The sequence below is a fragment of the Oncorhynchus keta genome, chromosome 28 (genome assembly GCF_023373465.1).
Source record: "Oncorhynchus keta strain PuntledgeMale-10-30-2019 chromosome 28, Oket_V2, whole genome shotgun sequence".
NCBI lineage: Eukaryota > Metazoa > Chordata > Actinopteri > Salmoniformes > Salmonidae > Oncorhynchus > Oncorhynchus keta.
In genome coordinates this window covers 31,824,515-32,039,700 of record NC_068448.1, presented here as the reverse complement: position 1 = coordinate 32,039,700, position 215,186 = coordinate 31,824,515, and the positions used below count along the sequence as shown (strand labels likewise).

The window sequence follows — 215,186 nt, the reverse complement described above, 5'->3', positions numbered from 1 at the left end:
GTCTCCACCTCATGGTTTTAACTTCCTCAAGAGGGCAGTGGAGATTATGGATATTTTGCTATATATCTTTTCATCAATCTCATGTGAATGTATACTTTAAATGAGATGTGCCAAACGGATTTCAAACTAGTAAAATTTATGATTGAAGTAGAAGTTATTGAGCATCAGAGAATCACCACAGGGAATACATTTGTTGTAGCTTATTATTATTCTAAGAATGGAAATTGCTCACTGTTGCTCTCCAAGGTTGTGTAGACATTCCAAAATGCACCCCAGGCTAAAGGAAATGACAATATGGATTGTGTTTGTGCATGTTCATGGCGACTCAATAACCTACAACGTTGGCTGACCCACGCTATAGCTCAGGTTATATACTCACAGATTCAATCATTGATTGAAAGAACAATGCACGATGGTATTTGTTATTGATTGGCTATTTCAAATAAATTACAAGGTAACACCAATAACTATGAGGAAACCACGAACTTTTGCGCATTGATGTGGAATTCCCAACCAACGAAAACGTTTAGGTGAGAGTAGCCTATAAATTGCACCTGAAGTATCAGACTGATCAAATCCAATTTTATTTGTCACGTGCTTCATAAACAACAGGTGTAGTGAGTGAAATGCTTACTTAGGGGCTCTTCCCAACAATGCAGAGCGAACAATAATATAAAGAAAAGTACATGTTGAAGAGGGCCAACAAATGTGTTATATATTAATTAACTCGAGAGCGCCTTTCAGATACTGTTGCGCACGAAGTTGGGAGGAGGGCAGAGCGAGCGATAGTGAGCCAATGGAAAGGCGCCCAAGACTTGCTCACTGTCGGCTTTGCTGAAGACTAAAACGGGAACAATATTTCTGTCAGGCGCATACTGTCTTCTTCCAGTGTGGAGTCCAGAGGACTCACCATCTCAGTGACTGGGTTTATATCCTTGCAGTCGAACACGGTATTGTGCGTTTTGTTAACTTTTGTATTTTTGTTTCCTGTCTACTTTTCTTATAGTTCGTGTTTTATTAGGTTACTTTAGTAATGGAACATATGTTTCAGGTGACACTCAGCTGCTATAGCCCACAGTGTAATGCATGTTTTAAATGGCTAATATATCTCTGCATTTTATGTGTGCCGCAAATAGGCTATGCTTGACTTCTGATACGAGGGTAGGCTATAACTGCAACGTGAATGCATTATACATTTGGTGATGAGCATTGTCCACATTTCACGCGCAGACGCATTCGATGTGTGCGTTTTCTGGCAACCGCGCGACTCTTAGGGCACTTTGACCATACAAAACTTGGGCGTGTGGTTTTCATCCCTTGTGAAAAATGATCGTGGTGTGAAATACACACGTCGTTGTCTGCTTTATAGAGATTTGATGGATCGTGGCCCACTGGGCACACCACGTCATTTCAACTCTGATAATTGGGTAATATTTGGTTGAGACGTTGATCAATGAGACATCTATTCACCCACTCAAAAAGACAGACAAAAGTTAGTTGAATTTACATCGTGTTATCGCTGTCTTTTCAACCACCATCTAAAAGCACATCCACATTACAATTGAAAAACAATGTCGTATTTCTGGTTAAATTGTCACATGTCTATCAATGCGTTTTAAACCATTTAAAAGCAGAGCAAAGTTCAAATAAGAATACAATGTCAGATATTTGGTATATTTATACAAAACATGAATATATTGTCACTGTTCTTGATCAAATAGCAGAACCAAATGACCTGGTTTGCAGTGGAGGTTACATTAAATGTACATGGTGAAAGGGATCAATGCTATTTGAGATTCTGCACTGATTAGGGACAGATCGAAATTTACTGTGGGGGAAGGCTGGTACAACTCAAGGTGTCATAATAAAATGCACCCCCTCCCCAACATTCCAAATATTTTCACATGACCCTCCCCATATACTTCTAAATAAATTGCACACCCTCCCCCTCATAGAATCAACAACCACAATAACTCTAACTCTAGTAACTCTTGTGTTTATAAATGTGGATATCGACATTGCCACTTCAGCATGCTTTTGTGGCACAGTCGATGCCAGGCAGGGCTCCAGGCCAGAAGGTTGAGGGTTCGCCGACCAGCACAGACGAGCTCATTCTCCCTGCCTGTTTCATTACACTACGATCAGCGCCGGCTGCACACAATGATCAGCTAGAAGGAGGTCAGCTGTTCTACATGTTGATGCCATATTTAGAATTCTATAAAATATATGCAACAAGTTTTCCACCAACAGGTTTCAATGCACCACACAACCAATAAACAAAGTATACTGACTAAGGGCAGTATATCATAGTTTGCGTTTTCAACACCACAATAAATAGACTATGACAATCTCTACAAACAGAAAATACATTCCTCCCTACCTTGTAGGCTTACCCAGTATCGAAGGCTTGACAATCTCTACAAACAGAAAATACATCCCTCCCTACCTTGTAGTCTTACCCAGTATCGAAGGCTTGGATTGACAATCTCTACAAACAGAACATACATCCCTCCCTACCTTGTAGTCTTACCCAGTATCGAAGGCTTGGATTGACAATCTCTACAAACAGAAAATACATCCCTCCCTACCTTGTAGTCTTACCCAGTATCGAAGGCTTGGATTGACAATCTCTACAAACAGAACATACATCCCTCCCTACCTTGTAGGCTTACCCAGTATCGAAGGCTTGGATTGACAATCTCTACAAACAGAACATACATCCCTCCCTACCTTGTAGTCTTACCCAGTATCGAAGGCTTGGATTGACAATCTCTACAAACAGAACATACATCCCTCCCTACCTTGTAGGCCTACCCAGTATCGAAGGCTTGACAATCTCTACAAACAGAACATACATCCCTCCCTACCTTGTAGGCCTACCCAGTATCGAAGGCTTGGCTTGACAATCTCTACAAACAGAACATACATCCCTCCCTACCTTGTAGGCTTACCCAGTATCGAAGGCTTGGATTGACCATCTCTACAAACAGAATATACATCCCTCCCTACCTTGTAGGCCTACCCAGTATCGAAGGCTTGGCTTGACAATCTCTACAAACAGAACATACATCCCTCCCTACCTTGTAGTCTTAGTGGGTTCGATTCCCGGGACCACCCATACGTAGAATGTATGCACACATGACTGTAAGTCGCTTTGGATAAAAGCGTCTGCTAAATGGCATATATTATTATATTATTATTATATTAGTCTTACCCAGTATCGAAGGCTTGGCTTGATAAACAGAACATACATTCCTCTCTACCTTGTAGGCTTACCCAGTATCGAAGGCTTGGCTTGACAATCTCTACAAACAGAACATACATCCCTCCCTACCTTGTAGTCTTACCCAGTATCGAAGGCTTGGCTTGACAATCTCTACAAACAGAAAATACATTCCTCCCTACCTTGTAGGCCTACCCAGTATCGAAGGCTTGGCTTGACAATCTCTACAAACAGAACATACATCCCTCCCTACCTTGTAGTCTTACCCAGTATCGAAGGCTTGGCTTGACAATCTCTACAAACAGAAAATACATTCCTCCCTACCTTGTAGGCCTACCCAGTATCGAAGGCTTGGCTTGACAATCTCAGAATGTAATTCAACTTTTGGGTGTTTTGTAACATTTGTCTCTTTCCATTCCAGTAGCTGTGAGTCGGTAAAATCAATGGGGAAGCCAAGCAGAATATAGATTTTTTTACAACCTATGTTGTGATATTGCGTTGTTTGCTCTATAACCCATTAGAAATGCATGTATTGGGCACCGTGATAGCCAATACAAGGCTGATAAGCCACAACCTACCTCATTTAAAAACAGTTCCAAAAGACAACCGTCACACCGTGGAGGAATAAATCAACCTCATACCTTTTGTGTATCATCACAGTTAAGACCGGAGAGTAACATATATCTCCTATTTAAGTCCACAAAGATAATATTGTATGTAACAAACAGTTACATGACCTACACAGCACGGTCAAATGCAAGTTAGTTATTTGGGAAAGTTAATTTCCCCACCTGTTTGCTCAAGTTGTAATAATGTCAGTACTAAAATGTTTCTGAAGCAGCAAGATTAAAATAGCCTATGGGAAATGTAACCGCAATGCCCTTCTACTTTGAGATGTTGTAGGCTAACTATAGAGAAGCCACCAGAATACTCATGTTAACCTGTGGTATCCCCAAGATGTGCATAAAAACAGTGCACTGTAAATATATATTCAGAACCATGGAGAGTTACTGGAGAGCGTGGCCTACCGCTATCAGCACCAGCAGTTGGACAGCACTTCTCTGGCAGAGGCAGCATCTCAACGAGCACATTCACACTGACTCATAAAAATAATATGTGCAATTTAGAAGAAATGTGGAGAATATATGCCAACAGTTCAGGCTAGATAAATAGTTAAGTATTACCATCTTGTGGCGAAGATGGAAGCAAACATGAAACAAACCGAGCTAAAACAATGAATATCATGGTACGCAGACAGAAATGGATCATCTTACAGTGAAGATGACAACACAAACATTAACTACATGCCCAGCCTAATACAATAGAAATGTTAAAACACCAAAAACAATTCAGTCCAATCAATCAGTGTGTGTGTGCGTGCAAAGAGAAAATCATGTTTACTCACCCTACTTGGAGAGGAATGCCACCATCCTCTCTTTCATGCTGACAAATTGGTAAATGACTCTGCCATACAGTAGTCTACTCCACTGGACTTACGTCTATGCAGCACACACCTTTCCATTTACAGTTTCGAGTCTCTCTCGTCTACGACTATTGCATAGGTAGGTTTTTACAGGAAAATGACCTTTCAGCTGATGTACTTGTAACATGAAATCCTTAATTTTCTGTTTCAGAGCACTGCTGTGGGTGATTTAATCTTTATCCCAGCCAGGCTCAGTAATGATCCGATCAAAAACAATGTCCAATGATCTCTGACCTTCATGCACAGCCTGCACTGCTCTACTTTTGAAGTTCCTATGAGTGGCACAAACCAAAGTAGGCTTGTGTTTTCTCATCTTAGCCTTCGTCAGAGATTTTTAACTAAATACTAAACCATCTTTTTTATTTGTGAATGTGTCTGGTCCGGGGACTCTGGCTGTCTTACTGAAGTCATGTTAATCAGGCGTTTTGATTTGAATACATAGATTGTTTTAGTTTAGTAAGGCTACGCGACCTATTTAACCATCTAAATTATGGATCAAGCCTTATTATATGATCTCGTTCCCAATGATGAGTGCTTTAGTTTATTATAAACCCAAAAACTTTTTAAGTGAGAATAGGTATTGGTCTGAAGCCGGGGAAAAAAAGCAAATTCACATGAGCACAACAATGCCTATTTCTCCATGTCTACCAAGGTTTTCCAGCACACAGCTTTGACCTACAGTCGCTATGTTGGTGTTTACTTCAGATTCAAATCTTCTCAAACAGCCAGTCCAGCAGTTCTGAATGTGCGATGCACCGAACTGTCCACTTTTTTTCTGTGCAGTAGCCTTTTGATTTGAACATTTGAAAAGTTTTGGTGTGTGTACTAGGCTATTTGATTGCATTTATATATGTTACAGCACTTTGGTTTCACTAATAATTGTGTTGAAATGGAACCAAATGATCGGTTTCTATCTTCAGCCCTTTTTAAATAGGATAGATGGGCCCTATGGGCTAAGGTTTAGGTCCAATGTGATAGTCTGCCTATAACCAGGATGAGTAGGCCTATAAATCCATTCCTATTCTATTCAGAGTAAAACATAATAATCCAATTGAAAATGAGCCATTATCAGGCTGGTTAATGTGACGCATGTCTGTTGAATTTGATCAAATCCACCCGCACTGAGCCCCGCCCCACCTACTCGGCCAGCTGCATTGCGGCTGTAGCATACTGCATACGTTTTACTAAACGGTTCGTGCTAAATAGTATGCAATGATGAGTACATAGCATGCAGTTTAAGTATGTAGTACGCTAGTATGGGTATTCGGATGCGGCCATTGTTTTCTATTGACAATGTTCCTACTACATTATGTAAGCACAATCAATGCCACTCGCTGCTATTTTTACTCAGTCAATTGCAATATTTGTCAACAACAGTTACAGATTGCACCTTTTACTGTAACACTGTCAGCGCATTGTGATAATTGCCATATGTTCTGTTCTGTAATGATAACCTGCTCAGACTGTCCTTATTTGCATAATTATTTTTACAGTTTGACACACAGCTTTCCTGCCCGTCTTACATAGTAGGAGAGAAGCATTGTTGTGTCTGAGTCCCCATTGTGCTTTTAAATACCACCCTCAATCAGTCTAGAACTGGATGGCACAATGCCTGAGTGTGCCACAGAATAGGACCTGTTCCTGCTGTTCTGTCCCAAACTGCTTCTGTGGTAGAAAAGGAGAATCATTGTTGTGTACTTATAATCAGTGCAATCATGACGCTTTCTAAGAAAAGTTCATAGTTCCTACACTATATACATGTTATTCAGTGAATGCAAATGGTGAAATTGTCCAAATCAAGGAACCTTTTGCTGTATAATTTGTATTTGGAAAGCCTGTATATACAGTACCAGTCAAAAGTTTGGACTGACCTACTCATTCAAGGGGTTTTCTTTATTTGTACTGTGTCTACATTGTAGAATAATAGTGAAGACATCAAAACTATGAAATAACACATATGGAATCATGTAGTCACCAAAAAAGTGCTAAACAAATCTAAATAGATTTTATATTTTATCGTCTTCAAAGTAGTCACCCTTTTCCTTGATGACAGCTTTGCACACTTTTGGCATTCTCTCAACCATCTTGAAGGAGTTTCCACATATGCTGAGCTGCTTTTCCTTGACTCTGCGGTCCAACATCCCAAACCATCTCAACTGGGTTGATGTCGGGTGATTGTGGAGGCCAGGTCATCTGATGCAGCACTCCATCATTCTCCTTCTTGGTCAAATAGCCCTTACACAGCCTGGAGGTGTGTTGGGTCATTGTCCTGTTGAAAAACAAATTATAGTCCCACTAAGCGCTAACCAGATGTGATGGGTTATCACTGCAGAATGCTGTGATAATCATGCTGGTTAAGTGTGCTTTGAATTCTAAATAAATCACGGCAATGTCACCAGCAAAGCACCACCACACCACCTCCTCCATGCTTCACGGTGGTTACGATACATGCAGAGATAATCCTTTCACATACTCTGCGTCTGACAAAGACGCAGACCAAAGGTCAGATTTCCACCGGTCTAATGTCCATTGCTCATGTTTCTTGGCCCAAGCAAGTCTCTTCTTATTGGTGTCCTTTAGTAGTGGTTCCTTTGCAGCAATTTGACCATGAAGGCCTGATTCATGAGGTCTCTTCTGAACAGTTGATGTTGAGGTGTGTCCGTTACTTGAACTCTGAAGCATTTATTTGGGCTGCAATCGGAGATGCAGTTAACTCTAATAAACCTATCCTCAGCAGCAGAGGTAACTCTGGGTCTTCCTTTCCTGTGGCGGTCCTCATGAGAGCCAGTTTCATCATAGCGCTTGATGGTTTTTGCGACTGCACTTGAAGAAACTTCAAAGTTCTTGAAATGCTCCATATTGACTGGCCTTCATATCTTAAAGTAATAATGGATTATCATTTCTCTTTGCTTATTTTTTAAAGTTTATTTAACCTTTATTTAACCAAGTAGGCTAGTTGAGAACAAGTTATCATTTGCAACTGCGACCTGGCCAAGATAAAGCAAAGCAGTTTGACACATACAACAACACAGAGTTACACATGGAATAAACAAACATACAGTAGAAAAAGTCTATATACAGCATGTGTAAATGAGGTAAGATAAGGGAGGTAAGTCAATAAATAGGCCGTGGTGGCAAAGTAATTACAATATAGCAATTAAACACTGGAATGGTAGAATTGTGTGCAGAAGATTAGTGTGCAACTAGAGATACTGGGGTGCAAAAGAGCAAGGTAAATACAGTATGGGGATGGAGTATTTGGATGGGCTATTTACAGATGGGCTATGAACAGGTGCAGTGATCTGTGAGCTGCTCTGACAGCTGGTGCTTAAAGCTAGTGAGGGAGATAAGTCTCCATCTCAGTAATTTTTGCAGTTCGTTTCAGTCATTGGCAGCAGAGAACTGGAAGGAAAGGCGGCTAAAGGAAGAATTGGCTTTGGGGGTGACCAGTGGGATATTCCTGCTGGAGTGCATGCTATGGGTGGGTGACAAAACGGATGGCACTGTGATAGACTGCATCCAATTTGTTGAGTAGAGTATTGGAGGCTATATTGTAAATGACATTGCCAAAGTCAAGGATCGGTAGGATGGTCAGTTTTACAAGGGTATGTTTGGCAGCATGAGTGAAGGATGCTTTGTTGTGAAATAGGAAGCTGATTCTAGATTTAATTTTGGATTGGAGATTCTTAATGTGAGTCTGGAAGGAGAGTTTATAATCTAACCAGACACATAGGTATTTGTAGTTGTCCACATATTCTAAGTCGGAACCGTCCAGAGTAGTGATGCTGGATGGGCAGGAAAGTGTGGGCAGCAATCAGTTGAAGAGCATGCATTTAGTTTTACTTGCATTTAAGAGCAGTTGGAGGCCATGGAAGGAGCGTTGTATGGCATTGAAGCTCGCCTGGAGGGTTGTAACACAGTGTCCAAATAAGGGCCAGAAATATACAGAATGGTGTTGTCTGCGTAGAGGTGGATCAGAGAATCACCAGCAGCAAGAGCAACATCATTGATGTATACAGAGAAGAGAGTCGGCCCGAGAATTGAACCCAGTGGCACCCGCATAGAGACTGCCAGAGGTCTGGGCAACAGGTCCTCTGATTTGACACAGTGAACTCTATCAGAGAAGTAGTTGGTAACCAGGCGAGGCAATCATTTGAGAAACCAAGGCTGTTGAGTCTGTCGATAAGAATGTGGTGATTGACAGAGTCGACAGCCTTGGCCAGGTCGATGAATACGGCTGCACAGTAATGTCTCTTATTGATGGCGGTTATGATATTGTTTAGGACCTTGAGCGTGGCTGAGGTGCACCCATGATCAACTCTGCGGAGAAGGTACGGTGGGATTCGAAATGGTTGGTAATCTGTTTGTTAACTTGGCTTTTTGAAGACTTTAGAAAGGCAGGGCAGGAAGGATATAGGTCTGTAGCAGTTTGGGTCTAGAGTGTCTCCCCTTTGAAGAAGGGGATGACTACGGCAGCTTTCCAATCTATGGGAATCTCAGACGATACGAAAAAGAGGTTGAACAGGCTAGTAATAGGGGTTGCAACAATTTCGGCAGATAATTTCAGAAAGAGAACATCCAGATTGTCTAGCCCGGCTGATTTGTAGGGGTCCAGATTTTGCAGCTCTTTCAGAACATTCGCTATCTGGATTTGGGTGAAGGGGAAATGGGGAGGCTTGGGCGAGTTGCTGTGGGAGGTGGAGGGCTGTTGATCGGGGTAGGGGTAGCCAGGTGGAGAGCATGACCAGCCATAGAAAAATTGACATTCTCAATTATAGTGGATTTATTGGTGGTGACAGTGTTTCCTAGCCTCAGTGCAGTGGGCAGCTGGGAGGAGGTGCTCTTATTCTCCATTAACTTTACAGTGTCCCAGAACTTTTGAGTTTGTGTTACAGGGTGCACATTTCTGATTTAAAAAACTAGCCTTAGCTTTCCTAACTGCCTGTGTAATATTTGTTCTTAACTTCCCTGAAAAGTTGCATATCACGGAGGCTATTCGATGCTAATGCAGAACGCCACAGGAAGTTTTTTAGGGAGCGTTTGACAGTGATTAGGGGTGGTCATTTGACCGCAGACCCACGATGGATGTTGGCAATGAGGCAGGGATCGCTGAGATCTTGGTTGAAAACAACAGTGGTGTATTTGTAGTGCAAGTTGGTTAGGATGTTATATCTATGAGGGTGCCCGTGTTTACGGATTTGGGGTTGTACCTGGTGGGTTCATTGATAATTTGTGTGAGATTGAGGGCATCAAGCTTAGATTGCAGGATGGCTAGGGTGTTAACCATGTCCCAGTTTAGGTCACCTAGCAGCTTGAGCTCTGAAGATAGATGGGGTCAATCAATTCACATATGGTGTCCAGGGCACAGCTGGGGGCAGAGGGTGGTCTATAGCAAGCGGCAACGTTGAGAGACTTGTTTCTGGAAAGGTGGATTTTTAAAAGTAGAAGCTTGAATTGTTTGGGTACAGACCTGGATAGCAACACACAACTCTACAGGCTATCTCTGCAGTAGATTGCAACACTGCCCCCATTGGCAGTTCTATCTTGGCTATAAATGTTTTAGTTGGGATGGAAATTTTAGGGGTTTTGGTGGTCTTCCTAAGCCAGGATTCAGACACAGCTAGGACATCCGGGTTGGCAGAGTGTGCTAAAGCAGTGAAATAAACAAACTTAGAAAGGAGGCTTCTAATGTTAACATGCATGAAACCAATGCTTTTACGGTTACAGAAGTCAACAAATGAGAGCACCTGGGGAGTAGGAGTGGAGCTAGGCACTGCAGAGCCTGGATTAACCTCTACATCACCAGAGGAACAGAGGAGGAGTAGGATAAGGGTACGGCTAAAGTCTACCGGAACTATTCGCCTAGTGTGTTCGGAACCGAGAGTAAAAGGAGCAGGTTTCTGGGCGCGATAGAATAGATTCAAGGCATGATGTACAGACAAAGGTAAGGTAGGATGTGAGTACATTGGAAGTAAACCTAGGCATTGAGTAATGATGAGAGAGATATTGTCTCTAGAGAAGTTTAAACCAGGCGATGTCCCGCATGTGTGGGAGGTGGAACTAAATAGTTGGTTAAGGCATATTGAGCAGGGCTAGAGGCTCTACAGTGAAATAAGACAATAATCACTAACCAGGACACGACAAGACGAAGGACAAATACGTCTGACTGCTACGCCATCTTGGTTTAGCGGTTCTTGCCATAATATGGACTTAGCCTTTTACCAAATATGTTCTGTATACCTCCCCTACCTTACCACAACACAACTGATTGGCTCAAACACATTAGGAAGGAAAGAAATTCCACAAATTAACTTTTAACAAGACACACCTGTTAATTGAAATGCATTCCAGGTGACTGCCTCATGAAGCTGGTTGAGAGAATGCCAAAAGTGTGCAAAGCTGTCATCAAGGCAAAGGGTGGCTACTTTTAAGAATCTCAAATATGAAATATATGTTGATTAGTTTAACATTAATTTGGTTACTACATGATTCCATATGTGTTATTTCATAGTTTTGAGGTCTTCAATTTTATTCTACAATGTAGAAATAGTCATTTTAAAATACTTAAGTGAGTTTGTATGTCTGAACTTTTCACTGGTACTGTATATGTATGTATATATATATATATCTCCGAAATGTTGACGATAAACTTCATAATTAGGGCATGTTGATTATCTAAATGCTACAGCTGCCTTAATGTCTAGATTTTAGTCTTGTTTTTATAACTACCCATGTCAGATAAACGACAGAAACCGATGTGTCCTCAAATATGACATTTTAGTCTTATTCCACTGGTGTAGAAAGATTCAGTCCCTCTGGTGTTTTAGATGTTCTAAATGTTGTCTTCAGACTGTTCAAACCTATTTCATATGGACATTAGATGTAAGACTCCAGTGGAAGTCTCCATGCAGGGGAGATTGCCAGTAGTAAATGCTGTTTTTATCAAGAGTGACGGTAGTCCCTTGTATGTAGCTGGGCCTATATATCCATCATTGGATTCACTAGGATGGAGTCTGGGACACTAAAAATCGTCTGTCACACATGTCCATGGAATGGTCTAATGCTGAGAGAGAGAGACTTTTTGTCTTTCTTTAATGATACTTCCTCAACAACACCACCACACATTACAATAACCAAAACCTCACCACTTCTACAACCGTATATCCAACCATCTTCCCCAGCTATACAGACCCCCCCCGACACACCATATCTCCTGCAACATCTCCACACTTTTTAGCATTTTGTCGAACACCATCTATAGCATGACTAGACCCAGACTCAGCTACACCACCATCTGTCCATGAGTTTTCCATGTCCCATGATCCCTTGCGTGAATTATAGGTGTTATTTCCGGTCAGAAGTAAACGGTTTCTTCACTCATTCATGAGGAGCTTGCCAAACTAATAATGATGTGGGAACACAACCTGACAGAGATCAAGAAGGGTAATATTAGCCAACGTTTACCCTCTATAATTGATGGTTGGGAAGAGGACGTGCAGAAGTGTCCTCGTGTCACGTACGGTAGCATATTTACTTACGTTGTTGAATCCGTAGCTTCGTGAACCAGGCGAGGCAATCATTTGAGAAACCAAGGCTGTTGAATCTGCCGATAAGAATGTGGTGATTGACAGAGTCGACAGCCTTGGCCAGGTCGACGAATACGGCTGCACAGTAATGCATCTTATCAATGGCGGTTATGATATCTTTTAGTACCTTGATTGTAGTCACATTCTAGTAACAAACACTGAAGATAAACACGATCAAAACTAGTCGACCTACCTATTCTTGTGACATGTTTGTCAGCTCTCCTGCTAAGGGGGCGTCTCTTCTCTGGTGGCCTCTAATAACCCAGAAAGAGCGTCGGGTATGTGTTATCCTGTGTTGGCGTCATATCAACAAAGTGAAACGAGCAAACATACACATTTTTCAGGAGCTTTTTTAAGTTAAAATTTTTGAGGCAATTTCTTTTCGCTTCATCGTCTTTTGGGAGGTGATGGAAACAGTACCATCTGACGGGAACATTGTGATTTAGTTTTAAGTTTATGGTCGAAACACTCCAATTTATGCCAATCATGAAGTTTTGTCTGGTTGTATGTACAACCACATTGTCCCCGAGCTCTGTAACATTTCATCATCCAGCGAGTGAATATCTTATTATTGCTTATCCCAGTTAGCTTGCTTCTAAAACCAAAAATACCACAGCTACTTCTGCCGGAAGTGCCACCCATAATTGATTCCCCAGTAACCTCCCCAGGAAACTTGTGGATAGCATGACCTGACCCAGCCTCATCTACACCAACATCTATAGCATGACTAGGCCCAACCTCTGCTGCCTGCGTCTCATGGCCCCCTGCCCTGCATGTTGACCTCAATATTGCCCAATATTGCCCATTGTACCCTCAACCTTGTCTACGGCCTTTATGTGGGCACACAAACCTCTTATGCTCCAAATCCCCACACTCAATCCACTGCAGACTATCTGTGCTAGCAAACCTTGCGTAGAGCCCCTCCCCATGTCTCACTTTAAAATGCACGTTTAACTGTTGCTCAATGTTATTCAGGTACATGAATATTTGCCTCTGGAACTGAACCACTGATAGAGGAAATTATAGTTGAAATGATTAATTATATATACATTTCTGATTAAAACCATTTATTCTGATACTATTATGTTATGATATGAAATGCATGGGTTCTTGGTTCTTGGCTGTTACTGAAAATGTAAGCAGAACGAATTAATTGTCTGTGCCTCTCGGGCAGTTTAAGGGGGAGAGATGCTATAGCTTTTCAGACAGATAAGAAATGTTTGGGTGGTGTTCCATTAGTGGAGAAAAGTATATCTTTTAGACAGTTTGGAATGTAGTTTTATGGGGGGAGTAGAAGGACAGTCCAGACCTAAAAACAATGGGCTCTTGTGAGAATCGGAGAGAGGGTGGGGAACTGATGATGTCATTTTCAGTTTATAACCTGTGGAAATATGTGTATGTGTTTAGTACTCTCTTGTAATAAACGCTGTTACCTTTGGCTTTTAAGACTGGTCTCAATCTACTTCATGCATAATTAATGAATTTACAACTCATTAATGAATTAGAAATGAGTGCGAATTGGTTTTGGCAATAAAACATACAGGAATTTAGAATTACTCTATCAACAACATGCTTAACGGCATCTGCTCCTGAAAACCTGCCGACAGTACACGAAAACTACTTTCAAACTTACCAAAACGACGCAACTCTTTCCAGATCTGAACATCCATAATAAATGGAGGCAAATTGGCAACTACCGCTCTTGTTGAAGGAGTTGAAAGAGGGGAAATTGGCACCAACATGTCCCTTACAAATATTCCACTAGTAATTAGCCTAACCACTAAATTGACTCTTTTCTTGAACACAACCACAGCTTTGTTCATTCTGGATGCAGAATGTATAAATTCAGCTCCTACCTGTTCACCAACCACAAGCAGAACCTCCTCCACCTTAACTCCATTCTCAGGAACACACCTGAATCCATGCTGTAATGACGGCATTGTCTCCGCGCTAGGCTGCAAAGCCATCGCACACACCACACCATTCGGTCCCAGCATCAAAGCTGGGACCGAGAGACTGCAAAAAAGCTTCTATCTCAAAGCCATCAGACTGTTAAATAGCCATCACTAGCACATTAGAGGCTGCTGCCTATATACATAGACTTGAAATCACTGGGCACTTTAATAAATGGAACACTAGTCAACACTCGTCATTTTATAATGTTTACATATTTTGCATTACTCATCTCATATGTATGTATTCTACTGTATCTTAGTCTATACAGCTCTGACATTGCTCTTCCGTATATTTATATACTCGATTCCTTTACTTATATTTGTGTGTATTGGGTATATGTTCTGACATTGTTAGATATTACTGCACTGTCGGAGCTAGAAACACAAGCATTTATGTGACCAAAAAAATATCATTTGATTTGATTTTTAGGAAACTAAATCTCCGTCCCCTTCCTCCCTAACTTTGAACAAAAATAGTGGGTACCGCTGAGAGAGAGCGAGAGAGATGTAAGTTTTCGTACACCACATCCTTGCTAAATGGAGATGCTTTAACATGTATCACAATCACTTTAAAACCTGTTCGTTGAAAAATGTGGTTTCTGATTAAGTAAAAACATTTTTTCCCTAAATAGTTTTTCAGTAGAGACGTTCTGCTTACTCTTAATGTAGTGATTAAATCTGCTAACAACAGATAGAGATGTAATATAATATATGCCATTTAGTAAATGCTTTTTTCTTTGTTAGGATAAATACATGAGTAACAGGTTTGATTATCGAGAGGAGCCCAAACCCAGGAACCATAATTAGTGATTCCTAGAGGTGTGTGAGAGAGGAACAGCAGTCTCTCTCCTCTAGTGAAGCTTCTTCCTGACTGTATGAGAGGTCTGGTGGATGGCTGTACACATCCCTCACTTAACCCTGCCACCCTGCCCTCCATGGGTCTCTGCCGGCCCTCGGTGACCCACCGGAACCCCAAACCCATCACGTTAATAACAGTGCTGTTTGAAGCCATGCTCTGATGCTTTGATGCCAATTTCAAGGATGTCAGGGGCAGATAAAGTGTTCAGGCTCAGTCATGGGATGGGAAACGGGTATAGTAGCTGAGATTGTGGCGTTAAACTGTGACGTATCGGTTGTAAATGCAGCCATAATTTATTGCTTAACCAATTAAAAGGGATATCTGTGGCCAACCATATCCTTTTTAGCCGCTGGAGGGTTTGCAACAGGAATGGTTAGATGTCCCTCCATTGTGGATACATTCCAGGCTTTCCCTGTAGGTATTTCCTGATGATCTTGTAATTTCCTGATTGAAATCCCCAAGGAATGGGTTAGTACTGCCTGTACACCCATGACTGCGTGGCCAAACATGACTCCAACACCGTCATTACGTTTGCAGATGAGACGATGGTGGGCCTGATCATTGAATGCAAAACGAGACAGCCTACAGGGAGGTCAGATCCCTGGCACCAGGGAAACAGCCTCTCCTTTAACATCAGCAAAACCAAGGAGCTGATCATGGTCTACAAGAAACAGGAGAGCACGCCCCTACTGTCATCGACAAGGCTGCATTGGAGAAACAGAAATACCTTATTTACATAAGTATTCAGACTCTTTGCTATGAGACTCAAAATTGAGCTCAGGTGCATCCTGTTTCTATTGATCTTCCGTGAGCTGTTTCTACAACTTGATTGGAGTCCACATTTGGTCAATTCAATTGATTGGACATGATTTGGAAAGGCACACACCAATTCAACAGTTGACAGTGCATGTCAGAGCAAAAACCAAGCCATGAGGTCGAAGGAATTGTCCGTAGAGCTCCGAGACAGGACTGTGTCGAGGCACAGATCTGGGGAAGGGTACCAAAAAATGTCTGCAGCATTGAAGGTCCCAAGAACAAAGTGTCATCCATCATTCTTAAGTGGAAGATGTTTCGAACCACCAAGTCTCTTCCTAGACTGGCATTCCGGCCAAACTGAGCATTCGGGGGAGAAAGGTCTTGGTCAGGGAGGAATTGGTATTTGGTATTTTATTAGGATCCTCATTGGCTGTTGTAAAAGCAGCAGCTATTCTTCCTGGGGTCCACACAAAACATGAAACATAATACAGAACATCAATAGACAATTAGTCATTTTTATTAGAATCACCATTAGCTAACATCACCATTAGCTAACGCCGTAACGGTAGCTGATCTTCCTGGGGTCCAACACCAATTAACAAGACATTACAACCAACCACAATCAAGACTTCAAACATTCAACAAGTAGACAGTACAGATAATTAAAATACCTGACAGAAAACACATTTAACATTCAGTTGATGCTTTCTATTTGCTGTCCAGTCATATGATATATCACATTAGATGTTTTTCTTGAAGGTGGATTTAATTTTTGCATGAGAAATATGGATTGGTAAAGAGTTCCATTTAGCTATAGCTCTATATAAAACTGTAGATTTAAGGCGATTTGGCCTTGACTTGGGTTGTCTTAGCTGCCCTGAATGTGCCTGTATGGGGTGGTGGTTATTATGCATGTTGCTAGTATGTACTAACTGCACTGAAAGAAAAAAAAAAAAATATATATATATATATATATATATATATATATATTTTTAAATATAACATTCCGAAAGAAAATCAGAAGACTGGATAATAATTTGTTTTTAACGTGATGCCATGAGAGATTCTGATGCATTTAGGTAATATTCATACAGATAGAGCAATGAAGGGCTAATCTGGAAGCCCTGTTCTGAGCCATTTGGAGATGTTTTATATATTTCTTTGCTGCAGATGACCATATAACCAGACAGTACTCTAATTGTGATAGGACCAGGGATTGACCATATAACCAGACAGTACTCTAAGTGTTATAGGACCAGGGATTGACCATATAACCAGACAGTACTCTAAGTGTGATAGGACCAGGACAGTACTCTAAGTTGACCATATAACCAGACAGTACCATATAACCAGACAGTACTAAGTGTGATAGGACCAGGGATTGGCCATATAACCAGACAGTACTCTAAGTGTGATTGGACCAGGGATTGACCATATAACTGGGCATTACTCTAAGTGTTATAGGACCAGGGATTGACCATATAACCAGACAGTACTCTAAGTGTGATAGGACCAGGGATTGACCATATAACCAGACAGTACTCTAAGTGTGATTGGACCAGGGATTGACCATATAACTGGGCATTACTCTAAGTGTTATAGGACCAGGGATTGACCATATAACCAGACAGTACTCTAAGTGTGATAGGACCAGGGATTGACCATATAACCAGACAGTACTCTAAGTGTGATAGGACCAGGGATTGACCATATAACCAGACAGTACTCTAAGTGTGATAGGACCAGGGATTGACCATATAACCAGACAGTACTCTAAGTGTTATAGGACCAGGGATTGACCATATAACCAGACAGTACTCTAAGTGTGATAGGACCAGGGATTGACCATATAACCAGACAGTACTCTAAGTGTGATAGGACCAGGGATTGACCATATAACCAGACAGTACTCTTAAGTGTGATAGGACCAGGGATTGACCATATAACCAGACAGTACTCTAAGTGTGATAGGACCAGGGATTGACCATATAACCAGACAGTACTCTTAAGTGTGATAGGACCAGGGATTGAATCACCTGATTCAGTGTACTGAATGTTACATTCTCTGAACATTTTCTTGTAACAGCAATTCCCTTAACCATCTTAATAACTATATTATGTATGTGTTCGGACCATGATAAAGCTGTGTCCAATGCCAGGTAAGTTAATTTTTTTCACTTGCTCTATATGCGTGGGGCGGCAGGTAGCCTAGTGGTTAGAGCATTGGGCCAGTAACCGAAAGGTTGCTAGATCAAATCCCTGAGCTGACATGGTAAAAATCTGTCGTTCTGCTCCTGAACAAGGCAGTTAACCCACTGTTCCTAGGACATAATTGTAAATAAGAATTTGTTCTTAACTGACTTGCCTAAAGGTTAAAAAAAAGTGTTCTATTCATCTACAAATTCAATTGGGGATCAACAGCAAGCTTGAACCAAATACATTTAGTTTTAGAAATGTGTTCAAATCAACCCACTCAGACACCATTGTTAGTTCACTGCTACATCTGTTACCTCATTATATTCTCATGCTGCGCTATACATTGTGGAGCGATCTTTGTTTATTACTGAAGGTAAATCATTAGTGAAGGTAGTGTAGAGAAGTGGGCCTAGGCAACTTCCACAGTGTATATCTTCACTTTTTTTAAAGCTACCATTAAAGAACACTTTTTGCCCGTTGTCAGACCATTACATAAGAAATAATCCTTAATTTGTACAGATACATTTCTTTCCAATAATTTACTTAACACAGGCAGCAAGCTTAAAGGACGACTATTAGGACCAGTGAATGCAGATTGTTTTTTATCCTTAGGTAGTCGAATAACCTTTGACTCTTTCCAGACTTCTGGGCACACCCCATACATCAAGCACTTATTAAAAATACGAGAGATTGGGGTAGATATTTGATAGGCTGTAACTCTAAGCAATTTGGCGTCAAGATTATCTGGACCAGGTGACTTGCCATCCGAAAGAGACAACAGCATCCTTTCTAACTCTTCCCTTTCTACTTGATTAAATTCAAAGATGCATTGCCTCTCCTTCATGATACATTATTTTATAAGGGTATATAACACGGAGCCATCAGTTGGAATCAAAGCATTCCTCAACTTGTCCACTTTGCCTGTAAAATATTCATTAAAGCAGTTCTCAAGGACAGGCACACACAGCCAACATATCAATGCATACACACAAACTATCTAGGTCAAAAAGTGGAGAGGCTTTGTGCCACGAGGTGTTGCTTTATCTGTTTTTTGAAACCAGGTTTGCTGTTTATTTGAGCAATATGCGATAGAAGGAAGTTCCATGCAATAAGTGCTTTATATAATGCTGTACGCTTTCTTGAAATTGTTCTGGATTTGGGGACTGTGAAAAGACCCCTGGTGGCATGTCTGGTGGGATAAGTGTGTGTCAAAGCTGTGTGTAAGTTGGGATTTTCAACACATGGTTTCTCCTCAACTCTTAGCCAAGAGAGACATTCATGCATAGTATTTATATCAGCCCTCTGATTACAATTAAGAGCAAAACATGCCGCTGTGTTCTGGGCCAGCTGCACCTTAACTGGGTCTTACCTTGCAGCACTGGACCACATGACTGGACAATAATCAAGATTCGACTAAACTAAAGCCTACAGAACTTGTTTTTTGGAGTGTGGTGTCAAAAAACCAGAGCATCTCTTTGTTACGTCTAGACCTCTCCCCATCTTTACAACCATTGAATCTATATGTTTTGACCATGACAGTTTTCAATCTAAGGTAACGCAAAGTAATTTAGCCTCAATTTGTTCAACAGCCACACCTTTCATTTGCAGATTCAGCTGAGGTCCAGCACTTAAGGAATGATTGGTACCAAATACAATGCTTTTTTTAGAGATGTTCACGACCAGTTTATTACTGGCCACCCATTCCAAAACAGACAGCAACTCTTGAAGGGTTTCAGTGACTTCATTAGCTGTAGTTGCTGATGTGTGTATGTTTGAATCATCAGCATACATGGACAAATGTTTAATGCCAGTGGCAGGTCATTGGTAAAAAAAAGGAAATAGCCCTAGAGAGCTGCCCTGCGGTACACCACACTTTGCACGTTTGACATTATAGAAGCTTCCATTAAAGGAAACTCTTTCAGTTCTATTAGATAGCTCTAAATCCACAATATATGAATCCACGTTTTTTCAACAACAGGTTATGGTCAATAATATCACTGACATCTAACAGTACAGCTCCTACAATCTTCTTATTATCAATTTCTTGCAACCAATCATTAGTCAATTTTTCCAGTGCAGTACATGTTAAGTGCCCTTCTCTATAAGCATGCTGAAAGTCTTTTGTTAATTTCTTTACAGAGAAATAGCATTGTATTTGGTCAAACACAATTTTTCTCACAGTTTGCTAAGAGCTGGCAGCAAGGTTATAGGTTTGCTGTTAGAACCAGTAAAGGCCACTTTATCACTTTTGGGTAGCAGAAATCCTTTGGCTTCTCTCCAGGCCTGAGGACAAAGAAAATCCTTCTTGGCTCAGATTAAAAATATGACAGATAGGAATGGCTATAGAGTCAGCTCCCATCCTCAGCAGCTTTCAATCGAAGTTGTCAATGCCAGGAGGTTTGTCATTATTGATTAATAACAATAATTTTCCCACCTCTCCCACACTACCTTTACATAATTCAAACTTGCAATGCTTTTCTTTGATTATTTGTTTTTCTTATGCATAAATACAATTGCTCACTGTTCATTGTTGGCATTTCCTGCCTAGGTTTGCCCACTTTGCCAATGAAATAATCATTTAAATAATTGGCAACATCAAATGGTTTTGTGACGAATAAGCTATCTGATTCGATGAAAGATGGAGTAGAATTTTTCTTTATGCCCATCATTTAATTTAAAGTGTTACAAAGGAGGTTATTTTTCCACCATTCTTTAAATCATTGATCATGGCTTCATAATACATTTTATTCACAAAATTTCTCAATTTGCTGTAAATCAGCCAGTCAGATGTGAAGCAGACTTATTAGCCACTCCTTTTGCCCCTTCTCCTTCAACCATGCAGTTTTTAAATTCCTCGTCAATCCACGGAGCCTTAACAGTTCTAACAGTCAGTTTCTTAACAGGTGCATGTTTATAAATATTTGGAAGAAGCCATTTCATAAATTCATCAAGTGCAGCATCTGGATGCTCCTTTTAAATCACATCAGACCAGCAAATATTTTTAACATCCACATAAGAGTCACAGCAAAATATTTTGTTTTATCTCTTATATACTATTTTAGGCCCAGCTGTTGGAATTGTAGCTTTCCTGGATATACCCACAATGTTGTGATCACTGCATCCAATGGGTACGGATACAGCTTGAGAACAAAGTTCTACAGCATTAGTAAAAATGTGATCAATACATGTGGATGATCTTGTTCCTGTAGTGTTTGTAAACACCCTGGTAGGTTGATTAATAGCCTGAACCAGATTACAGGCACTGCTTCCTCTCAGATTATTGGTGCAGATTACAGGCAAGGTTCCTCTTGAGCGGACAGCTTGATGAAAACCATGCAATGGTTTTGGTCCCCAAGTAAGTCAACCTCACTGTTTACATCACATACACTATCAAGCATTTCACACACATTATTTAGATACTGACTGTTAGCACTTGGTGGCCAATAGCAACACCCCAAAAGAAAATGCTTTAGATGTGCCAAGTGAACCTGCAACCACAACACCTCAGTAACACTTGACATAAGATCTTCTCTAAGCATTACAGGGATGTTGCTCTGAATATATACAGCAACACCTCCCCCATAAGCGTTTCTGTCTCTTCTTTAGGTGTTATATCCTTGTATTGCTACTGATGTACAGTTGAAGTCGGAAGTTTACAGGTTGGAGATATTAACTTGTTTTTCAACCACTCCACAAATGTCTTGTTAACAAACTATAGTTTTGGCAAGTCAGTTAGGGCCCAGACTTTGTGCATGACACAAGTCATTTTTACAACAATTGTTTACAGACAGATTATTTCACTTATAAATCACTTGTATCACAATTCCAGAGGGTCACATGTTTACATAAACTAAATAGACTGTGCCTTAAAACAGCTTGGAAAATTCCAGAAAATAATGTCATGGCTTTAGAAGCTTCTGATGCGGCTAATTGACATAATTTGAGTCAATTGGAGGTGTACCTGTGGATGTATTTCAAGGCCTACCTTCAAACTCAGTGCCTCTTGGGAAAGAAATCAGCCAAGACTTCAGGAAAAACATTGTGGACCTCCACAAGTCTGGTTGATCCTTGGGAGCAATTTCCAAACGCCTGAAGGTACCACGTTTGTCTGTACAAACAATAGTGTGCAAGTATAAACACCATGGGACCACGCAGCTGTCATACTGCTCAGGAAGGAGACTTGTTCTGTCTCCTAGAGATGAACGTACTTTGGTGCGAAAAGTGCAAATCAATCCCAGAACAACAGAAAAGGACCTTGTGAAGATGCTGGAGGAAACGGGTACAAAATTTTCGGACCTTCCCTTGGTCGTATTCTCACGGGGCAGAAATCTCAGAGACCAATTGGTAAACTCTTGGATGTGGTAGCCGTTTCTCAGTCTCCCTCTCCGGAATCGAACCCTGATTCCCCGTTATCCGTGGTCACCATGGTAGGCACAGAAAGTACCATCGAAAGTTGATAGGGCAGACATTCGAATGAGACGTCACCGCCACAAAGGGCGTGCGATCGGCTCGAAGTTATCTAGAGTCACCAAAGCGGCCGGGGCAACCAAGATTGACCCGCATGGGTTTTGGGTCTGATAAATGCACGCATCCCCGGAGGTCAGCGCTCATTGACATATATTAGCTGATTTACCACCTCAAGATATTCCTGAACAACGTCTATTTGCGCCCCGAATTACAAATGTAATGGCTGTGCTCAATGCAATGGCACTTATAAATGTAGATCCTTCAAACACCCACAAACAGGGAAATCGATCCCAATAAAAGGTGTTATTACGTGCTCCACTAAGGCAGTTATTTATCTTATAACTTGTCCTTGTGGTAAAAATTATGTAGGTAAAACAAAGCGCGAATTAAAAGTATGTATCTCAGAGCATCGTAGCACCATTAGGTGTAAAAACTTTACTTATCCAGTTGCGGCCCACTTCTTGGAGGCAGGCCACTCGATTTCGTCTCTTCGTTACATTGGCATCAAACATGTCACCCTCCCTAGGAGAGGGGGTGACCTTGATAATTTATTGTTAAAACGAGAGGCTGCCTGGATCTTTAATTTAAAGACCCTTGCGCCCTTCGGTCTCAACGTAGACTTTGATCTGAAGCCATTCTTGTGATTATTGTGACCCTGCCATTGTAATTGTTTTGTAAACTTGTGTAGTTAAATTAATCTATGATTGTATGCTATCCATTTGTTGTTTGTATGCTGTTCTTTGTATGACATTTTAATATTTCATTATTAACCAATGATATTAGGCCACTCTTAGCCATGATTACAGACACCTGTGTCTTTTGACACTATATAAACGAGTCATCCAGCAGTGTTTGTGATTATACCCTGATGAAGACAGCTTGGCTGTCGAAACGTTGGTATTACATTTTTGCATCTGAGCTCTTAGAGTGTGCGGCTCTCTTTCATTTTCAAGTTTCTACTCCGCTGGCCAGCACCTCGTCTTAATAGGTGTGCGTTTCTTTTTCTTCTAAAACAAAATCATCTATATCCACAGTAAAATGAGTCCTATATCGACATCACCTGAAAGGCCGCTCAGCAAAACCGCCATAATAAAGCCAGACTACGGTTTGCAACTGCACATGGGGACAAAGATTGTACTTTTTGGAGAAATGTCCTCTGGTCTGATGAAACAAAAAAACAACTGTTTGGCCAAAATGACCCTCGTTATGTTTGGAGGAAAAAGGGGGAGGCTTGTAAGCCGAAGAACACCATCCCAACCGTGAAGCACGGGGGTGGCAGCATCATGTTGTGGGGGTGCTTTGCTGCAGGAGGGACTGGTGCACTTCACAAAATAGATGGCTTCATGAGGAAGGACAATTATGTGGATATTGTGAAGCAACATCTCAAGACATCAGTCAGGAAATTAAAGCTTGGTCGCAAATGGGTCTTCCAAATGGACAATGACCCCAAGCATACTTTCAAAGTTGTGGCAAAATGGCTTAAGGACAACGATGTCAAGGTATTGGAGTGGCCATCACACAGCCCTGACCTCAATCCTATATAAAATGTGTGGGCAGAACTGAAAAAGCGTGTGCGAGCAAGGAGACCTACAAACCTGACTCAGTTACACCAGCTGTCAGGAGGAATGGGCCAAAATGCACCCAACTTATTGTGGGAAGCTTGTGGAAGGCTACCCAAAATGTTTGACCCAAGTTAAACAATTTAAAGGCAATACTACCAAATACCAATTGAGTGTATGTACATTTCTGACCCACTAGGAATTTGTTGAAATAAATAAAAGCTGAAATCATTCTCTCTACTCTTATTCTGACATTTCACATTCTTAAAATAAAGTGGTGATCCTAACTGACTTAAGACAGGGAATTTTTACTAGAATTTAATGTCAGGAATTTTGAAAAACAGAGTTTAAATGTATTTGGCTAAGGTGTATGTAAACTTCCGAGTTCAACTGTATCATCACATGAATTATCTAAGTGAGTCTCGGAAATGTCTAATATACGAATGTTTCTTGATGTTAGCAAGTTATTGATTTCATGAATCTTATTTCTCAGGCTGCATATTTTATTATGGGCTATTTTCAACCATTTCCTGGGTAGCTTATCAGAGATAGACATAATACTGAAAAGAGCAAACAAAGCAATATAAAAAAATATACATTCAGTAGTTTATTAATCCATTTGTGTGTGTGTGTTTGCTGCAGGGTTGAAGCTACGAACCCATAGGCTTGGGCCTGTCATTGCGGATGTAAGCAATGTTTCCACGCACTCTGGCAGCTTTCATGGCTGGGATCAGTTCTTTCCTCTTCTGGCGCACAGCTTCAGGATAGTCCTCATTGAGGTAGATATACGTTCCTCTAAAGTTCTTGGCTCTTTCCAGAACATCTACCTTGTCCTTGAACCTCAGGAACTTGACCACTATCGGCCTGGGCCGGTGGTGGGTTTTCCAGTCCTTTAGGCACGCTCCACCTCAATCTTCCTGTGCTCCATCTTCAATTTCTCAGAGATAATTTCTCTCACCTTGTCCTCAGACTCACTTTGTCCTCAGACACTTTGTCCTGCAGGTCTCATGTGGAGATTCTGCAATTTCGTCCAAAACCATGTTGTTCTGCCTTGATTGTCCCTTTAGTCTGATTTATATTCTCAATGACTTACAGAACTGCAAACTGTTCTTCAGGTCCTGGACCTCTGGTCAGGTCGTCCATGCTTTTATTAGTAGAATCCACTAATAAATAAAAATCCACTGGACAAAACACTTGAAGCTATTTTCTTGTTGTTGAAACAACTGCTTGTAGGTCTCTTTTTGTTAATTTAATAAAAGATCCTTCACGTGTGATAGACACCACTGTACTCAATGTAACTCCCGTCGGCTTTGGTCTTTGTCATGATAGCTAGCAAAGTAGGTTTACGCTGTTACTCCTTGCAGTTCCAGACAGGGCAGGTCACGAGGAAAATTGGAAACCACAAACAGCACGGATCTAGACAGCCACATACCCGGAACAATCCGCTGTCCCAGCCACAATGGCCAACCACGTCGCGGGCTGCGTTCAAGAAAACCACGCTAGCTTGATATGCAGCTAGCCAGCAGCTAGGCTAGCTGCGACGCCAAATAGCTCCTCAGACCGGTCCTTGGTTGGCAGGATCACTGGAAAGAGACCAGCAGTCCCAGCAACTGATGCCAACTGCTTTGTGTGATCCAAACTAAGAAGCTAGCTAGCTTTCTAATAAACTTTAAAACAACAAACCTTTCAAACAAAAGGTGACCAAGAACCTGATGGTCACTCTGACAGAGCTCCAGAGTTCTTCTATGGAGATGGGAGAACCTTCCAGAAGGACAACCATCTCTTCAGCACTCTACCAATCAGACCTTTATGGTAGAGTGGCCAGATGGAAGCCACTCCTCAGTAAAAGGCACGACAACCCGCTTGGAGTTTGTCAAAAGGCACCTAAAGACTCTCAGACCATGAGAAACAAGATTCTCTGGTCTGATGAAACCCAGATTGAATTCTTTGGCCTGAATGCCAAGTGTCACGTCTGAAGGAACGCTGGCACCATCCCTATGGTGAAGCATGGTGCATCATGCTTACTAGTCAGAGGCAAAGATAAATGGAGCGAAGTACAGAAATATCCTTTATGAAAACGTGCTCCAGAGTGCTAAGGACCTCAGACTGTGGCGAAGGTTCACCTTCCAACCCTAAGCACACAGCCAAGCACACAGCCAAGACAAAGCAGGAGTTGCTTTGGGTGTGATGGAATGATGTATTCACTTTTATTTCTTGGCTGTTTAACAATTATTTACTTAATTCTTGATGCACCCTTTAGCGGGATCATTTTCATCAACACCCGCTGAATTGCAGCGTGCCAAATTAAATTACAAAAAATATTAAATTTTCATGAAATCACAAGTGCAAAATAACAAAACACAGCTTAGCTTGTTGTTAATCCACCTAGCGTGTCAGATTTCACTACAGCTTTTCGGCGAAAGCATAACATGCGTTTATGTAAGAACATCTCTCTCAGTAGACAAAATATTACAAACACTAGCAGCCAAGTAGATTGGTCACAAAAGTCAGAAAAGCAATAGATTTAATCGCTTACCTTTGATCTTCGGATGTTTGCACTCACGAGACTCCCAGTTACACAATAAATGTTCCTTTTGTTCCATAAAGATTATTTTTATATCCAAAATACCTCCATTTGTTTGGCGCATTTATGTTCAGAAATCCACAGGCTCGAGCGGTCACGACATCGCAAACGAAAATTCCAAATAGTATCCGTAATGTCCACAGAAACATGTCAAACGTTTTTTTACTCTCAATCCTCAGGTTGTTTTAAAAATATATAATCGATAATATATCAACCGGGACTGTCACTTTTTCAATAGGAGAGGGAGAGACAATGGCTGCCCCACTCTGTTGCGCAAGTAAAACTCTGTGAACACTGAGTCATTTTTCAAAATAAAAGCCTGAAACTATGTCTAAAGACTGTTGACACCTTGCGGAAGCCATAGGAAAATGAATCTGGTTGATATCCCTTTAAATGGAGGCAAGGCATCCAATGGAACAGAGAGCTTTCAGGAAAAACTGCACTTCCTGGTTTGATTTTCCTCAGGTTTTCGCCTGCAATATCAGTTCTGTTATACTCACAGACAATATTTTGACAGTTTTGGAAACTTTAGAGTGTTTTCTATCCCATTATAGTATATGCATATTCTAGTTTCTAGGCCTGAGAAATAGGCAGTTTCAAATGGGTATGTTTGTTTGTTGTTGCCAAAAATGAAAATCCTCCCCCCTACACTCAAGAAGTTTGAACAGTAAGACATTTCTGTCCTGCTAATGCTGTGTTTTATGGTCTCCACTCTAGCACCCTGCAGCTTGTCTGGGTGTTGAGGACATGGGTTCCACTAGAGATAGCTTGAAGCTGACAATTGACTTGTGTTGGTGATAAAAACCTGAAAGCTAGCATTCTATTGAGAAGATGTGGTATGTGACTCGAGATAGAGAGAGCCTGGAAGAGTTCAGAACAATGCCTCATTGTCTCATCTTCCTGGCATCTGGGAAACTAAAATACCATCCTGTGTAGATAACAGAGGTGGCTTATGGGAAGGTTAGAAGTGACTGACTTAGCAATCTTGGTATATAAAAACAGTGCATCGTCTGTAAAGGTTAGACTCTCAGTCTAACAGTCAGTCAAGACTGGTGGGCTGACGGTCTCGTTATTGCAATAATTAATCGATATTAAATAAAGATGGTTGTTTGAAGAAATGACCAAGAACAAGTCTCTCTCAGTACTGATTTTCCACGACACAGCACAAGTCTCTGAACGTCCTTGAGTGGCCCAACCAGAGCCTGGACTTGGACTCGATCAAACATCTCTGGGGAGACTTGAAAATAGCTGTGCAGCGACGCTCCCCATCCAACCTGACAGCGCTTGAGAGGATCTGCGGAGAAGAATGGGAGAAACTCCTCAAATACAGGTGTGCCAAGCTTGTAGCATCATAACCAAGAAGACTCGAGGCTGTTATTGCTACCGAAGGTGCTTTAATAAAGTACTGAGTAAAGCAGGGGTGTCAAGTCAAATGGACGGAGGGCCAAATAAAAAATTTAGCTACAAGCCGAGGGCCGGACTGTTCGAATGTTCATTGAAAAATTTTTAAATGACGCATATAGTCTAGTGAACCTAATTGAACCTACTGAAAACCTAACAAATATATTCCAATATGATCAGATAAATAAAGCAATATTTTCTTATGGCTCTGTCAGTAATCTTTAATTTTCAACAGACACAAAAGACAAATTTCCTTTATATAAAAATCCCCATAACATGAACATTAAATGAAAGAAACCGGTATTCAAGGCACCATCAGTAGCCTATATTTTCTATTTTAGCAAAAGTGGGCTAAATTTACTTCAAAGAAAAAAACAATAATAGCAATTTTCTATCATCCACTCAACTGAAATATTTTTAAAATATAATTGGATTGAAATACAATAAAATAAAGTGCAAAAATCTATTAATCAAAAACAACACTTTGTTTAAGGAGAAGTAACATGCAGTGAAAACAAATATTAAACTTTAACTTTTAAACTTGAACTGAGTAAAAACTCTAAATATGTGATTGCACAGTAATGTTCACTTGTTTGAGGTTGAGGGTGATACTTGGTGGTGTCCCATCTTTTCCACAAGTTCATCAATGTTCGGGGTAAGGCTCTGAGCTGAGGAAATCCTCAGAATTGAGTGGAGGTGTTCAGCAGTAAGTCGACTTCTGTGTGATGTTTTGTTCAAGTTCATCAAAGAAAACAGTTGTTCACACAGGTATGTGCTGCCAAACATAGACAACGTTTGAGCAGCCTGGATGCGCAGCTGGGGCATTGTGTCGGGAGGAAACGGGCGAACTCCGCAGCACCCACTGCCGCATATTTTGCCCTCAGTGCATCATTGCATTGGAGGTCAATCAACTCCATTTGGAGGTTTGGTGGTGAGCTTTCCACGTCAACAGCAAATGGGTTAAGCAGTTCCAACCTGCTTTTTTGTGCTTCAAAGTCAGCAAATCGGCGTCGAAAGTCAGCGGCAAGCATACCTATTTTATCAGCCAACTGTGCGCTGCACTGGTAGAGAGCTTCTCTTTCATGGTCTGGCAGCTGGGAAAGTGGCTCAATTTTCTTTCCGCATCTGCGTCTCCCACAGAGTCAGTTTGGTTTTAAATGCCTTCACTGTACTGTACATATCAGAGATGACACGATCCCGACCCTGCAGCTGCAAGTTCATTGCATTCAGATGACTCGTAATGTCACACAGAAAAGCCATTTCACACAGAAACATTTCGTCTCGGAGTTGTGTTGTGTCTTTCCCTTTGCTGTCCAAGAACAGACAAATCTCCTCACGAAGCTCGAAACATCTTTGAAGCACCTTTCCTGGCTTAGCCATCGCACCTCTGTGTGATAAGGCAAATCACCATGCTCCGTTTCTAACTCCGTCAGAAATGCCTTGAACTGGCGGTGATTCAAACCTTTGGCTCTGATAAAGTTAACTGTGCGCGTGATGATGCTCATTACATGCTCCATTTTCAAGGCTTTACCGCACAACGCTTCCTGGTGTATGATACAATGATAAGCTGTCAGCTCACCTGTCGCGTTTTCCTCTTGCATCTTTTCCCGTATCTTCGCCACCAGTCCGCTCCTGTGTCCACACATCGCAGGTGCTCCGTCGGTTGTCAAACCCACGAGTTTTTCCCAAGGCAGCTCCATCTCATTTACACATCTTGACACCTCTTCATACAAATCATGCCCCGTAGTTGTGCCATGCATAGGACGTAAAGCCAAAAACTCCTCTGTCACGCTTAGGCTGGAGTCCACTCCGCGGATGAAAATTGACAACTGGGCAATGTCAGAAATGTCGGTGCTCTCATCCACAGCCAAGGAATATGCAATGAAATCTTTTCCCTTTTTCACAAGCTGCTCTTTTAGATTGATGGACAACTGGTCTACTCTCTCGGCAATGGTGTTTCTGCTCAGACTCACATTTAAAAAGAGTTGCCTTTTTTCTGGGCAAACTTCGTCACAAACTTTAATCATGCAGTTTTTGATGAAATCCCCTCCGTAAATGGCCGGGCTGATTTAGCGATCTCTTCTGCCAAAATAAAACTGGCCTTGACAGCAGCCTGGCCTTGTGATTTGGCTTTTTTGAACAGAGCCTGTCGAGATTTGAGGCCTCGTTTTAATTCCTCTGCCTTTTGTAGCCTTTGTTCCATGTCCATATTCTTGTTTTTGTCCGCGTGTTTCGTTTCATAATGTCGTCTCAGATTATACTCTTTCAGTACCGCCACACTTTCTCCACACAGAAGACACACAGGTTTTCCAGCTACCTCCGTGAACAAATACTCCGACTCCCACCTTGTTTGAAACCCCGGTTCTCAGTGTCCACCTTCCGTTTTGCCATTTTTGATGGGTATCTGAAAGTTAATTTTACTGTGATGCTGACAACTGCTGTGCCAATAAATATTGAAATGAAGCAGCCTACTGCTCGGTGCGTCACCGTTGCATTGTGGGAAATGTAGTATTGGTGCGTGTAAAAGATCTGCGGGCTGCCGGCTTGCTGCGGTCTGCGGGCCGGTTCTAATAATAAATCAAGATCATCCCAGGGGCCGTAAAAACCTTCTCGCGGGCCGGATGTGGCCCGCGGGCCTTGACTCTGACATATGTGGAGTAAAGGGTCGGAATACTTATGTAAATGTTATGTTTCAATTTTTATTATACATTTGCTAACATTTCTAAAAAACCTGTTTTTTGTATATGAACACAGCTGTAACGTAACAAATTGTGAAAAAAGTCAAGGGGTCTGAATAGTTTCTGAATGCACTGTACATAGAGTAATTGAACACTGGTCACTTGGATAATGTTTACATACTGTTTTTCCCGCTATGTACAGCCGTGGCCAAAAGTTTTGAGAATGACTTGTGAATTTCCACAAAGTTTGCTGCTGCTGCTTCAGTGTCTTTAGATATTTTTGTCAGATGTTACTATGGAATACTGAAGTATAATTACAAGCATTTCATAAGTGTCAAAGGCTTTTATTGACATTTATTACATGAAGTTGATAAAAATAGTCAATATTTGCAATGTTGACCCTTCTTTTTCAAGACCTCTGCAATCCGCCCTGGCATGCTGTCAATTAACTTCTGGGCCACATCCTGACTACTGGCAGCTCATTCTTGCATAATCAATGCTTGGAGTTTGTCAGAAATTGTGGGTTTTTGTTTGTCCACCTGCCTCTTTAGGATTGACCAAAAGTTCTCAATGGGATTAAGGTCTGGGGAGTTTCCTGGCCGTGGACCCAAAATATCGATGTTTGTTCCTTGAGTCACATAGTTATCACTTTTGCCTTATGGCAAGGTGCTCCCTCATGCTGGAAAAGGCATTGTTCATCACCAAACTGTTCCTGGATGGTTGGGAGACGTTGCTCTCGGAGGATGTGTTGATACCATTCTTTATTCAAGGCTGTGTTCTTTGGCAAAATTGTGAGTGAGCCCACTCCCTTGGCTGAAAAGCAACCCCACACATGAATGGTCTCGGTATGATTTACTGTTGGCATGACACAGGACTGATGGTAGCACTCACCTTGTCTTCTCCAGACAAGCTTTTTTCCGGATGCCCCAAACAATCGGAAAGGGAATTCATCAGAGAAAATGACTTTACCCCAGTCCACAGCAGTCCAATCCCTGTACCTTTTGCAGAATATCAGTCTGTCCCTGATGTTTTCTTGGAGAGTCGTGGCTTCTTTGCTGCCCTTCTTGACATCAGGCCATCCTCCAAAAGTCTTCGCCTCACTGTGCATGCAGATGCACTCACTCCTGCCATTCCTGAGCAAGCTCTGTACTGGTGGTGCCCTGATCCCGTAGCTGAATCAACTTTAGGAGACGGTCCTGGCGCTTGCTGGACTTTCTTAGACGCCCTGAAGCCTTCTTCACAACAATTGAACCGCTCTCCTAGAATTTCTTGATGATCCGCTAAATAGTTGATTTAGGTGCAATCTTACTGGCAGCAATATCCTTGCCTGTGAAGACCTTTTTGTGCAGGTAACCATGATTGACAGAGGAAGAACAATGATTCCACACCACCCTCCTTTTGAAGCTTCCAGTCTGTTATTCGAACTCAATCAGCATGACAGAGTGATCTCCAGCCGTGTCCTCGTCAACACTCACACCTGTGTTAACTAGAGAATCACTGACATGATGTCAACTGGTCATTTTGTGGCTGAAATGCAGTGGAAATGTTTTTTGGGGGGATTCCGTTCATTTGCATGGCAAAGAGGGACTTTGCAATTCATCTGAGCACTCTTCATAACATTCTGGAGTATATGCAAATTGCCATCATACAATCTGAGGCAGCAGGCTTTGTGAAAATTAATATTTGTGTCATTCTCAAAACTTTTGGCCACGACTGTATATACTGTATTCTAGTCATGGCTCATCCTAAATAACTACTGCTTTGCACACCTTTTCTATTCATATATTGTCCATACTATTCCAGACTATGACATGGCTCATTCTGATATTTCTTAATTTCCACGTTCTCTCACTTTGTATTTAGCTCTCACAAATTTCCATGTTTCTTATTTTTTTTGGATTATGTTTGTATTGCTAGGTATTACTGCACTGTTGGCTAGAAACATAAGCATTTAGCTGTACCTACAATAACATCTGCAAATCTGTGTACAGGACCAATAAACTTTGATTTTAAACTGTGTATTTTACAAATAAATGTTATTTTATTTGAAGCCGCTAAAAGAAGGTTTAAAGGGGCCTGTTGCAGATGCTAATTTCTGCCTTCCCGTTCAGGAATGACACCTGTTTCTAAAAAGATAATCCTATAACATTACTTCTTAATTACTACACACTGCTCGGGTTTAGATGAACGTTCACACACACACACACACACACACACACACACACACACACACACACACACACACACACACACACACACACACACACACACACACACACACACACACACACACACACACACACACACACACACACACATCTCAGTTGGTTTATCAGTACAATCTGTTGGGGAAATGTGTAATTGCCCTGCTGCATATGGTGTGAGGTGTATTGTTATGCAGTATCCAATGAATTGATACCCTGTAAAAGTAAAGAGGAGGGGACTGAATTCTCCCATAGGATATTTTACCTCTCAAATGAGGTTTGTCAGGGCATATGCTCAACCCAGCATGATTATTAATGTTGTTAGAAAACTGCTTGCTTCATCACTTTATTTTGCTCTTTATCCCCCCTCCCCTCAGGAACTCCGGGAACTTCATTAATCAAGAGGCATACAGTGTTTCTGTGCTGCTCTTAGACAGCTTGTTGGTAGTCCCATTGGGAGCCTAGGGTTCCATTAGAAAGTGCCCCGAGAGTGAGTGAGCGAGAGGGTACGTTCTCGCCTGGGTAGTAAAAGTAGGACGTTAGTGGTGTTTGGTTAACAGCCCCAGCCCACTACACTATGGAGACAGAAGATGATTGATGCATCTATTTGGTTGACTCCCATTGCTTTTCCTATTCCATCCTTACTGTGTCTCTCTGTTGGTTTCAGCTGTTTCTAAATCATTCCTCCCTCTCTCTCCTTTTATTTGTCCACCTCTCTCCTCTCTCTCTCTCCCTTCCTTTCTCACTCCCCTTCCTCCCTGTATCTATTTAAAGAGGACATGAGATCTAGGATATCAAGGTTCAGAAGTAGATGATCTGAATGGAAGACATCTGAGGTCCCTAGACACCCAGTCATGTCCAAAAGCTGCAGCCGAGAGAGAAAGTGCCAGTGCTGTTCTGCTTGCTCTCTGTGGAGAGATTTTGATCAGTGGAAGGGAATGTGTTTTGTCTCCTGTTGGCCACATATTTAGCTGTGGTGGTATCATAGACATGACAGCTCCTATTTCCTCTCTCTCTCCCTGTCTCTCTGTCTGATACGTATGCAGTATGCAGCAGTGAAGTCTCAGTCTTGCACTCTATGCCATGACAACAAATATGACAAAGACAGCACAATGCAAGTGATAGGGGATCGATGAGACTTGATATAAAGTCAGTAGGTAAATCTACATCTGATTAGGTGGATGAAGGAGAGGGGTTAACGTTACAGCTTGTGGTCTATATCATGTTTGTATTAATGGATCGTTCTCTGAAAATGGCCAAACCTGCTGATGTATCTATCACAGTTACTGGGGCATATGTTACATGTTCTCTGTTAGCCTCTTTTAGTGAGATTAATCTTGTGGCTGTCTCAGTGGCTCAGTAGGAAATACCTCTTGTTATCATCGGTTGGATCAGGACCCCTGCAGCTGTACATACAGGACTGAGAGGAGGGCACTTTTAGAATGACCATCTCTCTCTCAGCTAAGTTTGGTTCCTAACACCTAACAGCATTGCTTGCTGTTTAGGATTTTAGGCTAGGTTTCTGTATAGCACTTTGTGACATCTGCTGGTGTAAAAATAGATGAATATATTTGATTGATTGACTGTTACGTTCTGGGATATACTGTAGATTGCTGTACAGAGTTCAAACTTTACTTTACTTCTGATGAGATTAGGATCATGTTATTCTGGCTCATGGGTATTTGTCAGCCGGTATGTGAGCCTATAGAGGGGGTCATGAGTCTGTTGTGTGGCTGCTGTGGTGTGAGTTATACCAGGGCCTTCAGTTCTGATTATCCAAGGCTGGATTGGGCTGTCTTCACGGTGTTGGTCAGTGGAGCGTCTGATTGGACAGTTGACCTAAGGGGTACCAGTGGCCATTTTTTCCTGCTGTTTCATCAGAGTGGCAGCTGAGTCCAGTGATCAGAAATATTTTGCTTTCTTTCTTCCCACCTCTTCCTCGGTTCTGATTAGGTGGAATACAACAACGACTAGAAGTTACTCTTTCGTAGCAGGTTAGGATAATTCTTGTGGCAGTTTAGGAGAATTAGGTTCAGGTTAGGAAAAAGGTTAGGGGCAGCTAAAATGCTCTCCTAACTTTCTACGAAGAGTCACTTCCGGCCCTAGCTGTAATTCCTATAGTCACAACCCTGTCCCTCTCTCTATCTCAAATGCAAATGCAAATTCACCATTCATCATATCACTCTCTTTTCCTCTTTCTTTCTCTCTCTCTCTCACTATCTTTTTCTCTCACGTTCTCTCACTTTGTATTTAGCTCTCACATTCTTCCTCCCCGTGTACCAATTCCCTCTGTCTCTCTCCATATATCCCTCCTCCATTCCCCTCTCTCTCTCTCTTTCTCTTGTTCACAATATAAATTAGTGTGTGTATGCATGTGTGTGTGTGTACTGTCAGACTGTAAATTATTTTTCACACGCTACTTTAATCTCAATTGAAATTCTCCATCCTCTTTGTGTGTGTCTGCTGGTTCCATCCATTTGTTAATCACTCTTTTCTTTGGGGAAGGGGCAGCCTGATCGTTGTGAAGACGCTTTGATTAGTTCTGCGATGTGCTGGATCTGCCCAGACAGTTGACAGACATTAGCCCTCCATGGGCATCTCCATTTAGCCAAATCGACCAGAGTGGTTGTGATTGTCTCATCAACATGTTAGTTGCCAAGCCCAGAGAACCAGGCTCTTGGACATGCTGTAATACCAACTGTTAAAGGGTTTCTGACAATGTAGATAGACATTTTGTTATTTATAGAGATACCATCACATTTTTTTTGTAATTTCAGTGTTGATATAAAGTGTTTTTTTGCTGGCAACATTAACATTTCCTTTGATTGCAATATTTGGACCTCCTGTGAAACTGAAGAGCTACCAAGCTTGTAGGCATGCATACTCAAAGAGGAAGCTATTTACCATCTCTCCGCATTCATTTGCACTGATCAGTGGAAAATAATTTACCCCCAAATGATTTAAATATGCAACACATTTCAGTGTTCTACTACCATTCCATAATGAACTTAACCCCCATGTCCATGCATATATTCATGCATATCTCTGTCAATGTGTGTGTAATTTTCAAGTTACTGCATGTAGGTTATCATTACTATTGAGGTTTTATCTGTATATGATATATTCTGAGCTTAGTATTGCCTGTGGCTTGTTCTCTTGATACTGTTTTTTTAAGCTCTGCCTCTCAGATCCTCGCTGTGCTCAGTCCCTCTGGGACACGGGGGCTTGTGTAAGACGACTGTCAGCCGGGACGGGAGAGGGGTGTTTGTTGCAGAGGGACAGAGGAGAACCATGATGAGGTGGTTGTAAAAATGTTGAACCGTTTTGAGTTTTAGTCTTGAAAGGTGCCAGCTGTAGTAATTATGCAATTGTCTCTGGGTGCATTTTCTGAAGAGAAGACAGAAAAGCCCTCACAAAACCTACCCAGGAACCATAGCCGGGGGAAGTAGTTTTCCCAAGCTGCAGATGGCTATATCAGTCCACAAATACAGGACGATTACAGGCCCAGTGCACAACTTTTTAGTTGTAAAAACTGAATGCCTTCAACTGAAATGTGTCTTCCGCATTTAACCCAACCCCTCTCAATCAGAGAGGTCGGGGGGATGCCTTAATCGACATACAAATCTTCGGTGCCTGGGGAACAGTAGGTTAAGGGGGCACACCTCAGGGGCAGAATGACAGATTTTTTTCCTTGTCAGCTCGGGGATTCGATCCAGCAACCTTTCGGTTACTGGCCCAATGCTCGAACCACTAGGCTACCTGCCGTCCCTTTTGACTGGTACTGTATTTACAAAAGTTTGGACATACCTACTCATTCAAGTTTTTATTTTTTTTGTACTATTTTCTAAAATTGTAGAATAATAATGAAGACATCAAAACTATGAAATAACACAAATGGAATCATGTAGTAACCAAAAAGTGTTAAACAAATCAAAATATATTTGAGATACAGTGGGGGAAAAGGTATTTAGTCAGCCACCAATTGTGCAAGTTCTCCCACTTAAAAAGATGAGGGAGGCCTGTAATTTTCATCATAGGTAGACTTCAACTATGACAGACAAAATGAGAAAAAAATCCCAAAAATCACATTGTAGGATTTTTAATGAATTTATTTGCAAATTATGGTGGAAAATAAGTATTTGGTCACCTACAAACAAGCAAGATTTCTGGATCTCACAGACCTGTAACTTCTTCTTTAAGAGGCTCCTCTGTCCTCCACTCGTTACCTGTATTACCTGTTTGCATTTGTTATCAGTATAAAATACACCTGTCCACAACCTCAAACAGCCACACTCCAAACTCCACTATGGCCAATACCAAAGAGCTGTCAAAGGACACCAGAAACAAAAGTGTAGACCTGCACCAGGCTGGGAAGACTGAATCTGCAATAGGTAAGCAGCTTGGTTTGAAGAAATCAACTGTGGGAGCAATTATTAGGAAATGGAAGACATACAAGACCACTGATAATCTCCCTCGATCTGGGGCTCCACGCAAGATCTCACCCCGTGGGGTCAAAATTATCACAAGAACGGTGAGCAAAAATCCCAGAACCATACGGGGGGACCTAGTGAATGACCTGCAGAGAGCTGGGTCCAAAGTAACAAAGCCTACCATCAGTAACACACTACGCCGTCAAGGACTCAAATCCTGCAGTGCCAGACGTGTCCCCCTGCTTAAGCCAGTACATGTCCAGGCCCGTCTGAAGTTTGCTAGAGAGCATTTGGATGATCCAGAAGAAGATGGGGAGAATGTCATATGGTCAGATGAAACCAAAATAGAGCTTTTTGGTAAAAACTCAACTCGTCGTGTTTGGAGGACAAAGAATGCTGAGTTGCACCCAAAGAACACCATACCTACAGTGAAGCATGGGGGTGGAAACATCATGCTTTGGGGCTGTTTTTCTGCAAAGGGACCAGGACGACTGATCCGTGTAAAGGAAAGAATGAATGGGGCCATGTATCGTGAGATTTCGAGTGAAAACCTCCTTCCATCAGCAAGGGCATTGAAGATGAAACGTCGCTGGGTCTTTCAGCATGACAATCATCCCAAACACACCGCCCGGGCAACGAAGGAGTGGCTTCGTAAGAAGCATTTTCAAGGTCCTGGAGTGGCCTAGCCAGTCTCCAGATCTCAACTCCATAGAAAATCTTTGGAGGGAGTTGAAAGTCTTTGTTGCCCAGCAACAGCCCCCAAACATCACTGCTCTAGAGGAGATCTGCATGGAGGAATGGGCCAAAATACCAGCATCAGTGTGTGAAAACCTTGTGAAGACTTACAGAAAACGTTTGACCTCTGTCATTGCCAACAAAGGGTCTATAACAAAGTATTGAGAAACTTTTGTTATTGACCAAATACTTATTTTCCATCATAATTTGCAAATAAATTCATTAAAAATCCTACAATGTGATTTTCTGGATTTTATTTTCTCATTTTTGTCTGTCATAGTTTAAGTGTACCTATGATGAAAATGACAGGCCTCCCTCATCTTTTTAAGTGGGAGAACTTGCACAATTGGTGGCTGACTAAATACTTTTTTGCCCCACTGTAAGTAGCCACCCCTTTCCTTGATGACAGCTTTACACACTCTTGGTAGTCTCTCAACCAGATTCACCTGGAATGCTTTTCCAACAGTCTTGAAGGAGTTCCCACATATGCTGAGCACTTGTTGGCTGCTTTTCCTTCACTTTGCGGTCCAACTCATCCCAAACCATCTCAATTGGGTTGAGGTCGGGTGATCGTGGAGGCCAGATAATCTGATGCCGCACTCCATCACCCTCCTTCTTGGTCAAATAGGCCTTACACAGCCTGGAGGTGAGTTGGGTCATTATCCTATTGAAAAACAGACGATAGTCCCACTAAATCCAAACCAGATGGGATGCCGTATCGCGCCAGTATGCTGTGGTAGAATGCTGGTTAAGTGTGCCTTAAATTCTAAATAAATCACAGACTGGGTCACCAGCAAAGCACCATCACACCACCTACTCCATGCTTTACGGTGGGAACTACACATGAGGAGATCATCCATTCACCCACAGTGCGTCTGACCAAGACACAGCAGCTGGATCCCAAAATTTCACATTTGGACTCCAGACCAAAGGACAGCTTTCCACCAGTCTAATGTCCATTGCTCATACACACAGTCTCCTCTGAACAGTTGATGTAGAGGTGTGTTTGTCTTTATTTGTACTATTTTCTACATTGTGAAGCTGATTGAGAGAATGCCAAGAGTGTGCAAAGCTGTCATCAAGGAAAAAGGTGGCTACTTTGAAGTATCTCAAATATAAAATATATTTTGATTTGTTTAACACTTTTTTGCTTAGTACATGACTCCATATGTGTTATGTCATATGTTTGATGTCTTCACTTTTATTCTACAATGTAGAAAATAATCCAGATAAAGAAAGACCCTTGAATGAGTAGGTGTCTCCAAACCTTTTGACTGGTACTGTATATTTGTTTGATTTTTCAGGGGGTGCTGCAGCTGCCTCAGCACCCCTACTTTCTGTGGCTATGGCAGGAAGTGGAACACATCCTCCTCCTGAGGCTGCTTAGTAACCCCTGTACTCCTGCTGTAGCCTACAAGAGGTTTCAAGGGCTGAGGCAACATGAACAATAGCACATTATTCTGGCTTATACTGTTGACCAGATTCTGACTCATAATAGTAATAATAAGAGATTCATAATACTGCTTCACTTAGTGATCCCCTGATTAACAAGTCACTCTGCAATTCAGATACACATCAATTAGTTAATCATTAGTTCAACATTTAACTCAATTCAAATGTACATATTGATAATATTAATCAGAACCAAGAATAATATGCATATTTGTTTCACAATCCTGGCTATTGACTATTGTCTTTTGTGTGAATACCAAAGCTCCCCTCTAAATATGAGTCGAGTACTCCTGACAAAACCGTACTAGTGGTAAAATATCAACTGCATGCGTGACTGAATGAGTTTGATGTGATGCTCAGGAGGGGCCCAGGGGTATGCTGGGCCTGTCGTATGGGCCCGCCGTATGGGTCGCCTCACAGCTTATTACTGTGGCATTGACATCATATGCAGCTGAGCAGCCCTTCTGGGGTCTGATGGGGTTTCAGCAGTTGGAAGTGTGACTTCTATGGGTCTGAAGCCTGCCTCTGTCTCTAGCTATCTCTCTCCCTGTCTCTTTCTCTGTCTCTCTTTCACTCTCTCCCCGTTTCAGAGGGTCTCTCTCTGCTGTCTGTCTGCTCAAAGAGAGAGGGGGAGTTCACAGCCGGCGCAAGGAGGAAGGGAAAGAAAGGGATGAAAAGAGAGAGGGAAAGGGCGTCCGAAGATAACAAAAGGAGTATAGTCCTGAAAGGGTGAATTTACACATTAAAGACCCTCGAAAAGTTTGGCATTTGCACATCCAAGCCAATGTACCATACATACTCCACACGGCACAGTCTCTGGGATTCTTAATGCAATAGTTGCCATTTTAAAGATACTGTTTACATTACATTTCTTCGGTAATAATATACAGTACATATTCTTTTTGAAGAGTAAAATGAACTGACATATAAATAGATGTTAAGTGAGCCAGGCAGATATAAAAGGCATAATGGTAGTGTTGTTGTCATGGCACTGATCTCCGTATCAGTGGCCTTGACTGAGCCTGCAGAGTCAAGTGCTTTTGAATTCACCTATTGAGACACATCAAAGACAATCTATCTAGTAGGTCACACACAGCAGCTCAAAAGGTTTGTGAAAAAACCAACAGTGATATCCAGGACCCACTCCACCGGGAAATATAGTGGCACCTGAACATTGTTGCAATAAATATGTACCAACGAACGAAATCAAGACTATTTCCCGTTACTATTGTGTTTTTGATGTCTTTTTCAATCTGTGTGGGGAAATCATAAAAGTGCATCTGACTGTTGTCGTCAAGGGAGTTTATTCCACTGTGGTTCATTCTGTTGGGATTTGTTTAGCTTGATTTAATTACATGACAGGTAGTCCCACCTGAGGAGGCACTCAATTACTGGTGCTCTCTTTCTCTCTCATTCTATCTCTCTCCCTCTTTTTTTATCTCTCCACAGTTTACCTGCAAGTTAATTGATTGTTTTTCTCTTGTTCTGTCTTGTTTGATTTACCCTCCTACAGGAGTAAGAGCTTAGGTAAGCTCCTCCAGGACCTTTTCTGCCACAACACAACTCCCCGCTTCTCCTCCAATCACCCCTGGACACCTACCACTGAGGAAGAGCTTCGGGAGACTACCGGGAGAGTCAGATTCCTGCCCCTGGAATACCAACGAGTGTGCATCCTTTTACACTTTTCATCCTTCATTTCAAATCCACCTACTCTGATAACGAGGGGGGGCGTTTGCTAGCATCTCTGGCCTCTTGGAATCGATCCTGTGGGAACTGTTCTAGTTTTGAGCCTGCATTCCTTCAGCTGACTCGGCCCATCTGGTGTGTTTCTATTGAACACTTTCAGGCTTAACACATACATCTAGTACTCTGCTGCAGGGATACATTGGTACATTGTAACCTAACAACAAGCCCAATCAGAAGAGGTAAAGAGGAGCGGCCCATCTTGGAGTGTGCCCACTGGGCACAGATGTCAATTCAATGTCTTTTCCACGTTGGTTCAACCTAATTTCATTGGAATGATGTGGAAGCAACATTAATTCAACCAGTGTGTGCCCAGTGGGTGGTGTGTTAGAGCTAGTGGAAGATACACCTGTGGACTTATAAGAGGCTCTGCAGAAGAAGACCTGATCCTTCCTGAACTATAAAAACACAGGGTCTCTCTGAAGAGATATCTGTCCATCTTTTCTCTCTGGGTGGAGAAACCCCTTCCTGCACTCAGCCAGCGTCACACCTCCGGGCCTCTAACGATTGCTCTACATCTCCCCATATCTGTCTGTTTTCTCTCAATCTTTCTTTTTCACCTGTCTACTTCACTTTGCCCTCTCTCAATTTCTCTCCTCCTCCCCATTCATTCTCTTTTTTCTCCTTTTCCACAACACCCATTTCTGTCACATGCTCTCTCTGTTTTCATAATTAACGATGCTTCTGTACCAATTAGACATTCAGTCGGTGCGACCCGAACCCTGAGAGCCCCAGTGGAAGCAGGGACCTTTGGTGTACTGCTGGTGTGTGGATCGTGCTGTCCTAGACCTCCACCCCCCAGTACCCCCTGTCATTGGCCTTGGCTGTGAATGTCACGGCGCCGGCTGCCCACGGCTGAATCGTCCACAGGGTCACAGGGCTGGCTCTTTTATTTTCCACAGGCCAGGAATCTCTGTGGGAGCCTCACTGTGTCTCAGGGGAACAAAAGTTACTCCTCAGCCCCAGTTGGGCCCTGACAGCTGCCTTCTGGAATTTAGTGTTTTGGTCTAATTAGAAACGTTCTGTCTAACCTCAAGAGCTTATTCCTATTATATTTGGAGTGAGTTTTCATTTGAAGCCTTTGTTCGGTTTTGGTTTTTACCCTCTTCACCAGATTCAAATAACAGCTGAAGCTCAGGATAATTGCCTCTGGCTGAGAATGTGAATGCAGGTTCCTTCCAAGTCATTGCAGTGGATTATCATGAATTGTCATTACCGTGAAGGTCACACCCTGTAGGTTTTTCTCCTTCGTTTTTTGATCCAGCTCCATCTTCCACTTGACGCTAACACTTCACAGGGATTGTGCATAAAGCCGGGCACACCTTTTGCGTGTGTTCGCTATAGGAAGCCTTCAAAAAACCTTGTTTTAGTGTATTCCTCTCTAGAGAGCAGCGCACAGTTGCACAACAATCAGCTGCGGTGATTTTTTAACCAAAATAAAGGCCCTTGAATGGAGTAAAATGAGAAATAATGGGCAGATGGCAACCTTGCTTTAAAACATCAACAAATTCATTAATACAACATTGGGTGGTAGAGGCATTTGGCAAAGTGCTGAAGTAGCCTCTCCCCCCCTCTCTCTTTCTCTGTCACGTTCCCTCTCTCACTAGAGACAGGGGATCAGGTAGCAGAGCAGAAAGACCGGAGGTTGATCCGCAGTGCCCCTGCTTCTCTGTTTGTTGTGTTTTTGTTTGTCCCCCCACCCGTCCGTGCATGTAATGACCCATCACCTTCGTCAGCCTCAGGAGAGATGCCTGTACTTGAGATGGCAGTGAGCCTAGTCAAGTCCCTGTACTGGGAGGTGTTCCCCCCCATGTCCACGTGCAGGGTCTACTGCACCCCTGTGTTCCATGACGGCCTGCTCTATGTGCTCGGGGGCTGCAGTGAGACAGGCCTGCCTCTAGACACTGCCGAGGTGCTGGACATAGAGAGCCAGACATGGACCCAGTTACCTCCACTTCCTACAGCCCGTGCGGGGGCATCAGCGGTGGCCCTGGGGGGTCAGGTGATGGTAATGGGGGGCATGGATGGCCAGCAGAGCCCCCTGTCCTCCGTGGAGGTCTACAACCCTGACGAGGGCAAGTGGGAGAGGAAGGCCAGCCTAGGACAACCCTCCATGGGCATCACCTCATTAGAGAAAGGTAAGAGTCCACCTCATACTGTACTACTGCTGCAACAGGATAGTATAATGTTGAGCTCCAACCCTCTCACTCTGCAGTTTAATAATTGAACTGTGAATTGTACTGGAAAAGGCTTTCCACCGCCCTGACAAGTTCTCTCATGAGCAGGTTCTCTTTAGTTCTAATTAACTAGTGTCACTAAGACTTTTAAGACTGTTATGCATATTGAGGAGCTTTAGTTGTTGTCTCGAGCTGTGCTTTAGAAGAATACCTCATCATGATTAAGTAAACATATTGGATAGGAAACCATTTCCCCTTTCCCTGTCATCTGAGAGTTGTCTCAAGTTTTGTACAGCACCAGTCAAAAGTTTGGACACACCTAATCATTGCAGGGTTTTTCTTTATTTTTGACTATTTTCTACATTGTAGAATACTAGTGAAGACATCAACACTATGAAATAACACATATGGAATCATGTAGTAACCAAAAAAGTGTTAAACGAATCAAAATAGCCACCCTTTGCCTTGATGACAGCTTTGCACACTCTTGGCATTCTCTCAACCAGCTGCACCTGGAATGCTTGAAGTTCTTGAAGGAGTTCCCACATATGCTGAGCACTTGTAGGCTGCTTTTCCTTCACTCTGTGGTCCAACTCATACCAAACCATCTCAATTGGGTTGAGGTCGGGTGATTGTGGAGGCCAGGTCATCTGATACAGCACTCCATCACTCTCCTTCTTGGTCAAATAGCCCTTACACAGCCTGGAGGTGTGTTAGGTCATTGGCCTGTTGAAAAACAAATTATAGTTCCACTATGATCAAACCAGATGGGATGGCATATCGCTGCAGAATGCTGTGGTAGCCATGCTGGTTAAGTGTGCCTTAAATTCTAATTAAATCACAGACAGTGTCACCAGCAAAGCACCCCCACACCACCTCCTCTATACTTCAAGGTGGGAACCACACACGCGGAGATCAGCCGTTCAACTATTCGGTGGTTGGAACCAAAAATCTCTTCTTCTTATTAGTGTCCTTAAGTAGTGGTTTCTTTGCAGCAATTCAACCATGAAGGACTGATTTGCACAGTCTCCTCTGAATAGTTGATGTTGAGATGTGTCTGTTACTTGAACTCTGTGAAGCATTTATTTGGGCGGCAATTTCTGAGCTTGGTAACTCTTATGAACTTATCCTCTTTAGCAGAGTTAACTCTGGGTCTTCCGTTCCTGTGGCAGTCATCATGAGAGTCAGTTTCATCATAGGGCTTGATGGTTTTTGTGACTGCACCTGAAGAAACTTCAACGTTTTTGAAATGTTCCGCATTGACTGACCTTCATGTCTTAAAGTAATGATGGACTGTCATTTCTCTTCGTTTATTTGATCTGTTCTTGTCATAATATGGACCTGGTCTTTTACCAAATAGGGCTATCTTCTGTAAACCACCCCTACCTTGTCACAACACAGCTGATTGGCTCAAACGCATTAAGAAGGAAAGAAATTCCACAAATTTAAGGCACACCTGTTAATTGAAATGCATTCCAGGTGACTACCTCATGAAGCTGGTTGAGAGAATGCCAAGAGTGTGCAATGCTGTCATCAAGGAAAGGGTGGCTACTTTGAAGAATCTCAATTACAAAATATATTTTGATTTGATTAACACTTTTTTGGTTACGACATGATTCCATATGTGTTATTTCATAGTTTTGATGACTTCACTATTATTGTACAATGTAGAAAATAGTAAAAATAAAGAAAAACCCTGCAATGAGTAGCTGTGTCCAAAATGTTGACTGTTACTGTAAATACACTATATAGATCTTTAAAAAGGAAAGGTAGACAGCAGACACATACGCATACTGTCATTTTAACTTGTACATTTGATAAGAAGGTATCATTAATAACGACACATGATTTCTTATGTTTTTACTTTCTTCGAAAAGGTCAGAACAGATATGAGGCATAAACATTCTTTATACCACGGCGTTGTTGAATACTTGTTTCTGATTGGCTTGAAGGGCATTCTAAGGGATAATCAATGAGGGGCTCTGCGTTCTATGGAAAATAATGAAGGACCCGGAAGGTGTGTTCCACGACATGCAGAGTGGAACTGACCTTCCACTGAGTTGCATTATTTTCCAGAAAACGCATAGAGCCCTGAGTTGATCATCCCTTTCATACCAGGGTTATAATTTAGCACATTTGCCACTAGAAATGTGTTAATTTGCTGGTAGGAATGTTTTCAATTCAACTTTTGCTTTCAAAAGCAGCTCAAACAGAATATTTAAGGATGAACTATAGCCAATTAATTCTACCGAGCTGATATATTGTGGTCTATAGGGTCTAATCGTGAATGCTGATTGGTTAAAACTGTAAATGGTGTCTATATTCCACCATTTACCACCGGCTAAATCTAAAATGCCTATATACTCTGTTCCATCTGACTGCTCAATCCACTGTCTCGTCAGCCCTGCCAAGCAATTTATAAACTTGATCTCCACTACATTCTCACATTTCTTTTCGACTAGCATTTCATCTTCAACAGCGGAGATTTGTATATACCTTGCTTTCTGTTTCCGACATTTGCAACATTGTTTCAATATTCAAATTCAATCTCCAGCTGTATCGTAGTAATGAACATGTCGGAACGAGTCAAAGGCAGCGAAATCATGAATCAGCTGGCATCATTTGTATGGATATATACAAAGAAATGTCAATTGAAAAAAAGGTCAATGGAAACCAAGTGCAGCTAGTTAGCGGCCTTTCCAGCTTCAGTTTGAAGTGATTGTGTTAGCTGTGTTGTTGGCTAGATCCTCTGAACAACAGTGTCCCGATGAGTGAGCACATTTATCACAGGCGAAATCATGCCTCATTAGCTCATTGTGATGGATGTATACAAATAAATGTCTCTAGAAAACAGCTTAAACAAATGCAAGTGCAGCTACTTTGCTGTTATTCTGGCTGCACTTTTTGACATGACTGTACGTTTGCTGTAGTTGTCTAGCTTGCAAGCAAGGGACAAGAACATTGCCAGCCAGTATGGCAATGGAACATTTAGAATGCATGACTGGGTCGCGTCTATAGATACAGAACAAAAAGACTGAATGACTGGGTCTTGTCTCTGGCAACGGAGCCGATAGAACGACCAGCCGGCTTGGTCAGCAGCCCTAGATTGAAAGGGTCTATTTCTATGTGAATTAATGAGGAGGCAGAACACACCTAAATTCAAACTGTTGTTAGAAAATACAAATTCTTAGAAAATAATTTGAAATTGAAACATAGCCTATAGATAAGTAGCAGGCAGCGCGTGTTAACTGTCCTGTTGCGTAACGATTACATTTTGGAACAGCGAGTGCATTCTGACTTCACCTGCATAAAACGACTCACGCCATTAGAGCTCACGGGTGAAAAGGTTAAAACATTATTGCCATTGTTGAAATCGATTTTCATAAATAGTTAGCAAGCTAATATTTAGGAGGACTGATGGTTTGACTAGCTAGCAAGCTTGTTTGTTAGGTGACCATGGCAACTAGTACAGCCATCTACTAAACTTGCAAGCAACTTCATGACTACCTCATGAAACTGGTTGAGAGAATGCCAAGAGTGTGCAAAGCTGTCATCAAGGCAAAGGGTAGCTACTTTGAAGAATCTCAAATGCAAAATATATTTTGATTTGTTTAACACTTTTTTTTGGTTACTACATGATCCCAAATGTGTTATTTCATACTTTTGATGTCTTCACTAATATTCTACAATGTAGAAAATAGTACAAATAAAGAAAAACCCTGTAATGACTAGGTGTGTCCAAACGTTTGACTGGTACTGTATGCTTATGCAGTTTGAAGAGCTGCTGGAGAGAGAATATATATGGATGTTTAGCTTTAAGTGCTCCTCTGCAGTTTCCTGTTGCTCTCTGTTTACATTACTACTTACCAGAGGGCTGCATCACCATGACCTTTCAAGGTCATAATAATATAGTCATACTGAAGATAGGAAACAGCACAGGCAGACAAGTGACTTTGTTCAGCATAGGTGAAGTGTTGTTTCCATTGTGTTTTCTGTCGGCGGTTTCAGTTTGTTTACGCACATGAATGTGAACATGCTTCTACTTTAGGCCTCTGGGTTTCACAAGTATCCCTGGGTACAAGAGAGAGTGGAACTTTGTTAAAACACTCTCAGTGTACTATGAGTGGGAGCGATTATGGTTTTAAACTCTGTGAATAATCACTGGTAAAGCTTCTGGAAATATACTTATGTTACCTTTTCAGGCCTTTGTGACTGACTTCCCCCTCTTGTTTGTTTTGTTTTTAATGATTCATCACAAGTGTTTGATAGGGGTGTCACACAGCTGGCTGAGAGATGGCCTCATTCTGGAATATGTCAATTAGTCTCTGTGTGTTAGAGTGTGATGTTGACATCGGGTGTGATGTGAGAGGACGCCAATGAGTTATCAGTTGAGACAGTAGACAGAGAGCATACCTGACTCCTGCTCTGTCCCAAAGCATGTCCAATATCAGCCTTGACCTACATCTACCTTATCTTCATCCACAGACATTACATGTCATGTTTAATTGACTGTCTGGCATGACATAACATCTTGGTTACAGGTGCAAGATAAAACATCCCAGATGCCTGCTAGCATCTAATGCTGTTTTCACAAATCAGGCAACAAGTACCTTTGAGACAGGATATGGCTAAATGGATTATCATTGTATTCTGTAAAGTATTGAGTGTAAAGGTGAACTATGCGGAGCAGTAGCTCTGTTTCAACAGTACTCTATTTAATTTGCTGTCTCAGTAGTGCTCCTACTGTGCCAGTGAGGCTTGTCAGTGAGGTAGTCATGGCTTCCTGTGCTGTGTGGACTGGCAGCTGTAAGCTGTGTGTGGTAAGATAAACCAGAGGGGTATACTACAAAGCAGGCTTAGCGAGCTAACTCGTCAGAATATTTATGATATTATTTTTGTAGAAAGATAAACTTGAAATGGGCAGGTCTAATTAATTTAACAAACGAATTACATATTTAAGTTGAGCTATGATTTTAACCATAAAATCAATAGTTATTTCTGGTTGCTTATCAAAATTAGCTGGCTAACTCATTGATTTTGCTTTGTAGTGTACCCCTCTGGTCTCTGACTTGTGCTCTAAACTTCCCAACCTATCAGCTTCTCCACTGATACTTCCTGATGTCTCTGACAGCTGAGTGACAGTTGGCTCTGAGGCTAGCCCCTCAGCCACTCAGCGCATCACATCATGCAGAATAGACAGTTGGATTCTTACCCACCTCCCCATCTCTCACTCCTCTTATCAATCTCTGTTTTCCTCTCTTTAACCATTTTCCTTCTCACTCCTTCACTCACACTCTTGGTCGTGCAGTCAACTGATCAAGCGAGCATTGCTGTTGCTTAGCAACAAGTGTGTGTGTGTGTGTGTGTGTATGTTTGTATTTAGACAGCGAGAGTGTGTGTGTGTTGGGGCGAAGAGCAACCCAGAGAGCACAACAGCATCGTTTTTAACTGTGGTGACACAACCCAGAGAGCACAACAGCATCGTTTTTAACTGTGGTGACACAACCCAGAGAGCACAACAGCATCGTTTTTAACCGTGGTGACACAACCCAGAGAGCACAACAGCATCAACTGTGGTGACACAACCCAGAGAGCACAACAGCACTGTTTTTAACTGTGGTGACACAACCCAGAGAGCACAACAGCATTGTTTTTAACCGTGGTGAAACAACCCAGAGAGCACAACAGCATAATTTTAACTGTGGTGACACAACCCAGAGAGCACAACAGCACTGTTTTTAACTGTGGTGACACAACCCAGAGAGCACAACAGCATCGTTTTTAACTGTGGTGCCACAACCCAGAGAGCACAACAGCATCGTTTTTAACCATGGTGACACAACCCAGAGAGCACAACAGCATCATTTTTAACTGTAGTGACACAAATCAGAGAGCACAACATCATCGTTTTTAACCATGTTTGCGTCACCGTGCCAACCTTTGATTCCCTCTTCTCTTCTGTTGCTGTTTCTGTCGGTTTTGTGAATGGCATGCATGGCTGGGGTTAGGCCCTGCCTTCTTCTCCTCTCCACCTCTGAACTGAATCGTTCTTCTCCTGTTCTTCCCTCCTGTTCAACCAGCTCCGTTACCATAGCCACCTATGTCTTGCCAATGGAGGTTTAAGCTTTTCATTTCACATTTAGCAGGAACAAGCCTGGTAAATTTCCCTTTCTACTTAATATGTGCTTCATATCTAAGATTATTCAAAATAGTGGCTGTAGTCTTTTGATGGGCTGTCAAGCCTTCCCTGTTGGCTGACCTGCTACTTGCCTGATTAAAAAGCAGTTCCACTGTGTTGTCATCTCCTTAGGTTTTATTACAACCATGTCTCAGAACTTCCTCTGCCAATTACTTCCAAGAGCTTGGCTCACTTAAATAGTATTTTATGTCCTCGTTTGGTCGCATCAAGCTTCAGGTCTTGCTAGAGAATAATGTATTATGCAAAATAGTTCCAGAGCAAGCAGGGTCTCTGAAACACTTTGTATGATATGCTAATAGCCTGTTTTTTGGGTTGATCTGAACACATCGGACGTTTTCATGACTTGTTTGTTCTGCAGCTGCAGTGTCACTATTATGTGAACAACAACAACAACAACAACAACATCCAAACACAAAGACGTGAGACAGGAAATTGTAGAATTTCTCTTGTAATTTGTAATTTTTTATTTTTTATTTCACCTTTATTTAACCAGGTAGGCTAGTTGAGAACACGTTCTCATTTGCAACTGCGACCTGGCCAAGATAAAGCATAGCAGTGTGAACAGATAACAGAGTTACACATGGAGTAAACAATTAACAAGTCAATAACACAGTAGAAAAAAAAGGGGAGTCTATATACATTGTGTGCAAAAGGCATGAGGAGGTAGGCGAATAATTACAATTTTGCAGATTAACACTGGAGTGATAAATGATCAGATGGTCATGTACAGGTAGAGATATTGTTGTGCAAAAGAGCAGAAAAGTAAATAAATAAAAACAGTATGGGGATGAGGTAGGTGAAAATGGATGGACTATTTACCAATAGACTATGTACAGCTGCAGCGATCGGTTAGCTGCTCAGATAGCAGATGTTTGAAGTTGGTGAGGGAGATAAAAGTCTCCAACTTCAGCGATTTTTGCAATTCGTTCCAGTCACAGGCAGCAGAGAACTGGAACGAAAGGCGGCCAAATGAGGTGTTGGCTTTAGGGATGATCAGTGAGATACACCTGCTGGAGCGCGTGCTACGGATGGGTGTTGCCATCGTGACCAGTGAACTGAGATAAGGCGGAGCTTTACCTAGCATGGACTTGTAGATGACCTGGAGCCAGTGGGTCTGGCAACGAATATGTAGCGAGGGCCAGCCGACTAGAGCATACAGGTCGCAGTGGTGGGTGGTATTAGGTGCTTTAGTGACAAAACGGATGGCACTGTGATAAACTGCATCCAGTTTGCTGAGTAGAGTGTTGGAAGCAATTTTGTAGATGACATCGCCGAAGTCGAGGATCGGTAGGATAGTCAGTTTTACTACGGTAAGTTTGGCGGCGTGAGTGAAGGAGGCTTTGTTGCGGAATAGAAAGCCGACTCTTGATTTGATTTTCGATTGGAGACGTTTGATATGAGTCTGGAAGGAGAGTTTACAGTCTAGCCAGACACCTAGGTACTTATAGATGTCCACATATTCAAGGTCGGAACCATCCAGGGTGGTGATGCTGGTCAGGTGTGCGGGTGCAGGCAGTGAACGGTTGAAAAGCATGCATTTGGTTTTACTAGCGTTTAAGAGCAGTTGGAGGCCACGGAAGGAGTGTTGTATGGCATTGGAGCTCGTTTGGAGGTTAGATGGCACAGTGTACAAGGACGGGCCGGAAGTATATAGAATGGTGTCGTCTGCATAGAGGTGGATCAGGGAATCGCCCGCAGCAAGAGCAACATCATTGATATATATATAGTGAAAAGAGTCGGCCCGAGAATTGAACCCTGTGGCACCCCCATAGAGACTGCCAGAGGACCGGACAGCATGCCCTCCGATTTGACACACTGAACTCTGTCTGCAAAGTAATTGGTGAACCAGGCAAGGCAGTCATCCGAAAAACCGAGGCTACTGAGTCTGCCGATAAGAATATGGTGATTGACAGAGTCGAAAGCCTTGGCAAGGTCGATGAAGACGGCTGAAGAAGAAATATACAGAGATTACAGCGCTATTAGCTACCCTCCTGTCTCAATCAAATAGCAAACCCAACAGGACATGAACCCACTATGGCACTGTCCCCTGGGACACTCAACAATACAAAAGAGATTGTAATGAATTAACATTTTGATGGTCTTTATATCTTTCAGCCTGAAAACACTGTTTCATACTTACGTTTTTAAGGCATGCTTAATATGCATGCACATAGTCATATATACACACACATAAACACATACTTTGTTTGACCATTAAAGATCCTATTTTCCTGAACCCTTACCCCAACCTTAACCTAAACTTAACCCCCAAAACCCTAAACCTAACTTTAAACGTAACCCTAAACCGAACATTAACTCTACGCCTTAAACATTTGAACAAATTCAGGACCTGATAAAGGTCCAGTCTACCCTTTTCATGATATTCAGGTGAAATGTTAGTACTTTGGGGTCCAGATAATGTAGGCACACACACACACACACGAACACACACACACACACACACACACACACACACACACACACACACACACACACACACACACACACACACACACACACACACACACACACACACACACACACACACACACACACACACACACACACACACACACAGTTGAATGAAACCCGTTGAGGCCTCCAAGCCATTAGTCTCCTTCTCTCAGTGTTATTGTGTAATGGCCGTTTGATTTTATTTTGCGAGTGTGACCCCAGTGTGCGTCAGTGTTTTGTTTGACCATGGGGAACAGATGAACCTGCGCTGAATAGGAGAGCAACACACAGACACACACACTCACTAACGTGGTGTACAAACGGGGGTGTTTTTCGGGGTTTCAGAAATGCGTATCTGCCTGCAGCAGTAATGGAGTCGGTTTAGGTTCTTTCACGAGTCACACCGGAGCTCATTATCCCTGTGCCCAGTAGTGTGTGTTGTGTGTGAAGCCCTCCTGCCTGTACTCTGTCCCACCGCCCACCCGCCTCCCATGTCTGATAGTCTGTCTGTACACTGTACCTTCACAGGAAAACATTCAATTTATGCTGCTGAAGCTATTTGTACTGCTATTCTGGGAAAAAACAAAGTACACCATTCCCATGAGATGTAATTGTTTGTTGCACAGATTCTGAATGCCACTGCACTGCGTTTGAAAGCTGATCCACTGTGACTAAAAACTTGTAGAATTTCATTACTTTGGCAAATAGATAGTGCTGTATATAGATTAGGTAAAAGTGAATGAAACATGGAGTCTCTCCCTTCCTCTTTTCTTTAGGGGCTGGCTGCCCCATCCTGACAAACTCTCACACACAGTAAAGCCACTCATAGTATATTAGAAAACCCAGGGCTTTGCTGTGGCTGATGTGATGTCAGGGAGGGAGACAATTAAATAAACCCACCACAAAGAGAAAGTTTGCTAGCTTAGTGTCTTAAGCCTGGCAGCAGACAGCAGGCTGTGTAGAGCAGTTTCTCAGGCTCACTTCACTTTCCGGACAAGGAAGTTTCCTTCACCCAGGGGAGAGGGGAGGGTTTTGGGATGACTATGCTGTGTTTCTGTACTGTAGAGTAGACAGCAAGAGTCCGACAGGTTGCCTTTGCCGGAGACAGAGAGACCCTATTGTCCAGGGTGGGAAGGAGTGTCAAGCTGACAGATCCAGAACACACTGTATAATTACCTCCCTATTCGTCATTTTGTTGAACCTCTCAGCACACCTTCATATTCACAGTGACTTAAACAACCCACTATTCCTTTCTCTAGGAATATATATTACCATTAACTGAAATCATAGCCTAATAGGATAATGCTGACTTGCTAATAGAACATTACATTCTCATAGGCAGTTTCATCTTTAGGATTGTAGCTTCATCCTGCACGACCTATTCCCTCCAGTCACACTTCAATCGAGTACAGGCTTAACTGAACGAACAGAGGCAGAATGCAATATGGAATTTTATGAAATAGTTTGGGGTATGGCCTCGTCTCCGTGGAATGCTCCTCGGAACCAAGTGCTGATGACACATAGCCCTTTGCTGGACAGCTGGCATCGAAGCAGAAATCTTGCTTGTTTGTAGGTGACCAAATACTTATTTTCCACCATAATTTGCGAATAAATTCATAAACAATCCTCCAATGTTTTTCTAATTTTGTCTGTCATAGTTGAAGTGTACCTATTATGATAATTACAGGCCTCTTATCTTTTTAAGTGGGAGAACTTGCACAATTGGTGGCTGACTGAATACTTTTTTGCCCCACTGTACATCTACCCAACCACGCATGCCATAATGCAAAATACAGTACCAGTCAGAAGTTTGAACACACTTACTCATTGCAGAATTTTTCTTTATTTTTACTATTTTCTATATTGGGAAGAAAGCTAAAATTATTTTTAATCTAACTGCACTGTCCAATTTACAGTAGCTATTACAGTGAAATAATACCATGCTATTGTTTGAGGGGAGTGCACAATTATGAACTTGAAAATGTATTAATAAACCAATTAGGCACATTTGGGCAGTCTTGATACAACATTTTGAACAGATATGCAATGGTTCATTGGATCATTCTAAAACTTTGCACATACTCTGCTGCCATGTAGTGGCCAAATCTAAATTGCACCTGGGCTGGAATAATACATTATGGTCTTTCTCTTGCATTTCGAAGATGATGGTACAAAAAATAAAAACACATGTTTTTTCTTTGTATTTTCTTTTACCAGATCTAATGTGTTATATTCTCCTACATTAATTTAACATTTCCACAAACTTCAAAGTGTTTTCTTTCAAATGGTATCAAGAATATGCATATCTTTGCTTCAGGTCATGAGCTACAGGCAGTTAGATTTGGGTATGTCATTTTAGGTGAAAATTGAAACAAAGGGTTTGACATGAATGTTAGTCAATCCGGGAAAATTTCAAGAACTTTGAAATGTTCTTCAAGTGCAGTCGTTAAAACCGTCACGTGCTATGATGAAACTGGCTCTCACGATGACCGCCACAGGAATGGAAGACCCAGAGTTACCTAAATTCATTAGAGTTAACTGCACCTCAGATTGCAGACCAAATAAATGCTTCACAGAGTTTAAGTAACAAACACATCTCAACATCAATCAACTGTCTTCATGGTCAAATTTCTGCAAAGAAACCACTGCTAAAGGACACCAATAAGAAGAAGAGACTTGCTTGGGACAAGAAACACGAGCAATGGACGTTAGACTGGTGGAAATCTGTCCTTTGGTCTGATGAGTCCAAATTTGATATTTTTGGTTCCAACCACCGTGTCTTTGTGACAAGCAGAGTAGGTGAATGGATGATCTCTGCATGTGTGGTTCCCACCGTGAACCATGGAGGTGTGATGGTGTGGGGGTGCTTTGCTGGTGTCTGTGATTTATTTAACATTCAAGGCTCACTAAACCAGCATGGGGACCACAGTACTCTGCAGCGATATGCCATCCCATCTGGTTGCACTTAGCGGGACTATAATTTGTTTTTCAACAGAACATTGACCCAAAACACAGGCTGTGTAAGGGCTATTTTAGCAAGATGGAGAGTGATGGAATGCTGAATCAGATGACCTGGCCTCCACAATCACCCGACATCAACCCAGTTGAGATGGTTTGGGATGAGTTGGACCACAGAGTGAAAGAAAAGCAGCCAACAAGTGCTCAGCATATGTGGGAACTCCTTCAAGACTGTTGGAAAATCATTCCTCATGAAGCTGGTTGAGAGAATTCCAAGAGTGTGCAAAGCTGTCATCAAGGCAAAGGGTGGCTATTTTGATTTGTTAAACACTTTTTTTGGTTACTATATGATTCCGCATGTGTTATTTCATAGTTTTGATGTCGTTACTATTATTCTACAATGTTGAAAATAGTCAAAATAAAGAAAAACCCCTGAATGAGTAGGTGTGTCCAAACTTTTGACTGGTACTGTACCTATATAATTAACATCAAATGCTAGCTTAGTGTTGACCCCAATAGTGTATAGCAAATTGCGGGAAGATATGGGCACCTGCCAAGAGTCCCGGCCCAATGTTGATCTGCTGAGTCCCTTGCGTTGTTACAATTTGAGAAGGTGTAATGATGAGTGATTGCCACCACTATATGCATGAGTGTAATTGGATAAGTATTATGTGAACTTTGTAAATAAAGCATGGCACGCTGGCACCAGAATGAAACATTTGCTGATGTGTTTAGACAAAATGCTATGTATGCTTATACGTAGAACCCAACCATGTATACTGTAATGCGATTTGTATGATATAATGGGACGTTTGCTTTGCTTCAAACCAAGTCATGCATGCAGTAATACAAAGCAATAGGGACATATTACAGAAGGCATTGAGGTGAAAGAAAACACCTTTGTGTTACTTGAGAAGTGAAACCGATGAGGGTTGAAGATGAGATGAGGGTTGAAGAATGATGAGCAGAACAGGGTCGAGCGTGAAGCTATATTAGCCTAAAGCATGAGAAAGGATTGAGTGGTAGTTCGAGCTGTTATGATAGTACACCAGGAACCCGATTTAGAATGCTTAAGAGTGAAGCTGTTGTGATTGATTGGGGTGAAAAGACCAGATCAGAAAAAACCTAGATCACGTGAAGGAATAGAAGTGATAGGAGTTGTGAATGCGCCATGTGAAGGAAACCATAAGACAAGAAGAAGAAGATAGCCTAACCAAAACGTCAATGCAGAGAGAAACCGCCTTGTCTGGGGGCCGGGAGCATATGCTGTAGAATAGGAAGTAGCAGGTATCTTAGTATTGAGAATACAACTGTTGTGTTGGGATGAAGAGTTGTGCTGATTTTAATATGAGTTGCCTGAAATGTGATTTGCCTAGTGTGCAACATGCAGTCTCTAGGCCTATGAGTTGAGGCCCGCTATAGAATTACCAATTATCCGTAATGTAAACCAATCAACTGCAGACTACTGAGCCTGAAAATCCCCTTAAGTAAATGGGATGGGAAGCATCTGTAGTAAATCCTGTCCTCGAGGGTTAACTGTTTAACATATTATGAGATCTTGAGATCAGACACTTTTGCAACAACCATAGTAAAACTATTATGAAAACTGGGTGCTTACCAAAAAATGCCAGTTTTAGCATCCATAGAAGTCATGAAAGATTCTATAGATTTGCATAGAGATTTAGTTCTCTGTGAACCTACTTCTATATACTGTATCTGCATACTGTAGTTGTGTTATTGATACAAAAAGGGTCTGTCTGGTGATTTATCTGACAGGACATATAGTAACAGTAATAATCATAAAGCTAAATGCATTTTGCAAGGCAGACGACTTTCAGAACACTCAAGGACACCTTACATTAAAAGTAGGCCTACATACAGTAAACTCAAGTGTATCAATCAGTAGTGCAGAAGATGAACCTATTGTTCGATAATGTAGTCAAAACTTGACCTTGGTGCTTTGGAATAGGAGATAGAGATGGATCTGTCTCTTGTTTTCATGCCACTAGATATTCTGGTTACAGAACAAGGTCACCTCTGGCAGGTTGGTCCTCATCTGCCACTGCCTAATGTCTAGTTCAGGCATGGGAAACATTGATGGGGGTGGGAGCCACAAATACATCTGAGGGGCCGACTTCTCTCACAGAGGCTGATTCTCCTGTCTATTAGTGTATTCTGTATGCAATGATTACTAATAGGCTGATATTAGCAGGTAAGACTTGAATCAGGTGTTTCACTGCTGAGCTGGGACAAAACATGCAGTATTAAAGCTTTCCAGGAGTAGGAATGAGGATCACTGCTTTCAAGTAGAATCCATGCCTGCTTTATAAGCTACATAATAGATTGATGGCCAGCTACAGGAGCTCTGTCCCCCGTGAGGTATTCCTTTCACACGTGCATGTTCTCGCACTCTCTCTCCTCTTTGCTTGAATAGATAAAGCTACAGGGCTTTATGATGTGGATGCACAGAGCATAGCCAATATCACCATCCAGTATTCCTTTCAACCAACATAGCTGCTCACAGTCTCTCACACACACACACACACACACACACACACACACACACACACACACACACACACACACACACACACACACACACACACACACACACACACACACACACACACACACACACACACACACGCAAAATGTTATGAAGCAAATACCCCCTGGAGTTGAGAATTAACAACTAGGATATGAATATGGATGAATGTCTCGTTAAGACAGCTTATTGAGATCATCTGCTGATTTAATCTGTCTCACTGACCAGCACCCTGCCACTGTCACAAACCCTCCTGCCCCACTCCTCAATCCCTTTCTCTAAGCAGCAAGTCCCCCCAAAACACACAAATGTTCATAGTGCTTGTAATTTCAACAGAATTACACTGAAAGGAAGTTCAATCCAGCATGCAGTCCAGTGTCCTGTTGGTGTCTGTTTCCTGAGCACATGAAGATTGCAGAACACATTTCAAATGTTATTTCAAAGCTACAGTAGTTTCTCATTAGTTATGTCTGCCTCATGCTTCTGCAGAAAATAACTTTCCAAAATCTATTTTCACCCACCCATTTCAACCCCCTCTCATGTTCTCCCTCTGTGTCTCTCTCCCTCTACCCTCTACTCCTCCGAGCTGTGTTTCTCTCATTTATTTCACTTGGCTGAAGGGTGTTCGGAAGCAGAGGGAGGGTTGCGGTGGGCCCTACATGGGGAAGTTTCATTAGCAATTCAGCTAATGCCTTCACTGGCAAACCACTCGATCTGAAATCCACCATTAAGTGATGAGAGGCTGAAGGAGAAACGAAGATGAATCCATCCCTCTGTCACCTCTGTCCTTCCATCTGTCCTTCACCTTCTCCAACTAATGTCCTCCCTGATGTCACAGACTGTATACAGATCCTCCAAGGACTTTGTCACAAAGTAATGTAGAACGATACGATACCATAGAGCAAAACTTTGTTTCTGTTTTTTAACTTTGTAATCACATAGTGACTAGGGCTTGGAATTGCCAGTGACCTCACGATACGATATTATTACAATACTTAGGTGTCGATACGATATGTATTGTGATTCTCACTATTCTATATCTATTGCGATTTGATAGCGATTTAATGTCCCAAACATATTGCTCACTGTATGTCTGCTGCAGAGAGACGAGAAACCGAGTTTTGATCAGTCAGGGACATAAAGGTTCTGAAAACATGTTGACTCACTATAATTTGCTACCATCACTGATAGTTACCCACTTATCAAAACACAGGCAGCTTTTCCTTTTACTTTAGTTACTATGGCGATGTCTGTTTCTATGCAAAGCGGTTGCTAATGGAAGGTTAGTGGGGTGGGGGGGGCATATGAGTAAGGCATAGAAGACATCTCAGAAGTATCACGAAGTGTATACATTTACTGGCAGTGCCAGTTATATTCAGCCTGTATGTCAGAATGTATATGTTGGAACTGACAAGAGGGAGTGCCGAGCTGGCTATTACTCTTGGGTCGGCAGGTAGCATCGTGGTTAGAGCGTTGGGCCTGTAACTGAAAGGTCGCTGGATCGAATCCCGGAGCTGACAAGGTAAAAATCTGTTGTTCTGCCCCCACTCCCCAGTAGGCCGTCATTGTAAATAAGAATTTGTTCTTAACGGACTTGCCTAGTTAAATAAAGGTTAAAAACATTGAATATATATTTTTTTATTAAACCACATAAAGTTACTTGCAGCCAGATTGCCTCAAGTCGGCCACTGAGAAGACAAGGTTTTGTAAATGGAATAAATACAAGACTATGTGAAATCTACAGAGAGTGGTTTTGCCCAAGAGAAGCTCATCAAATGAATAATGTAATAGTGGTGAAAGATGAAAGAAAGAAAGTGTCGTCCCTCATGGATATATATATGTTGAACCATCTTCCTGGCTTTGTGAAGTAATTCTGAGCAGCATGTTCTCTCCACAGTAAAAGTCTTCATTTGTTGTGAAGACAGACTTGATTTGTTCCCTTTATTTTGTTTAGACCACCGCTGAAATGGAGTAGTTAGTGTGTAATGGCATGGCCAAAGTTCTTTGTGTTGCTGCCAATTCATTGAGCTAGGGCACTTTATTGTCCCAGAGGGGACATTTTATTTGGACAATTAAAGAGTGATGCTGCTTCCACACAAATAACTTTTTTTTTTCTACCCCTTAGACCAGGCCTGGTCAAAGGCCAGCCCGGGGTCGTATGAGACCCGCGACCTGATTCAATACGGCCCGCGGCATCATGCTCAGATCACATAAAGAATTTGCAATAGTAAAGTTTACTAAAATGTATTTGTTATTCAAATTAAAAGCCCAAAGAATACTCACCTTTGTGTAATGATTTACAGTTGAAGTCGGAAGTTTACATACACCTTAGCCAAATACATTTAAACTCAGTTTTTCACAAATCCTGACATTTAATCCTAGTAAAAATTCCCTGTCTTAGGTCAGTTAGGATCACTACTTTATTTTAAGAATGTGAAATGTCAGAATAAGAGTAGAGAGAATGATTTATTTATTTCATCACATCCCCAGTGGATCAGAAGTTTACATACACTCAATTGGTATTTGATAGTATTGCCTTTCAATTGTTTAACTTGGGTAAAACATTTCAGGTAGCCTTCCACAAGCTTCCCACAATAAGTTGGGTAAATTTTGTCCGATTCCTCCTGGCAGAACTGGTGTAACTAAGTCAGGTTTGTAGGCCTCCTTGCTCGCACACACTTTTTCAGTTCTGCCCACAAATTTTCTATAGGATTGAGGTCAGGGCTTTGTGATGGCCACTCCAATACCTTGACATTGTTGTCCTTAAGCCATTTTGCCACAACTTTGGAAGTATGCTTGAGGTCATTGTCCATTTGGAAGATCCATTTGTGACCAAGCTTTAACTTCTTGATGTCTTGAGATGTTGCTTCAATATATCCACATCATTTTCCATCCTCATGATGCCATCTATTTTGTGAAGTGTGCCAGTCCCTCCTGCAGCATAGCACCCCCATAACATGATGCTGCCACTCCCGTGCTTCACGGTTGGGATGGTGTTCTTCGGTTTGCAAGCCTCCCCCTTTTTGCGCAAAAAATTGTTTTTCAAAGGTAAGGAAAGTAGACAATGAATTTTGGATGTTCCAGCAAGAGTGGACATCGACATTTTCTTTCTTGAGGTATCAGGGAAAGCTCTGTGCTTAGTGTGCAAAGAGAGCATCGCTGTCTTGAAAGACTACAACTTGTCCCAACACTTCCAGATGAAGGATTCAGAGAAATATAGGAATATGTCTTCTGGGCAGAGGTTAAGAGCATCGAAAGAGTTTCTCAGTTTCTCAGTTGCAAAAGCAGCAAGGACTTTTCACAAAACTGCATTCAGCAAACAACGGAATTGCGAGAGCTAGCTATGTGCTGTCCCACAAAATTGCTTAGCAAAAAAAAAAGCAAGTAATTTGCTGAGGGCGAATTCATTAAAGAATGTTTAATTGACTCTGCAGCAACACTTTTCCCCGAAAAGAAAGAGCTGTTTGAAATTGTTTCCTTGTCAAGAGAAACAGATGTTGAGAACATTGCAGAGAATACGGTTGAAAGACAATTAAAGGACTTCACCTATTTCTCCTTGTCCCTGGATGAGAGCAGAGATGCACGTGACATGGCGCAGTTGTTGATATTCTTACGAGGCATAACCCCAGGCGTTGAAATTACAGAGGAGCTTGCTTCAGTGCAGTCAATGAAGAGCACAACCACAGGGAAATATTTATTGGAGGAGGTTAATAAGTGTGTGGCAAAGCTGGGACTGAGTTTTGAAAAGTTATCCAGCGTGACCACTTGATGGGTGCCCAAACTTGACAGGAAAAAACGTTTGCCTTTAGAAAAGGATAAAAGATCAAGTAGCTGAGCTGAACCCAGATCAGAAAATTATTTTCCTTCATTGCTTATTCACCAGGAGGTGCTCTGTAAATGTTTTCTGAAAATGAGCCATGTTGTGGATTCAGTCACTAAAGTGGTAAACCTCATAAGAGCAAAATCTTTAAACCACAGGTAGTTTATCTCACTGTTGGAAGAGACAGAGTCAGGTCGTGCAGATCTCCCCTACCACACAAACGTGAGATGGCTAACTTTGGGGAAGGTGCTTAAAAAGGTGTGGGACCTTATGTCGAAGATTGCTGAGTTTTTGCAAATGAAAGGAAAATATGTGGATTTCCCTCAACTGCAAGATAAAGGATGGTTGGCTGATTTTGCCTTCACCGTGGACATCGTGGCCCTCATGAATGAACTGAATTCCAAAGTACAAGGGAAGGACCTTTTTTTGCACATGAGATGTTCAGCCTTGTCAAAGCCTTCAAGGGAAAATTACTCCTCTTGGCCCTCCAAGTAAAAGGCAACAATCTCACCCACCTTCCGACACTACTAGTCTGTTCCTTATCAGATGATGCTGCTGCGTGCTTTGAACGGTGAGTTTTCTCGTCGTTTTGAGGATTTCAAAGTGTTGGAAAATGACATGCTGTTGGTTTCCTCTCCTGTCACCTTCAATGTGGATAACGCTCCCACTGACCTGCAACTTGAGCTTATCGACCTTCAGTCTGATGCAGTGATTGGAGAACTATTCAAAACAATGTCACTGATGAGGTTCCATGCATCTCTCGATGAACAAAACTTTCCAAAGATTAGGAGTCATGCTCAGAAGATGTTTGTACTGTTTGGGTCAACCTATGTACAGTTGAAGTCGGAAGTTTACATACACATAGGTTGGAGTCATTAAAACTCGTTTTTCAACCACTCCACACATTTCTTGTTAGATGAGCAAAAGAACACAGACACAGGACAGAGGAACTCTGCCTAGAAGGCCAGCATCCCGGAGTCACCTCTTCACTGTTGACGTTGAGACAATAGCTGGTACTATTTAATGAAGCTGCCAGTTGAGGACTTGTGAGGCGTCTCTTCGCTTGTAGAAAGAGAGTCGGACCGAAATGCAGCGTGGTGGTTACTCATGACTTTAATAGAAAAAGTGACACATGAAATAACTATACAAAATACAAAACAACAAACGGAACGTGAAACCTAATTACAGCCTATCTGGTGAAACTACACAGAGACAGGAACAATCACCCACGAAATACAAAGCGAAACTCAGGCTACCTAAATACGGTTCCCAATCAGAGACAACGAGAATCACCTGACTCTGATTGAGAACTGCCTCAGGCAGCCAAGCCTATACAACACCCCTAATCAGCCACGATCCCAAATACTACAAACCCCAATACGAAAATACAATAACATAAACCCATGTCACACCCTGGCCTGACCAAATATATAACGAAAACACAAAATACAATGACCAAGGCGTGACAGATATTCCATTAACAATCAGCCGTTTCCAGTTACAATAGTAGTTTACAACTTTAACAATGTCTACACTGTATTTCTGATCAATTTGATGTTATTTTAAAGGACAAAAAATGTCATTTTATTAAAAAAGGACATTCCTAAGTGACCCCAAACTTCTGAACGGTAGTGTATGTCTGTCAACACAGTCATACATTATGTGTAATCCTGCAATATGATCATGGCCCACGGTGGCAAAAATATATTCAAATGTGGTCCTCCATGGAATAAAATTGCCCAGGCCTGCCTTAGACCAATAATCTAATCTAGCACCTCCTAGTGCTGTAGAGATTATTAGTGCTCCAGTGACTAGTCAGTATTGACCAACTACTCCAGTCTAGACTCTAGTCGTTACTGACCAGTACTTCAGAGACCTTGTCCTTGGTGGACATGAGCAAGTTGATGGCAGTCAGCCAGAAAGAGCCCGGCCCTTCAACTCCCTGCTCTCTTTTGATCCTGACTCTGAGTAGCTGCGGTAGACATCCTCTGCTCTGATCCAAACTGTTTGATAAACTGCACACATGCTTTAATCAGGGACAGAGTCTCAGAGGCAGCAGGAGACTGGTCTGTTAACTTTATCATCCTGAGTCTCAGAGGTAGCAGGAGACTGGTCTGTTAACTTTATCATCCTGAGTCTCAGAGGTAGCAGGAGACTGGTCTGTTAACTTTATCATTCTGAGTCTCAGAGGTAGCAGGAGACTGGTCTGTTAACTTTATCATCCTGAGTCTCAGAGGTAGCAGGAGACTGTTAACTTTATCATCCTGAGTCTAGAGGTAGCAGGAGACTGGTCTATCATCATCTGAGTCTCAGAGGTAGCAGGAGACTGGTCTGTTAACTTTATCATCCTGAGTCTCAGAGGTAGCAGGAGACTGGTCTGTTAACTTTATCATTCTGAGTCTCAGAGGTAGCAGGAGACTGGTCTGTTAACTTTATCATCCTGAGTCTCAGAGGTAGCAGGAGACTGGTCTGTTAACTTTATCATCCTGAGTCTCAGAGGTAGCAGGAGACTGGTCTGTTAACTTTATCATCCTGAGTCTCAGAGGTAGCAGGAGACTGGTCTGTTAACTTTATCATTCTGAGTCTCAGAGGTAGCAGGAGACTGGTCTGTTAACTTTATCATCCTGAGTCTCAGAGGTAGCAGGAGACTGGTCTGTTAACTTTATCATCCTGAGTCTCAGAGGTAGCAGGAGACTGGTCTGTTAACTTTATCATCCTGAGTCTCAGAGGTAGCAGGAGACTGGTCTGTTAACTTTATCATCCTGAGTCTCAGAGGTAGCAGGAGACTGGTCTGTTAACTTTATCATTCTGAGTCTGGGTTACCTACTCTTATCTCAAGTATGAAGTTTAATCTCTTGCTGAACATCTCTTGGCTTTAGTGTTAAAAAGCAGTGGAAATCACATTAAATCACTCCCACACCCTTCACCTGTAGATGTTGATGGGCTAATCTTTCAGTGTTCACATTTAGATCAGAGCTTTTTAGCTTCATAGCTGTTCTCCACCCATTCAAACTCCACACAGAGCACACATTGAGTGGTGCATCACAGGAGACTTTAGTGTTAGCCTCAGATCTAGCTATATAGGTGTCAGATGTGCTCATCTCCTCCTCAGACTCATCTGCATTGCAAATGAAGGAAACCAACCCCGGAAACCTCAGGAGCAGAAGGTGCCTCGGTGGCAATCTCCATGTCAGGAGAGGGACTGAGAAAAGTAAACAACTGGAGTGGCAGGGAAAGCTGCTTTCTGTAATTCAGCAGAGAGAGGCAGGGGGATGGCAGTGACGGGAGCCACCCACAAGCTGTCAACACCCCTTGCTTTTCTCCTCCTGAAGTCAAGGATGACACCCAGACACCCCAAACTATAAGCTGATTAATTTCAGAGAGAGGAGAGAATGTTTCACTCACTTGTTGGGATAGTCGGGATGATCTTTCTTTCTCTCTCTCTCACACAGCCCTCTCAGCTTATCTAGGAGAATTGGAGAATTGTTGCTCTCTTATGAAATCTGCTCTATTGGGTTTGGTGTGTATTGTAGTTTTTATTCTGTGTGTGTCTCAGGAAATTGCCTGTGGCTGCTCTTTCTCTGTCTGCCTCGTTTCTCTGAGGTGAGAGGATGCTCTGTTAGACTGGGAGAAAGGAGATGAGAGCAGTGAAGGCATCCATGGCCGTTAGAGTCTGGAGTGGTGCTGTGAGCAGGAAGAGGAAATGTGAGACGGCTGTCGTTATGCTGTTGAAGCTGTTGAAGCAGGGGCAGACAAATTGGCAGAATGACGGGAACATTCTCATTAATGAGGTGAATTAGACAGCACTCCTGAGTCATCCGGCCCATCTCTCTCTTGTTCTGTCATTCTATCTGTTGCTCTCTTTCTCAATGTTCTCTCAATTATCTCTCTCTCTCTCTTTGTTGTCCTCGTTTCTCTCTGTCCTCTCCCTGCCTCCTTATTTCTATCTTTCTCCCTTCTCCTCGTCCCCTCCTTCTCCCTCCATAGATCCTCACAGTGACATGTCATTAGTGAGCAGACAGCCCAGTGCTTTCACGCCAGCGCCCACCAAACAATTTTACACCGAGGGCCCTGCCCACAGAACCCTTTGTGTCCTGTCGCCATCGATCCCCCACCGCCTTTGGCTCAGCCCTGTCTCTTCTCTGAAAATATTCTCTTTCATTTCTGTTTCTGAAGCACTGTGACAGAATTACTCTACATGACCAATAGTATGTGGACACCTGCTTGTCGAACATCTCATTCCAAAATCGTTGGCATTAATATGGAGTTGGTCCCCCATTTGCTGTTGTAACAGCCTCCACTCTCTGGGAAGGCTTTTCACTAGATGTTGTATCATTGCTGCGGGGACCTGCTTCCATTCAGCCACAACAGCATTAGTAAGGTCGGGTACTGATGTTGGGCGATTAGGCCTGGCTCGCAGTCTGCGTTCCGATTCATCCCAAAGGTTTTCGATGGGGTTGAGGTCAGGGCTCTGTGCAAGCCAGTCAAGTTCTTCCACACTGGGGTGCAAAAGAGCAAGAGGGTAAGTAATAATATGGGGTAGTTGGGTGGGCTATTTACAGATAGGCTGTGTACAGGTGCAGTAATCGGTAAGCTGCTCTGACAGCTGATGCTTAAAGTTAGAGAGGGAGATATGAGACTCCAGCTTCAGAGATTTTTGCAATTCGTTCCAGTCATTGACAGCCGAGAACTGGAAGGAAAGGCGGCCAAAGGAAATGTTGGCTTTGGGGATGACCAGTGCAATATACCTGCTGGGGTGCATGCTACGGGTGGTAGGTGTTGCTTTGGTGACCAGTGAGCTGAGATAAGGCGGGGCTTTTGCACAGCCCATGACGCAAGGACCTGTACACAATTTCTGGAAGCTGAAAATGTCCCAGTTCTTCCATGGCCTGCATACTCACCAGACATTGAGCATGGTTGGGATGCTCTGGATTGATGTGTACAACAGCATGTTCCAGTTCCCGCCAATATAAAGCAACTTCTCACAGCCGTTGAAGAGGAGTGGGACAACATTCCACAGGCCACAATCAAAAGACTGATCAACTCTATGCGGAGGTGATGTGTCACGCTGCATGAAGCAAACGGTGGTCAGACCAGATACTGACTGGTTTTCAGATTAACTTTTTTTAAAAGTTATCTGTGCCCAGCAGATGCATATATTTTTTTCCAGTCATGTGAAATCCATTGATTAGGAATGAATTAATTTATTTAAATTGACTGAAATTGTTGTATGTTGCGTTTATATTTTTATTCAGTATAGTTTACGAATGATTCATTTAGCAACTCAATTTAGCAGCATGTCCCAAATGTGCCTTAAATGGTTTGTGTGGTTTGTATTTTACTGTTGGGAAAGCATCGCTTTCTCCAGACAAAATGTAACATGCTTGAAGTCAATGACAGGGTCCGCTGAATATCTCTACTCCATGTTAAATCATGTCACAAAATAATCATGGCAAATATGAAAAGTTAACAAGGTAACACTCATAACAATAGCAATTATGCAACACCTTATTCTTCACTTTGCTCATTTGATTGCTGATACTGGATGAAAACGCTCTGCTGTGAAGACAGATTTTAGAAGTCCAGTGGCCTAATGACAAGAGCCTAGTGCTTAGATTCCTAGCCTCAATTGATTACGAAACCATCACTGCCGTGTATTTCATAATCAAGACATACACTATATTTTAGAGCACACTATAAGGAGTATAATGGCACCAAGATGTATCAAGTACTGTTCACAGATCATAGGGTCTTACAGGAGGCATATACACTGAGTATACCAAATATTAGGAACACCCTCCTACTATTGAGTTGCACACAACCTTTTGCCTTCAGAACAGCCTTAATTCGTCGGGGAATGGTCTCTACAAAGTATTCCACAGGGATGCTGGCCCATATTGACTCCGATGCTTCCAACAGTTGTGTCAGGTTGGCTGAATGTCCTTTGGGTGGTGGGCCATTCTTGATACACACGGGGAAAATGTTGAGAGTGGGAAAACCCAGAAGCGTTTGAGTTCCTGACACAAACCAGTGCGCCTGGCACCTACTACCATACCCCATTCAAAGGTACTGAAATCTTTTGTCTTGCCCATTCACATTCTCAATGGCACACATAAACAATCCATGTCTCAATTGTCTTAAGGCTTAAAAATCTGATTTTCAACCTGTCTCCTCCCCTTCATCAACACTGACAGAAGTGGCCACTTTAAAATGGCCACTTTCATCATGATTTAAAAAAAAAAATGTTTGTGATATAAATGTAAAAATCATGTAAAGCATACTTCCTCCCAATAAAGTTTATATGTGACAATTGCCAGAACAATCTGGGATACAAAGAATATGTCCACAGGGACCATAGACAGACAGGGAGGGTGGCAGGGTCACAACTTCATCAATAACTGCCTTCCATGGGCTTTCTGACACTACTACTGTTCAGGCCAGGGACCTATTAACCCCTGTCTGGATCGATAGAAGAGATCCACACTCATCCACAGTCACTGAGATGGATTCACATTAGAGGTCTTCACGGATCCACCTGTACCTGAATACCCGAGACCCGATCTGGACCCCAATTGTTTTGTGCCCCACTTGTTTAGCTAAACAAAAAGCATATATATATATTATTATTTTTTGCCTGTTTTCCATGTCCGATACCAGTTTGCAAACAATCCCCCCAAAAATATTAATTGAGTTAATAAAGCCGCATACAAACATGGCCTCTTTTTTGCTTTATTGAGTAACGCAGCTCTAAAATGTAGGAGCTTCAGCCAAGGACAGTGCTTTCTGTGGTGGTGGGGCTGCCAGCGGAAAATACTGATCATAGTGGTTGGTTCTCTAGTTGAGCCGTGATTGGCTCAAAGTTCTGTCACTCATGGGGACACTACGTCACCGCAAAATCTACTGGGGGAGCCCAAAAAGTCAAGCCCCTTGGGGGGGCTGCCATAGAGTTACATTAGAAGTGCCCATCCAAATAGGCTCAAGGACATTGGCCACAGATAAAATTACATCAAATCACTAATATCTACCGTAGCTTTAATTGGGCTGCATCATCGTCCTTGGACTGTCAACATCATACTTTCAAAATCTTAGCTAGCAAGCTTGCAGTCATCATCATGAATCAAGTCGACAATCTACTGGCAAATCCTTTTCAATCCTTTTCATATGAAGAGAAATTATAGATAAAACGTATCGGCGCTCATCGGCTATTGGTCATAAGCAACTTTGTGGACCAGTGAAGATCTCTAATTCACATACATGACAGCAGCAATACAGCCGTTCTCAGCTTTCTGAAAATGTGATGCTTGCAGTGTATCATCTATGAAGAGAATCTGCAAGACATCTTCAAAAAAATCAGGCTAATATTTTGTGATTATTTGATCTCAGATTGGATTCTGAAGTATAAAGACGACACACAGAATTACAGGCATATAAATACACATGTGCATCACGTACAATAGCCTTAGTTAGCTGGCAGTACATAGCGTTACGCACTGGGGATCATTTGGAACCACACACCCAGGAACGTTCTGCGAGTTCAAAGACATTAATATGGTGTTTGTGTGTGCCTGCATGCGCGTGTGTGAGTATATGAGACAGAATCTAACCAAACATCCTCTAGCCAAACAAGCCATAATATTTACCTTCAACTTCTAAGCTCTCATCATAAACAAACACAACACACTAATGATCCTAAACACACTAAGGATGTGCTTAATTTAAAATAGGATATCATTATTACCAAACAGTCCCTTTTAATGTGCCTCCAAACTTCCTTTAATGTTCTCTGAAGCTAAGCCAGTACAGTACTCAGCCTCCTGCTGTACTGCTGTTCTGGGTGGGAGAAACAGGTAGACTTGCTCTTCATTGGGGAACAGGTTTAAGTTTTACCCTCCATCCTGAGCACCTGCAGAAGCAATCTGAACAGAGCCTATGTTATAGCGGAAGCAGTCTAACCATAAACCGAAGGCATGGAAGAAGGAGGGAATGAGTGGGGGCTGTTTTTCATGGTTCGGGCTAGGCCCCTTAGTTCCAGTGAAGAGCAATCTTAAAGCTACAGCATACAGCATACAAAATATAGTGTATGTCTTGATTATGAAATACACGGCAGTGATGGTTTAGTAATCAATTGAGGCGTGTGTGTGTGTGTGTGTGTGTGCGCATCTATCAGTTACACATACATGTCAGTACATACACACAACAAGTAGGTCACATGGGGGAAAGGCGTTGTGTCGTGAGGTGTTGCTTTATTGTTTTTTGAAACCAGGTTTGCTGTTCACTTGCACTATATAAGATGGAAGGGAGTCCCATGCACTCATGGCTCTTTATGATACTGTATGTTTCCTTGAATTTGTTCTGGACCTGGGGACTGTGAAAAGACTCATGTTTGCATGTCTGGTGGGGTAAGTGTGTGTGTCAGTGCTGTGTATAAGTTGAATATGCAAACAATTTGGAAATTCCAACACATTGACTGTGTCACTTGTTGTTTTTATAAGAAACAGTCTTCCCTCAACTCTTAGCCAAGAGAGACTGGCATTCATAGTATTAATATTAGCCCTCTGATTACAATGAAGAGCAAGATGTGCCACTCTGTTCTGGACCAGCTGCAGCACTTGACCATATGACTGGACAATTATCAAGATACGATCAAACTAGAGTCTGCAGGACTTGCTTCGTGGACTGTGGCGTCAAAAAAGCAGAGCATCACTTTATTATGGACAGAACTCTCCCCATCTTGGGGTGGCAGGGTAGCCTAGTGGTTAGAGCGTTGGACAAGTAACCGACTAGAGCGTTGGACTAGTAACCGAGAGTTCGAATCCCCGAGCTGACAATGTACAAATCTGTCGTTCTGCCCCTGAACAGGCAGTTAACCCACTGTTCCTAGGCCGTCATTGAAAATAAGAATTTGTTCTTAACTGACTTGCCTAGTAAAATAAAGGTAAAATAAAAAAAATAAAAAAAATCTTTATAACCATTGAATATGGTTGTATATGTTTTGACCATGACAGTTTATAATCTAAGGTAACACCAAGTCACTTAATCTCCACAACTTGTTCAACAGGCACACCATTCATTACCATATTCAGGTCTAGAACTTAGGAATGATTTGTACCAAATACAATTCTCTTAGGGGATGTTCAGGACCAGTTTATTACTGGCCACCCATTTCATAACAGACTGCAACTCTTTGTTACGGGTTTCAGTGACTTCATTAGCTGTGGTTGATGATGTATGTATGGTTGAATCATCAGCATACATGGACACACATGCTTTGTTTAATGCCAGTGGCAGGTCATTGGTAAAAAATAGGCCTAGAGAGCTGCCCTGCAGTACACCACACTTTGCATGTTTGACATTAGAGAAGCTTCCATTAAAGAAAACCCTCTGAGTTCTGTTAGATAGAGAGCTCTGAATCCATGATATGGCTGAGGTTGAAAAGTCATAACGCATAAGTGTGCTCAACAACAGGTTATTATCAATAATATCAAAGGCTGCACTGAAATCTAACAGTACAGCTCCCACAATCTTCTTATTATCAATTTCTTTCAACCAATCATTAGTAATTTGTGTAAGTGCAGTACATGTGGAGCACCCTTCTCTAAAAGCAAGCTGAAAATTTGTTGTTATTTTGTTTTTACTGAGATATAGTATTTGGTCATACACATTTTTTTCCAAACAGTTTGCTAAGAGCTGGCAGCAAGCTGATAGGTTCGCTTTACCACTCTTGTGTAACAGAATGACAAAGACTTTCCTCTCGGCTCAGATTAAAGATATGACAGATAGGAGTGGCTATAGAGTCAGCTACCATCATCAGTAGCTCTCCATCTAAGTTGTCAATGCCAGGAGGTTTGTCATTATTGATCGATAACAATACATTTTCCACCTCTCCCACATTAACTTTACAAAATTCTGACTTGCAATGCTTTTTGTATTTTATTATTTTTTGCATGAGTATAATTGCTCACCATACGTTGTTGGCATTTCCTGTTTGCCCACTTTGCCAATAAAGTAATCATTGAAATAATTGCCATCATCCAATGGTTTTGTGACGAAAAAGCCATCTGATTCGATGAAAAATGGGAGTTTTTGTCTTTCTGCCCCATTCATATCATTGATCTTGGCTTCATAATACATTTCTTCTTCTTTTTATTGAGTTTAGTCACATCATTTCTCAATTTGCAGTAAGTCAGCAAGTCAGATGTGCAGCCAGACTTATTAGCCACCCCGTTTGCCCCTTGTCCTTCAACCATACAGTTTTTCAATTCCTCATCAATCCATGGAGCCTTAACAGATCTCACAGTCAGTCTCTTAACATATGTATTTTTATCAATAATTGGAAGAAGCAATTTCAGAAATTCATCAAGTGCAGCGTCTGGATGCTCCTTTTAAATCACAACAAATGTTTTTAACATCAACCACATAAGAGCCACAGCAAGGTCTTTTGCATGATCTCTTACACACTTTTGGGCCCATCTTCTGGAACATTGGTTTCCCTGGATATGGCCACTATGTTCTGATCACTGCATCCAATGGGTACGGATACAGCTTTAGAGAGTTCTACAGTTTTAGTAAAAATGTGATCAATACATCTGGATGATCTTGTTCTGTTGTGTTTGTAAATACTCTGGTAGGTTGATTAATAACCTGAACCAGATTACATACACTGGTTACAGTGAGAAGCTTCCTCTCGAGTGGACAGCTGGATGAAAACCAGTCAATATTCAGGTCCCCAAGAAAGTAGACCTCTCTGTTTATACCACATACACTATCAAGCATTTCACACACATGATTTAGATTCAGAATTTTAGCACTTGGTGGCCTATAGCAACCCCCCCCCCCAAAAAGGCTTTAGATGTGCAATGGTATACCTGCAAACACACCACTTCAATTACACTTCACATAAAATCTTCTCTAAGCATTACAGGGAGATGGCTCTGAATATATACTGCAACACCTCCCCCATAATCATTCCTGTCTCTTCTATATATGTTATATCCTTGTATTGATATTGCTGTATCATCAAATTAATTATTTAAGTGAGTCTCAGAAATGGCTAATGAATGAATGTTGAATGTTATGAATGAATGTTACCTGATGTTAGCAAATTATTGATTTCATTAACCTTATTTCTAAGGCTACATATATTAATATGGGCTATTTTCAACCCTTTCCTGGGTAGCTTATCAGAGATAGACATAATATGGAAAAGAGCAAACAAAGCAAGATAAAAAAATATAGATTCAGCAGTCCATCAATCAGTTGGTGTATGTAAGTGTGTATGTGTGCTGCGGGGTTGAAGCTACAAACCCATAGGCGTGGCCCTCTCTTCACTTCCAGGCTTCTGGGAGGGAGGGTGGACAATGAGCCTGTCATAGCAGATGTAAGCAATGTCTCCACGCACTCTGGCAGCTTTCATGGCTGGGATCAGTTCTTTCCTCCTCTGGCGCACTACCATACCCCGTGTGGTAGAGGAATTAACATTCATTTCTCTGGCAACAGTTCTGGTGGACATTCCTGCAGTCAGCATGCCAATTGCACTGCTCCCTCAAAACTTGAGACATCTGTGGAGTTTTGTGTAACAAAAAGGCATATTTTAGTGGCATTTTATTGTCCCCTGCACAAGGTGCATTATTTCAGCTCATGAAACATGGGACCAACACTTTACGTGTTGCGTTTCTATTTTTGTTCAGTGTAGATGTTGGAAACAACCAAGCTGCAAATATCAACCCTGTTTCTTTATTGCATCAGCTAGTTATCATGAATGTGTATCATCCTAACCACTGTGTGTGAGTGTTGAGGGAGGTTGATCAATGATCTCTATCTCTCTCTGATTCTCTCTTTGATTCTCTCTCTTTCTATCTCTGAGTATGTCTCTCTCACAACATCCAGCTTACTCCCTGCTGTTTCTTCTCTTCATGATTGAGAGAGAGAGAGAGAGAGAGAGAGAGAGAGAGAGAGAGAGAGAGAGAGAGAGAGAGAGAGAGAGAGAGAGAGAGAGAGAGAGAGAGAGAAGAGTCCTGCGACTTATGCAACCATTTTATTTACATTAATGAACCATCCTGTATGAAGAGCTCATTGTCAACTTCCATGAATTTGAAAGTAACTTTTAGTCCAACGTTTTATGCATGTTTTCATGTAACTCATGATTTTACCTGCCCTCTGTACAGGTACAGTAATTGAAAATACAGTGTTCTATTTTCTAACCCTGCAATGTGTTGTCATGAATTGCATTACATATAACTCTATAGGTTGTTATGACACTCAGGAGTCCTGTTATGTTTACGTTAATCTCCATGAAATATGGATACGTATGCAGGCGTGAGATGTAGGATCATACATTCTAGCTTCTTTCAAACGATCTCTCTATCTCTCTCAGATTCAGATAAACTTTATTAGCATGAGTGACAAGGCCACTGTTGCTAAATCGAAGGGAGATGATGACATCAACAATAAAGTTTAAAAAAATATTATGGTACACTTTATTTGGACTAAATAACGGCACACTTTATTTGGACTATAAATAATGGTACACTTTATTTGGACTATAAATTATGGTACACATTATTTGGACTATAAATAATAGCACACTTTATTTGGACAATAAATAATGGTACACTTTATTTGGACTATAAATAATGGCACACTTTATTTGGACTATAAATAATGGCACACTTTATTTGGACTATAAATAATGGCACACTTTATTTGGACTATAAATAATGGTACACTTTATTTGGACTATAAATAATGGTACACTTTATTTGGACTATAAATAATAGCACACTTTATTTGGACTATTGTAACGAAGTTCGTCTGTTGTTTGAAGAGAGTCAGACCGAAATGCAGCGTGTAGGTTACTCATGACTTTTAATGAAGATAATGCGGTACATGAAATAACTGAAAATACAAAAACAACAAACGAGTGAAACTAAGTACAGCCTATCTGGTGACTAACACAGAGACAGGTACAATCACCCACGAAATACAACGCGCACTCAGGCTGCCTAAATACGGTTCCCAATCCGAGACAACGAGAATCAGCTGACTCCAATTAGGAATCGCCTCAGGCAGCCAAGCCTAACTAGACACACCCCTAATAATACACACTCCCAATTAATACAAACCCCCATACGAAATACAACATATAAACCCATGTCCCACCCTGGCCTACCCAAACATATAACAAAAACACAAGATACAATGACCAAGGCGTGACAGAAACCCCCCCCCCCCTAAGGTGCGGACTCCGGGACGCACCTCAAGAGCATAGGGAGGGTCCGGGTGGGCGTCTGTCCATGGTGGCGGTTCTGGCTCGGGACGTGGACCCCACTCCATAAATGTCCTAGTTCCTCCCCTTCGCGTCCTAGGATAATCCACCTTCTCCGCCGACCATGGCCTAATAGTCCTCACCCTGATCCCCACATAACTGAGGGGCAGCTCGGGACCGAGGGGCAGCTCGGGACAGAGGGGCAGCTCGGGACAGAGGGGCAGCTCGGGACAGAGGGGCAGCTCGGGACAGAGGGGCAGCTCGGGACAGAGGGGCAGCTCGGGACAGAGGGGCAACTCGGGACAGAGGGGCAACTCGGGACAGAGGGGCAACTCGGGACAGAGGGGCAACTCGGGACAGAGGGGCATCTCAGGATAGAGGGGCATCTCAGGATAGAGGGGCATCTCAGGACAGCAGGGCAGCTCAGGACAGAGGGGCATCTCAGGACAGAGGGGCATCTCAGGACAGAGGGGCAGCCCGGGACCGAAGCAGCCCAGTACTGAGGGGAAGCCCGGTACTGAGAGGGAGCCCAGTACAGAGAGGAAGCCTAGTACTGAGAGGAAGCTCGGTACTGAGAGGAAGCTCAGGCAGGTAGTAGGCTCCGGTAAATCCTGGCTGGCTGGCGGAACTGGAAGATTCAGGTTGACGGGCAGATCTGGAAGAGACTGGTTGTCGGGCAGATCTGGAAGAGACTGGTTGTCGGGCAGATCTGGAAGAGACTGGTTGTCTGGCAGATCTGGAAGAGACTGGTTGTCTGGCAGATCTGGAAGAGACTGGTTGTCTGGCAGATCTGGAAGAGACTGGTTGTCTGGCAGATCTGGAAGAGACTGGTTGTCTGGCAGATCTGGAAGAGACTGGTTGTCTGGCAGATCTGGAAGAGACTGGTTGTCTGGCAGATCTGGAAGAGACTGGTTGTCTGGCAGATCTGGAAGAGACTGGTTGTCTGGCGGCGCTGGGCTGACTGGCGGCACTGGGCAGACTGGCGGTACTGGCGGCGCTGGGCAGACTGGCGGTACTGGCGGCGCTGGGCAGACTGGCGGTACTGGGCAGACTGGCGGTACTGGCGGCGCTGGGCAGACTGGCGGTACTGGCGGCGCTGGGCAGACTGGCGGTACTGGCGGCGCTGGGCAGACTGGCGGCGCTGGGCAGACTGGCGGTACTGGCGGCGCTGGGCAGACTGGCGGTACTGGCGGCGCTGGGCAGACTGGCGGTACTGGCGGCGCTGGGCAGACTGGCGGTACTGGCGGCGCTGGGCAGACTGGCGGTACTGGCGGCGCTGGGCAGACTGGGAGCACTAGCGGCGCTGGGCAGACTGGGAGCACTAGCGGCGCTGGGCAGACTGGGAGCACTAGCGGCGCTGGGCAGACTGGCGGCGCTGGGCTGACTGGCGGTGCTGGGCAGACTGGGAGCTCTGGCGGTGCTGGGCAGACTGGGAGCTCTGGCGGTGCTGGGCAGACTGGGAGCTCTGGCGGTGCTGGGCAGACTGGGAGCTCTGGCGGTGCTGGGCAGACTGGGAGCTCTGGCGGCGCTGGGCAGACTGGGAGCTCTGGCGGCGCTGGGCAGGCGAGGCGCACTGGAGGCCTGGTGCGTGGTGCTGGAACTGGTGGTACTGGCGCGAGGCCACGCCCAGGAAGCCTGGTGCGGGGAGCTGCTACTGGAGGACTGGTGTGTGGAGGTGGCACGGGATGGGCTAGACCGTGAAGACGTACTGGAGATCTTGAGAGCAGTGTAGGCACAGGACGTGCAAGGCTAGGGATGTGCACAGGAGGCCTGGTGCGTGAGGCTGGCACCAACTTCACCAGCTGACTAACACGCACCTCAGGTTGAGTATAGAGCGCTAACTCAGGTGCTATTAAATCCCTGACACGATCCGTCGGACGAATATTATATCTATAGCACCAAGCTAGCAACTCCCTCATTACTCTCCACTCCACTTTCCCCATTAACTCCTTCACAGTCTCTGCTTCGTTCACCTCTAACACTGGCTCTGGTTCAGGTCTCCTCCTTGGCTCCTCACGATGAACAAGGAGAGTTGGCTCAGGTTTATCTCCTGACTCAGCCATACTCTCCCTAAGCCCCCCCCCAATAATTTTTTTGGGGTGACTTTCCGGTTTCCAACCGAGTCGCCGTGCTGCCTCCTCATACATGTGCCTCTCCGCTTTAGCTGCTTCTATTTCCTCCTTGGGAAGGCGATATTCTCCCGGCTGCGCCCAGGGTCCTTTACCATCTAATATCATCTCCCAAGACCAGAAGTCCTCATATTGCTGCTCCTCACAATTAACAGGGAGAGTAGGCTCAGGTCTGACTCCTGACTCTGCCACTCTCTCTCTCTGCGCTTTCCCCGTTACCTACGGTTCTCGCTCTGTAAAGCCGTGCTTTCCTTTTCGATTCCATACGTGTATAGCCCTCTTCGCATTGCTGTAGGGAATCCCAGGCGGGCTCCTGCACTCGCTCTGGGTCAGCCGCCCACCTGTCGATTTCTTCCCACGTCGTATAATCCCTGCTTCTGCCCTCGGTCTGTGAATGGAGGTGGGTGATTCTGTAACGAAGTTCATCTGTTGTTTGAAGAGAGTCAGACCGAAATGCAGCGTGTAGGTTACTCATGACTTTTAATGAAGATAATGCGGTACATGAAATAACTGAAAATACAAAAACAACAAACGAGTGAAACTAAGTACAGCCTATCTGGTGACTAACACAGAGACAGGTACAATCACCCACGAAATACAACGCGCACTCAGGCTACCTAAATACGGTTCCCAATCCGAGACAACGAGAATCAGCTGACTCCAATTAGGAATCGCCTCAGGCAGCCAAGCCTAACTAGACACATCCCTAATAATACACACTCCCAATTAATACAAACCCCCATACGAAATACAACATATAAACCCATGTCCCACCCTGGCCTACCCAAACATATAACAAAAACACAAGATACAATGACCAAGGCGTGACAACTATAAATAATAGCACACTTTATTTGGTCTATAAATAATGGCACACTTTATTTGGACTATAAATAATGGTACACTTTATTTGGACTATAAATAATGGTACACTTTATTTGGACTATAAATAATGGTACACTTTATTTGGACTATAAATAATGGCATACTTTATTTGGACTATAAATAATGGCACACTTTATTTGGACTATAAATAATGGCACACTTTATTTGGACTATAAATAATGGCACACTTTATTTGGACTATAAATAATGGTACACTATATTTGGACTATAAATAATGGTACACTTTATTTGGACTATAAATAATGGCACACTTTATTTGGACTATAAATAATGGCACACTTTATTTGGACTATAAATAATGGTACACTTTATTTGGACTATAAATAATGGCACACTTTATTTGGACTATAAATAATGGTACACTTTATTTGGACTATAAATAATGGTACACTTTATTTGGACAATAAATAATGGCACACTTTATTTGGACTATAAATAATGGCACACTTTATTTGGACTATAAATAATGGTACACTTTATTTGGACTATAAATAATAGCACACTTTATTTGGACTATAAATAATGGCACACTTTATTTGGACTATAAATAATAGCACACTTTATTTGGACTATAAATAATGGTACACTATATTTGGACTATAAATAATGGTACACTTTATTTGGACTATAAATAATGGCACACTTTATTTGGACTATGAATAATGGCACACTTTATTTGGACTATGAATAATGGCACACTTTATTTGGACTATAAATAATGGTACACTTTATTTGGACTATAAATAATGGTACACTTTATTTGGACTATAAATAATGGCACACTTTATTTGGACTATAAATAATGGTACACTTTATTTGGACTATAAATAATAGCACACTTTATTTGGACTATAAATAATGGCACACTTTATTTGGACTATAAATAATAGCACACTTTATTTGGATTATAAATAATGGCACACTTTATTTGGACTATAAATAATGGCACACTTTAGTTGGACTATAAATAATGGTACACTTTATTTGGACTATAAATAATGGCACACTTTATTTGGACTATAAATAATGGTACACTTTATTTGGACAATAAATAATGGCACACTTTATTTGGACTATAAATAATGGCACACTTTATTTGGACTATAAATAATGGCACACTTTATTTGGACTATAAATAATGGTACACTTTATTTGGACTATAAATAATGGCACACTTTATTTGGACTATAAATAATGGTACACCTTTATTTGGACTATAAATAATGGCACACTTTATTTGGACTATAAATAATGGCACACTTTATTTGGACTATAAATAATAGCACACTTTATTTGGACTATAAATAATGACACACTTTATTTGGACTAACAGACTATATACAGACGGTCAGTAACATTTCAAATAACTATCTACTACCCATAACTCTATCCCTAACCTAAACCCTTACCCTAACCCTTATTCAAAACCTAACCGTGACCATATCAAGCTCTTGCTTATCAACGGTTTGTTGATGGTATGACCATCTGTAGAGCATCGACAGATGGACAATCCAGACTATCCAAATGAATTGTAAACTAAATAAAATAAATACATGAAAATAGTAATAATAATGTGACAATCTAAAAAGCCCTTTGCTTTGATAAATAATCAAAAAGAAAATAAGAAGATGTATAGGTACAGTGAGATCATGCAGTGTGTATGTATAACAACATTGAATAGGTACAGTGAGATCATGCAGTGTGTATGTATAACAACATTGAATAGGTACAGTGAGATCATGCAGTGTGTATGTGTAACAACATTGAATAGGTACAGTGAGATCATGCAGTGTGTATGTGTAACAACATTGAATAGGTACAGTGAGATCATGCAGTGTGTATGTATAACAACATTGAATAGGTACAGTGAGATCATGCAGTGTGTATGTGTAACAACATTGAATAGGTACAGTGAGATCATACAGTGTATATGTGTAACAACATTGAATAGGTACAGTGAGATCATGCAGTGTGTATGTGTAACAACATTGAATAGGTACAGTGAGATCATGCAGTGTGTATGTGTAACAACATTGAATAGGTACAGTGAGATCATGCAGTGTATATGTGTAACAACATTGAATAGGGACAGTGAGAACCTACAGTGTATATGTGTAACAACGTTGAATAGGTACAGTGAGATCATGCAGTGTGTATGTATAACAACATTGAATAGGTACAGTGAGATCATGCAGTGTGTACATGTAACAACATTGAATAGGTACAGTGAGATCATACAGTGTGTATGTGTAACAACGTTGAATAGGTACAGTGAGATCATGCAGTGTGTATGTATAACAACATTGAATAGGTACAGTGAGATCATGCAGTGTGTACATGTAACAACATTGAATAGGTACAGTGAGATCATACAGTGTATATGTGTAACAACGTTGAATAGGTACAGTGAGATCATGCAGTGTGTATGTGTAACAACATTGAATAGGTACAGTGAGATCATACAGTGTGTATGTGTAACAACATTGAATAGGTACAGTGAGATCATACAGTGTATATGTGTAACAACATTGAATAGGTACAGTGAGATCATACAGTGTGTATGTGTAACAACATTGAATAGGTACAGTGAGATCATACAGTGTGTATGTGTAACAACGTTGAATAGGTACAGTGAGATCATACAGTGTATATGTGTAACAACGTTGAATAGGTACAGTGAGATCATGCAGTGTGTACGTGTAACAACATTGAATAGGTACAGTGAGATCATGCAGTGTGTACATGTAACAACATTGAATTTTTACAGTGAGATCATGCAGTGTGTATGTGTAACAACATTGAATAGGTACAGTGAGATCATGCAGTGTGTACATGTAACAACATTGAATAGGTACAGTGAGATCATGCAGTGTGTACATGTAACAACATTGAATTGTTACAGTGAGATCATGCAGTGTGTACATGTAACAACATTGAATTGTTACAGTGAGATCATGCAGTGTGTATGTGTAACAACATTGAATAGGTACAGTGAGATCATGCAGTGTGTACATGTAACAACATTGAATAGGTACAGTGAGATCATGTATTGTGTACATGTAACAACATTGAATAGAAACAATGAGATCGTACAGTGTGTATGTGTAACAACATTGAATAGGTACAATGAGATCATACAGTGTGTACATGTAACAACATTGAATAGGTACAATGATGTCATCTATGGAATGTAGGTGTGCATGCAGGTGTCAGCTGTGTGTGTGCAATCGTGTGCGTGCGTGTTTGCACACACGCAACCACACACACACACACCAACGTGTGCACATGGTTTTGCATGGGTGTGTACAGTACATATGGGAGTGTGTACAGTGCATATGGGTGTGTGTACAGTACATATGGGAGTGTGTACAGTACATATGGGAGTGTGTACAGTACATATGGGAGTGTGTACAGTACATATGGGAGTGTGTACAGTACATATGGGAGTGTGTACAGTACATATGGGAGTGTGTACAGTACATATGGGAGTGTGTACAGTACATATGGGAGTGTGTACAGTACATATGGGAGTGTGTACAGTACATATGGGAGTGTGTACAGTACATATGGGAGTGTGTACAGTACATATGGGAGTGTGTACAGTACATATTAGAGTGTGTAAAGTACATATGGGAGTGTGTACAGTACATATGGGAGTGTGTAAAGTACATATGGGAGTGTGTACAGTACATATGGGAGTGTGTACAGTACATATGGGAGTGTGTACAGTACATATGGGAGTGTGTACAGTACATATGGGAGTGTGTACAGTACATATGGGAGTGTGTACAGTACATATGGGAGTGTGTACAGTACATATGGGAGTGTGTACAGTACATATGGGAGTGTGTACAGTACATATGGGAGTGTGTAAAGTACATATGGGAGTGTGTACAGTACATATGGGAGTGTGTACAGTACATATGGGAGTGTGTACAGTACATATGGGAGTGTGTAAAGTACATATGGGAGTGTGTACAGTACATATGGGAGTGTGTACAGTACATATGGGAGTGTGTACAGTACATATGGGAGTGTGTACAGTACATATGGGAGTGTGTGGATAAGTGTATTACATGTTATTTGATGTATTATTTAATGTGTATTTAGAGTGCATACATGAGGTGTTGTGTTTATGTACAGACATGAAATTAGTAAAATAATTCAATCAGGAAACAAATCGAAAAGAGAACATGACAAAACATAACGAAACAAAACAAAAACACTAACAACTGCAATGTCTATCCTATCTTTCTCTGGTTGTGACACAAGGCGACTTCTGCTCCTCTCCAAGCAGTATCGGGACTTTATGTACAGCCAGGGACTTTTCTGACATTGTAATCTATGTTTTTTCAGGCCATCTAAGTACAAACAGTATTAAAACATTAAACACTAATAAACATATTCAGGATGGAAAAACACTTTCAGTGTAAACTTAACTGAGTAAAAACATATATAAAGTATAAATACCTATACATTTTCTGCACAATTAAATTTTTGATAACTAACCATCGCCAAAATAAAAGCTCGACAGTCAGGGAGAATTGAGAATTCCAAAAACAATGACTTTAGCAGTATTGATTTTGTTATGTGTGAGCATGAGAACTAGGCATTAGCCATGTCAAAATGCATAGAAATTGAGAAAATTTGCTTTAAAACTAAACAATTGTTTCTCAACTCCATAGCAGATTATGTAGAATTTCTGGAAATTAGCTGTAAAACTGAAAAACTCTCTCTCAGCTCCATGGAGAAAATGTTTGAATTGCAGGAAATTGGCTTAAAAATGTAAAATGCTGATATACAGTATAATTAATACAGTCTCTACCTTTATTATTCAACAAACTGCAACAACCGATTGTCAATGTAGGAGGCTAGATTTCACTCCAAACTGCGTACACACATGAATACCCTCTACAGTTGGTCAGGAAATTTACATAAATATAGGTTACAGCTACATACTCACTTTCACACAAATGGAGACACAACCGTTCCACATTCACACAAACGCAGATCCTCTAACATGCAGCTGTATGGTTTCTTGAGTGGTGTCAACCCCTCTCTCCTTTCATTATGGGAGCTATATTTAGTGTGTCTGTAATTGGTGAACAGAGCCCAGTTTGCTAAAGCATCAGTGTCACTGTTAAAGGTTGGAAGTTGGAAGGCGGAAGCACAGCCATAATGAGGCACAGTGGTGTAACATCTTCGGTTTGATATACTGTATAGTGTACCCAACCCAACCCTACCCTACTACCCCACACCCAATCAATTAGCTGTAGATGCATTGTCCTCCCTACACCAGCCTTGTCTCTGAGTGGCATGGCTGTAGAATAAAAGATTGTGGAAGCCATTTCCCATGTTTCACACTCATACAGAAGAATCACAGACCATATGGTGCCTTTTAGAGCCCTGGTACAGAGAGGAGAGAGGGAGAGAGAGAAAGATGGTAGAATGAGAGAGTGTGAGAGGGGGGATAGACAGAGAGAGATACAGTTGAATGAGAGAGGGGGAGAGGAGATGGAGAGGAAGAGATCATAGAGGGTTCTAGAAAGTGAAAAGGGTTGCATTAATGAGGGGATTCTCAATTTCTCAGAGTTATTCTGTCATTGAGGCGTTACACAGGTCAAGGCTCAGTGATTCTAGCTCCACATGCACACAGCTATCATATTAGATGGCACAGTGTCTACTCTCTGGGCTGCAGCTGATGCCAACTAGCTGTAGTTTTAATAAAGCTGAGCTTTGTCCAGGCGTGTAGAAAATGTAATCTATAATGACATCCCTTTCGCTTCTCCTAGCAAAGGAATGCGTGGACTGATGTTGTGTTGTTACCTCTTCACCCCACCCCTCACCTGGGAAAGGCCTGGTCACATTGGTAGAAAAGTCAATATATTGATGGTTACTCAGTGTTTTAAACTCCCCACCTCTGGAGTGTGTGTCTGTAACAAGGGCCCTCTTTACCTCCCAGTGGGAAGTGTTATCTTGGCTCTGTGTGGCCTCTCACCTCCCAGCTCTCCTTTCAGCCCTTGTTTAGCAGCTCATCCACCCTCACTCTGAAAGACAGACACATTTTCAGGAATTGGCACTGGCCCAAAGTGAGATCCTGACCTTTTTAAGCTGTGTCGGGTCCTTGCCATAGATCTCACTTCAGTTCAGTCCTCTCAGCTGTTCCAGGGCATTCTAGATACATCCATGCATCTTCTAGATACATCCCATAGGGTTATGGGTTGTCCTGGCTTTAGGCTGTCTTACTAAGGTTAAGGGGTGTCCTGGCTTTAGGCTGTCTTACTAAGGTTAAGGGTTGTTCTGGCTTTAGGCTGTCTTACTAAGGTTAAGGGGTGTCCTGGCTTTAGGCTGTCTTACTAAGGTTAAGGGGTGTCCTGGCTTTAGGCTGTCTTACTAAGGTTAAGGGGTGTCCTGGCTTTAGGCTGTCTTACGAAGGTTAAGGGGTGTCCTGGCTTTAGGCTGTCTTACTAAGGTTAAGGGGTGTCCTGGCTTTAGGCTGTCTTACTAAGGTTAAGGGTTGTTCTGGCTTTAGGCTGTCTTACTAAGGTTAAGGGGTGTCCTGGCTTTAGGCTGTCTTACTAAGGTTAAGGGGTGTCCTGGCTTTAGGCTGTCTTTCCAAGGTTACCTTTAGCACACACCGGCCCATAATGACGTCATTACTCTGTCGCTACAGAATTAGACGTTCATCCACGTTTTCCAAGCGTGCTATAAGGTTAAGTTTAGGCTCTCATTCCGAATCGTAAAGTAAGGATTAAGGTTTGGGATAGGGTTAAAACAAAAAAACGGTGTCCACAACTGGGATCAAAAACACAACCATTCTGATCCAGAGTCAAAAGGTTGCGTGATCGATCCCATGACTCTGGGTCAAAGGTTGTGTGTTCGATTCCAGTTGGGGTGTCCTGGTTTTCAAGCTGGTCACGGGTGCACCTCAGCCATGCTCAAGGTACTAAACGATATCATGAAAATAAAAGAGAGCCGCACACTCTAGGAGCTCAGATGCAAAAATGTAATACCAACGTTTCGACAGCCAAGCTGTCTTCATCAGGGTATAATCACAAACACAAACACTGTGGGATTACTTGTTTATATAGAGTCAAAAGACACTATAAACGATATCATAACCGTCATCGATAAAAGACAGTACTGTGCAGCCGTCTTCATCGACCTGGCCAAGGGTTTCGACTCTGTCAATCACCGTATTCTTATCGGCAGACTCAACAGCCTTGGTTTCTCAAATGACTGCCTCGCCTGGTTCACCAATTACTTCTCAGACAGTGTTCAGTGTGTCAAATCGGATGGCCTGTTGTCCGGACCTCTGGCAGTCTCTATGGGGGTACCACAGGGTTCAATTCTCGGGCTGACTCTTTTCTCTGTATATATCAACGATGTCACTCTTGATGCGGGTGATTCCCTGATCCACCTGACAAGGGCCATTCTGTGTACTTCTTTGGACACTGTGTTAACTAACCTCAAGATGAGCTTCAATTTCAATGCCATACTACACTCCTTCCATGGTCTCCAACGGCTTTTAAATACTAGTAAAACTAAATGCATACTTTTCAACCGTTCGCTGCCTGCACCCGCCCGACTAGCATCACTACTCTGGACGGTTCTGACTTAGAATATGTGGACAACTACAAATACATAGGTGTCTGGTTAGACTGTAAACTCTCCTTCCAAACTCATATTAAACATCTCCCATCCAAAATTAAATCTAGAATCGTCTTCCTATTTCGCAACAAAGCCTCCTTCACTCACGCTGCCAAACATACCCTCGTAAAACTGACTATCCTACCGATCCTCGACTTCGGCGATGCCATTTACAAAATAGCTTCCAACACTCTACTCTGCAAATTGGATACAGTCTATCACAGTGTCATCTGTTTTGTCACCAAAGCCCCTTATACCACCCACCACTGCGACCTGTATGCTCTAGTTGGCTGGCCCTCGCTACATATTCGTCGCTAGACCCACTGGCTCCAGGTCATCTATAAGTCTATGCTAGGTAAAGCTCCACCTTATCTCAGCTCACAATAACAACACCCACCCGTAGCACGCTGCAGCAGGTATATCTCACTGGTCATCCCCAAAGCCAACAACTCCTTTGGCCGCCTTTCCTTCCAGTTCTCTGCTGCCAATGACTGGAACAAATTGCAGAAATCGCTGAAGCTGGAGACTTATTTCCCTCACTAACTTTAAACATCAGCTATATGAGCAGCTAACCGATCGCTGCAGCTGTACATAGCCCATCTGTAAATAGCCCACCCAATCTACCTACCTCATCCCCATATTGTTTTTATTTACTTTTCTGCTCTTTTGCACACCAGTATTTCTACTTGCACATCACCATCTGCTTGTCTATCACCCCAGTGTTAATTTGCTAAATTGTAATTACTTCGCTACTATGGCCTATTTATTGCCTTCTCACGCCATTTGCACACAGTGTATATAGACTTTATTTTTTTTCTTTATTGTGTTATTGACTGCACGCTTGTTTATTCCATGTGTAACTCTATGTTGTTGTTTGTGTCACACTACTTTGCTTTATTTTGACCAGGTCGCAGTTGTAAATTAGAACTTGTTCTCAACTAGCTAACCTGGTTAAATAAAGGTGAAATAAAACATAAAAAAAGTTGTGGACATTGGTAATCCCATGACTCTGGATCAAAAGGTTACGTGTTCGTGGACATTGTTTTTTTTGTTTTGTTTTTAACCCTATCCCAAACCTTAACCATTCGGGAATGAGTGCCTAAACATTATGTTTTGAAGTTGAGGGTTACGTTTAAGTTTACCCCCTTCCACCACCCCTGGCCTCAACACCCGAGCAAAAAAACAAAGTTGACTGTGGCTTTAAACAACTTGGAAAATACCAGAAAATTATGTCATGGCTTTAGAATCTTCTGATAGGCTATTTGACATAATTTGAGTCAATTGGAGGTGTGTGTGCCTGTGGATGTATTAAAATCCTACCTTCAAACTCAGTGCCTCTTTGCTTGACATCATGGGAAAATCAAAAGAAATCAGTCAAGACCTCCGAAAAGAATTGTAGACCTCCACAAGTCTGGTTCATCCTTGGGAGCAATTTCCAAATGCCTGAAGGTACCACGTTCATCTGTACAAACAATAGTACACAATTATAAACACCATGGGACCACTCAGCCGTCGTACCGCTCAGGAAGGAGATGCGTTCTGTCTCCTAGAGATGAACGTACTTTGGTGTGAAAAGTGCAAATCAATCCCAGAACAACAGCAAAGGACCTTGTGAAGATGCTGGAGGAAACAGGTACAAAAGTATCTATATCCATAGTAAAACGAGTCCTATATCGACATAACCTGAAAGGCCGCTCAGCAAGGAAGAAGCCACTGCTCCAAAACCGCTCTAAAATAGCCAGACTACGGTTTGCAACTGCACATGGGGACAAAGATCGTGCTTTTTGTAGAAATGTCCTCTGGTCTGATGAAACAAAAACAGAACCGTTTGGCCATAATGACCATCGTTATGTTTGGAGGAAAAAGGGGGAGGCTTGCAAGCTGAAGAACACCCATCCCAACCGTGAAGCACGGGGGTGGCAGCATCATGTTGTGGGGGTGCTTTTCTGAAGGAGGGACTGGTGCACTTCACAAAATAGATGGCATCTTGAGGATGGAAAATTATGTGCATATATTGAAGCAACATCTCAAGACATCAGTCCAGAAGTTAAAGCTTGGTCGCAAATGGGTCTTCCAAATGGACAATGACCCCAAGCATACTTCCAAAGTTGTGGCAATATGGCATAAGGACAACAATGTCAAGGTATTGGAGTGGCCATCACAAAGCCCTGACCTCAATCCTATAGAACATTTGTGGGCAGAACTGAAAAAGTGTGTGTTAGCAAGGAGGTCTACAAACCTGACTCAGTTACACCAGCTCTGTCAGGAGGAATGGGCCAAAATGCACCTAACTTATTGTGGGAAGCTTGTGGGGGGCTACCCGAAAAGTTTGACCCAAGTGAAACAATTTAAAAAGGCAATGCTACCAAATACTAATTGAGTGTATGTAAACTTCTGACCCACTGGAAATGTGGTGAAAGAAGTAAAAGCTGAAATAAATAATTCTCTCTACTATTATTCGGATTCGGATTTCACATTCTTAAAATAAAGTGGTCATCATTACTGGAATTATGAAAAACTGAGTTGAAAAGTATTTGACTAAGGTGTATGTAAACTTCTGACTTCAACTGTAGATATTTCAACGTCAATCTTGAACGGTCTCCCTGGTTTCAATGCAGTTGCTGAGGAAATAACAGTATTGTCTATTACCTATTATCTACTACAAAGCATTTTCCTAGACAAATGTGACTGTGTGTGTGTAATTTGTCTATGTTTATGTGTCTATCTAGAACACGGAGGAGTCCGTATTGTATCCTACTGTACCTGGTGGTATTTTGGCTGTGTGTAGCATCAGGTTTGTGTGTGTTTCTGCCTTTCCCCCTCTCCCCATTCTCTCCTCTTTTCCCTCTGTCTTTATTTCTGTCTCCTCTACTCGCAATAACAAAATAAAACCACCATGTCCTTTGAGAAACACTTAAGGAGACAAAAGGCTTCAAATTGGCTGCCTGCTGCTCAGATGAAACCAAAGAGCTGGAGACGTTCCTCTCACTCTCTCGGTCTCTCTGTCTGGGAGGAGAAGAATAGTGTCCATGGAGACAAAGCACCTGCAAATCCGCTCAGCTTCCAGAATGTCAGAGACCTGCATGCCAGAAGCCCTCCAAAACACTTTCACCTCTTAACATTCATTTGTTTTGGTTGCTGCTAATTTGTTTTTATCTCATTCAAGTGTTCTTTCTCCTGTCAGGTCGATCAAAAGGATATATCTGTGGGTGGTAACTTTCATCAGGCTTTGTGTTCCCTTATTTAGTCATCTGTAACACATAAATGTCTATACCTGGTAAAGCTGTACATCAGTTTGTGTGGGTGGAAAGAGAGCTTGTGTAACAAAAGAACACTTGCAATCAAGTAGAAAGATCTATCAGTGGCCCAATGGGGGTTGTAAGGTGTTTTACGAACAATGCAACTGGGAACGTCAGCCAATTATTGCACAGTTTACTCAATCCATTCCATTTCCTCTCCTGTCCAACCCACCCAACCAAATGCTGTCTGCAGGATAACGCAAGATGCAGGGGAAATGCCATGTGTTTTCCTCCCTCTCCTCTGTGAATCCCTTCCATCTGTCTCGTTCCGCTACATCAGAGTTCTATAATCTCTACAATATCAGCTGACGATTCCATCAAGCCTGCGATTAGCACCAGCCCTCAAAGTAAACACACGGCTGCCTGTGGAACGCTGGTTCCTGGCTCTGGCTGGGGAGCCTGGGGAGATGATGGGTGAAACCAGCAGAACTGCCATGCTCCTGACTCTGGCTGCCTAGGAGTTAGATGCCAGGACACTCACCATATCCTTAGGGAGGCAGTCACACAATCTGGGACACAAGGCACAAATAAATCTCCTAGGCCGGGGAAGGAGTGCAACCTAATGCAAGAGGAGCTGTTCCCCTATAATCGTTGATGGTCTTGTCTTTTTCTGTCTATTTGTACACTACATTTGTCTGTCAGAGACTGGTGTCTGTGGAGGTGATGACAAAAGGATCTGGCACAGTGAACGCTTTGTGTGATGACAAACAGCCAGATGCATGGTCGTTCGCTCACCACACACAGACAGACAGACAGACAGACAGACAGACAGACAGACAGACAGACAGACAGACAGAAAAAAATAATAACTTTTCAATTAATTCTTGAGACACTTACTGTATCTTTTGTGCAAAGGCCAAGCTGTGAGCTGTTGTTTTTGTCTGCTTGATTTCTTTGTCTGCTTGAGGGGTTTGTTCAGTCAGTGATACAGAAGAGAAGAGAATGATGTGATGGATCTGTGTTTTCATAGTGTGTGAAGTGAAGGCTCTTCTAACCTCTCTCTGATTAACCCAGATCTGTCACCACCCAGCCTAGCCGACAGCTTTACAAGCTACCTTATTTCAGCTGGTGTCCTCGCGAGAACAGGGACCAGTGTGTCGGCAGTACAGTGTGTGTGCGTGTGTTTCTATCTGCAGATCCATCCATGTGTCCGTGCACCTGTCTCAGAATGTTTATGCAGTCAAATGTGTGTATGTGGTTTGAAGTGTATTCAGCACATTTGTTTTTATTTGTGTATCCAGTAATGTGTGTGTACAGTAATGTGTGTATCCAGTAATGTGTGTGTACAGTAATGTGTGTATCCAGTAATGTGTGTGTACAGTAATGTGTGTATCCAGTAATGTGTGTGTACAGTAATGTGTGTATCCAGTAATGTGTGTATCCAGTAATGTGTGTGTACAGTAATGTGTGTATCCAGTAATGTGTGTGTACAGTAATGTGTGTATCCAGTAATGTGTGTGTACAGTAATGTGTGTATCCAGTAATGTGTGTGTACAGTAATGTGTGTATCCAGTAATGTGTGTATCCAGTAATGTGTGTATCCAGTAATGTGTGTGTACAGTAATGTGTGTATCCAGTAATGTGTGTATCCAGTAATGTGTGTATCCAGTAATGTGTGTGTACAGTAATGTGTGTATCCAGTAATTTGTGTGTACAGTAATGTGTGTATCCAGTAATGTGTGTATCCAGTAATGTGTGTGTACAGTAATGTGTGTATCCAGTAATGTGTGTGTACAGTAATGTGTGTATCCAGTAATGTGTGTGTACAGTAATGTGTGTATCCAGTAATGTGTGTGTACAGTAATGTGTGTATCCAGTAATGTGTGTGTACAGTAATGTGTGTATCCAGTAATGTGTGTGTACAGTAATGTGTGTATCCAGTAATGTGTGTGTACAGTAATGTGTGTATCCAGTAATGTGTGTGTACAGTAATGTGTGTATCCAGTAATGTGTGTGTACAGTAATGTGTGTATCCAGTAATGTGTGTGTACAGTAATGTGTGTATCCAGTAATGTGTGTGTACAGTAATGTGTGTGTACAGTAATGTGTGTATACAGTAATGTGTGTGTACAGTAATGTGTGTATCCAGTAATGTGTGTGTACAGTAATGTGTGTATCCAGTAATGTGTGTGTACAGTAATGTGTGTATCCAGTAATGTGTGTGTACAGTAATGTGTGTGTACAGTAATGTGTGTATCCAGTAATGTGTGTATCCAGTAATGTGTGTGTACAGTAATGTGTGTGTACAGTAATGTGTGTATCCAGTAATGTGTGTGTACAGTAATGTGTGTATCCAGTAATGTGTGTGTACAGTAATGTGTGTGTACAGTAATGTGTGTATCCAGTAATGTGTGTGTACAGTAATGTGTGTATCCAGTAATGTGTGTGTACAGTAATGTGTGTATCCAGTAATGTGTGTATCCAGTAATGTGTGTACAGTAATGTGTGTGTACAGTAATGTGTGTGTGTATCCAGTAATGTGTGTGTACAGTAATGTGTGTATCCAGTAATGTGTGTATCCAGTAATGTGTGTACAGTAATGTGTGTGTACAGTAATGTGTGTGTACAGTAATGTGTGTGTACAGTGTGTGTGTGTGTACAGTAATGTGTGTGTACAGTAATGTGTGTATCCAGTAATGTGTGTGTACAGTGTGTGTACAGTAATGTGTGTATCCAGTAATGTGTGTGTACAGTGTGTGTACAGTAATGTGTGTGTACAGTGTGTGTACAGTAATGTGTGTGTACAGTAATGTGTGTGTACAGTAATGTGTGTGTACAGTGTGTGTACAGTAATGTGTGTGTACAGTGTGTGTACAGTAATGTGTGTGTACAGTAATGTGTGTGTACAGTAATGTGTGTGTACAGTGTGTGTACAGTAATGTGTGTGTACAGTGTGTGTACAGTAATGTGTGTGTACAGTAATGTGTGTGTACAGTAATGTGTGTGTACAGTGTGTGTACAGTAATGTGTGTGTACAGTGTGTGTACAGTAATGTGTGTGTACAGTAATGTGTGTGTACAGTACAGTGTGTGTACAGTGTGTGTACAGTAATGTGTGTGTAATGTAATGTGTGTGTACAGTAATGTGTGTGTACAGTAATGTGTGTATCCAGTAATGTGTGTGTACAGTGTGTGTACAGTAATGTGTGTACAGTGTGTGTACAGTAATGTGTGTGTACAGTAATGTGTGTGTACAGTAATGTGTGTGTACAGTGTGTGTACAGTAATGTGTGTGTACAGTGTGTGTACAGTAATGTGTGTGTACAGTAATGTGTGTGTACAGTAATGTGTGTGTACAGTGTGTGTACAGTAATGTGTGTGTACAGTGTGTGTACAGTAATGTGTGTGTACAGTAATGTGTGTGTACAGTAATGTGTGTGTACAGTGTGTGTACAGTAATGTGTGTGTACAGTGTGTGTACAGTAATGTGTGTGTACAGTAATGTGTGTGTACAGTAATGTGTGTGTACAGTGTGTGCGCTTGGGTGGTGTGTATTGGTGTTGTTGTTGGTCCACTCTGCTGCTTTAGCCTCTGCTGTGTATCAGCAACCTGTCACTTCAGGTTTATGTTCCTACTCTTGTGTTTGACAAACAAGCCCACACAATCTCTCAGCCAGCCTGTCTCGCTCCACCTCATCCTTGCCCCCGTCCTGCCTGGAGCAGAACTGTTTCCCTCCGCAGTGCTCTCTCTCTCTCTCTCTCTCTCTCTCTCTCTCTCTCTCTCTCTCTCTCTCTCTCTCTCTCTCTCTCTCATACACACACACACACACTTCTCTCAAGATGCTCATTTCAGTTTCAGGAGAATCACATTAGCACTTATGTTGATAGAGAATCCATCAAGAGAGTGGTGGGGAAAAAAGCAACAAGAGCCCTTAATGAGAAACAAATAATTAGTAAATGCTTCCTCTGAGATGGATTGTGCAGCACTCTGTTGTTCTAGAGAGGCTTCCAAACGGTGTCTCCTTTTCAAACCTTCACCATCGTTACTGCTGCTAATTGTCAGTTTAATGGTTACTTATACGTAATTTAATTAGTGTGTATAACCTGGTAGACAGGCTGGGGAAGTCTGATTATACTGGACCAGTTTTAGTCTTACAAAGAAGCCTCACCAAGGCTATTACTGTAGACATATCCATCATATCCATAATGGAGCCAAATGTCCAGCATCTGTGACAGAGTATCATGCTCTTCTGTATTTCTCTCCTCCACTCTTTGCACCCAGTGACCTATTCAATTGAAGAAAATGACCCACAAGATAAGATATCCTCTTTTTCGTTCTCTTTATTCTCATCATTTTAATTCAGTCTGTAGTCAAACCAAAGGATGTTTAAGCTCCTACGTTCTTGGGAGGCTCAGATGTCATTCCCTTTCAGCTTCCCTCTGACAATGATACTATGAGGTGAGTCTAGGCTGCTGTTGTGGGTCAAGAGGACAGAAAATAGGGAGAGAAAGAGAGGGAGGGAGACAGACAGACAGACAGACAAACGGGACTTCAGTGATGGAGAGAGGACATATATATCCCAGGGAGGTACCACCCTGTGGGTTCAGTGTTAGGCGTAGTTAATTGTGATATTATTTGATTCATTATTTTCCTCAGACAGCCAGGCATTGAAATGCCAGTGGAGGCCTAGTGATTGCATTATGCACCTGGGTGACAGGGAGGGGTGAGGAAAGGTCAGTAAAGTGAAATTGAACGACTGTGAGGCTCTGCGTTCTAATTTAGTGGTTCTAACGAGAGACTGATCATTCAAGAAAGAACATCATCATGGGTTTGTTTATGCAGTCCAGCCTTGTTATTTTACAGCCAACATAACAAAGACTGTCCATCTCAGTAGCAATTAAAGAGATGAGAAAGAGTGTATGGAGAGAGAGCAAGAGACGCGGACCAACACAATGAGCTAGTAGGATCTTGTATCCCAGATCAAACAGTCTAGGATGATCTAGTCTAGACGAGTCAACATACTGTACTGTAAAGGTGTGTAAGTAAGATGTATACAGTGTTGCCCTCTGTAAGTGACATTTCATGGTATCAAAAGGAGAAGTGTCCCAGAAAACCCCTGCAAAGTCACCCAGTAAATATCTCTCTATTCACCTCCTATCATTCCCCTCAGATCTCATATCAAGAGGGTTTGGACTCATTTTCTATGGTGGTTGTTTGTGTCTGTGTGTACAGTATTTGTGCAAGGAGTTTTCTGCTATTGTAATCCTTGGGCAGGCCGCCTAAACGTTTCTTCGGGTCGCCAAAGTCCAAATAGTGTTAAAAAATAATAATAATAACAACAATACTATTTTTGGAAATACACTTTAAATTACTATATAAAATATGTAGAAAAGATGATGGACTTATATACACTGCTCAAAAAAAATAAGGGAACACTTAATTAAACAACACAATGTAACTCCAAGTCAATCACACTGTCCACTTAGGAAGCAACACTGATTGACAATAAATTTCACATGCTGTTGTGCAAATGGAATAGACAACAGGTGGAAATTATAGGCAATTAGCAGGACATCCCCCAATAAAGGAGTGGTTCTGCAGGTGGTGACCACAGAACACTTCTCAGTTCCTATGCTTCCTGGCTGATGTTTTGGTCACTTTTGAATGCTAGCGGTGCTTTCACTCTAGTGGTAGCATGAGTTGACAACCCACTCAGGTAGTGGCTCAGGTAGTGCAGCTCATCCAGGATGGCACATCAATGCGAGCTGTGGCAAGAAGGTTTGCTGTGTCTGTCAGCGTAGTGTCCAGAGCATGGAGGCGCTCCCAGGAGACAGGCAAGTACATCAGAAGACGTGGCGGAGGCAGTAGGAGGGCAACAACCCAGCAGCAGGACCGCTACCTCCGCCTTTGTGCAAGGAGGAGCAGGAGGAGCACTGCCAGAGCCCTGCAAAATGACCTCCAGCAGGCCACAAATGTGCATGTGTCTGCTCAAACGGTCAGAAACAGACTCCATGAGGGTGGTATGAGGGCCCGACGTCCACAGGTGGGGGTTGTGCTTACAGCCCAACACCGTGCAGGACTTTTGGCATTTGCAAGAGAACACCAAGATTGGCAAATTCGCCACTGGCGCCCAGTGCTCTTCACAGATGAAAGCAGGTTCACACTGAGCACATGTGACGGAGTCTGGAGACGCCGTGGAGAACGTTCTGCTGCCTGCAACATCCTCCACCATGACCGGTTTGGAGGTGGGTCAGTCATGGTGTGGGGTGGCATTTCTTTGGGGGGCCGCACAGCCCTCCATGTGCTCGCCAGAGGTAGCCTGACTGCCATTAGGTACCGAGATGAGATCCTCAGACCCCTTGCGAGACCATATGCTGGTGCGGTTGGCCCTGGGTTCCTCCTAATGCAAGACAATGCTAGACCTCATGTGGCTGGAGTGTGTCAGCAGTTCCTGCAAGAGGAAGTCATTGATGCTATGGACTGGCCCGCCCATTCCCCAGACCTGAATCCAATTGAGCACATCTGGGACATCATGTCTCGCTCCATCCACCAACGCCACGTTGCACCACAGACTGTCCAGGAGTTGGCGGATGCTTTAGTCCAGGTCTGGGAGGAGATCCCTCAGGAGACCATCCGCCACCTCATCAGGAGCATGCCCAGGCATTGTAGGGAGGTCATACAGGCACGTGGAGGCCACACACACTACTGAGCGTCATTTTGACTTGTTTTAAGGACATTACATCAAAGTTGGATCAGCCTGTAGTGTGGTTTGCCACTTTAGTTTTGAGTGTGACTCCAAATCCAGACATCCATGTGTTGATCAATTTGATTTCTATTGATAATATTTGAGTGATTTTGTTGTCAGCACATTCAACTATGTAAATGAAAAAGTATTTAATAATAATATTTCAGTCATTCAGATCTAGGATGTGTTATTTTAGCATTCGGGCAGGTAGCGTTCTCCTGGTATCCGCCAAACCCAGATTCGTCCTTCGAAGTGCCAGATGGTGAAGTATGATTCATCACTCCAAAGAACATGTTTCCACTGCTTCAGAGTTCAATGGCGGCGAGCTTTACATAACTCCAGCTGACTCTTGGCATTGCGCATGGTGATCTTAGGCTTGTGTGCGGCTGCTCAGCATTGGAAACCCATTTCATGAAGCTCCCAACGAACAGTTCTTGTACTGACGTTACTTCCAGAAGCAGTTTGGAACTCGGTAGTGAGTCCCGTTATGTGAGCTTGTGTGGCCTGCCACTTTGCCGCTGACATGCTGACCACACCGCTCGCGTTACGTTTGCAAGAATTGCTAAATTAATGTACACATACATGTTATTCAATCATTTCATCCAAACTGCTCGCACGCGTCAACGAGCGTGTGTGTAGCCAGGTGCTAAAATAGAACTTTGTCCTATTTTTGACGCTGCAAGTCCTGCCTCTCCCATCTCCTCATTGGATTTTAGGAGCATATACACACGTGGGTCATTTAAAGTCCAGTTGGTGGTGGTAATGCACCTTAAAGTTGTTTACCATATAAAGTCCACAGAAGAAGAAGATGAAGAAGAAGATTGATGGAGGAGAGATTACACACATTTACTAGGTTTCCCCTTTTATCTGTGGATTAATTGTCGGAGTAAAGAACACACAATTTTGTGTGACTCAAAAGATCCAGAAGATCCAAAGAAAAAGGACCTTGAGCATTTCAGGTCAAATAACCCAATGTTTATATCCCAGGACAAACAGCAAGCTAGCTAGCTAAATGGCCATGAATGTTTCATGTTTTTTCGACCTGTCCACAAATGAATATAGTTGGTTCAGAGTTTGTTTTGATATTTCAACCTGCGTGTCCAGATCCCGTCTGGTGTGGATGGACAAAATCAACATGCCTGGTCTAGTCAGCCTGTGAGCCATTGTTGTTCCAAGATGTTTCCACTTCACAATAACAGCACTTACAGTTGACCGGAGCAGCTCTAGCTGGGCAGAAATTTGTTGAACTGACTGGTTGAAAAGGTGGCATCCTATGACAGTGCCACATTGAAAGTCACTGAGTTGTTCAGTAAGGCAATTATATTGCCAATGTTTCCTTATGGAGATTGCATGGCTGTGAGCTCGATTTTATACACCTGTCAGCAACGGGTGGGGATGAAATAGCCAAATCCACTAATTTGAAGGGGTGTGCACATTCTTTTGTATATACCAAAGTAAAAGCTACAGTCAGGGAAAATTGAAAATTCCAAAAACAATGAATTTAGCATTATTGATTTTCATGTAATCATATGCCATGGCAAAATGCATAGAAATACAGGAAATTCGCTTTAAAACTGCAACATTTTCTCTGAGCGCCATGGCAAAATACAGTTGAAGTCGGAAGTTTACATACACCTTAGCCAAATACATTTAAACTCAGTTTTTCACAATTCCTGAGATTAAATCCAAGTAAAAATCCCCTGTCTTAGGTCAGTTAGGATCCCCACTTTATTTTAAGAGTGTCAGAATAATAGAGAATTATTTATTTCAGGTTTTATTTCTTTCATCACATTCCCAATGGGTCAGAGGTTTACATACACTCAATTGGTATTTGGTAGCATTGCCTTTAAATTGTTTAACTTGGGTCAAACCTTTCAGGTAGCCTTCCACATGCTTCCCACAATAAGTTGGGTGAATTTTGGCCCATTCCTCCTGACAGAACTGGTGTATTTGAGTCAGGTTTGTAGGCCTCCTTGCTTGCACACACTTTTTCAGTTCTGCCCACAAATTTTCTATAGGATTGATGTCAGGACTTTGTGATGGCCACTCCAATACCTAGACTTTGTTGTCCTTAAGCCATATTGCCACAACTTTAGAAGTATGCTTGGGGTCATTGTCCATTTGGAAGACCCATTTGCAAGCAAGCTTTGACTTCCGGACTGATGTCTTGAGATGTTGCTTCAATATATCCACATAATTTTCCATCCTCATGATGCCATCTATTTTGTGAAGTGCACCAGTCCCTCCTGCAGCAAAGCACCCCCATAACATGATGCTGCTTCCCCCATCCTTCACAGTTGGGATGGTGTTCTTTGGCTTGCAAGCCTCCCCCTTTTTCCTCCAAACATAACGATGTTCATTATGGCCGAACAGTTATTTTTTTGTTTCATCAGACCAGAGGAACTTTCTCCAAAAAGTACGATCTTTGTCCCCATGTGAAGTTGCAAACCGTAAAATTGCTTTTTTTATGGCGTTTATGGTTTTGGAGCAGTGGCTTCTTCCTTGCTGAGTGGCCTTTCATGTGATGTCGATATAGGACTTGTTTTACTGTGGATATAGATACTTTTGTACCTGTTTCCTCCAGCATCTTCACAAGGTCCTTTGCTGCTGTTCTGGGATTGACTTGCACTTTACGTTCAAAGTACGTTCATCTCTAGGAGACAGAACGTGTCTCCTTCCTAAGCGGAATGAGAGCTGTGTGGTCCCATGGTGTTTATACTTGCTTACTATTGTTTGTACAGATGAACGTGGTACCTTCAGGCATTTGGAAATTGCTCCCAAGGATGAACCAAGGATGAACCAGACTTGTGGAGGTCTACAATTGTTTTGGCTGATTTATTTTGATTTTCCCATGATGTCAAGCAAAGAGGCACTGAGTTTGAAGGTAGGCCTTGACATACATCCACAGACACACCTCTAATTGACTCAAATGATGTCAATTAGCCTATCGGAAGCTTCTAAAGCCATGACATAGTTTTCTGGAATTTTCCAAGCTGTTTAAAGGCACAGTCAACTTAGTGTATGTAAACCTCTGACCCACTGGATTTGTGATACAGTGAATTATTAGTGAAATAATCTGACTGTAAACAATTGTTGGAAAAATTACTTATGTCATGCACAAAGTGGATGTCCTAACCGACTTGCCAAAACTATAGTTTGTTAACAAGAAATGTGTGGAGTGGTTGAAAAACTACTTTTAATGACTCCAACCTAAGTGTATGTAAACTTCTGACTTCAACTGTATGTAGAATTGCAGGAGATTTGCTTTCAATTGCTATATTTTCTGTCAGCTGCAGGCAAAATGTGTCATTGTAGGAAATGAGCTTTACAATGGCAAGAATTCATCTCACCTCCACGGAGAAATGTGTAGAATGACAGCAATTTGAGTTAAAAAGGCAACCCCACCTGTAAAGTGTTTTTCTTCGATTTTTCTTCTGCAGCTAACAGGTCGACTGTGCCCATTGTCACGCTCCCTGCCACGCCCCTGTGCCATGCACACCACCTAAGCCTCTTTTTGATCTAGAAAAAACCTGATGTGTGTGTGCTTGCCTGTGTGAGGCAATCTTATGTGATCAATTTCATCCTCAAGGTCGTTTACAGAATAAGGATTTGACAGAGTAATTGAGCATCCATCCATTCTATACTGAACAAAAATATGAACACAACATGCAACAATGTAAAAGATTTTGGTTAAAGTTTATATAAGGAAATCAGTCAATTAAAATAAATGAATTAGTCCATATGTTTTGTTCAGTGTGTAAAGGGGCCATTTTTATGGGCATTGACTGTCTGTGTGCAAACCACAGCAGCCCATTCACTTTCCGACAGTCTCAGTCTTCAAACTCTCATTGACTTTTGTATTTATGTTGAACTGGCTGAATACGTTTCCAACCCCCTTCTATCCATTCCATACATATCCTGAGAGCTAATAAAGAGTGTAGATATTGATGGCTTTTCAGAGGACAGAGCAGTGCGCCCTTTAAATGGCACAGCGGGAATCAACCCTCCATCCATCAGTGGTCCGACAAAGATTAGGCCAGAGCGGGAAGAGTTTTACTGCAGTCTTCCGCCTGCGTATCATTATCACCAGCTTATTAAAGGCTGTCATCACTGTGTGTGTGTGTGTGTGTGTGTGTGTGTGTGTGTGTGTGTGTGTGTGTGTGTGTGTGTGTGTGTGTGTGTGTGTGTGTGTGTGTGTGTGTGTGTGTGTGTGTGTGTGTGTGTGTGTGTGTAGGCAAGCTACAGAGCGTGCTGTCTCACTCTTAGCCCAACACACCCTGAGTATCATCCTTCAGAATCACCAAATACGTTTGAATGTGCAGGAATTTTCTACTGGGCTTCACACTGGTTGAGTCAACGTTGTTTCCCCATCATTTCAATCAAATTATGTTGAACAAAGTGGAATAGATGTTAAATTAACGTCTGTGCCAGTGGGTTGACTTGATGAAATTGTGGTGCCACAGTTAACCAGAATATATAGACAGACGGTAAACGATATATACAGTTCAAGTCGGTAGTTTACATACACCTTAGCCAAATACATTTAAACTCAGTTTTTCACAATTCCTGACATTTAATCCCAGTAAATATTTTGGAAGGAAGCTTGTGGAAGGCTACCTGAAACGTTTGACCCTAAAGTCAAAGTGGAATTATGTTTTTCAAAATGTTTAGAAATGTATAAAAAATTAAATGTCTTTGAGTCAATAAGTATTCAACCCCTTTGTTATGGCACACCTAAATAAGTTAAACATTTGCTTAACAAGTCACATAATAAGTTGCATGGACTCACTCTATATGAAATAATAGTGTTTAACATGATTTTTGAATGACTACAGTACCTCATCTTCATACCCCACACATACAATTATCTGTAAGGTCCCTTAAACAGAGATACAACCACAAAGACCAAGGAGGTTTTCCAATGCTTTGCAAAAGAAGGGCAGACATTGAATATCCCTCTGAGCATGGTGAAGTTATTATGGTGTATCAATACACCCAGTCACTACAAAGATAAATATATGCCATTTAGCAGACGCTTTTATCCAAAGCGACTTACAGTCATGTGTGCATACATTCTACGTATGGGTGGTCCCGGGAATCGAACCCACTACCCTGGCGTTACAAGCGCCATGCTCTACCAAAGGCGTCCTTCCTAACTCAGTTCCCGGAGAGGAAGGAAAACCGCTCATGCATTTACAATAGTTACAGTGTTTCATGGCTGTGAAATGAGAAAACTGAGGATTAATCAACAACATTGAAGTTACTCCACAATACTCCACAATTGACAGAGCGAAAAGAAGGAAGCCTGTAGAGAATACAAATATTCCAAAACATGCATCCTGTTTGCAACAAGGCACTAAAGTAATACTGCAAAAAATGTGGCAAAGTAAACAACTTTGAATACAAAGTGTTATGTTTGGGGCAAATCCAACACATTAATGAGTACCACTCTCCATATTTTCAAGCATAGTGGTGGCTGTACCATGTTATGGGTATGCTTGTAATCGTTAAGGACTGGGGAGTTATAGGATAAAATAAAGGAAGGAAAACCTGGTTGTCTCCTTTCCAACAGGCACTGGGAGATTAATTCACCTTTCAGCAGGACAGTGACTTAAAACTCAAGGCCAGATCTACACTGGAGTTGCTTACGAAGAAGACAGTGAATGTTCCTGAGTGGCTGAGTTACAGTTTTGACCATTTTCAGGTCTATGGCAATGTCTAGCAATGATCAACAACCAATTAGACAGAGCTTGAAGAATTATGAAAATACTAATGAGCATATGTTGCACAATCCAGGTGTGGAAAGCTCTTAGAGACTTACCCAGAAAACTCATAGCTGGAATCGCCGCCAAAGGTGCTTCTACAAAGTATTGACTCATGGCTGTAAATACTTATGTAAATTAATATATTTCTTTGTTGAATTTAAAATGATTTTGAAAACATTTCTATCAACATGTTTTCACTTTTATTATGGGGTATTGTATGTAGATGGTCGAGGCTGAAGGGTCTCCCCCACGAGGGCGCACATAACAGTTGTTACCCATCTCCGCAGCTGTGGCCGTCGGCTAAATATAATAATGGTAAATGTTTGAGGTGGAAAAGTACACATTTCCTGACACAAACTATTGTACATTTGACCAAAATACCTAATTCAGCTGTACACTTTCAATAAATGTTCAATTTGTCCACACTTTGTGGATTTCTGAACTATGAATTCACTGGCAATAGAGCAGAGTGAGGCCTGCATCCAGCAACATCACAAGTCACGTGACCCATTTTCCCCCAGCTGATTCAGTACAGAACTACAGGAAGAGAGATGTGGAGAGGTCAAACTCCACTGAACTAGTTTCAATGTATGAAATCACTTGGGAGTTTCTGGATTGGGGTATACTTCTCCTTTAAGAGCTGCAGAGCCAATGCTCTAGTTGGCATGAGAGATGTTGGAAGAGCTTAACTGCTGTTTAGCTCTCCCTCTTTACATTTTTTAATACAAAAGCCTTTTATTTTGTCTCCCTATTTGGTTTGCTCCATTTTTAGCTCCAAATTACAAGTTGGTGTGGGGTTTTATTTTGGTTTGCCTTTTCTGGGGATATTTTAGTGGGCACTTATGGTGGGTGTCTTTTAGGACCCAGATTCTTATTGCTAGTCAACTTTCAGTGGACACCCCCATGAGTGTCTTTGAGAACCCCTCCTAAAACTCCACCTGTTTTGTTCTGGTTGTCTGTGGCTTATCTGTTAGTTCCTTATTTCTGTTGAGTGAGGATATTTCTGGTTTTCTTATTGGGGAACATAACACTACTTAGGACCTAAAAGGGTTTTTCTGCTGTCCCCAGGTAGGTTCCAGGTAGAACCCCTTTTCAGTTCCATATACTGTAGAACCATTTACACAGAGGGTTCTACATGGAACTCAAAAGAGTTCTACCTGCAACTAAAAAGGGTTATTTTATGGAGACAGCCGAAGAACCCCTTTGGAACCCTTTTTTCTAAGGGAGTACAGACAACATACAGGTACTGTATGTAGAAGCATATATTACCCAAATCCACATGCACTAAGTTCACAACGTACTCTACGCTGTACGCTAAGAACTACAAGCTTACTCTGTCTAGCTCTGTCTACCTAGAACTCTCTATAGCCCTTTCAGTGTCTCCTCACCTAACTCATGCCAAATACTTCTCTCTATCTGTCATTATGTACTGTACCATACAGTATGTACCCTTTAACATGCTCTTCTCTGTAACTTCCGCCAAACATCACGTAAGGTACTGTGTTTACTTCACTAAACTTCTCAATGGTCCAAGTGCAGCTATTTTTTTTTATCTCAATATCAAGTCATTTCTGGGTAACAATTAAATACCTTACTGTGATTGTTTTCTATTAAAATGGTCAAAAAGAAACAAAAATAGCTTGTTGCTTGGACCTTCTGGGAGTCTGAGAGGAGAGGGACAAACTGAAAACTAGCTGTTATTGTCAGAGAGGTTTTGGACTTTCTTATTGGTCTATTAAAGTTGCTATATGTGACTTTTATGGGCGACCGACCAACTCACATAGAAATGTCAGGTCTGTCATTCTCATTGAAAGCATGTCTAAGAAGCAGTAGATCTGTTCTATGTGCATTATTTATATATTTCCTGTTCTTAGATTAGTTCTTGTGTCTTTTACTTTCATTTTTGTACACCAGCTTCAAACTGCTGAAAATACAATATTTTTGGTTATGGAAAATATATTCCACAGTGGTATAGATGGTACAGTATAATGATTTTCTACAATATACTTGCTTGTTTTGACACTGTCGTAGAAATTACACTTACAGTCCATCTTAAATGAATCATTCTTTATTATCAGCACGCTGGAGGGTTCCAATCAAATCAATGCACCAAGTACACATCAATCAATCAGTCAAATTGATTTATAAAGCACTTTTCACATCATCATCATCAGAAACCGAGCCTAAAACCCCAAACAGCAACCAATGCAGCTGTACAAGCACGGTGGCTAGGAAAGATCTCCCTAGAAAGGCAGGATCTTTGGAAGACACCTAGAGAGGATCCAGGCTCCGAGGGGTGGCCAGTCCTCTTCTGGCTGTGCCAGGTGTAGATTATAAGAGTACATGGCCATTTAAGGCCAGATTGTTCTTCAAGATGTGCAAACGTTCATAGATGACCAGCAGGGTCAAATATTTATCAGTGGTTTTAGATGGTGCAACAGGTCAGTACCTCAGGAGTAAATTTCAGTTGGCTTTCCATAGCTGACCATTCAGAGGTTGAGACAGCAAGTGCGGTAGAGAGAGAGAGTCGAAAACAGCAGGTCCGGGACAAGGTAGCACGTCCGGTGAACAGGTCAGGGTTCCCTAGCCGCAGGCAGAACAGTTGAAACTGGAGCAGCAGCACGACCAGGTGGACTGGGGACAGCCAAGAGTCATCAGGACAGTTAGTCCTGAGGCATGATCCTTGGGCTCAGGTCCTCTGGGAGGGGAGGGAGAAAGGGAGAGAGAATTAGAGGGAGCATACTTAAATTCACACAGAATACCAGTAACAAACAGGAGATAAACAGACTGACCCCTATGACCCCTATGTGCCCCCCGGCACATAGACTATTGCCGTATAGATACTGGAGACTGAGACCGATGGGTCATTTCGGGGAATCATTTTGGCTTGTGAGCGCTGATTTCAAAACTACTGGCTGAAATGATACAAAACCTTCATAACATAGATTTAACTGTCTTTAGGCTCTCGCCTGTCATCTTCACTAGATATCACCCTTCTTTGTTCTCCCTGCAACTCTTTCTCTCTTATCTCTTAGATTGTCCCTCAATCTCGCCGCTGTGTGTCTTTCCTCCTTTGTAAATCCTTAAATCTCCCAGAATGTTTGTTCCTGTCTTGTGTTCCATGACTATGGTGCATAGCTATCAGTCTGGTTACCTGTCAGCCCTGTGTACAGGCACCGTGTGACAACGATGGCCTCTGTGTCTTTTTCACATAACAACCTAACTTCAAAAGAGTGTGATTGTGTGTGTGTGTGTGTGTATGCATGTGTGCGTGTTTATGTGTGTGTGTGTGTGTGTGTGTGTGTGTGTGTGTGTGTGTGTGTGTGTGTGTGTGTGTGTGTGTGTGTGTGTGTGTGTGTGTGTGTGTGTGTGTGTGTGTGTGTGTGTGTGTGTGTGTGTGTGTGTGTGTGTGTGTGTGTGTGTGTGTGTGTGTGTGTGGAGGCAAAGTGAGAGGATGTGAGATGAAGAGAGCAGTTGCAGGAGAAGCTGGATGAGCAGCGTGTGGTCAGTTAATAAGACTGTTTGGAGAAACAGGATGTGCTTCGTGCAGGGTTGATGTGTTTCTGTGTCGACTGGGTATACAGTACATCACATTTTCTGCCGTGTGTGTTTGTGACTTTATCTTATGCTTTGTTCATGTGAATAAAGCTGTTGATTATCTGTATCTGTTAGAAAAGGACTTACCATATCTCATTTCCTGTTATTGTTGTTGCATCTTGCCCCTCTGTGACTGCACAGAGCTGTGTGCTCTCTGTGTGCTCTCTGTGTGCTCTCTGTGTGCTCTCTGTGTGCTCTCGCTCTGTGTTGGTAACGGTGATTCTTCTGTTCATCGTTAATTGGTGTGTCACACTGGTCATGGGTCATGATGATGTATGTTATTATCGTCCACCAGTCAGCACCACCTGCACAAGCTCCGTGTGCTCCCCCCCTTAAATGTCTACTGGGTGGCTGTTGCCATGGCGTCTCCCTGGGAGACGGGCATAGATCAGAGCAGAGTTACCTTAATTAGAGGAGACTGCGTGTGATTGTGCGGTGGAACCTCAGGGCGGCAGGCCGGCAGGAGGTGGATGCTCCAGGGGCCCAGAGCGGAAGCTGGGACCCCCCTCTTCTTCCCCCTCCCTACCTCTACCCTGTTCCAAGCCAGTAAACATATGTTCATTGGTTTTATATACACAGAGAAAGACAACAGATAACCACAGGTGATTACTGTTTTGTTATTAACAACCAAGGGGTACGTTTAGCTTTCTCAATGTCATTAGAATGAACTTGCAAGGATGGAGAATGTTATATTATTAGTTTTGTGTTCATGTATTGTTTACAGTGAGTGTAGAGGATATGTGTAGAGTCTCATTGCCTGCAGAGCTTCAAGCCCTCCAGAAATATTACAACCAAATCATCCCTATCTGTGACAATCTAATGTGGAGAATTATAATGAGTGAAGCCCAGGAATGTCATTGAACAAGTGAGAAAATCAGGGTGTGTAATTTAGACTGCTGTGGTACGGTGGTTCCCACAGGTCTTCCTGAATGGCTGTTTGATATTTGCTTATTTATAGGTCGTCATTTCATTTCTCAGGGGATAGTTCTATCAAAGCCTAATTTAAGAGGTTTTGTTGGTGAAAGCTCAAATTGGGAATGCAGTTTTCTCAAAAGTATTGACTGTCATTTTCTCTGTTCTTTTCTGAATTAGTTTATCCACAGATACTTTCTTTCCCATTCATAAACACACACACACACACACACACACACACACACACACACACACACACACACACACACACACACACACACACACACACACACACACACACACACACACACACACACACACACACACACACACACACACACACACACACACACACACACACACACTCCCATTCCCGTGGTTAAGCATCATATCTGTAAGTAGTCATTTATTTAGTTGTTCCTCTGTTTGAATGTGCTGAACACCCTGGCTAGATGTAACATGTTAATGATCATCCTGAGTGGTGTGTGGGCGGGCCGCATCTCAGATAATCTCAGATAATCACAGGTCTGTGTGTGTGTTAGAGGGGCTCTGCTCTTTTCCCTCTGAGAAGTGAGGGGCCATTATGACCTGTGATCTTAACAGGGAGCAGACCACAGTGCTCACTGAGATGAGGCCCTCCATACCAGGGCAGAGTGGAGCAGAGAGGGGGGTGAGTGGAGCAGAGGGGGGGGTTGGTGGAGCAGAGAGGGGGGTGAGTGGAGCAGAGAGGGGGAGTGAGTGGAGCAGAGAGGGGGTGAGTGGAGCAGAGAGGGGGTGAGTGGTGCAGAGAGGGGGTGAGTGGTGCAGAGGGGGTGAGTGGTGCAGAGAGGGGATGTGAGTGGTGCAGAGAGGGGTGAGTGGTGCAGATAGGGGGTGAGTGGTGCAGAGAGGGGGTGAGTGGTGCAGATAGGGGGTGAGTGGTGCGGTGAGGGGGTGAGTGGTGCAGAGAGGGGGTGAGTGGAGCAGAGAGGGGGGTGAGTGGAGCAGAGGGGATGAGGGTGGAGCAGAGAGGGGGGGGTGAGTGGAGCAGAGAGGGGGGTGAGTGAGGCAGAGAGGGGGTGTGAGTGGAGCAGAGAGGGGGTGAGTGGTGCAGAGAGGGGGTGAATGGAGCAGAGTGGGGGAGGGTGGGTGAACATAACAGAGAGGGGGGGTGAGTGGAGCAGAGAGGGGAGGTGAGTGGAGCAGAGAAGGGGGGTGAGTGGAGCAGAGAGGGGGTGAGTGGAGCAGAGAGGGGGTGAGTGGAGCAGAGAGGGGGGTGAGTGGAGCAGAGAGGGGGTGAGTGGAGCAGAGAGGGGAGGTGAGTGGAGCAGAGAGGGGGGTGAGTGGAGCAGAGAGGGGGTGAGTGGAGCAGAGAGGGGGGTGAGTGGAGCAGAGAGGGGGTGAGTGGTGCAGATAGGGGGTGAGTGGTGCAGAGAGGGGGTGAGTGGAGCAGAGAGGGGGTGAGTGGAGCAGAGAGGGGAGGTGAGTGGAGCAGAGAGGGGGATGAGTGGAGCAGAGGGGGGTGAGTGGAGCAGAGAGGGGGGTGAGTGGAGCAGAGAGGGAGGTGAGTGGAGCAGAGAGGGGGTGAGTGGAGCAGAGAGGGGGTGAGTGGAGCAGAGAGGGGGGTGAGTGGAGCAGAGAGGGGGTGAGTGGTGCAGATAGGGGGTGAGTGGTGCAGAGAGGGGGTGAGTGGAGCAGAGAGGGGGGTGAGTGGAGCAGAGGGGGAGGGTGGGTGAGTGGTGCAGAGAGGGTGTGAGTGGTGCAGAGAGGGAGGTGAGTGGAGCAGAGAGGGGGTGAGTGGAGCAGAGAGGGGGGGTGAGTGGTGCAGAGAGGGGAGGTGAGTGGAGCAGAGAGGGGGTGAGTGAAGCAGAGAGGGGGTGAGTGGAGCAGAGAGGGGGTGAGTGGAGCAGAGAGGGGGTGAGTGGAGCAGAGAGGGGGGTGAGTGGAGCAGAGAGGGGGGTGAGTGGAGCAGAGAGGGGAGGTGAGTGGAGCAGAGAGGGGGTGAGTGGAGCAGAGGGGGGGTGAGTGGAGCAGAGAGGGGAGGTGAGTGGAGCAGAGAGGGGGGTGAGTGGAGCAGAGAGGGGGTGAGTGGAGCAGAGAGGGGGGTGAGTGGAGCAGAGGGGGGGGTGAGTGGAGCAGAGAGAAGGTGAGTGGAGCAGAGAGGGGGGTGAGTGGAGCAGAGAGGGGGGTGAGTGGAGCAGAGAGGGGGTGAGTGGAGCAGAGAGGGGGGTGAGTGGAGCAGAGGGGGGTGAGTGGAGCAGAGAGGGGAGGTGAGTGGAGCAGAGAGGGGGTGAGTGGAGCAGAGAGGGGGTGAGTGGAGCAGAGAGGGGGGTGAGTGGAGCAGAGAGGGGGGTGAGTGGAGCAGAGGGGGGGTGAGTGGAGCAGAGAGAAGGTGAGGGTGGACACAGATAGAAGGAGATGAGTAGGGAATAAAGGGATATTGTAGGAGACCTGGAAGAGGAGGCGGCAGTACAATCTCCAATGGTTTTGTAATTCTTTTTGTAATCAGGTACTGTTAAATCAGTGATGGGCTTAAAAAAGCAAGCAGGGATGCATTCAGATTGACTTCCTCAGCACTTATTCTTTGTTATCTCTCTGCCAGGCCTCTTCTCCACTTATCTCTCCTTTTTAGTTTGCTTTGCCACTGTCTTTTCTCTCTTCTTTCTGGCTCATCCTCCTTCATGCTCTCCTCTCTCATTCTTCTCTCCCTCGTTTCTCTCTGTGTGTGTGTGTGTGTGTGTGTGTGTGTGTGTGTGTGTGTGTGTGTGTGTGTGTGTGTGTGTGTGTGTGTGTGTGTGTGTGTGTGTGTGTGTGTGTGTGTGTGTGTGTGTGTGTGTGTGTGTGTGTTTGGCACTGAGTCATGTTCTGAGCAGTAAGCAGGTCAAAACCTCTGTCAGAATCTGTGCAGCAGGCTACAGGGACACGGGGTATCAGTGCATGATAGGGAAAAGAGGAAGAACTGTTTTTGTATTCCGAGGTCTAGCTTTCTGTCTGAAAGTGTTCCAGTAAATCCTCCTGCTTCTCTGGATTAGTGCAATGCTGCGGTCGCAAATCTGACTGCTAATAGAGTGCTAACCCTCCTCTCATCTACTCTCCCCAACCCTCCTCCCCTCTCCCCAACCCTCCTCTACTCTCCCCAACCCTCCTCTACTCTCCCCAACCCTCCCCTCCTCTACTCTCCCCAACCCTCCTCTACGCTCCCCAACCCTCCTCTACTCTCCCCAACCCTCCCCTCCTCTACTCTCCCCAACCCTCCTCCCCTCTCCCCAACCCTCCTCTACTCTCCCCAACCCTCCTCTACTCTCCCCTACCCTCCCCTCCTCTACTCTCCCCAACCCTCCTCCCCTCTCCCCAACCCTCCTCTACTCTACCCAACCCTCCTCTACTCTCCCCAACCCTCATCTACTCTCCCAACCCTCCCCTCCTCTACTCTCCCCAACCCTCCCCTCCCCTTCTCTCCCCAACCCTCCTCTACTCTCCCCAACCCTCCCCTCCTCTACTCTCCCCAACCCTCCTCTACTCTCCTCAACCCTCTACTCCTTTCCTCGCATCTCCCCAACCCTCCTCTCCTTTCCTCACCTCTCCTCTACTCTCCTCAACCCTCTCCTCTCCTCTCCCCAGCCCTCTACTCCTTTTCTCCCCTCTCCCCAACCCTCCTCTACTCTCCGCAACCCTCCAATACTCTCCGCAACCCTCCTCTCCACTACTCTCCCCAACACTCATCCCCTCTCCCCAACCCTCCTCTACTCTCCACAACCCTCCTCTACTCTCCCCAACCCTCCTCTACTTTCCCCAACCCTCCTCTACTCTACTCTCCCCAACCCTCCTCTACTCTACTCTCACCAACCCTCCTCTACACTCCCCAACCCTCGGTCTACTCTACTCTCCCCAACCCTCCTCTACTCTACTCTCCCCAACCCTCCTCTCCTCTACTCTCCGCAACCCTCCTCTCCTCTACTCTCCCCAACCCTCCTCCCCTCTCCCCAACCCTCCTCTACTCTCCACAACCCTCCTCTACTCTCCCCAACCCTCCTCTACTCTCCCCAACCCTCCTCTACTCTACTCTCCCCAACCCTCCTCTACTTTCCCCAACCCTCCTCTACTCTACTCTCCCCAACCCTCCTCTACTCTACTCTCACCAACCCTCCTCTACACTCCCCAACCCTCCTCTACTCTACTCTCCCCAACCCTCCTCTCCTCTACTCTCCCCAACCCTCCTCTCCTCTTCTCTCCCCAACCCTCCTCTCCTCTACTCTCCCCAACCCTCCTCTCCTCTACTCTCCCCAACCCTCCTCTACTCTACTCTCCCCAACCCTCCTCTCCTCTACTCTCCCCAACCCTCCTCTCCTCTACTCTCCCCAACCCTTCTCTCCTCTACTCTCCCCAACCCTCCTCTACTCTACTCTCCCCAACCCTCCTCTCCTCTACTCTCCCCAACCCTCCTCTCCTCTACTCTCCCCAACCCTCCTCTCCTCTACTCTCCCCAACCCCCTCTCCTCTACTCTCCCCAACCCTCCTCTACTCTACTCTCCCCAACCCTCCTCTACTCTCCCCAACCCTCCTCTACTCTACTCTCCCCAACCCTCCTCTCCTCTACTCTCCCCAACCCTCCTCTCCTCTACTCTCCCCAACCCAACCCTCCTCTCCTCTACTCTCCCCAACCCTCCTATCCTCTACTCACCCCAACCCAACCCTCCTCTCCTCTACCCTCCCCAACCCTCCTCTCCTCTCCTCCCCTCACCTCTCCCAACCCTCCTCTCCCCAACCCTCCTCTCCTTGCCTCTCCCCAACCCTCCTCTCCTCCCCTCACCTCTCCCAACCCTCCTCTCCCCAACTCTCCTCTCCCAAACCCTCCTCCCCTCTCCCCAACCCTCCTCTCCCCAACTCTCCTCTCCTCACCTCACCTCTCCCCAACCCTCCTCTCCTCTCCCCCAACTCTCCTCCCCTCTCCCCAACCCTCCTCTCCTCCCCTCACCTCTCCCAACCCTCCTCTCCCCAACTCTCCTCTCCCAAACCCTCCTCCCCTCTCCCCAACCCTCCTCTCCCCAACTCTCCTCTCCTCACCTCACCTCTCCCCAACCCTCCTCTCCTCTCCCCAACCCTCCTCCCCTCTCCCCAACCCTCCTCTCCCCAACTCTCCTCTCCTCACCTCACCTCTCCCCAACCCCCTCTCCCCAACTCTCCTTTCCCCAAACCTCATCTCCTCTCCCCAACTCTCCTCTCCCCAACCCTCCTCCCCTCTCCCCAACCCTCCTCTCCTCTCCCCAACTCACCTCTCCTCACCTCTCCCCAACCCTCCTCTCCTCTCCCCAACTCTCCTCCCCTCTCCCCAACCCTCCTCTCCTCTCCCCAGCTCTCCTCACCTCACCTCACCTCTCCCCAACCCTCCTCTTCCCAACCCTCCTCTCCTCTCCCCAACTCTCCTCTCCCCAACTCTCCTCTCCCCAACCCTCCTCTTCTCTCACCAACCCTCCTCCCCTCCCCTCTCCCCAACTCTCCTCTCCCCAACTCTCCTCTCCTCACCTCACCTCTCCCCAGCCCTCCTCTCCTCTCCCCAACCCTCCTCTTCTCTCCCCAACCCTCCTCCCCTCCCCTCTCCCCAACTCTCCTCTCCCCAACTCTCCTCTCCTCACCTCACCTCTCCCCAGCCCTCCTCTCCTCTCCCCAACCCTCCTCTTCTCTCCTCAACCGTCCTCTCCTCTTTCCCCTTGACCTTTCCAACCCCTCCCTCTACTCTGCCTTCTAGCAATCCACCCATCTATCCATCCATATATTAATCAATCCAGCCATCCAGCCATCGTTCCATCTATTTCCAGACACTCTGCAGGGAGTGATACATTGTATTTCTCTCCTCGGTATCTGACAGAATGTTCAGTGGCATTAAGGCAGACATCTGTTTGGGTTTGGCTCCATCTCTCGCTAGTCTCTTTTTCCCTCCCTTTTAATCTGTCTGGCAACCGCAGTGTTTCAGCAGGATGGCCATGTTTGCTTAGCTTGTGTTTTTCTTTCTCCAGTTATTTTTTCTAATATTCTAATGTCACTGCAGCAGAGATATTTACATTTCTTCAGGCAGGGTTATCTGTATTTTTAAACAAGGCCCATGGATTGTGTTTACATATGAATCACACACACACATCTTAATCAAGATAGGTGCACAGCATGACAGCAAGGTTAGTGTCAGAGACCAAAGTGCATTTTTGTTTCGTTGGTTCTTTACTTTTATTCTTTTAACACTCTGGAGAATGGAATCGTGAACTGATGAAATGACGCCCACTCTTTAGTTCAACATGGGAAATATTTAACTTTCTCCCTTTATCTATCCCCATCTCTCCTTCTCGCACTCACTCCCTCCCTCTCTCCCCCTTCCTTCTCTCCCTCCCTCTCTCCCCCTTCCCTCCCTCTCTCCCCCCTCTATCTCTCCCTCCCTCCCTCTCTCTCCTCTGTCAGATGGGAAGGTATATGCGCTTGGAGGGATGGCAGCTGACACGACGCCCCAGGCTCTGGTGAGGGTTTATGAGCCGGAAAAGGACCAATGGCAGCCCCTGACCTCTATGCCCACGCCCCGCTATGGAGCCGCCTCTTTCCTGAGAGGCAACAAGATCTACGTGCTGGGTAGGCCACTCCCCAATCCCCCCACACCCCCATCCCTTCCCCTTCTGTCCAGTCACATCCCAGAGGAATGGCAGAATCATCGCCTCTGACCACTCAGAAGACAGCATGCAGAGAGAGGTCAAAAGAGAGATTAGGCAGGTGGACCACAGTAAGATTGTTGGCCGGTAGTTAAATGGCAGCCTGCGGGACATGTTTCAGGACAAAGTGTCCTCCATGCCAAACAGGCTCAAGCACCGGCCAACACTGGCCCCTCTCTCTCCCCCAACTGTGTGTCACTCTGGTCAGATCTGACCTACAGTACGGCCACACACTCCACATGTAAACGCTGTTGTACCACACACACATTTAAATATGCACGTTTCTAATTGACCATGGGGATCAGAGGAACCTGTGCTGAATAGGAGAGCAACACTCACACATACAAACCCGCACACACACACACACACAGACGTCTGGGAAGGGTCGGGCCCATCAGCCTCTCATGTTCTACAGAACTTTCTGAGTCTTGACTCACTCTGTGAGAGTTCCAAAAACAGGCAGGGAGTGAGGGACAGACAGAAAGAAAACAGACAGGGAGTGAGGGACAGACAAAAAGAGGACAGACAGAAAGAAAACAGACAGGGAGTGAGGGACAGACAGAAAGAAAACAGACATGGAGTGAGGGACAGACAGAAAGAAAACAGACAGGGAGTGAGGGACAGACAGAAAGAGGACAGACAGAAAGAAAACAGACAGGGAGTGAGGGACAGACAGAAAGAAAACAGACATGGAGTGAGGGACAGACAGAAAGAAAACAGACAGGGAGTGAGGGACAGACAGAAAGAAAACAGACAGGGAGTGAGGGACAGACAGAAAGAAACAGACAGTGAGTGAGGGACAGACAGAAAGACAACAGACAGGAAGTGAGGGACAGACAGAAAGAAAACAGACAGGGAGTGAGGGACAGACAGAAAGAAAGCAGACAGGGAGTGAGGGACAGACAGAAAGAAAACAAACAGGGAGTGAGGGACAGACAGAAAGAAAACAGACAGGGAGTGAGGGACAGACAGAAAGAAAACAGACAGGGAGTGAGGGACAGACAGAAAGAAAACAGACAGGGAGTGAGGGACAGACAGAAAGAAAGCAGACAGGGAGTGAGGGACAGACAGAAAGAAAACAGACAGGGAGTGAGGGACAGACAGAAAGAAAGCAGACAGGGAGTGAGGGACAGACAGAAAGAAAACAAACAGGGAGTGAGGGACAGCTGTAGATCTGTTCTCTGAGTCTCTAAGCAAACATGATCGATCTGATTTCAAATAGGTCATGAGAACAGATTAAACAGATAGGTCATTATTCACATTCATTCACTGGTACCAGCACTGCAGCTGTGGACAACAGTCCTAGTTTTAGAATACTTTTTTAACTTGTAGGAGTAGAGACATCTACATAGATGGCTGTGTAGGAGGGAAAACATTTGAAAAAGATGGCTTCTTATGAATATTCAAAAGTGATCTCCATTCCCAGCAAAAGAGTATAACCACATCCTCCTCTCCATGGCTGGTACATCTATCTTGTGTTACTGCCTGTCTATCTATCTATCTATCTATCTATCTATCTATCTATCTATCTATCTATCTATCTATCTATCTATCTATCTATCTATCTATCTATCTATCTATCTATCTATCTGTCTGTCTATCTATCTATCTATCTATCTATCTATCTATCTATCTATCTATCTATCTATCTATCTATCTATCTATGTCTGTCTGTCTGTCTGTCTGTCTGTCTGTCTGTCTCTGTCTGTCTGTCTGTCTGTCTGTCTGTCTGTCTGTCTGTCTGTCTGTCTGTCTGTCTGTCTGTCTGTCTGTCTGCCTGTCTGTCTGTCCTGCCTGCCTGCCTGCCTGCCTCTGCCTGCCTGCCTGCCTGCCTGCCTGCCTCCTGCCTGCCTGCCTGCCTGCCTGCCTGCCTGCCTGCCTGCCTGCCTGCCTGCCTGCCTGCCTGCCTGCCTGCCTGCCTGCCTGCCTGCCTGCCTGCCTGCCTGCCTGCCTGCCTGCCTGCCTGCCTGCCTGCCTGCCTGCCTGCCTGCCTGCCTGCCTGCCTGCCTGCCTGCCTGCCTGCCTGCCTGCCTGCCTGCCTGCCTGCCTGCCTGTCTGTCTGTCTGATGTTACTGTCTGTCTGTCTGTCTGATGTTACTGTCTGTCTGTCTGTCTGTCTGATGTTACTGTCTGTCTGACACACCCTATCCCCTCTGCCTTGAAATTAAGTGGACATTCCTGATGATGTATCATTACGTCTGACGAGTTGACACTTGCAAGGGGCGGTGGAGGAAGGAGTGATTTTTAAATGGACCACCCTTGGTTGGGAATTCGTCACTCGTTCATCCCACGATGATTGTGTTTTCAGCCACCGGTAGCTTGTGGGTGCTTTATATGTGCTAACAAAGAACAATCTTCTGAAACTCGTCAATCTATTCTTGTTCTGAGAAATGAAGGCTATTCCATGTGAGAAATTGCCAAGAAACTGAAGATATCGTACAATGCTGTGTACTACTCCCTTCACAGAACAGCACAAACTGTCTCTAAACAGAATAGAAAGAGGAGTGGGAGGCCCCGGTGCACAACTGAGCAAGAGGATAAGTACATTAGAGTATCTAGTTTGAGAAACAGATGCCTCATATGTCCTCAACTGGCAGATAGATATACCCGAAAAACACCCGTCTCAATGTCAACAGTGAAGAGGCGACTCCAGGATGCTGGCCTTCTCGGCAGATTTGTAAAGAAAAAGCCATATCTCAGACTGGCCAATAAAAATAAAAGATGAAGATGGGCAAAAGAACACAGACACAGGACAGAGGAACTCTGCCTAGAAGAATGCTATTCATTGACTACAGCTCAGCGTTCAACACCATAGTGCTCTCCAAGGTCATCACTAAGCTAATGACCCTGGGACTAAACACCTCCCTCTGCAACTTGATCCTGGACTTCCTGACGGGTCGCCCCCAGGTATTAAGGGTGGGTAACAACACATCCGCATGCTGATCCTCAACACAGGGGCCCCTCAGGGATGCGTGCTCAGTCCCCTCCTGTACTTCCCGTTCACTCATGACTCCACGGCCAGGCTCGACTCCAACACCATCATTAAGTGGGCACGACATAACCTATTCCCCCTCAGGAGACTGAAAAGATTTGTCATGGGTCCTCAGATCCTCAAAAGGTTCTACAGCTGCACCATCAAGAGCATCCCGAATGGTTGCATCACTACCTGGTATGGCAACTGCTCAGCCTCCGACTGCAAGGCACTAGAGAGCGTAGTGTGAATGGCCCAGGACATCACTGAGGCCAAGCTTCCTGACATCCAGGACCTCTATACCAGCCGGTGTCAGAGGAAAGCCCTAAAAATGGTCAAAGACTCCAGCCATCCTAGTCATAGACTGTTCTCTCTGTTACCACACGGCAAGCGGTACCGGAGCGCCAAGTCTAGGTCCAAGAGGTTTTTAAACAGCTTCTACCCACAAGCCATAAGACTCCTGAACATCTAATAAAATGGCTACCCAGACTATTTGCACCCCCCTTTTACACCATTGCTATTCTCTGTTATCATCTATGCATAGTCATTTTAAAAACTGCACCTACATTTACATACTACCTCAACTAACCGGTGCCCCTGCACAATGACTCTGTATTGGTACCCCCCTGTATATAGTCTCGTAATTGTTATTTTACTGCTGCTCTTTAATGACTTGTTACTTTTATTTCTTATTCTCATCCGTATTTTTTTAAACTGCATTGTTGGTTAGGCGTTTCACTGTAAGGTCTACACTGGTTGTATTCAGCATGTGAATAAGATTTATTATAAGATTTGATCAAATTTGATTTGAGGGTAAGTGGACGAGGGTCTTCCCATCAATTTCACCCTGCTGAGGTGTAGGAGAAGGATCCTGTGTTCACAATGTATAGTGTACTCTAGCTACATGTTGATGCCCTTTTCATGTATATAGTAGCCTTTTCAGTGCACTCCATAAACTCAATTATTTAATGTGAAACAAACACGTTGTTGTACAGGCAAAATAAGATTGGTGCTGAAATTGTAGCATGCGGACTACCTTATATGGATAGAACTGTCATAAAGTGGCATTGGTTTCTAGAATGATTTGTCTTGCATATGGGACTGTGTTTCAGGCTGCCAGACTGTTAGTTCTCACCCAGTCCAGTGTGTATGAGGTTCAGTTCAATATGGCGGTCTGTCATCAAAGCTGTCTGAGTGGGTGTGTATGTGAATACTGCCCATCTTCACTGTGAGAAGCTTTTCGGAGCCCAGCTGTACATCAGCTGCTACTCTGAGTGGTGTACAGCCCGCAATGTGTAGCTATTCTTCGTCCCTATCTTGTATTTTATTCTCTCTCTCTCTCTCTCTCTCTCTCTCTCTCTCTCTCTCTCTCTCTCGCTCTTGCTCTCTCTCTCTCTCTCTCTCTCTCTCTCTCTCTCTGTCTACTGATGGAGGACCGCATGGCTTCCAGACAGGGCTGCCAGACAGTGCTCGCTGGCTGGCGAGAGGTAACAGGCTCAGCCTGCAGCGCAGACCCATACTTTTGGACTCCAGTGTGACAACCAGGGATCTGAACTGAAGACGTGTAGTAAATGTGACATTTTCCACAGAGCATTTCCCAAACTCCCATGTTTCAGCTTCCTGAGTAGGAGAGGGGCCGGGGCTGCTCATTAGCCTTATGCTAATCACATTGTTATACTGTTACAATATAACAACCACACCCCTGTACAATATGTACGTACATGTACGTACTGTAAATCGAATAAATGTACACAGTTAGAAAAATTAAGCAGTGCTACTCGTCTAATGTCCCTCTACTCTGTGTTATGATTAATTGAACAGGCACAAACACTTTTCTTGGCTCATTGGACGACAGTAGGATGTGTCTGTTACCTCCCTTTGAGTTGTTTTCTTTGGATGAATAATAATGTCGTATGTAACTGAATACACAGACTGTGACATGTGATGTCCATGAATAAAACCAGATGAATATTACCTGTAGCACGCCATGTCAGGCTTTGTGTCTGTGTCAGCAATCAGTGTGTGATCACAGGGGGAATACTGTCGGCAGGTCCAGGCTGATCAAGCCTCTGACACCGACATGCTGTAGTGCAAACTGTCTACTCAAACACGGATAGAAACTTTAGCCCAAGTCCAATAGGATCCACACCTTTCTCACTACCTGCAGGTCCAACAGCATAGCAGAGTGACTGACACGCTGTATGATCTTCACTATACACACTGCCAGCCAGACCCAAAGTGGAAAACTCTACACACACACACACACACACACACACACACACACACACACACTCTCTCTGGGTACCTGTCATGTTTGGTGGGTTTTGTTGGGTCAGGAGTGAGCATGGGGGAGAGAGCGAGAGGGAGGATCAGAAAGGTGAGAAACCAATGGAACGAGAGAATACAAATATCTTAATATCTGGATGTGCCAAGCTTATATTTGGCTGCTCCTATCAGATATGGAATCAGATAATGAAGGTCAACCATTTCCAACCATCCATTTAGTGCCAATGTTGTTTTTATTTAGTTATTATTATTCATTTTTATAACTGTTTCTCCCTCGCTCTCACATCTCGTCCCTCCCACCTATTCTGACCTGTCATCTCTCTCCTCTCTCATTCCTTCTCTCTCATGCCCTGCTGCCCACTCCTTCTGACCCTCTCTCCTTTCTCTCCATTCCTCCCTGGCAGGTGGGCGTCAGGGCAAGCTTCCTGTCACAGCCTTCGAGGCCTTTGACCTGGAAATGAAGAGCTGGACGCATTACCCCTGCATCCCCAGCCGCCGGGCCTTCGCCTGCTGTGCTGCTACCGACCGGGGCTTCTTCAGCCTGGGAGGGCTCCAGCAGCCTGGCCCCCACAACTTCTACTCCAGACCACACTTCGTCAGCACAGTGGAGGAGTATGACCCAGAACAGGGTGAGTCAATTCAGAGTTTACACAGACACATGCTTACAGGGGCTCCAGTCACACAATTAAAGAAAACAATATATATTGTTCATTTATATTGTATCTTGGGGCTCCAGTACTCTAGTTCAATCAGCCAGACTTGCAAGATGAACTTATTTGGCTCAGCATTCTGTCACCCCCTATACAATTGAAGTCAGAAGTTTACATACACTTAGGTTGGAGTCATTAAAAGTAGTTTTTCAACCACTCCACAAATTTCTTGTTAACAAACTATAGCTTTGGCAAGTCGGTTAGGACATCTACTTTGTGCATGACACAAGTCATTTTTACAACAATTGTTTACAGACAGATTATTTAACTTATAATTCACTGTATCACAATACCAGGGGGTCAGAGGTTTACATACACTAGGTTGACTGTGCCTTTAAACAGCTTGGAAAGCTACAGAAAATGTAATGGTTTTAGAAGCTTCTGATAGGCTAATTGACATCATTTGAGTCAATTGGAGGTGTACCTGTGGATGTATTTCAAGACCTACCTTCAAACTCAGTGCCTCTTTGCTTGACATCATGGGAAAATCAAAAGAAATCAGCCAAGACCTCAGAAAAAAAATTATAGACCTTCACAAGTCTGGTTCATCCTTGGGAGCAATTTCCAAATGCCTGAAGGTGCTAGGTTCATCTGTACAAGCAATAGTATGCTAGAGTAAACACCATGGGACCACACAGCCGTCATACCACTCAGGAAGGAGATCTGTCTCCTAGAGATGAATGTACTTTGTTGCCAAAAGTGCAAATCAATCCCAGAAGAACAGCAAAGGACTTTGTGAAGATGCTGGAGGAAACAGGTACAAAAGTATCTATATCCACAGTAAAACGAGTCCTACATCGACATAACCTGAAAGTCCGCTCAGCAAGGAAGAAGCCACTGCTCCAAAACCGCCATAAAAAAGCCAGACTACGGTTTGCAACTGCACATGGGGACAAAGATCGAGGTTTGCAAGCCAAAGAACACCCATCCCAACCGTGAAGCACGGGGGTGGCAGCATCATGTTGTGGGGGTGCTTTGCTGCAGGAGGGACTGGTGCACTTCACAAAATAGATGGCATCATGAGGGTGGAAAGGTATGTGGATATATTGAAGCAGCATCTCAAGACATCAGTCAGGAAGTTAAAGCTTGCTTGCAAATTGGTCTTCCAAATGGACAATGACCCCAAGCATACTTCCAAAGTTGTGTCAAAATGGCTTAAGGACAACAAAGTCAAGGTATTGGAGTGGTCATCACAAAGCCCTGAACTCAATCCTATAGAAAATGTGTGGGCAGAACAGAAAAAGTGTGTGCGAGCAAAGGAGGCCTACAAACCTGACTCAGTTACACCAGCTCTGTCAGGAGGAATGGGCCAAAATTCACTCAACTTTTTGTGGGAAGCTTGTGTGAGGCTACATGAAACTTTGACCCAAGTTAAACAATTTAAAGACAATGCTACCAAATACTAATTGAGTGTATGCAAACTTCTGACCCACTGGGAATGCGATGAAAGAAATAAAAGCTGAAATAAATCATTATCTGTACTATTATTCTGACATTTCACATTCTTAAAATAAAGTGATCTAAGACAGGGAATTTTTACTAGGATTAAATGTCAGGAATTGTGAAAAACTGAGTTTAAATGTAATTGGCTAAAGTGTATGTAAACTTCCGACTTCAACTGTATATGCTACCCATAAATGTGTAATATCAACCTCAGTTATATAAACTCAACTCAACCCTTATCTACTGTCACACACTCGGCTTACTCTCCTAACACATCTACTAAGAAAACACTTCTGTATCTTTCCACTACTGTTGAAAGCATATCCCTGCTTGAGGTCAGGCAAGGTGGGTTTGGGTGTTACTGAGTCACAGAGCCGTCGAATGGGGTCTTGATCACACATGTTTGCCTACTGCAGCAGCGTACTGGTACACTGAGACAGATATTCCAGAACTGTGCTGTGTATGATTCGCCTTCCACTTCTGGATTAATCCCAGCGTGTGTGTCTGTGTGCGTGTGCGTGCATGTGGGAGGGGAATCTTATTCTCTGTCCATATTAACATTTCATATTTTACTCCCTGCTGTGCATTTCCGGTCCTGATATAAGGCATACTGTATAACCTTTGCAGTTGCTGAAATTAAAAGCCAGATGAGTTTAGTTTCATTTGGCTTTTGAAGATCTGGATTTATTCTGAAGAACAAAGCATCCAAAGCTTTTCACGGTGAAAATGTGACCTCCTGTGTGTGTGTGTGTGTGTGTCATCCCGTGTGTGTCCTTAATGGGTGAGCGATTTTGTGGTTAGTGTGCTCTGTCTCCCTCTCAATTCCTTTCCATTCATTGCGTCCCTGCTAGGACCCAGGGGTAAACTCAAGGCACGGTGGCCAGGCAATCGCCTCAGACCGATAATAGAATAGCAGCTCAAAAACAGGCCCAGTCAAAGAAGTGCATTTATATTCAATCTCCCTCTGCCTCGTAGGATAGTCATGAAATTCCATTTTAGAAGTGTCTATTCCGATGCAGTGAATAGTAGAAAGAGAAACTTGTTGTAAAGACACAGAACTGATGGATATTTAAACGCTTCCTACTGGTGTCAATGCAATTGTTACACATTTCATGGAGTTTCTCTTTTGTAGGGGAATGCATGAAGATATAGTCTGGCTAACACCTAACTCAAAGTCCTCCTGACTTCAGAGTCTGGAAAGGCTGTCTTGATGTTGTCGGTATGATGCATGGATAATGAAGGGGGCTGTGCTTTTACTGGTTGGTTCTCCTTTGTGTCTCCTTTGTGTCTTTCTCACACAAACACCCACATGGACAGCCGCACACAGCCCTGAGCACTGCCCCCTTCCATTAGAACTGTTGGATTTTCAAATCGCTCAGAAATTGTGCGGATGCATTGATTGCAACCAATCGATGCAACTTTTGAGAGAACCAATCAATGCGTCCGCTCAATTTCTGAGCGAATACTGCATTTACAATAGCCTCCTACCCAGACCAGTGTGTCTCAGCTCTCCCTGGGCTGTGAGTCACGTGAGTTGCGTCAGCCAGGCTATGAAAGATAGGCCTGTCGTGAAGAAAATTCCATTGTACTGTGCTGCAATGTAATATATTTGAGTCTAATACATTAGGGCTGGTTACATGAAGCAGGAGGGTTATGCAGCTTGTAACCGGTTCATTTTTACATCCTCAAATGTTTTAATCAAGCCAGTTTGCATGTAAATGTCCCATCATGAAAATGAATGGCTGCACAGCATGCCCAGTTAATGGAACATAGTGTGGGTTGTGTGCGTGTGCGTGCATGTGTGTGTGTAAGAGAGCGGGAGAGAGAGCGAGGTGGCCATAATTCCATTATCACCTCACCTATTACTGTGCAGCCTGGAGATAATACAGTATGTTTTATGTACAGTGGGTGTGTTGGTGGGTGACAGCATGTGTGACTATGAGCCTAATAGGGTGAAGAAGAAGGAACAGACAGAGGGACTAGTCCCACCACTCTGGCTCTTACCATACACCTTCTTGACTACACGGTGTTTACCTCAATCAATACTGGCTGTCGACCATGTGCTTAAACGGAGTATTCATGTCTTTAGGATTTCACTGTTGAACGGAACATTTGACTTACTCTTTCAGTTGAAATTATTTTTGGAGAAAACCTTTTAGTTTCCATCAAACCGAACCATGAATTGAAGGGAATTGAAGGGAGGAAACATGCCACTCAGCCATATGAAGGAGCAGTCATGCCTGGGAAACATGCCACTCAGCCATATGAAGGAGCAGCCATGCCTGGGAAACATGCCACTCAGCCATATGAAGGAGCAGTCATGCCTGGGAAACATGCCACTCAGCCATATGAAGGAGCAGCCATGCCTGGGAAACATGCCACTTAGCCATATGAAGGAGCAGCCATGCCTGGGAAACATGCCACTCAGCCATATGAAGGAGCAGCCATGCCTGGGAAACATGCCACTCAGCCATACGAAGGAGCATCCATGCCTGGGAAACATGCCACTCAGCCATACGAAGGAGCATCCATGCCTGGGAAACATGCCACTCAGCCATACGAAGGAGCAGCCATGCCTGGGAAACATGCCACTTAGCCACATGAAGGAGCCTGGGAAACATGCCACTCAGCCATACGAAGGAGCAGTCATGCCTGGGAAACATGCCACTCAGCCATACGAAGGAGCAGCCATGCCTGGGAAACATGCCACTCAGCCATACGAAGGAGCAGCCATGCCTGGGAAACATGCCACTCAGCCATACGAAGGAGCAGCCATGCCTGGGAAACATGCCACTCAGCCATACGAAGGAGCAGTCATGCCTGGGAAACATGCCACTCAGCCATACGAAGGAGCAGCCATGCCTGGGAAACATGCCACTCAGCCATACGAAGGAGCAGCCATGCCTGGGAAACATGCCACTCAGCCATACGAAGGAGCAGCCATGCCTGGGAAACATGCCACTTAGCCATATGAAGGAGCATCCATGCCTGGGAAACATGCCACTCAGCCATACGAAGGAGCAGCCATGCCTGGGAAACATGCCACTCAGCCATACGAAGGAGCAGCCATGCCTGGGAAACATGCCACTCAGCCGCATGAAGGAGCCTGGAAACATGCCACTCAGCCATACGAAGGAGCAGCTATGCCTGGGAAACATGCCACTCAGCCGCATGAAGGAGCCTGGGAAACATGCCACTCAGCCGCATGAAGGAGCCTGGAAACATGCCACTCAGCCATACGAAGGAGTAGCCATGCCTGGGAAACATGCCACTCAGCCGCATGAAGGAGCCTGGAAACATGCCACTCAGCCATACGAAGGAGCAACCATGCCTGGGAAACATGCCAATCAGCCGCATGAAGGAGCCTGGGAAACATGCCACTTTGCCGCATGAAGGAGCCTGGGAAACATGCCACTCAGCCATACGAAGGAGCAACCATGCCTGGGAAACATGCCAATCAGCCGCATGAAGGAGCCTGGGAAACATGCCACTCAGCCATACGAAGGAGCAGCCATGCCTGGGAAACATGCCACTCAGCCGCATGAAGGAGCCTGGAAACATGCCACTCAGCCATACGAAGGGGATCCAATTGACCCGGTGCTCTATAGCTATTATTATGCACACATTTGAATTCCCATCCCAGTCTCACGTTAAGTACTGCACATCTGCTTAATGGTAATGGCTGAATTATCATCTTGAGTTCCCATGAAGGAGCTATTATTGAAGACTCAATATTAAGATCCTTCCCTCTTAAGCACCCCCCCAGGCGCCATGTTAAAAGCCATTATGGTGGTTGGTTTGTAGAGGGCCGATGGTGGAGAGTGAGTTTTTATCCTCTGGCTGCCTCTCTGGTTAATAGTTTCTCTGAGAATTATGGCAAAAAAAGAGATTTAGACTTGAAAAGTAGAACATTTTCAGAACAAGTCAGTAATTGGATAAAGGAGGAGGATTAGAGGGAATGAGCGGTGAGGCTGAAAAGACTGAGGGAGGTAGAGGATGGGTGGGAATCTGTTGAAGGGAGCAGGCGCTCCATGTGATGCAATTTGGGGAAAGACCTGTATCTTGCTTTACGCTTAGGTGCAGGGCACCGTTGGAGGGAGTGATTTCTGGGATAGCGTTAAGTGTGGAGGTGGAGCAGTTGAAGGTTCCTGGTGTTTGTGACGCCTGCCATTTGGAGTGACGCAGACGGAGTGTCCGGTACGAGAGAGGCAGGTTGAGGTGACCAGGGTCAGAGTAGTGCAGAAGGTGTCGTATGCTGAGGTAGTGAAGAAGGTAGAGGAGGGATGAAGGGAGAGTGATTCTGAGAGGATCCCTGTGAATAGTAGTACTATGACAGAACAGAGGGATTGGCTAATGAGTGATATGTTTCATTAAGTTTGGCTTTTTAGCATTCATAGCAATGGTTATCAACTGTACCGCAGCGATGGAACGTAAATCACAGAAAATAGATTTTGTGGTGGCAGCTGCAGAGAAGTTATTGGGGGTAGGAGATTTGACTTCAGAAGAGGGTGTGTTACAGGGTGTGTTGAGTGGTAGTGTCCCGTCCTCTCAGATCGTCGGCCTGTGGTTGGATCAGAGAGGGTTAAAGTAGTGGAATAAAGTTTTAATGAGTATAGGGTTAGTTGGTAGGGTAATTAAAAATATGTATATTTTTGTATTTTTCCTGGTTTCCTTTTTATATCACAGTGTAATGGATCTATACTATAGTTCAGTTGGGGGTGGTAATGCAACATATAGGATGCCAACTGCTGTTAAATAAGAAGGCGTTAGTTGGAAGCAAGGATAGAGGAAAGCATCTTTGCTAGGTTTTATGATATTTTAATTGTTGTTTCAGCATTTTAGCTCTTAGCCTGATTTGAACCTGTATTTATCTATTTATTGACTAATTCAAAATGTTGAGGAACTGTTTCTGACTTCAAGAAACCTTATGTGCACGAGGTAATGGCCAACTTCATCACACTTCCCTTTCACTCTGCTGTTATTGGGGAGAGGTACTGACAAACTTTAATGGCTACTGGCTAATTGATCAATCAGTAACTTTTACCAGAGCAGCGTAATACACTGTACACCCTCTAGCCCACTCAATATCATGCCCTATCTGGGTCTGTAACTTTCTGTGTTTGTATTTTTCTTAACGCACTTCCTTCCCTCCTCTCTCACTGAATGCCAGCTGTTAATGTGATTAGTGTAGGTTATGGTGCTTAGGGCAGAGTAGGGGGATGAGAGTAGGCCTTTGGTGCAAACAGGGCTTAGAGGCCTACACAAATTGTACTATGTCCCTGGTGAGTCTACACTTCTGTGGGGGCTGAAAAGGCTTTTTTGGGGGGGGCTTATGGGATGCAATTGAGGGAGGGGTTGATCTACATAGATTCTATGTTGTAGATCGTAGAAAATAGGATGTTCTGTTGTATACTGGCTGCCTTTTGAGGTGGTACCTCACCTCATGATCAAACACTAGTTTCTAACCTCCGCATTCCCCACTAGTTTGATTCAGCTAAAAGCCTCCAGTTAAGATAAGGTTTATCTGAAATATAAAGAGATTAGATCTGGGCAGAAGTCATCACTAAATCAAAATGGAGCTTGTCTCAATGCCTCTATCAATCAAAGGTTCCTCACAGTTACCGTTTACTCTCAAAGTTCAATTGGTGGTGCATGATGAGGTGTTTCCTAGATGTTTCCTAGAGACGGCATGTCAATCAAAGTCACCCCTCTAGGGATGGAGAGGAACCTCTTTGATATTCCAACAGAAAACACCCTAATGTCACCAGGGACCTTCTTACCCCTTCTCAAACTGACTTCCCCTTTCTTTCTTTCTCGACTACTGTGTGTTTGTAGTGTATAAAGGCCTGCAAAGAACATAACCTGAATACAAAACCTCCATCACATTCCATAGCCTTCCATTTCTCCCTTCCATCTGTTGCTACTGATACAGTATTCCCGGCATGATGCCCAATCACTGATAATACAGAGAAGCAGATTACACAGTAATGAACTGAAATGAATTATGGGACGTGAAAATAATAAATTGAAAAATGTCTGACATTTTCACTGGAAAAAATCTATGCTTGTTATTCAGCTTTTAGTCTCATGGTTAACTCCTAAGGACATATTTTAAATAGAACGTGAGAGTTGCACAGATTATTATAACCATTTCTTTCTCACCAACTGAATAGTGGAAATTCCTCGGTAGTTTAGGGCGGAATTATATTTCAATTAAAATGATTAACTATGCTCCTTGTGCGTCTTGATGATAATAATAATTATGTTGATACATGTTTAACAGGTCATTTGACTGCTTTAATGAAAAATCCTGTGATTTAAAAGTAAGTGACTCGAGTAAACCTGCCGCAGAGATGTTGGACGTTGCATCCAAACAGGGTAAATACTCCCTGCAGCGTGGATTTACTTCCGCCATGGCGATAATAGAACCGATGGCCTGATTTATATTCAAGTAGGGGCGAGTGAAAGAACAGTGATGTGTGTAGACTACAGAAGCATTATCTAGGGGTCAGAAATCATGTTACCGTACAGCTAAATCATTTGGCCTCCTAAAGGAAATTGGGCAGTATACAGCAGTCTGAATTACTGTAGCTAGGTAGGCATCCTGTACTATATTCTAGGAGCCCACAGCAGTTTGACTGAGACGAGTCAACAGCAGCAGGGTCTTGCTGGCCCTGTCTCATTTAGCTGACATTCATTCACTCTGCAGCAATCACATCGATCACAATCAAAGCTGATCTTGGATCTGTTCGTGTAATATTATAAACTATGATTTAAAAGGTAGAACTGCTCCTAGATCAGCACTTCTACTCTGAGATGCTTTGTGGCTACGGGCTCAGACCAGTCATTCTGTGGTTCCTTCTACATCTTCTCTCTTCATCTGTAGAGACGTGATAGATCCAACCAAGAGAAGGTCATGGTTGTTGATAGAGGTCTGTCAACATCCTCCATTCTCCAGCACTCCACTAATAAAATACACTGAATAAAAATTATTAACGCAACATGCAACAATTTCAAAGACGTTACTGAGTTACGGTTCATTTAAGGAAATCGGTCAATTGAAATAAATTCATTAGGCCTTAATCTATGGGTTTCACATGACTGAGAATACAGAAATGCATCTGTTATCTAGTCAGTATCTAGTGTGACCACCATTTGCCTCATGCAGTGCAACACATCTCCTTCACATAGAGTTGATCAGGCTGTTGATTGTGGTCTGTGTGAATGTTGTTCCAATTCTCTTCATTGGCTGTGCGAAGTTGCTGTATATTGGTGGAAACTGGAACACGCTGTCGTACACATCGATCCAGAGTGTCCCAAACATGCTCAATGGGTGACATGTCTGATGAGTAGAGTATGCAGGCCATGGAAGACATGGGACATTTTAAGCATCCAGGAATTGTGTACAGGTCCTTGCAACTTGGGCCGTGCATTATCATGCTGAAACATGAGGTGATGGTGATGGATGAATGGCACGACAATGGGCCTCAGGTACTCGTCACAGTATCGCTGTGCATTAAAATTGACATTAATAAAATACAATTGGGTTCATTGTCCTTAGCTTATGTCTGCTCATATCGTAACCCCACCGCCACCATTGGTCACTCTGTTCACAACGTTGACATCAGGAAAACGCTGCCCACACAACGCCATACACACGGTCTGCCATCTGCCCGGTACAATTGAAACCGGGATTCATCCACGAGGAGCACATTTCTCCAGTGTGCCAGCTGCCTTCAAGGTGATCATTTGCCCACTGAAGTCGTTTACGACACCGAACTGTAGTCGGGTCAAGACGCTGGTGAGTACGACGAGTATGCAGATGAACTTCCTTGATACTGTTTCTGACAGTTTGTGCAGAAATTCTTGGTTGTGCAAACCCACAGTTTCATCACCTGTCCAGGTGGCTGGTCTCACATGATACCGCAGGTGAAGAAGCCGGATGTAGAGGTTCTAGGCTGACGTGGTCTGCGGTTGCGAGGCCGATTTGGACGTACTGCCAAATTCTCTAAAACAACGTTGGAGGCGGCTTGTGGTTGAGAAATTAACTTTCAATTCTCTGGCAACAGCTCTGGTGGACATTCCTACAGTCAGAATGCCAATTGCACGCTCCCTCAAAACTTGAGACATCTGTGGCATTGTGTTGTGTGACAAAACTGCACATTTTAGAGTGGCCTTTTATTCCCCCCCCCCCAGCACAAGGTGCACCTGTGTAATGATCATGCTGTTTAATCTGCTTGTTGATATGCCACACCTGTCAGGTGGATGGATTATTTTGGCAATGGAGAAATGCTCACTAACAGGGATGTAAACAAATTTGTGCACGAAATTTGAAATAAATATGTTTTTTTTGTGTGTAAAGCTAGGGCACTTCTAGTAGTCTATCTCTCGTATTAAACTACCTATTTGTCTTAATTTTTGTCTGTAGAATCAGCCAGCGAGGCAGATTTGATATGGTTTCTCTGGGGCTCAGGGTATTGAACAGGGACTGTACAGTAGATTATGGGGTGTGTTTCACGGGCTGAGGCCAGCTGTAAGTAAGCTTTCTGTGGGTTTTATTCCTACACTACCTCCCTAGCGCGTGTGACTGTGCCTTATTTCACTATTCGGCCCAATGACAAAGCACTGCAGAATCAAACAGCAGGCCTCATTTCCAAATCTAATTGCCTGTATTAGAGTTGATCATGTCCACTGACAGACTTTGGGAGTGTAACCTAGTGTGTTTGATATGTGTTGTCACCCCTGTTTATTTAGATATTATGCCCCGGCTGTCTCTGTAATAGTACTGTTCATACACCACTTGTGTTTCCTTTGCTGTATTCAACCACTGACACACTCTTTGTATTGTAAAAGCATGTTACGGCTGTGTCCAATGATGCCATCAAAAATACATTCACATTTTGTCAGTAACACCTCGCCGCTCTCTCACCACTCCACTGATGCCACCCCTCTTAGCCATCTCCTCCTCTCTTCTTCTGTCAAACAATTATCCTTCTCTTTACCTTTCCTCTCACCTAAAACCCCATGAACTTGAATCCATCTCCATGTCTGCCTGTCTGCCTGCCTGTCTGTCTCCCTGTCTGTCTGCCTGCCTACCTGCCTGCAGTGTAAAGTGGAAGAGGGTGATTTCGGCCACACGCATACAGTACATCTACTACACAGGCACACACATACAGTACATCTACTACACAGGCACACACATACAGTACATCTACTACACAGGCACACACATACAGTACATCTACTACACAGGCACACACATACAGTACATCTATTACACAGGCACACACATACAGTACATCTACTACACAGGCACACACATACAGTACATCTACTACACAGGCACACACATACAGTACATCTACTACACAGGCACACACATACAGTACATCTACTACACAGGCACACACATACAGTACATCTATTACACAGGCACACACATACAGTACATCTACTACACAGGCACACACATACAGTACATCTACTACACAGGCACACACATACAGTACATCTACTACACAGGCACACACATACAGTAGGAAGCTAAGCGTGGCAGCATGTGAAAATGGCATGTCGAGTGGGCTTCTATACAGTCCCTCTCGCCTCATGAGACCTGTGGATTATCACATTGATCTTTGTAATTAATCTCAGAATGCAAGTAATCAAACCTGAGACCCTGGCTGTGTTTGTGTGTGTGAGAGTGGACCTGATTAACAGGCTATATTTATCCATCGGGCGTATAGGAAGGGAGGACCTGAGATTCAAACATGACTGTATAGATCGATGTGTATTTTTAATGAGGGCCGGGCTGTACTGTATGCCATCATGAATACACTCCTGTCAGTCAGTCGATGGAGCAGACAATCTGGAGAATGGATGGCACAAAGGAGACCAACGTGGACCTCAATGCCATATCGCCCACCGTATGTCACAAAGTACTGTTCTGCTCAGTCATAGGCTTCATTTTCACATCTCGAACAAGATAGGGATCCTTTTCCCATAATTCCTCTGACAGCACATTCTGCTCCCCCAGAGACTCAGTGAATGGAACCACATAGAGTGATTGCATTTACTAGGCTATATATTTTCCTTTCCACTCCCGGCCGCTTGATGTCCTTGGAAATGTAGTGGAGAGGAATATTGCATCCTCCCGTTGGGGAGATGTCAGAGTATGTGGCAGGAGATGCTGCGGTGGGTAAGAGAGAGAGAGGTAGGCTGTGGGTTATTGAGCGAGGTGATTGGAGTCAGAAGTGGTAGTGTGTGAAAGAGAGAGAGGATTGATTCTGGGCTTTAAATAAACACATGGCTTCTATATTCCAGCTGGGGCACTGTTCTCTGCCTAACTCACCTGTCAGTCAACACACTGTGTGTGTGTGTGTGTGTGTGTGTGTGTGTGTGTGTGTGTGTGTGTGTGTGTGTGTGTGTGTGTGTGTGTGTGTGTGTGTGTGTGTGTGTGTGTGTGTGTGTGTGTGTGTGTGTGTGTGTTTGTATATACAGTGGGGCAAAAAAGTATTTGTGCAAGTTCTCCCACTTAAAGATGAGAGGCCTGTAATTTTCATTACATTTACATTTAAGTCATTTAGCAGACGCTCTTATCCAGAGCGACTTACAAATTGGTGCATTCACCTTATGACATCCAGTAGAACAGTCACTTTACAATAGTGCATCTAAATCTTAAAGGGGGGTGAGAAGGATTACTTATCCTATCCTAGGTATTCCTTAAAGAGGTGGGGTTTCAGGTGTCTCCGGAAGGTGGTGATTGACTCCGCTGTCCTGGCGTCGTGAGGGAGTTTGTTCCACCATTGGGGGCCAGAGCAGCGAACAGTTTTGACTGGGCTGAGCGGGAACTGTACTTCCTCAGTGGTAGGGAGGCGAGCAGGCCAGAGGTGGATGAACGCAGTGCCCTTGTTTGGGTGTAGGGCCTGATCAGAGCCTGGAGGTACTGAGGTGCCGTTCCCCTCACAGCTCCGTAGGCAAGCACCATGGTCTTGTAGCGGATGCGAGCTTCAACTGGAAGCCAGTGGAGAGAGCGGAGGAGCGGGGTGACGTGAGAGAACTTGGGAAGGTTGAACACCAGACGGGCTGCGGCGTTCTGGATGAGTTGTAGGGGTTTAATGGCACAGGCAGGGAGCCCAGCCAACAGCGAGTTGCAGTAATCCAGACGGGAGATGACAAGTGCCTGGATTAGGACCTGCGCCGCTTCCTGTGTGAGGCAGGGTCGAACTCTGCGGATGTTGTAGAGCATGAACCTACAGGAACGGGCCACCGCCTTGATGTTAGTTGAGAACGACAGGGTGTTGTCCAGGATCACGCCAAGGTTCTTAGCGCTCTGGGAGGAGGACACAATGGAGTTGTCAACCGTGATGGCGAGATCATGGAACGGGCAGTCCTTCCCGGGAGGAAGAGCAGCTCCGTCTTGCCGAGGTTCAGCTTGAGGTGGTGATCCGTCATCCACACTGATATGTCTGCCAGACATGCAGAGATGCGATTCGCCACCTGGTCATCAGAAGGGGGAAAGGAGAAGATTAATTGTGTGTCGTCTGCATAGCAATGATAGGAGAGACCATGTGAGGTTATGACAGAGCCAAGTGACTTGGTGTATAGCGAGAATAGGAGAGGGCCTAGAACAGAGCCCTGGGGGACACCAGTGGTGAGAGCGCGTGGTGAGGAGACAGATTCTCGCCACGCCACCTGGTAGGAGCGACCTGTCAGGTAGGACGCAATCCAAGCGTGGGCCGCGCCGGAGATGCTCAACTCGGAGAGGGTGGAGAGGAGGATCTGATGGTTCACAGTATCGAAGGCAGCCGATAGGTCTAGAAGGATGAGAGCAGAGGAGAGAGAGTTAGCTTTAGCGGTGCGGAGCGCCTCCGTGATACAGAGAAGAGCAGTCTCAGTTGAATGACTAGTCTTGAAACCTGACTGATTTGGATCGAGAAGGTCATTCAGAGAGAGATAGCGGGAGAGCTGGCCAAGGACGGCACGTTCAAGAGTTTTGGAGAGAAAAGAAAGAAGGGATACTGGTCTGTAGTTGTTGACATCGGAGGGATCGAGTGTAGGTTTTTTCAGAAGGGGTGCAACTCTCGCTCTCTTGAAGACGGAAGGGACGTAGCCAGCGGTCAGGGATGAGTTGATGAGCGAGGTGAGGTAAGGGAGAAGGTCTCCGGAAATGGTCTGGAGAAGAGAGGAGGGGATAGGGTCAAGCGGGCAGGTTGTTGGGCGGCCGGCCGTCACAAGACGCGAGATTTCATCTGGAGAGAGAGGGGAGAAAGAGGTCAGAGCACAGGGTAGGGCAGTGTGAGCAGAACCAGCGGTGCCGTTTGACTTAGCAAACGAGGATCGGATGTCGTCAACCTTCTTTTCAAAGTGGTTGACAAAGTCATCTGCAGAGAGGGAGGGGGGAGGAGGATTCAGGAGGGAGGAGAAGGTGGCAAAGAGCTTCCTAGGGTTAGAGGCAGATGCTTGGAATTTAGAGTGGTAGAAAATGGCTTCAGCAGCAGAGACAGAGGAGGAAAATGTAGAGAGGAGGGAGTGAAAGGATGCCAGGTCCGCAGGGAGGCGAGTTTTCCTCCATTTCCGCTCGGCTGCCCGGAGCCCTGTTCTGTGAGCTCGCAATGAGTCGTCGAGCCACGGGGCGGGAGGGGAGGACCGAGCCGGCCTGGAGGATAGGGGACATAGAGAGTCAAAGGATGCAGAAAGGGAGGAGAGGAGGGTTGAGGAGGCAGCATCAGGAGATAGGTTGGAGAAGGTTTGAGCAGAGGGAAGAGATGATAGGATGGAAGAGGAGAGAGTAGCGGGGGAGAGAGAGCGAAAGGTTGGGACGGCGCGATACCATCTGAGTAGGGGCAGTGTGGGAGGTGTTAGATGAGAGCGAGAGGGAAAAGGATACAAGGTAGTGGTCGGAGACTTGGAGGGGAGTTGCAATAAGGTTAGTGGAAGAACAGCATCTAGTAAAGATGAGGTCGAGCGTATTGCCTGCCTTGTGAGTAGGGGGGGGAAGGTGAGAGGGTGAGGTCAAAAGAGGAGAGGAGTGGAAAGAATGAGTCAAAGGTAGACGTGGGGAGGTTAAAGTCGCCCAGCACTGTGAGAGGTGAGCCGTCCTCAGGAAAGGAGCTTATCAAGGTATCAAGCTCATTGATGAACTCTCCGAGGGAACCTGGAGGGCGATAAATGATAAGGATGTTAAGCTTGAAAGGGCTGGTAACTGTGACAGCATGGAATTCAAAGGAGGCGATAGACAGATGGGTAAGGGGAGAAAGAGAGAATGACCACTTGGGAGAGATGAAGATCCCGGTGCCACCACCCCGCTGACCAGAAGCTCTCGGGGTGTGCGAGAACACGTGGGCGGACGAAGAGAGAGCAGTAGGAGTAGCAGTGTTGTCTGTGGTAATCCATGTTTCCGTCAGTGCCAAGAAGTCGAGGGACTGGAGGGAGGCATAGGCTGAGATGAACTCTGCCTTGTTGGCCGCAGATCGGCAGTTCCAGAGGCTACCGGAGACCTGGAACTCCACGTGGGTCGTGCGCGCTGGGACCACCAGATTAGGGCGGGCGCGGCCACGCGGTGTGGAGCGTTTGTATGGTCTGTGCAGAGAGGAGAGAACAGGGATAGACAGACACATAGTTGACAGGCTACAGAAGAGGCTACGCTAATGCAAAGGAGATTGGAATGACAAGTGGACTACACGTCTCGAATGTTCAGAAAGTTAAGCTTACGTAGCAAGAATCTTATTGACTAAAATGATTAAATGATACAGTACTGCTGAAGTAGGCTAGCTGGCAGTGGCTGCGTTGTTAGCTATGTAGCTAGCTACGATCAAACAAATCAAACCGTTGTACTGTAATGAAATGAAATGAAAATGTGATACTACCTGTGAATGCGACCGGGTTGTTGAGTTCTATTCAGTAGACGTTGGCTAGCTGTTAGCTGTTAGCTGTTAGCTAGCTAGCAGAGTCTCCTACGTTAAGGACGACAAATAGCTGGCTAGCTAACCTCGGTAAATTAAGATAATCACTCCAAGACTACACACTCTAAACTACACAATTATCTAGGATACGAAGACAGCAAAGACAGCTATGTAGCTTGCTAACACTACACTAATCAAGTCGTTCAGTTGAGTGTAACAGTGCTGCTAATCGGTGGGCGTTTGCTAGCTGGCTAGCTGGTGAAGTGAAGACTAGGCTATGTAGCTAGCTAAGAAGATTAGACAAATCAAACCGTTGTACTATAATGAAATGTAATGAAATGTAATGAAAAAGTTATACTACCTGCGGAGCGAAGTGCCGATGCGACCGCTCGCTCCAACCCGGAAGTTGGAGCGATAGGTACACTTCAACTATGACGGACAAAATGAAAAAAAAAATCCAGAAAATCACATTGTAGGATTTTTTTAATGAATTTATTTGCAAATTATGGTGGAAAACTTTTATTATTGACCAAATACTTATTTATCTCAATACTTTGTTATATACCCTTTGTTGGCAATGACAGAGGTCAAACGTTATCTTTAAGTCCTCACAAGGTTTTCACACACTCTTGCTGGTATTTTGGCCCATTTCTTCATGCAGATCTCCTCTAGAGCAGTGATGTTTTGGGGCTGTTGTTGGGCAACACAGACTTTCAACTCCCTCCAAAGATTTTCTATGGGATTGAGATCTGGAGACTGGCTAGGCCACTCCCGGACCTTGAAATGCTCCTTACGAAGCCACTCCTTCGTTGACCGGGCGGTGTGTTTGGGATCATTGTCATGCTGAAAGACCCAGCCACGTTTCATCTTCAATGCCCTTGCTGATGGAAGGAGGTTTTCACTCAATCTCACGATACATGGCCCCATTCATTCTTTCCTTTACACGGATCAGTCGTCCTGGTCCCTTTGCAGAAAAACATGATGTTTCCACCCCCATGCTTCACAGTAGGTATGGTGTTCTTTGGATGCAACTCAGCATTCTTTGTCCTCCAAACACGACGAGTTGAGTTTTTACCAAAAAGTTTTATTTTGGTTTCATCTGACCATATGACATTCTCCCAATCTTCTTCTGGATCATCCAAATGCTCTCTAGCAAACTTCAGACGGGCCTGGACATGTACTGGCCTAAGCAGGGGGACACGTCTGGCACTGCAGAATTTGAGTCCCTGGCGGCGTAGTGTGTTACTGATGGTAGGCTTTGTTACTTTGGTTCCAGCTCTCTGCAGGTCATTCACTAGGTCCCCCCGTGTGGTTCTGGGAGTTTTGCTCACTGTTCTTGTGATCATTTTGACCCCACAGGGTGAGATCTTGCGTGGAGCCCCAGATCGAGGGAGATTATCACTAAATACTTTTTTGCCCCACTATATATATATATAAGGCAACAACACACCAGCAACAAAGTCTCAGGGCTTAAGATTGTCAAACCAACAAGGAGCCTGTACTTGATTGAATTAGAACCTCAAACCATCAATGTGTGTCAGTAAGTTTTAAACAGAGACCGAGTCCACTGGCAGATAGTTCCAGTATGTCCTTGGCCAGCCTCTGTGCTGTAGCTATCATCCTATACATCATAACAGTAGAGGAGCAGTAGAGCGGCAGACAGATCTTCTAAGAGAGCCCTGGGCACAGAAACACTGTGTGGGAGAAGAAATGGCCATGGCAATTTATCTGCAGATAGCAGGGGAAGTTGTGCCTGCTTCCTAAACTGCCTCACTTTTTTCCCTCTGTCTATTTTTACATGTTATCTTGCCTCCATTTGCCTGTGCTGAAAAACCAATCTGTCCCAATGAGCTTATCTATTATTGAGGCTCTGGCCCCTCTGCTTCACCCCCTCTGTGGTGGAAATTGCTCTGGCCACTCGGTGACTGCCCTCTTCCATTAGACTGTACAGCCAGTGTGTGTGTGCGTGCGTGCGCACTAGAGACGTGATGGATCCAACCAAGAGGAGGTGAAGGTTGTAGATAGTGTGCACTACCAGTCAAAAGTTTATTTTCAGTTTCATCTCAAGGTTTCAGTTTCATGTCTTCACTACTATTCTACAATGTAGAAAATATTCAAAATAAAGAAACCCTAGAATGAGTAGGTGTTCTAAAACTTTTGACTGGTACACGTGTGTGTGCGTTTGTGTGTTCATGCGTGTGTCTTTCTCTGCATGTGGCAATTTATCCCTCCCTAAAAACACGCTGAGTGTAACATAACATTAGGAACACCTGCCCTTTCCATGACATAGACGGGCGTCCACATACTTTTGGTGATGTATTGTAGACTGAGCAGGTGAATCCAGGTGAAGCTATGATCCCTTATTGATGTCACTTGTTAAATCCACTTCAATCAGTGTACATGAAGGGGAGGAAAGAGGTTAAAGAAGGATTTTAAAGACTTGAGACAATTGAGACATGGATTGTGTATGTGCGCTATTCAGAGGGTGAATGGGAAAGACAAAAGATTTAAGTGCCTTTGAACATGGTATGGTAGTCGGTGCCAGGCGCACCGGTTTGACTGTGTCAAGAACTGCAATGCTGCTGGGTTTTTCACGCCCAGCAGTTTCCCGTGTGTATCAAGAATGGTCCACCACATAAAGGACATCCATCCAACTTGACACAAATGTGGGAAGCGTTGGAGTCAACATGGGCCAGCATCCCGGTGGAATGTTTTTGACGCATTGTCGAGTCCACGCCCTGACGAACTGAGGCTGTTCTGAGGGCAACGGGGTGCAACTCAATATTAGGAAGGTGTTCCTAATGTTTTGTACACTCAGTGCATATTTCTCCTTCTCTCTTCCTCCCTCATCAATGCGACCCATGGTCTCTCTCTTGGTCTCTCTCTTGTTATCTACCTCTTCCCTTATTCCTACCCTCCTCGCTCCCTACCTTAGTATCATCCTTTATTGACCTCCAAGTTCTTTTTGTTGGCTACTCCTCCAAGTGTTGAAGGCTCATTAAGAGTGTTCAATTCGTTTTGGAGAACACAAATTCGCAACAACAGTGTCTGTTCTAAGCTCACAGGGTGTGCTTTGGAGCAATGGCTTTAGAGGGAAAGAATCTGAACTGTACATTCTGGGATATAATAACATTAGTGACACATTTCCTGTCTATTATTCCAAATCCAGTGTTTTTGTATAATTATATCACTTTTTTTTATGACAGTTATGATTGGGCTGCATACACTCTGGTAGCAGTCATTTGAGTTGTCTGGACCTTGGAGTGTTCTGGTCTCTCACATACAGAGAGCTTGATTTGTCACATAGAGAGGTGTTGGGTTTTCTCTTTGCCTCCTATTGTGAGCTGCTGAGCTATCAGGGAAAGTTCAGGAGTTGCCTGAGGTCACAGACTTTGCTGCTGTGACTAAACCACTGAATGATGTCTCATCCACCTGAACAGTGCTGTCCTCTCCCTGACTGGACAGACCTGGCACGGAGAGAAGATTGAGCGCTTGAAGTCAGGCTTTTAGCCGGCAGTGCAGGAGAGAGGAGGAAAAGGGGAGGGTGGAGAGGGAATGAGGGCACGCTGTCCCAAATTTAGAAAATGTAATCTGCTGTGGGGCAGACATGTCGCCAGACGTAGCCAGAGCAGAGTGCACCTGGGACGGCCTCTTTGCGCTGAGTGATTCATGGAGCTCCCCCAGGCTTAGCATAGGCAGCCTCCCTATCTATAGTATCGTTTGTCTTCATCTACATTATCTACCTGAAAGAGAGGGAGAGATCAGAGAGGAGGGTGAGATAAAATGGGGCAGAGAGTGAGAAATGGAGAGAACGAGGATAGAGAGAGAGAGAGAGAGGAAAGGATGAGCTAGACGGGGGCAGAGGGAGGAAAGATTTTGGGGCAAATAGAGAGGGTATGGCATATTAAGTGAGTGTCAGGGAATGATGGAAACACTGAGGTGGTGAGTAAGACCCAGGCAGAGTAGAGGGCAAGGAGAGCGGGTTAGAGAGGAGAGAAAGACATAAAACAGATATAGATTTAGAGTAGCGGTGCTGGTTTCCCCCACACTGTAAATAGGTCAACCATCTGCTTTGTAATAGATATGTATGTTGGATACATGTAGTGAATGATGCTTGGAAAGGGATTTTGGAATATTTATGTCAAACAGAGTTTGATGTTAGTCTCCTCTCTGACCTTTGTCCTCTGACCCCTGTGTGTTGCAGGTATCTGGATCAAACCAACCCGAACCTCCAGGATGAGGGTTAAGAGAGCAGACTTTGTGGCCGGATGTCTCGGTGGAAGGGTCATCGTTGCTGGTGGACTAGGTGAGCACTTTACTGCCCAAATGGATGCTTGGGTTGCAAAATACCCCAGAACCAATAAACTACTTGACCCTGACAAATAACAACACCACTTACAGCACTAACAACAACAAGGTCAGGTCCTAACACTAAAACAACCTCAAGGTCTAGTTCATGTGAACAAAGAAAACACCTGCGCATTAATCTTAGTAACACAGTGTGACAGTCACACCATGAGAAGTAATCATGTTAATTTAGGCAAATGAAGTTCCCATTGCTTTCTAATTTTCCCCTTGATTGAATTGCATCATAAATATACTGTGAAAAAAACCAATTAATCATGTTTAGAATGAGTAATCAGAGGGTTAGGGTTTCCTCCACTGCGTGATTGTAAGCAGTTTACAGTTATAGCCGTGGCTCAGTAGGATATAGAGCAGAGTTTACCTCATAATGAGACAGTGTGGGAATTCATTCTATTCTCTGTCTTTGTACACATTCTGTGTAATTTGGTTAATGTATTTGTTCATTTGGGTCTCCATGTCACAGCTTAAGGAGACAATGAAGCGAGCTTAGAATCTGTCATAAGAACTGCTCCCACTGTCTTTGTGCAAGAGGTAGAGAGGGAGGGACATTGAGTTTGAGTGAGAGATGTAGAGAGAGGAAAGACACAGGGAAGAGTGGATGCAGAGAGAGAGAATACAGTTTGAGCAAGGGGGGCTGGTACAGAGAGACTGGAGGAGAGAACGAATTAGGAAATGTTACACTCAGAAATGTCAACAGTCTGGGCATGATCATTTTAATCCAAGAAGGATGTTTTTGGATTCTGATTCACATATGTTATATGGCATATTTCCCTTCCTCTGACTTTTGTCAAAAGCTGGTAAATGAGGGATCTGCTCCTAGTTTAACAGCCAGCTGGGAGAATTGTCTCTGTCTTTTTCTTTTGAGGCTGGATGAAGCACCTATTTATATAAATAATAATAATAAATAATTATTTATTATTCATAGTGTTGGATGTGTGGAAGCCAAAGGGCTGCTTTTCAGGGTGACATCAGATTGCCATTGAAAAGCTGGAGAAGGCGGCTCCATCTCTGTATTCTCTCTTAATCTATCTCCCAAACAATTCTGAGTATCTTCCCCTTTTCTCTCAAATGTTTTAATTTCTCTCTTGACCGCCCCTCACTGTCACTCTCTCCCCTTATCACATATAGAAGACACATTGATATATGCATGAATATTATGATTAGAGAATATTTGAATTAACTTTGAAGAGATGGCTGTGTGAAGTTGGATGATATGCAATTATGTGCACAGCCCAATAGAATGTCACTCGTGTACACACATACATATCCTAACAAATCCTAAGAGGTCTAATGATTTAAATGTCTTTTGGTCATTTCAGACATTTGCTTATTTCAGGCGTGATATTTAGTCACCGAAGCTTAACCCTCTTTAGCTGCTTTTAGGTCGGTGACCTCACATTTCTTTGTGCCGTTGTCCAGTTCTGCCCTAAAATCTATTGTAGGCAAGTGGTCCTAATGTTCCTAATCCCCTTCTGCTAGAACCCCCATGCTGCTTAGGCCAATCCAAATATGGTGGTAGGTAGCCTAGCGATGAAGAGTGTTGGGCCAGCAACTGAAAGGTTGCTGGTTTGAATCCCTGAGCCGACTAGGTGAAAAATCTGTCAATATGCCCTTGAGCAAGGCACTTAACCCTAATTGCTCACTGGATAAGAGTGTCTGCTAAAAGACTAAAATGAAAACTTTTTTCAAAATGATCTTGGTCCATTTTACACAGAACAGAATACGTGGTCAAATCCAATTTATTAAAAACATCCCCCTCAGGAAAACAAACATCTAGTAGCAGAGAGGGGGAGATATAGGTTAGGTGTTAGGAAATCAAAGGCGTGACAGGAAGCTTTGAGCCCCGAGAAGAGCGGAGGAGCGGTCCTTCCCGCACAGTGCTATGGCGGAGTGTGTTCCTGTGAAGATAAAAAAAAGAGCAGGTCTGAGCAGTACTCTGATTACCATGAAAAGACGATTCAGCTCGGCACTTTGTTCTCCCCAGAAATTATGAGAACAACAGTAGCCTAACCCCCACCGACCAGTCCATATCATCTGCAGCTCATTGAGTGTCTCCATGGAAACCAGAAAAACTTAGCAGCAGCTGGTGGCGTATAATGTCACGGATAGGAGCCCAAATCCTGAGGCTTGAGGAGAGAACTCACTTTGACTGACCCTCCTAAAGATATGAGAGATTGCTGTGTGTGTGGTGGAGGGAGAATAAGATGTGTGATTGTGGAGGATATACACTAAGTGTAACAAACATTGAGAACAACTGCTTTTTCCATGACATAGACTGACCAGGTGAAAGCTATGATCCCTTATTCATGTCACCAGTTGAAAAAGTAGGTAGATGAAAATATGAATTGATTGGTTGGCTGATAGGATAAGATACACTGAACATGTGAAAGTTGTGAACGCTTCAAGAATTACAATTATTGTTGGTTGTTATTATATGGTAATTTAAGTAGCTACAGTGGCAAGAAAAAGTATGTGAACCCTTTGTAAATACCTGGATTTCTGCATAAATTGGTCATCTGTCTTCATCTAGGCCACAACAATGGACAAATACAGTGCTTAAACTGATAACACACAAACAATTATACGTTTCATGTTTTTATTGAACACGTTGTGTAAACATTCATAGTGCAGGGTGGGAAAAGTTTGTAAACCCTTGGATTTAATTACTGGTTGACCCTCCTTTTGCAGTAATAACCTCAACCAAATGCTTTCTGTAGTTGCGGATCAGACCTGCACAATGGTCAGGAGGAATTTTGGACCATTCCTCTTTATAGAACTGTTTCAGTTCAGCAAAATTCTTGGTCTCTGGTGTGAACTGCACTGTTGAGGTCATGCCATAGCATCTCAATCGGGTTGAGGTCAGGACTCTGACTGGGCCACTCCGGAAGGCATATTTTCTTCTGTTGAAGCTTGTTGTTTTTAATTTACTTCTGTGTTTTGGGTTGTTGTCCTGTTGCATCTCCCAACATCTGAGCTTCAATTGACGGACAGATAGCCTGACATTCTCCTGCAAAATGTCTTGATAAACTTGGGCATTCATTTTTCTGGTGATAGAGAGCTGTTCAGGCCCCGAGGCAGCAAAGCAGCCCCAAACCATGATAATCTCTCCACCATACTTTGCAGTTGGGATGAGGTTTTGATGTTGGTGTGCTGTGCTGTGCCTTTTTTTCTCCACACATAGTGTTGTATGTTCCTTCCAAACTGTAGTTTCATCTGTCCACAGAATATTTTGCCAGATGCGCTGTGGAACATCCAGTTGCATTTTTGCAAACTTTAATGTGCAGCAATGTTTTTTTTTGGACAGCAGTGGCTTCTTCCGTGTTGTCCTCCCATGAACACCATTCTTGTTTAGTGTATCGTAGACTCGTCAACAGAGATGTTAGCATGTTCCAGAGATTTCTGTAAGTCTTTAGCTGACACTCTAGGATTCTTCTTAACCTCATTGAGCATTCTGCGCATTCTGCGCTGGGCACTTGCAGTCTTTGCGGGACGGCCACTCCTAGGGGGATTAGCGACAGTGCTGAACTTTCTCCATTTATAGACAGTTTGTCTTATCGTGGACTGATGAACATCAAGGATTTTAGAGATACTTTTGTAGCCCTTTCCAGGTTTATGCAAATCAACAATTCTTAATATTTTGTTCAAGGCATGGTTCACGTCAGCCAATGTTTCTTGTGAATAACAAACTAAAATGGTGTGTTTTATAGGGCAAGGCAGCTCTAACCAACATCTCCAATCTGTTCTCATTGATTGGACTCCAGGTTAGCTGACTCCTGACTCCAATGAGCTTTTGGAGAAGTCATTAGCCTAGAGGTTCACATACTTTCCCAACCTACACTGTGAATGTTTAAATGATGCATTCAATATAATATAGAAAAATACAATCATTTCTGTGTTATTAATTTCAGCAGACTATGCTTGTCTATTGTTGTGACGTAGATGAAGATCAGATCAAATTTGATGACCAATTTTGCAGAAATCCTGGTAATTCCAAAGGGTTCACATACTTTTTCTTGCCACTGTATAATGTACATTTCAGACCAAAGCCAGACCAGAGCTAGTGCGAACCCGAGCTAATTAACTACGCCCAGGACCAGAGCTGGACTAGAGCTAGTGCAAACCAGATCAGTAGTTGTGGTAAGTAGTTGTGTTGCAGGTTCTTTGGGCCCTACAGTATGGATGTGGTCAGTAGTTGTGTGGTCAGTTGTTGTGGTCAGTATTTGTGCTGTTGTGGTCCCAAGTTGTGTGATTCAATAGTTTTGTGGTCAGTAGTTTTGGTCAGTAGTTTTGTGGTTTGATCAGTAGTTTTGGTAGGTACTTGTGTGGTTCAGTAGTTGTAGTTGTAGTTGTGTAATTGTAGTTGTGTGGTCAGTAGCTGTAGTCAGTAGTGGTCAGTAGTTGTGTGGTTGTGGTCATTCGTTTTGTAGTTCAGTAGATGTTTGGTCAGTAGTTTTGGTAGGTCGGTGTTTAGTTCAGTTGTTGTGGTTGTGGTCAGTAGCGGTCAGTGGTTTTGTGGTTGAGGTCATTAGTTGTGGTCGGTCTTTGTTTTCAGTGTCTAAACCACGATAGTTGGTTGTGAGAACTGAAATAAGTTTGATGAGAAGTGATCGGGTGAAATAGGAAGTGAGTGAAGGGAGACCTCTTCGCTCGATCCAATTAGAGCAGCAGGATCAACGTACTGTCCACCCTTCTCTTTACAGACAGTCAAAATAGCCAGTTATTTAGAGCACGGTCCACGATCCTGAGAAGGACAGTATTAGAAATCTTCTCTGTATCGTTCCAGGTCGTCCAGACCTGGGAAGTATTAGAAATCTTCTCTGTATCGTTCCAGGTCGTCCAGACCTGGGAAGCATTAGAAATCTTCTCTGTATTGTTCCAGGTCGTCCAGACCTGGGAAGCATTAGAAATCTTCCCTGTATTGTTCCAGGTCGTCCAGACCTGGGAAGCATTAGAAATCTTCTCTGTATCGTTCCAGGTCGTCCAGACCTGGGAAGCATTAGAAATGTTCCCTGTATTGTTCCAGGTCGTCCAGACCTGGGAAGCATTAGAAATCTTCTCTGTATCGTTCCAGGTCATGCCATAATGTAGTTATTTTGGTAGATAACTCTCCTTATTAGCTGAAATTGTATTCAAAGCCATTTTATCTGTCGCTCAAGCTGTTCGGTTCGAAATAGATTCACAAATCGTGTAGCTATGGCAGGCTTGCTCCCTCCATGGCTAAAGCCAGTGTGAGAAACATGCCAACAAATGTGTGTGCTATGAAGCTAAATCAATACTGCACTCCGACCCAGAACTCTTTTTTGCTAGATTCATTATAGTGTTGTTATGACTGTCCATGAGAATCCAAATAGGTCAGATCAGGTTTGCAATGAATAACTTCAATCAGACCCCCCCTCACCCGTAGAGGGGGAAGGAAAGAACTAGTAACAAATCACTTCCTGTTGTAAATCAAGGGAGAAGATCCAGGCCTGCGCTCTCCAGATTCACCAAAGGAATGTGCTTTGTCTCAAGACCTTTTTCCCGCTGAAACTCTAACACGTTCAAAAGCAAATACTGGAACAATATTTCTAGTATAGAACGTGGGGAATGGTCAGAGGTGATCTATAGAACAGTGTTATTTGTGACCAGTTTCAGGAAACGGCGTATGTCGTGGGTCACGACTTCACATGAGAGCCGTTTGAACATAAACTAGATTTTTTTAAATCTAAATGTGTTTTTTTGCCATGTGCCTTAACAAACTTTTATGCCATCTGTAAATACAAATACAATTGTTAAATTACAAGCCTAGTTGGTTTAGCCACAGTTAAAGCCAGCAACCTTCCTGTTAGCCATGATTGGCTGAGATAATGAGTGGCCTGGATATGCTGAGAGAAGATTTTGGATTGGTCTGCCATATAGCACGCTTCTGTCTATTTGAGCTGGTCAGTATGTGTAGGTAATCCTGTCTAACACAGCTTTTTTTAATGTATCGTGTAGTAAAAGTGTTGTGCTCCACTTTCTGGAGGAATGAGTTTTGAAATCAGTGGAATTCGAGTGTGGTAGCTAAGGAGATGGGAAAAAAACACCTGTCTCCGGATTACATCTTCAAACTAAGGGCAACCATGGCATCCGATAGGAGACGCATCCATCCATGATGTATATGGGTAAGATAGTCTAGCAAGCTACATTTTCAGATATTACACGTTTTTAATTTTGAAATAGTCTTTTCCTTTCAAGTTAAAGTGTACTGTTAGCTAGCTAACGTTAACTGGCTGGCTCGCTAGCTAATGTTACATGTTTGATCTTATTATTCGTATCTCAGAGCCATTTTCTTGGCTAGCTATAGCCTAATGTTAGCTAGCTAACATTGAACCTGGTTGGATAGCTGGTTGGATAGCAGATTCATGCAGGGTAGTAACATCATGAGTTGGGATTATGGTTTATTGTCTAGCTAGCTAGCGTTGTGAGCGCACATCGCCCAGTGTGTGCTCTGAGAGCGAAACGCTCTGAATTTACAAATGGACAATCTGACAGCACAGTTGCAGAAACCAACGCTCTGGGTAAGAAAACAGCCTAACCAGCTTTGCTAGGGCGAGTAATGTTCAGCTGTTCTCTCATTTGTGTTTGGAAGTAGCTAGCAAGTTTACTTGGGTGCTTGATTGCTATTGTTAGTACAGAATGCTCGGATGGTTCTTCCCTCAGCATGTTGCACCTGGCCATCTTCTACATTCTCCTCAGGTAGATCCTCCTCAGCCTCCTCGGGTAGCTTGTCTCCTTGTCTACTGCCAAAGTTACACAGAACCGGCACTGCAATAATGATTGTCAGTGTAGTGTCCATCTTCGTGCAGAGCCCCTCCTTTAGGTAAGGGAATCATTATTTTTTTCACACTCCAAAAACTCTCTCTGAGACCTCTTGCCAGGATATGAGAGGTGTTGTATGCTCTCTCTTCTGTGTCTGTGGGTTTAAAAGGGGGGTCATAAGGTACCCACTACAGGCATATCCATTGTCACCAAGACAATTGATATTTGTCACCTACTAGGCCCCTTGTTCCAGCATTGCACACAGACGACTATTATCCAAAAGATTCTGCTGTCATGGGTGGACCCTGACAATCTAGCTACGATGTTGGTGAGCTGACCTTTGTCATAACAGACAGCCTGCACGTTGATTGAGCAGTAACCTTTCCGATTATGGAATAGTTCTCCATTCCAGGGTTGGGATTAGGAATGTGTGCATAGTCTATTGCCCCTAGTACACCTGGGAATCTAGCTCTCCTGTAAAATCCAGCTGCTGTATCCTCTGTAGGCTTGAACCTTATGTACTGATTCTTCAGACTGGCAATAGCACTGGACCCTGACTACAATCTTGCAGACGGTTGACTTGTGGAGTCCAAAATGGCCCCCATCCACCATCTGGAAACATCCAGTTGCGTAGAACCATTGAGCAATAGGCTTAAAAATGAATCTAGGTTTAAAGTGAAAACTAAATTTAGATGAGAGGAAGGATTTAATTTAACTAGGAATAATTTTAAACTAGGTTTAAAATTTGGTCCAACAAGATTAATCGATAAACTTTGATTTAACCCAGTTTAAGAGTTCATTCATCTTGGTGCAACCCACCCTTAGAGTTTAATTCGGGAGATGGTAACACTTTTTAAAGAACTGCTCTCGTGGTGCCCCAGATCCTAATTAGTTAATTGTTACATTATTAATATAACTTTGTCACAATTAAACATAGTTAATTAGAGAAATAACAGTCTTCAGATTAATGTTAAAGTCAAATCACGACAGTGTTGTTAAACAAAGCAAGGTATGTGAACTTCAAAACATGATGTAGTTGTATTGTAATTAGCTGTTGTTGTTGGTAAGTAATGAATCTGCTAGCTTCTGACAAGACTTATTTAACCCTTTGCCACATACCAACAAACGGGTGTGATTATTCTACAGTGGCCCCTGCAGCATAGGCGCAAACTGGTGTGATTAGAATGCTTATTTAGAATGTCCAGTTTCAATTGACGCAACAGTGAGCATTTGAGATGGCCACTGCTTTTTTCACAGAAACATTTTGCACAAACACAGTCCTTCCAAAGTTATGTCCTGAATGTGACCAGTGTATTTTGGGATGCAGTTTTCAGACATTCATAGAAGTAGAGACAACATAACACAATCATCCAAACCGGAAAATGTAGGCTACATTTGTCCTAGCGCTAACTGAGGAAAGACTGATGTAACAAAAGCAGTCATATTTAGCTAACTCTTGGCTGACAGAAACCACAATATAAATTAGCTAATAGAAATGACTATTTACAATTCATCACATCACAGGCGAGCTCACCATTCATCAAAATAATTGAGTAAAGCACTTTCTAAAAATCTAAATTAATCAGACGATGGGTAATTTGGGTACGCCACTATTTTTATTATTTTTTCGCGTCAACCAAAGATACGTTTGGTCTGTTTGCGGTATGCATGTTGAAAGGGGTGTGTCGTCTACGATCATTCACTTCCGGAAGTTTACTCGAAAGATGAGTGAAACGTCATTCACTTAATTAAGTTAACATCTTTGGTCTGACAAATGTTTACATGACACCCAAAATGCATTGTATAATGTCAGCAACATGGTGCCACACACACAGCTGGCAGATGGCTTAGCATTAGCTCATCATAATCAGTACAACCTTAAAAAAAACATCATTACAATCTATGCAAGAATTAGAATGCATGATTTGTCACCAGAACCTGAAAACGTGAATAAAACAGTGAATACACAATGCTCCATACATACATACATACGATATGCTACAGTAGAAACGACCACACGGTTTACAGAAAATAAGGGACTGATTGGAATGCACACATGTCCAAAGTTATCATTTGTAAGGAAAACAACAATGAAGGCAATGCGAGCACCAGCCAGAAAATGTACCTCAGTTCGTGCTAGACTGCGCAAATGTCTGCATACTTGATCTGGGGAAACACTGGAGAGGTGCTTGTCTGGTACAATCAAGCCTCAAGTTGTCCTCAACAGTGAAATGGTCTACTTCTATGTGAATTAATTAGGAGGCGGAACACACATGGTGAAAAGGTTAATGAAAGCAGTTGATGGGTTACTAAAACAGCTCTACCTCTTGATTGGTAGAAGCTATTCCTGTTCTGTTTTCAGATTTGAAAATTAGAGGAAGATTTCATATGCTCTAAGTTTTTGTCTGACTTGTTGGGGATAGTGGTCAAAATGGCAGTTGTTTTTAAAAGGTTACAGAAAATGTTGTTGATGCGGTTACTAAACCAGCTGTAACGTTCGATCAGTAACAGATCATTCTGAGGTCCTGAGGCCCATTGTTGTGTTGAATAGAATATGAAGTAATTAAGCATACTATCTATATACAGGGTCAGTTCCAGTACCATATTTACCATGTGCAGGGATACTGGAGTGATAGAGGTAGATATGTAAGGTGACTAGGCATCAGGATATATGATAAACGGAGTAGCAGCAGCGTATATGATGATTGTATGTGAGTGGGTGTATGTGTTTAGTCAGTATAAATGTATGTGCATATTACTGCGTGTGTGTGAGAGCAAATTATGTTTGAATATTGTTGTCCATCAATACTTCCCAACCAAATTTACTGAGCATGAGCAATTTTGACAAAAACAATGGCGATATGTTGCCCTAAGAGTCACAAGTATTTACAGCTGTAATTGCTGCCAAAGGTGCTTCCACTAAATATTAACTCTTGGGGTGTGAAGACATATTGTTTTTAATTCTTTATTCATTTAGAAAATGTGATGTACTTTTTCTTTCACTTTCATAGTGGAGAAGGCTGTATAGATCTGTTGGGGGAAATTCTAATGTAATCCCATTTTAGATGACATTGTAAGGCATCGAAATGTGACAACTGTTCAAGGGGTTTGTAGACTTTCACTAGGCACTGTATGTGCTTTGTTTTTTTTAGTTCAAGTTTTAATTTGCTTCTTCCAATCTCTCCTAGTGCATGTACATGTTTTTTTTACAGTCTACTCCCCCAGCCATCTGGATGGATGCAACATGCTGCATAATTCCACCTGTGGCTCAGAGACTGAGGCAGATCCCATTGCTAAACTAGACAGACGGACCCCCCCAGTTCAAGACGACAACACAGCTATCCCCCAGGACCCTAGTCTTAGACACGTTTGTTTTATCATCAATTTCTGTCTTATCATTGAGTATATAACCTTACTGGAGGGTGGAATTAAAAATGCCTTTATTTAGAATAGCACTTACCTGCCTATTTCTCTTTTTTAAGTTTTTGTGTGTAATCCCGGAAGTGTGTTTGTGTGTGTGCTCATGTGTGACAGAGTGAAATAGGTTGAGTGTGTTTCACATTGTTCAACAGTAGGTAGTATAGTTGTGTTAGTTTGATCATGTGTGTATGTCAGAGGACCAAGCTCTACATGTTAGACTTCCCTCCATGTATCCCATTCCAGCCATTACAATGAAACTGTGCTCCTATAGCTCCTTCTCTGGTGTGTGTGTGTGTGTGTGTGTGTGTGTGTGTGTGTGTGTGTGTGTGTGTGTGTGTGTGTGTGTGTGTGTGTGTGTGTGTGTGTGTGTGTGTGTGTGTGTGTGTGTGTGTGTGTGAGAGAGAGAGAGAGTGATGAACAGGTCTGCCTGTCTCCTGTTGTGTGTGCGCGTCAATGTGACATTTGTGGGGGGGTGCAGCAGTCCTGGCCCCAGACAGGTCAGAGTGATGGAGTAGCTTGGAGGCACACTAATGATGTGGCTGTGAGGGGGATACACACCGGACATGCTTTTGTGCTCCTCTATTACGCCAGGCACTGACGAACACAGAGCTATTTGTGAAGCTTCAATCCTGTGTTCTACTGCTCTTTCTATAATGTTAGCTCAACTGTAAAATATTGACGGTCACATTTTCATGTTAAGAAGGGAATAGCTGTTATTTTTCAGGGAAGATCCATCTGTGTCCTTTATTTTAGGGGGCAAACCATTTGTAAATTGGTGTTCATGATCTCATCGGTGTGTGTGTGTGTGTGTGTGTGTGTGTGTGTGTGTGTGTGTGTGTGTGTGTGTGTGTGTGTGTGTGTGTGTGTGTGTGTGTGTGTGTGTGTGTGTGTGTGTGTGTGTGTGTGTGTGTGTGTGTGTGTGTGTGTGTGTGTGTGTGTGTCCAGGTAACCAGCCGTCGCCCCTATCGTCGGTTGAGAGCTACAATCCTGTGAAGCGGAGTTGGGAGTACGCTGCCCCCATGCCCAGTCCTCGCTGCTCCTGTTCACCCCTGCAGACCCCCAACATGCTGTTTCTCATTGGGGGCGTGGCCCAGGGACCCAGCAACGCCGTGGAGGCTCTTTGTCTCAGAGAGACTGTGTGACACGTACACAGAGACAGACGAAGGACTCAATGCAAGCAAATTCAATGTGTGCAGGTGATGGACACTCATACAGACTTTGTTTTTGCCTTTGAACCTTGCAGTTGGTGGGCAGGATCAAGGACAGTGACCCTGACACCTGTTTCTTTCAATGGAGAAACAAATACTTTTCTACATCTTTAGAGGCATAAGACGAGTCAAATAAATAAGCAAAAAACAACACCACAGACGCATACACACGCTACACAAAAGACGCCTTTGAACAGTACAGCATTTTTCTGGAAAAAAGCAGGGTACTTTTCTGGAAACTAAAGGAACTACGGGCCATATCTGTTTCACTACAACAGTCAGGCTGCATTGGCTTGTTAAAACACTTTTCTATCACCTTAAAGTAGATAGGATAAAGTAGGATATAACATTGGGGTATTTGTCTGTGTTTTGGTACCTTCACAGCCAGGTGTGTGTGAATATAGCACAGCTATACACATGATGTTTAAATCCCACACACCATGAATACCACCTCTAGAATGGCCAGGCCAATCCCTGCACTGTAGCATCCAGAGACAAGAGTGCTTTGGCACTAAGCAACATTTCCCTTTTTAATAGAAAAATATACGTATATATTTTACCTCGAGCTTTGCAATGAACGACAGATGAAAGGAACAGAAGGCAGGACAAAGTGCATGTTCAGAAAGTGTGTTTATTTCAGATAATCCTTCGGTGGTGGCTTAAAAAGAGAGCAACGGAAAGAGAGAGCGAAAGAGAGAGAAATTGGGAAGTGTGTTTTTAAATAGAAAATCGTAAATGGAAACTTCACCGCTAGACAATATTTGGGAACTGGAAAAACACCCCTGCATAATTATGAGTGATGAGGTGTTTCAGACATAATTATGAGTGATGAGAGGTGTTTCAGACATAATTATGAGTGATGAGAGGTGTTTCAGACATAATTATGAGTGATGAGGTGTTTCAGACATAATTATGACTGATGAGAGGTGTTTCAGACATAATTATGAGTGATGAGAGGTGTTTCAGACATAATTATGAGTGATGAGAGGTGTTTCAGACATAATTATGAGTGATGAGGTGTTTCAGACATAATTATGAGTGATGAGAGGTGTTTCAGACATAATTATGAGTGATGAGGTGTTTCAGACATAATTATGAGTGATGAGAGGTGTTTCAGACATAATTGAGTGATGAGGTGTTTCAGACATAATTATGAGTGATGAGGTGTTTCAGACATAATTATGAGTGATGAGAGGTGTTTCAGACATAATTATGAGTGATGAGGTGTTTCAGACATAATTATGAGTGATGAGAGGTGTTTCAGACATAATTATGAGTGATGAGAGGTGTTTCAGACATAATTATGAGTGATGAGGTGTTTCAGACATAATTATGAGTGATGAGGTGTTTCAGACATAATTATGAGTGATGAGGTGTTTCAGACATAATTATGAGTGATGAGGTGTTTCAGACATAATTGAGTGATGAGGTGTTTCAGACATAATTATGAGTGATGAGAGGTGTTTCAGACATAATTGAGTGATGAGGTGTTTCAGACATAATTATGAGTGATGAGGTGTTTCAGACATAATTATGAGTGATGAGAGGTGTTTCAGACATAATTATGAGTGATGAGAGGTGTTTCAGACATAATTATGAGTGATGAGGTGTTTCAGACATAATTATGAGTGATGAGAGGTGTTTCAGACATAATTATGCACCATAGCAGTATTTTGTTTTATTTGACTACTGTCTGATCTAAAAATGAACGGAGTCATGTTTTGTAGCAATTATTGTGGCCTTTGTGTTTTGCTAATTACACATACATGCTAGCAGCGAGTAGATATGGTTGGCCTTGTTCAATAGAGCCATTGGACTGGTCTCAACGATGTTCCTATCTGCCACGACATTGCAGGATACCTCGGCTGACTAATTTTCCCTGGCTTTGTAAAGACTACAGCCTGACAGGAGCCCTACTTTGCTTTTCAAAATGGCACCGGTACTAGTTTCTACACGTTAATGGGAGCTATGTTACCATGCACTGTCTATCCACGATGGCTAAATAATTACAATGGCTGCTTCTGAAAATTCCGCTTTCCAAGAAGAGCTTGACGACGAAAGTTTTGACGTTCTTTTACATACTAACACAGGGACATACTGCCCTATTCATTTGAGCCGGAATACACTGAAGTCGAGTTGAGACAGCGAGAACAAGAATTGCGAGACCAGCAAGCAACGATGGGGAGCCACGGTCAGACTCCGACTGGTGGCACCTATGCGGGTGCTGTCCAGCCATGCCAGCAGAAGAGGAATGTCTGTGCTGCAACAAATTCTCTTGCTGGAGGAGGTCACTGCAGAGTCCATGGATCATGTGTATGTGACAGACCATTGAAGGTTCGACTCACATGGGTTTTGGTGTGTCTGAGACGTTCCTCAGAAACTTCAAGATCAACTGGCGGAGGCAGCCTAGACCAGCTGGACCGGGAGGGCAAATGACAAACAAGTAAGTTATTTTGCTGTCGGTATCTAGCTAAGTTATCTTTTCACATGAGGCAGTATTTTTCAGTACAGTATAATTTTGTGATCGTTGTCCCGCACAGTATATTTTTGTGATCGATTCGGCCATAACAGGGCTTACTAATACCACAAGCCAAGTTAAGCTAACTAGCTCTGTTTGCTATACCCAAAATGTACTGTAGCCTAATGTAGCTAGCTAATGTGCGCCTGTGAGATGGGAAATATTCTGCATCGTGCTGCTTCAGTAGGAATACAGACAGTACACAACAATTGCCCATGAAAGTCTAATAGCGTTTTTGTCATTCTCTTACAGACAATACCTCTTGGTGGCCTACATATTATTCTGGGAGTTTGTTCTACATGGGAGAAGCTAGGCAGAGGGCACTGAATCCCCTTGCCTGCATGTGTTGTTGGAGCTATATTAGCAATTTATCCCTCACACAGCGGACAGTATGTTAGATACACTCTCCTCTTGAGTCAGCAACTTATTTGTAAGGTCCATAACAACAATCTCCCCTTGTATCAAAGTGAACACCTCACTGCATCTCCCAAACAGGCCATATGCAAGTATTCCCATTGTAGAACTGTAGTATTTATTATAGGTGTTAGTAGTATATTTTTCGTCTACTGTATAAATGTCATACAGTACATTGCCATAACTGTTCCTGCATACTGCTGTGTAAACTCACCTTGGTCTCCAGAGCAATTAAACTTTGTCTGGAATTAAAGCCATGTCTACTTATTTGCCACATTGACAGACTATTCTATTGTTTTATTAAAACATGTTTAATTCTAAACAAATTATAGTTGAAATGATGCAGCAACTCCCTGCATACTTTTTTTTAGCAGTGAGATTATAGCTAGTTACTTCCAAATACATGGAATGAATATCATAATGAATTGATCCAGAAGTCTTACAATTTATTGGTTTCTGATGCAGCTGGAATTATTTAGTCACTTGTCAGTACTCATGTAAAAAAGATTATATAAAACATTTGATCAAAAGGGTCCCTTTTTCAGGACCCTGTCTTTCAAAGATAATTTGTAAAAATCAGAATAACTTCACAGATCTTCATTGTAAAGGGTTTAAACACTGTTTCCCATGCTTGTTCAATGAAGCATAAACAATTAATGAACATGCACCTATGGAATAGTCGTTAAGACACTAACAGCTTACAGACGGTAGGCAATTAAGGTCACAGTTATGAAAATTGAAAACTTAGGACACTAAAGAGGCCTTTCTACTGGCCTTTCCTGAAAAACACCAAAAGAAAGATGCCCGGGGTCCCTGCTCATCTGTGTGAACGTGCCTTAGGCATGCTGCAAGGAGGCTTGAAGACTGCAGATGTGGCCGGGGCAATAAATTGCAATGTCCCTACTGTGAGAAGCCTAAGACAGCGCTACAGGGAGACAGGACGGACAGCTGATCATCCTCGCAGTGGCAGACCACGTGTAACAACACCTGCACAGGATCGGTACATCCGAATATCACACCTGCGGGACAGGTACAGGATGGTGGCAGGTAGCCTAGTGGTTAGAGTGTTGGGCCAGTAACCGAAAGGTTTCTAGATCAAATCCCCAAGCTGACAAGGTAAAACAAAATCTGTCGTTCTGCCCCTAAACAAGGCAGTTAACCCACTGTTCCTAGGCCTTCATTGTAAATAAGAATTTGTTCTTAACGGACTTGCCTAGGTAAAAAATGTTAAATAAAAAATGGCAACAACTACCTGAGTTATTCCAGGAACGTGCAATCCCTCCATAGGTGCTCAGACTGTCCGCAATTGGCTAAGAGAGGCTGGATTGAGGGCTTGTAGGCCCGTTGTATGTCCTCACCAGACATCAACCCCAGACAGGACTGGCAAAAAGTGCTCTTCGCTGACGAGTCGCAATTTTGTCTCACCGGGGATGATTTTCGGATGTGCGTTTATCGTCGAAGGAATGAGCGTTACACCCGAGCCTGTACTCTGGAGCGGGATCAATTTGGAGGTGGAGGTTCCGTCATGGTCTGGGGCGGTGTGTCACAGCATCATTGGACTGAGCTTGCTGTCATTGCAGGCAATATCAACGCTGTGAGTTACAGGGAAGACATCCTCCTTCCTCATGTGGAACCCTTCCTGCAGGCTCATCCTGACATGACCCTCCAGCATGACAATGCCACCAGCTATACTGCTCGTTCTGTGTGTGATTTCCTGCAAGACAGGAATGTCAGGGTTCTTCCATGGCCAGCGAAGAGCCCGGATCTCAATCCCATTGAGCATGTCTGGGACCTGTTGGATTGGAGGGTGAGGGCCATTCCCCCCCAGAAATGTCCGGTAACTTGCAGGTGCCTTGGTGGAAGAGTGGGGTAACATCACACAGCAAGAACTGGCAAATCTGGTGCAGTCCATGAGGAGGAGATGCACTGCAGTACTTAATGCAGCTGGTGGCCACACCAGATACTGACTGTTACTTTTGATTGTGACCCCCCTTTGTTCAGGGACACATTTTTCAATTTCTGTTAGTCCCATGTCTGTGGAACTTGTTCAGTTTCTCTCAGTTGTTGAATCTTGTCATGTTCATACATATATTTACACATGTTAAGTTGTTGAAAATAAACACAGTTAGTGAGGGGATTTTTCTTTTTTTGCTGAGTTTATCTACTGTACAAGAGCTAGCGATATCTATATCACAATGCAGTTGTGAGCATACTAGGCATTCTATATTATACTCAACATCACTCTAACTGAATATGGATGTTGTGTTGGTTGAATGTTCCAGGCAGGGTCCTGAATGTTCTTAATCTGGTAAACCTTGTGTTGGGCAATGGCAGCTGGTCTGACAGAACTTCATGAGCTCTTGCCAGACCCGTGCAGTCTTTTCCTCTTCCGAGTCAGATGAAGTTGAGCTTAATCATGTTCACGGCTGAAAGCTCTTATCCAATGGGTCTACAGGATCTGTACTACTAAAGCTGGTGTCAAGATCATCAGCAGCAGGATGAGTCTTTAGAACGCACACTAGTCAGTGATTAGCCAACATTTCACTACTTTGTCCCCATCACTACACACTCGAACAAGGTACTATATCCCCCTATCCCCCTCATGTTAATAGATAATGTATAGATAAGATAGATAATGTTGTTGCCTACTTATAAACAAACCAACTATGACAACTAGACACAGACCATGTTTATCCCAAGCTCCAGTTAATTATTTTGCTCATGGAGTCATGGAAGGAAAAGGTGACTTACACTTGTACCTGGTGCTGAGCTTGATGTTGATGCCGCTGCATATGTTGAACGGGAACACAAAGGCTAGTCATGTTAGCCTCTGCGGTAGTTAGCTTGCTAATGTAACGTTAGCTTGCAAAGTAACAAATCACATCGCCATATACATAGCAGCTGGCTAATTACATTGATTTGCTTTGGGAAATCTAGCCAGCATATTATGAAAGCTAGCTAGCTAGAAACAAATGTAGTTCGCTAGCTACTGTATCTGGGTTAGCTACGCTACCTCTGCTTGACTTCTTTAGTAAGGTAACCAATGCAATGTTACCCCATCATACTGTTCTTGCTTGTTGTTTGCACATCCAGGTACTGAGCACCACACCATGACAGAACTTTACAGTTGTTTTTGTTGAAACTAAAATAAATAGTTATTCTCAAGCTGATGTTCTATGACCGAGTGGCTTGTTCAGTGAGTAACATTAGCTACCTGCTGACACCCATCCTCAACTGGATCCACCTCGACAGGGGTGGTAGTACGTTCTGATATGAATTCGCTATGAATTCTGGATATTGTGGTTTACTTACAACCAGGAAATGTAGATGGCCTGTTTCTTCCGGTGAGATGCAGAAACACTCGCTTTTGCATGTAGTGAGGAAGTAAAAACATTTTTATGACACATTATGTTAATAACATATACATTTTATTTTAATAACCTTTATTTAACTAGGCAAGTCAGTTAAGAACAAATTCTTATTTACAATGACGGCCTACCCCGGGCCAAACCCGGACGACGCTGGGCCAATTGTGCGTCGCCCTTCGGGACTCCCAATGGACATGTACAGTGAAAGAGCAGTGGTAAAATGTCCCTTTAATAGAAAGACTGTGCTGCATTTTCCTGAGCCCTTCTGTAAAAATACCTTCCTTGTTCAGCCTTCTCAAGGACCAGATAAGAAATAGAGAGAGCAGGAGTGGTTTTAGAGCTAGTATTAGAGGACAGAGGGTGGAGTTCACATTTGCTTCTCTTAAAAATATATTTTTTAGTATGTATTTTATTGATACACGTTTATTGATACACATGATACACTTTCCTTGGCCACCTATGTACAACCCCACATTTTATGGATCATGAGTTTTTATTTTATTTAGGATGTCATCCTAACCTAAGCTGGCCCAACTGTCTCCTACACCTGTTCAGGCTGTGGCTTCTGCTCTCTCTGGTTGTCTTATTGACTTTTATTTATTCAGTGTAGCACAATTGAGACCAGGGTCTCTTTACCAATGATGCCCTGAGTACAAAATGTTTCTCACAAACAGGAACAAAAATTAACATTACAATAAAATAATCACCTGGTTCATGACTTTATTCATTAATGTGTTTATCAGCTTCTCCTGTTGCGCAGACGCTTGATGTGCTAAATTACGGGCTGGAGGGCTGGGGCTGTGGCTGGTTAGTAGGGCTGGGGCTGTGGCTGGTTAGTAGGGCTGTGGCTGGTTAGTAGGGCTGGGGCTGTGGTTGGTAAGGAGGGCTGTGGTTGGTAAGGAGGGCTGGGGCTGTGGCTGGTTAGTAGGGCTGGGGCTGTGGCTGGTTAGTAGGGCTGTGGCTGGTTAGTAGGGCTGGGGCTGTGGTTGGTAAGGAGGGCTGTGGCTGGTTAGTAGGGCTGGGGCTGTGGTTGGTAAGGAGGGCTGGGGCTGGTAAGGAGAGCTGGGGCTGGTAAGGAGGGCTGGGGCTGGTAAGGAGGGCTGGGGCTGGTAAGGAGGGCTGGGGCTGGTAAGGAGGGCTGGGGCTGGTAAGGAGAGCTGGGGCTGGTAAGGAGGGCTGGGGCTGGTAAGGAGGGCTGGGGCTGGTAAGGAGGGCTGGGGCTGGTAAGGAGGGCTGGGGCTGGTAAGGAGGGCTGGGGCTGGTAAGGAGGGCTGGGGCTGGTAAGGAGGGCTGGGGCTGGTAAGGAGGGCTGGGGCTGGTAAGGAGGGCTGGGGCTGGTAAGGAGGGCTGGGGCTGGTAAGGAGAGCTGGGGCTGGTAAGGAGGGCTGGGGCTGGTAAGGAGGGCTGGGGCTGGTAAGGAGAGCTGGGGCTGGTAAGGAGGGCTGGGGCTGGTAAGGAGGGCTGGGGCTGGTAAGGAGAGCTGGGGCTGGTAAGGAGGGCTGGGGCTGGTAAGGAGGGCTGGGGCTGTGGCTAGTTAGGGGGTGACTCAGCAGGGTTAGTGGCACAACCATACAATTATGGATATAACACATATGTATATACGTAAATAGATTTTCATCAGTGGAGAGAATGCTGTATTCATTAGCAGTTTGTAGGGGGCCTCTGCAGAAAATAAACCCTGGTTTCTTAGCTCTTGAGTACAGTTCAGTTTAGACAGTGCTCACACACCCTCAAGGCATTCTATGGGGCTTCTCTGTCGTTCTGAATATAATTTCCGAGGTAAAAATCCATTTTCAGATGTGCTCCACTGGCGCTGACGAGACATATGACTCAACAGTGTAAACTGTTGTTTACTCTAGTTCTGTACTGTAATCACATCGCTGCTGGTTTTGTAGAGCATTCAGTACATTTACTCTTCCCATTTGCTTTCTTTGTAGTACTGATCTCCTTAAGCAGTCTATTAGGCTCAGTCAGGTTTTATAACATGTCTCTCTGCCTTCTCTTCATGGGATAAAATAGTGTATGATGAGTCCATACACTACATATTTCCGAACATACTTAAATTTGATTGATAGAAATCATTTCAGAACTGTGTCTTATTTTCACCATCAAAGCCTCTGTTTTTGTGCGGTTCACTGTGACCATGTGGTGTCTAGGCAACCGTCACTGTGTCACACCCACGAGTAGCATTACTGTGTTATAGTGAGTCAAGTATTGTTGCTTTTCCTTCCAAAAGAAATGAGTATTTAAATCATTTATGTTATCTCTGTTGTTTTATCCCCACAGTGCTTCTTCTACAGATGTTTATTTGTGTTGTGTGGGTTGAGCTGTACAGAGTCAGGTTTGTGGTGGTGTTGCCCTGTCGTGTTGACACAGGCCTGTTATCTCTCTATGATGCTGTGCTGTGACGTGTTTCCATGGTGCGTAACCACGGTGATGGTGTTAGCTGATGATCTCTGACTGTATCAAGTGTCTGTGTGTCTTGACTCCTGTCTCAACGAGGGAGGCTACAATATGTGTCTGAATATCACAGAGGGGTTCAAATGGGAACGAAAGCCTGTCACAATTCTTTTAATTTCAGGTTGATGTTTGAAGCCATGAAGCCAGATGAGTTTGCTTTGGTTATACACACACACTAATTATGTCACAGCACATCCACATCTGGAGAAGGAGATTCCTATACATGGTACAGTATGGATGAGGAGAGGAACAGCTGTGCCAATATGAAGTCTGTTGCTGAACCTCAATTCTCCTGAAAACGAATACAAATAATCCACATCCTAATAGGACACTCCCATGACTTATCTGTTGTGTGTGGCATCTTCCATGTTTTAACTGACAATCAGCAGGAACTGTTATACTCCTATAACGTGAGGTGAGGTGATCATCAGCCCAAACAGTTAGTTTGATTAGGTTATATTTCAACAGGGAAATATTGATACCCAGACCTCATAATAACCCAGCCAGAAGAGAGGTGCCATTTAGTCAGCCAGACCTGACAGAGCTGATCACTTCCCCCAGATGATGCCTGATGGCTGGGCAGCATCATGTTCTGTAGCACCAGAAACTGAATGAGGAAACAAGTTTACTAATAGCCTGATTTGTGGATCAATGTGCAGAAGAGAGTGCCAGGCGTTTTGACAGAGCTCTGGTCTGACAGAGAGATGCCTGGATGGAATCCTGTGGTTGTTTCTGATTGTGTTCACTTGTACAGTCAAACATTGTAAAAGTAATGTGATACAGTACACAGGCAGTTGTGGAGTTGTGGCAGTGACTCCAGTACAGTAGTTCAGTGCCTATAAATGTGAGGTAATGCCTCGAATATATGAATTCTATAATAAAATATTTTGACTTGATGTCTGATTCCATTGGTTGTGTGTGCCATTATTTCTGTCAGTTGTTTTCTCTTACTTTCACATGCAGGCAGCAACCAGGTGCCTCATCTGCAGTGTGTAGTTCAATGTCTGGTTCGCAGAGGTGTATAAAAATGTGTGAACATTTGACCTTGTTCATTATAGATGAGCCAGGTGGTACAAAACAGTTAAAACGTTACTCAAGTTTTCTGCTCCTATGGTGAGAATGGAAGTGGTTTCCTTCTTGTTATAATGATGTTAATGTATGGCTCCACGGTCCACGAGTTTTCTAAATGAATTTCCTTATTTTGACCATTTCACTGTAAATGGTATGTCATCATGTTCAACGGAACAGTGTGTAACGTAGAATTCCAAATACTGAATTATGACAGGGAAGTATTGTATGTTTCCACTGTGGTACTCTATTTAGCATGAGATTAGCCCATGTAAATAATCTGTTGCCAATGTCCCTGTTTCCAGCTACACAGTTTCTTCATTGTACATCATAATATCAATGAATAAAACCCTAAATGTTGTCTTTAATGTGATGCCTCTTGGCAGTGAACTTGGTAGGGGAAACTCCCATGAAGTCAAGGGCCAATTAGGCAGCTCCCTACCCAGAACAATCATGGTCCACACAAACGGCAACACAGTCGTGAAGAGGGCACAAAAATGCCTCTTCCCCCTCAGGATGCTGAAAAGACTTGAGTCCTCAGATCCTCAAAAAGTTCTACAGCTGCTCCATGAGAGCATCTTGACTGGCTACATCACTGCTTGGCATCCAACTGCAAGGCGCTACAGAGGATAGCGCGTACAACCCAGTACGTCACTGGTGCCGAGCTCCCTGTAAACAAGGACCTCTATACCAGGCGGTGTCAGAGGAAGGCCCTACAACTTTTCAAAGACTCCAGCTTCTACCCTCAAGCTATAAGACGGCTAAATAGCTCGTTACTGTTTATTATCTGGCCCTACCTATATGTACATATCTACCTCATGTCGACTCAGTACAGGTACCCTGTGTATATAACCAAGTTATCGTTGCTTATTGTCTATTTATTCCTTGTTTTCTTACCTAAATTATTTAGACTAGTTCTCCATTTAAAAAAAAAATCACTGCATTGTTGGGAAGGGCCCACTAGTCTGCACCTGTTTTTAAGAAGCATGTGACAAATATAATTTGATTGATTTGATTTGATTTTGAATCCCAAGCCCTGAACTCTGCTCTTAGTTACAGTGGGGCAAAAAAGTATTTAGTCAGCCACCAATTGTGCAAGTTCTCCCATTTAAAAAGATGAGAGAGGCCTGTAATTTTCATCATGTGTACACTTCAACTATGACAGACAGAATGAGAAAAAAAATATCCAGAAAATCACATTGTAGGATTTTTTATGAATTTATTTGCAAATGATGGTGGAAAATAAGTATTTGGTCACCTACAAACAAGCAAGATATCTGACTCTCACAGACCTGTATGTAAGAGGCTCCTCTGTCCTCCACTCGTTACCTGTATTAATGGCACCTGTTTGAACTTGTTATCAGTATAAAAGACACCTGTCCACAACCTCAAACAGCCACACTCCAAACTCCACTATGGCCAAGACCAAAGAGCTGTCAAAGGACACCAGAAACAAACTTGTAGACCTGCACCAGGCTGGGAAGACTGAATCTGCAATAGGTAAGCAGCTTGGTTTGAAGAAATCAACTGTGGGAGCAATTATTAGGAAATGGAAGACATACAAGACCACTGATAATCTCCCTCGATCTGGGGCTCCACGCAAGATCTCACCCCGTGGGGTCAAAATGATCACAAGAACAGTGAGCAAAACTCCCAGAACCACACGGGGGGACCTAGTGAATGACCTGCAGAGAGCTGGAACCAAAGTAACAAAGCCTACCATCAGTAACACACTACGCCGCCAGGGACTCAAATTCTGCAGTGCCAGACGTGTCCCCCTGCTTAGGCCAGTACATGTCCAGGCCCGTCTGAAGTTTGCTAGAGAGCATTTGGATGATCCAGAAGAAGATTGGGAGAATGTCATATGGTCAGATGAAACCAAAATAAAACTTTTTGGTAAAAACTCAACTCGTTGTGTTTGGAGGACAAAGAATGCTGAGTTGCATCCAAAGAACACCATACCTACTGTGAAGCATGGGGGTGGAAACATCATGCTTTGGGGCTGTTTTTCTGCAAAGGGAACAGGACGACTGATCCGTGTAAAGGAAAGAATGAATCATGAGATTTCGAGTGAAAACCTCCTTCCATCAGCAAGGGCATTGAAGATGAAACGTGGCTGGGTCTTTCAGCATGACAATGATCCCAAACACACCGCCCGGGCAACGAAGAAGTGGTTTCGTAAGAAGCATTTCAAGGTCCTGGAGTGGCCTAGCCAGTCTCCAGATCTCAATCCCATAGAAAATCTTTGGAGGGAGTTGAAAGTCTGTGTTGCCCAGCAACAGCCCCAAAACATCACTGCTCTAGAGGAGATCTGCATAGAGGAATGGGCCAAAATACCAGCAACAGTGTGTGAACCTTGTGAAGACTTACAGAAAACATTTGACCTCTGTCATTGCCAACAACGGGTATATGACAAAGTATTGAGAAACTTTTGTTATTGACCAAATACTTATTTTCCACCATAATTTGCAAATACATTCATTAAAAATCCTACAATGTGATTTTCTGGATTTTTTTTCTTCTCATTTAGTCTGTCATAGTTGAAGTGTACCTATGATGAAAATGTACAGGCCTCTCTCATCTTTTAAAGTGGGAGAACTTGCACAATTGGTGGCTGACTAAATCCTTTTTTGCCCCACAGTAACTGAGAGGTAATGTGTTCAGGTTCACCAACCAGAACCCAGGGAGAAGCAGGGTTTGATGAGCTTGTTTCAAAAACCCATTGTGGCTATTTGAATATAACCCAGATACACATATTGAACTAAATGGTTTTCTCTTCTCATCTTGTGGCTTTCCCTGGCCTCTACAGTATGCAATATGCAATATGCAATATTGTGTCATGCCCCAATAACTGCTTCCTTGCATATTTTCTGCTTCTTTTTCCGATTCTGTTTTCTTGATAGTTAATTTTCTATTCTTATCAATATTCATGCATACATCATTGGGTTTGTTTTGTTTGGGATGGTTTTGATTATTCCTGGAGTTCTGGTTTTGTTGCTGCACTCTGGTTCTTTGTGAGGCATTCAGTAATAAACTACTACATCTCTAGATGCTTTTATAGTTTATTTCATGGTTGTAAATGAGGTTATTCAAAAATATATACGTTTAGAGCTAAGGTCATCATCCTATCACAATGCTCAGGGCTTTACTTATGTATTTATCAAAATATCAAGGTTGTCTTTTGTTTTTGGGGGTAATTTAAAAATCTAACCTCTGAGATCTAGTTATGTCTGGATGGTAGAATCATTAATTAGGGACATCAGAAGGAGAACGTGTGTAAGGTACAGTACACCATTCATTTAATCACTTATTTACCAGCCAAACTTGATTAGAGCACTGAGCCATTGACAGGAGCCCCGAGGGATTCTATAGAAGCCTCTGAAACACTATCTGCACTAATTGAGTTTAAGGGTGAGGCAATTAAAACGATGAACACTATTCATGCACTACAGTTTAACAAGAGGAAACATTTTAGTATCAGCAGTGCATGTTCTCGAAGGACCTACTCAGACCGGTTGTCCGCAGACAAATAGTGAGAAATGGATGTCATTACATCCCCATAAGAGGTAATGATAATGAGCACATAATGTCTCCTCTGCATCTTCCCAAGACGCATCAATCATTTTCTGATACATACGATCATACAACAGGATGATGCACACTACTGCTGGATGGCTTGTTTGTCTTGATTCTTCCTTAGCAGAAAAGTAGAAAAAGAACATGAAGCTGTGACTGGAGAACTTGTGAACACAGACAATGGAATGAATTCCACCACCAGTGAGTATTATTCTACATCCCACACAAACATCAAACGCTAACATCTATCTGTTGCCTTGTTTCTTATCGTATTACAAGACAAAGACCACTGTTAGTAAGGCTTGAGTGACGTGGGTAAATATGTGAATGTACTGTATGCACACGAAGATGAATACCCGGCTGCACTCACACCCACCCATGCATCCTCACCTTCACATGCACAAACACACACATACAGTTGAGGTATAGGCTACATGCTAAGTCTGGATCTGAGGAGTGCATAAAAGCTTTTCCAGTTGAGAACATGGCGATGATGAGTAACTAACACAGGAGCAGAGTCATTCGTTTATAGACTCAGTTGTTGCTGCCACTGCCTTCCACTGCTCTGCCTGGCTGCCTCACCATCCATTAGGAAATTGGGAACTAAAACTTCACAAACTCAATTAGCTCTCTCCTTCTGATCTCTCTTTCTAATCTCTCTCTCCAAATGTTCAGTAGAATGAGATATTCATTAAGGCCTACCTCTCCATCAGTTTCTTTCATAGTTTGTCAGAGGATATAGAGAATCACATAACTTAACTCATACCACATCAACCTTCTATATGCTACGCAATTAACCCGGTAACCCTAGAATAGTAATACAATGTACCTACAGCTATAACACTAACCGTTAACCCTACAATGGTATTACAATGTACCTACAGCTATAACACTAACCTTTAACCCTACAATGGTATTACAATGTACCTACAGCTATAACACTAACCGTTAACCCTACAATGGTATTACAATGTACCTACAGCTATAACACTAACCGTTAACCCTACAATGGTATTACAATGTACCTACAGCTATAACACTAACCTTTAACCCTACAATGGTATTACAATGTACCTACAGCTATAACACTAACCTTTAACCCTACAATGGTATTACAATGTACCTACAGCTATAACACTAACCTTTAACCCTACAATGGTATTACAATGTACACACAGCTGTCACGCTAACAGCAATCCTGACCCTAACCAAAGAACGGTATCACAATGTTCCTATAGCTGTAATGCTAACAGCAATCCTGACCCTAACCATAGAATGGTATCACAATGTTCCTATAGCTGTAATGCTAACAGCAATCCTGACCCTAACCATAGAATGGTATCACAATATACCTATAGCTGTAACTGTAACCCTGACCCTAATCTTTTAATATATCTTAACCTAACCTCAGCTGTTATCCATAACCCTGCAGAGTTGTGGATGATAGTTTGAGCATCTACAGACCATCGATAGATGCTCTATCCAAATAAAGTGGGACCCTGGATTAGATGCTAAATCAAATGCAACAATAAATACATAAATTGATTTTACATACAAAACATATTCAATTTGTGATGACATTCATTTAATCTAGTATTTATCAAGACTATATGAAATGGGCTCCTGAGCAGAGCAGTGGTCTAAGGCAATGCATCTCAGTGCTAGAGGTGTCACTACAGACACCCTGGTTCAAATTCAGGCTGTATTCACAACCGGCCGTGATTGGGGGTCCCATAGGGCGGCACACAATTGGCCCAGCGTTGTCTGAGTTTGGCCAGTGTAGGCCGTCATTGTAAATAAGAATTTGTTCTTAACTGACTTGCCTGGTTATATAAAGGTTAAATAAAGGTTAAATAAAAATGGGTGAACTGTGCGTTTAATACAAAATAGTTGTCTGTGTCTGCCACCTACTGGTACAAATTTGTGGAGCAGCCTGTTCAATGACGTCACTCAATAATGTGAAGGAAAATAAACCATGTTTGGATAGAAGGAGTTGGCCATAGTTTCAACTCTCATTCCATAGGAAATGAGTATTCAGTTGCTTTAGAAATTAACTTTGCCAGTTTACCATATTTCTATTTGGTACAGAGTATACTGTGAGTATGAACGTAATTGCCTGACGGGACACACACATAATTGTGGGTTAGTACACTGAAGATTATTAATAGATTATTTTTCTCACCATGTGACATTTGAAACCCATGGCCATTTGGCAGTTTATAATAAGTGGGACAGTAACATTTGGGTTTGGGAAATAAGGATGGTATTTAAAGGTCCAATGCTGCCATTGTTATCTCAATATAAATGTTCTGGGTAAAAATGCAATACCTGTGAATGTTTTCAACTAAAATGGTAAAAAACTAAAATAGCTTCTTTGCAAGCAAGAGTTTAGCTAGGACTTTCTGGTATTGGGCTGGGTGGGCAGGTGAAAACTGAAAACTAGATATTGGCAGAGAGGTTAGGAACTCTCTTTCTTATTGGTCTATTAACACATTTACTGCCTGATCATGTCACCAGGTAGGACAAAACTCCATCCAAACAAAACAGGCTGAAATCTTTTTAAGCAGCTTACACTAAAAAGGAAATGAACATAATGTTCACAATTTCACAGTATTATTCCAACCTCATTCTGTGGGAAATATATATAAAACACAAAAAAATCACACTTTTGACTGCACTGGGGCTTTAATTTGTAGTTTAGAATGAAAATGAAAGTCAGGAGATTTAATGCATTTCAGCGTTTTTATTTGAGCACTCAAAAGAAAGTATTCATAACAACCATGTTACGTGTTCTTCGCAGCCAAGGATTTTTCTTTACGACTACGAGCAGAGCTTGGACACACAGGGCTTATCCACATGACAAATGGAAACCGCGATGAGATCATATTCCAGGCTAGAACGAGCATTTCATACCATTTGATAATTGTTAACACGATTTGATCATGTTTTGTGTCTGCAAATGGACAACTTTCAATTGGTTTTATGTGAAGAGAGTCCTACATTTGGTTTTATGTGAAGAGAGTCCTACATTTGGTTTTATGTGAAGAGAGTCCTACATTTGGTTTTATGTGAAGAGAGTCCTACATTTGGTTTTATGTGAAGAGAGTCCTACATTTGGTTTTATGTGAAGAGAGTCCTACATTTGGTTTTATGTGAAGAGAGTCCTACATTTGGTTTTATGTGAAGAGAGTTTTATGTGAAGAGAGTCCTACATTTGGTTTTATGTGAAGAGAGTCCTACATTTGGTTTTATGTGAAGAGAGTCCTACATTTGGTTTTATGTGAAGAGAGTCCTACATTTGGTTTTATGTGAAGAGTCCTACATTTGGTTTTATGTGAAGAGAGTCCTACATTTGGTTTTATGTGAAGAGAGTCCTACATTTGGTTTTATGTGAAGAGAGTCCTACATTTGGTTTTATGTGAAGAGAGTCCTACATTTGGTTTTATGTGAAGAGAGTCCTACATTTGGTTTTATGTGAAGAGAGTCCTATTTGGTTTTATGTGAAGAGAGTCCTACATTTGGTTTTATGTGAAGAGAGTCCTACATTTGGTTTTATGTGAAGAGAGTCCTACATTTGGTTTTATGTGAAGAGAGTCCTACATTTGGTTTTATGTGAAGAGAGTCCTACATTTGGTTTTATGTGAAGAGAGTCCTACATTTGGTTTTATGTGAAGAGAGTCCTACATTTGGTTTTATGTGAAGAGAGTCCTACATTTGGTTTTATGTGAAGAGAGTCCTACATTTGGTTTTATGTGAAGAGAGTCCTACATTTGGTTTTATGTGAAGAGAGTCCTACATTTGGTTTTATGTGAAGAGAGTCCTACATTTGGTTTTATGTGAAGAGAGTCCTACATTTGGTTTTATGTGAAGAGAGTCCTACATTTGGTTTTATGTGAAGAGAGTCCTACATTTGGTTTTATGTGAAGAGAGTCCTACATTTGGTTTTATGTGAAGAGAGTCCTACATTTGGTTTTATGTGAAGAGAGTCCTACATTTGGTTTTATGTGAAGAGAGTCCTACATTTGGTTTTTTGGTTTTATGTGAAGAGAGTCCTACATTTGGTTTTATGTGAAGAGAGTCCTACATTTGGTTTTATGTGAAGAGAGTCCTACATTTGGTTTTATGTGAAGAGAGTCCTACATTTGGTTTTATGTGAAGAGAGTCCTACATTTGGTTTTATGTGAAGAGAGTCCTACATTTGGTTTTATGTGAAGAGTCCTAGGTTTTATGTGAAGAGAGTCCTACATTTGGTTTTATGTGAAGAGAGTCCTACATTTGGTTTTATGTGAAGAGAGTCCTACATTTGGTTTTATGTGAAGAGAGTCCTTTGGTTTTACATTTGGTTTTATGTGAAGAGAGTCCTACATTTGGTTTTATGTGAAGAGAGTCCTACATTTGGTTTTATGTGAAGAGAGTCCTACATTTGGTTTTATGTGAAGAGAGTCCTACATTTGGTTTTTGGTTTTATGTGAAGAGAGTCCTACATTTGGTTTTATGTGAAGAGAGTCCTACATTTGGTTTTATGTGAAGAGAGTCCTACATTTGGTTTTATGTGAAGAGAGTCCTACATTTGGTTTTATGTGAAGAGAGTCCTACATTTGGTTTTATGTGAAGAGAGTCCTACATTTGGTTTTATGTGAAGAGAGTCCTACATTTGGTTTTATGTGAAGAGTCCTACATTTGGTTTTATGTGAAGAGAGTCCTACATTTGGTTTTATGTGAAGAGAGTCCTACATTTGGTTTTATGTGAAGAGAGTCCTACATTTGGTTTTATGTGAAGAGAGTCCTACATTTGGTTTTATGTGAAGAGTCCTACATTTGGTTTTATGTGAAGAGAGTCCTACATTTGGTTTTATGTGAAGAGAGTCCTACATTTGGTTTTATGTGAAGAGAGTCCTACATTTGGTTTTATGTGAAGAGAGTCCTACATTTGGTTTTATGTGAAGAGAGTCCTACATTTGGTTTTATGTGAAGAGAGTCCTACATTTGGTTTTATGTGAAGAGAGTCCTACATTTGGTTTTATGTGAAGAGAGTCCTACATTTGGTTTTATGTGAAGAGAGTGTGAAGAGAGTCCTACATTTGGTTTTATGTGAAGAGAGTCCTACATTTGGTTTTATGTGAAGAGAGTCCTACATTTGGTTTTATGTGAAGAGAGTCCTACATTTGGTTTTATGTGAAGAGAGTCCTACATTTGGTTTTATGTGAAGAGAGTCCTACATTTGGTTTTATGTGAAGAGAGTCCTACATTTGGTTTTATGTGAAGAGAGTCCTAATGTGAAGAGAGTCCTACATTTGGTTTTATGTGAAGAGAGTCCTACATTTGGTTTTATGTGAAGAGAGTCCTACATTTGGTTTTATGTGAAGAGAGTCCTACATTTGGTTTTATGTGAAGAGAGTCCTACATTTGGTTTTATGTGAAGAGAGTCCTACATTTGGTTTTATGTGAAGAGAGTCCTACATTTGGTTTTATGTGAAGAGAGTCCTACATTTGGTTTTATGTGAAGAGAGTCCTACATTTGGTTTTATGTGAAGAGAGTCCTACATTTGGTTTTATGTGAAGAGAGTCCTACATTTGGTTTTATGTGAAGAGAGTCCTATGTGAAGAGAGTCCTACATTTGGTTTTATGTGAAGAGAGTCCTACATTTGGTTTTATGTGAAGAGAGTCCTACATTTGGTTTTATGTGAAGAGAGTCCTACATTTGGTTTTATGTGAAGAGAGTCCTACATTTGGTTTTATGTGAAGAGAGTCCTACATTTGGTTTTATGTGAAGAGAGTCCTACATTTGGTTTTATGTGAAGAGAGTCCTACATTTGGTTTTATGTGAAGAGAGTCCTACATTTGGTTTTATGTGAAGAGAGTCCTACATTTGGTTTTATGTGAAGAGAGTCCTACATTTGGTTTTATGTGAAGAGAGTCCTACATTTGGTTTTATGTGAAGAGAGTCCTACATTTGGTTTTATGTGAAGAGAGTCCTACATTTGGTTTTATGTGAAGAGAGTCCTACATTTGGTTTTATGTGAAGAGAGTCCTACATTTGGTTTTATGTGAAGAGAGTCCTACATTTGGTTTTATGTGAAGAGAGTCCTACATTTGGTTTTATGTGAAGAGAGTCCTATTTGGTTTTATGTGAAGAGAGTCCTACATTTGGTTTTATGTGAAGAGTCCTACATTTTATGTGAAGAGAGTCCTACATTTGGTTTTATGTGAAGAGAGTCCTACATTTGGTTTTATGTGAAGAGAGTCCTACATTTGGTTTTATGTGAAGAGAGTCCTACATTTGGTTTTATGTTTTATGAAGAGAGTCCTACATTTGGTTTTATGTGAAGAGAGTCCTACATTTGGTTTTATGTGAAGAGAGTCCTACATTTGGTTTTATGTGAAGAGAGTCCTACATTTGGTTTTATGTGAAGAGAGTCCTACATTTGGTTTTATGTGAAGAGAGTCCTACATTTGGTTTTATGTGAAGAGAGTCCTACATTTGGTTTTATGTGAAGAGAGTCCTACATTTGGTTTTATGTGAAGAGAGTCCTACATTTGGTTTTATGTGAAGAGAGTCCTACATTTGGTTTTATGTGAAGAGAGTCCTACATTTGGTTTTATGTGAAGAGAGTCCTACATTTGGTTTTATGTGAAGAGAGTCCTACATTTGGTTTTATGTGAAGAGAGTCCTACATTTGGTTTTATGTGAAGAGAGTCCTACATTTGGTTTTATGTGAAGAGAGTCCTACATTTGGTTTTATGTGAAGAGAGTCCTACATTTGGTTTTATGTGAAGAGAGTCCTACATTTGGTTTTATGTGAAGAGAGTCCTACATTTGGTTTTATGTGAAGAGAGTCCTACATTTGGTTTTATGTGAAGAGAGTCCTACATTTGGTTTTATGTGAAGAGAGTCCTACATTTGGTTTTATGTCATGCAACACTAATCCGAGGTGTTCTGGACCACAACTTTAAGTTATCCTCAAAACCGAAACCATAAGGAACTCTTGTCTGAAATGTTGTGGCACATCACAGCACTCGCAAATGTCTGACTGACAAAGAGTGGTGTCAGGGGAATATCAGCCCTGTAAATCCAAGCCCAGTTAGAGAGGTGACATTGTGACATGTGAAATAGTGCTGTCATGTCCAGTTGCCAGGTTTGTATTGAGGATAGTCTACATGCTGGAAAGAATGGTACTTTGTCCTCTTATTTAACACAGGCTGTAAAAAGAGGTGAAACAAGAACATCAGAATGTTTCATGACCACACAATGATTGTGCAACTTATCATGAGGTGAATATTACACATGATATGACCGTATACTCACTTTATTTGGGGGCAACAGTTCACAGTGCATTTCTCATGTGAGTGAGATGGGGCTCTTGTCCATGTGCAGTAGATGTACAGTACGACACATCATTTACTACCTGAGGTTTCATACAAAATATAAAGTCTGTATCACTACAATGATGTGGTTTTAAACCGAGGTCACATTGAGCCAGATGTGATGCAATGATATGAAATGATTTCCAATACATGTTTTGTTGATTGAATTACAGTGATATGGTTATATCCACTCTTTGGGCAAACAAGCGAATTAGATTGTATTTAACTGTAAAAGGTGTATGTTGATGAAAGGAGTCACCACCATTGAAACGCAGCTGTATCTTCTGTGCAGTAGCTAACCCAAAACCCACGTAGCTAGCTTTAAAGTAGCCCGGTGAATACTACCATTTAGATTGCTTAATACTGCCATTGGTGGAGTCTGTTGGACAACTACTGCTCTAGGTTTGTGTTCAGGAACATGAGTGGAGAACAAGAGATAGTCAAACTATAGTCATATCACTGACCCTCTTCACAATCAGTAGCACAAACACACGCAGGCACACACACAAGCACACACATACATACAAACATACACACACACACACCTTAATGTGTCATTATACAGTAGTGACAGACAATAGAGGACTGTGACCGAGAATGTTGTCCCCCTGCCCCACCCTTGTCCCATGGGTCAGCAGCTCCTCCACGGTGGTCCAGTCATCCAGCAGTTTATGGTTCCTCAGACGGCTCTGCTTCCTGTGGCTGAGCTCCAGCACTGTGCTGCAGCCTCCTACAGGACCCCCTGCACCCCCAAGGCCCCCAGCAACCCCGGTACCTCCAGCCCCATTCTCCCCTGCCCCCTCAGCCCCACGGTTCAGCTTCCTCTGCCTCTGCTCCCGGGCCCACGCCAGGTGGCGCCGGCGCTCCGTCCTGTTCCAGTAGCGGCCTGCCAGGGCCTCCCCGTGGGCATCCTCATCCGTGGTGACCTCACTCCGCTCGTCAGCCAGCCGGGAGGCCCGTGCCTTCAGGAGCTGGTTCCTCACCGCCCGGGGATTCCCAGAAAGACCCCTCCTGGAGCGGGCAGAGGGCCCATCCAGCGTGCTATAGAGGGGACCGCAGGGACAGTCTGCTTGGGGCCAGTCCCCACCAATGTGAGGATGTCCCAGTGTCGCAAACTGACGCCAGTCTGCTGGCTCCTTCCCACGCTGTTTCTTTGAGGGACTCTTGGAAAGACCCTGTTTCTCACTGTTATATTCCTCACTGGCCATACTGCTTCTGTGGTTATCCACACATCCTTGCCAGGTGCCTTCCACATGGTCACTCAGTGGACATCTCCTCTTCTCACTGATGTCTGTGTTGAACCCCCTGTTGTATTGTCCTGTGCCAGAGTTCTCAGTGGGCACGGCTAGGTGGTTTGGGCTGCTGGGCGGTTGTCGGTTTACGTGTCTGTATTTCCCTGTGGCAGTGTTCCCAGCGGGCAGGGCTGGGTGGCTGGCCCGTCTCCTGTCTGATAAGTCATGCACAGTGTGGCTGCGGCTGGGAAGGTCCTCAGAAGAGTGCTGGTTCAGCATCAATGCTCTCCTCTGGCAGGGTTCTGTACGGCAGCTGGAGGCAGCAACCCTAGGAGCAAACCCGGTGCCATGCCTGCTCAGCTGGGGGCTCCTGGCTTTGCGGAACTGAATGGAGCTACTACCCATGGTGCACTGGTGGGTCATGGCTGTGTGAACTCCGTCTGCGGCTCTGCCAGCCTGGGGGTCACAGGTCAGGGTCTCAGGGATGGACTCCAGGTCCCAGCGAGACTTTGATCTCTGTTCCCGGGGCACGACGCGACTCCGGTAGTTGTGGATCCTCCCATCTATAATCTTCTGGAAGTGGCGGAACTCCCCTGTGCTGACGCTGTGGAAGCCAGAGTCACTGAGCTCTGACGAAAGGAGGGACTCAGAGGAGGGAGAGCTTCCCCGGCTGGTGTTTCCTGGAGGAGAGGACATAGGGGCCTCTACCCCCTCCTCTGTCTCTGGGTCAGACAGGTCCCCCTGGTGGAGGCTGCCGTCGGTGCAGCCCAGGCCGCTGTCAAGCTCGTGGAGAGGCAGGTAATTCAGAGGCCTGTCCAGCCAGTGGCCCTCATATTCACTCTGAAATAGAGGATGGAAGAAACATTGATTGTTATACTTGTGAATGTTTATGACCACGTGTTCAAATAGACAATTGTTTTCTATCTTTTTATTTCTTACAGTACCTGGCTCAGGAAGCTGCTAGGCTCATCATTATCAGTGTTACAGCATCCAATCAGACAGTTCCTGTTATTGGGCTGGTTAGTCATCATCTCTGGATCCTATAGGTGAACATAAGGAGTGGATACACAAGTCTTCGATATCAATGGGATGTACAAAATCTAGGCTAGACTCATTAACAGATGTAGGATATTAATTTGATCACCCTGTTAGAGGAGAATGTATAACTTGTGTATTTGAGGTATAAAAAGACTTCTGAAGTTTGTCATTTCCACTTAGAAATAGTAGACTTGATTCTCCCTTACAAAAAATGTACCATCCCTAACAAAAAATGTACCAACCCTAACAAAAAATGTACCAACCCTAACAAGAAATGTACCAACCCTAACAAAAAATGTACCAACCCTAACAAAAAATGTACCAACCCTAACAAAAAATGTACCAACCCTAACAAAAAATGTACCAACCCTAACAAAAAATTTACCAACCCTAACAAAAAAATTACCAACCCTAACAAAACATTTACCAACCCCAACAAACATGTCCATTCATTATAATCCACATAATACATTTCCCATTGCTGCAAGATTATTTTCCTGCTGTAGCAAACCGGCTCAAATGAATAACTCACATCATCATACTCTATCCTGTTAATGTCCTCCAGATTGTAGGCAACACTGGGGAGGTATCCATTGGCTGCATAGAGTTCTGGTGGAAGGGTCATGGGATCATAGTAAGGTCTGTGGAGAATGAGGTCATCACATATGAAAACATGGCTGTTTCACACCGTAGGCATTTTAAGCGTAAGTGACTATGTTTACACATTAGACCGGCTCAAGTCAGTGGTTCCATTCAATTCTAACACCGCTTCTGTATACATCTCACGGCTATACTCTAAATGACATAAACCCAGAGCCTCAATCATGGGACATCACTGGTTCAATATAACTGGGCCACTATTAATCTGCCATTATACTTGCATACACAAGCAAATAAAGAGACAGAGAACAAGTAGAGAGGCCCAAACCAAGCAGCACATACCCAGAAGCGTAGGCACAGAGGCCAGGCCCGGCCCCCTCCCCCTCCCCTAGGGCCCTCAGAGCCTCCCAGGATTGCTGCTCCGTCTGGGTGCCACAGTCAGACACTGGGTACTGGGAGTGATGACGCCTTCTCCCTCGCCGGTGTCTCCCCTCAATCTGCATAGTGATTGGCTGCTCATAGCCGTCCCCCCGGAACTGCAACTTCTCTCGGTGGCTGAGATGGGACAGGTCACGCCCTTTGACCTGAGAGACATGTGAACATGCAAGGTCAGATGTAGAGGAAGTGAGGTAGTTGAGTTTTGCTGGCTCATTCATGCCATCTGATATCTTATGTCTGTTTTGTCTTTTGTTAGACACAAGGACATCACAGAACCAGGATGGCACAGTTGATTTAATGTACAGTATATGTGTGGGCAATGTCCCATCAAACAAAAGCACTATGGTGGAAAGAATAATAGAGCATCAACACCTCAATAAAGATCATGTTTGGAAGTGGCAGACAGTACTGTAAGCAGACATTAGCTTCTTGTTATTATAATGCGTGATGTCTCATGGGTCGAGAAATGTAGGCCAGCTGAGCTGGACTGATTCTCGCCATGGATTCTGGGCTGTGCTTTCTGGCTCATCTGAAAAGCTTTGTGCTCAATAAAACCCTAGAGATGCAACTCAGGAAGATCTTTTCCACCCCACTGCACTCTAGGGCTATCCCCGGCTAAAGAAAATCTGGGTGGACCAGGAGTCATCTGCTCCTTTGACCAATCGATTGTTTGACATTTTAAAACACATATTTTTCAATATATAGACACATCCTAAGTGTTAAAATCATATCAACTATATGCACTGAGCTTGTCTGATGCTTTAAGCACTGTTTCGATGTTATGCTCTGTTTGATGAAATAATTAAGACACACAAAGAACTAGAGGGAGTACAACCACAATTGATTTTCCTTCTGCAGGGCCGGGCTCACACTTGATGTGCTGGGTTTTAAAAAATCACAGCCTGTATCTGTGTGACTCGTACCCATTGTGTCTCTCTCCTCCCTGCTGCAGTGACCACCACCGAACATCAACAGTGTTTATCGCACTGTCCATTTTGCTGAAGCTGGAACATAATCACAGCCATTTCTGACTGAAAAGTTCTGTTACCGAAATCCTTCACTTCTTAAGGAAAGAACATTCCCTATTCCCTCAACCATTGCTCTCTTTATGTGACACGTGTGCAACGAAAGTAAGTGACCAATAGGGCCTGACCTACAGCAAAATCACATCAATAAAATGGTTATAACAATCTCAGAACACCGTAACACATGTGACAGCAAAATGTATGCAAAGGACGAAACAAATAAACTTGAAACAGGATTGTTTACTGGTTGCTCAGGAGGTAAAGGGGAAGTCAGATGTGTGGAATAAATCTTATTAGTTGTGTAAAATACTGGAGATCAATAAATACAATTAAAATAAGAAGCAACACTTCTTTATATATATTATGTGTGCCAAACGGGTGCTGTTAGATTACAATATAATTTTCCTGATCGTTTGGAAGTAAGAACAAAACTAAATAAATCATAAATCTATCAGAGAGTCCGTTGTAATGTATTTTGTAAAGCCTTTATTATAGCAAAGACTAAAAACAGTCACATTCATTTCTGAATACAATTTCCCGAAATGGAACAGTTTATTTATTGCTTATGCTAATTATTCAAGGGTCGCATTGTTATTTTATTTTAAAACAAAAAATGCTTGATTGCATTTCGAATCATGAATGACTTGTATACTGTGTGATGACATGAACAAATGAATGATTGATTGAAACAGTAGCCTATATAAGTATTGAAATATAGGCCTAAGTAAGTTACGGTGTCAAGACTGAACAGGATGCGCTCTTAGGCCTACAGCTGGTTAAACAAGGCTATTATATAAGTTTACTAATGATAATGACGTTACTTATTATTATAATGATGATCATAATAATAATCGTAATAATAACAATAAGAAAGAGATCAAGAAAAAGGAAGATTATTGTTATTACTATAAATATAATTTTGGAACAGTGTAAACAACACAAAATAAGTTATAAACAATACCAGAGACTGTTGTAACGAAATAAAAAAAGTGTAAAGCCTTTATGACAGCAAAGTAAAGATAAAAAATAGCCGAATTTGTGAAATCGTTTATCCAACATGTTGTGATTGGGTGAGGCTTGGTGCTCACGGAATCAGTAGGCTATTAAACAAACACTCAAACAGGCAACAGAAGTAGGATCTGACTTATTTCTGTAGATATACAGTACCAGTCAAAAGTTTGGACACACCTACTCATTTACAGTGGCTTGCGAAAGTATTCACCCCCCTCTGCATTTTTCCAGTTTTGTTGCATTACGATCTGGAATTAAAATAGATTTTGGGGGGGTTTGTATCATTTCATTTACACAACATGCCTACCACTTTGAAGATGCAAAATATTTTTGATTGTCGAAAAAACAAGAAATATTACAAAAAAACAGTAAGCTGGAGCACGCAAAATATTACTTTTTGTTTAACACCTTTTTGGTTACTACATGATTCCATATGTGTTATTTCAGAGTTGTGATGTCTTCACTATTATTCTACAATGTAGACTATTGTAAAAATAAAGGAAACCCCTTGAATGAGTAGGTGTGTCCAAACTTTTGACTGGTACTGTACATGGATGATTTTTAAAGCTAGGCACATTTAACAGCTAGTATATTGATTATAGACCTAAATAATTGGGGTTTCCTCTCTTCTCACTTTTCATAGACAATAAGGCAAGGGCTGTTTTCTCTTCTCCTCATTCTGCTGCTGCCATTGTTCTCAACACCAATATGCTGTTTAACTGCTGTTATTCACAATCAGTGCATTCGGAAAGTATTCAGATCCCTTCACTTTTTCCACATTTTGTTATTGTCACGATCGTCGTAGTGAGGAGACCAAAGAGCAGCGTGGTGTGAATACATTCTTTTAATGTAGATGAAAGAACACGACGAACACTAAACAAACGAACAAAATAATAAGACGAACGTGACCGCTATAGAAACTGCCCACTCATATCACACCCTGACCAAACAAAACATAGAAACCAACAACGCAAATAATGGTCAGAGTGTGACAGTACCCCCGCCCCTAAGGTGCACTCAAAACCTAAGCCTATAGGGGAGGGTCTGGGTGGGCATCTGGCCGCGGTGGCGGGACGTTGACCCCACTCCACCATAGTCATTTCCCTCTTCAAGGGCCTCTTTAGAGTGACGACCCTCGCCTCTGACCTTGGGTCTAAAGGCCCCACTGGACTGAGGAGCGCCTCTGGACTGAGGGTCAGCTCCGGACTGAGGGGCAGCTCCGGACTGAGGGGCAGCTCTGGACTGGCTGGCGGCTCTGGCAGCTCCTGGCTGGCTGACGGCTCTGGCGGCTCCTGGCCGGCTGACGGCTCTGGCGGGTCCTGGCCGGCTGACGGCTCTGGCGGGTCCTGGCCGGCTGACGGCTCTGGTGGCTCCTGGCTGGCTGACGGCTCTGGCGGCTCCTGGCTGGCTGGCGGCTCTGGCGGCTCCTGGCGGCTCCTGGCTGACTGGCGGCTCTGGCGGCTCCTGGCTGCTCCTGGCTGACTGGCGGCTCAGGACAGACAGGAGACTCTGGCGGCTCAGGACAGACGGGAGACTCTGGCGGCTCAGGACAGACGGGAGACTCTGGTGGCTCAGGACAGATGGGAGACTCTGGCGGCTCTGGGCAGGAGGTAGGCTCTGGCAGGGCTGGACAGGCGGGAGCACCTGTAGGGATGAGACGGAGAGACAGCCTGGTGCGGGGGGCTGCCACCGGAGGGCTGGTGCGTGGAGGTGGCACCGGATAGTCCGGACCGTGAAGGCGTACTGGAGATCTTGAGAACAGGGCTGGCACCATACGCCCTGGCTGGATCCTCACCCTAGCCCAGCAGATGCGGAGATGTAGCATAATAATAATAATAATAATATATGCCATTTAGCTGACCAATACAACGCCAGCCGGGGTAAGCACGGCTCAGATAACTGTAACGCTGAGCTGGCACAGGACGTGCAGGGCTAGGGAGGCGCACAGGAGGCCTGGTGCATGGGGCTGGCACAGTCTTCACCAGATGGCTAGCACGCAACTCAGGACGAGTATGGAGAGCTGACCCAGGTGACATTAAATCCCTGACACGCTCCGTCGGTGCGGATGTCGTGCCTCAGGCACCAACACAGCACCTCCCTCATAACTCTCTCCTTCAATCTCCCCATGAACTCCTTCACTGTCTCTGCTTCGCTCACCTCCAATACCGCCCTGACCGGCTCTGGTTCCATCCTTGGCCCCTTACGGTAAGCTGGGGGAGATGGCTCAGGTCTGACTCCTGACTCTGCCACACTCTCCCTGTGCCCCCGCCAAGACATTTTTGGGGCTGCCTCTCGGGCTTCCAGCCGCCCTGCCATGCTGCCTCCTCATACCGGCGTCTCTCTGCTTTCGCTGCCTCCAGCTCTGCTTTGGGCGGCGATATTCCCCTGGCTGTGCCCAGGGTCCTTCGCCGTCTAGAATCTCCTCCCAAGTCCATGAGTCCTGCGTTCTTTGCCCCTGCTGCTGCTGGCCGTTACCACGCTGCTTGGTCCATTGTTGGTGGGTTATTCTGTCACAAGTGTGACAGTTATGTTACAGCCTTATTCTAAAATGGATTTAAAAAATGAAAATATCTCATCAATCTACACACAATACCCCATAATGACGAAGCAAAAACAGGTTTTTAGAAATGTTTCCAAATGTATAAAAAATAAATCAACTGAAATATCACATTTACTTAAGTATTAAATTAAGACCCTTTACTCAGTGCTTTGTTGAAGCACCTTTGGCAGTGATTACAGCCTCGAGTCTTCTTGGATATGAAGCTTCAAGCATGGCACGCCTGTATTTAGGGAGTTTCTCCTATTCTTCTCTGCAGATCCTATCAAGTTCTGTCAGGTTGGATGGGGAGCGTCGCTGAAACTGCCATGACAACACACCATGCCATGTTTCAAAACACCTTAACTTCTTCGAGATAGGGGGCGCTCTTTTAATTTTTGGATAAAAAACGTTCCCGTTTTAAACAAGATATTTTGTCGACGATGCATGTAATTGACAGCTTTGGAAAGAAAAAACTCTGACGTTTCCAAAACTGCAAAGATATTATCTGTGAGTGCCCCAGAACTAATGCTACAGGCGAAACTAAGATGAAATTTCATACAGGAAATGGTCCAGATTTTGAATGCCCTGTGTTCTAATCTCTCCTTATATGGCTGTGAATGCGCCAGGAATGAGCCTGCACTTTCTGTCGTTTCCCCAAGGTGTCTGCAGCATTGTGACGTATTTGTAGGCATATCATTGGAAGATTGACCATAAGAGATTACATTTACCAGGTGTCCGCCCGGTGTCCTCCGTCGAAATTATTGCGTAATCTCCAGGTCCATGCACGTTCCATTTTCTTCAGAGGAGAAACCAAACTGCCACGAATTATTTATCATCGATAGATATGTGAAAAACACCTTGAGGAGAATCAATCAAACAACGTTTGCCATGTTTCTGTCGATATTATGGAGTTAATTTTGAAAAAAGTTTGCGTTGTAATGACTTAATTTTCAGGTTTTTTCTTACCCAAATGTGATGAACAAAACGGAGCGATTTGTCCTACACAAATAATCTTTTTTGGAAAAACTGAACATTTGCTATCTAACTGAGAGTCTCCTCATTGAAAACATCTGAAGTTCTTAAAAGGTAAATTATTTTATTTGAATGCTTTTCTTGTTTTTGTGAAAATGTTGCATGCTGAATGCTAAGCTTAATGCTATGCTAGGCTATCAATACTCTTACACAAATGCTTGTTTAGCTATGGTTCAAAAGCATATTGTCATGCCTTGGTCTTAGTATTTTGTGTTTTCTTTAATTATTTGGTCAGGCCAGGGTGTGACATGGGTTTATGTTGTTGTATTTCGTATTGAGGTTTTTGTATTATTGGGATTGCGGCTGAGTTAGGGGTGTTGTATGGGCTTGGCTGCCTGAGGCGGTTGAGGCAGGTGATTCTCGTTGTCTCTGATTGGGAACCGTATTTAGGTAGCCTGGTTTCGCTTTGTATTTCGTGGGTGATTGTTCCTGTCTCTGTGTAGTTTCACCAGATAGGCTGTAATAGGTTTCACGTTCCGTTTGTTGTTTTGTATTTTGTAATAGTTATTTCATGTGTCGCTTTTTCCAATAAAGTCATGAGTAACTACCACGCTGCATTTCGGTCCGACTCTCTTTTGACAAACGAAGAACGCCGTTACACATATTTTGAAAATCTGAGATGACAGTGTTGTTAACAAAAGGCTAAGCTTGAGAGCAAATATATTTATTTCATTTCATTTGCGATTTTCATGAATAGTTAACGTTGTGTTATGGTAATGAGCTTGAGGCTATAAATAGGATCCCGGATACGGGATTGCTCGTTGCAACAGGTTAAATGGGTCTAAATACCCTCACAACCATGTGTTTCAATACTCCAGCAAAGTTAAGGTTTTGTGCCCTTTAAAGTGGTGGGAGTTCAGTTGGCACTAGTTTAGAGCACTTAATTTTAACAGTTTAAGCTTTCGGTTTTAATCATTTATTGCCACTGGGACATGCCGGTGTATCTGCTAAACTGCTTTCTGTACACTGTACTGCATGATTGTACACATGGATTGGATTGTGGGTTTACGAACGCGTAAATTTGTTTGTTGACTATAACATTAATATGTTGATGATGTAGGCTGTGTAACAGTTAGCGGTCATGGTATGAAGGTTTGGCTTTGAGTGGTTTTTGCACCTGGTCATAGACAGCTGTTGTGTTCTGCACTGAAGTCCACAAGTGAAGGGAAAAGGTTAGAAGAGGAGAGCGAAAAGGAATTATACAACTAGCAAAGTGATGGTGCTGTATGTGGCTGCTTTGAAAGTGAACTGTGTGCGGGTGATTCGGGGTGTATTCATTCCGCTGATTCTGTTGCAAAACGTTTCTCAAACGGAACGAAGCGGGGAGGGACCTACCTGATTTTGTCCAATAGAAACTCTTGTTTCAGTTGAAAAACGGAATGTTTTGCAACTGTTTGGACTAATGATTACACCCCAGATCCAGGCAATAGTGTGCATGGCCGTATTGAATGTGTCGCTTTCTGTCACCTTGATTACTCCAATTTGTCTCTTGACCTGTGCACCTACGTTATAAACGTTCAATTGTAGGCTAAGTTGAAGCAACCTCATGATGGGTATAGGACAAATTTGAGTATCATGTAGTTGCTCAACCTCTTGCTCCTACCTGGCACGCAGGCGTCCCATCTAGACATCTGGAAATGCAAATGCGCTACGCTAAATGCTAATAGTACTAGTTAAAACTCAAACGTTCATTAAAATACACATGCAGGGTATTGAGTTAAAGCTACACTCGTTGTGAATCCAGGCAACAAGTCCGATTTTTAAAATGCTTTTCGGCGAAAGCATGAGAAGCTATTATCTGATAGCATGTAACACCCCAAAAGACCCGCAAGGGGACGTAAACAAAATAATTAGCATAGTCGTCGCTACACAAACCGCACAAATAAAATATAAAACATTCATTACCTTTGACCATCTTCTTTGTTGGCACTCCTAGATGTCCCATAATCACTATTGGGTCTTTTTTTCGATTAAATCGGTCCATATATAGCCTAGATATCGATCTATGAAGACTGTGTGATAAACGGAAAAAAATAGCGTCTTATAACGTAACGTCATTTTTTAAAATTAAAAAAGTTGATGATAAACTTTCACAAAACACTTCGAAATACTTTTGTAATGCAACTTTAGGTATTATTAAACGTTAATAAGCGATCAAATTGATCACTAGGCGAAGTATATTCTTTAGCTGTCCGTCTGGAAATAATGTCCGGGTAATTCTCAACCAAAATATCCGGTTGGAGACCGGAAGAAATGCGTTGCCTTGCGTCTGTTTGACCAAGAAACAAAGCCTAGGCAAATGACAAGACTCTAGACAACGTGTGGAAGCTGTAGGTATTGCAACCTCAGCCCCATTAAATGTGGTTCACCTTTATCAATGGGTTCAAGTCGCACATGGATATATATTTCCATTTTCAATGATCAGATTTTCCTGCGCTTTTCGATGAAACGCACGTTATGTTATAGTCACAGCCGTGATTTAACCAGTTTTAGAAACGTCTGAGTGTTTTCTATCCACACATACGAATCATATGCATATACTATATTCCTGGCATGAGTAGCAGGGCGCTGAAATGTTGCACGATTTTTAACAGAATGTTCGAATGAGTAGGGGGTAGGATTAACAGGTTAAACCTATCGATGATACATTGAGCTGGGTGAATGGAATATAAATGACAGTCATCCAATATGCTGTAATAGAAATAAAGTCATGCTCATAAAAAATGTATTGTCCTCCCTCACCTTAAACGGCACCGACCGCCACTGGTATACTGTGTGTCTGTGCTTGCAAACTTGTGAATTTATATGCGTGTGTATTGTGCTCAGATTCCAGTTTATAAATTCAAGGCAGGCAGCCAGGTTGAGCAGCCATAGCTATTGCTAACAGTAGTTACTCCATTGACAATGGAGACATACACTCTATCAGGTCACCCATGAACACATTCACCCTCTGGTCACCAACGAGCAATCTTCTCTTAATGCACAGTATACAATTATTTTGATGCATTACAATGCACAGTATCTGGACCATGGCTGCTAAAATGGCCAGAGGCTGCTTGGGGCAAATAGAGATAGACAGTGTGTTGGTGAATAGTCGGCCTGTCTAGAGGCATCTACATGGCTTCCTGTGAGACCAGAGCAGGTCACCACAGCCACCATCAGTCCCTGTTAGCTACGCGTCAACACACACAGAAACTGCAGTCGTGTATGTTCTTTTCATGGAATATTTTTGCCAACACAAATACGGTATGCATGCTAAAGACCCTCAATTATGCAAACACACTCAAACGAATGCACATGAGGTCATACCATAAAATTGTGCGTGACCACACAAACACATACGCACGTTCAGACACGGTCTGCCCCGATCGAGTCTTCAGATTACGTAGCCTGCGTATGCTGACTTTTCTGTGTGAAGGAAGACATGATTGTAACAGTATAGGCTGCTTTGTCTATAAGCACACAAATCCCAGAACAAAGGCACAGGTTGAACGCACTCATACGCACGCACGCACGCACGCACGCACGCACGCACGCACGCACGCACGCACACACGCACACACACACACACACACACACACACACACACACACACACACACACACACACACACACACACACACACACACACACACACATAACCACAACCACCCTTACTTACCCCATTCCCATTGTCAGCCCACTGTCCCTGTCCAGAGAGCCGACAGCCCATGTCTGTGTCACTCTGGTGGAGGTCTGGCTGATCCACTTACAGCAGTGGAGGGGGAGAAAGGAGGAGGAAAGGCCAGCTCGAAGGTAAGAGGAAGGTAGACAAGCCAGCTCAGAGGTATGAAGGATGAAACCAGTGCAGCAGTGCATCGATCCAATCTGTGCCAGAGTCCTGGGAAGAGGAAAGGCGGGCAGAAATGCCCCCCCCTCCTCAAATGATACAGAATGTGAGCCTTGTCAGTGCGTGGATTCTGCAGTGCTGGAGAATAGAATGCTGCTGTTACTCGCTTCACTTCTCTCTCATCCTCTCTCAGAGTCAGCCTCTGAGGCTCCACCCACGAACAGACCCTCTGCTCATGCATATTCAGCATCTGTCAACACCAATGAACCAATCCCAGAGCCAGAATGAGAGAGGGAGGGAGGCCTGTGGATGGTATTGGTTCAAAGGATTAGCAGTCAAACATTCATTCATTTATTCAGTCTTCCCCACAGTGTTTATCAGCATTTGTACTTGATGAAAATGAAATGGTCTTTCCCTTTTTAAACCCTCTCCTCCCCAAACGAAGGTACAGTATGTTGGTAATTGCATGGCAGAGATTACTCCCATATCAATGTGATATTTTGCATTATGTTTATATTTGCAATTTTAATGATAGAAGCTAAGAGTGTCAGTAAACAAATACAGTATCTCATTATTATGCTTAAATATTCAAGTAGCTAACCCTTGGCAAGAACTCTTACCAGCTGTGGAATTATTGAATGCTGGGGAATTGGTTTAGTTATGGAACATTTTTGTAGTAATATATAATATAATAATATATGCCATTTAGCAGACGCTTTTATCCAAAGCGACTTACAATCATGTGTGCATACATTCTACGTATGGGTGGTCCCGGGAATCGAACCCACTACCCTGGCGTTACAAGCGCCATGCTCTACCAACTGAGCTACAGTGGCATAAGGTGTCCAGAAGGAGAGGGAATTTTGCAAGAAACACTAATGCTGGTTAATGAGCTTTCATTCTAAACTCTAGTGAGAGAAAGGCATAAACACACATCTACCAGTACACATTACTTCACATCACCTACAGCACCCAGTGTCACAAGAAGGCCAAAAAGATCATCAAGGACCACAACCACCCAAGCCACTGCTTGTTCACTCTGCTATCATCCAGAAGGTGAGGTCAGTAGAGGTGCATCAAAGCTGGGACCAAGAGACTGAAAAACAGCTTATATCTCAAGGCCATCAGACTTTTAAATAGCCACCACTAGCACATTAGAGGCTGCAGCACAGGCTTGAATTCACTGGCCACTTTAATAATGGAGCACTTGTCACTTTAATAACTTTTACATATTTTGCATTACTCATCTCACATGTATATACTGTATTATATTATATTCTACTGTATCTTAGTCTATGCCGCTCTGACTTTACTTACATTTGTGTGTATTGTTGTGTATTGTTAGATATTACTGCACAGTTGGAGCTAGAAACACAAGCATTTCGTAACACACGCAATATCATCTGCTAAGCACGTGTATGTGACCGATAACATCTGCGAAACACGTGTATGTGACGGATAACATCTGCTAAACGCGTGTATGTGACCGATAACATCTGCTAAACACGTGTATGTGACCGATAACATCTGCTATACACGTGTATGTGTCTGATAACATCTGCTAAACACGTGTATGTGTCTGATAACATCTGCTAAACACGTGTATGTGACCGATAACATCTGCTATACACGTGTATGTGACCGATAACATCTGCTATACACGTGTATGTGTCCGATAACATCTGCTAATCATGTGTATGTGTCTGATAACATCTGCTATACACGTGTATGTGTCGGATAACATCTGCTATACACGTGTATGTGACGGATAACATCTGCTAAACACGTGTATGTGTCGGATAACATCTCCTATACACGTGTATGTGACGGATAACATCTGCTATACACGTGTATGTGTCTGATAACATCTGCTAAACACGTGTATGTGTCGGATAACATCTGCTAAACACGTGTATGTGACGGATAACATCTGCTAAACACGTGTATGTGACCGATAACATCTGCTAAACACGTGTATGTGACCGATAACATCTGCTAAACACGTGTATGTGTCCGATAACATCTGCTAAACACGTGTATGTGTCTGATAACATCTGCTAAACACGTGTATGTGTCCGATAACATCTGCTATACACGTGTATGTGACCGATAACATCTGCTAAACACGTGTATGTGTCCGATAACATCTGCTAATCACGTGTATGTGTCTGATAACATCTGCTATACACGTGTATGTGTCGGATAACATCTGCTAAACACGTGTATGTGACCGATAACATCTGCTAATCACGTGTATGTGTCTGATAACATCTGCTATACACGTGTATGTGTCTGATAACATCTGCTATACACGTGTATGTGTCCGATAACATCTGCTAAACACGTGTATGTGACCGATAACATCTGCTAAACACGTGTATGTGACCGATAACATCTGCTAAACACGTGTATGTGTCTGATAACATCTGCTATACACGTGTATGTGTCTGATAACATCTGCTATACACGTGTATGTGTCTGATAACATCTGCTAAACACGTGTATGTGTCTGATAACATCTGCTATCTGCTACGTGTATGTGACCGATAACATCTGCTAACACGTGTATGTGACCGATAACATCTGCTAAACGCGTGTATGTGACCGATAACATCTGCTAAACACGTGTATGTGACGGATAACATCTGCTAAACACGTGTATGTGACCGATAACATCTGCTAAACACGTGTATGTGACCGATAACATCTGCTATACACGTGTATGTGTCTGATAACATCTGCTAAACACGTGTATGTGACGGATAACATCTGCTAAACACGTGTATGTGTCCGATAACATCTGCTAAACACGTGTATGTGACCGATAACATCTGCTAAACACGTGTATGTGTCTGATAACATCTGCTAAACACGTGTATGTGACGGATAACATCTGCTAAACACGTGTATGTGACCGATAACATCTGCTAAACACGTGTATGTGACCGATAACATCTGCTAAACACGTGTATGTGACCGATAACATCTGCTAAACACGTGTATGTGACCGATAACATCTGCTAAACACGTGTATGTGTCCGATAACATCTGCTAAACACGTGTATGTGACCGATAACATCTGCTATACACGTGTATGTGACCGATAACATCTGCTATACACGTGTATGTGTCTGATAACATCTGCTATACACGTGTATGTGTCTGATAACATCTGCTAAACACGTGTATGTGTCTGATAACATCTGCTAATCACGTGTATGTGACCGATAACATCTGCTAAACACGTGTATGTGTCGGATAACATCTGCTAAAGACGTGTATGTGTCCGATAACATCTGCTAAATGTGTCTGATAACATCTGCTAAACACGTGTATGTGACCGATAACATCTGCTAACACGTGTATGTGACACATCTGCTGTATGTGTCTGATAACATCTGCTATACACGTGTATGTGACCGATAACATCTGCTAAACACGTGTATGTGTCCGATAACATCTGCTAAACCGATAACATCTGCTAAACACGTGTATGTGACAGATAACATCTGCTATACACGTGTATGTGACGGATAACATCTGCTATACACGTGTATGTGTCGGATAACATCTGCTAAACACGTGTATGTGTCGGATAACATCTGCTATACACGTGTATGTGTCGGATAACATCTGCTAAACACGTGTATGTGTCGGATAACATCTGCTAAACACGTGTATGTGTCCGATAACATCTGCTAAACACGTGTATGTGACCGATAACATCTGCTATAACATCTGCTAAACACGTGTATGTGACCGATAACATCTGCTAAACACGTGTATGTGACCGATAACATCTGCTAAACACGTGTATGTGACCGATAACATCTGCTATGTGTCCGATAACATCTGTGTATGTGTCCGATAACATCTGCTAAACACGTGTATGTGACCGATAACATCTGCTAAACACGTGTATGTGTCCGATAACATCTGCTAAACGTGTATGTGTCGTCTGCTAAACACGTGTGTGACCGATAACATCTGCTAAACACGTGTATGTGTCCGATAACATCTGCTATGTGTATGTGTCGGATAACATCTGCTAAACACGTGTATGTGTCCGATAACATCTGCTAAACACGTGTATGTGTCCGATAACATCTGCTATACACGTGTATGTGACCGATAACATCTGCTAAACACGTGTATGTGACCGATAACATCTGCTAAACACGTGTATGTGTCTGATAACATCTGCTAAACACGTGTATGTGACCGATAACATCTGCTAAACACGTGTATGTGTCCGATAACATCTGCTAAACACGTGTATGTGTCCGATAACATCTGCTAAACACGTGTATGTGTCCGATAACATCTGCTATACACGTGTATGTGTCTGATAACATCTGCTAACACGTGTATGTGTCTGATAACATCTGCTAAACACGTGTATGTGACCGATAACATCTGCTAAACACGTGTATGTGTCCGATAACATCTGCTAAACACGTGTATGTGACCGATAACATCTGCTAAACACGTGTATGTGTCCGATAACATCTGCTAAACACGTGTATGTGACCGATAACATCTGCTAAACACGTGTATGTGACCGATAACATCTGCTAAACACGTGTATGTGACGGATAACATCTGCTAAACACGTGTATGTGACCGATAACATCTGCTAAACACGTGTATGTGACCGATAACATCTGCTAAACACGTGTATGTGTCATCTGATAACATCTGCTAACACATCGTGTATGTGACCGATAACATCTGCTATAACACGTGTATGTAACATCTGCTAAACACGTGTATGTGAACATCTGCTGAACACGTGTATGTGTCTGATAACATCTGCTAAACACGTGTATGTGACCGATAACATCTGCTAAACACGTGTATGTGTCCGATAACATCTGCTAAACACGTGTATGTGTCTGATAACATCTGCTATACACGTGTATGTGACGGATAACATCTGCTATACACGTGTATGTGTCTGATAACATCTGCTGAACACGTGTATGTGTCTGATAACATCTGCTAAACACGTGTATGTGTCCGATAACATCTGCTAATCACGTGTATGTGTCTGATAACATCTGCTATACACGTGTATGTGTCGGATAACATCTGCTATACACGTGTATGTGTCGGATAACATCTGCTAAACACGTGTATGTGTCGGATAACATCTGCTATACACGTGTATGTGTCGGATAACATCTGCTAAACACGTGTATGTGTCTGATAACATCTGCTAAACACGTGTATGTGACCGATAACATCTTCTATACACGTGTATGTGACCGATAACATCTGCTAAACACGTGTATGTGACCGATAACATCTGCTAAACATGTGTATGTGTCTGATAACATCTGCTAAACACGTGTATGTGTCCGATAACATCTGCTAAACATGTGTATGTGTCTGATAACATCTGCTAAACACGTGTATGTGTCTGATAACATCTGCTAAACACGTGTGATAACATCTGCTATACACGTGTATGTGTCGGATAACATCTGCTAAACACGTGTATGTGATGTAACATCTGCTAAACATCTGCTAAACATGTGTATGTGTCTGATAACATCTGCTATACACGTGTATGTGTCTGATAACATCTGCTAAACACGTGTATGTGTCTGATAACATCTGCTAAACACGTGTATGTGTCTGATAACATCTGCTAAACACGTGTATGTGACCGATAACATCTGCTAAACACGTGTATGTGACCGATAACATCTGCTATACACGTGTATGTGTCCGATAACATCTGCTAATCACGTGTATGTGTCTGATAACATCTGCTATACACGTGTATGTGTCGGATAACATCTGCTAAACACGTGTATGTGACGGATAACATCTGCTAAACACGTGTATGTGTCCGATAACATCTGCTAAACACGTGTATGTGACCGATAACATCTGCTAAACACGTGTATGTGACCGATAACATCTGCTAAACACGTGTATGTGACCGATAACCTCTGCTATACACGTGTATGTGTCTGATAACATCTGCTAAACACGTGTATGTGACCGATAACATCTGCTAAACACGTGTATGTGTCCGATAACATCTGCTAAACACGTGTATGTGTCTGATAACATCTGCTAAACACGTATATGTGACCGATAACATCTGCTAAACACGTGTATGTGACCGATAACATCTGCTAAACATGTGTATGTGTCTGATAACATCTGCTAAACACGTGTATGTGTCCGATAACATCTGCTAAACACGTGTATGTGTCTGATAACATCTGCTAAACACGTGTATGTGTCTGATAACATCTGCTAAACACGTGTATGTGACGGATAACATCTGCTAAACACGTGTATGTGTCCGATAACATCTGCTAAACACGTGTATGTGACGGATAACATCTGCTAAACACGTGTATGTGACGGATAACATCTGCTAAACACGTGTATGTGACCATAACATCTGCTAAACACGTGTATGTGACGGATAACATCTGCTAAACACGTGTATGTGACCATAACATCTGCTAAACACGTGTATGTGACCGATAACATCTGCTATACACGTGTATGTGTCTGATAACATCTGCTAAACACGTGTATGTGTCTGATAACATCTGCTAAACACGTGTATGTGACCGATAACATCTGCTATACACGTGTATGTGTCCGATAACATCTGCTATACACGTGTATGTGTCCGATAACATCTGCTATACACGTGTATGTGTCTGATAACATCTGCTAAACACGTGTATGTGTCCGATAACATCTGCTAAACACGTGTATGTGTCTGATAACATCTGCTAACACGTGTATGTGTCTGATAACATCTGCTAAACACGTGTATGTGTCCGATAACATCTGCTAAACACGTGTATGTGACCGATAACATCTGCTAAACACGTGTATGTGTCACGTGTATGTGTCTGATAACATCTGCTATAACACGTGTATGTGTCCGATAACATCTGCTAAACACGTGTATGTGTCTGATAACATCTGCTAAACACGTGTATGTGACCGATAACATCTGCTAACACGTGTATGTGACCGATAACATCTGCTAAACACGTGTATGTGTCCGATAACATCTGCTAACACGTGTATGTGTCTGATAACATCTGCTAAACACGTGTATATAACATCTGCTATACACGTGTATGTGTCTGATAACATCTGCTAAACACGTGTATGTGTCCGATAACATCTGCTAAACACGTGTATGTGACCGATAACATCTGCTATACACGTGTATGTGTCTGATAACATCTGCTAAACACGTGTATGTGTCCGATAACATCTGCTAAACACGTGTATGTGTAATGATAACATCTGCTATACACGTGTATGTGTCTGATAACATCTGCTGAACACGTGTATGTGTCCGATAACATCTGCTAATCACGTGTATGTGTCTGATAACATCTGCTATACACGTGTATGTGTCTGATAACATCTGCTAAACACGTGTATGTGTCTGATAACATCTGCTAAACACGTGTATGTGTCTGATAACATCTGCTAACACGTGTATGTGTCCGATAACATCTGCTATACACGTGTATGTGACGGATAACATCTGCTAAACACGTGTATGTGTCTGATAACATCTGCTATACACGTGTATGTGTCTGATAACATCGGATAACATCTGCTAAACACGTGTATGTGACGGATAACATCTGCTAAACACGTGTATGTGACCATCTGATAACATCTGCTATACACGTGTATGTGTCTGATAACATCTGCTAAACACGTGTATGTGTCCGATAACATCTGCTATACACGTGTATGTGTCTGATAACATCTGCTAAACACGTGTATGTGTCTGATAACATCTGCTAACACGTGTATGTGACTCTGCTATACACGTGTATGTGACGGATAACATCTGCTAAACACGTGTATGTGTCTGATAACATCTGCTATACACGTGTATGTGTCGGATAACATCTGCTATACACGTGTATGTGACGGATAACATCTGCTAAACACGTGTATGTGTCCGTAACATCTGCTAAACACGTGTATAAACATCTGCTAAACACGTGTATGTGACCGATAACATCTGCTAAACACGTGTATGTGATGATAACATCTGCTAAACACGTGTATGTGACGATAACATCTGCTAAACACGTGTATGTGACCGATAACATCTGCTAAACACGTGTATGTGACCGATAACATCTGCTATACACGTGTATGTGTCTGATAACATCTGCTAAACACGTGTATGTGTCTGATAACATCTGCTAAACACGTGCTATGTGACCGATGTGACCGATAACATCTGCTAACACGTGTATGTGACCGATAACATCTGCTAAACACGTGTATGTGTCCGATAACATCTGCTAAACACGTGTATGTGTCTGATAACATCTGCTATACACGTGTATGTGTCGGATAACATCTGCTATACACGTGTATGTGACGGATAACATCTGCTAAACACGTGTATGTGACCGATAACATCTGCTAAACACGTGTATGTGACCGATAACATCTGCTAAACACGTGTATGTGACCGATAACATCTGCTAAACACGTGTATGTGTCCGATAACATCTGCTAAACACGTGTATGTGTCTGATAACATCTGCTAAACACGTGTATGTGTCCGATAACATCTGCTAAACACGTGTATGTGTCTGATAACATCTGCTAAACACGTGTATGTGACCGATAACATCTGCTAAACACGTGTATGTGACTGATAACATCTGCTAAACACGTGTATGTGACCGATAACATCTGCTAAACACGTGTATGTGACCGATAACATCTGCTAAACACGTGTATGTGTCTGATAACATCTGCTAAACACGTGTATGTGACCGATAACATCTGCTAAACACGTGTATGTGTCTGATAACATCTGCTAAACACGTGTATGTGACTGATAACATCTGCTAAACACGTGTATGTGACCGATAACATCTGCTAAACACGTGTATGTGACCGATAACATCTGCTAAACACGTGTATGTGTCCGATAACATCTGCTAAACACGTGTATGTGACCGATAACATCTGCTAAACACGTGTATGTGACGGATAACATCTGCTAAACACGTGTATGTGACCGATAACATCTGCTAAACACGTGTATGTGACCGATAACATCTGCTAAACACGTGTATGTGTCTGATAACATCTGCTAAACACGTGTATGTGACCGATAACATCTGCAAACACGTGTATGTGTCCGATAACATCTGCTAAACACGTGTATGTGACTGATAACATCTGCTAAACACGTGTATGTGTCGGATAACATCTGCTAAACACGTGTATGTGACGGATAACATCTGCTAAACACGTGTATGTGACCGATAACATCTGCTAAACACGTGTATGTGTCTGATAACATCTGCTAAAGACGTGTATGTGACCGATAACATCTGCTATACACGTGTATGTGACCGATAGCATCTGCTATACACGTGTATGTGACCGATAACATCTGCTAAACACGTGTATGTGTCCGATAACATCTGCTAAACACGTGTATGTGACCGATAACATCTGCTATACACGTGTATGTGACGGATAACATCTGCTAAACACGTGTATGTGACCGATAACATCTGCTATACACGTGTATGTGTCCGATAACATCTGCTATACACGTGTATGTGACCGATAACATCTGCTAAACACGTGTATGTGTCTGATAACATCTGCTATACACGTGTATGTGACCGTTAACATCTGCTATACACGTGTATGTGTCCGATAACATCTGCTATACACGTGTATGTGTCTGATAACATCTGCTAAACACGTGTATGTGTCGGATAACATCTGCTAAACACGTGTATGTGACGGATAACATCTGCTAAACACGTGTATGTGACGGATAACATCTGCTACCGATAACATCTGCAAAACACGCGTCTGTGTCCGATAACATCTGCTAAACACGTGTATGTGACCGATAACCTCTGCTATACACGTGTATGTGTCTGATAACATCTGCTAAACACGTGTATGTGACCGATAACATCTGCTAAACACGTGTATGTGTCCGATAACATCTGCTATACACATGTATGTGTCCGATAACATCTGCTAAACATGTGTATGTGACCGATAACATCTGCTAAACATGTGTATGTGTCCGATAACATCTGCTAAACACGTGTATGTGTCCGATAACATCTGATATACACGTGTATGTGTCCGATAACATCTGCTAAACACGTGTATGTGACCGATAACATTTGATTGGATGATTTTGATTTGATCACCCATTTAAAGCTCTAACACAGTCATACTCACAGAGGAGGAGTCAACCCCCAGCAGAGGCAAACAATCTCCGTCTCTATCTGCAGGGCACAGTTACTGTCATGTCAGTCACTCTGTCAGCACACCAGACAATTTGGCGCTCAAAAGCATGGATTTGCTATTCACTTTGTGTGTGTGAGCTGTGTCTTTGGGATTAAGTCCAGGGTTCTGGTTTGCCTGCTTGCATTCTCACATGAATCCAGTGTCTCCAGGTTCTAAGAATATCCCCTTCACCAATCATTTCCTCTTCTAGATTTTCAGTCCGTTATTATGAAGGATGACGAGAGTGGAATAGATCAGTTCGAGGTAGCCTAGAAATCCTGAGAACAGAGAGCGCTTCAGAGGAGAGACAATAAAAGGAAACATAAAACAGGAGAGAGAGAGCGAGAGAGAGAGAGAGAGAGAGGGCACACTAGTTCATGTCATCTTCAATCACGTCCCCACGGAGTGCCAGCCTCCCAGCTTCTCCTCCCAGTCCCAGCTAGCCTGCAGGTGGTGTCCTGCTGTCCCCTCTCACCATGCCTGACTTTGCCTGTTGTTTTGGTCACTGGGCTCTCTGCATCCACTACTTGTGTCTGTCTGTATTGATATGTCTAGCCATATTTCACTTGTAAATGTTGGCATTGTGTTGTGCAATGGTGCAGTCCGTGTTGTACAATTAGCTACTGTAACCCATCGGGAGTCTCTCTGTCTGTCTTTGAATCTCATTCATTAAAGACTGTGTGCACACACCCATTAATACAGTACAGACATGCACTTAAACAGCTGACAGGGTTGGTTAACTGCTGACGTCAGCACTCGGAGAAACCAAAAAATGTCACATCGAATCATCTAAGGAGGACATGCATTTAACGAGCCCGTGATGTAACGTGACATTTCAATGCCAAGGAGAGTTAAAAAAAAAAAATCAAGTCTCTTAAAAATCTATCTAAAATACCAAGCCAGGGAGCGAGAAAGTCCTTCAGTTCTGGGTACCTTATAAGTGGAGCCCGGGCCCCCCTGGATTAATTCTCATTTCTCTGTGAACGCTGTGGAGGCCTGAGTGTCTAAATGCACCTCCAGAAATAGCCTCACAGAGAAGTGGTAAATGAATATTTCAGTTGTGCTGCTGACTGTAAGCCAGGCCAGGCTGAGCCAGATGTGTTTGGATTTTTTATATTTTTCACCCCAGGTGTTAACCTTTTGTTAACAGGGCTTTGCACTTTCTCACCAACCACTTAATCCCTTCCTTTGCATCTGTTTTTCTTTCTGTTTGTTTTCTCCACTTCGTTATATATCTATTTGACATGCAACACACCTAACTGGTGAAAATGGTTAAAGGAGAGTGAGAATGATAAAACGTTACAGAAAGAAAGGACTATAGGAAGACACAAAGCATATTCTGATACAGAATAACCTTTGAACTCACATTTTTTATGGCCCTAAAAGAGGTCATTTTGATGAGGAGCTCGTCTGCTTATCAGGCTGCTGGTTTCTGTTCTTTGTGGTAGTGAGACACATGTATTCGCAGTATATGACACATGGACCCGACAAGTAGAACAAACAATATTTATTACACTCTATATACAGACATTTACAGAAATATTCAATATTGACAATAGTTATGCTCCTTTAGGCTTAGGAATCACGTTCATGTTTATAGAGGATGTGCCTTGCTTTAAAAGGTAGTTGTTAGATTGGTCACAGGTCGTAACTGTTTTTATACAACTGTTATATTACATTGTTAACTACTGTATGTTCTATGCTTATTGCTAAGAAGGGATATGGCAAACTACCAACTGTAATTATTTGCCAGCAAATAATGGCTAAATAACCATCAAATTAGCTACTTTGGTTTATTTCATATAAATCCATGCTGTATACATAATTATAAACTGGGTGGTTCGAGCACTGAATGCTGATTGACTGACACCCGTGGTATATCAGAACGTATACCACAGGAATGACAAAACATTTATTTTTACTGCTCTAATTACGTTGGTAACCAGCTTATAATAGCAATAAGGCACCTCAGAGGTTTGTGGTGTTTGGCCAATATACCACGGCTAAGGGCTGTATCCAGGCGCTCCGCTTTGCATCGTGCGTAAGAACAGCCCTTTGCCGTGGTATATTTTCTATATACCTCCTCGTGCCTTATTGCTTAACTATAAACTGGGTGGTTCGAGCCCTGAATACTGATTGGCTGACAGCCGTGGTATATCAGACCAATGTATATGACCAATATATATATATATGACAAATATACCACAACTAAGGGCTGTATCCAGGCATTCTGCGATGCGTCGTGCATACGAACAGCCCTTCCTTAGCTGTGGTATATTGGTCATATACCACACCCCCCCCCCAGCCCTTATTTGCTTAATTATATCACAATGTAATTCAACTTCCAGCAATGTCCAGTTCAGCTCCAGATAGTGTGTGTATGTGTGTGTGATACATTTTCCCTCATGCAACTCCCTCACAATCCCAGTGACAGTAAAGGCATCAAGCTAGTAACCAGAATTAGGGAAGTAGAAACACTTCCTGCGTTGGCCGGAGGTTGTTCCCTAGTACTGTCCTTCTCCCTCTCTGTAGCTCTTTCCTCCCCCTCCCACTTCTCCTCCTCCTGCTCCTCCTCCTCCTCCTCACCCCCAGGCTCTGTGCCTGTCTCCTCTCTGTTCGCCATGGTTGGCTCAGGGGCTGATGAGTAGTCTGGTTGTGTCCTCGGTGGTGATGGCGGTGTGTCCTCTGTGGCTGTGGCTGTGGTGGTGGCTGTGGCTGTGGCTGTGTGTGTGGAGGGCTCATCAGTGCCTGGGGGAGAGCTGTCCATTGTCTCCTTCTCTACATCAGGCTCCTCTGTAAGCTCAGGGGCATCCGGCACTGCGGGAAACAATAATGAGAAATCTGTCTTCGAAACTGATTACAGGGTCCTTAGCCCAAAGCAACAAATCAATCTTCACAAAGAGGGAATATCATGATCAACCACAATTGGCTCGACACTTAGGTCAGGTTGGAGAGAATAAGATGTTTTTATCTGTGTGTTTTCCAAGACAATGGAGGTAGATAGTGAGGTAAAATACATTTGGGGGACAGGAGAGGGGGCAGGCAGGTGGAGTTGCGGGCAGAGTTGTGTGATTGACATGTGCTGAATTCCTACCACAGAGGTTCTGGTCACATCGCGGCAGGTTGTCTGGACACTTGGAGCACCATTCACCTTCCTCATAGGGTTTCTCATCATTAAAGTTACCTCTGAAATGCAAAAGATAACACAGGTCAGTGGTCACTCTGTCAGGGCTGTTAGTCAGGGACCAACCCAAACCCTAACCCCAGAATGGTATTACAATGTCTCTACAGGTGTAACGCTAACCCTAACGCAATCAGTGAAATGCAATGGTAAGGATTCATAATGTTAACTGAATGTCTAAGTGTAGAAATAGGAGATGAATGTGTAATTTAGTCCACGTTCTCTGGTGACATACTTACGCTGGGTAATAATTGCAGACTAGGAAGGTGGCTTTCTCAAAGGACAGCCCCTCCATGGTGTCACAGCGATGAACAGCACAGCCCACTGAGTGAGAGTCCGCCCACACCATCTGAAACATCCCCAGCAGTCTTGTATTGATGTCTTCATCATCATCACCATCATCATCACCACCATCATAACCATCATCACCATCATTACCATCATCATCATCACCATCATCATCATCATCACTACCATCTTCACCATCATCACCATCATCATCAGCATCATCACCATCATCATCATCATCACCACCATCATTACCATCACCATCACCATCATTATCAGCATCATCACCACCATCCCCATCCTCACCATCATCATCACCATCATCATCACCACCACCATCATCATCACCATCACTACCATCATCATCATCACCACCATCATCACCATAATCATCATCACCATCATCACCACCATCATCACCACCATCATCACCATCCTCACCATCATCATCATCACCACCATCACCAGCATCACCATCATCATCATCATCACCACCATCATCATCATCACCACCATCATTACCATCACCATCACCATCATCATCAGCATCATCACCACCATCCCAATCCTCACCATCATCATCACCATCATCATCACCACCATCATCACCACCATCATCACCACCATCCTTACCACCATCCTTACCAACACCACCATCATTACCATCATCATCATCACCACCATCATCACCATCCTCACCATCATCATCACCAACCTCATCACCATCATCATCATCATCACCATCACCACCATCATCACCATCCTCATCACCATCCTCACCACCATTATCACCATCTCCATCATCACCATCACCATCACCATCACTATCCTCATCATCATCATCATCACCCACTATCACAGGGGTTATACACACAGGAGTAAAGACATAAAGGAATATTCAACCTGTCACAGTTGTAGTACTGTGTTATAAGAAGTCTATTCTACAAATACAGTAACCATTATCTCCCCTTGTCACTCACCTGAGTGTAGTGTCCACACATCTTGTCATCCTGGCAGCTGTTGTTGTTGTAGTCGTAGTCTAGGTGCTCCAGGAACCACTTCTCCATGGCAATGTTGGGGTCAAAGAGTCCGTTGGACACAAACAGGTTCTCTCCCATGTTCAGCTCCTCTAGATCCGGGTTGTGCTCCCATATACACTTCACAGCATAGCCCTCAGCTATGATCTTCAGCTTCTCATCCCATTTCTGAAGGGGAAAAAGAGACAAACCATCGTATTACTGTAGACTACCGATAATCTGCTTGACTGCTTCCTGTCATCTGTACAGATGTAGTGCAGCAGACTGAACGACAGAGGGAGACATTAACCAACATTGAGGACCAAAACAGAACTCTTTGTACAAAGCCTGCTATGCAACTCTATTATATCAGTGTTCCAATGGTGTACAACTTCAAACTACTTCAAATTAATCATTCTATTCGGCATATCCACCACATTGCAAGTAAGTCTCATCCTAAAATCACATCTGTCCTATTACTCTGATTCTAAAGAGGGAAAAATGAATTTTTGCAAGTGGCATTCTAAACCAATAGCTATGAACCTCGCTCTACCCCTATCTAAATACCAAACGTTCAGGGTTGATATAGATAGCACAGCACTGGCAGATTGTAATACAAGAGGTATGCTTATAAAAACATTGGTGGAGTTTGGCGATGACACTCTACTGCTAATGGTTTTTAATTGATCTATTTCTTTATTTGATGTATGTGCCAATTTATACTACCCTAATAATTGAACAATTCCTGACTCGGCCACCCGCCAGTCGATATTGGTATTTCCTTCTAATACTGTCTGTAGCAAGAGGAATTTCCTTCTAATACTGCCTATAGCAAGAGGAATTTCCTTCAAATACTGCCTGTAGCAAGAGGAATTTCCCTTTAATACTGCCTGTAGCAAGAGGAATTTCCTTGTAATACTGCCTGTAGCAAGAGGAATTTCCTTGTAATACTGCCTGTAGCAAGAGGAATTTCCTTGTAATACTGCCTGTAGCAAGAGGAATTTCCTTGTAATACTGCCTGTAGCAAGAGGAATTTCCTTGTAATACTGCCTGTAGCAAGAGGAATTTCCTTCTAATACTGCCTGTAGCAAGAGGAATGTCCTTGTAATACTGCCTGTAGCAAGAGGAATTTCCTTGTAATACTGCCTGTAGCAAGAGGAATGTCCTTGTAATAATGCCTGTAGCAAGAGGAATTTCCTTGTAATACTGCCTGTAGCAAGAGGAATTTCCTTCTAATACTGCCTGTAGCAAGAGGAATTTCCTTCTAATATTGCCTGTAGCAAGAGGAATTTCCTTCAAATACTGCCTGTAGCAAGAGGAATTTCCTTTAATACTGCCTGTAGCAAGAGGAATTTCCCTTCTAATACTGCCTGTAGCAAGATGAATGTCCTTTAATACTGCCTGAAGAAAAGGAATTTCCTTCTAATACTGCCTATAGCAAGATGAATGTCCTTGTAATACTGCCTGAAGAAAAAGGAATTTCCTTCTAATACTGCCTGTAGCAAGATGAATGTCCTTTAATACTGCCTGAAGCAAGAGGAATTTCCTTCTACTATTGCCTGTAGCAAGAGGAATGTCCTTGTAATACTGCCTGAAGAAAAATGAATTTCCTTGTAATACTGCCTGTAGCAAGAGGAATTTCCTTGTAATACTGCCTTTAGCAAGAGGAATTTCCTTGTAATACTGCCTGTAGCAAGAGGAATGTCCTTCTACTACTGCCTTTAGCAAGAGGAATTTCCTTGTAATACTGCCTGTAGCAAGAGGAATTTCCTTGTAATACTGCCTGTAGCAAGAGGAATGTCCTTCTACTACTGCCTTTAGCAAGAGGGATTTCCTTGTAATACTGCCTGTAGCAAGAGGAATTTCCTTCTCCACTATTGAAATGTTAATTTCTCAAACCGATAAGGGATGGTTTGTTATGTTAACAATGGAGGGAGACAATGACTATGTCTGTCTAAAAGGGTCCTCTTTAACTTTATACATAAACCATACTGTACATTACATTAGTCACACCTTTAACTTTAGACATAAACCATACTGTACATTACATTAGTCACACCTTTAACTAGACATAAACCATACTGTACATTACATTAGTCACACCTTTAACTTTATACATAAACCATACTGTACATTACATTAGTCACACCTTTAACTAGACATAAACCATACTGTACATTACATTAGTCACACCTTTAACTAGACATAAACCATACTGTACATTACATTAGTCACACCTTTAACTAGACATAAACCATACTGTACATTACATTAGTCACACCTTTAACTAGACATAAACCATACTGTACATTACATTAGTCACACCTTTAACTAGACATAAACCATACTGTACATTACATTAGTCACCCCTTTAACTAGACATAAACCATACTGTACATTACATTAGTCACAACTTCAGACATAAACCATACTGTACATTACATTAGTCACACCTTTAAAGACATAAACCATACTGTACATTACATTAGTCACACCTTTAACTAGACATAAACCATACTGTACATTACATTAGTCACACCTTTAACTAGACATAAACCATACTGTACATTACATTAGTCACACCTTTAACTAGACATAAACCATACTGTACATTACATTAGTCACACCTTTAACTAGACATAAACCATACTGTACATTACATTAGTCACACCTTTAACTAGACATAAACCATACTGTACATTACATTAGTCACACCTTTAACTAGACATAAACCATACTGTACATTACATTAGTCACACCTTTAACTAGACATAAACCATACTGTACATTACATTAGTCACACCTTTAACTAGACATAAACCATACTGTACATTACATTAGTCACACCTTTAACTAGACATAAACCATACTGTACATTACATTAGTCACACCTTTAACTAGACATAAACCATACTGTACATTACATTAGTCACACCTTTAACTAGACATAAACCATACTGTACATTACATTAGTCACACCTTTAACTAGACATAAACCATACTGTACATTACATTAGTCACACCTTTAACTAGACATAAACCATACTGTACATTACATTAGTCACACCTTTAACTAGACATAAACCATACTGTACATTACATTAGTCACACCTTTAACTAGACATAAACCATACTGTACATTACATTAGTCACACCTTTAACCTAAACCATAGATATAAACCATACTGTACATTACATTAGTCACACCTTTAACTAGACATAAACCATACTGTACATTACATTAGTCACACCTTTAACTAGACATAAACCATACTGTACATTACATTAGTCACACCTCTAACCTTAGATATAAACCATACTGTACATTACATTAGTCACACCTTTAACGAGACATAAACCATACTGTACATTACATTAGTCACACCTTTAACTAGACATAAACCATACTGTACATTACATTAGTCACACCTTTAACTAGACATAAACCATACTGTACATTAGTCACACCTTTAACTAGACATAAACCATACTGTACATTACATTAGTCACACCTTTAACTAGACATAAACCATACTGTACATTACATTAGTCACACCTTTAACTTTAGATATAAACCATACTGTACATTACATTAGTCACACCTTTAACTAGACATAAACCATAATGTACATTACATTAGTCACACCTTTAACTTCAGACATAAACCATACTGTACATTACATTAGTCACACCTTTAACTAGACATAAACCATACTGTACATTACATTAGTCACACCTTCAACTTCAGACATAAACCATACTGTACATTACATTAGTCACACCTTTAACTAGACATAAACCATACTGTACATTACATTAGTCACACCTTTAACTAGACATAAACCATACTGTACATTACATTAGTCACACCTTTAACTAGACATAAACCATACTGTACATTACATTAGTCACACCTTTAACTAGACATAAACCATACTGTACATTACATTAGTCACACCTTTAACTTTAGATATAAACCATACTGTACATTACATTAGTCACACCTTTAACTAGACATAAACCATACTGTACATTACATTAGTCACACCTTTAACTAGACATAAACCATACTGTACATTACATTAGTCACACCTTTAACTAGACATAAACCATACTGTACATTACATTAGTCACACCTTTAACTAGACATAAACCATACTGTACATTACATTAGTCACACCTTTAACTAGACATAAACCATACTGTACATTACATTAGTCACACCTTTAACTAGACATAAACCATACTGTACATTAGTCACACCTTTAACTAGACATAAACCATACTGTACATTACATTAGTCACACCTTTAACTAGACATAAACCATACTGTACATTACATTAGTCACACCTTTAACTTTAGATATAAACCATACTGTACATTACATTAGTCACACCTTTAACTAGACATAAACCATACTGTACATTACATTAGTCACACCTTTAACTAGACATAAACCATACTGTACATTACATTAGTCACACCTTTAACCTTAGATATAAACCATACTGTACATTACATTAGTCACACCTTTAACTAGACATAAACCATACTGTACATTACATTAGTCACACCTTTAACTAGACATAAACCATACTGTACATTACATTAGTCACACCTTTAACTAGACATAAACCATACTGTACATTACATTAGTCACACCTTTAACCTTAGATATAAACCATACTGTACATTACATTAGTCACACCTTTAACTAGACATAAACCATACTGTACATTACATTAGTCACACCTTTAACTAGACATAAACCATACTGTACATTACATTAGTCACACCTTTAACTAGACATAAACCATACTGTACATTAGTCACACCTTTAACTAGACATAAACCATACTGTACATTAAACACACCTTTAACCTGATATACCATACTGTACATTAGTCACACCTTTAACTAGACATAAACCATACTGTACATTACATTAGTCACACCTTTAACTTTAGACATAAACCATACTGTACATTACATTAGTCACACCTTTAACTAGATATAAACCATACTGTACATTACATTAGTCACACCTTTAACTAGATATAAACCATACTGTACATTACATTAGTCACACCTTTAACTAGATATAAACCATACTGTACATTACATTAGTCACACCTTTAACCTTAGATATAAACCATACTGTACATTACATTAGTCACACCTTTAACTAGACATAAACCATACTGTACATTACATTAGTCACACCTTTAACTAGACATAAACCATACTGTACATTACATTAGTCACACCTTTAACCTTAGATATAAACCATACTGTACATTACATTAGTCACACCTTTAACTTTATACATAAACCATAGTGTACATTACATTAGTCACACCTTTAACTAGACATAAACCATACTGTACATTACATTAGTCACACCTTTAACCTTAGATATAAACCATACTGTACATTACATTAGTCACACCTTTAACTAGACATAAACCATACAGTACATTACATTAGTCACACCTTTAACTTTAGACATAAACCATACTGTACATTACATTAGTCACACCTTTAACTAGACATAAACCATACTGTACATTACATTAGTCACACCTTTAACTAGACATAAACCATACTGTACATTACATTAGTCACACCTTTAACTAGACATAAACCATACTGTACATTACATTAGTCACACCTTTAACTAGACATAAACCATACTGTACATTACATTAGTCACACCTTTAACTAGACATAAACCATACTGTACATTACATTAGTCACACCTTTAACTAGACATAAACCATACTGTACATTACATTAGTCACACCTTTAACCTTAGATATAAACCATACTGTACATTACATTAGTCACACCTTTAACTAGATATAAACCATACTGTACATTACATTAGTCACACCTTTAACTAGATATAAACCATACTGTACATTACATTAGTCACACCTTTAACTAGATATAAACCATACTGTACATTACATTAGTCACACCTTTAACCTTAGATATAAACCATACTGTACATTACATTAGTCACACCTTTAACTAGACATAAACCATACTGTACATTACATTAGTCACACCTTTAACTAGACATAAACCATACTGTACATTACATTAGTCACACCTTTAACTTTAGACATAAACCATACTGTACATTACATTAGTCACACCTTTAACTTTAGACATAAACCATACTGTACATTACATTAGTCACACCTTTAACTAGACATAAACCATACTGTACATTACATTAGTCACACCTTTAACTAGACATAAACCATACTGTACATTACATTAGTCACACCTTTAACTAGACATAAACCATACTGTACATTACATTAGTCACACCTTTAACTAGACATAAACCATACTGTACATTACATTAGTCACACCTTTAACTAGACATAAACCATACTGTACATTACATTAGTCACACCTTTAACTTTAGACATAAACCATACTGTACATTACATTAGTCACACCTTTAACTTTAGACATAAACCATACTGTACATTACATTAGTCACACCTTTAACTAGACATAAACCATACTGTACATTACATTAGTCACACCTTTAACTAGACATAAACCATACTGTACATTACATTAGTCACACCTTTAACTAGACATAAACCATACTGTACATTACATTAGTCACACCTTTAACTAGACATAAACCATACTGTACATTACATTAGTCACACCTTTAACTAGACATAAACCATACTGTACATTACATTAGTCACCCCTTTAACTAGACATAAACCATACTGTACATTACATTAGTCACACCTTTAACTTTAGACATAAACCATACTGTACATTACATTAGTCACACCTTTAACTAGACATAAACCATACTGTACATTACATTAGTCACACCTTCAACTAGACATAAACCATACTGTACATTACATTAGTCACCCCTTTAACTAGACATAAATCATACTGTACATTACATTAGTCACACCTTTAACTAAACATAAACCATACTGTACATTACATTAGTCACACCTTTAACTAGACATAAACCATACTGTACATTACATTAGTCACACCTTTAACTTTAGACATAAACCATACTGTACATTACATTAGTCACACCTTTAACTAGACATAAACCATACTGTACATTACATTAGTCACACCTTTAACTAGACATAAACCATACTGTACATTACATTAGTCACACCTTTAACTAGACATAAACCATACTGTACATTACATTAGTCACACCTTTAACTAGACATAAACCATACTGTACATTACATTAGTCACACCTTTAACTTTAGACATAAACCATACTGTACATTACATTAGTCACACCTTTAACTAGACATAAACCATACTGTACATTACATTAGTCACACCTTTAACTAGACATAAACCATACTGTACATTACATTAGTCACACCTTTAACTAGACATAAACCATACTGTACATTACATTAGTCACACCTTTAACTAGACATAAACCATACTGTACATTACATTAGTCACACCTTTAACTAGACATAAACCATACTGTACATTACATTAGTCACACCTTTAACCTTAGATATAAACCATACTGTACATTACATTAGTCACACCTTTAACTAGACATAAACCATACTGTACATTACATTAGTCACACCTTTAACTAGACATAAACCTTACTGTACATTACATTAGTCACACCTTTAACTAGATATAAACCATACTGTACATTACATTAGTCACACCTTTAACTTTAGACATAAACCATACTGTACATTACATTAGTCACACCTTTAACTAGATATAAACCATACTGTACATTACATTAGTCACACCTTTAACTAGACATAAACCATACTGTACATTACATTAGTCACACCTTTAACCTTAGATATAAACCATACTGTACATTACATTAGTCACACCTTTAACTAGATATAAACCATACTGTACATTACATTAGTCACACCTTTAACTAGACATAAACCATACTGTACATTACATTAGTCACACCTTTAACTAGACATAAACCATACTGTACATTACATTAGTCACCCCTTTAACTAGACATAAACCATACTGTACATTACATTAGTCACCCCTTTAACTAGACATAAACCATAATGTACATTACATTAGTCACACCTTTAACTTCAGACATAAACCATACTGTACATTACATTAGTCACACCTTTAACTAGACATAAACCATACTGTACATTACATTAGTCACACCTTCAACTTCAGACATAAACCATACTGTACATTACATTAGTCACACCTTTAACTAGACATAAACCATACTGTACATTACATTAGTCACACCTTTAACTAGACATAAACCATACAGTACATTACATTAGTCACACCTTTAACTTAGACATAAACCATACTGTACATTACATTAGTCACACCTTTAACTAGACATAAACCATACTGTACATTACATTAGTCACACCTTTAACTAGACATAAACAATACTGTACATTACATTAGTCACACCTTTAACTAGACATAAACCATACTGTACATTACATTAGTCACACCTTTAACTAGACATAAACCATACTGTACATTACATTAGTCACACCTTTAACTAGACATAAACCATACTGTACATTACATTAGTCACACCTTTAACTAGACATAAACCATACTGTACATTACATTAGTCACACCTTTAACCTTAGACATAAACCATACTGTACATTACATTAGTCACACCTTTAACTAGACATAAACCATACTGTACATTACATTAGTCACACCTTTAACTAGACATAAACCATACTGTACATTACATTAGTCACACCTTTAACTAGACATAAACCATACTGTACATTACATTAGTCACACCAACATTCCCACGTAAACCACATACTCCTTTGTATGATCCTTCCTTATTAAATCAAACCTTTTACGAAGGAACTTATAAGGAACCTTTCAGTAATACGGGTATTTGTGGTTGAGGAATGTGAAGTTATCCCACATATTTTCAGTGTCACGAATTCCGCCGAAGTTGGTCCCTCTCCTTGTTCGGTGGAATGTCCTTGATTTTCCATGTGCTGGACACAGCATCTAATGCTGACCAGATGGTCAGGGGAACTCCTTTGTTTTCTCTGGCTGAAGCACGACAAACATGTACAGCTCTGTTTGCCCAAGAACAGAGAGAAGGAGATCTGATGTCCTGAGGCTAGGATGCAAGATGTTGTGGAATTTCAACTAGTATCCCCGGCCTCCAACCCAAGCCCTCTGTTTGTTTAGAGTCATGGGGTGACTGGACAAATAAACTGAACTTCACATGACTCCACACTGGACGTCTCTGTCTGGACAGGTCAAGATACAAAGACAATACGCGTTCGTACAATACTGCATCTCTTCGAACCAATTACCACCAATAACATTTGGCGAGCTAAATCAAGATCAAGCCTTATCTGTCAAGTGCCGTCTCATCCTCTTGCTCATTACAATACTTGTATAGGAATTGAACTGAACGTAAGGAGTTGGTACTGGCGGCAGAGGAGTCAGACGCAGGAGAGCAAAAACTGTGTTTCCAAACGGCGCAGTTTAATAACAACAACAAAAAACTCCGGGAAACAGAACAATCAAATAATGGGCACATAACCTGACGCACACCAGGACAGACGTGCACAAGCTCTTCCAATAAACAATCACAAGAGGGGGAACACAGGGTTAAATACACATGTAATGATGGGATTAAAAAAAAATATTTAAAAAAAATATATGCCATTTAGCTGACGCTTTTATCCAAAGCGACTTACAGTCATGTGTGCATACATTCTACGTATGGGTGGTCCCGGGAATCGAACCCACTACCCTGGCGTTACAAGCACCATGCTCTACCAACTGAGCCACAGAAGGACCAGGTGTGACGGAAGACAAGACAAGAAGACAAGACAAAACCAAAGAAAAATGAAAAGAGGATCAGCGATGGCTAGAAGGTCGGTGACCGCCGAACGTCGCCATGGGGTGTGACTCTGCAGATGAAACCTGACTCAATCAATTGATCACCAAGTCGTGAAAGCTGTGATATATGAGTCAATGACATATGGCTATGTTTTGAAACACCCATTAAAATGTCATTGAATCTTCCATAAAAATATAAATAAAAAGTGACATTAATTTCTTGTTTCAAATAGGTATGTTCTGTTTCTTCTTGTATAGTCCAGATGATCTGTCTTTCTCCAAGTCATTTATTACTGTGATGTTTTGACGGACATTCCTGTCCCAGGACATATAATAAACTGTCATTCACAGAAGGTAAGGATGATGCAATGCTTCACAGGAAGTTACTGTTTAACTGTTGGAATGTTGCGGTTTTGTTGGTCATGATGACTCATGATTCCACTCAACTGCAATTAATGCTTTAATGCTATGAATGAATGATATGAACCCATTCATGAAAATGGCCTCGGTGTTGCGTTCATCTTAACAGAGAGACAGGCAGAGACCTGTCCCTGGGACTGTCAGATATGTATTAGGTATGATGCATCTTCTGCGGCACTGTGGTAAATGTTCTGCACAACAAGCTTTTTGTCATTTATGACATGCTGATGTCATGTCAAAGCCATGGCCATGACACTGTAGATGCAGGCAGAGTTCAGTTTTGATGCAAGACCGTTTTAAAGCTGAATACTTTTTAGATGTTTTAAGGTACTGAATCACCCATTTCATGTACAATACTGAACAACTGGCAGCATTGCACAAGCATAAATATCAATCAAAAATCCCCTCAACAGAAGAAACCTATGTATCTACATCCACCTGAGATCAATTCTAATACATGTTAACCCCGTGAGAACAACGAGTATAACTAACCACACCAGGTGACGGCAGTAAACTCCATCAATCCCACCAGCCATACAGTAGTATCCCAATATCCAAGAAGCTCCTCACCACAAAGGGCTAAAACGTATTATTTCCACCTATTCTGATGCAGAGGTGCCCAGACTGAACCCATCCCGCAGCGGACAGGTAGAGAACCTCCTATCCGCCCCCCCAGTCATGCTTCCCTTACCACTTTATGCATGTAGGTGGAATTGGGCACCACCTGGCCACGGTAGCTGTTGTGCAGCTCCACGAGGGTCTCTGCGTCGTCCTCGCTCAGCTGGCAAGAGGCTGGACACTGGGTGATGATGACATAGAATCCCACCAGGCCAGCCCAGAGAAGTGTCCCCCTCAGCATGTCTAGGCAGTAAACTCCCAGTAAACTCCTCTCTTTCTCTCTCTCAAGGGTCACTTCAGATGTCTGACGGTATCAGAGGGTGTTGCTGTATCTGAATGTGTGTTTCCAGTGTGTAGATGTGTGTTCTGTGAGTATGTATATGTGTCTGTGAAAATCTTTCTTTTGGTCAATGTACTTGTGTGTGTACTTATAGTGTATGTGTGTATAGTGTGTGTATAGTGTGTGCTTCAGCTGCTCTGTCTCTTCTCCTCTTGGATCTCAGGCTGGAGATATTAAGAGGGAGTGACTCCACCCCGCTCTCAACAGGAGAACACCCACACCACCCTCACCCTCACTAGGTCACATTACACGCTGCTCTGACTGGTACGCACCGACACCACTTGAAAACAATCGGCCTATTCTTACGAATCTGGTGTGATTTCAGGCTGGACACAGGCACAGATCGAGATACGTTGAGATACCGATACTGTTCAAATCTCTGACTCACACGCAGTTGGCCTTCACTCTGTGCTCTCAACACGGAGTCAGGACACAGATTTCCCCATAGTGCACCTGACAGGAAAGATCTTAAATCCAAACATGGGAAGAGTGAGCAGCATCAGGCAGTTGACCTATGTTGTGTTGTATCTCACCCCAGTGTCATATTGACTTTCATTCTCCTTCCGTTACAGCTCTTCATAACAGAGGAATTTCCATAGCTGATAAAAAGAATGTAATGTGATCCTATGAGTTGGGTTGAGTGGGATGTGATTCACTTGGCACATGCACATCTCTGTACCATCAGCATTTGGTAGCTACCAGACTCTTTTCTGCAATCCACCTCAATGTGGTCATTCAGATTTCAATTTTAATTTCCAGGAATGCATTCCTTATGACAATCAAATTAAAGAAATGCTTATTAATATTAGGGACACATTCCTAAGTCCTGAATTGCAATGGGATTTCATGATTTCAGTTATGACAAATGTAACAAAGAAAGCAGTCTCCCCAGTCCATAATTCATAGAATCCTGCTGGAACCGGGGAATGTCCCATTGCTCACACCAGGGTGTTTTTACACGGGGCCTTTGTAAGGTTCAGGGCAGTACGTTCAGCACACGGAGACCCTTCCATACATTTTTCTCAATACTCCTTTATGAAGACATACCCAGTATGAGTCTATGAGAGACAGGGGTTTTGCACGGCAGGAAAACAACAGATTTGAACATGTGATGTTTGCTGTCATTCAGTCTAGTGGTTAACATTCCATTCATGAATTATATATGCGGTAGGTATCAGTCATATTGGAGTGTTCACAGGAAAGGTTTATTTCATTTTTTTTGTGTCACTAGAGACATAGAGGGTGTGGACCTCTGAGCTCCTTAAAACTTCATTAGACCAGAGAAGTGGGGCCAAGTCCCTCACATACACATAGCAACCAAACACTCCAGCTGTCCATGGTCAGTAGCTCGGTATGCACAGGTCTGCAGAATGAACTGAAAGCTGAGACCTGATAAGCTGATCCTGAACCCTCCCAAAAGCCCTTATCCAGAATGTGCTCCGTGACTGTAATGCCACAGGGAGCACAAGTATTAGAGCCGTTCTGAGAAACCTTGCCTGAGAGAAAAGCTTTCAAAACAACTACGACTTACTTACAGGAAATGTACAATATTACTACCAGCTGAGAAGAGGATTGCATCATTTCATGACGTCACGTCTCCACAGAAAGCATCTCTCCGCAATGTGCTGTATCTCAAATACACACCCTGGTATCCATCCCTCTCTACACAATGTGTTTGTGTTTGTGTGCTTTAGCAACTTAATGGACGTAGGGCTTGTTTTTCTCACACGTTAAGTAGATTCATGCGCAGGCAGTAAGGGAGTAATTAATGAGGACTTGTCCATGGATCCGCCCTAGATGTCCTGCCATAGTGGAAGAGCCATTTCTCCCTGGCTAAATAAGAGCAGAAACCACAACTCGTTAATCAGAGCCACATCTGAATGAATCCAAATCAGATACATACATTTTTCAGTGATGGAACACAACAACAACATGTCACGAACTTGCACTTAGCTTGTTTTTCTCTGTCATAATCTTACCTGTTATCTTTCATGCAGGGCTAATGGATGAATCGACTAGGCCTTTCTGAGTCCTGGTTGTTACTTATCAATGGTTGTTTTTCTAGGACACAGCTTTCATGGTTGCAAATGCAGTTTGATATCAAAAGTACATACCACTACAACACTTGAATGAGCACTAGCAGCCTCACTTTGTCTTTATTCAATAACACCACGTTCAGTGAGTTTATCTCAGCCTACTATCTCAGAGGTCTTAGCAAAGGGATGAATGGTTAAGTCAACAACATAAAGGCATTAGACATTCCCTCATCCTGTCCTGGGGTGTTTCAGATGTTCACCGTAGATGTATCCCTAGTCCTCCAGCATCATACCTGCCATGGTCTTGACTGGATTCAGCAGGCCTATGACAGGCTTCAGATGGCCAGAGGAGAGCTCTGGAGATCCACACTTTTCAGGGATCTAGAGCCCAGTGCTGAAGTCATGGTCAGCTATGGTACAGGTTAACACACCCCAGGGCTGCCTGTGCCCCTTTGGCCTGACCCAAGCCATGGTTGAGCAAAAAGATTAAGTCCAATCTCAGATTACTTTCCAAGAGCTTGTTGATATTGAACAAAGCTCAGTATGTTTGATTGTTCCCTCTCTCTCTCTCTTTCTTTCTTTCTTTCTCTCTCTTTCTCTCTTTCTTTCTTTCTTTCTTTCTTTCTTTCTCTCTCTTTCTCTGAGGACCTGAGCCCTAGGACCATGCCTCAGGACTACCAGGCCTGATGACTCCTTGCTGTCCCCAGTCCACCTGGCCGTGCTGCTGCTGCTCCAGTTTCAACTGTTCTGCCTGCGGCTATGGAACCCTGACCTGTTCACCGGACATGCTACCTTGTCCCTGACCTGCTGTTTTCAACTCTCTAGAGACAGCAGTAGCTGTAGAGATACTTTGAATGATCGGCTATGAAAAGCCATCTGACATTTACTCCTGAGGTGCTGACCTGTTTCACCCTCGACATCCACTGTGATGATTATTATTTGACCCTGCTGGTCATCTATGAACATTTTAACATCTTGGCCAAGTTCTGTTATAATCTCCACCCGGCACAGCCAGAAGAGGACTGGCCACCCCTCATAGCCTGGTTCCTCTCTAGGTTTCTTCCTAGGTTCTGGCCTTTCTAGGGAGTTTTTCTTAGCCACCGTGCTTCTACACCTGCATTGCTTGCTGTTTGGGGTTTTAGGCTGGGTTTCAGTACAGCACTTTGTGACATCAGCTGATGTAAGAAGGGCTTTATAAATACATTTGATTTGATGGTTATGAATGGGGTGAAAATAACAATTCTTTCAAAGTGACACAGGCTAGTTTTACATGTCCAAGTGTGAGGAAACATTCTGAATGACAGTGATTACATGGGTGGAGATAATGATGATTTTATTGTCCATTACAAAAACTTAAAATCATACAACCATCAACTTCAGCATGGTAACCAATGTTTGATTGATTGATTTATTTCACCTTTATTTAAACAAAGTAGGCCAGTTGAGAACAAGTTCTCATTTACAACTGTGACCTGGCCAAGATAAAGCAAAACAGTGCGACAAAAACAACACAGAGTTACACATGGGATAAACAAACATACAGTCAATAATTCAATAGAAAATTCTTTATACAGTGTGTGCAAATGAAGTAAGGAGGTAAGGCAATAAATAGGCCAATAGTGGCAAAGTAATTACAATTTAGCAATTTACACTGAAGTGATATATGTGGAGAGGAGGATGTGCCAGTAGAAATACTGGTGTGCAAAAGAGCAGAAAACAAAAACTAATATGAGTATGAGGTAGGTAGTTGGATGGGCTATTTACAGATGGGCTGTGTACAGCTGCGGCGATCTGTAAGTTGCTCTGACAGCTGAAGCTTAAAGTTAGTGAAGGAGATACAAGTCTCCAATTTCAGCGATTTTTGCAGTTCGTTCCAGTCATTGGCAGCAGAGAACTGGAAGGAAAGGCGGCCAAATGAGGTGTTGGCTTTGAGGATGACCAGTGAGATATACCTGCTGGAGCTCGTGCTACGTAGGTGGGTGTTACTATGATGACAAGTGAGCTGAGATAAGGCGGAGATTAACCTAGCAAAGACTTATAGATGACCTGGAGCCAGTGGGTTTGGTGCGAAATAGGAAGCCGATTCTAGATTAAACTTTGGATTGGAGATGCTTAATGTGAGTCTGGAAGGAGAGTTCTCTCTCTAGCCAGACACCTAGGTATTTATTGTTGTCCACATATTCTAAGTCAGAACCGTCCAGAGTAGTGATGCTCGTCGGGCGGGCGGGTGCGGGCATCAATTGGTTGAAGAACATGAATCTCGTTTTACTAGCATTTAAGAGCAGTTGGAGGCCACGGAAGGAGTGTTGTATGGCGTTAAAGCTCATTTGGAGGTTTGTTAACACAGTGTCCAAAGAAGGGCCAGATGTATACAGAATGGTGTTGTCTGCGTAGAGGTGGATCAAAGAATCAACAGCAGCAAGAGCGACGTCATTGATATATACAGAGAACAGAGTCGGCCCGATAATTGAACCCTGTGGCACCCCCATAGAGACTGCCATGAAGCGCAGAAGCACTCTTTTTGGTAGTGTTCCATCCTGCTTATCTATTGTAGCGATCCTCGTCCTATGAGACACTCGCCAAGTGAGTTATTGCTATTGGTGCGATGAATAGGGTGTTTGCCTTTCACCCCACCGACCTGGGTTCACTGCTGTGCGCTGCAATATTATCACCTCAGAGAGACATGAGATGTATTTTGCAATTAGACACTAAGAGGTTCAGTAAACCCTTCATACTGCGTTATTTATTACAGTATGAATGAAAGTAAACAGCCATTCGAGTCTTACAGGTGTTGGCCCTGGAAACTATGGTGATGCCTGGCTGCTTCAGTTCCGTCTGTCTGTGTATGCAGCATGGAGCTTCTGGATGTCTGGTCCTGGACTCTGCTGCTGTCCTCTCCGTTCTTTGGCCTGGCTGTTGCCTTGGCGACCATGGTGCAGGAGTACAAGCAGATTTTGGGGTGGAGTGTCTACTTGCTACAGCTGAGTATGACTTCAGCTCTGGGCTCTAATTCCCTGTGTTCAGCCCCTTAGGACTCCCCCCAAAACTCTCCTCCTCATGCATCTGGAACCTTTCACATCACAGGCCCTCAGTGCAGAGCAGCTGGCCGTCATCCTCTCTCTCTCTTTATCGACCAGGATGCGTGCTGTAGAGAAGCAGGGTTCTGGGAGGAGCCTTTTCTGTTCAATTTGATGAAAACTAAGTTCCCAAGGACAAGTTAAATGAACATCTTATGCCTTTGTCACGTTCTGACCTTAGTTCCTTTGTTTTGTCTTTGTTTTAGTATGGTCAGGGCGTGAGTTGGGGTGGGCAGTCAATGTGCGTTGTCTATGATTTGGTATTTCTGTGTTTGGCCTGGTATGGTGTCGTTAGTTGTCTCTGATTGGGAATCATACTTAGGTAGCCTTTTCCCACCTGTGTGGTGTGGGTGATTATTTTCTGTTATGTGTATGTCACCTCTCAGAACTGTTTCGTTTCTCCTTTGTTATTTTGTTTAGTGTTCATGGTTTAATAAATATATGATGAACACTTACCACGCTGCGCTTTGGTCCTCACCTCATTCCAACGACGAGCGTCACAGCCTTGTGGTCAGCAAAGACATAGAACTTGTGTTCCATAACCTATTTTGATTCTCTGAGATTGACTACAAAACAACTGCTACTCATCATCAAGTACATGCAAGTATGCATGTGTAACCCTAGAAAAAGTAGGATATTTCTTACATTAAAAAAATGTAACCAAATCCAATCAATGCACCAAACTTTTTCCAGGCCTGGAATTTAAGTATGACTTATTCTCTGGACCATCTCGGGCAGGGACTTGTATCCTTGGGGATATTACACTATTTGTTTTCTGATGGAAATTCTGTAACCAATGCATGGTGCTCAGAAATTCTGAACAGGAAATTACTTCTCAAAGAGACATTTGTTGCTTGTTTTCTCAATGATTATGTGGAGTGAAGAACTCTTCAGAACCCCTAGAAGTATCAGCACCCTTCTCTCAGATTGGAGACATGCACCGACTGTACTCTATGATGTGTACCTCAACTGCAAATTGAAATAAAGCATTGCCAAATCAAAAGCATTAGTCGTTTTCCAGGCAAGACAAATGCAACTTAAAATGACTCAACTGACATCTGCTGGACAACTATC

At 42.9% G+C, this 215,186-nt stretch overlaps 3 protein-coding genes and 1 long non-coding RNA gene across 82 annotated transcripts; 1 reads left to right on the top strand and 3 right to left on the bottom strand.

Moving 5' to 3' along the window:
• The first annotated feature begins 664 nt into the window (after positions 1 to 664).
• On the top strand, positions 665 to 156,648 carry LOC118361031 (kelch domain-containing protein 8B). Of its 50 annotated transcripts, none has more exons than XM_052482762.1 (10): positions 665 to 950; positions 24,727 to 24,863; positions 41,082 to 43,449; positions 112,097 to 112,261; positions 118,000 to 118,224; positions 137,854 to 137,955; positions 149,160 to 150,317; positions 150,411 to 150,439; positions 150,471 to 150,586; positions 150,618 to 156,648. In XM_052482762.1, exons 3-7 carry the CDS (start codon positions 43,059 to 43,061, stop codon positions 149,354 to 149,356), a joined length of 1,080 nt encoding a protein of 359 aa, XP_052338722.1. In that variant the 5' UTR covers positions 665 to 950; positions 24,727 to 24,863; positions 41,082 to 43,058; the 3' UTR covers positions 149,357 to 150,317; positions 150,411 to 150,439; positions 150,471 to 150,586; positions 150,618 to 156,648. The 50 variants fall into 50 exon arrangements, with proteins under 50 accessions (XP_052338722.1, XP_052338762.1, XP_052338759.1 ...); XM_052482802.1 differs by lacking the exon at positions 150,471 to 150,586 and having other exon boundaries at positions 150,349 to 150,439; positions 150,767 to 150,824; positions 150,970 to 156,648; XM_052482799.1 differs by lacking the exon at positions 150,471 to 150,586 and having other exon boundaries at positions 150,349 to 150,439; positions 150,767 to 150,824; positions 150,939 to 156,648.
• Positions 156,649 to 170,749: 14,101 nt separating this feature from the next.
• Positions 170,750 to 183,020, bottom strand: LOC118360579 (E3 ubiquitin-protein ligase PDZRN3-like). Its single transcript, XM_052484222.1, has 5 exons — positions 182,769 to 183,020; positions 173,405 to 173,646; positions 172,995 to 173,103; positions 172,369 to 172,464; positions 170,750 to 172,264 (listed from the first exon to the last, which is right to left on the bottom strand). The coding sequence occupies exons 1-5, from the start codon at positions 182,817 to 182,819 to the stop codon at positions 170,750 to 170,752; spliced, it is 2,013 nt and encodes a 670-aa protein (XP_052340182.1). The 5' UTR covers positions 182,820 to 183,020.
• An 11,710-nt stretch (positions 183,021 to 194,730) lies between these two features.
• LOC118361030 (peptidase inhibitor 16-like) lies at positions 194,731 to 197,945 on the bottom strand. The gene is made up of 4 exons (XM_035740733.2): positions 197,688 to 197,945; positions 196,659 to 196,768; positions 196,333 to 196,424; positions 194,731 to 196,055 (listed from the first exon to the last, which is right to left on the bottom strand). Exons 1-4 carry the CDS (start codon positions 197,823 to 197,825, stop codon positions 195,655 to 195,657), a joined length of 741 nt encoding a protein of 246 aa, XP_035596626.2. The 5' UTR covers positions 197,826 to 197,945; the 3' UTR covers positions 194,731 to 195,654.
• Positions 197,946 to 199,309: 1,364 nt separating this feature from the next.
• Positions 199,310 to 205,827, bottom strand: LOC127912780 (uncharacterized). 30 transcript variants are annotated; one of them, XR_008083369.1, is made up of 5 exons: positions 205,574 to 205,827; positions 202,858 to 205,351; positions 202,209 to 202,520; positions 201,326 to 201,369; positions 199,310 to 199,782 (listed from the first exon to the last, which is right to left on the bottom strand). It is a non-coding gene; the product is annotated as an uncharacterized LOC127912780 (long non-coding RNA). The 30 variants fall into 30 exon arrangements; XR_008083384.1 differs by lacking the exons at positions 199,310 to 199,782; positions 201,326 to 201,369 and having other exon boundaries at positions 201,390 to 202,520; positions 202,858 to 203,975; positions 204,152 to 204,243; positions 204,508 to 205,351; XR_008083386.1 differs by lacking the exons at positions 199,310 to 199,782; positions 201,326 to 201,369 and having other exon boundaries at positions 201,392 to 202,520; positions 202,858 to 203,975; positions 204,152 to 204,243; positions 204,774 to 205,351.
• Between the last annotated feature and the right edge of the window lie 9,359 nt (positions 205,828 to 215,186).

Excerpts from the sequence above, each read along its gene's own strand:
- LOC118361030 (XM_035740733.2), bottom strand. The coding sequence starts at position 197,825 with ATGGGAGAGAACCTGTTTGTGTCCAACGGACTCTTTGACCCCAACATT. Across the intron at positions 196,769-197,687 it reads TGTGTGGACACTACACTCAG|ATGGTGTGGGCGGACTCTCA; the intron begins GTGAGTGACAAG and ends GGGATGTTTCAG. Across the intron at positions 196,425-196,658 it reads GTCTGCAATTATTACCCAGC|AGGTAACTTTAATGATGAGA; the intron begins GTAAGTATGTCA and ends TTTGCATTTCAG.
- LOC118361031 (XM_052482783.1), top strand. The coding sequence starts at position 43,059 with ATGCCTGTACTTGAGATGGCAGTGAGCCTAGTCAAGTCCCTGTACTGG. Across the intron at positions 43,450-112,096 it reads CATCACCTCATTAGAGAAAG|ATGGGAAGGTATATGCGCTT; the intron begins GTAAGAGTCCAC and ends CTCCTCTGTCAG. Across the intron at positions 112,262-117,999 it reads CAACAAGATCTACGTGCTGG|GTGGGCGTCAGGGCAAGCTT; the intron begins GTAGGCCACTCC and ends CCTCCCTGGCAG.
- LOC118360579 (XM_052484222.1), bottom strand. The coding sequence starts at position 182,819 with ATGGGCTGTCGGCTCTCTGGACAGGGACAGTGGGCTGACAATGGGAAT. Across the intron at positions 173,647-182,768 it reads GGGCTGACAATGGGAATGGG|GTCAAAGGGCGTGACCTGTC; the intron begins GTAAGTAAGGGT and ends CATGTCTCTCAG. Across the intron at positions 172,265-172,368 it reads CTAGCAGCTTCCTGAGCCAG|AGTGAATATGAGGGCCACTG; the intron begins GTACTGTAAGAA and ends CCTCTATTTCAG.